The 287,377-nt window shown below is 39.9% G+C and overlaps 14 protein-coding genes and 1 long non-coding RNA gene across 29 annotated transcripts in view; 6 read left to right on the top strand and 9 right to left on the bottom strand.

Moving 5' to 3' along the window:
* Positions 1 to 10,946: 10,946 nt before the first annotated feature.
* gvin1l2 (GTPase, very large interferon inducible 1-like 2) lies at positions 10,947 to 16,287 on the bottom strand (the record flags this gene model as incomplete). The annotated part of the gene is made up of 3 exons (XM_080889840.1): positions 10,947 to 11,482; positions 11,571 to 16,216; positions 16,270 to 16,287. The coding sequence occupies 3 exons, from the start codon at positions 16,285 to 16,287 to the stop codon at positions 11,338 to 11,340; spliced, it is 4,809 nt and encodes a 1,602-aa protein (XP_080745966.1). The 3' UTR covers positions 10,947 to 11,337.
* A 5,053-nt stretch (positions 16,288 to 21,340) lies between these two features.
* LOC308401100 (uncharacterized protein) lies at positions 21,341 to 23,859 on the top strand. The gene is made up of 4 exons (XM_080889161.1): positions 21,341 to 21,460; positions 21,857 to 21,970; positions 23,161 to 23,203; positions 23,445 to 23,859. Exons 1-4 carry the CDS (start codon positions 21,407 to 21,409, stop codon positions 23,579 to 23,581), a joined length of 348 nt encoding a protein of 115 aa, XP_080745287.1. The 5' UTR covers positions 21,341 to 21,406; the 3' UTR covers positions 23,582 to 23,859.
* A 2,572-nt stretch (positions 23,860 to 26,431) lies between these two features.
* dscaml1 (Down syndrome cell adhesion molecule like 1) lies at positions 26,432 to 125,980 on the bottom strand. 3 transcript variants are annotated; one of them, XM_080888149.1, is made up of 35 exons: positions 125,809 to 125,980; positions 113,976 to 114,296; positions 105,849 to 105,995; positions 64,672 to 64,818; positions 64,283 to 64,561; positions 62,985 to 63,260; positions 60,663 to 60,962; positions 58,157 to 58,299; positions 57,397 to 57,526; positions 55,240 to 55,518; positions 54,385 to 54,513; positions 54,036 to 54,215; positions 52,443 to 52,648; positions 51,188 to 51,284; positions 50,889 to 51,017; positions 50,496 to 50,663; positions 50,146 to 50,216; positions 49,723 to 49,963; positions 45,748 to 45,894; positions 45,495 to 45,650; positions 43,217 to 43,356; positions 39,454 to 39,607; positions 37,460 to 37,577; positions 36,618 to 36,781; positions 36,373 to 36,471; positions 34,590 to 34,778; positions 33,658 to 33,786; positions 33,349 to 33,507; positions 33,067 to 33,222; positions 32,895 to 32,925; positions 32,634 to 32,752; positions 32,340 to 32,492; positions 31,905 to 32,099; positions 31,453 to 31,761; positions 26,432 to 31,174 (listed from the first exon to the last, which is right to left on the bottom strand). In XM_080888149.1, exons 1-35 carry the CDS (start codon positions 125,849 to 125,851, stop codon positions 30,585 to 30,587), a joined length of 6,294 nt encoding a protein of 2,097 aa, XP_080744275.1. In that variant the 5' UTR covers positions 125,852 to 125,980; the 3' UTR covers positions 26,432 to 30,584. The 3 variants fall into 3 exon arrangements, 2 of the variants coding, with proteins under 2 accessions (XP_080744275.1, XP_080744276.1); XM_080888150.1 differs by lacking the exon at positions 125,809 to 125,980 and adding an exon at positions 116,919 to 117,014; XR_013972379.1 differs by lacking the exons at positions 26,432 to 31,174; positions 31,453 to 31,761; positions 31,905 to 32,099; ... (21 more) ...; positions 54,385 to 54,513; positions 55,240 to 55,518 and having other exon boundaries at positions 60,670 to 60,962.
* An 11,897-nt stretch (positions 125,981 to 137,877) lies between these two features.
* LOC308400458 lies at positions 137,878 to 140,850 on the bottom strand. The gene is made up of 6 exons (XR_013972380.1): positions 140,763 to 140,850; positions 139,537 to 139,588; positions 138,809 to 138,844; positions 138,587 to 138,661; positions 138,215 to 138,246; positions 137,878 to 138,013 (listed from the first exon to the last, which is right to left on the bottom strand). It is a non-coding gene; the product is annotated as an uncharacterized lncRNA (long non-coding RNA).
* Positions 140,851 to 142,121: 1,271 nt separating this feature from the next.
* fxyd6 (FXYD domain containing ion transport regulator 6) lies at positions 142,122 to 158,070 on the bottom strand. 4 transcript variants are annotated; one of them, XM_080888165.1, is made up of 8 exons: positions 157,842 to 158,065; positions 145,916 to 145,969; positions 145,554 to 145,580; positions 144,475 to 144,507; positions 144,231 to 144,305; positions 143,971 to 144,007; positions 143,803 to 143,852; positions 142,122 to 142,573 (listed from the first exon to the last, which is right to left on the bottom strand). In XM_080888165.1, the coding sequence occupies exons 2-8, from the start codon at positions 145,962 to 145,964 to the stop codon at positions 142,536 to 142,538; spliced, it is 309 nt and encodes a 102-aa protein (XP_080744291.1). In that variant the 5' UTR covers positions 145,965 to 145,969; positions 157,842 to 158,065; the 3' UTR covers positions 142,122 to 142,535. The 4 variants fall into 4 exon arrangements, with proteins under 4 accessions (XP_080744291.1, XP_080744290.1, XP_080744293.1 ...); XM_080888164.1 differs by having other exon boundaries at positions 145,916 to 145,972; XM_080888167.1 differs by lacking the exon at positions 145,554 to 145,580 and having other exon boundaries at positions 157,842 to 158,070.
* Positions 150,363 to 151,312, bottom strand: LOC308401189 (piggyBac transposable element-derived protein 4-like). Its single transcript, XM_080889308.1, has 2 exons — positions 151,129 to 151,312; positions 150,363 to 151,039 (listed from the first exon to the last, which is right to left on the bottom strand). Exons 1-2 carry the CDS (start codon positions 151,303 to 151,305, stop codon positions 150,491 to 150,493), a joined length of 726 nt encoding a protein of 241 aa, XP_080745434.1. The 5' UTR covers positions 151,306 to 151,312; the 3' UTR covers positions 150,363 to 150,490.
* Positions 153,363 to 154,316, top strand: LOC308401240 (piggyBac transposable element-derived protein 4-like). The gene is made up of 2 exons (XM_080889373.1): positions 153,363 to 153,546; positions 153,636 to 154,316. The coding sequence occupies exons 1-2, from the start codon at positions 153,370 to 153,372 to the stop codon at positions 154,182 to 154,184; spliced, it is 726 nt and encodes a 241-aa protein (XP_080745499.1). The 5' UTR covers positions 153,363 to 153,369; the 3' UTR covers positions 154,185 to 154,316.
* A 75-nt stretch (positions 158,071 to 158,145) lies between the features above and the next one.
* tmprss13a (transmembrane serine protease 13a) lies at positions 158,146 to 170,809 on the bottom strand. The gene is made up of 13 exons (XM_080888163.1): positions 170,630 to 170,809; positions 165,775 to 165,949; positions 165,522 to 165,629; positions 164,807 to 164,977; positions 164,336 to 164,462; positions 163,647 to 163,742; positions 163,514 to 163,557; positions 161,750 to 161,912; positions 161,314 to 161,489; positions 160,550 to 160,648; positions 159,153 to 159,295; positions 158,883 to 159,035; positions 158,146 to 158,800 (listed from the first exon to the last, which is right to left on the bottom strand). The coding sequence occupies exons 1-13, from the start codon at positions 170,645 to 170,647 to the stop codon at positions 158,786 to 158,788; spliced, it is 1,488 nt and encodes a 495-aa protein (XP_080744289.1). The 5' UTR covers positions 170,648 to 170,809; the 3' UTR covers positions 158,146 to 158,785.
* Positions 170,810 to 174,327: 3,518 nt separating this feature from the next.
* Positions 174,328 to 184,262, top strand: il10ra (interleukin 10 receptor, alpha). Its single transcript, XM_080888162.1, has 9 exons — positions 174,328 to 174,415; positions 174,508 to 174,661; positions 179,504 to 179,576; positions 180,090 to 180,213; positions 180,448 to 180,617; positions 180,715 to 180,860; positions 181,016 to 181,181; positions 181,483 to 181,595; positions 181,751 to 184,262. The coding sequence occupies exons 2-9, from the start codon at positions 174,509 to 174,511 to the stop codon at positions 182,657 to 182,659; spliced, it is 1,854 nt and encodes a 617-aa protein (XP_080744288.1). The 5' UTR covers positions 174,328 to 174,415; position 174,508; the 3' UTR covers positions 182,660 to 184,262.
* Positions 184,263 to 193,163: 8,901 nt separating this feature from the next.
* On the top strand, positions 193,164 to 210,821 carry tmprss4a (transmembrane serine protease 4a). Of its 4 annotated transcripts, none has more exons than XM_080889449.1 (13): positions 193,164 to 193,308; positions 205,951 to 206,005; positions 206,284 to 206,424; positions 206,533 to 206,685; positions 206,769 to 206,895; positions 207,003 to 207,122; positions 207,694 to 207,737; positions 208,007 to 208,169; positions 208,308 to 208,474; positions 208,694 to 208,789; positions 208,902 to 209,044; positions 209,154 to 209,306; positions 209,449 to 210,821. In XM_080889449.1, the coding sequence occupies exons 3-13, from the start codon at positions 206,313 to 206,315 to the stop codon at positions 209,458 to 209,460; spliced, it is 1,290 nt and encodes a 429-aa protein (XP_080745575.1). In that variant the 5' UTR covers positions 193,164 to 193,308; positions 205,951 to 206,005; positions 206,284 to 206,312; the 3' UTR covers positions 209,461 to 210,821. The 4 variants fall into 4 exon arrangements, with proteins under 4 accessions (XP_080745575.1, XP_080745574.1, XP_080745572.1 ...); XM_080889448.1 differs by lacking the exon at positions 193,164 to 193,308 and adding an exon at positions 195,600 to 195,992 and having other exon boundaries at positions 208,311 to 208,474; XM_080889446.1 differs by lacking the exon at positions 193,164 to 193,308 and adding an exon at positions 195,608 to 195,992.
* Positions 210,822 to 214,329: 3,508 nt separating this feature from the next.
* On the bottom strand, positions 214,330 to 222,647 carry mre11a (MRE11 homolog A, double strand break repair nuclease). 2 transcript variants are annotated; one of them, XM_080888880.1, is made up of 19 exons: positions 222,561 to 222,647; positions 222,039 to 222,102; positions 221,815 to 221,947; positions 221,559 to 221,719; positions 220,348 to 220,435; positions 219,726 to 219,867; positions 219,493 to 219,607; positions 218,133 to 218,318; positions 217,789 to 218,041; positions 217,585 to 217,711; positions 217,360 to 217,460; positions 217,099 to 217,269; positions 216,962 to 217,021; positions 216,721 to 216,892; positions 215,450 to 215,536; positions 215,253 to 215,314; positions 215,088 to 215,149; positions 214,896 to 214,992; positions 214,330 to 214,693 (listed from the first exon to the last, which is right to left on the bottom strand). In XM_080888880.1, the coding sequence occupies exons 2-19, from the start codon at positions 222,056 to 222,058 to the stop codon at positions 214,661 to 214,663; spliced, it is 2,070 nt and encodes a 689-aa protein (XP_080745006.1). In that variant the 5' UTR covers positions 222,059 to 222,102; positions 222,561 to 222,647; the 3' UTR covers positions 214,330 to 214,660. The 2 variants fall into 2 exon arrangements, with proteins under 2 accessions (XP_080745006.1, XP_080745007.1); XM_080888881.1 differs by lacking the exon at positions 222,561 to 222,647 and adding an exon at positions 222,457 to 222,477.
* A 169-nt stretch (positions 222,648 to 222,816) lies between these two features.
* Positions 222,817 to 229,244, top strand: cep57 (centrosomal protein 57). Of its 2 annotated transcripts, XM_080889461.1 has the most exons (11): positions 222,818 to 223,089; positions 223,446 to 223,635; positions 223,914 to 224,114; positions 224,259 to 224,380; positions 226,032 to 226,160; positions 226,946 to 227,023; positions 227,104 to 227,199; positions 227,406 to 227,483; positions 227,583 to 227,812; positions 227,918 to 228,062; positions 228,173 to 229,244. In XM_080889461.1, exons 1-11 carry the CDS (start codon positions 223,042 to 223,044, stop codon positions 228,356 to 228,358), a joined length of 1,503 nt encoding a protein of 500 aa, XP_080745587.1. In that variant the 5' UTR covers positions 222,818 to 223,041; the 3' UTR covers positions 228,359 to 229,244. The 2 variants fall into 2 exon arrangements, with proteins under 2 accessions (XP_080745588.1, XP_080745587.1); XM_080889462.1 differs by lacking the exon at positions 227,406 to 227,483 and having other exon boundaries at positions 222,817 to 223,089.
* On the top strand, positions 228,455 to 234,322 carry gucy1b2 (guanylate cyclase 1, soluble, beta 2; the record flags this gene model as incomplete). The annotated part of the gene is made up of 15 exons (XM_080889841.1): positions 228,455 to 228,505; positions 229,855 to 229,928; positions 230,088 to 230,182; positions 230,275 to 230,435; positions 230,525 to 230,624; positions 230,729 to 230,928; positions 231,007 to 231,094; positions 231,213 to 231,316; positions 231,452 to 231,668; positions 231,739 to 232,059; positions 232,158 to 232,306; positions 232,466 to 232,612; positions 232,844 to 232,998; positions 233,126 to 233,307; positions 233,603 to 234,322. 15 exons carry the CDS (start codon positions 228,455 to 228,457, stop codon positions 233,956 to 233,958), a joined length of 2,400 nt encoding a protein of 799 aa, XP_080745967.1. The 3' UTR covers positions 233,959 to 234,322.
* Positions 234,323 to 234,453: 131 nt separating this feature from the next.
* LOC308400883 (putative coiled-coil domain-containing protein 195) lies at positions 234,454 to 236,239 on the bottom strand. Its single transcript, XM_080888909.1, has 3 exons — positions 235,890 to 236,239; positions 235,264 to 235,486; positions 234,454 to 235,057 (listed from the first exon to the last, which is right to left on the bottom strand). Exons 1-3 carry the CDS (start codon positions 236,218 to 236,220, stop codon positions 234,928 to 234,930), a joined length of 684 nt encoding a protein of 227 aa, XP_080745035.1. The 5' UTR covers positions 236,221 to 236,239; the 3' UTR covers positions 234,454 to 234,927.
* Positions 236,240 to 240,126: 3,887 nt separating this feature from the next.
* dock10 (dedicator of cytokinesis 10) overlaps positions 240,127 to 287,377 on the bottom strand; it is a 64,744-nt gene continuing 17,493 nt past the window's right edge. The window contains exons 1-56 of one of the 5 annotated variants that reach the window (XM_080889923.1): positions 284,589 to 285,067; positions 272,857 to 272,976; positions 269,350 to 269,439; positions 268,516 to 268,598; positions 266,965 to 267,037; positions 266,521 to 266,664; positions 266,124 to 266,258; positions 264,068 to 264,254; positions 263,208 to 263,293; positions 262,610 to 262,693; positions 262,330 to 262,488; positions 261,880 to 262,128; positions 261,619 to 261,741; positions 260,989 to 261,071; positions 260,776 to 260,898; positions 260,607 to 260,686; positions 260,332 to 260,519; positions 260,129 to 260,194; positions 259,946 to 260,038; positions 259,680 to 259,803; positions 259,465 to 259,586; positions 259,196 to 259,279; positions 258,248 to 258,340; positions 257,905 to 258,023; positions 257,545 to 257,614; positions 255,783 to 255,896; positions 255,626 to 255,697; positions 255,345 to 255,491; positions 254,926 to 255,009; positions 254,711 to 254,807; positions 254,518 to 254,550; positions 254,111 to 254,289; positions 253,062 to 253,178; positions 252,812 to 252,920; positions 252,594 to 252,715; positions 252,151 to 252,265; positions 251,748 to 251,814; positions 251,313 to 251,360; positions 248,925 to 249,035; positions 248,257 to 248,366; positions 248,068 to 248,180; positions 246,956 to 247,093; positions 246,682 to 246,864; positions 246,476 to 246,586; positions 246,166 to 246,381; positions 246,004 to 246,061; positions 245,266 to 245,367; positions 244,558 to 244,664; positions 244,314 to 244,436; positions 244,099 to 244,212; positions 242,620 to 242,766; positions 242,309 to 242,519; positions 241,993 to 242,183; positions 241,811 to 241,911; positions 241,516 to 241,654; positions 240,127 to 241,075 (exon numbers count right to left, since the gene is read on the bottom strand). In XM_080889923.1, coding sequence (XP_080746049.1) covers positions 241,028 to 241,075; positions 241,516 to 241,654; positions 241,811 to 241,911; positions 241,993 to 242,183; positions 242,309 to 242,519; positions 242,620 to 242,766; positions 244,099 to 244,212; positions 244,314 to 244,436; positions 244,558 to 244,664; positions 245,266 to 245,367; positions 246,004 to 246,061; positions 246,166 to 246,381; positions 246,476 to 246,586; positions 246,682 to 246,864; positions 246,956 to 247,093; positions 248,068 to 248,180; positions 248,257 to 248,366; positions 248,925 to 249,035; positions 251,313 to 251,360; positions 251,748 to 251,814; positions 252,151 to 252,265; positions 252,594 to 252,715; positions 252,812 to 252,920; positions 253,062 to 253,178; positions 254,111 to 254,289; positions 254,518 to 254,550; positions 254,711 to 254,807; positions 254,926 to 255,009; positions 255,345 to 255,491; positions 255,626 to 255,697; positions 255,783 to 255,896; positions 257,545 to 257,614; positions 257,905 to 258,023; positions 258,248 to 258,340; positions 259,196 to 259,279; positions 259,465 to 259,586; positions 259,680 to 259,803; positions 259,946 to 260,038; positions 260,129 to 260,194; positions 260,332 to 260,519; positions 260,607 to 260,686; positions 260,776 to 260,898; positions 260,989 to 261,071; positions 261,619 to 261,741; positions 261,880 to 262,128; positions 262,330 to 262,488; positions 262,610 to 262,693; positions 263,208 to 263,293; positions 264,068 to 264,254; positions 266,124 to 266,258; positions 266,521 to 266,664; positions 266,965 to 267,037; positions 268,516 to 268,598; positions 269,350 to 269,439; positions 272,857 to 272,976; positions 284,589 to 284,747 — 6,564 coding nt within the window. In that variant the 5' untranslated portion in view covers positions 284,748 to 285,067 and the 3' untranslated portion in view covers positions 240,127 to 241,027. Of the gene's footprint in view, positions 241,076 to 241,515; positions 241,655 to 241,810; positions 241,912 to 241,992; positions 242,184 to 242,308; positions 242,520 to 242,619; positions 242,767 to 244,098; positions 244,213 to 244,313; positions 244,437 to 244,557; positions 245,127 to 245,265; positions 245,368 to 246,003; positions 246,062 to 246,165; positions 246,382 to 246,475; positions 246,587 to 246,681; positions 246,865 to 246,955; positions 247,094 to 248,067; positions 248,181 to 248,256; positions 248,367 to 248,924; positions 249,036 to 251,312; positions 251,361 to 251,747; positions 251,815 to 252,150; positions 252,266 to 252,593; positions 252,716 to 252,811; positions 252,921 to 253,061; positions 253,179 to 254,110; positions 254,290 to 254,517; positions 254,551 to 254,710; positions 254,808 to 254,925; positions 255,010 to 255,344; positions 255,492 to 255,625; positions 255,698 to 255,782; positions 255,897 to 257,544; positions 257,615 to 257,904; positions 258,024 to 258,247; positions 258,341 to 259,195; positions 259,280 to 259,464; positions 259,587 to 259,679; positions 259,804 to 259,945; positions 260,039 to 260,128; positions 260,195 to 260,331; positions 260,520 to 260,606; positions 260,687 to 260,775; positions 260,899 to 260,988; positions 261,072 to 261,618; positions 261,742 to 261,879; positions 262,129 to 262,329; positions 262,489 to 262,609; positions 262,694 to 263,207; positions 263,294 to 264,067; positions 264,255 to 266,123; positions 266,259 to 266,520; positions 266,665 to 266,964; positions 267,038 to 268,515; positions 268,599 to 269,349; positions 269,440 to 272,856; positions 272,977 to 284,588; positions 285,068 to 287,377 lie in introns of those variants that run through there. The other 4 variants (XM_080889925.1, XM_080889924.1, XM_080889926.1 and 1 more) reach the window with 4 other exon arrangements.

Genomic DNA, 287,377 nt, shown 5'->3' on the forward strand with positions numbered 1-287,377 from the left:
CAATCATAAATTCATCCGTCTATTGTTTTTTATGCCAAATTGACCCTAAACAAAATTAAAAGATTAAAAGTATTAATACTTCTAAAGTCATGTGCTGTCACTCAATTACCAATTCATCTTGCTTTTGCCTTTTGTGATGCAATGTCACCTCAGAGAACTACCTGCTGACACATCAACATAAAAAACATCAAGTAATCATTTGCTGCCTTTTCTCTTCCTTCATTTCCTGCTCTCTCTCACTCTTAAACACGCTCACTCTATATTTCTCTTTTAAAAGCAGCTCTTTATCGCTATTGTTGGGTGTGTGATGAGTATCTAACACTTGAGTACTGACCATTTCTCACTACATCAATTGAGGGCATCAATTCAATACCAGATGGGGCACTCAGTAGAACAAACTATTCTGACAAACCTATTGAGAGGTCTCACTATAAAAGATAAAAAAAAATAGCAGAGTAAAAGGAGACATATAAGGGAAAGCCGTAGATATGGATTGCTATATTTCAGAGGGACTTTATGCAGCAGGTCTTTTTGAAGGTGTTGGTAAGAAACAATCCCTGCTTGTTTGGTCTGAGCCACAGCTCTGAAAGCTTGCAAAGAAACAGAAAGGGGAAAAATAAACATAGAGCATCACAAAAAGATAAATGCAAGTTTGGCTGATAAAATGCCAAACATTTAGTTCTTAAAAAGTTTGACAGTTTTGGTTTGCCAGCTCCTAAACGTAACATCTTTCATATGTGGTCATGCATGGCTTTATAATATACTGCTCTGGTTCCTTAGACTAAGTAATTATAGATGCTTCTGTTCTCCACTGATATATGAATAAGCTTTCAGCATTCAGGCTCTGAGGACATAAGCACACATTTATTTAACCTTGTTATCGGTGTGTCCCAGCCGTCTGTGTAATTGAAAGATTGCCTGTGTGTGAAATTACTTTGTTAAGATAAGATAAGATAACTCTTTATTGTCATTGCACAGTCATACATAGTACAGTAGTACAATGAAATTGGAAAAACTGTCCTACGTCGGCACTACATATAACACAACACGACACGATATGACACATCACAACGTAACAAACAACACAACACAGTATATTAACTTAGTATAAAAAAGAAGAATAAGTGTATGTGTATTGCACACTGTTATTATTGCACATTAATTATTATTGCACCTTGTTATAAATATAAATATTATTGTTATCGTTGTAGAGCCATATTAATGTGTCAAGGATTGTATACACATGTAAAATTCATTGTGTGTATACAGTAAACTTTGCTAGCCTATATAACAAGTTTAGCTTTAGGACATGTGGATTTGTCTAATTATAATAATGTTTTCTGCTTCTCAGCTCTGTGAAAAAAGATAGACAATGTTGTTAATTTTAAATGTTGTTAATTGATTTGTTCAAAGTAATTCAGTCACTTTGCCGTAAATGAAGTAGATGGAGATGGTTGAGCACGTGATCCATTGATGACCTGCCTATGGTGTAACCTGCCTATAGTGCAATGTCAGGTGGCTTATGTGCCAGTCTAGTCCAACCTTGTATTGGCTGAGAGGTTAAGAAAATGAATAGATGAATAATATTAATACAACAATTCACGCATCGGTAAAATAAGTGTCATGTATTTGCTCAAGTATGTCCACTGTCTTTATTCCTTTAGCAGAGATTTATTCATTTATTCATCGAGGTTTATTCTCGATGAAGTTGTCTTTGCACTTCCCTACAAAAAGGTCAAGTATGTGACATTGGCGGGCTGATGAATGCATTGACTCAGCATGCTTGCGCAGTGGTCAGGAAGAAAGAAAATGGGAGTGCAATTACAGTAGGAAAGCAATAATCATTATTTTTCTTTTATGGCTCAAAATGGTTTTATTTTGGAAGTTAACTACACAGAAATGGCAAAAGAAAATACTTAAATCACTATCCCAATATGAATGTAGTTGAAGTATCAGTATACTGAACACCAGTTAAGATATTGCTGAATCAATCATATATTAACAAGATTTAACCTTGCAATAGTAAGTAGGGGAAAGTACTCAGATTGCACTGTATAGCCTAGAAAAGTGTAAGTGAGAAAATGTACATCTAAACTTTCTTAAATACAAGCTGTAATATAATCCCGGGATTTGCAATTTGTATAAAATTGAAATGTAGTTATTGCCCTGAACAGTATACTCTTAATATGAATGCATCTGTTAATGTTACATCTGTAGTGACACTGGAACAGATTTGAACTTCTCAAAGTAAAGTCTTCTTTTCAGTAGGAACTGTGGAGGAACTCTGACATTATTTAGGAGAAAGAAAGCACAGAAAACACGACAACAAAACAAAATAGCATTACTTCAGGTAACCTAATGGATAAAAAAAAATACAAAAGTGAAAGCACAACAAGGGCGAAGGGAAAAAAAGACTTAAATGCACTCAAATATAAAACTGAACATTTTTCCTAACATGACGCTGCGCTTTGCAGAAATAAAGAGGACATATTCCTGTGATTGGACGGGCTGATGTCACTTCCCGTTGTTTTCATTTGTGTATCATATAAGCTAATTATGAGAGGATGAAAGAAAAGAATGTGCTAACCATTCTGCCCTATTTTCAACGTAAGACACTAAAAAACTTTCCTTTAGTTTAAGAGGAAGTCAGCCGAGTACTGTGCATATGCGACTGTGGGATTGTGTCATGAGATAGGAAGTGGTCGTTCACCACTGAGAACTTTCCAAAAGTTGTTTTTTGTTGTTGTTATGTTTTGTGTTCTTGTGGTATAACAATTTTTTTTTTTTGGGGGGGGGTATGTTTCTTTGAATTGCTGCTGTGTTTTGTTAAGTACTGTGGTGGTTTTCTTGTAGTTGTTTTGTCTGATGGGTTTATGTTTAGCACTTTGTACTCCCTGTACTTTACTCATGACAAAGTGTGCTACAGGGAGACACTAAATTGACACCAAATTGTCCCCACCAGGAAGTGTGTGTGCCTCGCATGACAACTTGGTTGATAATGGTGTCTGTGTGAAATGTGTGTGTGCTGAAAGAGAAAGACATTGTGAAGCTCTTTGTGGAAGTTTAAAAAGTGCTGTTGAACTGCAGTGTGTTAGACTGGGCTTCACGCAATTATTTAAATAAAGCCACTTGGGAAGATTGATGGTGAAATCACTTTTCAATTAAACTTCCTTCTCAAACATTTGAAATGTGACAGTGGTCCCCGAGTATAAAAGCTGACCATGGTTGAGAATCTCTTTTAATGTGTTGTTTTACATAATTTGTAGGTGTATTTTTAAACTAAATATCATGATTTTGGAAAATTTGTTGAAACGTGGGAAACACATAGGTAAAGCAGCATTTCATAGAAAAATGAGATCCCTGCTCAAGAGATAAATGCTGATTTTCACATTTACAGCTACCTTGCCGCTGAAGTACGATGTTTCGAGGGTGTAGCAGTGAAGCATGTCTGCCTTGCTAAATGTCACGGACAGTCTAATTTCGATTCAGTTCCCCTTGAGGACACGTTTTGTAACAAACAGTCATGGCAGATAAAATTGTCTTTCATGACCTGTCTCGGTTCTGAACTCTGTATGTCTGTATTCACACTCCACTGAAGAAGCACTACAGATATGCATCAGGGACATAACTCTTGTGGTTTGTTAGACTGCACCAAATAGGACTGTTTGCCCATCATTATTATTACTGATAGCCCACTGCCTATAAATTAATGTTGCCTCCTGCTGATTTTGTCTTAAAACAAGTCAATGCTGGAGGCTTGGGGACAGAATGAGCAGTGACCTGCAAGGACAAATGAGAATATCATAGTTGGATTGTGTTTGAGAACTGTTGCTTTTGTTAGCTCAGGCACTATTTGCTGCTGTTTACTCTTATCTGGGATGGCAGTAGCTGGATGGGAGCTCTCATTTACAAGGACACAAAGCTAATGCCTTATCACACTGGCCATTTTTGACTGACGCTGGAACTGCCTTGTAGTGCCTTATTGCTTTGTAAGTGCAACAAGCTGGCCATCATTATTGCATTTAAAATAATGTGAGACTGCAGATATTTTAATTGTGCTTTGACCTTCGTTTGACCTTTAGAACATGCACAAATTTTGGATGCTTCGGAGTATTCAGAGTGTTTGTGTTTTGCTGTCATTTTATATTATTATGGTTTATGTTTTAGTTTCATTAGCAGTCTTTAGGTTAGTCTGTCTTGAGTTTCTCTGTGTGTTCTTGTGTCTTGTTTCCCTTTTCTGTTCCCATGTTCCCTTCCTTGTACCATGTTTATCCATGTTTCCCCAGCCCATCATGTCTGTCATGTGCTCCCTCTCTTGTCTGCCTTTCTTCCACTCCTGTGTCAAGTGCATGTATCAGCTTTGTGTTCCATATTTTTCCTGTTTTATTGTGAAAGTCTTATGTTCCATGTTCAGTGTGTTTAGTTCTACTTCCCCTGTCAAGTCTGTCTAATTTGTCTCAGCTGTGTTGCCTGTGTACTTCCTGTTCCCTCATCATTCCTTGGCTGTATCCCAATTCAGGGTCTGCAGCCTTAAAGTACGCAGCCTCAACGGTCCTCAAGGGCCGCATACTCAAAGACCGCTAAGGCCGGAAGTGTGAGGCTTGTGAAATGGGACGGTCTAGCCTCCGTTGCACTGCCCAGGTTGCCTAGCAACCATGATAGCTGGAAACGTGTGGTTGACAGAAATGAAGGAGAACATGTTTTGTTCATTTGTTTGTTTGTTTCTACACGAGCTTTGTGTGATTTAATAAGTATCTGAGGCTGTGACCACAGGACTGTAAAACATGATTGTTGGGCTTCATATCTGTACTGAACAGTCATTTAAGATTAGCTAGTAAAAAACAAATAGTTAATGTTGTTCATGAGACTAAAGTCAGTGTAAATATGAGATGGCCAATATTATAGTTATTATATTAATCATTATTAGTTATTACCAGAGATGGGCAGTAACGCGTTACTTGTAACGTTCATACTTTTATTCCACAATCAGAGAGAAAGAAACAGAGAGAGAGTGCAGGACAGACAGACAGACAGGTGACAGTCTCAGGTGTATACACTGCTACAAAACAGGAGGATTTAGTGTTTGTGTTATTACGAGTGCTAAACAAGAAGAGTTCCCAGATGGTGCAGTGGACACATGCGTGACTCCTGCGATTAAAGCATCTTTCTTTCAGCTTAACGAGTGAACCATCAGCTCGTTCAAACGCACGTTAAAGTCCGTTTGGCTCGACACCACCGGACAGAGGCAGCAATATAACATAGCTAACATTAACAGTGCAGTGAATCCTGCTTGTGCCGTGATATTCAGGACTACAAACCGAGCAGCATCACTGACTTTCAGCTTGTTGTGTTTGTGGATATATGACTGACTTTAATTATCCACAAAATCATCACATTCGCTGTAAGATTAAGGTCGACTATTGTATTATTATATTTTAAAGGCTTTGAAAGCAAGTAAAAGCTGAACGTACAAACATCGCTAATAGCAAATAAGTTTGCCGACATGTGGCCAACAGTAATGTTTTAATGTTCCTCATTATTAAACATTTGCACATAAATAAGTGACATAATATTTAGTACTTACTTTTCACAGTTTACTCTTCGGCCGCTCCGCTTCTGCCGTCTGCGGCAAAATTATCCACACCGACTGCCGCGCTATGAATTGTGGGATATGTTGGGCCACGAAGTCTACACTGCCACAGCCTTAAAATTCAGGGAAATGAAGGACGCATTTGAGGGCCACATTTCGAGCAGCCTTTGAATTGGGACAGCCTTCGGCGTGCCACTGTGACGTAATCGGCCTTAAAATGCGGCCTTTAAGGCTGTAGACCCTGAATTGGGATACAGCCCTTGTGTATTCAAGGCCTCTGTTTCCCTTTGTCCAGTGTTGTGATCTCCCTCATGGCTGTGTGTTTAGTTTCCTGTAAGTTCCAGTTTAGCTTGTAATTTCTCTGTTCCATCACTAAGGCTGAGTTTGAATTTATTTTTACCAGTGAAACCCTGTTTAGGTCCTATCCTGCTTGCTTTACATGGCTATCCATGACAGAAATACACAGATTCGGCATACTGCTACAATGCTTTGTGTAATGGCGGTGACAATTTTTCAGGCCACATTTGTTTTCATTTATTTTCAGTTTAGTGTAAAAAATCAGCTGGCTGCTACTTTTGTCATTGCTATTCTCAGGTTGGTAGACACTGTTCTGTCATCAGTTAGTCTGGTCACTGTTGACTAAAAAGGTTAAAACCTGTGTGTCACAGGCAGTTTGCGGTCACAGTTGTCAGACAGCTATTTGCAACAAAGTCAAGGGTGAAAATCTGTCAGCCCCATCAACACCATGAGAGGCCTCATATCGATGTCACTTCTTAACCTATTTGAGGTGTCAGTGTGGCAGTTAAGATAACTCTAAGTTCCACATCAAAGCTTTTGCAAGTGTTAACAAGAACAACAGTATTGTTAATAAGCCCTAGATTATGCACCTTGCTACTAGCCATTATACTTTAAAAGCATATAACACAAATGACTTAACAGGTAGTTTGTAAGAATTAAGTGAAACAGCATTACACAACCTTATTCCTTTAACACAAATAAATTGCAGATTGGAAAATAAGATGGGTTGCTTTGTAGTCCTTAGTGTATGCTCAGTTTTCACTCCATCATCTCTGGATGTTTGTGTGTACCTCCCTTTTCCTGTTTATGTGTGTATGTGCAAACAGGGATTTAAAATGGCTAAAGCAAGCTTCCACTAAGAATTTTCAGCACTGTTTGGATGATGTAAGATATAAATCTGTAAGCCACAGTGAGGTCTGCTTTCTCTCTCTCTCTTCAAACTCGCCCTCGCTGCAGATCTGTATTGCTGAAATATATATGGAGAAAAAAAAGCTTCACACACAACTCCACCCCCCCCCCCCCCCCCCCCCCCCCCCCCCCACCAAATTATTTGCAATTCCCTCGGGCTTGTTACCATTTACTATATGTGCCTAATTATTTATGTGTCTGATTTGGATTCTCCTTTATTACCTTTTCTATTATCTCAGCCTCCTCAGATGTTGTCCCTTTATCCATTTGGATCATGCTAGATAAGGCACATCTAGGGGAAATTTTAAATCCTGGTTTTGTTTAGTTCCTTCTGGGTTTGACAAGACACCAAACAGAAGGCTTAATCGATCTGGCAGGTAGAACAGAAAAAAAAAAGTTCTCCTGCTGGTCTACAAATGTGCTGCGTTTGGCATGCAGCTGAGTGTAAAGCTTTGTTTTCTCCATCTGGCTGCAAGGCAGATCAGACCATACTGTGATTATTCATCAAACAGGCACAGCTGGAGGAGGTCATTCACTGGCAAAAATAAACCATGATGGCAGTTGGATGTTTATATGTCTGCTGTAAATAATTTGCATGAAAAGAGAGTTTAGATTATGGTCCCTTGCTAGGTATCTGTGTGTATTATAAATCCACACAGAGTTGGCTTTTTATGAAAATCCATTAATTGATGCCATAACTGAGAATATTGTTCATGCTGTTGCATGTGGGTGTTATGATATTTGTATATGCTAAGTGTGAGTGAAAAAAATCAGCTGTGTTTTTATTCAAGGATGAAACAATTTTGACATTTAAAGAAGTTGGGGAATAATTAGTGAAATGTGAAAATTACTTCATCTGTGCTACACCTAAATGTATACAGATGTACAGCATATAAAAAAGAAATCTTTCCCTGTATCAGCTAATCTGTTTCTAACAGGGTTCTGATGCGCTCGTCTTTACAGTGTCGTTTCAGAGGTTTGCAGGCAGCACATCACAGGGTTGTGGTCTGCTCTTTGAATGGACCATTGCAACCATTTAATCAACATTATTGTCCCGTGGCTAGACAATGATTGTTGATTAATTTTAACCAAGGTTTAGCTCTCAGACAGATGAGACCATCTGACATCTGCCTAACTCGAGAACACTTTGGTATCTGCAAGGTGTCCTTGAGTCCTGCGGCATTAAAATGGGCCCAAATAATCATCCCTCCACCAACGTGCTTGACAGTTTGGACAGTTTGTGGTTGTGCTGTTATTCTGTGTTTGGTTTTGTCAAACCTGTTTGTTAGAGCCAGACATCTCCACTTTGGTCTCATCTGTCCAAAGGTTCAAGGTTCAAGGTTCTTTATTTGTCACATGCAAAGGAGGTCCATTAGATGTTGGATGGCTGGAAACTTTCTTCAACTAAATGAGGAGAAGACTGAAGTTCTTGTTTGTGCTCCTAAAACTTTTGTACCTAGTGTTATGGAAAACTTGGGTCCACTTGCTACATTTGCAAAACCGTCTATCAGGAGCCTTGGTGTTAGTATTGACTCAGCTCTGACTTCGGATGCCCATGTAAAATCTTTGGTTCGCTCCTGTTTTTATCATTTGAGAAACATTGCTAAGCTGAGTCCCATTGTATCGCGCTCCGAATTAGAAATTGTCATTCATGCATTTGTTTCATCTCGTCTGGACTACTGTAATTCTTTGTTTACTTGTTTATGTAAAGCCTCTTTGGATCGTCTGCAAGTTGTTCAGAATGCTGCTGCAAAGCTTCTGACCAAGTCCTCCAAGTTTTCCCATGTCACACCCCTGCTGATTCAGCTGCACTGGCTCCCCGTTAAATTCAGGATCCAGTTTAAGGTTTTGACCTTGACTTTCAGGGCCCTGCATGGACAAGCACCAACATATATAAGTGAACTTTTGCATCCATACATTCCCAGCAGGTCCCTGAGGTCATGTGACCAGGGCTTGCTTGCTGTCCAGCACACGAGGCTGAAAACAAAAGGCGACAAAGCTTTTGGAACTGTGGCCCCCAGATTGTGGAACTCTCTCCCTTTGAGCCTGAGATCTGTGGACTCAGTGGTCGCTTTTAAAAAACAGCTAAAAACCCATCTTTTTAAACTTGCTTTTAGTTGATTTTTATTTTTAGGTTTTAGCTTCTGTGAAGCACTTTGTGATTTTTATCTTGAAAGGTGCTATATAAATAATATTTTTACTTACTTTACTTGTTCAAGAAATCTTGTGGTTTGTTTAGGTGCAACTTTGCAAACTTAATGAACTTTACATTACAGCCCTCAGTTAGCATGTTTAGAGTCTGAGATGTTGCACTTGGGTGTTTTGCAATTTCTCTGAGCATTGTGTGGTCTCATCTTGGGCTGAATTTGCTGGAATGTTCATTCCTGTGAAGACTGTAGCATTGTGTTAACACACAACTGATTATGCAAACTGCCAAAACCTCTGCTTCTATGGAGGCGGTCCTACTTGATGATCAGCTGATTTGATTAAAGGCACCCGACTGCTACTTACCCAATTAATACCTATGGAAGTAGCAAAGGTGTACTTAGCTTTTTTTTTCTTTTTCATATGGCTATAGGCACAGTTTAAAGTGGGTGCCAGGTGGGGGAACCCCAAAATCAGGTGAAAAGAATCACTTATAAATAAGTCACACAATAATTTATTTTGTGAGGCTATGATTAGCTAACATGTGCTGCTACTCTGTTATTCACTGGTATTTGTGGGATCAGCCAGAATTCAGCAAGATATAAGCAGATGTTTCATGGGCTGTATAGCTGATTTACAACCCTTAGACACTATGGCGTTAGTATAAAAGCTGTAGGTGCATGAAACTCATCAGCATCATCACCTTAAATATAAATTGGTGTCTGCTACCCTTGATGTAACCTAACACTGACCATAAACATGTCTGCTATGGAGTCCAGTATATAGTGAATCACTGGGAACTTGACTGCAACATTGCAAACTAGCCAGTTAAATTGCACTTTACTGTCCCAAACTGCTTACTATGCCCACAGTACTTTCCTCCTGTTTGATTAACAGAAAAATTGTGTGAAATGATTTAGGACACAATTCCTAAATTTCTAGTTTAGCAAATGTCACTTGCTGAGCAGTCAGTGTTATTAAAAATAATCTCTAATCTCCCGCTACTATCCCAATCTTACACCTTTCTCCATCTCTCAGAGTCCATCTCACTCTCCCTGAGAAATACGGTGCATTTAGCTAACTAGCAGACACTTTTTGTGACAAACTGTGCAGAAAGAATTGTCTGTTTGGTGATATTTGTTGAGCTGCTTGAAAAAAATGAAATTACCTCCCACTCAAAAAAAAAAGGTGCCCTGTTTATGCTTGCTCATCTTCTGCAGGGCTAGTTACTTGCATTATGTCTGCGCCTTGAATGCATCGCAGGAACGAGGAGAAAAAAAAACATGGCTTGAGGGTGTATATACATTAACAATATCATGCATTAACCTTTCTATCTGATTTAGCTGAAGGTGCAGGAAAGCTGTTACAGACAGCCCACTTCAAATCCCAGACTGTAGTGGTCATCACCACACATTCTTTACAATGTATTGAGGAGAATATGCAGCAGGTATGTAAAATTAAGAATGAAATATGTTGTTGGATTCCCAGGTTTTAAAGTTTGAACCAAAACATTGTGAAAATTGTTTAAATCTCAGATTGGATTCCTCCATCCTATATTGCCCTCTTGTGGATCTCACCATTTCACTTATCTCTCCATACAATTTTCCCCTTGTGATTCATGTTACTGATAAACAGTAGGGTGTGTACTACACGTTTTTTCTTGAATAGCCAAGAAGGAAGTTGCAAACATTAGTGTCATTAGAGCTTCTCCATGTGCTTCCAGACAAAGAGATAGTGTATGCAGCCTTTGAGATATAGTGCTTGTAAACTTTCACCTGCTAACACTTTACCAGGTGACAAAATATTTTAAAATTCAGATGGAGGAATCTACTTATGGGATGCACATGACTAAATTGAGCAAATATCAGCAGGTACTACCAAAGAGACATTAATTGTTTTTAATTTTTAGTTTAATTTTACATGTCATTTCACAAGTTAGACTTTTGTCAGTTACGCTTCACTGTGGTGTGACATCATAATTGACATATCTGCATATTATTTTTATACTTCAAAATATAGGATAAAAAAAGTAATAATGGAAAATATATTTGATTTATGTTGATGATTTTATATGTTATAAAAGTACATTAATAATGTGCTTCCTTTTCAAAATAATGAAAAAAAAATTAAAAAGTGTTTTCCTGTTGTTATAATGTTTATACAGAAATGCTATTTACAATATTATATATATATTTCAAAGTGTATTTTTTTTAAAGTAATATTGAGTTGAACCTGTTAAAAACAATAAATAACATTCAGCACAGAGCAGTCCTTCTTCTGCATCTATTTCAAATCAGGTGGGAAACCTTAAAACCCAGGATCTAAATTCCATGGTTGAATTATGGTTTTTCACATATGAACAAATGTTCTTTCTTAGCTGAACTGAATGCAGTATTTTAAACACTCGTTCTGGTGAGGAACACCTCCTTCAGACTGTTTAAGGCCTGTTCCTGAGTGATTTTCCTCCATTCCTCAGGAATCTTTGTCGGCTCTCGTTTAAACTCCTGTGCAAACCTCTCATTGAACTTCACCAGCACATACCTGTAACAAAGAATTTGTTCATTTAATAAATTAAATTTAATCTAATACTGTCATTTCTACAATAAAGAGTGTTTAAGTCACACAGTACCTCCAGTAATCACTGGCCTTTGAGCTGTTTGTGTTGTCAGGAGAGAAGCTCCAGTCTGGGTAAAGTGAATGGAGAACACTGCTTGTTGTGGATGTATCATGTGTGTCCTTGTCCTCGCTCATGCTTTCAGGGCAACTGATGCAGGATACAGAACTAGAGGCATAAGGCTGCATGCCTTTAGGTCGATGGAGCAAGGCATTGTGACCCTCATGCCCCATATCCTCCTCCTCACACGGGGCTCTGCAGAGAGGACATTGCTTGTCACAGCCTTTCACTTTTTTGAAGAGGTAGTCTTGGGGCTGAACTGGAAGACAGTTAAGAAATTGGGTGGTATCCACATTTTTGGAGAACTCTTGATCAAGGTCCATCTGCATTGCAGCCACTGACTCCAGTAAACATTTAGCAAAACGGTTCCATTCTACAGTGATGCTAAACAGGGGTCCAGTCAGACAGGTCCTGATCACATTAACATCCCCTTTCTCTAAAGTGAGACACACTCTCTCCAGCAGTGGCTTTGTATCATTCAGGACTCCACTGATACCTTCTGTGGATTCGTTCACTGCTTCTTCAATTTTTCCTACAATCTCACAGAGTCTCTGATGCCTCCATTGTCCCAGGTTGGTTGATTCAGTGAGGTGAGCTGTCACTGTTTCCTGGATCTTCCTGAGTCTGAAGTTGTCATAGAAGAGCAGATATTCCAGGAAGACTTCAAATTGATCTTCTTTAATCATCTCTTCCAGCAAGCTTTGGTGGAAGGCCTGTGAGGAGTGATACTGCTGAGCTTTCCTTTGGATCTCCTCTGCAATAGATATCCCCAGGGGTCTGTTGATGTAATCCAAGACTGTGGGCTTGATGACCATGGAGATGAATGCTTGGGCCATCCTTTGACACTGGTCTCTTTTCCTGAAGTCATAGATAAACTCGGCCAAGTCCATACTTTTTCTTTTAGTGATACATGTCAAAAGTTCTGCGTCTTTGGCATAGCGGTTATGCAGGTTTTGAAAGTCTTGGCAAGAAGCATTACAGAGATATACTTTTAGATCCACTTCAAAAGCTGATCTAGTTTCCACAGATTTTTCATTTAAAGATTTTTCAACATTTTGTAACAGCTCTGTAATGTAACCGTCAGAGAAATCTGCTGGTTTGTTACACTTATCTGCTATATACTGTTTGCATTCCTCTATGATATTGTTTGCTACCTGCTGAGCTTCTACCTTGTGTTGTTTGTTGTTGTCTTCAAACATTTGCTTTAATCTGCTGCGGTATCCAAAATGCTCATCGCAAACTTGGAAGTCAGAGTTCTGGTTCTGGCCAATCATTTCAAGCTTTTTCATGTGTTTCTGGAGGCCACGGCTGATTAGATTCTGTCTCAGAATATCTTCTACTCTTGGAGTTATATCTTCTGTTTCTGAAGGCCTGAATTCAAAGTTGGACAATATCTTATCCCACACAGCCTCAAATTCATCCTCTATCTCTGCATCTTGCAGAAGAATTTTTGTTGTCTTGCTTTTTTCTACTAGTGCATCTACCTTGGATTCTTGCTCTTCTCCCAGTAATGCTTTAAATTTTTTAAGCTGTGTGGAAGAGTAATGGCTCTCATAGACTGCCTCCAACCTTTCTGTTATCTCTTCAGTTACTCTGTCCTGTAGGTTGTCAATATTGCTCATTAGGATTGGCATGAATTTGTCAGATCTCATTTTGAGAGTTTCCTCTTTCATCACATATGTCTCTGCTATTGACCTGAGTTTGTTCACCTCTGCTTTGACTTCCTCACTGGCTTCCTTCTTTAACTCACTGAGAAGGTCATTTTGAATAGATGCATCCAAAGCTTCTCCCTTTGTGGTAAAGTTTTTTTTTGTTGCACCCGTTAGCCAACTTTTCATGTTATCCAGTAAATTGTTTTCCCAGTAGAAAAATTCTGTGCACAACAAAGAAAATGCCAAAGCTATATCAGTGTTTTGGAGACCAATGGAGAATGATTCCTCTTTGATCGCATCCCAAACAGAACACAAACGCCTCATAAATTCAGGCAAAACTGGGGCTTCTGCCTTAGCGGCACTCCTCTTCAATGCTTCAAAAAGGATTTCTTTAAACTTTAAAACATCCCCACTATAATCTGTATCAACTGGTTCAGAGAGGGACATTTTGTTCCATGGTCCTTTGACAGAGACTGTGCAGCTTGTGGTCTTTCCATCTTTATCAATATTGCTAGTTTGCAAAAGCACCTGAGAAACGTACCTTAATTGTGACGCTTGTAATTTGCTATTTACGTTTTCGTTCTGGACAAAGAATTGGCAAAATGGCATGGAGCCATATTCTTTGATTCGCAGGAGAGCATTGACTCTGACACTGAGGTTTGTTTCAAAATCAGAACCAGGGTGTGAAGACATGCTGTGCATTAAAAAGTCACTCAGTCCTGTTGCAAAGGTAGCCATTTCATTGTCATTGCCCAGTATATTTCTTTTGCTGTCCAGTGAGACTGAGCAGAGACCTCTGACCTCAATTAGCAACAAAACATCACACTTCATGTCCTTTCTGAGGTTTTCAGGAAGACACAGGGCAGCCATGTACACCCCTCTTGAAGTTTGTTTCTTCCATTCAGGGAATTTCACTCCAAATAATGCAGAAAGAATCTCTGCATTCCTTGCATTATAGTCGCCAAGATTTGTCAGCACTCTTGTCCTACACTGTTCTTGTGGTAGGCGACGTTTGAGCTCTCCAAAGACACAGCCCAGCCACTGGATGGGGATATTTGAGGCATCTCCATCCATTAGTTCAAGTGGAATCCCATAAAGAAGAAGATCTGTAGCTAAGCTAGGGAGACGTAACACATTTTGGCTTCCGCTGCTGGGGCTGATGTATGCTAGCTCAAAGATTAGCCCTATCTCACGCAGAAAGTGCTCAGGACCTAATGCGCATGTATCAGGTTCATAAGAGGGATCAGCACAATCATCAAGGCTCATTTGTTGCGTGCCAGAAGTTGAATTGTCCGTAGTGAGTGTTAGCTCTGATTCATTTGGTTTTTTCTCTTTGAAGCGCAACGTGCTATTTTCTCCTGACTCTAAAAGACAGCTTTGGTCTTCAGAGGCCGAATTTAATTCATTTTCTTTTTCATTTAAAGTGATGGATATCTCCTGCGCCATGTTTGCGTCATGTTGATGGTCTGTCTGTTGTGACAGTGGTTCTGTGGTCTTTTCTTTGGATTCTGAGACCTTCAGTTGATGGCTTCCTTCAGACTGTTGCTCAGAAAGTTGCAAATTTAGACCTGCAGATTGTATTTCTGTTCCCTCTTGAAATATTGAACCAGTGTCTCCAGGGGTGTCTTTGACTCTTTGTTCAAGCTTATCCAAATCTACCAGCATGCTTTCTTTCTTTACTGTCTGTAGATTTGTGAGCAGATCTTTCGTCTTGTTTTGTTTTGTAGTTTTCTTAAGTCTTAGAGTGAGCCAGCTAAGAAAGTAAGCTCTCTTCACTTTATCTTTGGTAAAGAGAGCATCTGTAAAGATCTTCATAGCTGGGGTCATTTTGTAGCTCCTCAACTCAGCCATAATGTCATTCTTTTCTTTTTGTAGCTGGGGGTCAATTTCTGTTCTTTCTTTTCTCTGCTTACTCTCTGCTTTTTCTAGCTCTGCTAATTTGCTCCACAAAGGCCCCTGCAGAGGAAGCTGTTTACGCCTATATTCATCAGACCCCTCATCTAAACCCTTCAACACTTCCTCCACTGAGGCCATGGCTTTTTGACAAATGGGTCCTTCGTCCACATTTAGGCCTATATCCACCGCAAATTGTGCTGCTTCCTCAAGCGTAATAAGTTTCAGTCTGTCTGGTAGCAGATGTTTTAGAGTATCACATAGCTTACTAGCCAGTGCATCCTCACTCAGACCTCTGCCCTGAATCACAGATTCTTCGGGAAGCCCCATGTACTTTTCAAGGTTCTCATCAACAAAACCAACAACTCTGCTCCCATTTCTCTCAGTGTCTAAAAGGTCAATGAGTATTAGTTTGCTGTTGGTATCCTTACAGGAAGCAAGAAGTAGTTTTTCCTTCTCCTTAAGATTTCCACAGAAAACAACTATAGCTGAAGATGCCTTGCATAAAAAGGTAAGGCATTTCTCATGCGCACTGGCATCACCCCGCAGGTTGGAGAAGACCAAAGGGACTGGGAAGACATCTTTGGTGCTATCTCCAGTGGGTAGATGCCATCCAATTTCTACCAGGCCACCCGAAAGCCTTTTGGGCAGCTGCCCTCCTTCCATCCCCCTGTGGAGAAATGTCTGACAGGAAGATGTGACTCCACGTAACATATGGTTTAGCACCTGTGACTTGGACACACTGCAACAACCAAGCCTGACAAATGAAACTAATGGCATGCATGTGGTTGCCAAATCCCCCTCTTGGATTCGCCTGTATTTATTTAGGGGGTGAGATCTCCACTGGCCCACAATCCCTCTTAAAGGCCAAAGAAGGAAGCAACTAGGCTCTTCCGGATCTTTGTTTGGAAGGACCAGTGGTATAGAAAATTGGCACTGCATCATCCGTTTGGAGATCTCTTGCTGAAGGAAAGTACTAGCAGACATATAGACAGCTGTGATTAGATCAAGCGGGTTGATGGCACCCTGGCTATCTCCTTTAAAACTACTGAGCACCTTCCCGGTAGAATTGTTGTCATCGTTTGTAACAAGATTATGAAGAGACTCACACCAAGGAGTCCGGGCATCTTTCCTGAGCAGCCAAAGGGACTGGAGGAAAGCTTTTGGTAGATCAGAGGGTTCTAGAGGAGATTGGTTCCCCAGAGTCCAAGTAATAATGTCTAGCATTGATGAGACATCCAGTGGTATAGCCTGGTAGGCCTCCAAGCCGAGCTCATGCAGAACCTCTGCCTGGAGATTATCCTTTGGAGATTCTAGTTTAAAAAAAACAACCCAAAAACACAGCTTTATCCATTTAAGTGTGACACAGACTTTGATAAAATAAGTAAGACAGAAAATAGCTACAAAAAACTAGTCCAATTACACAAAAATTTCAAGTACTGTGCAAATGCTCTTCTTTTTTGCTTTTATTTCTATTTAATTTTAAGTTCTTTACATTTATTTTTATTGTTTTCTTTTCTTTTAACAGGAAAAGAACATTATCCTTCAATCTCACTTTTCATTTCATTTGAGCTTGAAAACAGAAAAACAGTGTTATCCGTAAACTTGGCATCCCTTGGTGCAATTAACATCAGAAATTACACTTGCAAACAAAAAGCCAATTATCATTATTAACTAAACATATTGGAAAAAAATGCTGTGCTTTTTATAATAGCACATTAACTCCTACCCAGTAAATTTTAGCTCATATTGTTTGCAAAGTCTGAACAATAGGAGCCTTCCTGCAACAGTCAGAACTCACGTTAATGTAAGACAGCTTTTAATCATACCTCTGAAGATAAAACTTGACAGATTCTTTTTCAAATTATTATGTTTGTTATGAGCACCATTTAACTTTGGCAACTGAGAAAAAATGAGGGTTCAATAACAGTTTTTTATTATTATTATTATTATTATTATTATTTTTCGCATTTATATAGCGCTTTTCGAGACCCTCAAAGCGCTTTACAATTCCACTATTCATTCACTCTCACATTCACACACTGGTGGAGGCAGCTACAGTTGTAGCCACAGCTGCCCTGGGGCAGACTGACAGAAGCGAGGCTGCCATATCGCGCCATCGGCCCCTCTGGCCAACACCAGTAGGCGGTAGGTGAAGTGTCTTGCCCAAGGACACAACGACCGAAACTGTCCAAGCTAGGGCTCGAACCAGCAACCTTCCGATTACAGGACGAACTGCCAACTCTTGAGCCATGAGTTTTTTGCAACAGTATCTCCAAAATCATTGTAGCCCCATACTATTTTAGGTCACCAAATGTGGTTACCAAAGGTTATCAGACTGTACTAATACTTTTATGTCTGTTTGTGGGACTCATAATAATTGTAATAAGAGGTATGCATTCTTATTAATTTAAATTTTACTCAAGAGGGCTCTGGTTATTTACATCAAAACACAAGATTATGCACAGTATTGGGCAAAAGTCTTGTGTCATCCTTCGTTTCTTTACATTTTCTTCCAAGAAACCACACTTAAATTTTTAAGCTGTCTTGAGCAATACTTGTCCAGGCTTTCTGAAGGTACTTCAAGGGTTTTCTTTGGACATTGACTGCTTTTCCACTTATTTTCAGTCCTGTCCTTGTCCTTTACCATTTTCAAAGGAATGATTTGTTTGTGTGTTAGCCACTTAACAATGACCTATGAATCATTCAAGCATAAAAGAGCAACTAATTCAAGTGCTGTTTTATACATAACAGACAACTTAGCAAAGATTCAATTTCATGATATCTTTAGACATTTTGTTACTAGGAGAATGTTTACAAAATGATAATCATCTGTTCCAATATTTTACCTGAAACTAAAATATTGGCAGGCATAAATGTTATTTTTGTACCAACAAGGTAATTCCCAACATGCTATAATAACTCAACACTTGTCATATCTCAGCATGATGTACATAAAAGAAAACTGAAGAAACTGGAGGGCAGGAATCCTGGAGATCTATTCCTGATGACTTCTTCAAAAAATTACAAAAACACTTGCCTAAGAGAGTTCAAGCTGTTTTTGAACACTAAAGGCAGTCATTCCGAACATTGACTTTCAAACTAATCAGAAGTGTACAAAGTCTATTTTTACCTTATATGCTGCTTTTCCATGTAAGTGTGCATATTTTTTAATAAATCATTGCACCCGTTTGCCATTTTCCAATCAAAATACAAAGAAACTAGTCCTTTGTTTAACCAGGTAAAAATCTCAATGAGATTTAAATCTAATTTTCAAGGGGGACCTGACATCATGTCAGCGAATGACACGTGACTGAGTTCAGTAGTGTAGTTACAAAAAAAAGTCTTTGTAGAACATAGGCATTTCTTTGGCGATTGTGCTCACTCACTGACTTTCAATATAGCTACACAATACCCACAGCATGTTCAAGTATTGTAAGTATGAAAAACAATGTTCAGAATGAAACGCATGATAATGATGCACAAACCCCAGACAAACAAAACAGAAGAACAAAAAGGAAACATACTTTTCTTCTTGCTGCTCAGTCTTTTATGACGCTTGAGCGACATGATTGAAACTGATGAGGCTGCTCTCTGCTCTCTTTTAAATGAGTTTTTCTTCAATGGTTCACCACATCACCACGTATTGGTATTGGCTGGAACCCTGTGAGCAAAACAAGCAACAAACAATAACAGCAAAAATCATTACTGGTATGTAACCTGCAATGCAACATCTATATGGTCTAATACCGCAAATACCACACGAATAGGCATTGTAAAAAGCTTTGTTGTCCTAGCAACAATACGAGGGAAAATCTCAAAAGATGGATCATTTTGATCAGAATGAATGTGGTTTGTCATGATTTCTATCTCCCTGAAATGCTTCACTGAAGCAAGACTCTCTTCCCTGTTTCATTTTTTCATTTTACTATGATAAAATCTGATCCTTGCCAAATGTGATAAACTGATATAATGGCTTCGCCTCAGACAAATCTGTACAGTGTCAGGAAGATAAAGCATACTGCTCATAGCTCTTCACTGCGAGATTATTGTAAAAAGCTTACAGCATTAAGCTCATAACTCTTTACATTTCGATCAGTTTAAGTTTGAGCTACCTTGCACATCTGAGAGCTTGAATGGCAGCAGAATAATGGTGATATAAGATTAATAACAAACTAAGGTAATATAGTATAGCCTGCTACATAACATATACCAAGTGACTGCTAAGACTAATAATCGATTACCAAGAACAATTAATAATGAATTATTATATAAGCATGTAATCATCTGTTACTAAGTTTGTGATTTACATATGAGATATATATGTCAGTTACACATGGGTAAGTAAATACAGATTTTTAAAGAGTTGTCACTCGACAGAGCATTTAGCAATATGTTAACTCATCACTGATTTACACATTCATTCTGATTCTTTGAATGCTGAATCAGCTGTAAGCTCTCATCAGAGAAAAAAGTAAGAGAAGAGGAAGATATGAAATACATTTTGGATGTAGTTGCTGCTCTTCAGCTGCACTCTTGCTATTTTCAACAGCCTAGATCCAGTTTTGTAAAGCTGCTCTTCTTCCTTTATTGCTCTTCGTGCAGTAAGTATTCTTTTTTAATATGTAATCCCTCTTAAAGCAGGAAATATAAAGAAGTCTTTTGTTAAAGTTGCGAGAAATCCTAATTTTCTTACCAATTTCTCTTCACACGACTGCCTCTGTCCTGTAGATGTGATGTGTAACCAGTTTGTCAGTGTCAGGAGCGCTCTTATGCCCGTCTGTTCAGTGATAATACACAGTGATAACACATTCCTGCACCTTTATGTAATTCCACTACTACAAAAACTGAATATTCGTTTTCATTCAGGCTCATGCGACACGTCGCCAAGTGTAAACAAAGGGCAGATAGTGATTAGTGATATAAAAATTCTTTACACGACAAGGTTGACACTTGATCTTGATAACAGCAGTGTCCTTCACAGTGCAGGGCCAGGTGAAATGTATTCACAGACACATGCCTAAAGGATTATCACTGGCCTTCAGGGGTTAGAGGCGACACTCCAGACAGTGACGCACACAGACCTTAGTCATGTGTGATCTCACAGATAGGTCTATCTCTTTAAGATAACCGCATAACTGGCATACTGATGCATCCGTTTATTCGTAGAAAACCACAGTTTCTGAATTTTAGTGTCGACGTCCTATCAGAAATCTCTGCCTGATGTACAAACAGTGTAACAATCAGTAGAGGATGGAGGCGATCAGCATTTTGAGTTTAATATTTTTTTTTCCCATTTTTAAAAGATTGTTTAGGTTTGTTGTTTTTACAATAAAAGCACAACTGATCAACTTGATCTTGATAGCAAGTAAGTAAAACCAGGCATTTCATATATTTACCGAACTTGTTAGTAACACTGTGCAGGATTCTGGATTAAAGTTGCAGCTGAATGAATGACTTGCAAGTCAATAAAGTAAATCTGCTTGGCATCTTTCTTGGCCTTCAGACAACAATTCTGATGGCTAAAGATCCAAATGGGACAGGCAACAAAAAACAACAACCCAAAAAACAATAATAATAATAATAATAGGTTTTGATTACCAATCTAACTGATTGATTGCTTAATTTTATTATTGCTCTTCGTTCTACAATGTATTAAGCATTCATTAAAAGATTACCTACATAAGAACATTATAATCATGTAAATAGGACAAATACCAGGAAGGGGATTCATCCCAAGAAGGTCAGATATGATCTTTTTATTTTTTTTGTTTAACACAATTTCATAACATTTATTAAAGCAATTTGCCATAAAGTATAAACCTTTCTTTAAAAAATACCTCATTAGGAGGTAACTCTAGTATGTCTCAGTATTAAGTTGTTGTTGTTCGGCTTATTAATAAGATTGCTACACACTTAACTAGAGGCTAAATTAAATTGTATGCATCCTAAATTATCAATAGCCTTTTTCTTTATTGATAAATAAATGCACGTCTGCTACTGGAAAGGTGCAATGCACACCTGAGGGATAAGTGTTGTGCATAGGAAAAGATTACTGCTTCTCTATTTCTGTCCTGCAAAGCTCTTTAGCAGTCTTACCCTTATGTGTCAGAGACTGAGACAGTGAATTGAGTGCGTTTCTTCCTGATTGCTCAGACCTGTGCCTGTGTGGATTTTTATTTTTGTTCAACAGAACTGAAGACAGCAACTGTAAACGAAGAAGGTCCTAAAGGAATAGCGATCAAGATGTTGATAACCATGCTAACAGCTATGTATATGGTGGTCAAAGTGGTAGAAACGGTAAGGTGATTATAATGGTAGCACTCTACTGTACAGATCAGAACAACAAGAATGATGACGTTGATTATTAGCACAAAGTAAGATGCCTTTTTTTTCATTTATGGAGGATATCAGCTATAGTATAGTAAGTGTTTGTAGGTAAATGGCATTGACAATAGCTTTATAAAATAAGAATGTACATGTGGATCGTGCTGCAACAGCTGGTTAGTGTAAACCACATTTATATTTACAGCTTCCAGATGTATTCAGGCAAGTTATGTTAGAGCCAACTGGTAAATGCTGCCCTGTCATTGTTCTCTGTTTTCTCGTTATTCAGTGTTCACATTTAGAGCCGAGCCAGTTGTTGACCTTTGACCCATATTCATATGTCTAAGCAAAACGTCTTTTTATTTACAGATAGGGGCGCGATTTACGCGGGAACAGGATCCTTTGCCTTATGTGGTGTCTCAGCCTTTGCCTTGGCAGGTTCACTCAGTGTCTCTCAGCCGGAGGAGCAGCAAAGCAGATGAGGTTAGTTATAGCAAGATCGATACTGCAGATCATAATTTACATTAAAAACCACATCAGTTCTGTTCATATAGCTTCATTCTCTGTATGAGAAAACTGTTGGGTAAAACTACATCCTCTATTCTTAGTATTTCTAGCCTGTATAAATATCGTCATACGATTATTATGATCTCATGTACATTAATAGTAGTAGTATTTTTTTAATCATCAATACTCATAAATGATCTTTTCTTATTCTTAGTAGTAAGAATTAATTAGTAGAAAGAAAGTCCAGAAGCACAGGACATAGAAGCAGAGGAATGTGTCTTAAAAAGGCAGAGATGGTTTGCCTCTATACTCAGAAAGTAGCAGCAAAATAATATATTTTTAAAAATAAAGTTGCCTCTACATCTTCACAGTTCACATCTGATGTCTCCTGAAGGTTTCAATATGTATCCCCGAATAAAGGAGCATATTTCAGCCCAAGTTGAAAGTGCGCACATCTTTTTGTAAAAGTGAAATTTTGGTTGACAGGCTTGTATTTTTCTTGTACCTTTTCTAAGGTTACTTCTGTCTAAAACCTCTATACAACTGAAACTTACAAATGTATCGAGGATAAATAGCTGGAGTGCTTAATGTGAGCACAAGTACTTAAATGAAAAGGTGCAACAGTCATACTCAACAAGCAGCTCTATACCCTTATGTGCTTAGACTGGCTACAGTTTAAATTTACCTTAGCTTGTCTGGTGAAAGGAGGGAGCAGACCTCATAGACAGGGTTATAAAGCCAACACATGAGACTGAACATAGGCATGAAACACACAGTCAAATTGGCAGGTAGGCATGATAAGCTGGTCCTCAGACTCTGGATTCCCTGCCGCTGCTCTGTTTGAGCTATAATCCCAATCAAGGGGATTTGTGTTTGAGGTCATTACTGTGATTGTATATAGAAAGAAAGCACAGTCATAGACACACATGTACTTTGGCCCTTAGTTCCTTAAGTGTGGAACATACATTGCAGTTTAGTATTTTAGTAGTTTTGCATATGTTTAACTCTGAATGTCAGCCAGAGAAGATGGCACTACTGATTATTCTTACACATAATCTGTATGTGTTACATCTTGTGCACTAAACCAATACTTACTCTCCTTCCTGTGTGTGCCTGCACATCTATTAAGAGTTTTATAACACAAGGCTGTTCTGTTTCATTTACAGTATGATGGCCTCAGGAGAAACAGCATAGGCGTGTATAGAAAGAGTAAGTAACATTTGTAGGTAAATATTTTAAATGCAGGCTATTATTCTGATGAGTGGCCCTGGAAAAGTTGTTCTGAATAACTATGAAATCCAATTTTAAAAGATTTTTTTTCAGAAAAATAGCCTGCTTCAATAAAGGCTAATATATAAAATGTGCTTGAACTCAATCATTGCTACAGAGTTTCTCTACATGGCTATTTCCTCTACTTTCCTGGCTATTCCCTGTGTCCTGTCGTGTTCAGACTCCAATGCCAGTAACGGGACATGCACAGCGCCTGCTGTTCCTCCGCTCAGCCCTGTTGAAGTTGAGAAGGCCGCCTCTACCATCCAGAACCATTTCAGGAAATTCCAGCAGAAGAAACACAAGAACGGCAAGTAGATGGACCAGGAGAGTCTTACTACTCCAGCAAGTCTGAGAGACAATAGCAAGCAAGCTGTGATTTCATGTGATTTCATCAAAGGCTAGATGAATGCTGTGATGTCATGATTAAATTCATATGAACACTTATATTCAAATATACATACATTTAAACTTAGTAGAGGTCCCAAGATTAGTAATCCAGATTAACATACAGCAGCCTACATCTCACACAATGCTTATAAAACCATATTTTAATTTCTATGTGAACAATAAATGTGAATATTCTGTAATTCTGAATGAACAGATTTGCTGTGCTGTGATGATTGATGTGATTTTAAGAGTGCGTGAGTGAGTGTGATTCTCTAATTTATATATGACTGTTGTTTCCTGTATATAAATGTGTGGAAAAACACTGATGTCTCTTAAGAAAAAAAAAACCCCCAGTCCATTTCAATAAACTCATCATCAGATTATGTTGTTTCACTGCCCTCTAGTGTTTAGAGGAATTTTTGCCTCACAAGTTGTATGAATTTTAAGGTGCTTATTTAATTTGATGTTTTTAAAGGTTTTAAAATATTGTAAAAGTTTGCAAAACACAATTAAAGTTATCAACAGTTATTATATGTAGTAATGTGAAAATGTTTAAATTCATCAAACTGAATGTTCACTTCAGGTCAAAGTGATCTTCAGGCCAGCGATGCTGCCAGTTGGCCAGTCCACTTCTGATTGTGTTGAAGATGTATGATCTGACACAACAATAGAGCCGGAACGTATGTTAATGCAACCAATTTATATCAAAAGATGGTGTGAAGAGTCGATGTGCAGTCAAACCTGAGTCCCACATTAGAAGAAGAGGAAATCCTGATAGAGAAGCAGAGGAATCACCAATTCTTCTGTGGAAAGACAGGTAGGTTATTCTGGTATTCATCGGTATTGGATAATGGCTAAAGCACCTGGAAACCAAATCCTGTCAACACCACTAACAACTCTCAAAAACAACATAAAACATGTTCACTTTCAATGAGAAACAGGAGCAAAACAGGAGCTTTCTTTTGGTGTAAATAGCACTTGTAGAAAAATGTGCCACAGGCTGTTGCATCCAGCAAAAGGCTAAGTTGTTGTCAAAGAGCTAGTTTAAGTCAATGAAAGCAGACACTAATGTGATGAGCTTCTGTCAGCATGGCTGCCCTGAGGTGAACTTAACCTTAGTGTGATTGCTTTTCTGCTCATGAGATGTGATTGTACGCGGTTTCTGTGTGTCTCCACGAGAAATTTTGGCTTTAAGGCGGAAGTGCATTGCACTGCCCATCTACCCGCAGAGAGAGTCTGTTGTGAGATTGGGGCAATGTCAAAAATATGTGGTTTAGCTCGTCTTTCGACTCTTGCTTGTGCTCTTGTCGGTCCATCAGCAAGCTGTGGAGAGGAGCTGTAAGTTATAACATGCAAAAAGCTGAAGTGAAATCAAGTGTTAAAAACAATGAAAAGTATCTACGGTCTGTGCTTTTCATACTGTATTGTTTATCTTTGTGTTTTTTTTTGTTTTGTTTTGTCAATCCCTTCTCTGCTCTGGCCAATCAGCATTCGACCAACATACAGCATCATCGACATTGAGAAATCAAATATCTCCACAAATGTGGAAGTGCAATAACATAAATAAAACATGAAGGAATCAGTGACAATGCTGAATATTAGGCTGGTCAGTTTCCCAGGTATGAAACCTATAGGTCAGTTTTCTACCAGAGAGACAACTCTGAATAAATCCTTCTGGTTGGATGGTGCTTACATTTCTTATTAACATGAAAACACTAAAATGTTTCAAATCTGTCAAAAACTTGTTGAAAAACTTATATAAAAAATGATATTGTTATTTATTAGGCAAACAAACAGAATTTATGTTTTTATATCCAAATTTGAGCCTGCTCACTTTAGGAGTCAGAAATTAATCATCTTAATAAAAAAATAATAATGTAATTGACTATATTTTTAATCATATTTTTATTTAAGATTAAATATGACAATTCATAGATAAGAACAAAAATTATATTTCAGTATCAAAAATATCATTTTGATTAAAGAGCATGAGCATACTGGAGGATTAATGATTACATAATTTAAAAGAAAATAATTTTTAATGATCAGATTTTAATTGTGTGGCATAAATCTTACATTGGGTAAGGTATAAGGTATACCTTGTAAATTTTTTAAGCACTACACAAAGTGCAGTACTAGCTGTAAAAGCTAACATGCATGACTCCATATAGTTTAAAGTGGCTGTATGGAGATGCTGACGAAAATAAGCATTTAAGTACACTTAGATATCATGAAAGTAATTACTGGGGAAGTGCAAAATATTCCAAATATTAATAATTACTTGTTCAGAGCAACATAAAAGCCAATCATAGTACCTTGCTGTGTTTATTTTTTTTTAAATAAAGTTAGCTGAAAAAAGTGAAGCAAGATGATTAAACAATTTGGGCAGTCTTAAAAAAATGTCAAGTTTTATAGGCTATATTTTGTCTATAATAAAAAAAAATTACTTTTCACCTCATTTTAAACTCCTTGGTTCTCTGGAGAGTTAAAGACAGTTTACAATTTACAGTAAAGTTTCTACTACTAGTTTGAGATGAGGCAAAAGAGCACAGATTTCTCCAGGCTTGGTTCCCATTTGACCTTTTTCACACGTCTTGGGGCTTTGCAAAGGTTAAATTTGGCTTTTAACCTCCTCTATCCACAACACATGTCCCCATGGCTGAAAAATTCACACTTCTTATGATTTTTCATTAAACAGAAGAAAAAGTTAAGATTCAACATTCAACAGCAAGTCGCCAATAAACAATATCATCACAGTTTATAAAAAGATAGCTTTATTGCACAAGGTGTTGAGTACTCTTTTTTTCCCATTTTTGTTTTGTTTTCATAGAAAAGAAAATGTAGAGTTAAACGCAAGCAATTGCAAATTGAAGCAATGTTTCCCCATAAAAGTTTAAGGAACAACCTCTAAATTTTGAAAATGGTTTCAGTAATCCCCTTTTAAATTGGTCAATTCACCATTTTCCTTTTTCTTTTATAACCAGCAAAATTTTCAGTACATGCAATGCTGCTCCCCTCCCCACAAATGTGGATTAATAATTTATTAATGATTTTTAAAAAAGCAAACTCTAAATTTTGTGACAAAGTAAAAACAAACTAAATTACAATAATATTAAAAAATCAACAAAAAAAAAAAAAAAAGGAGACAACTCAACCAAATGCCCTGTAAAAGAAGAAAACAATATATTTTTTTAATTATGCATGGTCCACTCTGACACGTTTTAACTGGTCCATAAATCAAGATAAAGCGGTGTCTGTATAATTTTATAGTCTTGCCGTTAAGTCCTCTTCTGTTTCATTACAATAGCTTCAGTTCAAAGTTTACATTGTGCCCTGGTTTCTAGTGAAGATGTCGAAAATAGTACTCATTTATACAAAACACTTTCCTATGTACACAAGTCTTCTATTATGGAGTAAAACATAAGCTGTATAAGTGGACAACGGGGAACGGTGGGGGTGGAGACGGGGTTCTGATTGATTGGCAGATGGGGAAAACGTTGGGGAAGTGGAACGTGTGAAGTTGGCCTTACAAACACAGGCAAAGTCAGTTTGAAAGTATGTTGTTGTATTTTAAGGAAAAATCCACCCCAGATGTTTCGTAAGCTGAAAAGCTGTCCAAATATAATAAGAGAAATAAGAATAAAATATGAGGACCACTTTATCCAGTGGATTGTTTTTTTCCCTTAATAAATGTTAGTGATTTTATCTTTTCTATACTCGCTATTTGGTACATAAACTTCTAAAACTGATATATTATCATTAATATTAAAATGGAAATTTGAGTATGATTAACATTTTCCTTACTATGTGAGTATGCTTTGTAAAATGCATTGAAAGCAATTCAGTGTTCATATGTTTGGGTGGACAAAAAAATAAAAAAAACCCATCTGCTATAAAGTATCAAAATAAGCTAAATGTTAAAACGCATATTATATGTAATGGCAAAATGTTACATGGACATTTATGGCCTACTAGAATTCTGGAAATGTTTGGAGGGTGGAATTTTCTTTAAAGACAGACATTACATTTACTTTAAGCAAACTGACAGAGGATCGGTGTTATACGGTAGAAGCAACTTCACTGAAGAACTGGGGAAAGCAGGTTGGACAGAACTTTATTTCATCATTCCAACCAATATCCATACAACTGGAGTAAGGAAGCCCCTGGTTGTGAAAGCAGGCCTGCCCCATTCCCAAACTCTTGTTTTTCTGAAGACAAGTATTTGCATAACTTGAAATGTAAAAGCTAAAAGAAAAGGCATCGTAACCATTAGCAACAAAAAGCAAAAATACATATCTCTCCCGGCTAGTTTTCAAACGAAAGGGAGCATGGATACATTTAGAAGCAGTTTTTAAACACCACTGTGTGGTATGCTCATTGGAGTTTGGGAATGACTTGCTGTGACACAGATAGGAAACAGAAATACTTGTTGGTTGTTTGTTGTCATTAATTATAATTATAGGTAATGGCATTGAGTTTGTGAACACACCTTCAGAAGGTACAATACAACATAATACAAGATTCTCACTGTATAGACTGTCCTCGTTATACTGTTTTCTTTTTCAACACCACACTTTCTGCACTGAGCCATAAACCACAGTTAACCAGCGACACAATCTCACACTATAATTTGACTTTACTGTGCTTGTCCTTTCAGCTGCTACCTGCTGCACAGGCGGTACAGCTTTGAACATTTACAAAATCACAAGGGGTTCAAACCTCAGTTTCACCACTTAATTTTCTTTCACACAACTTCCTTTCGCTCTAAGATCTTCTGCCCATGGTTGTGCTACCCGTTTAAACTTCCCTCTTCTTTTTCCTTCTTCTCTTCTGGCAATTTTTTTTCACTCTGAGCGATTGTCTTGTGATCTTTTATATATATTTTCAATTAGAACGGCTTTTATATTTCTCTGCATTTTTTTCAATATTCATATATTTGCTATATATTTGAATAGAAATATATATGTACATACTTTTGAAAACAAACATATATCTTTTTCTTTTTTCTATTGCGAGAGCCCTGATGTTATGTTCGACCACTGAAAAACATGTGGAGCAACTCTTCTTTTTTTTTGGAACGATCTTTGTTATGGGATTAAGCTTTGGGAGAAGAACTAATAGTAATAATAAAAAAAAGATACAGTACCATGCATAAAGCTAAAAATAATTTCAGCAAGGTGGAGGGACTTGAAAATACTCCTTTTAGTTTCAAAGACCACTTATTTTTGAAGAAAAATCTCTCTGCTACTTCACATTATATTGACGCTCGATCCCTCTGATTATACTCTTAAACATTACTGTCTGTTTATAAATTCAAGATTATGCAAATATGATTTTTCTTCATAAATCTCCATAAATCTGCTGCGACTTGCTTCTCATTCAAGCTGACACTACACATCAAATAGCATTTCTGCCCGTCTGTGCATATTAGACCTCTTCTCTCAGTCAGTCTGTCTCTTTGACCTGCCAGTAAGCTAGCAGTAGATCACAGTGACACTGTATGGATATGATGATGGACCGGGTGGGTAAAGGTGAAAGTGGGAAAGGACAGAAAGGGAGGAAAAGGGCACAGGTAAAATGGCTTAAAACAAAAAACATAATGGATATTGTGGCGCCATGATGAATCATATAATGGTCGCTTCCTTCTTGAGGAAGTTTAAGAGAAAAAGAGGGACCTAGTTCTTATAATCTGTAATAGCTCTCTTCTGAACCCACTTCTTTTCCTGTGTTTTTCATTTCCTAAGCCATGTCGTCAATCCAAAACAAAGTTCAAAATGCTGGACCAAATTAGGGTCGTTGCGTTACATCATCAGCATCGACCCATTATCCCCTTTCACAGGTACAAAATGAACATTTGTCAGTTTTGACACAGATGTCTGCCCAAGAGGTCAGCATACAGACTGATTTTAAAAAGGTCCATCGTTGGTGTGCCTGCCACATGCATACATTTATATACACACATATACACCCGCGCAAACACGCTTGCACGCGCGCACACACACACACACACGCACGCACGCAGGCTGTTGAAGGTTTCTGTTACTTGGATCCATTCTAATTTTCTCTTAGTGCACATGAGATTATATTTCCATCATCTGAAAATAAACAGAAAACTGATTTAAAAGAAAAAGGTTGGATTCATCTTGCACTTTATGATGCTTGAATTTTTTTCCCATCTTCTCTGCTTTGAGTCTGTTTAGAAAAGCATCAATTAAGACCACTATGCTGTATCATCCATTGCATGTATATGAAAATCCCTTTGTCTCAAATCTGATATTGAGACGACGGTCCATCCATTGCCTCTAATGTACGAATCCACGATGGAGTAATCTTTCAGAGCCAGTGTAACACCAAGGTTGGTGGTTAATGCATACAATAAAGCATCCTGCCATGGCACAATGCTGTGATATGAGCTCCTTTCCATCAGAGGCCAAAAAAGCAACATTTTTAAAAACCTAAAAATCTTAATACACATCTCTCTGAAACTCAAGCAACCTGGTTCATTCTACAGCTGTCTTGATCCAGAAAACAAGACAGTGCACGTGGAAAGCATTTTGTGCATAAGTACTGTGTCTTTGCCAGAAAATCAAAATATAGAGTTAACAAATGTGAATAAATCATCTATGTTTTGGCAAAGGTGTTTCCCAGGGTGATGAAGTAAGAGATAAAAATGACACAATAATAACAGAAAGCAATCAGGCAGAAAGAAAGGCAAACCCCTGTGCTGTGGAGACCCAACTCTGACCCCATCATATAATATTGTCAGTGGGAACCCAACCAGCCCCCTGCAGCCTGGCACAGCACAGGCACTGACAGGTAAGCTGTGCATCTGTATGTTTCTCACCCCAATTTTTCATAGAGGCTCTAGGCAAGCGATGGCTTGACCAGCATTCAATGAAGAGTTACAGTGACAGGCCGCAGTGATGACAGGCTACACCAGTGTGTAGGACTTGGAGTAGGCCCCCGCCCCTCCATCCCTTTGCTTCTGTAGTCTGCCTAAGCCCGAGGAGCTGCTCTCCAGGAGAGAGTCTCTGGATCCTCCCATCTTGGAGGAAGATGAAGATGCACCTCCAGGGGTCCCTCCTGTGGCCCCTACTGCCCCACCTCCACCGGAGGATGATGATGCCCCAGAAGCCGCAGCAGAAGCAGCAGCTGCCGCTGCACTCTGGGCTCCTGCAGCAGAGGAGCCAGGCATTGTGAGAGTTCTCTGGGGAAGTGTGGAGCTGCTAGAGCTAGCAGATGCCCCTCCACTCCCACTGCCACAACCACCGCCTCCTGTTGCCCCTCCCGAGGAAGCCCCAGAGGATGTGAGATTGGACAGACCAGAGTGGCCCATGGTTAGGGCCTGCTGTTTTGCAGAGTCCATAGTCACATGACGGCCCTGGGTGTGGTATGCACGTTGGGCCAGGCCACGAATAGAGGCTTCACGTGGTGGGACCACTGGACACGGGTCATGACGCTCTGCCTGCTTTCGAAAAAAGGGGTCTGACTTCATGTAGAGGGGTAGGTTGCAGTAGTCACCTGGAAGGGAAAAGTAAAATTTATCATCACTGCACAAGCTTATAGGATATAATGGATAGTATACTGTGCACCACAATAATTGCTATAAACTCATCTAATAATCAGAATACATGCATACTATCTACAGTTTGTTTGAGTTATTTACAGAAAACATTTACTTACATGAAGTCTGATTTTCACAATACAATTTTAAGCCTTTGGCCATACTTTTTAAATTTGTTTTCATATTAAAAATCCTAACAGACAAAAAAGAATCATGCTTAGAGGTGACAACTCACTCTTGGCGCGATGCGGAATGGGAACAGCTACATTCTTGCCACGGTCATAGTCTTGGGGTTTAGGTGGCGAGGCAGTAAAACGGCAGATGCCGGGCTCTGACGGTGTGCTCATGGACGTCATGCTGTCTGCATTGTCGTTGGTACCTGTAGTCATCTGATCAGATGAGCTGTCAGAAATAAAGCACTCTGTAATCTCAAATTTAGCATGTTGCAGGTGTTCCTCCAGCTTGGCATGCTCATATGCTCTTGCCAGCTCCTCGTAGGTGGAGGAGGCACTCTCTGTTGACACCATGCTGTTGCGCCCTTTATCTGTTCAAAAAAATAAGGAAAGGAAATGAAGGCAAGCCCCTTTCATAGCCTACTGCAAAATCACATTTGCTTCCTGCAGATAAATAGCCTTAATTGTATGTACATGCTAATGGCTGTAAGTGTCATTTCACCCATGTACTAACCTGTGTCCTGCGAGAGGCTGGCACTGTAGCTGTCACTCTCTGTGACAGTGATGCCATGCTGGGAGCCAACTGTGCGCCAGTCTGAGGTGAGAGTACGGGCTGGCGTAGAGGCCTGGCACTTGGTCAGAGTCCACTGACTAGAGTAGCGGTTCCTGATGCTGTGGGCTGACTTAACACTCTTCCTTGACACTGGATCTGATGGTAAATGGATGAAGAAATAAGAAGGGTTGGATGTTCACAGCCGGAATAAATCAACAAGAATTTAAAAATAAGAAAGATTGGTCTTCATATTTTGGTCCAGAGAACATTTGAATCATTCATGAAAAAATAATACTAATAACTCAATTGAACTGAGCAGAAATGTTGCATTTAATGAACATATTCAAGGTTAAACATTTAATGATATAATGGAGAGTGAGGAGTAAAAGCACATACTGGTTCCTGGCCGGATGTCAGACATGTCAATCAAAGGGCCAGTGTTCTGGATGAGGGCAGGATGATGGACTGACACACCAGTGCAAAAGCTCTGAGGGTTCCCAGTTTGGTTAAACTCTGTGTCTGTCACAGGGATAGTGGCCTTGTCCTCACCTATGACAGGCAGAAATATTGTGTGTCAACAAAATAACAATTAGCCTAACACCGCATTTCATGTAACGGTCATCGATTCGGTCCTCGGCATAGTTGTGTGAACATATGCGACAAGTCTCTCTTTCTCTCTCTTCCTCTCACCGATTTGCTTGATGCCTTCTTTGTCCTCAATTAGCAGCTGCACTCTGGGGATGTCGATGTGCAGCCGTGGGCCCTGAGGAGGCCCTTTAACCGGGGTGTCGAAACTGCGGTTGTTTTTACTAATTCATAGATACAAGACGAGCACACACAAACATGCATAGTTTGAAGAAAATGGGAAAGAAAGTTGATTTTTGAGTGGATTTTAGGTTACGCTTAATAATATTTCAAGCTTAATTTGCTGAGAATACATTCCAGTCTTACCTGATCAGCATCTCTGCTAAGCTTTTGGCATCTAACGAGAACAGAGGATATAATTAATTTTTCATTTTTTTTTGACAAACAAGTATTCTTAGAATAAATGCTCTGCAGGCTGAATGTAATATTCTCTCTCATTTTCACCACTTATCTCCTCTCTTCTTATTTCTTCTCTCACCTCTCAGTCTCTTTAGTCTCTTTTCTTTGCGTTTCTTGCGAATGATGAAGAGCAACGCAACACCAAGTGTGACCAAGATCACAGGACAGCCAATAGAAAACAGCTTCTTGACATCGTCGTTCTTCTCCAGAGGGGATTTAATTGGCGGTATTGTGCCTGTAGAGATCAGTTTAATGTGCTTTCATAAGACAATATCATAAGGTACCCATTTTAATGGATTTCTCATTAAAACAATGCCATTTATCCAAAGTAAATGGCAAATGAAGATCATCTTGTACTCACTGCCATCATAGTCTAGAGTGGCAAACTGGGAGCTCTGGTTACCACAGCCAGCACTGTTACAAGCTTTCATCTTTAACTCATACCAGGTGGCCTCACGCAGCTCTGCCAGGAACACATCTGTGGTGGCGTTGGTGCGCACGTTCTGCCATGTCCAAGTGCCTGCACGAGTGCACACGACTCTTAATTACGATCACGTTTTTTCAAGAAAAAATAATATATGTGTCTAAGTTTGGTCACTTTTCCATTGAATTTATATCAGGACATCTCCAATATTACCAAAAACTGAAAAATGAAAAAGGAACCACTCACCTTTCGGTCTAAATTCTAGCGTGACAGCTGTGATCGGACAGCCTCCACTGGCCCAGCCTTGCAAGTTGAGGCGAGCATGGCTGGAGTTAATGTGGGTGAAGACAGGCTGGTCTTTGTTGAACTGGGGTTCTGTAAAGGCAGCAACGGTTTGATGCAGAATATGCTCAGAATATTAAAACAATATTTGGAATGGCATTTCACAGGTAATATGGTTAACACAGGTCATCAGCAGCAGACCTGCACACAACATTCAGTTAAATAAACTAAATAATATATTGATGCAGTTACAGCAAAAACTGAAGCAGCAAAGTTTAGTATTGTATGTAATATGTTTGCATAATCTCTGAGAGGTTAAATATGCATTTTGTAATGACTACCAAATTTGAAACTGGACTGCACTATAAGAAGTTTAATGACAGCATAAACATCCCGCTGGTCAGTCATATCACTGTCCATAAAACAAACCTTTCCCACTGCATTTTGAGAGCAGTGTACATTAATTTAAAGCCTTACTAATGACACGTAACCTTGCTTTGGAGCCATTTGTAAATGAAAAAGCATTAAATGTATCAAATGTTTTAATTCTGATATTTAATATTGAAACTAATTTGATATCATTTGAATAGACTGAAGCATAGATGAAAGAAAATAACCCTCCTGTAATAAAACACATGATCTATTCGTATATCATCTATTCATTCACATTTTTCAAAAGTCAATTCAAATTTTGAGATTGCGGAAAAGATACATTTAAAGGTGCATTAAACACTTTCAGTTGACGTTTTTTGTTGACCTCCTCACATGTGACCTGCTGTATTTTCTGAGTGTTATCTAGAACCCCTTTTCAAAAATAATTCCATTGTGTAAAAATATTTTTTTTTTACTTGTCTGCTGTATATATTGTTTAAAGTCCTTTTCTGCCAGCTTCTCACCTCGCCCGTGAGTCTTTGCCTCAATGATCTCACTGATACGTCCAGCACCAACGCTGTTCTTGGCAGCCAGCTTGACTTTGTACCAGGTCCCACAGCGCAGGTTGTCCAATTTGAAAGAGCGCTCGCTAGAACTGATGAAAACATCTTTCCATTCCTCTGTGTTGTCTACAGAGTACTGCAGAACAAAACCTGCATAAGAAATGAGACATGCACAAAATAGTTTTTTCTCAGTTTGATGCAAATCCCTCACTAATATAAAGTCTACTGAACTTTCAGACATTGGTACCACTCCTGGCCACTAGATGGCAATGTATGATTGCACTTCCCTTGTCCAGTTAAGCCTCAATTGGAGGATGGTGTAGCTGCTCTCTGTCTATGCCGCCATTAGTTACCTACAAACCCCAAGACTGGGATGGCGCTGACTGAGCATCTATGCAAATGAGGGCATGCAATATGGTGACTGTTTTTATAATCAGCTGCCTTGAAGAGCCAACTCCCTCCCACTCTGAGACACCTTCCATCTAATCCTCTGTCTTTCCTTCTGCCTGTATATGATTACGCATATATGACTGTCTCACTCTGAGTGTTTCCTTGTACTCGTTGTACCATCTTCATTTCCTTACTCTCTCTCTTTTTCTAACAGATGGTGCGATGGAGTCCAAAACGTTAAAAAGGGTTAACATGCAGATCGAGCAGTGTCTGTAAGTTTTATAGTCACCCTCGGTCTGTCACAGAACAGAAGAGGACACAGCAGAACATAACAGAAGATAGCACAGTGAACAGTACAGAACAGCACAACAACAGGCTGGAAGAACACTATGACTGACTGCTGTTGTACATAATATAAGATTCTCAGTGTATGGGACCAGTCTGCAACATTTGGCGATTTGTCTATTTAGAAATTATTTTATTTTTACACAAACTGGAAAAAAGTCCTCATTACCAGCTGAAAATGGCTTTATTAGTGCACACTAGCATGTTTTTTCTGAAAGGGAATCATATACAGACATCAGGGCAGTGATACTGCAAAACAGGTGCGTGACAAGGAACTATTGCTGACAATGAGCCGGTGGATTTAGCGACGGGACTTTCCGCTATCACACAAGTTCTACAGAAAAGATTTATGGACACATAAGACTAGATGCTGTATGCAAATACTGGCACATCCCTATTTGAATACTAAGCTGCACATCCAGTAGAGGCTGTTTAAGTTTATGCATTATATCCTGTTTCAGTTTTGCATAATGCATGCACGCAAGTCTTTCTTGGGTCATCCTGGCAGCACGGTTTCCAAAAGGAGTATATTCTATTCAGTTTTGGAGGCCTTCATGTGCTGATTGCAAGAAGCTATTACTAAATGTCATCTACTGAAATTTCTCTGGTTTTATTTGTTTGTTTTCATTGTCATTTATTCTGTAATCACATAAGGTAGAATAGCGGCTTTACCAAAACCATATATGGTGCTTGAGTGTGTCATATAGAGCAGTAATAAGTTAAACTGCCACAGCCTGACCAAAGGGAGAGACCCAGTCACGCACACTGTGGCCATCTTCACATACAGCTCATCAATAATCAGCTAATCAAACAGACACACAATTAACAGGGAAACATAAAACCAAGACACCATTCAATAAACTAATAGGTCAATAGAGACACTACCAATAATGCCAGGCAGGAGACAAGCTGAGGCACGACAAACATGTCAGCTATAGACAAGAGGAAAGTAACGTGAGTACACAAGAGGAGAGACAGATATACGGCTTTCCTCCGAAAAATTACGCACCTCTTATAGAGCTGCCGCCATTGTCTCCTGGTATCCAAGCCAGAGTGATGGAGGAGGTGGAGGTGGTAGAGACGGTTAGACGTGGCTGGTCTGGAGGTACTGAGGACGAGGCACAGAATCTTATAATACCATGACTTATATTATCAAAGACATACTTTTGATGAGTTATGTATTCATTTTGGCAAATCTTAATGTTTATTACGTAAAAAAAGTTTGCTAGTGTGTCATTATAGCCATTCGCTTACCTTGCACCAAAAGGTTGACTATAATAGTGTCAAAGCCAAGTGTGTTTGTGGCTGTGCAGGTGTAGTAACCAGAATCCTCAGCTTTGACAGAGCGCAGCACCAGAGTCCCATTAGCCAAAATGAGACGCTGCCCATCTAGAGAAACTGGTATAGCTGTGTCCTCACTATTGAAGAGAAAGAGACACTGATAAGAGGACCTTCAGTCTATTATTAGGGTTAATTAAGTATCAGCAGCCACTTTGAAACACCTATGGTCATAAAAATTATTTAATATAATAAAAGATTAATAAAATTGAATTAATTCTAATCTATTTCTCTGATTAACAATGTTAATGATTTATTAATTTTTGCTATATCGTTATATGTTCTTTTGTCTTAGTTTTACTCATGAGGATGGACTCCAAGGGGATACAAGAGAAACTGGGACTTTTGTAGAAAGCTGCAGCAATAAGACAAACTTAGTTCTGTTCAATATTAACTTTATCTCATTATAACCATACTGGTGGGCCCTCCACAACAGTCCCAGCTTCTCTCGTGGCCCCTGGAGAAAATTAATTGCCCACTCCTGGTTAAGGTGGATCACTTGTGTTAAGATGTAAGTTAGGATCTGACTTGGTGTTTTGCATAGTTTCTAGTCTGAAGGTTTTCATAATAATTTTTAATGGCTCATCCAACCAGGACTGCAATGAAGCTGGAGGCTATCCCAAATGAAATTGGCAAGAAGTGAGGTACACTGTCTGCACATTACCTTAGCATGTGCACTTAATTGTCTGTAATCAATTCTCAGAGGAATTACAGCAGCAAGAACACTCTGCTTCAGTATTTCTAGTGTGGATTCTCACCTGTCTTTGGTCCATTTTATGGTAGGTGTAGGTTCTCCTACTGAGCTACAGGGCAGTCGCACCTCTTTCATCCAGGGAGTGGTCACGGTACCGCCAAATGAGAGGATTTTAGCTGGGGCTGGTGCAGGAGAGGAAAAAAGTGAAAGGTGTATAGAGGCAGAGAAATTTAATAAAAAGACCTTTAGAGCTAATTGCATTAACACTCAAGCAGCCCATAAGACCAGCTGAGCAATAGACTAATTAATATGCACCAATCGGATGATTTGCTGTTGTCAAATAATTTTCAAATCCAATTAACAATCACTTGGTTTTGAACCAATACATCCCAGTGTTAATGCATGTGCATACATTGATTTATCTTCTTGCTAGAATTCTTTTAATAAGCACAATTAACTGAGAGGAAATGTGTACTCCCTATAATTCACATTAGAATTTGTTACACTGGCTGGAAAAAAATAGAACATATATCTATATATATATCTATATATATATATATATATATATATATATATATATATATATATATATATATATATATATATATATATATATATATATATATATATATATATATATATAAAGAATACAAAGAATGAGAAGAGGGGATATGAAAAAAAAAGTCTTTCCATTCAGGCACATAACCCTCTTATTCTCTGTCACTCCCCTACCCTCTCTGTCTCGCTTTCTTTCCCAAGCTTGGCGTCTTAATGCTAGTGCTCTGGTGCACTTATGTTAAGGTTGAATGAAGTTTTGAGTGAGCAAGCCTGGAGGACACTGTCTATTACAGCTGCCGATCAGCAGCACACTCCAATATGAGCACACATTAACAAACCTTTGCATCCAAGTCAAAGGAATGAACAGATAAAGAAAAGGCACTCTATTCATTCTTACGCCTTTATTCAACCTGGCCTTTAATCCAAAGCCTATTGATTTAACTGCCATTTTCATTTTCTTAAACACTTTGCCTCTCTATTGTCTTCTATATTAGTTAGCTCAGCTCTTTTTTCCTCCACCTGCTGCCCACCTCTGTTGCTCCCCTCTTATCATTTCCCTGGATGAGAGCAGTTTATCTGGTGCCCTCTGAACTCTAAAATTAATCGTGCACCTCTGTAACGTCAAAGCGAGCAGTAACACAGAAATAAAGAACGAAAGTAGGGGCTGTGGAGTAGAAAATATAATATTGGGAATAATTACATCACATCTACTATCAAATAAAAACACATGACATGTGCAGCAAGATTACAGTCCTTTATGGCGTAGTGTGTTACCAATGGTATTCTTGGTGACTGCAGTCCCAAAATGCCTTTAGATCACTAACAAGCTTCTGCTGTGTAGTTTTCTCATGATTATTCTCACCCCATGAGGCAAGATCGGGCTCACACAGATTGGCTTGCCAGTCTGTGTGGCTGGGTCTGGGATCAATTACTTATTTATATATATACAAATTTATAGACAAATCAGTGTATAACTTTCATGTAATGTGCATTTGTCCTGGATTTTTTTGTCTCTCTTCATTAAAACAAAACTTGCATAAAAATTAGAGACTGTTCATTTCTTTGTAAGTGAGCAAACTTATAAATTCAGCAGGGGAGCAAATAATTATTTCCTCCATTGTATAGCAAACGTAATGCAGTAAGAAGATGATGGGGCATGTAAAGCAAAACATCCTTTAAAAATGCTTATTTTTAGTTCATGAGTGGTGCAGTGGGGTGAAGAATAGTCGGAGAGAAAACGAGTGGTTTGTAGAGCAGCACCACTCTAACAGCGGATGTATCCTAATAGTTCCTGAGAGAGAGGACAGAAGCAGGGGAAAATAAACAGGAAAAAGAGGGCACTGTTTGTTTCTTCCACCAAACAAAAGTCGGTCAAAAGATTACTTCACAAATTTAGCATTGAACCTCGATAAAATTATCAAACTTAAATTTTGAGGGTCTTTTATCAACAGTGGGCACTTCCACTAATCATGGGTCTCCCTTTCATATCGAGGGACTCACCTTTGGCAGCTGGCTCCACAGTGACCTTTTCGCTGAAGTTACCTCGGCCTGCAGTGGTGACGGCTGCAGCCCAGATCAGGTACTGCTGGCGGTGGTTGAGGTGTGTGATTCGATAAAACAGCAGCTCTGGATTAGCTTCATACTCACTTGGGAGCTAGAGAAAAATGAAATGAGAAGAGACATTGTTGATTTGGAAGAACAAACTTGATAATGTCCGAAAAATCATTTCACTTGATTAAAACTGTTCGACTACCTCTTACTGCAATTATCTAATCAGCCAATGGCACAACTTAATGCATTTAGATATGTAGACATGGTCAAGAAGACCTCCTGAAATTCAAAAGTGAGCATCAGAATGGGGACTCTGAAAGTTATATGGTTGTTGGTGCCAGACAAGCTGGTCTGATGATTTCAGAAACTGCTGATCTACTGGAAAGGCGATGGTGTAATGGTGCGGGCTATTTTCTTTGCACACTTTTTATCCTTTTGTACCAACTGAGTACCGTTTAACAACACAGTCTAGCTGAGTGTTGTGGTTGACCGTGTCCATCCCTTTATGACCATCGTGTACCCATCATCTGATGGCTGCTTCCAGCAGGATAGAGTGCCATGTCACAAAGCTCAGATAATCTCAAACTGGTTTCACTGTACTCGACTGGCCTCCACAGTCACCAGATCTCAATCCAATAGAGCACTTATGGGAAGCGATAGAACAGGAGATTCACATCATAGATGTGCAGCTGACAAATCTGCAGCAACTGTGTGATTATGTCAATACGCACCAAAATCTCTGAGGAATGTTTCCAGCACCTTTTTGACTCTATGAAGAATTAAAGTCGTTTGAAGTCCAAAAAAGTGCACAATGAGACAAAATGGGCAATTACAATAAAAAGAGTCTGGATTGGTTTGGAAACATGTAGCACTTTAACGGTACCTTTTCAAAATTAAAAAGAAAATGTTTTATAGCATTTCTCCGAAAATTTTAAGTATATTCAAGGTAGCATAAGATAAAATTTTGGGGATTCCAAATACAAGATTGTTTGGAGAGGCTGGAGTGATGTGATGAACTGAGTGAACATCATTTTAACGTGAACCAATTATTTTCTTCCTCATTTTGTATCAGTAAAACAGAGACTAAGATGGGCTAAAAGTTAGAGAGGTTCTGAGGCTTATCATAATGTGGTAAGGCAAAACGGTATGAAAGGATGACGCTGGAGGGAGGGAGGGAAGGAAGGCAAGCGATGCTTGAGGAGAGAGAGGCGAGAGGGTTGGATTGGGGGAGTGAATCCCACTCCCTCGCCTTCTCCGTTCTCCTCGGGGAGGGCAAACAGAGATATGAGAGAGGAAGACAATAGGGGACAGACAAATGAGTCAGTCAGAGATATCATGAACAGTCATACACTAATGAGGCCTATCTACTGCAGGCATCAGCAGTGATGGAGAGGAGAGGAGAGGAGAGGAAAGTAACACAAACAGACAGAGGAAGAGGAATGGTTACCCACAAGCAGTATGAATACACACCAATACATATGCATGAATGTACTGAAACACAGGCACACACACACACACACACACACACACATAGAGCCGCATACATGACCTGGAGGTGGATGTGTAATTGCAGTGTGTTTAACCCAGCCATGTGTCTCCTGTCTAGACATATACGCATCACTGTCCCCTTAAAACACACACACACACACACACACACACACACACACACACACACACACACACACACACACACACACACACACACAGAATCTTTCATTTTTACTGCCTGCCAATCGCTATTCACCTACCCACCAATTATACCTGTATTTCCTCAACTCCTACTCTTCACCTACTCCTCAGGTATCCCAGCAGTCAGCTATATATACACACACCTGCAACTCTGGCTGTTGCTGTGCTGCTGGCCTCAAGTAATAAATAGTATGGAAAAAAAAAAAAGAAAGAAAGAAACAATCAAAAATCAAAAATTCAACACACACACATACACTGCACTGTAAGGCAGCACCTAACATTCACTCGGCACCCTCTAAATCATATTTTACTACACCCAGGCTTGACACCGTCTTACATTTGTGACTGACAGGCACACATACACGGATGAAATGAAGACTGCGATACAAGTGTCAGATAGCATGAACAGTCAGCAAATGTGCCAGACCAGTAAAACCTGCGAAGACACTGCAGCGTTACTGAGCTCTGTCCTAGCCTGCTGGGTTGTTGTCTGCAGAACGGTTTATTCTGTGCAAACAGATTCCAGTATTCATGTTGTTTTTCACATTTATGAGCAGGTTGCCATGAAGGAATCCACTGAGCTTTTTATTACTTCACTATGTTCCCTGTTCATCATCCATTCCTCTTGCCTGTGACGCTCTCTCTATTTTTCTCTCCGACTATTCTTCACCCCACTGCACCATCCTTCTGTGCACCCCCGATGCCATCACTGTTCTTCATTTCTTTATCTTTACATTTGTCTGTCATCTGTGGGCCCACTCCTTGCTTTTTCCTGCATCTATCCACCAATATACCCCCCCCCCCTCCCTTCTATTTTACATTGTTTTAGCCCCCCGCCCTACTCTCACATACGCATCAATATCTTCTTCTGCACATTTGTCTCTATACTCTCCACTGCAAGCTGAAGCATGGATGGAGAGATGGATAGATAGAGGGTGGGATGGATGTATGGGTGGGTGGGTAGATGCTAGGAGGAAGGGAGGGAGGGAAGAGTGACAGAGTGTGTGTTGCTGTAACGGATATTAAAATATTCCTCCGGCATGGAAATAGCGGTGATCCGGGGAACGATAGAGCGAGATAATGAAAAGAGGAACAAAAGTACTCCCCGCGCGGTGTGTCTGACCCCCCCATCCCTCCTTCCTTCTCTCCAGTCGCACTCATTTACATAGTAATCATGCCGAACTCTGCATGGGGGCTTCAGAAAGAGATAGATAGATAGATAGATAGATAGATAGATAGATAGATAGATAGATAGATAGATAGATAGATAGATAGATAGATAGATAGATAGATAGATAGATAGATAGATAGAGATAACGTGTGAGTGATTTATGAATGAAGGACATTAAGGAAAAGATGTAAATTTCTCAAAGGGAACATTTATATAGTACATGTGTATGCATGCGTGTGTGTGTTCAAGATTGCAAGCAGGTTATATTTCTTGCTTTAAATTCACACTGTTATAGAAACATGAGTTGCATATATGTATGTACCTCTATATCGCTCATGTAATACATTTATGAGTGCGTTTCTGTGTGCGTATGTGTGTGTGTGTGTGTGTGTGTGTGTGTGCGTCTAAGCTAGAGTGTGTATTTGCTCTTGGCTTGTTTTCTGCCCTCGTTGATGAACAGATGAGGTTGTCCTGGCAACGTGATGAGACGCAGATATGTAAATGAGGCTGGAGGGTGAGTTTGCACGCACACACACTGCAGAATGAGGAGAGCTCATTTCACACACGTATCTCGCTGAGACTGCAGCACTAGACCACACACAAAAACACACCCCAACACACACACCTACACACACACACACACACACACACACACACACACACACACACACACACACACACACACACACACGCAAATGCTGTAATTAAGTCAAATGAGTTTTATCTCAGCAACATATAAAATGTTTAACAGAAGCTATTTTCTGCATAGAAAATAGGGTCTTGTCCCCTTCACTTTTCCACTTTAATTCATTTGTTTATCGTGAAACTCTCTGCGCCCCTCTTGTAACTTACCGGTTGGCCTGACCCGGGGCTGGAGCAGTAAATGGTGTACTTGCGGATGATTCCATTTGGCTTGTGAGGGGGCAACCACGACACTACGACACTGCTGGCAGAGGAGGGCACAGCTTTGATGCCAGCTGGGGGTCCAGGGTCTAAAAAGAAAGAAATGGAGGGCTGAGTAAAATGTGAACCACTTATATTTCAATGTGGTTACAGTAAACGGGAAGTAGTTTTCCCTTTCATCTTTATTATTTGCAGTAAATTGAACATCTTTGGGTTTTAGACTATTAGTTTGACAAAACAAGCAGTCAGAAATTCAATTCAACTTTCTTTTACACATCATAATAACAGCTATCTCGAAGCGCTTGTTAATATTATTAGGTAAAACCCTACAATATTAGAGAGAGAACTCCAGTGATCAATAGCCTGGCTTATGGGAAAATACAAAAGGAATATTTCAGTATTTTCTGCCATTTAATAGAGCACAGATAATGATGTTAAGAACATGACTAGCGGTATACCAGCTGCTCTATATGCATACTGGCCTGCATATAGTAGTGTATTATTATACATTCTAAAAATCTATTGGTTCTTTATTATCATTTATAAAGCCCTAAAAAAGGCCTTATGCTGCATGACTGTAGTCCTCAACCTCTTCCCAAATAAAGATTTCTCCTCATCAGCCCCACTAAGTATGAAACTACTGGTGAATTAATTAATTTAAGACCTCACTTCATTATAAACAACATCTTATGAGAAAGTCTTCATTTGGACACTAGTGACACCTGTAGCTTTACATACATTTAGAACAGACAATATGCCTTAAGTTCCATAAAGAGAAAATGATTATTCTCTCTTTACTATCACCATTTAAGGCTCATACTGAGCAAAAAATTTAAAAATGCATGATCTATAACAACAATGTATGATATGACCAACAACTCCCTTACTCAGTGATGTCCAGAAATTAGGCTGTTTTTGATGGAAATTTGTATTTGGCCGAGCACCAGCAGAATATGACATTAGGATTTATTAATATGAGAGGTATTTGTGCAATACTTAAATATTATTAAGAGATATGAGTTCATTTAGAGTCAAAGGTCAGAAAATCCTGAGAGAACTTGACAACATTGGAATTTATACCAAAATAGTATTTTTAACATAAAACCCACAAATGAAAACATGTAACCACACATTCAAAGAGCCAAATACTGTGGTCCCCTAGATATAAGGCTGAAAAATTAATCCCGGTCTTCAATATTCTTATGCTTGCTGTCTTCTATGTTTATTCATGTAAGAGACAGAGGCAGAGAACGACAGACTGAGAACTGGCTGTTTGCACAATTGCACAGCAAACACTTTTCCATGTGCTGCGGCCAGAACCGAGGGCAAAGGGAAAATACAGAAAACGCTGAGCGTTTGTGAAGAGGTTGCCCCTGGACACAGTGTCAACCCGCATCAGGGAAAAAAGACACACTCAGTTTGCCCCTGATAAACACGCACACTCTCACACACGCACACACAAAGACTAACACAATAGACATATTTGAATAGCAATTGCAGTGGGGCCAGCTCATAAAATGGAGATATGGTGGTGAAAAGAGAATAAAGGCCTTTTCTGAAACGACACATCTTAGAATCATCTGCTCCCCTCTCTTTCCTGCACTCCCTCTCTCCCTCATTTTCTTCATCTCCAGACGCCTGCCTTCTCCTCTGCCTGGCCCCAGGGAGGTGGAGGAGAGGCGGATACGGATGTAATCCACAGCACCGCCAGTGTAAGCACAAAATTAATTCTCTCTAAGCCACAAAGAATTAATCCCTCTCCTTGTGCTGGGTGCCAGGGTAGACTTGCACACAAACAATAGCGCATGTACACACACATGCACTCGTGCATGCACGCCAACACAAAGCCATATACACCTGCAAACAGACAGACTTAACCCCCAACCCATCTCCACACACACACACCTCCAGATACCCGCATGCACAGACTGACACCCTTAGGGTCCTTAACCACACACACACTTTTTGGCTTCTTAATTCTCATTAGCACTGGTAATGGCACATCAGAGCACAAAGAGGTTTTAATCAGCAACCTCAGCCTTACAAAGACCCCCTCTACCCCCGCTGGCTCTCTGCCTCCCACATTGCTGCCTAAACCAAGAAAAAGAAACAAAAAACCTTAAACCTGCCCCAAAGATGTGAGGAAAGTAAATGACTCCTCCTGACTGGAGGTCAGTTCTTCACTTAGTTTATCTGTTTGGTCAGAGCTAGTAAAATACAGACTCACAGTCCTCACGGGTTTGGATATAAAGGACGTTGCTCCGGACGCCATCCCCAGCCTGGGTGTAGGCCAGCACTTGGATGCTGTAGTTAGTAAACTTTTCAAGGCCTCTCAGCTCCACTTGCTCTTTGGTGGTTGTGATGTTCTGCATTTCACCCCACTCTGTTAGACAATAGGACAGAGAGAAGATTAGAATGCAAACCTGAGACATTTAGTGATCGCAATTTAACCTGGATATAACAAGACAAACTCAACACACCTCCGTCTGGGAAAACAGCCCAAAAAACAACACGATATCCCTTCAATACACCGTGAAGTGTCAGTCTTGGAGGCTCAGCCCATGTGATAACTGCTTCGTCAGATGTTACAGAAATGGCTCGCACATTCTGAGGAGGCTGACTGGGTACTAAAGACAAAGACAGAGGACAAAAGGTCAGATGAGTTATCCAAGCTGTGAATCGTCAGGTATTTAAATATGTAGTGCACCTTTTCAGTAATGAAGGTCTGATCATTGAATGTTGGAAAAACAACTAATTTGACTGATTGCACTACAAAGATAAAATGCGGAAAATCCAGGAATTATTTACTCTTAAATATGTGGTTTATCATTAGAAGATAGATTTCTTTCCATGCTGTGGAACTGGATTACATTAGGGGAGCGGTTCTAAAACTTTTGTTGTCATGTCCCAGTTCAGAAACTGAAAAATAATTCATGTCCTTCACAACACAAATTTCACATTTTATTTTATGGAGTAACCATAAACCAAGTTGAGTTTGACTTAAATAAAGGCCACTGTAACAGCATGAATAAACACTTTTTTCCCTGAAAAAATCATATTGCTTAACTTATTTTCATTCCATGCTTTCTGTCCAAATGCCACAGTGCTCAATGAACTTAAGAAAGCTAATGGAGATGTAGATTTTTGAACTTGTGTGTGTATGTATATATATATATATATATATATATATATATATATATATATATATATATATATATATATATATATATATATATACATACATACATACATATATATGTTTCATAACAGCAGGGTGCAAGATGCTAGCAGGCAGGGCATACATGGAGCGCCATAACCAAGTGGCCGGCATAGTGTACAGGAACATCTGTGCCAAGTATAACCTGGAAGTCCCGAGGTCAAAATGGGAGATGCCCCCAAGGGTGGTGGAGAATGACCGAGCTAAGATCCTGTGGGACTTCCAGATACAGACGGACAAAATGGTGGTGGCTAACCAACCGGACATAGTGTTGGTAGAGAAACAGAAGAAGACGGCCATAGTAATTGATGTAGCGGTCAAGAATGACAGAAACACCAGAAAGAAGGAACACAAGAAGCTCAAGAAATATCAAGGGCTCAGAGAAGAGCTCGAGAAGTTGTGGAGGCTGAAGGTAACAGTGGTCCCAGTGGTAATCGGAGCACTAGGTGCGGTGACTCCCAAGCTAGGCGAGTGGCTCCAGCAGATCCCAGGAACAACATCGGAGCTCTCTGTCCAGAAGAGCGCAGTCCTAGGAACAGCTAAGATACTGCACAGGACCCTCAAGCTCCCAGGCCTCTGGTAGAGGACCCAAGATGAAGGATTGACTGCCCGCAGGGGCGAGCGGGGAATTTTTTTTTATGTTTTGAAAAATATATTTCATATATTTTTCAGTTCAACTATTTTGAAAAACCAGTGTCGCCATTAGATTTCTAAAGTTCATTGAGGTTATATGGATATTGAGTTTTCAGGGGTATCTGCAGCCTGAAGTTAAACATTGTGCAGATTATTTTTAAATAAAGATATGACTTTGGTAGTTAGTTTATTAATAAATCTATTAACAGACCTTCCTGAAACTCTAAAATACATTTCCATATCAAACTTAAAGTGAGTAAACAGGTGATAGATGAAAGGCCATGCCATGTGTCAAGCCTGATGTATAGGACCATTTCTCTTTCTCTGTACAAGCCTCCCTCTGTCTCTGCCAGTCCAGGTGTCCTTTCTATTGGCTACCACTGACCACGAGTCATTCAGGCTTTGAATAAAGACCACTGTTGAAGATGAACAGAAGTCAACTTGTGAGAGAAGGAAGCGCAGGAAGAGAGGAAGAGTGCTGACTGAAAGACAGTGTAATGAAAGAGAAGGATTGGGCCAAGTCCACCAGGGAATTTCTCTGCAGCTGGTGAAGAGAAAGGAGGAGGGAGGAGGATGGAGGACTGGAGGGAAAGGAGAAAGGAGGATCAGAAAACTAAAACATGGTTTTGCATGAATAAAAACTTTAGCTTCCATATCCAAATAATGAGAATGCAACCAAACACAACCCCATTCCCACCTTTACCAGAAGCAAAATAAGACTAAAAATGTGATCAAGAAGGTTAGTGGGTTCAAATGGGTGTCTCTAATAGGGCTTGCTTATACAGATATTTTAAAATAAAAAAACAAAACAAATGAACAAAATAAACCTTACATAAATGACTGCATTAATTTGGGGAAAATAACAATGATGAACTCGGGCTATAGGGAGGAGGACACGCGGGTGATGGGCAGAGGAAGAAGAGAGGAAGAGAGTTAAAAGCAAGGGGAGCAAGGGAAGGGCAGAAAAAGATGAAAAGAGGGATCAGGGAGACAATGCGCTCAGCTGTGGATAATTACAGCAGGAAGCTAGCACAGGGAAAGAGAGAGAGACAAACAGAGAGACAAGCTAATTATAATTATTTTTAGTATGCTTGTTGTTATCACTATTATCATAATGGCCATCAATATCACTGTCGCCACGGTGACAGCCACAGGAAAGAACTGGAGGGCTCTGTCTCTTCTAGACCAATGAGGCTAAGCCAACTGTTCACTGGAAGGACGAATGTGTATGTGATTGGTGTATGTGTGTTTGTTTGTACGTGGTACAAACATGCAAATGTAGATAAACGGAGATTGAGAGAGATAGTATGTAACAAAGATGGCTGTCTGCATTTAGCATGAAGATGAACTGCCCAATGCTAAAGAAACAAAGAGTGAGAAAAGACAAATGAGAACACAAGAAGTGCGACAGATGCAGCCACCTAGTCCAAAAACTGGAGGCAATGCATCAACCTTAATTCTTTCGAATGGATAAAAGCGAAAAGAAGTCCGTATAGATGTCTATAAGAAAATTATAATACTTCACCTTGTATGTTGTCAGTAAACAGTTTGATCTTAATTGCATATCTTAATTTAATTTGATGTGGTGTTTAACTTTTTTTAATTATGGTCAAAAAGATGATATAGCAGGATATGATTTGCCTACCTAAATAGTGACTGCCATAATGCTAATTATGAGTATAACAACTGTCAACTTGTCGTGACTTTCATTTGTTTTATCAGCAGCCAAAAGTCAATACAGTCGGCATAGAAACCAATGCTTAATATAAAAAAAAAAATTCATAAATAAATGATAAAAGAATTTTTTTAAGAAGGTGTCTGCCCTTGCAATATAAAGTTTAGCCCTTGAATGTCAGGTTGAAAAGCTAAATGGATCAAATTCAATCACAGGACAATAAACAAGGACAAGGATTCATTGCTCTATTGTGATTGCGCCATCAGTTTACTACACCAGCCTCTTCCATCTTTCCCAAACTGCTTTTAAGCTCGTGTTGCACATTTTTGTCTTTTTGTTGGTCAATTTTTGTCATCAGTTGTTTCCCCCCCAAAAGTATCAACAAATCTCTAATGTGTTTGTTTGGTAAACTATGAATCTTGTGCAACACTTTCCAGCCTAAGAAGAGGGTTTTGCTCTCTAAGTGCTTTTTGTGTTTTAGTCATTCATCCATTCAGCATTAACTCTTCTACCCAATAATGATCGGGACGTATTGCAGTATATACACTCTGTCTACACTCACTTTACATGAATCACAGAGGTTATCTGTGTAGATGGTATTTATAAGGGATTGGAATTTCAACAGCCAATATTCATTCTTGCTGAGGCAACAGAGCGAATGTAGTAATTTGAGGTTATACAGCATGGCATGATTTGAAAGAGACCAGACTGCAAAAGCAAAAAGTACAATGGCATGAGAAATAGTGCAGAGGCTGATATTTCATATGACTGACTTTGTCCTTTTCCACTGCACATTTGCACTTATTTGTTTTATTTGTTCCAATATTGCTACAGGTCATAAAGGTAGCCAACATTTACCTTATTATACAGTCCTACAGACTGTCCTACAATCCCTTTACACGTATGTTGACACAGTTGTGTATTGCTCACCGTCTTCTAGTGTTGTAGCATTGATCTCTGAGCTGGAAGGTCCTGTGCCTGCTCTGTTGAAAGCTTGGACAACCACCCCATACTGGGCAAACTTCTTCAGGTTGTCCAGTGTGTAGACCTCACTGTCTCCAGTGGCCTTCATCTCCACGATGCTGTACTGCCCATTACTACCTGGGCCATTTTCTCTGTAACCGATTTGGTAACCGCGGATGACACCGTTCTGCAGCTCCTTCCTTGGAGCCTAAAGGTTTCCATTTGAAAAAATGTTCTCACATTAGAATCAATATTCATATTGCTAGATTGTGTAATGACATTGACACCTCCACACATACATTAAGATGAAAAATAAGTTAATCTGAAGAAATAATGATAAAATAATATAAGGCAAAGCTGGTCAGGAGACAGATCCTTGAAATGCATTACCTTCCATGTGACCCTGATACTCTGAGATGTCACAGGCTGCAGGATGACATCCATTGGAGGACCATCAGGCTCTATAACAAGAGAGACAATGGGACTGAGTGGAGGCATTGCACTAATGTCAGAAAAACATTATGCAACATTAACATTTCCACGTTTCGTACTTTTTCTTGAATATTTAGATCAAAAGAGGTTTCTTTCAGTTTTATTGAGACTAGCATTCAAAATGATTAGTCAAGGACAGATGTCAGAGTCATAACAGATTCAAACGCTAATTGCTCATACAACAAGCAAAAAATAAAATATTTGCCTACATTCACGCGAGTAGAAAGCAGTGCTGTCAAAAGACTTACGTGCTTCCTCTGTGCTGATAGTGAGTTCCTTACTAGCCTCGCTTTTGCCTATAGCATTGTAGGAGTACATGCGGATACTGTAGACAGATGCAGGATGAAGATCCACTATGTTGGCCTGGTTGTTGGTTGGAGAGATATTTCGGGTGGCATGCTTTAGTTCCCAGGAATCTGACAAAACAGGAAAAAATAACACATTTTACTACTTCAACACTTTGGATGGACATGGGAAGTTGGGAATGCTATTGGCATTCAGTTTAAAATAGCTTCAAATAAAGAGGCTCAAATAAAACAAGCACAAACAACCTAGCAATTTTCAGTGTAGAATATACTGCTACTTTTAGGGTCTTTTGCAATACTTTAATAAAATAAATCACCAACTTGACTTTTACTCACCTGTTTTGTTCTTGTATTCGATATCGTATGATGTAATTACGCTGTTCCCATCAAATCTCTGTGTCCACCTGAGATTCATGCTACGATCTTTCACTTCTCGCACCTCTAGCTCTGGAGGGTCTGGAGGCTCTGAGGTTTAAAATTAGACAAAGTGAACAAAAGGAGGCAAGAAAAAGGAGGGAAAAAAGGACCACATGAAAGACAAGTTCAAAGGTGAAGAAAGAAGAGCGTAGTTTTGTAGCTTTTATGGTATTAAAGTGAGGATGGTACAGTACATGCTTTTGCACATGGACGCTTACCTTGCACAGTGAGCTGGATAAGGCCTCGTCCCTCTCCGTAAGAGTTGATGGCATGACAAGAGAAGAAGACTGAATCCTCACGCTCTGCTGGCTTGAGCTCAAGTGAGAAAGGCACAAAGAAAAAAATGTCAACGAGAGAAACAACTCTATGTCTGCATAGACAAATTGTGCAAAGCTTTGTGATGAAGAAGCGCCTCGGTGAAAGTTTTTGCTTGACCATGTTTTGTTTGGTATTTAGGCGACTCTGTTCACCTCACTGAAAGGTGTAACAGACACCTGTACACTCGGCACCCACTGCAGTTTGAGTGCCAAGAATTAGTTTTTGCCTAAAAAACATTTAGTTGGTGTGTGAGGTACACATACACCGACAAAACATACAAAACACTTGATCATCGCTGAGGTTGTGACACTCTCTGAATTCAGTGAACACAAAGTTGCTCCTCATTTATGCGTCTCCCTCCATTACCTTTTGTTAATATCTGAAAAACATGGCATCAGCAGGCTAAAGAAGCTCCGTGCTTTCATTTGAGCCTGGCCAGTGCAGAATTTCCGTTTTAAATGAATTAGGAGACAACCCGTGGCTGCTATGACTGCCACGGTATGTTAGAGGAAAATTAAGACATAGAGATATTGAGAATTAGAATTTCTGTTTTGAATCTGGGATAATAAAGTATATCTAATCTTGTATTCTGATGAATTAATTTAATAATAAATTAATCTCTCTAACTGTTTGCTAAATTTGTGGCCAGCACAATTTGAATTTCTAACAACCCCAAACACACAAACTGGTTTTGCTATCTTCTTTCTAATCTTAACGCTATGAAGCACAGACAAGGAAGGTACAAAAGTTGACACTGTACCAAATAGTTTGCTTTGCGTGGTGAAAGTTACAGCTGTTTTCACACGTGAACTCTGGAATCTCTGGAAAATCACCGTGTGATTTTCTGTTTTGGACTGTGTCTGAAGTTGCACCTTCTGATCGGTTAACTGCTAATTTTATGGCAGGGAGCTAGGAGGACAAAGACCGTTTAATGTCTAAATGAAGTCTGTCATTAGTGTTCACACGTACAATGCTGTCGGGTAATATGTTGAAAAATTCAGGGTAGTAGTCTGGGTGTGAAAAAGTAAATCAAAAGAAAAGATTTAAAGCTCATGCATCTGTCAACTGAATAAGAGTCGGTGAGACATTAATGTCTCATTTCATCAGAAATGATCTAGATCTTCTACTATATATAAATCTTTTTTTTTTTTTTACCTTGAGTGTTGACAGCACCTCATCAGTCTTTTCATTGGGACTGGTGGTAATGGAGTATCGGGGGTTGCGATCGGGGTCGATGACGGTGTCACCCCTTTCCCAGCGGATGATGATGGGCCATTCTCCCCTGGCTGTGCAGTTCAACTCCTTCAAGTGACCCTTCTTAGCCATGGTGGTGTTGGGGTGACTGGTGATCATTGCTGGGACTGGAAGGAGACGGGAAATGGAGTGTGAGATGAAGAGAAGGCAAGAATAAATGGGGTGAAGCAGGCAGAAATGGTAACAGTAAACAGATTGATGAGAGGGATGTCAGATGACAGAAGCAGATAAAAGAGGGGAGAGGGAGGAAGGAAAAGAAAGAGTAAGTTGATAATAAGCAGGGTTTAAGTGGAAAAGCAGAAAGAAGGGAAATAGCAGAGAGGAGAAAGGTGGGATAACTGGCAGTTGAAAAAGGTGGAGTTCAGAGTAGCCAAGTTCCATTGCAGTAAAGTAATGAAGAGCTGTGGTCAATGAGGTAAAGTCAATAAACCTCCTTCCTCATTCCCCAATAGTTAACACTGGGGTCTAGGTGAATCAAGAGGCAAAAACGATACACTCTACCCTTCGTGTACACTCTATACACAAAATCCCTTTACACACTCAATCTTCTCTCCCCAACAGACACACGGGCACACGCACTCATTTACACACACAAAATATCGATCTGAGGAGGCTTCTGCTGTTTTGTTTTCATCACTTATTCATCTCACCCTCCCTCTTTTCCTCTTTTCCTCCCTCTCCGCTGAGTGAAACAGACAGAATTGAGGGAGGCAGAGGAGAGGAACGGTTCAATCAATAACACTAACACCAGAAGGGGAGAGAGAAAGTGAAAGGGAGAGAGAGGGAGAGGGGCAACCCTGTGATAGAAAAACATGATGAAACTAGTAGATAGATTTATGTGCAGCTTGTTATATGTGTCTGCGTGTACAAGTGTCAAAGGGTGCCAGAATATTAAGCCTTGACATCTCTGTCGTGATTACAGATTTTTGGTCAAGGTCAGTGTACTGCATAGTAAAAAATATATTGGCATCATATAACGCTCTACTAGATACTGACAGTCAATGTGTCTGTGTGTGTTTGCATACACATTCTCCATGTGGAGTTTCACATTGCATTACATAGGGTGTTACTGACGTCGAGGGCAGGTTGAAGAGATTGATTGCAGATAATGGTTAAGCTCAAAGTCATTTTGATCGTCTGTAGACAGATCCCGAGAGTCAAAAGATCAATCGCTGAGTTGCTTGCTTTGTCAATGTCTACCGCAGATACACACACACATTTTTTTTTCATTCTATACCTCATGTTTTTTCACTTATGTCCACAGTCACCTTTGCTCTTCGAGTCTACGATGGTGCATGTATGTGCGCGTACGGTTGAGCCCAAAGAGAGAGTGTTGCGAGCTGGCTCATTGGTTTGACACGGTTAGTGAGTGCATGTGGATGAGGACCGATAAAGAGGGAGTGCTGGAGCATCCCAGATGGCCTCACTGCAGTCGTCTGCGTAGCGAAGAAGTCATACCCTGCTACATTAACCAGTGCAAGTTTGTATACTCACTCTTAACTGTGAGGACCATGCTTTTGCTGATGTCTGAGCCCACGCCGTTGGAGGCCTGACAGAGGTAGAAGCCCCGATCCTCTTCCAGGACATGTCTGATAAGTAAAGAGCCATTATTCATGATCTGAATACGGCCCGTCAGAGGCACAGGGTGGTACTGCTGTGGGTTCCCAATACCCGCTGGACAGAGAGAGAGTGAGCAAAGGAACATGAGATTATGATGTAGTTAACTGCCGGCATATGCATTTTACTTTGCACAGAATAGATATGACAATGTGCAGAGAACAGCTGACGGAGGCACATCACAGTACATAAATAAAGAATTTAGGATCGTATAAAACTCATGTACCTAATGCACCTTTGGCATGCTTCCACATGACCTTAGGAGGAGGGTATCCATCAACAGAACAGTTCAGGATAGCTGACTTCCCATAGATCCCATCCTGGTTATTGGGCTGCACCACAAACCGAGGAGGCACTGGAGAATATTAAACACGAGATTCATATTTCTGTTATTATTTCAATAACCTCTAATGTTTAGTGAGGAAATGGAGATGAGTATGAATTAAAAAAAACAACATATACTAAGAGTTATCCTCAGTTGAAATTTTGATAGTTGATGATGATGGAGAGCACTGTTTAACAAGTTAATCAACTGAAATGAGACTGCAAAGGCCATGGAATGTAATTCATATACATTTTAAACTCATCAAACTATTCAGTCACCGTTTAAAAGTATCCCTGCATCCTCTCATCGTGCAGGTTACACTTTTTACCTTAATATTTCAAGTTGTTCAAAAAAAGGCTTTGTCTGAGGTGACATAGACTTCGCAAAAAATAACCCTTTCTTCGAGTGTTAATGTGCTGATAATTAAAGAGAGAAAAATCAAATGTTATTTGAGGGATGTGGAGATGTCCTGTAATACTTTAAAAATCTTATCTTTTTTGTGTTGTGTTGTGTTTTGAAAAATTTGGCATTAAACCAAAAAGGTATTGGAATATCAAAATTAGAAGTTAAGGATCCAGTGCAAAATCACTTCTGCTGTTTGATTTTTGACCATTTTTATTTCTATCATCCAGGTCCTCCATCTTTATTCAAGTGGAATACCAAATCTCCAAAGTGCTCCTTTTTCCTCCATTTCTCCTTCATCCCTTTCTAAATATCTCTTTCATATTCTCTCTTTTGTGCTCTTTCTTTTCTTACCTGTAACCGTGAGCTGCCTCTCTGTGCTGACAGTGGCAGCATCATTGCTGGCAATGCAGGTGTAGTTGCCATTGTGCTTGAGCGACACCTTCGATATCTGGAGGGAGCTCATGAACTCCTTCGTGTCAATAGTAATGCCCGAAGAGGGCACGATCTCCTGGCCGTCCTTGCGCCATGTGATGCGTATGGGCATGTCCCCAGACGACACCACGCAGGCAATGTACATCAATTTACCGATGGAAGTCGGAGGAAAGTCAAATGGCTGGATCAGTGGAGGAACTGAGACAGGTAGAAAAGACAGAGAAATTGGATGAAAGAGTCCAAAAACTAACCAAAACCAATAAGAGAAATACAAGGTCCAAGGAATAGTGGGAGGGTGAATAGATATGCAGAGACAAATGGGAGAAATAGTGAAATGAAATAAAAGAAGATAAGTAAAAGAGATAGAACGATTGGATGAAAGAGAGTGGAAAATGGAAAAGGCAAGGGTACATAAAAAGGCAAGGACAGGCAGCGGGGTGAAATAAAGGGTATATAGAGAGAAGTCAGTCTAAGGCAAAGAGAGAATGGAAATAAAGAAAAAAAATGAATGAAAACAGTTAGAGGGCTGTTTAAATGAGCAGGGTGAGTAAAAGGTGAAGACACAGATTTTAGGCAGATATGAATAAATGAAGTATAGAGAAGAGAGACCGAGTCAGATGTGAAGGCATAGAGAGGATATGGGCAGACAGACAGTTTTGAAGATTCAGGGGCATCTCGAGGACATGGAGTGGGAGAGTGAGTGGTGCAAAGGGAGAAGAGGTGAAATGAGAAAAACAGTGAAGAGATAAAAAAGACTGTGTTAGACTGGGCATGGTTCAGAATCTATCATTTTCAGCTGACAGTCTGATTGGTAAACTAGTGGTCCAACTGACTGTGAGACTGTTGGATCAAAAACATGATTTCTTGAGTCTTTCATCTAAGCCTTCACTCCCAAAAGCTTCTGCAGCCCGGCCTACTAGCCCACTACCCACTCTGCAGCCGCCTGTGCCCCCTACCAACCCCTCCACTCCACCCTACCCTGCCCTGCTAAAACCAGCCCATAATAGCTGCTCTAATTAGAGCCCCATCCACAGGGGGAAGAAGAGTGTTACCATGGATACCGGCAGAGGTGATGGTGGTGGTTTGGAGTGGGGGATGAAGTAGAGGTTGTTGTTGGTGGAGGTGGGGGGGACTACAGCTGAGACATCTGGGGGATTTAATCTGGGCCTCGTTAAAATTCATCTAATTAAATCAAAGACATGACAAGCACACATTCATACAAGCACATACCTAAACCCGGCAAACGTATGCATGCACGCAAATGTGCCTGTATACTCACATGTGCAAGTATGCACAGACCACTGAGCCACACAAATTTCACACATCATGCCAATGTCAAACAGACACACACACACACACACACACACACACACACACACACACACACACACACACACACACACACTGCACGCTTATACTCGACAACATCCTAAAACAAACACATTGTTCTGTTGCAGCTGAGAGCAGAGACAAACATACAAGGTGACATGCAGAATACACACTCATAGTCATCTCTCTCACACACACACAGACACACACACATTTTATATATATATATATATATATATATATATATATATATATATATATATATATATATATATATATATATATATGCATGAGTATGATATGCACACACACAAATCGTATATAATAGCTCTCCTGCTCCATGTAATTGCTGAGTGGTTGAGAGCTCACACTAGGCCACTCCGCCCCTTAATCAGGGGTTATTAGAGGCAATGCATACAGCATTGTTCTGTCTTCTCCCTCTGCTTCACTCACACCATCTTGCTCTTAACCAGTTTTGCTCCCCAACATGTCTCTTACAATCACTCTCATTAGCATTCATAATTTCTTTTTTTTTTGACACAGTAAAACAAAGTCAGATTACTATAAATTCTGGTTCTATATAATTTTGCTTGTAGCATATTCATCTCTTTTCCCTTTACAGAATTTACATTACTGAGAGAAGATTATGTGCATTCTCATGTCATAATGCCTCTACTGTATGCAGCTACCCAAAAACAGATACCGACCAGCAGCTACTGTTTCAAAGCTGTGACCTCTGTGACTTACCTTTGACAGTAACATAAACAGTCTGTGTGATAAAGAGCTGCGGTTGGATGAGCACGCTACAGACATAGGCCCCCTCGTCCATCCCTTTCTGAACATCGCTGAGCTTTAGAGTCCCGTTCTCATACACCACCTGGACAGACATCAGCAGTATTGAAGTTAAATAAGAGGATGCTCATACATATGAGACATACTTGCTTTGCAAATTAATTTATTTCCAATTTTTAAGGATTTTCAAGATTCCATACAGGTTTTTTTTCTGTACACTACTAAATCAAATAGGACCAAAACAGTGTAATGTAACAGGCCTGTATCATACAATAAAAAGTAACAGCGATGCCACTGATCATTAAGTCAGTGTTTCAGACAGCAAAATCCCTTTTTATGGTTAAACACTTGCTTAAGCTTTCATTATAAAATGGATGTATGAAGATCACCTGCTCTATGCAGAGCCACACTGTCTAAAAATAAATTAACAATTTTAATATATATACATATACATTTTTGTAATTTTGTCCAGCTATGTTATTCTAAGTTATGAGATTCATTATGTTTTTTTTTTACAGTAAATATACAATATTTCTAAATAACAGCTGTTAAACGACAAGAACACAAGCCTCTTACGGATAATCTATACACACAGTGAGAAATATGTGTATAGATTAAATGCTTTATAGTGCTGTATGAAAAACCAATACCAAGATATATTTTTATTCATGTTATTCATTTATTTTGGAGCAGAAATGGAGAGCACTAACTCTACCTGGCGATGGTTGTCAGGCAGTAGAAGTCCCTCCTTGTACCAGTTTATTGAGTAATAAGGGTACCCAATCACACGGCAGTTTATGAAAGTGTTTCTTCCTGCTACGGCGGTGATATTCTTCATTGGCCGAATCCTTGGAGGACCTGATGGAGAGAGCAAGCAAATGGGGAGAGAAATGGAAAAACAGAAAGAGAGATGGGTTGATCAAAAAGAAGAGAGGAGGAAAAAAGAAGTGTATTAATTGACGGTGTCAGAAGCAGGTCACGGGAATTTTAGGAATAACGGGGAGGGTGGTAGGGGAAGGCTAGTGGACAGAAGAGGAGAGAAGCTTGCAGAGGAGAGGGAGAAAGAGAGGTTAAAATGGCCTGCCTTAGTGTTAATTTTCTTTTCTGGTGGAAACAGTTTCTCACCCACCCTCAGATGTTTTCTCTGGAAAATATATTAACCTCATTTCTCACCGATGTGGGATCTTAAGGAATTTTTTTAGGTTTATGGAGATTACATATACTAAGACGTTTACTAAAATAACCTTATAAACATGAACTACATTTTTTTTTCAGGTTTAGGCGGGGCATAAATTGGATAAAAGTGGCTCATATCTTTCTACTTTTGATAATTTGCACTGTTTCTTTTAGGAGCAAACGGAAACTAGAAGAAGAAAACACCAACGTTCATGTTGTTGTTTACAGGTCAGACTGGGCTAGAGATGATAATTTTATTTAATGCTACTGACATTTAAACACACCGGGATTTAATATAATTGACTGCATGACATCTCTAAAAAGAGAGCGTGAAATACAGAGAAAGGGAAAGTGAGTGGGTGAAACCAATGGGAAAAAACCCCCTGCTAAAATGACACTTGACTTTATTCTGTACTTCATTTTGTGAGAAGATAGCACTTTTACATGCCCAGTAATAACAGAGTTTTCATTCATGCTGACCAACCAATTCTGACGGTTTCAAAGCAAATCTTTGGGTGTAAAAACCCTCCCTTGTTTGTGTCAGTGTCTGAAATGCGCTTTATCTTTTCCACAGTTCTAAATTATGACAAACTTGTTATTAAAATGTTGTGGTCCAATAGTGACCACAACAAGCAACTAGTAAAAAGCTCAACTACCTCAGTATAAAGTCTTGCCAAGAGGCAGAGAAAGGCTGAGGACAGGTAGACAGGTAGACAGGCAGTCAGGCCGACACAAAATGTGTTTCTGTTTAGCATCATTGGAAGACACTGTGAGCTATCACTCAATCATCTGTCACTTCTTTGTTGACCTCCTCGCCACTGTTCGTCTTGTATCTTTGTTTTTGTCTCTCCTTCCCCGTCCCCCTACCTCTCACTTCCCTCTGTCTCTCTCCCCTCCCTTTCGCAGTATGTGCCAACCTTTGAAGTCGCAGCTCTGACGAGTCAAAGATGTATTATTCAGCAACACCATCACACACAAACACAGATACCGTGTTTGTGTGACACGCGTGTGCTCAACTATGTCTGTGTGGCTCAGAATGCTTGCTGTGGGTCCCTCGCTGAATGAGATAAGTTGGGCGTATCACATTTGAGTGAGTGGATAAGCATAGCGCTGTGCTGCTGTTTCATTTCTGAATGTCTGTGTCCATGTACGCGTCGTGGCTGTATTTGTGTCAGTTTGTGTTGCATGTGGGCTTGAAACTCTCTGGCAGCGGGGCTCATTCTCACTCCAATGATCGTTCTGGCATGTCTGCTTCGGGCAGACTCACATGTCACAACTACACATCTCACCAATGGACAATGAAAGCAGAGAGAGTGTGTGTGTGTGAGAGAGAGGGAGATGGAGACAGTGATACAGCCCTGTTCAGTGGTGTCACTCCTCATTCTTGTTATCTCAGACGACAGTGACATCACCTGTCCTGTCACCAGAGTTTACCATCACTCCCTCAACATACATTGCCACTCCCCTTCTCTTATTCTTCTCCCATTTCAAGTACTCTGCCTCACCTACATCTCTGTCTTTCTGTGCCTTCTTAGGTTTCTTCGTTCAAGTCTCAGATTACCTTAATGTCACGTCCTCTCCATTAACAACTCACAGTATAAAGCTGGAAAGTTTCCATTTGAATATTCTATCTCCCTGCAAGCATGCATATGTGTGTACATATTGATGTGAATATAATTAGATAAACTTGATGGATGACTTGGTGTATTTGTCTTATCTATGCATGAGTTTACACCAGCACATATGCAGCTGGAGGACCCAAACTGCACAGCAAAGAAGACAGAACGAGACAGAGTATAAGGGCTAGTGAAGAAAAAATACACTCCCTTGTAAGATTAATGTGTAGATAGAAAGATGGACAAACAACCAAAAATAAATAAATTTAAAAAAGAAAAAAAGGAAATTTTGAAAATATACATATATACGAGGAAGCAAAACACATACAGAGAAAGAGGGAGAGATATAGAAGGGTACAGGAGAGGGTGGGGTAGGGGTCAGGCTATGAGAAGCCTCCGTATGACTGATATTGAAAAGTAGACAGGCACCTCTTACGTTTATGCGCGCTTGGTACTCAGCACTACCGGCTGAGTTTCGTGCGGCGCACCGATACACTCCACCATCACGAATCTGTGGGTTGCTGACGTTCACGTGGCTCACGGTGCTGCCGTCAGACAGGGTGTACTGACTGGCTCTGACACGCGACAGATCTCTGGCCACAGGCTCGTCATCCAAGGTCCAAGTGATGGTGGGTGGAGGCGCTCCTTTGGCAGCACACATCAGGGAAAACGGTTCACCCGGGACAACCACCCTCTCACTGAAGGAGGCAACAATACGGGGTGTGCCATCTGGAAACAATCACAAGAGATGTGAAGTGTGAATTTGGAGGAAAAATGTTACTTTTGCTCCTCTCTAAGCTAATTTCCCGAGTTCAATCTTTAAGCCCACTCTCTTCTGATTTGCCCCTAGCAAAGAGAATTTGAACAGCAGGTAGGCGGGGCTTCTGTGTTTGTAGCCAGAGGTGTGTCCCTGAGATGACCCTATTAACAAGTTCCTCTTTCGCTGACAGAGCAACAAAGTCTTTAGAGCAGAATGAAGCCTGTGCTGTTGGCTCACATATACTACTTGTAAAAATATTGTGCCATTATATTTTGCTAGGAAAACGGGAAAGGGGTGGGGGGCAGTGGAAACACAGTGTATACAAGAACAACAGAGTCAACATCTGATATGACCACCTTTACTCCTCAACACAGCATGAACTCTCTTAGGCAAGCCCATTCTGTCACCCATTCTCTGGGTCAGTAATGTTGAGGTCTGAGCTCTGGGGAGGCCAATCCACGACTGAAAGTGTTCCACTCTGTGTTTTTCTATTCAGACATTTTATTGCATTAGCAGCTTGTTTGGGATCAGTGCAGAAAAATCAAGACACCTTCCAGATGATATTGCATGGCGGATCAAATTCTGATGGCACTTTTCTGCATTCATAATTTCATCAATTTGACAAGATGCCCAACACCACTGGCTGAAAATGCAACTCGACACCATAAATCCTCCACCGTGTTTCACAAATGGCTGGTACCTGGTACCTCTTTTCTGATTTCATCAAATAAATTTGGAAAATAACTTTAACAGAAATGTCAAACTTGGATTAATCCCTCCATAAGACCTGTTGCCACTGCTTTTTAGTCCAGTTCTTGTGGAATACCTCAGCCTTTTCTCCCTGTCTCCCTCCCTTAAGAACAGCTTCTTGACAGCCACCTTTCCACTGAGACCATTTCTGATGAGGCTTTGGCAAAAAGTATATGGATCAACTAAAGGGCCAGATGCATCTCTCAGGTCCTATGTCATGTCTTTGCTGGATTTTTTTTTCTTATTTCATAAGAACATGGTTTTCAAGTCTTGTTCATCTGCTGTAAACAGTTTTCCGAGCCTGCCACTTCTTCTTTTATAACCCACTTTCAGTCCAGTTTCACATTGCACACCATACAAAAATATGACACTTTTTCTATGCTGTTATTTTTGAGCCTCTATTCTGAGCGCACATAAAAAAATTTTGCAAGTGCAAATGTTGCATTTTGAGGATACAATTATTTTGAGCAAAGAAACGCTTAATTTGAGCCAACAAAATTCATTGCTTGGGCAAGAAATGTATTTCAGTGTTTGCTATTATCCATATACACACAATAACAGTCCTCTCACTCAGTTGTTGGTGTTGCTCTTGCTCAGATCTCTGCTCTGTGTGCTGACGGACATCTGCAGACCTGCTCAGCGGAAAATGGCTTAACCCAAACATACAAAACACATTCTTCTGAAAATGGCCAGGTACAAGAACTGGTCTGAATATGGATGAAAACGCAGCAAACAAATCTTGAACAACTGTTGCTCAAGACCACTTACAAAAAAATAAAAATTTCAAGTCGGGCTCCTTGTAAGGAAAATATAGGGAAATAAGGAGTAGCTCAGGACTTTGTGCAGTACTCTACGTTGAGATGATTAGCTGGTTACTCCAACATTTATGGAGGAAGGCAAAGTAGACTTGTTTGGGAAAAATATGGATATGTCTTCATGCTTAAGTTGGAATGATTACTTTCTTTGACTTTCTGTAAGAGAGCGATTTGATAAAAACTAAAATGATATATTCCGATTTCCTAGGATTAAGTATGGTTGTGGTTGGGCTGGGATGGTCAACAATGACTGCTTAGACTTCAGAGGGTTAATATGAGTATAGACCACTGTAACAGTATATGCATAATAGTAATCAACAAAAAGCTGTTTGTTGTTTATTATTTTTTCCTTTTCTATATGTGAACAGTTTTGAGTAATAGACATAGACAATTTCTTACAAATATTAGAAGCATAATTTTCCATACCTTCTAGGAGAATGATGGAGAAGTCCTGGGCAGTCTGGCCTTTGCGTGTGGCAAAGCACTGGTAAGCACCCGAGTGTCTTTTTTGTGCAGCAGAAATGAACAGCGTCTCATTGTGAGCACCCTGGATGGAAAAGTGCTGATCAGGCAAAACAGGTTCTGTGTTGCGGTACCAGGACACCATATAGTGAGGAGAACCTTGAACAGCACAGGAGAGGATGACTGTACTGCTGATCCCTGTCTTCAGATTTTTGGGAGACAAGGTAACCCGCAGTGGCTCTAAAGGTGGTAGAAGGAACAGGCAAGACAAAGTAAATTAAAAAATAAAAAGGGATGAAGCGGTAAGCAGCAAGCAAGCACAGAAGCCAGTTGCTACCCAAATATTGAAGGTACAAAAACTGGTGCGTGTCCCTCGGGCACTAAAAAGTGTATTATTTGCATTGTTGCGCAAGAGCAATTTTTATTGAGCTATTCTGTGCTGTTCAACACAAATAACATGTTGGTATAATAAGTCTGTGCTTTCTGTATGTATATCATTTTTTCTGACTTTTTGTGTTTGTGTGTGCGCGCACGCTCTAAGCAGCGAGGAAAACCGAGACAGAAAGACGAAAAGGGGAGAAAATGTCAGTGAGCAATAAAGCAGCTGGTGTTAGGTGCTGGAGGCTGCTGAATGTGTGTGAGCATGTGTGTCTCTGTGACAATGAATGTGTAAGACTTTCTTCATGGGCACTGAGTGTATATACTGTATGCTTGTCCAAATTTGTGTGTGTGTGTGTCCCACCTTGCATGCCCTGTCACTTGAGGTTTGTAGGCTGTGCAATGATGTGCCCTGTGGCCAGTGTACTCAGCGTCCACTAACTCGTCTCAAGCCACCCTCAAATTTCATCTCTTATCTTTACCAACTCCATAACCTCCTCTAAGTGTTCTGTGTCTTCTATGTGTGTCACCTTTTAACATCTCTTATATTAACATTAATGTTATTGTATATATTCCATAACCTTCTCCTCTCTCTCACACACCCATCGGAAAATGGAGCGACAGGCCTGCATGACCACTGTTCTCTGTCACTGTGGAGACGCTTCACTGCGGTTTGAGAACACAGTGGGGGAGCAAGCCATCCTTAAATATCAAGCTCATGCTCAACCTAGACGAGGGTGGCCACGGCAGAACCGACAGAGCTTAAAAGATGTCTCTATTGCGGTTTGTGTCCTGATGTCACATTTACTACTTCTGCCTATTGCACTCAGTTGCTATTAGGGGAACACTGGAGGACAGGAGAGGCAAATTAAAAATTTACCCACCTATCACGTTGAGGTGACCCGTCACCTCTTTGGAGCCAAAGCTGTTGGTGACCTCACAGATGTAGTTGCCGCTATCCTCGAGTCTCAAGTCTGAAATGGTGAGACCAGTGATGCGCCGTGTCCAGCGCGAGTCTGCTGGTAATGGTCGACCATCCTTTAGCCAACGGATGGTCGGGTTTGGATATCCAGAGGCGATGCAGGGCAGCTCCACATTATGCCCCACCTGCACCTCACTGGACTGGAAACTGTCCAGCACTGACGGGGTGGACTCCGTAGGGTCTGTAGGTTATAAAGGTCACAAAAAGGTTTTATTGATTTCAAACACCAAAAATCTCAAAAACTAAAACTTAAACACAAGTCTCTTTTTCATAGAGTAAATTGTTGCTTACCCAAAACAGAGAGCCTGGCTCCGTTGCTCTGACGAGTCTCTCCACTGTACTTGTGCTTTGTGATGCAGCGGTAGGTGGAAAGGGCATCTTCCTTCTGCACTTCTGAGATGTACAGCGCGCCAAATGAGGTCAGGAAGAATCGATTGCCTGTAGAGGAGAGCAGAACAGGAGCGGGTCAAAAAAACATACATGCTGTTTATGTATGTCCTGTTTTATCTTTCGTAGGGCTAAATAATAACAGCATGTTTTCCATTTGATCATTTAATTACACATGTATAAGTTCTCAAGATTCACAAAGGTAACCCTATAAGCACTATATGGACAAGTATCGGATCCCAACTCTTAGTCTTTGAAGTCGATGTTTTCAGTCCCATTGCCACTGCACAGCAGTCTATCTTTAAAAACGTTTTTGTGAAGGAACGGGTTGTTCCAAAGAGCTCACTGAATTTGAGTGTGGCACTGTAATAGGATGCCACAGTCCAAACAAGTCGGTTTTCCACCCTAGATTTTCCATGATCAACTGTGAGTGGTATTATTGTAAAGTGGAAGTGTTTAGGAAGCACTTCAAAGTGTCAGGCTGCATTCAATTACAGTGTAGACAAAGTATTTAAAAGTCACCAAATCAATAACTGCAGAGATCCAAACCTGCTCTGGCATTAACATCAGCATTAAAAACTTTGCACTAGCAGCTTCATGCCAAGGGTTTTAATGGCTGAGCAGCTCCTGTAGGTGTTAAGGGTAGGTGGCCCAGAGCTTTTGTTCATATAGCATATGTGCGCTGCTGAAGAGTTGGGGCTACTAGCTTCACCAACACTGAGCATATTTGTAAGGAAAAAAATCACAGTTTTTGGAAGATAAAAAGCACTTCTATAATATACATGTCATCAAAAGACCCGAACACATGGGTGCTTTTAACTGACTCTGTCCCGTTCTTTTAGTGAGATGTACACAACGGGAAAAAGACATTTGAGAGGAACAAGAAAGAGAAAAGAGAGTGGGGAGTTATTGTAAGCGTTAATAATTGATGTGTCGGTGCGTGTTATGGTAACAGCAGATTAGCGTCATTTTCATGTCACATCAGTGACTGCTTGGACTGGCTGTGATTTATCTGCATGTCAATAGACAGAGTATCTGCACATGTGTGTATGTGAGAGAGAAGAAAAAGAGAAGGAAGGAAAGGAGATGAGGAGAGTGTATTTCAGTGTTTCATTCTTTCCGCTTCTCTGAGTCTTTTTGTATTCTGTTCCCCCCAAAGGGTTATTTTAGACAGTGTGCACTTCAGAGTTTGTAGTAGATTGCAGATTGTTTGGTTATGTGAATGCTATTACAGTGTGTGTGCGTGCATTTGTGCAAGTGTCTGTGTGTGTGAGAGTGTATGTGAGTGTAAGAACATGGTGACTGTTGTTTGCCGTACACGATGTTGCAGTGTTGACAAGAGAGAGCTTTAGTAAAATGCAGGTGCATTGAATAGTTGAATACTAGAAATATGTGCCAAGCACAAAAAACACTCTTACTCACTCACACACACACACATGCTCCAAGCAATAGGTCAGCGCCTAGTCGTAGCACAGCATTATTATTGTTTTTTAGGGGGTTTTTTTTAGAAACTTTTAGGGTGCAAGCAAATCAATTGGTTTATGGAAAACAGCTAATGTAGTGTTAAAACTTTATTGCTACTGTTTGTTTTTTAAACACTTAAATTGTAAAGTTTTAATCAGGAACATAGCTAATAATCATTTTATTGACAAGATGATTTAAATGATTATTTGTTTACATTTTTATTCCTTTATTGTGGCTGGCAAATGGTGAAAAACTGTGTATAATACGTATATGCATATGTTTACTGTGTATTAAGTATCAATAACCAGCTTTGTATCTGTCTATGTGTGTGTGAGTGTGTGTGTCTCCTACCACAATGTGTGCAACAAAATCAATGCATTTTATGGCTGCACAAGTCCATCCAAAGGAGATTTATAAAACAGAGAAGACTGACCTGGCTTTCTGCCACACACACACTAACAAGACTGAGATATGGCGGAGAGTCGCGGCTGTACTTCTTCACCACAGTCACACCTTGGCATTAATCTTTGGTAATAAATACAGTCCATGGGGCCTGTTTGCAATTGTCCATCAATTCTTTTTTGTTATCTTGATTGTTAACACAGTTTAAAAACATAAGTTAAACACGGCTCACAGACTTGTCAACAAACATTTTGTTAGAGTTGTTGAAGTCTACAAGAAGACTCAGATGACGTTTTAACTTGTTTGGTGTATTTATTCATTATTTGATGAGCTATATTCACCTGGATGAAATCTGATCACAGTACCTTCCATTACAACTCAGAGCACTTTGTGTTTTTTACATAGAACAAATTCCTTTTACAAAGACTTTTTCTTCTTTAGGCCTCAGTCTCACATATCTAGAGACGTGTCAGTGACCCTCTCCAACCTCTGGTCAGTAGGTAAGGTGTATTCCCTGATGCTTACTAGCATATCACTATGGCCGCCCTTAGTTTTCATGCAAGATGCTGCCTTGCCCAAAAACACTCGATCAAAGCAATCTGCTACAATAAAGACTGCTGCAAATGCAAGTAGGTGCACAGCAGCAGTCTTTGCAAACAATTTCACCTAGCAACTGACAGCAACTTCCAGGACTACTTGCCTGTGTGTCTGGGGCCTTATACACTGTCATCCAATTACAGATTGTTTGTCAATACCAGGCATAAATTGAGTGATTTATTTAAGGCAGTTAATTCTAAAACAGGATTTAATGCATTTGAACTAATCGTGAAAGAGGCATTACAAAATCTTTGTGTGTCTGTGACTAAGCTGTCAGAGTTCTGAATATGCATACACACGGCAGTGTCATCTTGTGCATCTGCATGGATATATGAAGTTCACACACGCGTGTTTTCATGTGAGTCAGACTGTTGTGCTGAGTGCTAAGCGACGTAAGCTATAATTTCCAAGCCTGCCCTTTTGTTCCAACCTAGGTATTAAGCCTTACAGGATAATATGCACTTGGTGAGTAGAACCCTGTATAACACACTGCTACACCCTGTCACAACATGCCTGGAGAGAGGAAGACAGACCAGAGGGGGGTGACGGGAGGGAAGAGTGGTGGGTAGAGTAAGAAATGGCTAAGAATGGAGGAAAGGAAAGTGATGCAGGGGACCTTAATGAAAAGGAGCTTGTCACTGCTGACTGTGAAGGAAACTTATGCCAGCCTTCTCACTATTTTTCTATACTCTGTTCTTATCTTGTGTTTTTTTCTCTCTTGTTCAAACTGCATAAGGATCCAAGGAAAAGAATTCATCCTGCATCATTTTTTTTCTGTGTAACCGATTAATTTATTCTGTAAATTAATAAATATCATTAAATGTTACATTAAAGCTGTGGCTACAACTGTAGCTTGCCTCCACCAGTGTGTGAATGTGAGAGTGAATGAATAGTGGAATTGTAAAGTGCTTTGAGGGTCTCGAAAAGCGCTATATAAATGCAATCCATTATTATTATTATTATTATTATTATTATTATTATTAAACATCAAATTTCACCAAACCAAAATAATAATTAGAAATTAACATAGAAAAAAATCATAAAGTCAGTAAAATGCATATTTTACACTAACTATAGATTGTTTTAGCAGTAATGATGAACAGTATTTTCTATTCTTATTAATATGCAGACATTTTCTATGTTTTAAAAACTATTTAGAAAAACAAAAAAACCTTCAAAACCTGAAGTGACTTTAAACAGAAAAAACCTCAAGGACATATACAGGATGCTACCAGATGGCTTTTTTGAGAAGCCTAATTTACCTTTTAATCCCCTTAGATGTCCAGCTGTAGCATCTTCCATAAGTAGGGCTGCAGTGGTATACCAGATTAAAAGCGGACATGGTATAAAAACTGAAAGTTATCATTCACTATGCATCTTATTATTAATATGCTTTTTCAAGCCAACCTGCATGCACATATCTTCTTTCCTTTTCAACTGCCTTCCAGTCATGGTCATTGTAGCTGGTAGCATTAAAAAAGATTTTTTTTATATACATGGTGATCATGGCTGACATTTGGTCCTTCAATGCTGTGATTTAAATGCGTATCCAGTGTGTAAAATTAAGATAAAAACAGAAAATGTAAAAGAAAACATGCTCTATTTTCCCCTTGACTGCACTGACCAAAGCTTTCTACCACTCTTCCTCTTCTTTCACTACTGATATTTAATTTCTAGCCACTCTCTGCTTCCCTGCTGTCTTTGGAGATGTGACACACCTAAAACAGGCAGCGACGGCGAGAGGCAGTGGAGTAGCGGAAGGGTCTGGACCTACAGGGAGGAAGACGGCAGATGGAGATTGATGGAGGGAGAGATAGGGAGATAAAGAGAAACATGCCGCTGGGAGTGACACAGGAGGGAGTGAGAGTGAGAAGGATGAGGGGCCTACAGGCCTGAGAGCCATACATGGGTAAAAACAATTCTTCTACATCTTTCTCCATCTCCCGTTCTCTCTCTCCCTCCTTGCAAGCCTCTCCTTGTGGGAGAGGAGATCAATTCTCGTCTAGTCTGCCTACGCCTCCAGGAGTTTGTTGATGTTGTTTTTGAGTGTGTGTTTGTATGTGCTTCTGTGTCTGTATTTTATTTATTTATTTTACTGTAGGAAGCTGGATGAGAATTTTGAGGTCTATCCTACACCCAAGGGAGGTGCAAAATCCTCTCACTTCCTCCTTGTTTTCCAACCTTTTCTTCCCTTTTTTTGCTCTTTTTTCCCTTTTTCTGCCTTCTGCATGGCATCTATTCTCCATCCCCAGTCTCTCTTCCACTCATTTCCCCTCTGCCCTCCACCTCTTTCTGTCTCTGCCTTTTTCCCTCTTAGTCTGTGCTCCTCTCTTTCAGGGGGGTCTGTAAGTAATGGAATCAGTTCAGCTGATCAGCCTGGGGCATCAAGTCAAGCCAAGTGCAGAAGCTGCTGCTAGATCTCTGTGTGAGCGTATGCGCACGTATGCCAAAAATTCCACAGGCAGACACATACATGCAAATAACGAGATGCTGAGACAGGGGGGGCAATGAAAAAAGGATTAAGGAGCCCTGGAGCATCACTTGTCTTCCCCAAAGTTCCCCTAGAGAGAGGACACTCCTCTTTTTTTTAAGATATAGTGAAAAGGGGAGAGGAGTTGGAGGCAGAAGATGAAGGGATGTAGGAAAGGTGATGCTAAATATATTCCAGTAGTATATGGCTGCCATTTTCAACAAATTATTGTCAAATAGAGGAGGAAGGAACGGTAGCATAAGAGCTCATAAAAAAGGAAAGCAGTGAAGAAAAAAATGATAATGTTAATGTAGTGATGTTGTAGCCACAGGGGAGGCTCGGAGAAGGAGACGAACAGATCAGATATGAAAAAAAAGATTAAAAAGTACCTAAGAAAAGATATACATATTTTGAGATGTTGACTAGACCAAGGAGATGAGGAAAAGATAGAAACAGATAAAATGGTTCAGGAAAAAGAAAAAAAAAGTGACTCGGAGAGATACAGAGCGAGAGAGGAAATGGCGTAAGTAAAGGGGTTTGTTCTTGGTGCTGCCATGCAAATGAAAGCGGCGCTGCAGCAATGCTAACTAACAGCAATTCACACTGTTGGACTCATCATTTATTAATGCTCCACAGCTCCCCCCTCCCTCTCATCTCTTTCTCTCTCCCTCTCTTTACCCATTCCCCTGTCCCCTGCTCTCGCCAGGATCTCTCTTTTTTGTTCACTCTCTCGCTCGCTGTTGCTAGGGCCCGTGCACTCACGTGATAACAGCTGGGTAGGGGGCGCTGCGGTAGCACACAGCGACGTGCAAGTGTGCGTTTCATGTGAGTTTTGTGTGCACGTGTGTCTATGTGTGTGTCTTTGTGTGTGTGTGTGCGTGCACGGTACCCTTCATTAGAGGTAAAAACGAAATCAGCCATTTAAATGATGGCAAACGAGATCAGAGGAGAGGAAAGGAACTGCTGAATGGATCTGTAATTGATTCACAAGTCTAGGCTATAGGCCACAGAGGAGTTCACCACATTTCTCTGTGCATCCTGTCACTTTATTTTTTAGGCTGCACTAGTTAACAAAAACACTCATAACATCGAGGTTTGCCTTTCAGATTTTGGGCTAAATGGATTGCAGATTTGGTACAATGCAGGCCAGTAGTTGCGCAAATGGACTTCTCACAAATGCATGTGCTCACAGACACACACTAACACACACACACACACACACACACAGTGAGAGACACTCACAATCTGTCTAACGAGCTACACTATTCTTACTCCCACTGTCTTACAATCCACATTTGCAAAGTGCACTCAACAAACTGTGAGTGTGTGTTTGTGGTGAGTATCCTCACTACAGCGTGTTGCAGCAATGAACAGACAGTGGAGTACACCTACACATTCCTTATTTATTCACCTCCTCCTGATTTACCTTCTCGTTTCTATCTTCCTTTTCTTTTCCACTCCCTCCATTCAATTCGTCTCCATCTACCCTCCATCATTACAATGCTACTTTTAATGGTCAATCTCTCTTTCAGACACACATAAGCTGTCACATATGCTACAGTGACAATGAAAGATGTCTACTTTGTGTGTATGTGTTGTCACAGCCAGGGATTTAGGCGTGTGCTTTAAAAAAGATATTTTTATACAGTCCTCCATTTTCAGAGGCTACAAATTAACTGGACAAACTAGCATAATTTTAAATATAAAGATTGCTTTTAACACTTGCATGAAAATCTTTTGCACTCAATGAACCCATGAGCATCACAAAATTCTGTTTCCTCACTTGTGATGCTCTGCTAGGCCTTTGAAGCGACTGCCTCCATTTGCTTTTGAGTCTTTTTCCAGTTTTTTCTATTTAATAACTGAAAAGCATCATCTGTTGGGCTGAGATCAGCTGTCTGACTTGTCCATAGAGGAATATCCTATTTTTTTTACCATGACAAATTCTTTGATTGCTTTTGTCTTATGGTTAGGATGATTATCCATTTTGCGCTGTTGAATCAGTTTTGTAGCATTTGGCTGAATCTGAGCAGAGTATACTGCCTTGTACACTTTAAAAGTCATTCTGCTGCTTCTATCAGCAATCACATGATCAATAAACACTGGTGACCTGGTTCCACAGGCTGCCATAAACGCCATAACATTGCCTCCTCTATATCTGACAGATGATGTGTTGTGGTCGCACAACTTGTACAAGTTAATCTTGTCTTCTTTTCTTTTTTTCAAAACTGTAGAGAGTCCTTTAGATGTTTTCTGGTAAAGTCTAATCACGCCTTCCTGTTGCTGAGTGTAACCAGCGGTTTACACCTTCTTGTAAGTCCTCTGTGTTTGCATTCATAAATGCAGTCGACTTTGACAGTGATATGCCTGCTTCCTTGAGCATGTTCTTGACTTGGTGAGATGATGTGAAGGAGTTTTTCTTGAAATGGAGATAATTCTGCGATCATCCACTTGTTGTTTCTGTGGTTTTCCAGTCTTATTGGTGTTCCAGAGTTGATTAGTGCTAAAATGAATGTATACTGGTTTATTTTGCTTTTGCAGCCTGATGATGGCATCATTCACTTGAACATGATTGGCATATAACTGGCCTACTTTGGGGCCTGGAAATGGGGGACTATAGATAAAAATGGCTCTAGGGTTAATTCAATATGAAGTGTAAAACTCTGCACACAATCATATATTGATTTAAATAATCTTTTTTGAATGCAAACCCCCTATTAGTGTACAGACACAAAAATATATAACCATATTTTAGTCAAAAAAAACTTATGGAGCTATCCAGGTTTGCAGACACATTATTACTGGAGTGAAAAAATTCTTATGTTCCAAAATGTAGATATTACTAAGCCAGTGCAGTGTTGTTACCGTGAATCCATTACCACTATTAAGAGACAGTGTGTTATTTAATTTGGTTTGATGCCCTTTAGTCCCAACTGCTTCACTTGGAGAAGATGTTCTTTATTCATCTAAACAAGCAGAAGTGTAGAAGTAAATATTCTCGAGTATAGTAAAACAGGAGTGCAAAAGCATGCAAAGGCTAAAACTGCACCTGTGTGAAAGGCCTCCTCGGCTTCCCATTAAGCCCATGATTTTATGAGCGCATGTATCTGTTTCTTGCAAACTATGAACTATATATTTGTGTTACGATGGAGTAAAGCCAAAGCACGTCTGTCTAAAATATGTTTAAATGGGTTATGATTAAGGCTAACATAGGGTTTTCTCACATTGTGCACCCTTCAGTGTGTAGAGACTTTTTAACAAGCTAGAAAGCCAATTTATTTATACACAAGTCAGTGCAAATGGTATCTTCAAGAAGAAATATCGAGTCACTATATCAGATCAGAACAATGCATACTTACATTTTGCAATGCTCTCAAATAGTAGCTGAAGTAGCACCATGGACAGCTCTGTTGCTAGAGCCCAAAATTGTCACAATCAAACAGTGTGCTTTCCTTTGATAATCCTACCTATAGTGAATACTGTCTCTGAGCAATAAAATAATAGTGTACAACACTGTCCATTGATATTGCCCAGTTCATCTCCAAACACTCATCTCATGACCACATGATTCTTTAACCACCCATCCACATTAGAAGTACCATTTAAGAATCAACACTTCATCCCTACACATGCGTATTTATTTAAATATTACAAGTTCTAATAGGTTTGTTGAAATGTCAGGTATTTTTAACTCCTAAATAATATGGGTTTGGGGAGAAAAAGGCTGAAAATCAATGGTTTCTTTAACCTGTATCCTACTGGAGGCGTGCTAATCCTTAATTTATCAATCCATCTCAGCTGATGAACACTATAATAAAGAAAGAAAACATGCCCTAAACTACAATAAAAACCAACGTGTATTTGCATAACAAAAGTATTAAATTACACCAAGATGCCTGTCTGACAAAATTATATAAATTTAGGTAAAGCGTTTTAACAGGCAAAGACAGCTATGAGAATGAAAAAGAATGAAAGGAGTCAGCCCTGATCCCTCCCTCTTCCTCCCCCTTCTCCTCCTGCTCTCCCACTCTTTCCCCTGGCTAATTTATTTGATAATTACCAAGGGCCCATTATGGTTGATTTCAAGGAGGCACTGGGAAGGTCTACTAAAAGCTATTTCATTTGAGCTGCTCATACTGTATCTAAGCTTCTTCCTTGTACACACGTACACACACACACACACACACACACACACACACACACACACACACACACACACACACACACACACACACGCAAGCACACATACGCACACACACAGAACCCTTATTGACATGACATATTTTTCCTAGCCCCTTACGCCTAGCAATAACCATAACTTAACCCAACCCAATTGAAATTTATACTCTAAAACCAAGAACCCTCAGCCAGCTCTTAGAAGCTGGGTTAGAAAGTAAATCAATCCATTTTCCTCCAGTTATCCAATTCAAAGTCACAGGGGGCTGGAGTCTGTCCTAGCTGTCACAGGGCAAGAGGCGGAGTACATCCTGGACAGGCTGCCAGTCGATCACAGGACAAACACAGAGAGACAGACAAGCACTCAGAATAGGAAACCAGAATACCCAGACAGAACCCATGCAAGCACAGAGATAGCATGCTGAACTCCATACAGAAAAGCTCCAGCTAGCCAGTGGATTTAAACTGTTCCACCGTGCTGCCTGGGTGAAAGTAAAGGCCGCTAAAATTGTCCATATTTTCTACTAATGTCCTCACTCCTGCTACCTAAATCTCAAGTAGAGCTAGACATACAAGAAAGCACAACCATGAACACAAAATAAAGCATTATTTTATCCATTCAGACCCAACATGTAACTACCACCCTGACCCCACTTTCACTCACATTTAAAAGCATTATGTGTCGGCTCCAACAGCCATCCTTCAGTATCAGTATCTTTTTAGATTAGTTAGTTATCTCTCACACAAACATATTTACATAATAACACATAATGGCACATAGTCTTGTTTTAATATTACCTTCATTTAAGAAATTTATGACCGTTGTTTTCCAATATTAGGGCACACATGTAATAAACAGCTCTGGCTTATGTTTTGTGCTAAAAATACTTACTTCTTGTTTTTACACTGAGCTGAGGGCTTTTATACAAGGCAAACATGTTCCCTTTTGTGTCTTGTAGGGAAGTATTTGGGAAGTATTAAAATGTTACTTTTTTCACCCTGACATGTTTGTAGATGCATGTGGTATGTGCACATGTGCATGTATGCAGGATGGTTTTCTGGTGAGCAGAGGGGAAGGATAAAAAAGACTGAATTCTAATAAAATGCTTGCATCCTCCTAAATCCCCTCCTGCCCTCTTCCCCTACCTGCCATATTAACACACCCATTACAAGGGCAGATAAATGAAAATGAACAGCGCTGTGGTGTGATTCCCTTAGTGTCAAATCAATACTGCTCCCCTCCCCTCTGTTCTACTCCCGCCTTCCAACCCGCCCTTTTTCCTTTCATCTTTTTTCTCTGCTGCTATCATTCTCCTATTCTCCTCTCTTCTGTTGGGGCTTAAGAATTGGCATGTGTTTGACAAAGGGAAATCTACACGTACCAACAATAGGCTCTCTCCCTATCTGAGCCCCCCCACCCCTTTCTCCCTTTTGCTCTCTCTAGTATGAAATGAATGATGGTTGCTCCTATTTCCTTTCTATTCACATTCAAAGCAGTCTGTAATAGTTAAGTGCTATGAGAACAAGCCAGACATAGAAAGACCTACAAGGACGACATATTACTGCCACTTTTTTTTGAGTCAATCATTGACAAAAACTGAAAAAAAAGACTGGGGAGAGGTTGTGTCAAAATAGCAGAAGAAGGTTATTAAAGAAGAATTGTGTGAATTTTTATAGAGTTTGCCTCTTTGACTCTGCATGAGTGTAGGACACACACAGTTACTAGAAGCAGAATAATTGAAGAGGAAGCACAGATACACATTTACTCTATTCTTATCTCTCTACAAGTGTTCTGGTTTTTCAGCCCCAAGCCTTGACCTTCGCATCCTCCTCTCTTCCTTTGTTCAGTCTGTTTTCCAGGTTCAATGTGATGCAGTGATCTGAGGATAGGTATTCAGAGGACTAATGCACTCATTAAAAAAGCATGCTTCACCGTCAAATGCCAGCTGCTGCCCTCCCCAACACCACCACCAAGTCTCCTGTTTTCTTTGTCTTTCCCTCTCACAGTATCTGTTTCCTTGGTTTCTCCATACTTCTCTCTTCCTGCTGCTGTCTCTCTGTTTCACTCTCTTTCTATATTTGTTGTTAGAAGGTGACACCCCATACGCCCACACACCCCTCACCCTCTCTGAACAACTCATGCTTGGGACTAAAGAAATAGAAAAAGAGAAAGGAAGATGGAAAAACAAATAAAGGAAATGAAAATATGCATTCATCCAAACCGAAAGAAACAGAGAAGGAGAATCTGTTTTATCATCAGCCCACCCCCACATCTTTATCTCAGACTACCCTCTGCAATGGTTAAAGGCCTCTAACACAGTTAAGAAACCTTAATTGGAATGGCCATAAATATTCAAGCAGCAAGATGGGAGTAGTTACGTATGTCTGGATGAAGAGAAACAATAAAGGAATGCAATGCAAAAGTCAGACTAAGACAAAACCATCGTCATATTCTCAGATTGTCTTTTCCTCTTAAAATGATGGTTCTGCATGTCAGAGCACACATGCAAACACAGCACACACAACCACAAAAAAGACTTCATCTGCATTTATCTTAGATTAAATTCGGTCACTGACACTCATGCAAACACATACGCTAGACTTGTCAACATGTGGTGCTTTGTGTTGCTTTTGTCTTTAATTATTTAGTCTCATAGATAATAGATTGAGACAAGCTCACCAGTCATGAGAATGATAACAGGGCATATCTAATGCATTATAAACACACATACAGCAGCGCAAAGTAAACTCTACTACAGCGTGACCTTATTTCTGCCGTGGAAAACACAAAAACGACAGTGCATGAAGGGTCTAATTTCACACGCCGGTCGCTTTTGTTTGATTGTCATACATTATGAAAGGGAAGACAAGGCAAACAGGGAAAAGACTGATCATGGATCCTCTGAAAGCACCACTTGGACTTTCTGTTTAGATATTGAACTTGATTCCATTGTGTGCTTGTGTAAATTCAACAACAATGTACTGTATATTCATATGTGTATCCGGACACATACGGTACTGCCTGCAGTGTTCCCTCTGTATACATGAGAAGGGGAGAACAGCGAGTGTGCTGACACACATGTGATAAACTCTCTCACACAAATCAATAAAGCCTTGCCCTTTGTAAAGCCATGTTGTCCTCAGTGGGAGTACTACAGTGCCACAGCGTGTAAGCAAGCGCGCAGTGACACATACTGAATCTCAGGGAGCAGGGGGGTCACCGGGGAGCAAGGCCTGTGTGCGGATGAGTGCACCTTGCATGAGGAACGGGGGAGGGAGGGGAAGGAGGGAAGGAGGCAGGGAGAGAGATGGCCTGCCCTTCTCCTAGGCATGCCTTTCCATGGCCTCCAACCCCCATCGTTTGCCCGTACCACCGTGATGATGCTCCCTCACCACTGTTGCTGGGCATCTTGGTGACAGAGACCCAAAAGAGGATGTGGAGGAGGAGCCAGAGCAGGAGAATGACATAAAGGATGATAGGAGGCAAAAGAGCTGCAGAGACAGATGTTGCAGATTGGAGTGGAGTAGTGGTGACATGCTAAAAGCGGGTCCCCCAGATGTCGCGAGGAGGCCTGAGGGTCCAGGAGTGCCCGAGGTATGTTCTCGGAGGAAGCGGCACTAGGGGAAGGTGTGGGGTGAGGGCACAGCCACAGCAGAGCAGGAGCGGTTCTTCCTGCCTCCCTCCCTTCATGACTGTCTCTCTGTCTCTTCTGCCTCAATGCCCCCCTACACTCTGTCCCACTTAAGCCCAGTGTCACTGTCTCAGCAAGGGGGAGGGGACATGAAGAGAGAGAGAGAAAGAAACAAACAAAAAAGTAAAGACAAACTGGGGAAAAGAGAAGAGAAATAGATGAAAGAAAGATCACATTAAGGATGAAGATGAGGAGGATGCTCAAAGGGAGTATTGAGAGTCCAGTTAAGATTCCATCACTTGCCGCTTTCATGTATGAAGATGTTCTCTTTCCTTCTCTCCCTCTATCTCTTCCTTGGGAATGCTTTTGTCTCTTTGCCACACAAACATTCCTCACTCAGTATATGTAGAGCTACACACGCAAGCAAGTAAAAACATGTATGTGCAGACACACATCTGCACACAGCCTGCACGCACACTGAAGTCAGCTAGCCAGCTGATCCAGCATTTCCTGGTATGATTTTTAGATATGAGCATACTTAATAGGAAAACAGTCCAAAGTCGCTGTGAGAAGATGGTTTCTCTGAGGCTTTGCTATGGTTAAATCACATCTGCAAGTACAGAAAGTGGCAAACAGCTATAGAACGGTCTTTACAGAACAACACAGAGGTAAAATAAAGACAATTAAGGTGTAGGATGGGGAACAAATATGGATCTTATTAAAAGAGGACATCCCAAAAATTATGCTTACACTCCTATAACAGAGTCATGATGATCTATATAAAAAAGCTCCAAATCCAGGTGCCTGTGCAATTTAAGCAGTAGCAGCTTAATTATAGATTCAGTTCAATTCATTTCAATTGATAATATGAAAAAACAATAACAACAGTTATCTTTGGCCACTACAAGATCCAAAATTTATAATTGTATAGACAAAAGCAATTATTTTCCCTCTGTGCACCAGCCGTTTAGAGTGGGAAGGAAATATTTCCTTTGAACAGGAAGAAACCTCTAATCAGAGTTAGGGTTGAGTGTTTTCCTAAGGGATAAACAGAAACCATTTCAGAAACTAGCAATAAATTTAAGGTCTACTTGGTTCACACCCCCAAATTTTCCATATTCAAATTTGTACCCTTCAACACCAACTGACACTGACTCATATGACAGCTCCCTTTAGAGGTACAAGTCTTTGCAAAACACATTTTGATAAATGCAGAAGCTTTCACAAATATCTGTAAACTGACTTTAATGTGCAAAACAAGGGATTAATGTAACAGGTTTCACAGTGGTGCAGTGGTGAGCAGTATTACTGTTCGTCTAACTGATTATTCTAAATTAGCCGTAGCTGTGGATGTGAGCGTGAATGGATTCTGTGTTCCCCCACTAATCAGGGCTCGACAAGCAAATGTGGCCTTTCTAAATCTAAAGCAGGAGAAAGATTAGACAGATAGAGCATATTCGGTCACTCTGAATATGCTCTATTAAGACTCAGAAATCAAATCCACCCTGGAGGCCTCTGCAGTCTCAAACAGAACCTAGAAGTGCTAAGGACTTCGAGTTTGGGGATTATTGAATGTAACAGATTTGGCACAATCAATGTGCTGCTGCTCTCATGTCTACACAAGACCAAGAATGTATCTGCTAACCTTGCCATTTACAAACATTTTCCTTAGCTTCTGATTTGCTCAAATGTCAGGGGGATCAATAGGCTTTCTTTACACTGTGAGGTGTAAACTGGGGTAGTCTATTATAGCACTTTACCCTTAAATTCTATCTTAAAAGAATAAAAAGAATAAAAAGAATGAACAACTCTAAGAACATATTATTGGTCTTGAGCAGCATGTTTATGAAGCCTGATTAGTACTGGATGTTATTCTGAAAAACAAACAGATACTTTAGTTTCAAAGAAAAATCAGGGAAAGGGCAACATTTATCCTGACTCAAATAATGAGATTATGACGAGCTGAAATTACGTGATACTGGAAGATAACTGACTGCTGATTGTTTTAATTGGGAATTTAACTTATTGTTCTTCATGGCAATTAGGTGTTTGCTCCATATTTGGTAAAAAAGAGAAGCACAAGGGACAAAGACCCATCAAACGAATTCTGATTAATTTTTGTATATATGCACAGAATTAAGGAACATGTTTAAATTTGGCATAAACTTCACTGTTCACAAGGCCTGGTTACATTTGATTCTATTATCAAACTGAAAGGTACAGCTTGAGGTGGAGTTTGTATTGCATGACTGAATACTTCAACACAGTGTAGTCACGCAAAAGTCCACATGGCTAAAAGAGGCCGTGATCACGTTTGAACATTTTCAACCAAAGACAAGTTCACACACTGAACACCAAACATTTTAAATATGAATTTAAAAAAATGAAACAACTGTAAACCTGTAACCTGCTACAGTAAAAATCTATTTCTATTTTTATAATTTATTCCTCCATGTTTTAACTTCATATGTTTCTCCACTCTGTCCATTATCTTTCCATCCTCTGTGTCTCAGTCTGGCTGATATAGCCTGTCTTGCAACTCAAACAAATACTGTTAAATCCCATCATCTCTGAAACCAGACCCTCTAATCTCACTTGAGACCAATTTAACAGGTGCTATCACATCATGACATTGTTTTTTTTCCCTCAGTCCAGCTCAGGATACAACAACGCAAACACACTCAAAATATTATGCTGACATGGGTTTAGATTACAGCTGCTTGTGTTTGAAATGGTTGCAGTAATGGTTGGGAAATTCTCCTGTAAATGACGGGCCAAGCACATCAGCAGATGAACTTTGATTAAAAGTACATATTGACCCAGTCTTACAGAGCAGAGCAAGATTGTGAGAAACACCCCAGAAATCTCCAGATCCCTGTCCGTACACCAACATGTGTGTTTTACAACAGAACCCCTCTCTTCCCCTTAGTCCAGCATCCAATCCCCGCGCAGCCATGTAGCACTCCCCCTAAAGAGTGGGAGGCCTCATGAAGGGCTGGCACTGAGATATGGCAGTTTGGCAAGAGGTGGCATTTGCCAAGGTCATTCAGCATGTGTGTGTGTACCACCATCTCTGCTGCACGACCATATTTAAACATATTATACTGGAGTATGAGAACAGCACAGATGGGCAATTTTTGTAGTCGAGCTTATAATGCAGTATGCAGAGCAGAGGCCATCTTATGAGGCTGAGTGCAATATAAGGAAAGGCAAGGCTTGCTGCTGTTGTTTGTTTTTTAATGGGCCAGCAACTGAAGCTGAACCTCAAATCATCATAATGAGAGAGAATGAGGTCCACATATGCAAGGGGGAGGAAAGGAAGGTAGTTAAGGAAATCAAGTCAAAAGAGAGAGAGAGAGAAAGAAGGGAGACCAGAAGAAACACGGAGGGTGGCGAGGAAAGGAGAAATAAGGGGAGAGGAAAGAGGGTGAGAAATGAGAGCGAGAGAGAGATTCCTCTGCATCTCTGATTTGCTTGGGTGATATTCATCAGAGTGACAGAGCATAGGGAGGAATAGATGGAGTGAGGCAGCAACAAGGGTGAAGGGAAAAGAGAGAAAGAACACAGAAGTATTTTTTGTCTCTATAAGCCATTTGTTTTTATTAAGCCTGTCCTTGTAGCTGTTTCATGCACTCTTCACTGGTTTGTATTTGTTTATGTTCAGTTACAGGAGCATGAATATAGTGGTATTACAAGCTTAAGGTAAAGTGTTGCAGTCAAAACGTCTAGATTTTTGTATTTGCTGTGCAAAGTAAAGAAAAGGGAGAGGACAGGATGCTAAAAGAGACCGCAATTGGAATTTAGCCTGCCTAAATACTATTACTTTTAAGATGGATTTTATTGCTCATGGAGGAAGTCACATATTTCTCCACAAAAATGACACATTTCAGTAACGAGGCCTAAAATCTACAGCACATGCCTCCTTGGGCCACTCAGTCACCAAGTATTAAGACATATGATCACATTTTTTTTTCTGTTGGCATTTAGAAAAAGGATAATGCCACAATGTTTAATGTAAAATGTGACTTTTGTTGTTTTAAACAGAACCCTCTCACTGCCGTCGAAACAGACTGGTCATTTGGAATAACAAGAGCTTCTGAGTAATATGCAAGATGAATGCGATCATAATAAATGTTGCCCAAAAAGCTTCACGCTGTGAGAAAAAGCAAGACTGAAGAATATTAAGAGCCTGGGCGCAGCACAGTGAAGAGAGGAGAAGAAGCTGGGAGAGAATGAGAGGGATGCGGGGAGGGAAGGAGGGGGGATGGAGGCAGAAGAGAGGGAATGTGACAGAGTGGTGACAGAGAGAGAGAGTGGAGCGCTGTGTGTGTCAGGACTGTGTGTGTCTCTGTGCTTGTGTCCCTAGGCGCAGGCAAACATTAGCTGCATTAAGTGAGCTGACAGGTCCCTCCCCATTACCACTACTGGTGGCCGAGCGAAGGAGAGAGAGATAGAGCAAGAGAGAGAGAGAGAGAGAAGTGTGTGTGTGTGTGAGTGTGTGTGGTTGTGTGTGTGGGTGGGTGGGTTGGCTGTGGTTTTTACCAAATGTCTGTACAATTCAAAACACATGATGTGCTTCTCCTTTCTGTGCACATGGACGATATTATCATGACACATCTGCATATAAACGGTGCCTGTACACAACAACTTTCATACGTTTTTGAAAGCACACCACAATTACACAAAAACTACACCCTGACACTCTGATGTGGAAAAAAATCACTTGCAAAATAAACACATTTTACACAAAGTCTTGACCTCTTGGATGTACACCACACACACACACACACACACATATGTATTCCCTCGCTACATGCAGAAAAGCAAACTCTATATATCATGCACAGTGACATCCATGCCCTGTCTCTCATAAGAAAGTGTCACTGAGTTTACATATAGTGCACGCGGGCCTCTGTGTGTGCATGTGTACAATGCATCGTTTCTTTTCTGCTTAAATATTGATTGTTGTCTTGTCTGGGGTTCAGGGTTAAAGACCATCTGCTGCCTCCACCCTTCAATTATTCAGTCACAGCACCACCAGCCCCCTACTCCAACACGTACACATACACAGACACAAATTAGTCCCTGGGGGCATATTTTCTGTTTCTGTGTGTCATGATAGCCTAATACTGTGTGCTTCTGTGCCCTGAAAAATGGCTGAGTTACCGGTTACTGATATTCGCATTCATTCAGTCTCCTTCATCACATGGCACAACTAGAATAGAACTCACAAAAGCACAAACAAACAGTTAACCCCAGGAAGTCAGCCCCTGCACTTTAAGAAAGCAGTCGTCTGTGGGGGGCTCGGAGTTAACATTACACTGTGGTAAGGCCAATTCCTCTGCCTGAAGAAGAGCACTGAAGACAAATTATAAGATGAAGTAGAAGATTGACTGCAGGATGTACAGAGAACAATGCAAGGATAGTGTGTAAAAGAACAGACGGGAACGATAGAAAAAGTTGTGCAAAGGAGTTAAATAGTCGTAAAGACCAACTGTGAGGGAGAGAAGCAGTGAAAGACAGAGAAGGCAAGAGAGGTTGTTGACCTCTGGCTATGAAGCTTGTCACTATAGTGCAGGCGGGGTGGGTGTGAGAGGTAGAGGGGTGGGGGCTGTTTGTTAGCAAAGATGTTTTTCCTCAAATACAATGTCTCCACACTGTGGTCTGTGAACATGCACGTAGGTATGCCTGCGTCTGTGTGTAATCTCCCTGGGCAAATCCCTCTTTAGCCAAAGCAGGGAAGAATAGAGAAGAAAAGGAAAAGCCATCTTTATCCAAATCCAATTGCAGCTGGAAGGAGATAGTAGAGTGAGCGAGGTGGAGGAGGAGAAAGGAAGAGGAGGAGAAGACGCTGTAATTTGTCTGAGGGATTACAAGAAGTGCTGGCAGAACATGACTGCTGACTGTGTGTGTGTGTGTGTGTGTGTGTGTGTGTGTGTGTGTGTGTGTGTGTGTGTGTGTGTGTGTGTGTGTGTGTGTGTGTGTGTGTGTGTGTGTGTGTGTGTGCTGTGACCTAACCCTATGAATTCAGAGTACAGCCCCATCAGAGACAGTATTTTGTAACAAAAACACATTTTTTTTGTAAGACAAAAACCATGTTCTGCTAACTCAGGTAAGCATCAAACCCTTTGTTGACTTAGAGGGTGACGACTGGCCCTCTGTTAGTTCAAAGTCATTATCATCTATTTTTGCTTCTATAAGAGACCGGGGTTTCCTTGACTTGACCTCTTTCACATACTAGTAAAAAATTAATTAAAAAATTTAAAGTACATAAAAAGCATGTAGTTAAACATGTCCAATATGTGGCTCTGCTCCATTGTGCAATCTATATTGCCAGTTTATATATATTTTATTTTATATTGTTTTTGTTTTTTCATGTGCAGGAGTAAAATTATTTTTGACTAAACAGTCCAATGAGTGCTGGATTCAATACTGAAATCAGATAAGACCAACCACGCCTTAAACCCACCAGGTGACTCATGTCAAAACAAATCAATATAAAATGACCATAAAGCTTTTAAATGTAAGTATTTAGTAAGGTATTTTGATGAAACAGGGATAGGAGAGAAGAAAAAAATGAGGGCAAATATGGTGGGAGAGCCAAAAAATGTTGTGGAGCAGAGGAATGGGCTGTAGGCCAGTGTTTGGGTGCCAAGGTTTGATGTGATATGACTGTACGACACACAAGAACGCAGATATCTGCCTGGAGCAGGGTAAGAGTTAAGGACAGTGGAGTCAAATAAGTGTCAGTGCGAACCAACATCAGTGTCTTTCTCTGTCTCTGTGAGTGACAGCGATACGAGGCAGTCTGCCCCCCCACACACACACATGCACACACACAGGTGCCCAACGGCTCTGTGCAAGAACAGCTGTTTTGCTGTGACACACAGCATACACTGCACATCACATCTGATACACAGCAGCTCCTTACCCAGAAACTCATAGGCTACAATGACACACACACACACACTGCTGCTTGTTTCACCAAATACTGACACACTTTTTTAGGCGTTTTTTTACTGTCAGGTTACATTTACAGGCTACGTCTATGTACAGTATTATCCTGCAGTTTAGATGAAGTAAAATGTATGTATGTATAGTACATATCCAAAGGCATAGTTACAGCAGCTATGGCTGTTGCTAATAAGGCAATGAGTGCCTTGTGCCATGTTATTGTTACGCCCCCCTTAACACTCCCAACGCTCTGAGTGACTTTATGGTGATGAGACATGGGCTTCATTGTCTTAATTGTCTTAAGCAATGAAAGCCTGTTGTAGACACCACTCTCCTGGGGTTTCCTTGCCTTTAAAGCCCATTTTTTGCTTAGGGATATCCTATGGTTTGATTTTTGAAACAACACCCAATAGCAAATGGTCAGTAACTATCAATTTAAGATCAACAAATCTCAATAATTTTATCTCCTTCAGTTTTTTCAACCCTAATCTTATGGAGGTGTTGGTGTTTTAATTGGTTTACTATAACTGGCATAAATTGGGCTCAGTGTAGTAACCTGATACTTACATATCAATAGCAGCTCACTGTACAACCTGATATATATCATGACAAAGCGTGTAACAGACACGCCGATCCACGGTGTCCATTTCACGCTTTGCCTCTCCAAAATGTGAAATGTGCACGCATGCAGAAGTTGCAGTAATCTGCAGTAACAGCAGAGGGAGATTTGTTTTTCAAGACAACATGAAAATATAATCACGATAAAGTGTTTAAACAGAAATTATTAACACATTTACATGTATATCCATATCAGTCCCCTAGCTTAATCGATTCATTTTGGGGAGACAAAGCGTAAAATGCCTACGGTGGATCAGCGTGTCTATTACACGTTTTGCAATGATACCTGGTTGCACTGTAGTTAGTCACCATGACATCTCGATACTCTCCATGCACTAGGAGTATAAGACTTGAAAGCAGCCTAGATTGCAGTGAGCAGTCATAGTCATAGTTGAAATAAGGGAGATTATGCCCTCCCATAAACCAAAAGGTTCTCTATTATTTAATCATATATGGGCTTATGTTTGCACATGGATATAAAGTACACACGTGCATGCAAGTCATATCACGCAGATGTGTCTTTGCAGTGTCAAAGCACTATCTGGTTTTTTAATCAGGTGATGAATTTATGCTGCGAAATCCTTCACTCCTTTCTTTCCTTTTGATTACCTGCCTTCACTCCTATGGACTAATTCTCTTCTTGTATTGGAACTTAATTAAGTGTAGTCTCTCTTTAGACGTGTGCTCTTACACAGCTTAAAACGAGTACAACAATTAGCACAAGCTGCAGTACTGGTTTCAGTATGATAAGAAACAGCTACAAATATCTTCCAATAAAGAAATTCCCTGGAAATATTCGGTCAAATGAAGAGATAAGAAGTTTAATAATAGGATAAATGACAAGGTAACGTGAGGTAGGTCATCAAAAAGGACATCGTTAACATATGATGAGAAGTTGAAGACAGTCGTAGACAGTGTTACTTCAGGCAGGCTGTGAAATCAGCTCGGCCTGGTCCTTGCATAAAGTATAACATTTCTTGTGTCATGAGTCTAGAAAGTACTCTATAATCTATTGCCAGATCTACATGACAGTTAGAGCTGCATCTTTTGAAGATAAGATTTAAAAAAAATCTTATGCCACAGATGATTGTGTTGCTGCTTGAGCCCAGTACATAACACACACACACACACACACACACACATTACAGAAACCATCTAGCTTAAGCAAAACTCAACCTAAAGAGTTGAGTGTGTTTCTGCAGGACAGCAGATCACTAAATCAGGAGCCCAATAATGTAACTTTTTGGCTTGTAACTTAGGAATATGTTATATCTGTAAAAATCATGTTTTTCTCTGCACACTTCAAAAAAAAGCCTTATATTTTTTGTGTTTGAGTAGAGCTGCTGAGCTGATTCTTTTAGTCAAAACACAGCAGGTTTGAATGAATATTTGCCTTTTCTCCCACTTTTCAATCAATAATAATAATTTTTCATAAATCAAAATCTGTTTTAATCTCCTTTTTTGTGGTTCTCTCCTGTTGCTTTAGTAAACCCATGCTTTTCACTCACAAAGCCACAGGTACTCCTTGAAATACCGGAGGAGGTTCTGAGTGCTTTTCGAAGTTTTCCCTCTCTGCCTCTTGTCTTCTATCAGATGGAAGAATGGAGGTGAGGAAAGAAGTGAGGGAGAGGGTAGAACAGAGGAAAAAGACGGAGAATATAAGCCCCCAAAGCAGCACTTAAAGTAAGTCTGCATTATTGATGTGGAGACAAAGCGAAACATTTATTTATCATCAAGGATGTGCAGAAGCTAAGCCGATCCCCGCAGAGCTGGGACAGAGAGAGAAAGAGAGAGTAAGTGAGGGTCAAAAGACAGAAAGAGGCCATGCTGAAAGAAAGATGTCTAAGGAGGCTTCAGTGTGTCTGTGTGAGGATACAGTAGAAGGTCAAGTCTAAGATGTGTCCTGCGCATTTTATCTAGTCTGCTGTGGGATTTCCTCTGGGCTGAAGGATCAAGACCAGGCCAGAGAATTATTTATGAGTCCTAAACATGCTTCCATATCACACTGTTTAACTGCTGCTGTTCCCCCCCCCCCCACACACACACACACACACAAAACTTGATGTTGTCGCAAGCCGATTATTTTAACATCTTTGTTATTTTAAGACTACAGCTGTGTATAAGTGTCTTATTTGGGATTTAATTGACTACTTTTTCAATTATTGATTCCTCTATTGTAAAGGATTCGAAGAGAAGTGCCCATAAAATGTGCATTACATGCCCCCATGTTACCAGCACAAGTGCACACATACAGTATTAGAGATGTTGACTTTCTCCAAAAGCAGAAGGGATTGCAGATTTCCTGCACAGTAGGTAAATGAGAAGCAGATGATGAATGAACAAAGCTTGCGTTGCGTGCAGTAGTTAAGACAACTCAAGCATTAACACTAGTTACCATAGTGATTAAGCTTTGTATTAGCAACTCAAATTGTCACCTGTCGCAACAACGGGGAACCCTTCACTGCATGTCAGATTAGCCATAATGTTTGGCTTAAATAACGCACATTGTTCGGCTGTGACTGATGGATTTGCAGGGAACCGACGTGTGAAAGTGGCTGAGCACTGCATGAATAGTGCGATTTCATCGGCATGGCTGTACATTGTGTGCATTTGTGTACGTGTGTTTGCGTGTAGGGGAGGCCGTTAGGGGATAAGCACTCAATAACAGCTGACACTGAGCTGCCCTCTGCTCTCGCTCACACAAAGGACTATGATTATATTACTGTTTGACTGCCTATCCCTCTCTCCCTCCACCCACCCCCCCCCCCCCCCCCACCCCCCCATTCAGACCCTATACTGCCAAGCTCTCTGTGCACTCAACGGCTAGGATAATTACCACTATTGTGTCTCTCGCTCTCTCTCTCACACACACACACACACTCCCATGCAAAGTGTGCCGCGTGCTTGCCAGCTACCCCATCTGTCCTCTACTCTCTCCCCCTTTTTTTCTTTCTGCTCCCTCCCTCACTTTTTATCTGTTTATGTTTCTGCACCCTGAGACATTTGTCGTTCGGCAGAAAAGGGGAAATCCATTATTGGAAAGGAGGGGTTGGAATAAAGACACGTAATTTTTACTACTTACATTTCTCTCAGAACTATACAGTGGACAGCAGGTTCTTTTCGAGTGGCTAAACACCGATTCAGTTGTGTAAAATGTGGAATAAAATAATGCATCATAGCGGGACAGACTTATTACTGAATATCAATATTCTTCCCAATACCTGATCGTCTCCTCTCTTTATCCCTTTCGAATTCTTCAGCCTTCTGATTTAGCAAAGAAAAAGAAAAGTGAACCGCAGAGAGTGAGAGGGTAGCGAGGGAAGAATAGCGTGTGTGACAATACTGTCCCCTTTATTCCTTTCCTTCCTCCTTATTTCCCCAACGAGTTAAACTTTAATGTGTTTTCCCGCTTAGGTACTCAGGGAAACTCCTCAGAAATGGCTTTAGTTGCAGAAACACCAGAGTGGTTGTAGTGTGGCTTCTGTGTGTGTGTGGTGGTATTGTGAGAGAAGTAGATTTAAGTGGTAAGTGGCTGTGTATGTATGTGTGTGGCGGTAGATGAGTGGGGTGAGGTCACAATATGATGCTGGAGTCGTGTTTACACGAGCAAGCGAAGCTGCAGACAAATGTAGCCATTAATACCAAAATCATTTTCCACCATTTCTCCATCTGCCTTTTCTTCATCCCTCCATCCAGTCTCCTCTGCCTGCAGGAACAAATGCATACCTAGAAAAATACTTTCTCACCCTCTCTCTCTCTTTGTGTTAAAGGTTGAGGTGACCACCTTGAGAGTGTATAATTGCTTAATAGCCTGAAAGCTCCCATGTCTACTCCAGAGGCCTTTGCTCAGTGAAGATCGATCAAATACTCTGGCTGCCAGTGACAACTTCGAAGATACATGCACACACACACACACACACACACACACACACACACACACACACACACACACACACACACACACACACACACACACACACACACATGAAGCATAGGGGCTAACAATGAGTGCGGCTCAAGAAATGGACAGAGACAGTTAAAGGAAAAGAGAAACAGAGAGTGAGAGGAAAGAGGAGTACCTCCCTTAGTGGCTGCCATGTGGCTTTAGCCATCTGTTGGCAGAGTCTAAATTAATTAGCTCCACTCATTACTAGTTTGCAAGAGGCCTGCAGTCTAAACCAGACACCAGCTCTCCAACTTCCCTTTTTTCACAGTATCTTCTTCTTCACCCTCTCTTGTGACTAAAAAGCTTCCTAGCATACATTAGACCTTGTGCTGAAATGTTTAACATTATAATGCACATATTAAATTGAACTTGTCATCAACAGACTCACTGTCACTGTTTTATTTTTACCTTAATCACAGGGATTGGCCAGGCTTGTCTATCTTAAAGTGAAATCAGAAAGAAAAACATTCTAGGTTAATGCTGCTGATGGAAGAAACTCTTCATCTCATGAGTTTCACTTTCTGGTTAAATAACGGCAAAACGTTCAAATGTGAGAAACAGTGATATGATATACAAAGTCAAAGGAAAACATTTAGGTGGGTGGGAATTTGATCATATTTCACGGTGAGGCATTATGAGTCTTTTTCACAAATGTGCAGATCAGACGAAATGAAGGTGGAGGATATCAGAGAAGAACTGTAGTTCCTGGTGAGCTGTGAGATCAGTCACAGGCTAAACCAAACACAAAAACACAGCCACAGTTGCACATTCATTGTTGTTGGATTACAGGTAACGTCTGTACAGTTGGAATTCTTCCTATTTGGGTAAATGAACAAAAATCACTGACATACACACTAATATAAATACTATTTTACCCCTAAATTTCATCTCTATTCACTGAAAAATTAACAACTCTTGCCCATCATGTTCCTTGTACCTCCTACACTTCTCTGCATGTTTAGGAGACTCAAAAATGAGAGCTCAACACATTGAAGTTCTCTCTTGAGAGAGAACTGTCTTTGCAAAATATGAACTTTTCTTTAAGCATCAGATTTTTTTGGTCAGGTTTCCTGTAAGTTTTACCTATGAAAAAATCAACTATCCCACTATAACTGCAATAATTATTCTCAAATAAAAGACTGGGTATTCCCCAAATCGGGTAAGTTAAAGAAACAACTGTGTGCTGCATGTGAAAATGAATCCAAAACCCTCAGAAATCTCTTGGACCTGGAATCCAGGTCTGTAGTTGGAGACCATTAAAGCCCACAGTGTAGTGATCAGCTGTGATACTAAATTCAAATGTGTAAAACAAATCTTCTATTCATACTGAAACAAAACCACAACCACAAAATCTCAGCGATGCTCCATCTAGACACACCATCTCTCACCCTTCGCCCTCCCCTCCCTCCTTTTCTCGCCCTGCCCTCTTATCCCACTTTTCCCTCTCATCCTTGGGGAGTGCTCTGTGCCACCGCAGAGACGACAGATGGGGCTCAACATCATCCAGAGAGTGAGAGAGATGGAGGGACAGAACAGGGGAAGGTTGCATTCATTATTTACATCACTTGGTATTGGAATATTAATGCTAAAAGCAATCGGGTAACCCTTCATTAAATTAACTGAAGATGTAGGGAAAGAGAGGAGAGGGTGAGATGGAAGGATGGGGCGTGAGCGAGGCAGAGGCAGTGGGAGAGTAGAAAGAAGCACACTCTGTTAAATGGGCCTTAAAATTAGTGAAGCAAAAACACCTCCATTAAGAAAGCCTGCATCTCTCTTTCCCCTCTCTTCTTCCACTCTAACTCTCCCCTTTTCTGCTCACTCCCTTATTTTAAACACCTCTTTGTCTTTCATAAAAATCACTGCTTTACCCACAAGCGCCTGCTCCGAACCTCTTTGAGAAATATGCATTTCTGTGCTGTCCCTCTTAAGTGCCTGTTCAAAATTTAAACATGCTTATGGTGGCAGAAAGTGTCTTTGGTCCCCATGTGCAGCATATCTCTGGAGAGTACTCCTCTGCCTTTTATTCTCTCTATCAATCTCTCCTTGGCAACTTCTTTTTTTCCCTTTATCCTGCATCTTTCTTTCATCACTTATTCTTAGCTCTCTTCTTCCTATCTCTCAATTTCTCCTTGAGTCTGTATCTCTATTTCATCTTCTTTCTCTCCCCAAAGTCCAAAATTATTGTCCCACATACACTTTGAGTGTGCACACACGGAAGAAAAAGCAGACGAAAGCGTAAGTACACAGATGCACAACCATGCATATTCATACTTAAATGTACAAATTCAAGCCCACAGATAGGACACACACAGCACACAGACACACACACACTCTAAGCGTGGCAGAATGCTTCTGTCCTGCACAGCAACACATTGCGTATATGCAGAGCCACTCTCCCTATTAGTGGAATACTGCTACATGCTGTCGACTTCTGGAGAGGAAAACATACAGTCATATTCAGAGGTTATCAACTGATGTTACAATTACCCACCCACCTCCTACACTGAGCATGTGCAACATGCACGTAATAGGTAATAAAATAATGGCTAACACTGAAAAATTGGGTCATTTTCTGTTGATGGACAAAGAAATTTTAGATTTTTTTAGATGCAAATGATGCCCAGTTGACATCCAATTTTTTAATATAAATTAATAATATAACTTTTTTAATTAGTTATAACTACACTAATCTAGCTAATCTAACTATTTTCAGCAGCACAACTGACTATTTCTATTCATCCATATCTTGATCCATTTAAGCATCAATACCCTCTTAATTATGGTTTACATGAAGATGTACTATAAAGTATTTCATTTATTTATGTCCTAAGAAAACAGCAGCAACAGCGGTAATGGGGCAAGGCACTTATTGACTGCAGGACTCAATTAACAACCTTATGTTTAGCAACCTTTTTATCTGGCTTAGGAAAACACAATAAAGATTTTATTTTGCAGATAGGGTGTTATCTCCAACGACACTTCGATAGGAGTCACTTAACCTGATACAAATGCGTATTTTTAACCAACTTTTACATTTTAATTTTATTTATTTGAGAGAAAATGTTTAAACTGTTACTGAAGATTTAATTTTCTTCATTGGTCACTTGAAAAGAAACAGAAGAAAACGCGATGCAGCAATGTACTTCTCTGTATGAAGCAGAATTCTTTCAAATCTTTTGTGGTGGGTAAAATATGCTTGTTCTGGTTCAGTCTGAATTACAGAAAAATTGGGGCTCTGACATTGGTTTTGAACCACTATTAATTAGTTATGTCAGTGTGTCCAGGCTACTCTTCCACAATGCTCTTTCACAGTTTATGCATTGATGTTATTGTGAATTAAATATTATTATAAATAGAGAACTGCTTAATAATATTCCGATATTGTGAACTAAAGATAGGCTTAATTAAATGCCTTTAGATAGCTACAGCTTGAGGTTACATGAAAGTTTATGCCGTTTCCATAGCAACAGAAACTAACCTGAATCCAGGATGCCAGGCATCAGAGCAGCAGTTACTTGGCTAATCTGCACCTAACTACTTGTGCAAACACACTGTGTATGCACATGGTGGTTTTAAAAATGTGTGTTTTAAAAATAACAGCAATCACATTTTTGCATGTTATACATTATCCTGCACTTAAAAAACTGAACAGAATTTATTGCATGCCCAGTAAAGTGATGTCAAGTTCCACTTATACCCACACCCTCTAGGGTGATACCAAATGAATTGGGGGATCAGTTTATCAGGTCAGTGTATCAGGCGGATAGAACTGAATATACTGTTTTCAACATACATTCCATAGTGCCACATAACTACAGTCTATATAAGCTGCCACAGCATGAAGATACGTTAATGTTAATAACTGTGTAATAAACATGAAACTCTTTTTTTTTTGTTTTCTCATCTGTCCTATAGCTGATTACTCTATCATTCCCACCTATGTTAGTCTAAAATTGCAAAAAAAAAAAAGATGGGTAATGAGAAAGAATTGTAGGTATAAGGGACCAATAGACATCTTTTTTCCAGTCAACAGAAATAAACAAGGCATTCACTTGTCAGCCTGCAGGAAAAGGGAACACTGTTTATTCAGAGGAAAAGAGACATGCTTACACAGATGCACACACACAAAGCAAATCGGGGGATGCTGGGGATGGATGCCATTGGCGAGTGAGAGTGCTTAAGTCAAAATCTCTCTCTACAGTGTTGACATTGCAAGAACCGCCTGATATGTAGCCTTGGCAGGTTTAAGTCACAACAGTGTCATTAACTTCCTGGTTTTCCAAAATTGCACATATACTCTTAAAAGGCCAAAAAGTTAAGACCACTGCCCAGAAAGACTAAAAAAATCAAACTTCTAAAGTTTTTCACTTGGACACCAAACACAGTTTTAAAGCAGCTGTGTTTTTTCTTAGGATACATGTTTTGGAGGAATGTAAACGCAAAAACAAGTTTGTCGCCCACAGGTTGTTTTCCTTCCTTTCTTTCTTTTTACCAGCTTTTACAGTTTTTTACAGCCGCTAGGACACATTTCACAATACTTAGGTCACTTTTGCAAAACACTTCACACAATCCTCCTAACTGACCGTCAGCTTGGCAAAGCAGTTCATTTCACATTCAAAATGCACTACAACTACCAAAACACTTTATTCAGGTCTCAAATAAACTCATTCTTCCAGAACACTAGCAAAGGTTGACAGCCGACAAACACACTTTGTCACCCACAAAACAATGACCTAAAAAACACTAACAACATGTAGCATTACACAGTGTTTTCTTGTGTAAAACAAGGACACATCTCTGTTTATAATTTCAGTATATGTTACTGGAATGAATTGGACATCATGCAGAATTCGTTAATATTTGTTTATGTATTTTTATTTTTTTGCACTAAGTAATCCCAAAATACAAGAATTTGTATACACACCATCCACTGATACACATACAATAGTAATGCTAATCTACTCGGTCTCCTCCATTTGGCCACAGGTTCTCATCCACATCAAATCTTATGTCATCTAGGGCAATACACCTAGGAAAGAATCTTCTGGCATGCCAGAATTGAAGGAGTTGAAAAATTGAAGGAGTAACATCTGTGTAGATGTTCATCTACAATGAGAATAAGCTGTGGCTGGTTAAACTGCATTTTTAGATTTAAAATATGTTTCACTAAAATATTGCTGTTGCATTTTGCTGTCTTTTTAAGTTTTGCATTGTGTTATTGTTTTGGCCATAAGTTTAACAGTTTTGAAAACAGTATGTAAGCACATGCAAAATGTCCTGTACGTACAAAGATTTTTGGCAGTTGTTGTGTCTGAGTGAGAAAATAATTCATGAAATTTGAGAGATGTAGTCATTGAATGCATTTTGTGCCAAAACAATGATAACTGATCCTCAGTTTAGCCCACATAGACTTCTGTTGTGCTCACTGTGTGAGGAGTTTTGCAAAAGTGACCTAAGTATTGAGAAATGTGTCCTAGCGTCTGTAAAAAACTGTAATGTTGTATTTGTACGCAAGCAATTGTAGCTACAATAGAAAACAATATGTTTTATTTTGTAGAGAGGCTGCATCTGACACATCATTCATTTTCAACTTGGCTGCAGAGATGTAGTCAACAAGGATGAATGAGCTGTAGTGTGAGCACTCAACTGTCAATCTGTGCTCATACACAAGAGCTTTGTCCACAAGTGTGGGTGGGGGAGTGTGTGTGTGTGTGTGTGTGTGTGTGTGTGTGTGTGTGTGTGTGTGTGTGTGTGTGTGTGTGTGTGTGTGTGTGTGTGTGTGTGTGTGTGTGTGTGTGTGTGTGTAAAACTGACTCCAGAGAGAATGTACCAAGGCTAAAATGACTTTCAACTGAAATGTATATGAGATTCAAATTACATTCTCTTTTTCCACTATACTCTCGCTTCCCGCACTCCTCTCACCCTTTCTTTGTCTTCTGGGAGCCTTAGTCAGCTAAGCTTAGATGTAAAAAGATTGCCTTCTTTCTCTTGCTCTCTCACACACCAAAACACACATTCTTTGTCAGAGGGCAGCTGGATATAGGAATAGTATTGAAAGACAAAATATAGTCAGGTTATAAGAAAGCTTCCTTTAAAAAATGGCCTTCACTATGGCAGCGTGTTTCTCCGTGCTGCATTCAGTGACAACTGGTAAGTGAAAGTTTCCAGTGTCTAGGAAAATTCAAAGAAAAAAAGTTCAATGTAATGCTCTTTCTAAGTCCTGATGTTATTCCACATAATGGAATCTTGGACAATAAAAATAAAGTAGAGCTTCTCTACGTATGAGTTCGGCTGAATGATAATTAATTTAGTCCTTTAGCTCACTTGAAACTGTGGCTGTATTGTCATAATTGATGCAAGCTCTCACTACTAGCTTAACATTGTTAACTTTACTTCATGCGCAACATAGCAAACCTGGAGGCGGCAAGGTTTTTCTTCTGGCTTTGTGCATTGAACACCTGGAGGTTGAAAAGGACACAATTTTGAGTTGTGATTTCCCACCTACAAAATGTGTCACTGCATTGAAAAACAGATGAGAACGTTCTTTTGACTTGGCATAAAGTCTAAGCCAAGTCAAAAGCTGTTTCAGTGACTGCTCAGACAGTCGTTGTCCAAGAGAAAAACATTGCTCACAAAACACCACAAAATTGCAAAATTTTACAAGGGCATGGTGTCGGCCGTGAGCTGCTAATACACCTGGGCTGCTACTATAGATGGTGCTGCGAATGCAAGTTTGTAAACCAAAGCACTAAAACAGAAACTTAAGGCTTAGCCTAAACTTTGTCTCTGTTCTGTCACTTTAACACAATAAAACTCAGGAGTTTTGTTTGAAAAATCAGATACACCCATTACAGTAAAGACAAATTAAGCAGAATGACTTCTAAGAAACGCATAAACATTTCCAAATATCTGCACAACACTGCAATCGTGTATTCCCATTAACTGGGGGTGAATTCTGGGGAGGACTGGGTTCTGTTTTGGGGACTTAGTAGAAGTTTTAATGACTTTATGTTATGGATAAATCATTATATTTGAATAAGGTGCATTTTTAACTTTTTTAAAAGTGGATTTTTAAAACAAAATGTTTAATTTTGTTTGTTGACCACACCAAAAATTGGATTATTAATAGCAGTATCCTTTATTTAGTTTGGGTGCTTATAAATGAAAAAGCAAAAAGTTGGAGGATTCCTCCAAAGACATTTGAAACTCACATTTCTGTTTTCAAACAATGTCCCCAGTGAGTGAGAGGAACAAAAACCCAGATTGCCCTGGGCATCGTAAAACAATGGCTATGCACATGAACAAAACAGACAAAAAACAAAATGGAAAGAAGAAAAAAAAACAGGCTGCACTTTCAAAATACCAACAGCTAAGGCACAGAAAGTGAGCGCAGAGAAAATAGGTAGGTGAGGGAAGAATAGGAAGAGGGCAGACACACTGAAAATAGCAGAATGTGAAGAAAAATAATGATGCAAAACAAGAGGCGATCAAGTGGGCCTGATAAGCGCTTCAGAGGAATAAATGTCAAGTCAAGCAGTAAGAGAACCCTAGGAGGCAGAGGTAAAACAGAAAGTGAGAAAGAAAGAGTGCATTTATGGCACAAACAAACCAGATATGGAAACATGAAGGGCAGATGTGAATCGGTCTATAATGGATCTGAGCTGCTTGCACCACTTTGTTGCTGCAGCTAAATTAAAATACGAACCGAAAACTTGAAAAAAAAAAAGGTATTGACAAAAAAACAACAACAACACCAACTCTAAATGTGTTATACTCCACCGACTTCTATGAGCTATTGATGTGTGTGCGCTGATACGGAGGCATATGTCTTATGGGAGTCCTCAGGCCATCTCATAGATCCCAGAGAGCTCATTGATTAGCTATTAATAAAACACAGAGATGGCACTGCTGACAAGGGAGATCAGTGGGCTCACACACATGCGCTCATGTACTTACACACACACAGGCAGATGCACATCTGAATTTAACAGATATGACAGAGGTTATGTGAGGTTAGAGGGAAAGAGTGGGAAGGGCGGGAAAGTCCAGAAATCCAATAAAAATGGCAAGTGTCAGAAAGGGTAAAATAAAAATTGAGAAGGACTAAAAAAAAAGGAAGTGCAGGTCAAATGTGCAAACCTGTTTCACCTGTCTTCTTATTCTACGGCTATCTCGCTGTCCTTTTACTTTGAAGCACTCTGTCTCTCCCTTACTGCCTCTGCTTGTGTCCACTGTGGGCTGCGTGTCATGGGTCTGTCGGCTGTCGCCATCCTGACTTTGATTAACTGTGATCTTTCAGCCCAAAGAAAAGAAGTGGATCCAGAAAAGTGAGAAGAGTGCCAGAGGCAGACAAAGAGAGGGAAGAGGAGGAGCTCCTCAAGCAGATGGACACGACGCTGGTCAGACCAAGACGTGTTCCAGAGAGAGAAAGAGACTGGAAGGACAAAGAAATAGAGAGCAATGCATCAAGCAGAACACATTTTCATCTCTTTTCTGCTTTATTTGCTTCAATTTTCATCCATTTTGTTCCCGGTCCAACACCCCTCTGCTTTCCTCCTCCTCCTCTTCCTCTTAAGCTACCCTGCCTCCTTGCACCCTCCCTCTCTCTTCTCCTAGCATGTACATCTTCAGGTCATGGGTCATTAAGTCAGCTCCAGCGGGGATGTGTTGGAACAGGATATCTCTCATATTGCCCTGCCCCCAGCGCACTACTAAAAACACAAATACACAGAAACACATGCATGTCTACAACTACAGATGCACATAGGAATGCTCTGTTTTCTTTCTTTTCCTTTGCTTATGTAGCCTTTTCTTTAACACAAATGTAACAACTAGACACATTTTTCGACCTGCCGACACTCAACTTCAGCATTATCTGCTGCGATTACAGTCGTCAAAGTCATCATATTCTTGACTCCGAATGAAACATTTTCAGTGTTTAATGGCAACACTGCACTCTGTACACAGCAGGGCTGAACTGAAAATGATCAATAATGATAAAGCCTCACATTTTATCATTAACCAATTTGTCCACAAATGGCAGAAAATTGTCACAACATCACAACTTCTAAAAGTCGACAATGATGCAAAGAAGAAGCAAATCGTCTTCTATAAAACCTGTTAGGAATTTGTGGTATTTTCATTTTTTCTCAAGAATGACTTAAACCATTAATCAATTAATTCCAAATCGTTTTTTTTCCTTTAGTTTAATCAGCTGGTGGTGTTTATGGAAGCTTATTTCAGCCATTAAAAAAGAAAAACCTGAATTTTCAATTATTATCTCCAAATTTTGACTTACTTGAAATTTCAAGTTATTTTAGTTAGTTGAAATTTTAAGATAATAGCTTGAAATGTTTACTTAAAACATGCTTCTGTATGGTTTCACCAATCATACACTATTTGATTTTTTGAAGAAAACAATAAATATTGGCCCACAGCACAGTTTTTTTTCCTAACTTTAAACAGTTCCAGCTCATGTTTTCTCACCTACTTAAGAGTGCAGTTCAACCATTTGAAGCCAATACATGATGCAGTTCTCTTTTTTCAAATAAAGGTGAAATAAGTAACTCGTGTCAAACACAAACTATGGTGTTTGCCTACTTAAAATGAGCAGCAGACCAACTTAAGCAAAGGTCACACAAAGTGAATTCACCCTACAGCTTAAGCACATGTGACAAACACTGTCACTGCAAATTCCTGGTTGCAGATTCCAACGCACGCACTTACACACACACACACACACACACACACACACACACACACACACACACACACACACACACACACACACACACACACCCAGCACACACACACATACACACACAAATGTGCATACAAGTGCAGCTCTTCACCATGGTTTTTGTGCACTGTCAAACAACATTAGATCGCAAGGAGGTGTCAGTGGGATAATTAGAATAACACATCCACTGCATTCTTCATTATGTGTGTCATCTTCACTTACTGGCTCTGCTTCCTCATTGACACCACCCATACTCCCACCCCTGACAAACACACACAATCCTAACCAATCTTACAAGTGACATGCTTTTTTAGGCAAGTTATGCTCCCCATTAGTGATGATCTGAGGTAAAAATCTAATTGTATGAACCTCTATCATGTATTTTTTTCCCCTAATTAGCTTCTTGGGATGGAAGAGGAGGAGAAAGGCAGCAGCGATATAAAATTTAAAGCTCCGGCGTCACTACTTGAGGAAGAAGTTGTTGGCGAGATCACGGTGGGTGATGAGTAATGCTCTGACGTTGGCTCTGCAATTGGCACAATATCTGACAGCAATTCTGTCTGCTGGCATGTACCTAGTCAGTATTGTAAGGATATACGTGGAAAGATCCAGGGCACGTATCCAGTCAGTCATAAATATGCAAACCTCATGGGAGGTAGATCTGCAACAAAGCCTATATAACAAGAAACATACAGTGTAACATGAAAGGCACACCGGTCAACAGGTCACAAAAACACACACACACACACGGATGCATGAGAAATTCGCGTGAATGTGCTTCTGAACACCTTGTGCTTAATGAATAACTAACTAGCTGAGAGAAAAAGGGAGCCATCTTCTCTGAGTAACGCCAAATGAATTCGCCGAAGCGCTATGCAAATGTTCCCTGGGCTAACGAGACTGCCTGCATGATTGGAGTGCCATTGAAATTCTCCTCGTGCACAACCCTCTCTCACTTCCTACCTCCCTCTCTCCCTCCTTCAACCTCCCTCCATCTCTCCCGCCATTTCAATCTCTATGCAGAACATCCATGTTCCTGAGCATGTACTTTCTATCTATCTATCTATCTATCTATCTATCTATCTATCTATCTATCTATCTATCTATCTATCTATCTATCTATCTATCTATCTATCTATCTATCTATCTATCTATCTATCTATCTATCTATCTATCTATCTATCTATCTATCTATATCTATATCTATCTATCTGAAATCTACAAAATAGAATTTCTTTTCAATATTCAAATCATGTTATCCACAAAGACAAACACAGCGGCCCTATCAGTGCCTGGACAGCAGTGAATGCCCCTGTGTCTGACTCTCTTTCTGTCTGTCTCACTGACACAGCTAGCACACACACGCACGCACACACACATGCGCACACAAAGTCCGCTCAAACAGAGCAAGCTCAGAGTCACTCTGCACCTGTTCTCTCTGTAAAACATCCAAACACGAGTGCTGAATAAATAACCCAACCTAACATGCATCACTGCCAGAATCGGACACACACACACACACACACACACACACACACACACACACACACACACACACACACACACACACACACACACACACACACAGCCCATAAATACACATCAATAAGTAAACAGCACCCATTTCCCCTCCACAGTTACCCCCCTGCCTGCCCTCTTCCCCCACCTTTACCCTAGGTATGAATGGTAACCATTCTAAAGACAAACACACATAGATGTGCACCATGTGTGTAATGGTTAATGGTTAGATACTAACAGGAATAAGTAAAGAAAGTCTAAAGAAAAATGAGAAATGGAGGGGAGAGGGGAGGTAGGGGAGCATTAAGTACTTGTCAGATGCATCTTTAATGGTAGGCCCCACTGGCTTTAAAGCCTCTGGCCTTCTCTCCCTCCCTGGGGTGCTGGGGACAGCAGGAAATCTCAGCGCACACACCTCTTTCTTTGTCCATCTGTCCAACCCCTTATATGTCCTCATACACCTACCCACCTCATTCCATCATCCCTGCATCCTATGCCCACTTTCCCATCTGCATAATTTAACATGTCATGCTTTTGTGCCACTTTGTCTCTCTCTTTTTCTGCCTATTCTGCCATTTTTCAGCCTATCTGTTGTTCACTTTCAGGCCTGATGGAGTGGAAGAAAAAAAGACGATGCTTTGTCACTTCACTATTTCCTAATAAGTGCCTCTAGAAAAGAAGGGCGGGAGAGGGATAAAGTTAAAAGTGGAAAGACAGAGGGGTGGGAAGAGTACAGGTCCTCTGCGGAGTGGCTACAAAATGGAGACTGGGACAGAAGCTACTGCAGCTGTGGTGACGCTACACTTCACAGAGAGAGAGGCAGTGTGTGTGAAAGAGAAGGGGGATTAAACAGCCTCAATCAATGCAAAAAAAACACAGACGTCACACTTTTCCACACCCTCTTCACCCTCGATGTTTACGCTTTCTGTTGTTATCTCCCGCGATATCAACTAATCAATCACTTAGTATTGTTCTGTGACTCTATTTGCTTGTTCAATCTATTACAATTTTCAAAAATATTGTAACATTGCAAGTGTCTTCTTTCTCATACGAATAAAGATTGTTCTTTAAGAAGCCATACATTGTTTAAGATAAACGAAAACAACTTAATTGTGTGTGTTAATCTCTTTATCCCTTACCCTGGTTTAATGCTGTAATATGACTCACAATGTTCTCATTAACATTTAATGAAGCATGCTACTCAGATGCCACCTGAATAGTTCATTCAACCACAGTATGTAAATGTGTAATTCAAATAAGCTGTAGTTTCTTTGGCTCTAATGAAGCAAGCACATTATATCTAAGTGTGTACAGTTTGCAGAACTGACTCAGCTGCCTCACAAAAGAAAGGAACATTAAAAAGACTACACTGACTTCATGTGTAGCTATTACATAAAATAAAGACCATTCCTGTAAATGTCTTTTGGCAAACTTTGATATTTCTATTTTAACTTCAGTATTTTAGTAAAGGAAGAGGGCAGACACACTGAAAACAGCAGAATGTGAAGAAAAATAATGATGCAAAACAAGAGGCGATCAAGTGGGCCTGATAAGCACTTGAGAGGAATAAATGTCAAGTCAAGCAGTAAGAGAACCCTAGGAGGCAGAGGTAAAACAGAAAGTGAGAAAGAGAAAAAGCAGGTCTATAAGAAACATAAAATCCTGAAGTTTGGGGTTATGTCTACATCATGGTCCAATCACAGATGCTGATGATATTGTTGAATGTGTTGCTTACTTTTGGACATTTCCTTTCCCACAAATACAATTAAACCCATGGCAATCATTTATTAAAATTAAGATTAAAATTAACATCCAAGTCTGCACATTGCATTTTTGTTTCCTTGGCCCTTTCGAGTGCTGCAACAAGTGTTATGCCCCTGACACAAGCCTGATGTAGAAATCAGGGACACATTCTGGGATTATAGGAAAACATGCACAAGTGAGAAAATACATATAGTTACAGGATGGCAGGAGAAAAACTGATCATCTTTCAAAGGAAAAGTATGATCACACCATATAAAACCCAAGCTTTTACAGTGCAAACGTGTAAAACTTTGGCATGCATTTCCAAAATACTTAAAGTAAACTGACATATGCTTGACAATTCTGCTGTACGGTTTTAGGTCAGTTATTAGCTATTCTCGATAACAATACATGCATAATATGTATCCAAGGTGTGTTTGCAACTGAACCTCTAACGACCAATCATCTTTAAGCGGGGTTTGATTGCATGCAGGTAGAGAGCAAAATTTACACAGCTTTGTTAATGTACCTGCATTCATAAACTCTGCTGGACGGATTAGGAAGTGTTGGCTCAAATATCTGCCTTCTACACTGGAAGCTCCTAGATATTGGCTGTTGTCCCTGTTAACAGAGTGGCCAACAGGTTTATTATAATAATATATATATCACACAGGCACATAGTGTCACCGACAAGTCACACACAGTGCTTCATCATCCTAATCCAGACCATGGATGATGGACTATACAGTTTGCAATGCAGGAAATAAAGAAAGAAAGATGCTACATATGCTGATATGTCCTCTGTATGTGTGTGCGTGCGTGCACATGTGTGAGTATGGTGGAGATGAACCGTGGTGATGCACTTATAAAAATCAGGCAGCGATGCATCCTCACACCTTCCTCATTCCGCCCGCCGGATCGCACCCGTTACCATGGCGACCAGATAAAACTCACAATGTTTTAAGCTCCAACTGGAGGAGGAGAGCGATACTAACAAAGTGACACGCAAACACTCACACATACACACGGATGAAGTTCCTTCGTACACATCGCTGTCAGAGCATACTCTTTCAGTTCCCTAACTGACAAGCAAACAAATGTTAATTTTCTAACCGACAGCAACACCAGCAAACCATCAATTAAAGGGAGAGGCATGGCTAGATAGAGAAGTAGCACGAGAAGGGGAGGAATATGACAAGGGAGTAAAATCCACGATAGCCAGTCAACACGCAAAGCTTCGCACTGTTTGACTGTCTGCCTGTCTATCTATCTGTCTACTCCCCCACAAATCGCTCCACGAACAGGCCTCAACGCAAACAGATTTGGCTGTCAAATAGTGACATGACACCCAGGCAGGGTCGTCTCACAGTGAGGCCAGCTGTCAGCAAACACCCTCCTGCCTCTTCATCAAAGCCCATTCAAACTTAGCTTTATTGACCAACACAGCCGTCTGTTTGACATGTATCATCCTGTCAAGCCAATACCTTGGCATACAGTGTCCCTAATAAATGGCAAACCACTAGAGCATCTCGAGCGCTATCGAAAGACTGAAAGCTGTACATGCTACCAGGAGCTGATAGATGAAGTGGATGGATAGATGGATGAGGTGTATGGTGGAGTGCAAGTGGGGTAGGTGGGGCCCGCACATGGATCCTCTGTGTCTCTGTTTGTGTGTGTGTGTGTGTGTGTGTGTGTGTGTGTGTGTGTGTGTGTGTGTGTGTGTGTGTGTGTGTGTGTGTGTGTGTGTGTGTGGTTATGATGCTGACACGGGCCACCAGTCTGTACCAGGGTTGAGGAGGAGGCATCAAGCCAAAGATGGACAGAAAGAAGAAGAGATGCACTGTGTCACCAATAAAACGTATTCATCAGGACTGAGAGGAGAAGAAGTAGAGAAGAGAAGGAAGCGAAGGAAAAAGGGAAAACAAATACTCTCAAGTATTTTGAAATGCCAGCTCAGATATTTCGGGATTATATTACTTAGTAAACAATTGGAAAATCAATTAACCATTTTGTTTAAAGATGCCTTATTAGACATCTTCATATGTGCGGAAATGTAAAAGTGACCATTTATAATCATCTAAAAGAATAAGAACAAGAAAAATCCAAGAAGAACAAATATGTGATTGAAAGTTATGATGGTGATCATTGAAATAGTGACAACTGATAACCTGACTGATCATTTCACCTTAAAAATTGTGTTTCAGTTATTGAAAATGAAACAGATTATTGTAGTTCGTGCAGTGATAATTCATTCAAATGGAATCAATGGAATGTATAGTTTGTTTCTTAAAGATTATGGATAACATGAACTGGTCACAGCTGAAAGCTCAAAGAGCTGCTCATTCAAATGTGTGTGTGTGTGTGTGTGTGTGTGTGTGTGTGTGTGTGTGTGTGTGTGTGTGTGTGTGTGTGTGTGTGTGTGTGTGTGTGTGTGTGCATACTTTTGCTTGTCTATATGTGCATGCTTTACCAAAGGCGTCCATCACGCGATCAATAACATACTCCCACTGAGCTCTTGCACACAGCCATGATACAGTGGCTTTAGCAAATACACATACACACACACACACGCACACAAACACACACACAGAGCTATGAGTCAAACAGACTGGCCCGGTCTCACCACTCTCACACTGAGGGATCCGTGACAAGAGAGAGGGGAATCCACCAGCAAGCTTTATCGATCCAGACTGGAAACCCCCCTCAGGCCACACACACACACACACTTACTATAGTTGTGCTGGATCAATGAGTGCTCCTGTGTGAAGGACAGAGCAATATAGAGAGGCACACAAATACACAGACACCTTTATAGACACACTCACACACAGTGTTGAGAGATGAAACAGGCAGTCTGTATCAGAGAGCAAGATAAGGGGCAGAGAACAATGCGTATCATCTGACCTAAACAGTCTCATCTGACACCCTGCAATTTGCCATTGCTCCATGGAGCAAATGTTAACACTGCAACACAAGCCTGAACACATACTGTAGATACACACGAGTGCCAATGCACAAGCGTAGCAGCACGCAGGAGGCCCATACTGATATTTTCACTCTTCAGTTAGACAGTGAATGATTTGTTTAGAGGATCAGATGAAACAGAGTGAACAACACCAGACATAAGAGAGCCCTAGAGGTGTTGCTGCTCTCTTTTAGGTGACTGTGATAACATCAAATTAGACACACACACACACCCCAGTCCACACACACCCCTCGGTCCTCCTCTTTCTCTCTCTCTCTCTCTCTCTCTTGCTTTCTCACTTTCTCTCTCTCACACAAACACAAATAGCACATGTCTGCTAATGTCTGATTTATCCACAGAACACAGCTCTGAACCACAGCAGTGACAGTGACTGAGCAGCCAGGAATGTGTCAGGCAAAGGCCATTTCATCAGCCTTATTTTTGAATGAATGAGGCATTCTGTCATCTTCTCTCACTGGGACCAGTACCAGCAACACAAATAAACACAAATAGATTGATTATTATTGATAAAGAGAAATCAACAATCACAAGAAAGTCCATTACGTTCTGAAAGCAAACCACATTTAAAAAAACAAACAAACAAACAAACAAACAAAAAAACATCCCTGGATTTAAAGCTTGGACTTCATTTGCAATAACAGAGAAAATTCTTATTTCTCCACCTGCAAATATTCCATTTATGTAGTGGAATGAGATTAGATCATTTGCTTTCCATTATTAACCACAGACACAAACAGAGTGAGCATGAACTTGGAAAATGAACCTGAAGCTTTTGTCTGCAGTCTTAGTTTGGGCTTTTTGATGAATCATTGATTATGAGTGGCTGAATCTCCTACCAGGGACAATGGCGACGGTGTCTTTCTCCCAGGAAACAACGCTGACATACTCCTGGACAGCTGAGGGGATGAGGCACTTGAACACGGCAACATTACCCCGCATGGAGCGCTGGTCAGCCACACGGACTGTGTAGGGCTCCCTGAACACTGGTATGTGAAGAAAAGAGTTGATATTAGTCACTAGATGTACACTGGGTGAGAGTGACAGTGGACACTTCAGTTTAATAAACCTCAATCTGATATTAATACTGATATTTAAAAATGACAGATGAATGCTGATATCATAAATTGGGAGTCTGCACAAACTGTGATATGAGAGGTATAGTTTACTTTTATGCTTTAATTTAATCAAATCTACATCGCTCAAATAGCTTTTTATATACAATTTAGTCCACAAAGGCTGTCAACAGCCCACAAAAGTCTTTATAATGTTTAGTCAAGCAAAGTACCACAGGAGGGCTACCATACAGCCAAATCATAAAAAGATTGGGATACTCTATAATAGAGTTCAGACACGTAAAGGCAATATGTAATTACAATGTAAGAACACAAGGTAAAGATAATCTGATAATAATCTGTTACATTTTCATTGAAAACATTTATTCTTCCTTTTAAATTAAGGAACTAAATTCATAAAATTAAATATATTTGTAATATCATTTGTTGTGTTTCTCTTTACTGTCTACCGTACATACTGGTATTTAGTGTAACATGTTACACAGTAACGTGCTACTGTAATCACATTACACTTTTCAATAACATGTTACTGTATTGCATTAAATTCAGTAATTACATTACATTTGCAATTATGTTGTTATAAAGGTTCTTTCAGTTCTCTACAGGATGCATCAACAGAAACAATAAAAACACCAAACAGGACTTTTTCTTCCTGCACTTGTACTGAAATCCAGAGTAACCATAGTTGTTGTTTTTTTAATTTCCTAATTAGTTTTTTATTTTTATTTTCATTTTTATTTTCATTTTTAATTCCATTTAATTTCATTCAAAGTAATTTTTTAAAATATGTTTAGCCCTATGACAGCTGGGATAGGCTCCGGCAGCCCCCGCGACCCTGAAAAGGATAAGTGGAAGCAAATGGATGGATGGATGTTTAGTTTAATTTAGTTTAGTCTCTTTAATTATTATCTTATAAAGGGCTTATGTCAGAGGTAAGATTTAGGAAAATAAGTATCAATATTAAAATAAAAACACTTAAGTTTTTGAAAGCATTACCTCGTAATCTTGTAAACATCCAGAGTTTCAATAAACACATCCATCAATGTCTCATTGGGAATGTTGTAATAATATTTTTTTTAGCAGACTAACAGATACTAAAACTCACTTCTATTTTGGTTTTCCAAATTCACAATATCATTTCAGTTAATTTGCATTTGTCTTCAAAAGTCTAGTTTTTACTTTTATTTTAGTTAACTGCAATGTTTCTCACATCTAATTGGAGTATCGGAATTTCAGGAGTGGGACCTCTAAACACGCTCCTTCCGGTTGTCATCTAGGTTCCCCCAGTTCTACAAGCTGTTTATTCTCGTTTACGTGCCCCACCCTCCCTCTTTGTTTTCAATTCTTTAACTTCTTCACTTCTATTTAGTGCACGGGGATCTGCCAGGCCCGGGAGCCATCGCCAGTCAAGGCCTTCCCCAAACCGCAGCTCAATTCATGTCCAAGCATTCACCTTTACCTACTAAAACGCTGTCAAACCTAAAATGAGGACGTTGGCCCAGCTGGTGAATTTTAGTTTTTAGGAAAAGGGTGGCAAAGTCTACATCTTTAGAAGTAGAGATTCAGGCATTGCGTTGGTTTTTATTGCCCAAAAAATAAGAATGTAGTAGTAAAAGTACAAACTACATCCAGGAGTCTGTATTTTTACCTGTTCATGTTCCTGCAGGAGAATTGCTGTGATGAACATGGGGACGTCGCTTTCAGATGGTTTTCAACTTTGAATGTAAACACTAAAAGTAAGATTGTATGATTGTCCTTACTAGGATATTGTTTTGCCTCAGTTTATAGAACTGTAGGTAATTATGCGCGACAAATAATATAACAAATTACTTATTTTGGAGATTAATTAAGGTAATGAATACATTTTAAGAAAAGTAACAAGGAATGTGGAACACTGAGCTAACAATGCTGGTGGTGAATACTTTTAGGTATTGGAAATTACAACCTAAAATATATCTTAAATGTGTGGAAATTCTTTATTATAATATTCTTTATTCTCTATTATTCTTTATAGTTGCTCTCTATAGAATCAGAATTCATTAACTGAACTTAAAGGATCATTTTTTTAGTCATTATTATCAAGAATTGGCATTCGGATATAGTGATAGTCCTGATTTTAAGCAGTGGTATAAAAAATAGTAATACATCTAAAACAAACAACAACGAAAAAACACAAATATTTTTTTCAAATACTTTTTTCACATGTTGACAATTCACAGCTGACATCTGTCCTGTTCGACAAATACTTAAAGCAGGGTGAGTAAATAACCTTGTCTGGTGCTCTGTTCAGCCACATTAAGCATGTTTTTCACTGTTCAGCCACAGCTTTAAAAATCACGGGGCGATTGTAAGGAGGACCGACTCGGAGCTGTGTTGAAGGGGATACGTAGCGAGTTGCTGCTGGCCTTTTAAAGAACAACGCCACAGATGCTATGAGACGGCAAAGAGTGGAGGGTTGCACAGAGCCGATGGAACTGTCACATGCAGGCGCCAGGGCATCAAAAACACACCCTCTGCACATGGCATGCAGAGCACTAAACTGTGAATCTGTGCCAGTGTACAGAAAGGATGGTGGCGATTAAGACAGGCTTAATGATGAAAACACTAGCCTGTAGCAATAGCCTGATTGGTGAAAAATGTGAAATGCTGAATCAGAGCATAAATTTTCATTAAATAAATTAAGTGAAATTAAATTAATGGATTATTCTGGTAAGAAGGACAGACAGGTAGTTCAAGGACATGCTAGCTCGAGCGAATAAACAGAGCTGTTTTATAAACTGAACTGTGTGGCCTTGGCTGCTATCTTCATCTCATTTGTTTAAAGGTATGTTGCCAGATTTTTCAACACAGACAATTCACATTGGACACAATTTGACTTGAATAAGACGAACAGAAAAACAAAGTTACAGAAGTCAGAAAGGGTCTCAGAAAGGCTGATATTAGGGAGTGTTTCCAGCAATCTATCAATGCGGGCTCTCTTTAGAAATGAGGGCAGTAATGACTTAACAATGTAAAACACACATACACACAACAGAGGGAGTGGCCCTGCACTCCTATGTGTTCGCTCTCCCCCAGCTCTCCAGTGATATAATTAACGCCTAGCCTGAAGGCCAGTTTCCTTGGTCATTAATAATGCTTTATGCCAGCCGCCACTGTCACTGGAACCCATTGGAACCAAAGCCAGTGTCCTTGTCCAAACGGTGGGGAGTCTTTCACCTTAAAGTTCGATGTTTAATTTCCTGATTCTTTGTCTCACCATGTCTATTTCTTTCACACTAGCCTACTTTATCCATGTTCATCTAATCCTTGGGCCTTGTTAAGGAGTTAAGACTGGGGCAGACTGTGTCAACACCATGGAAATGTCACTTTTTGACATATATATGATCCTGCCAAAAACAGATGATGCATATTGGCTATTGAGCCTTGACACTGACAATTATGGCACTACCATGCCACTTTGGACCTTAATTATGCCTGGTTATTGTTTCTCACTTGGTCACCTAACTCACGGGCGGCTAATGTGAATTGAAGCTTAATTTGTAAATAAATCAAAACTAAAACACAATTAATTCCAATCAGGTCCTAATCTCAGTTTTTCATTTAAACAGCCCTTGCTTTTCACTGAAGCCATCTACCTCAGATCGATACCCTGGATCGACAGAGTGGCCTCGGCTGTTGTGGCCGAGCCAATTCTTTCAATCATTTATTTACTCTCTGACTGACCCTGCTGCCTCTCGTCAATAGCAAGTAAAATCCCCAATGCCCACTGAGCCTCTCATAGAGTGTTTAAAATCGGCTTGGCAGATTGTAAATGTTTGGCGTGATGATGACAGTGGTCACATTTTAATACAGCAGAGGTGCTAAACCAGTCAAGGTCACCTCGGGTTTGTACTTCCTGTCAGTGATCCCACCTTGCCCTACACTTGATTCCTTTTAAGAAAGTGTTGTTTAACCACTCGTTACCCCATTAAAATCTGTCAATCAAGCCATGTATGGCGACATGCCCTTGGACCCATCTATGTAACCGACCCCACTAAGAGGCAGCTGTTGTGATAGCATTGTCATTTATCACACGTTTCTCTTAGAAAATATGAAAGACAGAGAGGAAAAAACCATTACATATTCATCCTCTTAAGCCTTGTGACATGATGCAAATGGTACCCCAACTGATTTGTGTGTAAATTGCACTCCCCCTCATCGCATGCGCAGCAGAATCATTAGGATGTTACTGATGCCTGACTATATGCAGCCTGGTTGCCTAGATACAAGTTAAAACATGGGTCTGGGCGACTGGGCGCACTGGGAGGCAAGTCCTGTATCACTGTCGCTTCAATAATTAACGACGGAGAAACCAAATACTGCATTTACTTATTCATAAAGCGAGCATTAAAAACACAGCAAAGGGAAAGGATAGAAACGGGGAAGTATAATGAAATACAAGAGAAATGAATGGATGTGGGTTGCATTATTGAATTGAAAAGGATGAAAAAAAGCAGTCTATCAGGTTCAGGTTCAGACAGATATGAGGAGGGCAGATAGAAGAAATAGATCTAAACACCTGCTGCCTTGGCCCTGTCCTACGTAGGTTTGTGTGTTTTAGGTGGAACAAAGGGGAGATAGGGTGGGGCTCACCGAACAGGTCTACCCAAATCATTATACCAAGTTTTTGTAAAGATGTGTTATGTGAGCAAAAAACAAAACTCTCAGATGTTTTTTTGCAATTTTGTTTTAAATTTCTATCCTTCAAATGTCCTTTGGGTCTTTTGTTTATTAACAGACAGAGAAAAATGCTAAATTTGCTTTATGAGAAAGTCCCTTGATATTTTTAAGTTTTGAACTGAAGCTAAGGTAATGCTAGGCGGATAGACAGATAGATATACAGTACAGTCATGAAAAAAGGTTTTCTTTTTTGGTCAGAGTTGAATTCAACAAATTATACCATTTATAATATAATATTGAAATTTTTGTTTAGTTAACTGGTGATTCTAAATTGGTTGTCGGTGTGGATGTGCATCTCTCTGTCTTGGGTAGGGTGTACCCTGCATCTCCCCCTACGACCGCTGGGTTAAGCGCCTAACCCTCCAGTAAGTACAGATCAAACTGAAGATGAAACTCAAGTTGCCATGCACACTCCAGTTTAAACATACGTATATCAATAGCCTTTCAGTTGCCTCTGGATATGAGAATGTATCAAACTGTTTTACCAAAAATAGTTGCGTGCAATAGACTGGCGTTACACTCGAGTGAAAAATGCACAGAGAAAACTAGATTTTTCAAAATGAGATACCCAAACAAAAACATATACAGGAAAACAAGCAGCCCACATACTGATTTTCATAAATGTAGAGCTATCCAGACAGGTGCTTGAGCTATTATTGGACCACAATCAGCATGCAAAGAAAAGGGTGAGAAAGAGGGGGAGGGATAAAGAGAGAAAGGGAGATGTGAAGATGTGAAGCGAGAGAGAGAGGGGGAGAATGACGCAGGGGGAAGTGGGAGAGAATTTTTTTAGGGGGGGGGGGGGGGGGGGTGTCACACTGTGAGCTGTCAGCTGTCATCATTCTCCTGCACCACCTGAGACAGGGCATGCCACACCCTAGCGCTCACGCCTCTGTCGCCCATGGCAACTACAGGATTTTGTGTGAGTGTAACCGAGCCTGTGTGTTGTGTACAACTCTAGGGGTAATGAGGCACACACATGCATGTGAGCTCTGGTTATGGAGCTGTGGAGTTGTGGTTGCCTCAGCATTTAATTGATTAATTGTTGTAATTATTTGGGAGGGAAGGTCATCCCAGCACAGAGACTGGCTGTAAGGTCACTCTCACGCTGAAGGGACTGTCATCCTCTGGGGACCACATATGAGAGTGTTTGTGTTAGTGGTCGCGAGGAAGATGATCCAGCAGCATTTTGGAGAATGATTTTGTTGGTATACGTGTGTGCTAAGGAACTGCTGACTCTCTCTTCAGGTAGAATTGATAAACACAGTCAAAATGCCTCACTGGCTATTAGCATGACCTAAAAATCTACTTTTTTTTCAGGATTTCTTTTCACATCTTTTCATGTGTCTAGCTCACTCCAAAATCTTTCCTGCCAAACACCCTTACAAAGAGCTGGCGACTAAACACCATGAGCCAGCTTGAGGAAAATGGCTGAGCCTGTGTTTCAGTGTGTGTGTGTGTGTGTGTGTCTGTGTTAGCCTGTGTGTGTGTGTAGTTAGGGGACTTTCCAGTTCATGGACAGATGGAGAGACTGGGAGACAGGAGGCTTGCTGGCACGAGCTATTCGCAGGCTGGTGTGCATGTTGGTATGTGTTTGTTTGTGTGTGCGCGTGCATGTGTGGGTCCGTGTTTGTGTACATGCGCATTAACATGCAAACGTGCATATCTATTGTATAAAGTGTGTATCACATGAGGTCATGTGCATGTGTTTTTTACTTTTTGTGGTGTGTGTGTGTGTGTGTGTGTGTGTGTGTGTGTGTGTGTGTGTGTGTGTGTGTGTGTGTGTGTGTGTGTGTGTGTGTGTGTGTGTGTGTGTGTCACCGTGCAGGTGTTAAAAGATCAGTAACACCTTTCCTCGGTGTGTTCAGCACCTCTCTCCAGCTTTGACCTTGGCAGGGAGTGTGGACAGGTCACCAAACCAACTGTCTCTGTGCCTGCATGTGTGTCAGGGCACTCGGAGCTACTTAAGCCCCACCGAGAAAAGTTTTTGGTTTAAAATGACAATATGACTGTGGGCTGTTTGTGTGACCATATTTTCAGATGCTGGCTGTGGCTATGTTGTTTTTGTGATCACTTCAATGTGTGCCAAAAAAAACTGCCTCCAGCTTGGCACTTGGACATTTTTTGGTGAGTATTTAGTGAAGTGAAAATTTTCAGAATGTCCACATAATATTATTTTATTGATAACCTTAGTGGTCTCCAATGGGCCCTCAACAAATTTAAAACATGAAGATCAGTTTTCTTGTCATATTCCAACGCACTGCACTCGACCAGTTTGGTGGCACAAGAATTTGTTTTTCAAAACTTGAAGTACCTCTCCTGAAAAAGTTTTGCTACCTCTCTTTTTTTTTGTTACAGAAAATGTATCCAATCACTGAAAGAGTCCAGTAGTGGTTTTCTATAGTAAAGCTAAAAAAAAAAGTCAGTCTAGAAATGAACGAAAAAGTCTTTTTGTTATGATGGTCATAACATGGTCATAACAGTGGACACAAAATACTTCTATCTCCATGTTAGTTTTAATAACGGCAACAACTACCGGGCCAGAAAAGCATGAAAAGGTAAGGTTAGTTAGTTCACCTGCCCTGAACATACATGATATGACAAAAGTTGCACCTCTTAATCTTTGAATAGGAGCTCACTGAATTGAAATGTGGTACTATAATAACATGTCACCATTACAACAAGTCAGTTTGTGAAATTTCTTCCCTCCTAGATATCGCATGATTCTACAAAGTGATATTTTCACAAAGTGGAAGCATTTAGAAACAGCTGCCACTTGGCCATGAGGTCGAAGGTCATGTAAAGTTACAGATCAGGTTTGCCAAGTGTTGAGGTTCCATAGTGTGTAAAAGCTGATACCACTCCACTGACTCAGTAACTGCAGAGCTCCAAACCTTCTTTGGCATTAACATCAGTACAAAAACTGCACACTGGGAGCTTCGTAGCATGACTTTCCATGAGCAGCTGCTGTATGTGTAACATGTAGGTGGACCAGTACTTTTAATGTACATTTAAAACTGACCTTAAATACAATAACACTGACATCAATAATATATTCTAAATACATATAAAGAAGAAAAAAGGTAATAGTCTGCTGGTTTGGTAAGTAAGAAACATAGTAACATTCCTGAATTAAAGTGTCCTTCTGGCCATTCAGTTTTAAGCCCTCACCTGCTTTGATGTGGATGCTGGGGCTTCGAATCTTGCCCGCTTGGTTCTCAGCAGTGCAGAAGTATTCGTTGTCATGGATAATGCTGTTATAGGCGGAGGGGGAGAAAGGGTAGAGCTGGAGGGTGCCGTTGGCATGCACGTGGCGGATATGGGGCACGTCGTAAATGTCGTCTCCGGCAGCCAGGTACCAGCGCAGGACGGCATGGGGGGCGCCACCCGCGGGGCAGGGCAGGGACACCCCCACCGAGCTGGAGAAGGTCACCCGCTGCAGGGAGGCGTTCACAAAGTACAGCCGCGTAGAGACAACATCCTCACTGTTGACTGTTAGGATGAGAGAAGGGGAGACAGAGTTAAATAGCTGATATGTGTCAGATATAGAGACAACATTCACGCCCAATATAGAATGTGCACAATCAAGGACCAAGGAGACTGAATAAAGTTGCATAGCATGATAAACTGCAACAGACAGCCAGTGCATTAATAATGAAATATATAGTATATTAATTGTACTTGTTCACTTTGCAACTTAAACTTTGACTTTAAAAAATTATAATTACAATTATTATGAAAAACTAAGCAGATAGATAGATAGATAGATAGATAGATAGATAGATAGATAGATAGATAGATAGATAGATAGATAGATAGATAGATAGATAGATAGATAGATAGATAGATAGATAGATAGATAGATAGATAGATAGATAGATAGATAGATAGATAGATAGATAGATAGATAGATAGATACCCAAACTGCCAACAGGTATACTCTCATATAGTGGTGGTTTTCTTTGATTGCTGTATTTGAATCATTTCTAAAGGGTCAAAGAGGTAAATATTTCCAAAAAAGGTGCTGCATGAATAAATGAACACATGAAATGAAGCCCTTTAGAGGCATTTATTCCTTTTCAAGACATTTATTAACTTCCCAACTTCTGAGATTTGGTATATGAACACTTATGAGCTTCCTGAACCCTAGGCAGTGAAGCTTTGATACAAGATATCCTGTTCAAGTATAAACCAACCTTAAAAGCAGCAGTGGGCACCAAGAGAGAACAGTCCTGACTGAAAGAAAGCAACAATGCCAGATAAGAGCAGTGGCACTGGTGCGTATCACAAAAAATCAAAGGAGACAAACAGTTTGTGTCCTGCTTCATTTCATTTCATTTTTTTCTTGCTCTTTAGTTTTGTTGTTGTTGTTTTTATTAATATTATTGCCATTTACTTTTGCTTTCAAATATTGGTTATTTTATTTTAAGCACCAAAACTTTGCTGGACTTTCACAAAGATGGTGATATAGAATACAATATGAGTTGGAATCTATAACCTTTCCTTCTGTTCAGTATATTAATTTTACTTATTAATTACTTAATTAATCTGGGGAAGCTAAAGATAGATAGATAGATAGATAGATAGATAGATAGATAGATAGATAGATAGATAGATAGATAGATAGATAGATAGATAGATAGATAGATAGATAGATAGATAGATAGATAGATAGATAGATAGATAGATAGATAGATAGATAGATAGATAGATAGATAGATAGATAGATAGATAGATAGATAGAGGTGCATCGTGAACATCCATGTTACTCTTTCAGGCCTAATGCATTCTAGAGATGTATTTACAATATTTTACAGGTCTGTTAACTAAATCAGTGTGATACAGTCAAACATTAAACATAAACCTACATGCATTTGCATTCAACCTATAAGAAAGCATCTACAGGCTCCTAGGTCACCTTAACTCAAAAAACCTCCTCACTGTCTGCCAAAAGGCAGACATAAATCTCATCCAATACGAAATCCTCTGAGATCTATAATCGAATATGTGTAAACAGGTAGTCCTTTAGAAACATGCCTCTCAACAGGAAAAAAAATGGGTTACATAAGATGACCCCGCCACCACTGTTATCTTTTCTGGAGGGAAAAATGTATAAACATTTGTGGTGTGAAAGCTAAGTGCTGCATATGTGTATGTGTGTGCATTTATGCTGGATAGCATAGTAATTTGCTGTATATCAATACTTTTGTGGCACAGATGAAGAGTTAAGTTTTCCTAAGGGGAAGCAGACCACCAAATATCCTCTTTCGCACAACGCCCTCGTCAGCTATAAAGCAATGAGGCATCCTTTAAGATCTCTGTTTCTCTGTGTGTTTGTTGGAACTGGGAAGAGGGGTGTAGAGGAGTGTATAGAAGTGCTGAGCTCGGCTTGGCTGGAGGCCAGGGGAAGACGCTATGCCCCAAGCCAGAGTATTTTCTTCTCAGACAATGATACTTAATTAATCCCTTTTCCTGGATTTTGTCAACAATGCCTGGATTAGCCCTGTCTCTTTAATTCTCTGTGTGCTGGGAGAAAATAGGGTGTTAGCTATCAATGGAGATATAAAGACACTATCCAATGTCATTTAGGCTCTAATTTTTACAGATCCTCTATATCAATGGATATCATTAGCAGCCAGCTATAAAATGAAACACATAGGCTGACTAGCTGCTTTTTTAACATCTGAATGCATGGTAAGAAAAAAAAAGGAAGGGATGTTATAAAGGCTATTTTTGTATCTTTTCTGTCTAGTATAAATAGTAACATGTAATGACATTAATAACATGACATAAATAGGATGGGTCACATGAGAAAAGGCTCAAAAGTAAAATGCAGGGATTAGCCTGAACTGACGTAAGGTGATTTTCACTCTCAATTGTCTGCTGCCTGCCACCTAATGCATCTACCTGCCTTCCTTTCTCTTATCTGAGCGATAACTCCTCCTTTTCTTTCTGTTTCCCATCATTCCTTTTCCCCCTCCAGATACCCCTCAAAAGACATAAACCTTGTCTTTTCCTGCCACATTAAAGAAAGGCGATGTTACGTGATTGAAATCTGTATGCCAGACACAGAGAGTTAAACCCACATAATCTCCTTTCACATTTAACACATACATAGTCTATCCACTCTGTAATCGCACTGCTGTGGGAGGCTGATGTCCGACTTCCCTCTTTTCCATGCGTGTGTGGGTGTGAAGCGGAAGGGAGCCAGGCAGGAGCGCAATATTGTAGACAGGATATGGGTGGCTGGTTGGGGGAAAGGTTCTCAGGTGCAAAGGTGTTCGGATGCAACTGAGTGACCGAGCGTGCATCTGTGTGTGGTAAGGTGAAAGGGATAGAGAAAGGTTAATGTTAAATGACTGCCTCCGCTCTTGATGCCAAATTCAACCAACAGCAGAAATCTACGATCACTTGTGCATGTGCAGAGCGTGTGACTGTAAATGTATGTGTGTACAAGCACGGCAGAGAGGAGATAGTCATTGTTGGAGCAGATCCTCTCTTCAAAAATCTGAATTTAGGTCAAGTTCAATCCATGCTACCGTTTGAATCCATGTCAATCACTTTCACAGGCTGCTAGGCTTACTGATCTGCACTTTCAGCACCACGGAGAGCACCACTATGTATTTCTGGGGATAAACACAGAAGTGCTGCCATACTTGGAAAATAAGGAGAAAACTATTAGCAGGTGACACTATTTGGAAGTAAAATATTTTCATGATAAAGTACTAAGTATTGGTTAAAAAGTATTCATAATTACGCAATTGTTCACTATTGCCATCATAAGATTAATGTTGTCCTTCAGCTCACCTTAAGTTTACCATAGCCTGCTTTGCGTGTCAGTGCTTTTCTACTTACACGCCTCGCACTTCACAATTGTAGCATAGTTGTCTTTAATCTTAAAGTCTTACCAAATGAACTCAAACAGCATTTGAGTTCATAGCTGCAGGGATGAAGTGATTTTAGTGGAAATGTTTGACAGTATGTGTTGCATATGGACACTATGTGGACAAAAGTACTGAAGAACCTTTACATTATCTCTACAGGAGCTACTCAGCCATGGAAACCCATGCTATAAAGTTCCTCCCCACAGAGCACCACTTTTCAACAACAGGTGCTTACTAAGCAGGACAATCTACTATCCATGAAAAACTCACAACAAAGGTTTGATCTGTCTCCCAAACTCCTGATAACAAGCCAGTTTCAGTGCACATGAAATGTTTACAAAATATTTATATTCTCATTTAAAAGGCAGTGTCCTTAGGAATGTCACTGCTGTTTAAATATTTAATACAAAAATCCCTAAAATGCAAAGACTGTTGGGCTAATTTATATCACCTAAAAAATAGCTTTCTTCTTAAACTTATCAGAATATATCTGTTTGAACACATGAAGGCTATTCCATGCAGGAAATTGCAAGAAAACTGAATATTTTATACAACAGTGTGTATTTCTACTTTCACAGAAAAGAAAAAACTGGCTCTAACCAAAGCCAAGAAAAAAAAGTGTGAGGCTCTGATGCACAGCAAAGCAAGAGAGCAAGTACAACTTGTTCTGAGAATCAAGAAACTCGCACATCCTCAAATGTGAGATTCATTGTATAGTACCTGCAAAAAAAAAAAAAAAAAAAAATCAACAGTGAAAGATAACTAGGTTTGTGGCCTTGTAGACAGAGGCCATATGAGGCTGGCCACTAAATGGAAAAGATTAGGATGAGTGAATGAATTTGGATCTAAAAATGAGGTGTAGAACAAATAAAAGATGCTGGAACATTGACTGCCATGTAAAACAGTTTTTGTAAAGGCTAAAATAGATCTAAATGACTAGAAGACTATTCCTCCATTTTGAAATGCCACGCCTAACCTTGTCAACACTGTTTGTATAAAGTCTCTAAACTCCTATGACTCCTGTAGTAGAGCTGTTTCACTGAGCTTCACCTCTACACCAACAAATTACAGCTTGGTGGCAGTCAGGAAAAACTCTAGTATTCAAGTTGCTTTAAATATAATAATTCTAAGTGTCATTTGGCATTGCAATAACTTGGTATTGGCAGCAGTGGGCACCAAGAGAGAACAGTCCTGACTGAAAGAAAGCAACAATGCCAGATAAGAGCAGTGGCACTGGTGCGTATCACAAAAAATCAAAGGAGACAAACAGTTTGTGTCCTGCTTCATTTCATTTCATTTTTTTCTTGCTCTTTAGTTTTGTTGTTGTTGTTTTTATTAATATTATTGCCATTTACTTTTGCTTTCAAATATTGGTTATTTTATTTTAAGCACCAAAACTTTGCTGGACTTTCACAAAGATGGTGATATAGAATACAATATGAGTTGGAATCTATAACCTTTCCTTCTGTTCAGTATATTAATTTTACTTATTAATTACTTAATTAATCTGGGGAAGCTAAAGATAGATAGATAGATAGATAGATAGATAGATAGATAGATAGATAGATAGATAGATAGATAGATAGATAGATAGATAGATAGATAGATAGATAGATAGATAGATAGATAGATAGATAGATAGATAGATAGATAGATAGATAGATAGATAGATAGAAAGTACATGCTCAGGAACATGGATGTTCTGCATAGAGATTGAAATGGCGGGAGAGATGGAGGGAGATTGAAGGAGGGAGAGAGGGAGGTAGGAAGTGAGAGAGGGTCTTTGTGGATAACATGATTTGAATATTGAAAAGAAATTCTATTTTGTAGATTTCAGATAGATAGATAGATAGATAGATAGATAGATAGATAGATAGATAGATAGATAGATAGATAGATAGATAGATAGATAGATAGATAGATAGATAGATAGATAGATAGATAGATAGATAGATAGATAGATAGATAGATAGATAGATAGATAGATAGATAGATAGATAGATAGATAGATACCCAAACTGCCAACAGTTATACTCTCATATAGTGGTGGTTTTCTTTGATTGCTGTATTTGAATCATTTCTAAAGGGTCAAAGAGGTAAATATTTCCAAAAAAGGTGCTGCATGAATAAATGAACACATGAAATGAAGCCCTTTAGAGGCATTTATTCCTTTTCAAGACATTTATTAACTTCCCAACTTCTGAGATTTGGTATATGAACACTTATGAGCTTCCTGAACCCTAGGCAGTGAAGCTTTGATACAAGATATCCTGTTCAAGTATAAACCAACCTTAAAAAATCAAAATCATGATGAATCAACAAAGGTGGCTTAATTTTTTTTAAACAACTCACTTAAATTTAGAGGGAAACCTCTTAAAATTAGTAGCATGGGATGAACGGGCTAATTGTTTTATTCTATGGTATAAATCCAGGTCACTGAGTTCACACACATTCATGCGCACGTGCAAAAACACATGAAAGCAAGCCCAGGCCTTCACTGCAAAAATGACAGCCTCCAGCAGAAAAGACCATCAAGATGATAGTGGCAACCAAGGGTCTTATGGCAGTAATGGTTTAAAGCTTAGTACAGAACAGTAAAAACATACACATAATAGCTGCCAAAATGAAGCGTCTGCTTTAAACTTATCAAAAGTAACTCTGTACTGGTCATGGGTATCACACAGATACATTAGACATATGGCGAAGAGCTCTTGTTTGCTGTTGGGCAATAGTAAAGTCTTCCCTGGAGACTTGACCTCTTTAGGATATCTGACAGGTGAGATGTTCAAATTGGACAGGAATTACAGGAATTAATGTGATCTAAACAAATAGCAGTTAGCTGCATTATACTGCACGATCCATGACATACTATATACTAACTTCCAATTCAAAGCTTCAATGAAATGTCAATGAAATGCAGACAACTACTGGAAAACTAAAGAAGAATATCTTTCTATCAAATATTATAACAAACTGTTAATAATTTGTGTAAAGTGACATATAAAAACATGGGGTGCAATAATCTTGCTTTTCCTCTTTATTTGAGTAACATCTAACCTCAGATGTTATCTGAGTCCTTTCACTGCCCCAGGCTCTCTTTTTCTTTTTCCCAAGCAGAGGAATAAGGAGCCAGGAAGCAGCACTCATTCATTCATGAACAGTATTTTGATTTTCTTCTTCAAGCCTCGATGCACTGATTACAATGAAGAAGGTCAAAGTGATTTTGGGTGAAAAATCTTTCCTGCTGGATGAACCCTTCAATATTTTCCTCATTTGTTCTCTCCTTTTGCCCCCTTTTTAAATTCTTACTTTTCTTTTTGTCCATGTATCCCTTTTGATGGTTCTTTTTTACTCCAGTCCATCTCAGCAATAGACTTAAATACATTTTGCACATTCCTTCCATGCTTTTGCAGTTGATATAAAACTGGTGTATGAATATGTATGCTGGAGAAGCCAGAATATTGCCTATGGTGAACCGCTATGCATAATGCAGCCTTTTCTGTCTCGTCTACATTTATTCAGACACACACATTCATACCATCACGTGCACAGAGAAACAGGGCTATAAATTCCTCCTTCTCCCTCCCTCTTTAACTCTTTCTCCCCATAAAACAGACACACGCAGAGTCACATAAATACATTCTTAATTGCAAGTAGATTTTCAATATTGCGATCCATGCAGCACTACAGATAACGGCCCACAAAACCCATTCAGGTCAAATAATAGCCAAAGCAAGTCTTTGGAGTGATAATGCATGCAAAAAGCAAAACATAAAAGACACGATCGTGTTTGATGGAGAGGAGGGTCTCGTTTAGATTAAGATATCCATTATTGCTGCATGGCAATGTGTCAGTATAGTTTTGTGTGCAGTCAGAAAATTAACAGTGTCTCATATAGTTTCATTAAACATTGCAGTTAATAAAAGAAAGAAAAATTCTGGATTGAATATAGGTGGTGTGTGTGTGTGTGTGTGTGTGTGTGTGTGTGTGTGTGTGTGTGTGTGTGTGCGCGCGCGCGCGCGCTGAGGTGCAGGGTGGGGGGTTAAAGGCCCTGCATACAACTTATGCAGTGTCAGTGAAATATTAGGCAGCCATTTCGGTGTTTGAAAATTCACATCTCACACTTCAAAAAGATGATTTCCGCTGTTGATGCGAGTGTCAGAGTTGTGGTGATGTGTTTTTTTCTCCTCTCCCTCAGACACAGGACCATAAGTTGTCAGTAAGCAGAACACAAGAGAGAGGCGGAGTGAAAGAGAGTTGATTGTTACTATGGACTGTGGTAGTTTCACTGCTATTTTGGGGTTGGGGCTTACTTATGTCCTAAGACATGAGACATGGCTTTCTGTGGGAGAAACGGGCTACCGGACACGACTTTGAGCAACCTGTGTAAGCCGTCAAAGTCGATCTCTGTGTGACTTGTTTACTTAAAAAATACCCTCATCATCCTTAACAGAAAGCAAAGATCACCGAAATCATTTGGATTGGAGTCCAGACCCCAGGTAATGCTGAAACTATGACCTCGCACCAACTTGTCGACGAGGTTCATGTGTTTCAAAGTACACAAAATGGCACAATGTTCAGACTGAATATGAGGCCGAATGGCTCGTTCGGATGGACGTGAGCAGAGCGACATTTGACAGTGAACCAGCCAAATATGACACGCAGTCCTACAGCTTTAAACTGTTGAGCCGTGTGTCTCCGACAACACTTTAAAGTTGTGTAGGCAGAGCCGGGAAAATTAGACGCGGAGCTCTCAAGTGTGACTTGGAAGAATTTAAGTGATATTTGACATGTGCGTCGCAGATAGACTGGAAAGTGAATTCCAGCCATATAATTAAATCCAGTCGGGCCGGACTGCAATAACCTCTGATGTTGTGTTTAGAGGGGTTTAAAAAAAACAGAAGGGGTGCCAAAGGAGAAGGTCACCTTTGAATGTCCTTCATTACCACGATTCTGGAGTAATATATGTGTGTGTGTGTGTGTGTGTGTGTGTGTGTGTGTGTGTGTGTGTGTGTGTGTGTGTGTGTGTGTGTGTGTGTGTGTGTGTGTGTGTGAAGAAATCAATCGATAAATTAAAACAGAATAAACAACTCCAGAGATGGCGTCTTACTTCTATCAGCCGCTAAGTTTTCCAGTCCAGAGACAATACATCCGAGTCCATCGTGCGGGTGTAGCCGAGAAGCCACCAGAGTCTGACTCATACCGCAATTACAGGGCTCCCCCTCCAAGCACTTCTCCAGTAGTCGGTGACTGTTTTGTTTCCAAATTTACACACAGCCCCGCGGTGTGCGCACATCAGCGGGTCAGGCCGCTCTCAAGAATATGAAGGTGTCCCAAAGGAAGGCGAGAACACTGACAGGTGATCCTCTAGCAGATACCCAGAGGAGATACCCAAACTACTCTCCATACTTAACTTGTGTCGAAACACTCTTTATATGTCGTACACCAAGTCAGAATGTAAAGACAGTAAAAGTGTGGCATCATTTAATATCACAGCGCTCAGACACAAAGCTGATAGGGACACACTGCATTCGAGTCTCAAGGTTAAGAAAGAGAAACACACACATTTAAATAAAGTTCTGAAATAATATATAAGTCAACGTGTTTTGTAGCTATGTGGGAGGAACAGCATGATGCAGACGGTTAATTTTACGTGTGTGTTGCAGGAGGCCTGTCGACCAAAACTGGATAAAACCGGAAAGATGTTAATTGATGAAATAATTATAGCAAGAGCTTAGTCCGCGTCCATGTCGATCACTACATGGCGTTTTCCTTGAAAATTGTATAAATACTGATCGAAATTCCTCGAATTCCACTCTGTACCGTGTGCCCCATTTCTAACAGTTCTTTTTAAATGTATTAATTGCAATATGGCTTCCCTTTTCCAGTTTCCCGGGCCCTATTATGGCCTGTCAGGCCTGACAGAAGATTCCCCCACAGCCCTCAGCTGTGTTTGTCTCAATCTTATTTCCATAAAATGACAAGCAGCCTCCCAAATCATGACAAAGAAGAATGGCTGTACTCCCCCTCCCTCTTCTGCCTCTGTCCCCCCATCCATCCATCCATCTATCTATCTGTCTATCCCTGTTCTCTCCCCCTGCTCTCCGCACTCAAGGGTGCAGGTGTGCTGGGGGGGGGGGGGGGGGGGGGGGACGCCAAACCAACAGCCAAGAGTGACTGAATGAATGTTTAATTAATGAAAGAAAGAAACGATAAAGTTAAACATCTCGCAAAATATCATAACACATAGCGAATCCTCATAATCATGTTTATAAAAAATAAAAAAGACAAATTGTGTGTCATTCTAGGAGGCGCGGCCGAACCAGCAAAATACGCAGTACTAATGCATATGCATGTATGATAATAGACCTACCCTTTCCCTTATTTTATAAAAATCAAACATATATAAAACACTCAGCGACCCCATAAAACAACAAATCACTGTTGGATCGTGCAAAACGATGGGAACATGGCGTAGGAAAAACAACGGAAAAATTGAAGTTTGTTTTCCACCGCGTTATCTACATCTCTCCCATCTCAAGCACTCTTTCCGCTCCAGTGGCTGTTTGCAGCCCCCAACCCTTCCTCCCCTCCCCTCCACCATACACACAGGCACACACTCACATCTCGTTCAGTCACGGGACAGGGCGATGTACAGTCTGTATAATCGAAATAGACCCTGTAATCCAATTACATATAACAAAAACAGCACAGAAGCCCTCGCCGCAGCTGCAGCCTGAAAGAGGGCACTGCCAAGGCCAATCATGGCGACTGGCATGAGCATGAAACAGGCGCACTGCCCACAGTTATAAAGACATTTTTGCAACTTCTCTCTAATTTGTGAGATTAAAATGGTTTAGAATCACGTGTATTCGGTTACAGACCTGTGCGTAAAGGAACGAAAGAACATTTACTATAAACACTAAACACATTATTTCATTGTGTGGCTTTCATGAAGTTTTTGGAAATTAGTAGACAAACAACAGAAGATTTTTTTTTTTAATTTAAAGGGAAAAATGAATCATTACTTCGTATCTGCAGTATTTAGAGCGAAGCCAATCAGTGAAATCTGGTGCCACAGAAAATGGTGGATGAATAATTAGACCAGGGGTGATAACAACCGAGCCTGCACACGCTGACACTCCTATATTTTGCCAAAGAAAATAAACGGTAAGATATGGCATCGTATTTTAATTATCCAACTGGGGCAAATTATCTGCAAATTAAAGGCCAGTGGTCAATACCCAGTTCACACGTCTATCATAAAACGTATTGACCCTTGTTGCCTCGCACCCGCATCCAATCAGCACACAACGATGTTTATGCAATAGTTCAGTGTTCATTCAAAAAGAAAAACTGAGAAAAAAGATTCTTTAACCTCTAGGGACCCGCTTCTTCCCCCCTCCCATGTCACCTAAGCTCCTTGTGTGCGCATTCTCGCGCACACAAACTCACACCCTATCATCTTATTTGTGCTTCGACGGGACAGCAAAAAAAAGTCAGTAAATATATTAAACTCCTCTGCCTCCTTGGACTTTTGCGAGTAAACAGTCTACAACTGTGTCCAGCAGCAGCGCTCGAGGTCGCCCCTTTATCCGTGCGCGCGCCTGCAGATCCTTATCAGCCTCTCCTCCTATTCAACAGCCTCCATATTCACGACACCTCCACATATTCATCATGCAAAATGCGAATGCCGTTATCTTTCTCATCTCAACGAAAGGCAGTGTTCACTTCAGAGATCTTTGTGCTTTTTCTTTACTGTCATCCGACGGCAGGGCATGTTGATTTTATTCTCCGATTGAACCAATTTTTTTTTATCATTTTAATAATATCATCAGATAATCACAGTGAGGACGTGCGATGAATCAGCCATCATGTTCTCTTCCAAAAATCATGGCTGCTCAGGAAAGCATCTTCGCCAAACATAAAAAAAGTTACAATTCTTCCTCTAACGGCAATTTTGGAGTTTGAGTCATTCGTTTTAGACGTTAATTCGTTTAGTCCAGCACAATTCATCACTCGGCATACGTAACAAACATGCACAGACAACTTCAGCATTGCACTGGTAAGGGGGCAACATGCAGATGAGCAACACTTGAAGAGACACAATTCAAGCCTACCTTCTTGCAAAGAATACAGCAGAAGTAAAGTTACAAGCCACATGCCATTAAAAGCAGTTATATTTCACAGGAATTTTGTGCAGTCCCCAAGAAGAGTGCACGGCGCAGCGGTCGGCCAGGCGAGGCTCCGTGCTGGACTGGTTCTGCTGATGCTCCCCGGCGGTCTCTCCAGCCCTGGTCCCACACTCTCCAGCGCCGAGAAAGAGGCAGCGGAGAAAGTACCGCCTCTGTTCCCTGTACTCTCCTCCCCTCACCGGGACAGGCTGCCGTTGCCCCACCCCCGGTATCCTAATGATGCGCCGTGGTGGAGAGGTGAGCCATAAGTACTAAATGGGGACCAAACGAAAACCACTGGCACCGCTGTATTACGCGCACTGAATAGATTCTTTAATCCGGTGATGGGATGGAGCTCCAAGTGCAAATTTCAAAATTCCCCGACATACAAGTCATTCAAATTTGGTTTTCAGGCAAGGGACTTCAAATAGAAATGAAAATGCTCGTGATTTCCCATGCAAATCAGCCTAAGAATTTCCATGAATCGCTTTTTTTGTCGTTACACTGGTGCACTTAGAAAGTAAAAGTAAATTCTCCACAGGATCAGTTGTGGCATTGGGGAAACAGAAAACTCCATTGGCAAGCGCAAATTCCACACCCGGAGGAGGAAAAAGAGAACAGAGAAGCTGCAGCCTCCATATCCTACTAGAGGAAAGTGGGAATGATGTGCGCTGCGCACCTGCATGTAGCTACCAACAGTGGTGGCGCTGAAGTCACATTTGATACTGAACAGCAGACTGATATTATTCTACACCACACCTCACCACAGCGTTGATGGATATCTCATTAAAAAACAAATCTGTGTACATGCGCCTTTCTCTCACTGTAACACTCAGACACACTGAGGAGCTGCACTTGAAGTTGGTGTTACTGGTTTATGACAACAGGTGTTTCTGAAAGAGGGGTCCAATACTTTCATCTTAACTACAGCTATTAAGCTGGTGTATTTACCAAGTCATTTAAATGGCATGGTAGCAAAAAAAAGTTGTGAAAAAAGTTGTGACCGGGGAATGTTTACCACTGTGTTGCATCACCTCTTCTTTCAACAACAATCTCTAACTGAGGAGACCATCTGACGCAGTTATGAAAGTGAAATGTTTTCACATTCTTGCTTGATGTAGGGCTTCGGTTGCTCAACAGTTTGGGGCCTCTGTGGTATTTTCTTTTCATATTTTTAGCAGTTTTCAGCTGAACAGCTACAGTCAGAGCGGTTCAGCTGTCTGATTCTTTTATTAAGAAGCCAATTTGTTTAGCATTGTCTTAACCTGGATGGATGAATAGCATTTATATAACACTCTACATTCATGGCACCTTTACACATGAGATTATTATCTATACCATGTTTGTGTGTGTGTGTGTGTGTGTGTGTGTGTGTGTGTGTGTGTGTGTGTGTGTGTGTGTGTGTGTGTGTGTGTGTGTGTGTGTGTGTGTGTGTGTGATTTATTGTTACTTTTTCCCTGTAACACTGTAACAATAAAATAGCAGTTTAAAGATACACATGTATTTAAACTGTGGTATTCCAGAGGACCCAGAGAAAATCAACCAGCCACATGGAATCACAGAGGTGATGGTTTATATGTGTATTAAATACTGTTTGTTTAACTGAAGTAAAGTGAAATCTTTAACTCTGAGATCTTATCTCATTTCCTTTTGTATTTGACCAAACATAGACACTATAAAGACACCAACTTTTTGGCCATCAAAAAACTGCACAAAAGTAACTTTAAGTTATTGCAGTAATTAGTCTTAAGGTACAGATTATAACTGTAGAAATACAAAACTGTTTCACTGTCTCTATGTCTCTGACAGGCCTAAAATTCTTGTCCATTTAGTACTGGTTTTTGGCCTTGCTGCTTGCATTCAGTGACTTCTCTGGATTATCTGAATATTTTTATGATAAGTAATGGAAATGATGAAGTGCCAGCATTCATTCCCATTTTATATTAACATGTGTTGTTCTTAAATTGTTCAACTATTTACCCAGGCAGTGATTCACAGAGCATTGTGTCCCTCACCATCTGTATTTGTGAAAGACTCTGGATTTAACCTCACTATTCATGAGACATCGATACCTTCAAATTCAAAAACTGTTTTTTAGAAAAAGGAAAGTTCTTAGTTTCAACATTTGATGTCACCTCTTTCCAATTTTCAGTTGAACACGGGGTTTAAATGATTTGTAAATGATTAACTTCTACTTTTAATTAACATTTTAGCTACACTTTTTGTAAAACAGGGTTGTATTCTGTCATATTAAAATCACAAGTAAAACAGAATTGTTATACATATGCCATAACCAAGTTGAGCAACTGTGTCTCAGGAGGTTGCACTGGTCGTGGGAAGGTGGCTGGTTCAATCCATGGCTCCTCCACACTGCGTGTGTATTTATATTTATATATTTATATTTAAATATTTATATTTATAACAAGGTGCAATAATAATTAATGTGCAATAATAACAGTGTGCAATACACATACACTTATTCTTCTTTTTTATACTAAGTTAATATACTGTGTTGTGTTGTTTGTTACGTTGTGATGTGTCATATCGTGTCGTGTTGTGTTATATGTAGTGCCGACGTAGGACAGTTTTTCCAATTTCATTGTACTACTGTACTATGTATGACTGTGCAATGACAATAAAGACTTATCTTATCTATCTTATCTTATCTTATCTTAAAGTACGTGTCATTGGGAAAGACACTGAACACAACCACTGCCCCTCAATCTTTTGCTCCAAAGAAAGCTAAAAAATGTTATATAAATGCAGCCCATTTCAAAAATACGATTACCATTGTTCAGCACACTATGACTTCACACTACTTTCACCAGCAGATATGAAAAAGGATAAAGCAGTGTAAGACATTTTGCAGTTACAAAATCATGTTTTGCATAAATTTACACTGAAGCTCAGCACAACCTAAACATACAGCGTCAGAAATTTGGTTGTCCAACTAAATGGATCCTCTGCTGATGTAGTGTCACATGCACTGACTGATTTACTGATAAGTGTTATTCATGTTTTGAACCACATTCTTTAGTTGATATTCTTAAAAAAAATGTTCGAAATAATTTTAGGCCATTATGTATTTAATACTTAAAAAATTCTACCAATATGCATTCTCATACAAGATTTACTTCATCACCTGACTAGTCAGCACAAGCTTGGCTTACTGTTGTTTACCCATTTCAGACCAACCACAGAGGCCCCACTTGAGTCCACTCAGTTGTCCTACTCATCTAACATCAATCACCTTCTACTTGACGTGAAGAACTCCCTTCTAACCTCTGCCATCACTCTTTCTGTGTCTCTCGGTGGTGCAATGTGATGTTCTGAGTGTCTTAACCAAAAGCAGTGCTACTTGTGGAAGCTGAGGAAAGCTGTGGCCTCTCTCCCTCCCACTGAAGAGCCGCTGTAGTGTGGCAGGCAAGGAAGCACACTGTGCCTCCACTCTCTGTTATGTAACAGGTGGAAACACACACCCACGCAACCTGTCTCTCTCTCACACACAGACCCACAAATATGAACACACAAACACCACACAACAAGAAGGAATTTTTGTTGAGAGTGCACAGTGGCACTTTTATTTCATATTCTGTGTATCCCGATATGTCCTTATGTGAGTACATTTTCAGCTTTATGCATTTCGCTAGTTGAACATTTACAGCCTAGAGTGCACTGTGAGTGAGATGGGCTCGCTTGTTGAGAAATCCGACAGCCCTCAGAAAACATGATCTGCCTCTGGATCATGTATTCTGAGCCTCAATACTCCTGCTGTCCTAAACCAGCACCTAACACATTAACACTTCAACTAAGCTTTTTGCACACACGTCTCACCCATCTGCCCTATCCTAACATTTCAAGTCTCCGCCAGGACTTCAAAAGGCAGTGTGGCAAGCTAGTTAAGGGGCTGATGTGAGCTGGCCTGACAACACCAAGCAGGTTATACTGTATGTCAGCCAGTGATCATCATGGAGACTGACAGGCTGAGGTGGGCCAGCCAGGCCAGAGAAAAAGCAAGCAGCTCCCTGACAGCTCTAGTGGCTGTCACTGTGGACAGGATCCAGGACAGGCTGCCACCACACCGCTAAAAACCACAGCAGAATGTGACTCATCTCCATCACTCCTCCATCGCTGCCCGGAGATAGGGAAGAAAATGGGAAGCAAGTGTATTAAGAGAAAGAGAAGAAGAGAGTTTGGGCGAGGAGGGTGGAAGAGAAACAGAGAAGGCTGAGGGAGGGGCAAGGTGCAGACAGAGAGTGAGGCAGATGAGTTAATGTCGATGTTAATGTTAATGTTCAGACAATCACAGCTCCCCTCAGGCCCTGACTACATGCTAGGATCATATTAGCGTTAATGTATCCAGTATTAATGCACAGCCCCTCAGCCCAATGAAACCTTAGAAAGGCTAGAATTAAGAAGGGAAAGGGGTACATGGTATTGCTGCTTAAGCCTGATGCAAGGTCACAGGGATCAAAATGAGCAGAACTGCAGGAAAACAAATGATGGGGTTAAATTATGTTTTGAGGATCAGGGAAAAGCTGCATTTGGTCATTTGTTGATGGGTCAGTTGAAGGAGTTATCCTTTAGAAGAGTGAAAATAGAATCTAAAAATACCAAAACTACAGTTTACATTAAGAGGCAGTTCAGAATATGGTCAAAGTTAACGGGCGTGCTAAAGCAGGATAACTGGATCTGCATGCATTTTTTGTGTGAACAAGCCTCTGCATTAGGCTAATATGAATCACACACCACCATGCTGCAGTACATTAATAGGAAGCTGCCAACCAATGGAGTGTATTTGCCTTAAACCGAGCATGCGTGATTGTTGTAGCAGATGCGTTAAAGTGTATCAGCACATCAGAGGATGTGTGCGTACGTGACCATGTGTCTGCATGACGGGAAAGCACAGGACATAGAATTCTGGCTGCCATCCTACCGTACCGCGCTTGCATTGCTAAGTGTTTGCATGAGTGTGAATGTGCGTGCACGTGTGTGTGTTTTTGCATGCGAGCACATGCGCATGCACAAAATACACCAAGGGGTGCTAATTTATTCAAATGAGCTGGGGAGGATAACGAGACGATAGGGTGCAGGGCGGAGGACGTGTATGTGCTATAAGGGGGGACAACTTCTTTGGCTGGTAGTTCATCTCTTCAGCCCCCACCCCTCATCCACACACTTGTTTTTTTAGGTTTGCAAATGAGACTATTTGCACGGCTGAGACAGGGGAAGGCAAGAAAGATGGTGGGGAAAAAAGGGAGAGACAAATATCGGAGACGTGGAACGTTGCGATTCTGAAGCAGACGGAACGCCTTCAGACAGAAACATACTGTGCCAGGGCGATACCACCACTTTCAAGATGGCTGCCGCTGGAGCTGTCCTCTGTGGGAGCAACCCAGAGACCGACTACTCTTGCTCCATAGCGAGTGACATACAAACACATTTACTAGCTTTGCGTTCCGGAAGCTTAAAAAGAAGGAAATTTGCATAGCTCGGTAAAGGATTAACATCATCATTTGAAAGTGAATACATTAAAGACTTCAGAAAGTCAGCTTTAACAGAGATATTGATCAGAGATATCTAGTGACACCCAGTGGTCACAATTAAAGGTGTTATCATTAGAAGATCATATACTGCTCTATTTCCTGTATAGGCTGCTACCAGCAAACAGTATAGGACCAAACTAGTAAGTGACTCAACCTCAAAATGTTGGTCCACAGATCAATAACATGTGGCTCAGTGATCCATGCTTTTGTTTATGCTTACTGTACAAAAATGTAGTTATTCAAACAGTTTAAAAAGTAGTTACTCTAATTTAAATTGGCAAACTTTAAAGTAGCAAAATTTTAATTATGGCAAACATTAAAGACACTAGTATTCACATACTGCTTTTATAGTTTTACTGACAATTTAAAGCTTGTAAACTACAAGCCACATTTCTCCATTCGCATACATATTCATATGGTAGTTTAATAATTTCAGATACTTTATTTTTCCAAACCACTCAATGTTGAATGCAGCATATTTCCCAAGGACACTTCCGACATGCAGACCAGAGGAACTGGAAATCGAACTACTGACTGATTAGTGGATGACATGCTCTATCTCCTACCCAAAATGTTAAAGTCAAAAATCATATGTTCTAAATTTTCTTCAAAGTGGTCATGCGGTGGATGTTTTTAAATTGACTATTAAATTGCAACAAAGTCACAAACAGAAAACCTTGAAATAGATGGTACAAGTCCATGACTGGTATATAATGATGATTTTGCTTGGCTAATGAAAACCTTGAGGTTGTAGAGTAAATACATAATACATAGAGTGCAGCTGTTAGGCTATCAGGAAACTGGTGAAACTGGTTAACCTAAAAAAAAATAAAAAAAAACAACCCAACATACTCTAAAACTGTAAATATGAATTTTCACTTAAACATTTGCTGTTTTGGTTTGTTACTTCAGATCATGTCAGCAATAAACTGATGCATAGCACAGAGAGAAAATGAGTGGCAGAGAGACAGTGAAAGAAGACAGAGACAGAAAAATAGATATGGCAAGTGTGCATGTGAGAGCGGGTGTTGGTAAATGTAATGAAGTTTACCTAATACAACATTTACCTGTAAGAAACATATTTGTTGGTATGGTGACTATGTGAGCTTAAGACATGTGCTCACTGCGGCCAACTGGGAAAGAACCATTGAGAGTACTGAGAATATTCTGATAATATTCTGCTTCACTTATTTTCATTCAGATATCAGTGGCAGAACACAGTACTATTTCAAACAGGCTGTTGGGAGACCTGAAAACAGCTGGAAGTGTTGAAGTCTTTAAATGTCAACATAAGCGTTGGTCTAGCTTTTGCATCCTAACTCCAAAAAACTTGAGACACTGTAAAATATAAATAAAAACATAAGATTTGCAAATCTCGTAAACCTGCATTTTATCGACAACAGAACATTGAAAACATACCAACCGAGACAATATGCAATATTGTGAATTAAACGGGAGTTATCCTGTTGGGACACTATCTCATTTTAGATAGAGTCCCAACTGTTTTGGAGCTGGGGTTGTACTTTTTCTTTACTTTTTCTGTTGCGTTTGTTTTTTTTCCTGTCTTCAGCATGTCACTCATGATTTAAGCTGTTTAATTTTGAGTAGATACTTCCTGCAAATTAAGTACCTTGCTCGTGCCAGCTTGAGTCTGCTTTTGCTTTCGGAACTACCTTAATTCTGCATGGTATAAATTCAACAAGGTGCTGGAAATGTTCGACAGAGATGATCACACAGTTGCTTCAGATTTGTTGGCTACACTTCCATGATGTGAATCTCTTGATTCACTGTATCCCAAAGGTGCTCACTTGGACTGAGATCAGATAGCTGTGGAGGCCATTTGAATACAGCAAAGTCATTGTCATGTCTATATAGAGGCCTGGGAGCTTGAGGGTCCTGCACAGTATCTTAGCTGTTCCTAGGACTGCGCTCTTCTGGCCAGAGATCAATGTTGTTCCTGGGATCTGCTGGAGCCACTCGCCTAGCTTGGGAGTCACTGCACTGAGTGCTCCAATTACCACTGGGACCACTGTTACCTTCACCCTCCACATCTTCTTGAGCTCTTCTCTGAGCCCTTGGTACTGTGCTTATACTAATACGAACTTATACGAGCTGTGGGTAGTGACCAAAAGAACGAGATCGGGGATACAAGCAGTAGAAATTCGCTTCCTCCGTAGGTTGGCTGGCCTCTCCCTTAGAGATAGGGTGAGAAGTTCAGCCATCCAGGAGGGGCTCAGAGTAGAGCCGCTGCTCCTCCACGTCGAAAGGAGCCAGCTGAGGTGGTTCGGGCATCTGACAAGGATGCCTCCTGGGCGCCTCCTGGGTGAGGTGTTCTGGGCATGTCCCACTGGAAGGAGGCCCCGGGGCAGAACCAGGACATGCTGGAGAGATTATATCTCTCAGCTGGCCTGGGAACGCCTTGGTGTTCCCCCGGATAAGCTAGAGGAGGTGGCTGGGGAGAGGGAGGTCTGGGCTTCTCTGCTTAGGCTGTTGCCCCCGCGACCCGGCCCCGAATAAAGTGGAAGAAGACGGATAGATAGATAGATAGATAGATAGATAGATAGATAGATAGATAGATAGATAGATAGATAGATAGATATGTGTGTGTGTGTGTGTGTGTGTGTGTGTGTGTGTGTGTGTGTGTGTGTGTGTGTGTGTGTGTGTGTGTGTGTGTGTGTGTGTGTGTACATATATAAGACAAGACATAGAAGCAAACAACAATTAAAAGCTGGGGAGCAAAATGGGCCTTCAGATGGGTTTTAATAATGTTGGGTGTTGGAGAGATCCTAATTTGACCTCACAGGAAAACTGTTCCAAGGTTTCGGCGCAGCAACTGCAAAGGCCCAGTCTCCTAGTCTGCTTCTAGGAACAATTAGAAGCAACTGATCAGCTGACCCCCGATTTTGTTTGGAGTATGTTTAGTTAAAAGTTCAGAGAGGCAAAATCTTAAAACCAATTCTATAATGTACTGGCAGTTTAAACGAGCCAAAACTGATGAAATATAGTCACGTTTACGTGTACCTGTCAAGATTTGGGCTGCCGCAATTTGAACAAGTTGGAGACAAGAGAGCAGAGCCTGGCTGATACCAAAATAATGGGCCTTCAGCTGGAAGAATGTGGCTTTAAAATGAGAATTTATTTGTTTCTCAAATGTAAAACTGCCAACAAAGATCATCCCCAAACTTTTCGCAAAGAGAGTTGTGGAGTTTTCCAAAGGGCTAAGGTAACCCTTAAGACAAGAACGAGGGTCAGGAGGTCCAAATAGTACAACCTCTGTTTTTTGATCATTCGCATTTAAAAAAAAATTAATGCCAGCCATGATTTTATGTCAGCAAAGCAGTCCAGCAAAACTATTTAAGAGGCTGTAGAATACTTTTTAAGAGGAAAGTAAATTTGTCAATCAGCATAACAGTGAAATGAGATTCCATATTTCATGTTCAACAAACCAATTTAAGTTGGTTTCACCTTTATGACATAGGTGTGTTATTTTGCTGACAGTAGTCATCAGAAGACTGGTGCACTGTAATCATGAAGGGAGGCGCATGATCAGCAAAAGCACTCAGCTAGGCTGTGGCGTTTAATTCATGCTCAACGGTACTAAGGTGCTCAAAGTGTGGCAAGAAAATATCCTTTACACCAGAGATCTCAACCTCCTGGCCCACGCACTTACTTTGTTCAATTAAGTAAGTGCAGTTTTTGATGCGATCGGGGCAGATAACGTGAAGCAGGACAAGAAGAAGAAAAGGTAGTACTAGCAGAACTAAAAGAAGCAGAAGTGGATGAAGGACACGGACAATTTCAAGAAAGATGCATAGTGCAGTATTTTTTGTTGAATTTTATGGAAATGTGATCTGCCTTATATGCAAGCAGAAAATTGCTGTGTTGAAGGAATATAATCTCAAGTGTCATTACGCAACTAAACGCAAAGAGCGTAATGAGAATAACAAGGGAGAAGACAGAAAACAATAGCAGCTACAAAGACGACTGCTATCCCTGCAAGAACTTTTCCACAATTCAGTAAGGACGTTATGCGGTTAATCGCCAAAGCAGGAAAGTGATTCACCAAAGGGCAGTTTCTGAAGGCCTGCATGTCACAAGCTGCTGATATTACATGTCCTGAAAAGAACAGCTTGTTCAACAACATCGCTCAGTTGGCAAATACTGTGGCAACGTGAATGCATTATCAAGTAACATATCAAGTAACAGTGGAGTTACTGTCAGTCAGCTCAAAGCATTCCTGCCCATTCTCCTGAGAAAATCTGAGTAGATCAGCAGTTTCTAAAATACTCAGAAACCAACAAGGATCAACAATCACTTTTTATTTCCTTCTGATGCTCAGATTGGACTTTATTAGATTCAAGATTCTTTATTTACCTATTCTTTATTAGGTCTTCTTAATCATGTCTACATGGCTAAATGCACTGAGTTACTGCCATGTGATCGACTGATTTGCTATTTGGGCTAATGAGCAGTTGAACAGGTGTACCTAATGAAGTGGATAGAAGAGAGTAGGAACACTGCACCAACTAGAAGAAAAGAAGTTGCAGCTTTAGTTGAAAACAGCCAGTCTATGTGAGATCATAGGGTAGCTTGGTGCTAGGCGTTTATCGAGAATAGTTCAGGTTACTTTGTCAACACTTTCCCTTAAACTGTTTTGTCAAACTGTTCCACCCTGTCTCAGCAGTCACCCCGGAGTGCTGTCTCAGCAGTTACTCTAAACGCTTATGTGAACAGTATCTGATCAGCGTCAAACACCTGTCCGGCATAATATGCATCTGTATGTGTGTTGTTCTCCAAACCTCTTCTTGGTGCAGCGATGTTATCAGTTCTAGTGAAGTGTGAGATAAATGGCTGCTCATGCTTACCTCAACCGAAGCCCTTATGGAGAGCAGCTGAACCAAGGCCCGGGGGATCCAACTGTTAAAACTGCCTTCCTCACCGCTTAGCAGTAAGGGCGGTAATTTTTACAGCTCGGTATTTTTCAGCAATTTCTGGGGCCTGAATGGGAAAAGAAAGGGAAAAGGGAAAGAGAGAGAAAAAAGAGCGCAGGGGGTCCTTGAGACTCAGCTGGTTGACAGCTCCTGTCTCTCTCTGTAACGACTTATTTATTCAGGGATAATTAATCAGGCGCAGTTTTATGGCGGTATGATTAATGCGCTTTGTCATTTGTGCTGCAGCGATGAAAATACAGTACCTACGATGCCGCTGCTCGAGTCTAACTGGCTCAGATGAAACGGCAAACAGGGGAAGTCCTGTTTGCCTCCCAGCAAGGAGCCGTGAAAGCAGGCCTAACTTTTGATGTGTGCATTCTCTTTCTGTAACAAAACAAAAAAGGAAAAACAACCACGTCAGGGAAATTTTTTTATATACTGCACTATTTAAATGCAACCTCGGGGCCTCTATTTATGCTTTGACGTTGACGCTGATGTAATCTGCAGAATTAACGTTCCTCGAAATTTACAGTTCGCGGTGTTGTGTTTCAGTGTAGTGCATTTTTCCCACACTTTGAATTTCTTCTCTTTAGTCAGCAGCTCCCTCCTCACGGCCCCGTCGTGCGACTCCTTAATCGCCATGCTGATCCGAGGGCGCCACCTTGTGGTTGTTTTTGTTACAAGAAGTACATGTGAAGTTCACATGAATTACAAGTGGAAACCTGAACTATTGACCTCTGTCGAAAGAGGGATTTTAGCGGCTCTCTTACGGGACTTTTTGATTGCTCAGTTTTTGGATGCCGCCCACTTAAAAGGAAGAGTAACTGCAAATCAACACAAATTAGTTTCAAGTGAGAGATTTCCCGTAAACCTATGAATCACAAGCAATTACTAAAACAAAAGACATTTCGAATGACGCTCTTCTATCTCTCCACCTGAGGTCCTTGTGGAAGGGTCAGAGCTGTTTTTTCGCTGTTTATTTGTGTATGTTTCATCAACTGTCAGGAGGTTTATGCAAAAAAAGAAAAAAAAACTTGTGAAACTTGTTGGGCGGGTACCTCATAGGCAAAGGGAGGATTTATTACAGGTTGGTGTGAGTCTAGATCATTTCCTGTGGACTCTTTAAGGCTAGAAAGGTGCCGTACAAACACTGTCCACTTACCATTACCATGTATCAAAGTGTAAACTTCATACAATTCTGCATACAGCCTTTTATATTATGATGGGGAGCTTGTAATGCAAACCACTTCCAGGTAGGCTACTGAAAAGACGCTGTGCCTGGGTTGGGCGTTTCCTTTCCGAGCAGACTTGTTTTTGTTCTTCAAGGTGTCAAATGTCAGGTGATTCTTTTAACTGGAAGGCTATCATCCTCTGGATACAATTTACTTGTTTTTATTCAGTAACTGCCTTTGTTGTTCACTTTAATATGAACACTTTAATACTGTCAGATTATACATTTTGCTGTTATGTTATTTTTTTAATTGTATAATTAGTTACTTTTATATCTTCTTCTTCTTATATCAAGCACAAACAAAGCGTGGTGGAATACACTTTATTTTTACAAAAGCCTTACATTTTTACACACATAACAGCTCACGGCAATGCCATGTATCGCAGGACATTGCCACAATGGTTCTTCTCGGATTAGTAATCTTCCTCATCACCACGTCTTGGCTGTTGACAAGAAAACAAATGAGGTCATTTTTCATGTAGGGGTTGCATCCATTAATGCCTTTTTCATATCATGTTAACATTAGCTTTATGAAGATTTGCACTATGCAGAAGTTAAAACAGAGTACTGTTTCATCATATAACGAGTTATTGTTTCATAATGACCAGCAGATGTCACTATAAACCCATCCAGCAATATCTTACCTTGGATTTGCCACAGTTTCTGATCTTGTTTCCTTGAGAAAAAAGCAAAACCAAGTGATAGTTAGCTCCTATCAAAACGTATGGATAGTTAAACTACTCCATTATTATTAGGATGTCCTAAAAACTCCAAAATCCAAAATACTTCAGTGAGAGTACTGACAGGGACTAGAAAAAGAGAGCATATTTCTCTGTATCTTCATTGGCTGTTCACACTCAGCCAGCCTTTCCAGCCATGTCCTCGGCAATCCTCACCTTAGGTGTTCCATTTGTTAGGGCCTTTGTTTCTATTTTCCTTTCTTTTCCATTGAAACACATATGAAATCTTATACAAACACAAAACACAGCACATATAGGATGGTAATGCTGTCTTACCTGCCAACAGAATGATGGAAAGGAACACAATGACCCCGGCAAAGATCAGACCTCCAAGACGCAGCTTCTCATAATCTGCAAATTCACAAAGCGCTCTGTCACTACACCATTACTTTCCACCCCCTCACCCCCCAGACCCCTAATCCTAACGACAGAAACTGACTGTATCTTGCTTTCTACACACTATGATGAGATACACTTTTTTAAGACGTAGTTGCTTACCATATACAAAGTCTGCATCAAGGTCAACATCTGCACCTATTGAAGGACAGCGAGTGGAAAGAGATACAGAGCCAGTAAAAACTGTTTTCTACAGACACATAACTGCAAGCTGCATCAAGCTCAAATATTGAAGCTATTTTTCACTGTGTTGTGATTTGGACACATTCAAGGCTCAATTCAGTGTTTTATTTTGTGCACGTTGTGAAAACAGGGTGACAGTCTAAATTGGTCCATTGTCTGAAGTTGTGCACAGACAACAAGCTCTTCTGGCAGATCGTAAGTGACTTTAAAAGTCCAAATGTTTCTTTAAATAATGATTCTGTATTCCATTATCAGCCTCTAAATTTGTTCTCATTTTACTGCCTCCACAAATGCACTGTCATATAATTTATTATATCACCTTATTACCAAAAAGCCAGAGGCATAACTAGTAATGCAGAAATTCTAAGTAAGCATGATTGACTGTGAAACAATGCTTAAATGCTAGAAGGTCATATTTTCCATGACCAGTGTTAACCTTTGTATTGTTGTTCATAATATTAATAACAATAAAAAAGGGAACTTTACACTCCCCTGATATATGACTAACATGCTCACTTGTGGTTCTGACTCAGAATCACAACAGTAAGTTTAGCTATGACCTTGCGAATGTTATGTCACTCGAATGCGTCTGTTTCCTTGCCCTGGCGTTTGTTCATAATGAGCAGTTCAGCTGCTGTGTAACTCACCTTTAGGAGAAGACATGTTGTCTTGTCTTGTTTGTGTGTTCAGCTGGTCAAACTGCAAAAAGATAATACAAATAGGTTTTTTTTTATTTAAAGTGTGCGTGTGTGGGGCGATGGGGGGTTGCATCTACCAACCGGTGATCCACCAAGGTCCACTGTTTTAAATTATTAAACACAAACCTTTGTATTAATAGCATTCCCACCATTGGGTCTGGTATGTGAAAGCGTGTGTGGGTTAAAAAGTTTGTGGGCATTTTGTTTCTACAGCCCCTCTCTTGTAATAAAGTTTGACTGTTCTAGTAGCTAATTTAACTGGGCTTATTCACTTTAGATGAGAGGCAGTTGAAAGGCTTGGAAACTTTATATGTCCTGAACAAATTGCCCTGTGGGTTGCCTACTGCAGTCTTAATGGCAAAGCGATTGCCTTGATCTTCACTGAGAGGTTAATGGCAGTATTGATTCTTCTTCCGCACCCATTCTGCCAACATCTTTCACCACCCCTCCCCACCACCAAAACCACACGCATTCCCACAAACAAGCGTTTCTTGTTTGATCTCCAAGTCTTTAATTGTTAACTTAAACAGATTAAAGAACTGAGACTTTCCCTGGCTCTCTCCACTTACTTCAAGCATGCCATTGTGTGCATTGTGAACTTCAGTTCTTTAATCCTTTATGTGCCTGGGCCTTTTCAATGCACCACTGAGCATAAGGGCATACCAGGCAGTTACTCATTAATATATTACAGCTCCAATATTCATTAACCTTGAACCTTGCACAGTCTGATAGAGGTTATAGATAGAACATGGAAAAGAAGCTGCTGTGACGACTGCCTAATTGATATATAGTGATTTTGGCAAATAAAGACAGCACCCCTAAAGTCAAGCACTACATCACTGCTATGAGATTTCTTTAAAAGTGGGCATCTAGCAGGATATTTAGTAAACAAACTACTGTCCTCTAAACCCAGCTTTACAACACATATTAACTGAGCCATGAGAACATGTTTTGGACTATTTGGACAGCCTGCATTCAAAGGTTAAACTTTTCATTGCAGGAATGCCGGTAATTCACATTTAATACAGAAATAAACACAGAGATTAACTTAAACCTATTAAAACATGTATCTTCCATACATGATCCAGCTCTAACATTTATTTAAATAATTTTAAGGTAACAGATTATTGTGCCACATTTATTTTAATATTTATTTTAAGAGAGCAGTCACTCACCTGAGCTGCAGAAGGCTCTGTATCACCACTGTCCAGGTGTGTCTGCGGGTGGCCCTGTCTGCATTTCCAGACCAGACTCCCACAGTAGAAATCCCCACCCACTAAACCACCCCTCCACGCTCAGGCATATTTTAGTTCAGCCGCTCAGTTACATATTTATAGTCTCATAAAATTTGCAAGCTGGTGCCAATAAACAAAAGCTGCTTCAACCTTTGGAATCGTAACAGAAAATGCGGCATGTTATAGAGTCTTCAGGTGGAGAAATCTTTCCCTGACACATGGTTTCATAGCCCCAAGTGACAGTATTATAACCTTGACTGACATTGATTGGAAAACAGCAGAGTGATTTCAAATGCTGTTTGACGTTTGCATGTAAATGAATGTTTATAGAAAGTTCCCTGAAGAAAACAATAAGAATCCAAATTCTACAACAAAATCAGGTTTTCAGCAAAATAAAAACAAAAAAGAAATAAACATAAAAATACACGTTTTGTGTCCCGCCACTTTTATTTATGCCAAAGCACAACAGGTTGCCACACAACAAGGCTCTTGTGTGAAGAATGAACATATTTACTTGTTTAGCTGTCATGTTTAATTTCAGACTTAATACTGGTTAAAACCCGACCTGGCAGCAGGGTGACAACAAGGACTAGTCATCTATACTCTCTCTATAATTTGGCTTACATTAGGCTATTAATGTAGTCTGGCAAACAAATAATATCAATATCACGACTCTCAAACTCCACAGACAAACTTAATCTCTCTTCCGGCAGTGTAATGCATGTCTAGTTATTTAAAACATCATGAGACTGACTAAACAAATAACAAAGAGAAAAGAACGATACCCTGGCTCGACAGATTTGTGGCACCAGTGAGTGTGTATGGGAAAACTAATTATAGCCTGCTGGAGACTAGCTAATCCTGACGGAGCCAGTGACAGAGCAGTGGAGTGGATATGTGGAGAAGGTGGCAGTGAGATAGCTGATGCAGAAGCTTCCTCCACTATGAACTGTTAAACACTGCGGTGGAGGGGCCCATGCAGGCGCCTGCACACTACTGTGCTCCCTCAAGAGAGCTGTGGCAGTTGAGATTGTCTTATATAAGGCTCATCACACTTGCATGTAGAGATGCACATGCACTTGTGATGTACACACAATCATACACATACAGGATATGCATGCACACATAACTACACTCATGTGGCCACACAAACACACCCAGCCATTCACACTTAAACGTAAATGAAGATATTCATATTTCTGTGAACTGTCAGTACTACTTATACACATATCGTATTGATACATATATATACTGTATATATATATATATATATATATATATATATATATATATATATATATATATATATATATATATATGTGTGTTATATTCTAACTGTGGCAAAATATGACGCTGGACAATTAACAAAACAATTAGGAACAGCAGGTCACACAAGATTTGAAAGTCTTCTTTTCTTTTAAAGACAATCTTGCATTAAAGGTGCTACTGGCTACGACAATGAAGTGGAGACACGGTCACAGAAAGGCACAGGAATGGACAAGAGCACAGGCAGCGAGGGAGGGACTGGCATGATCACAACGAAGAACAGCAGGCACAAGAATTATGTACATATCAGCATTACTCCTCTAAACATATACCTCCCCTCTTACCCTATCACATGACCGGTTATAATAATCACCCACACCTTCACTATTATTGTAGACAAGTATCAAATAAAATCTTCTTTTCAGAAGGTAGTTCTTTAGAGTTGCCTCAGTTCTCTGGTGGAGTCTCCTTGGCAGCTGCTGCAGCTGAAAAAGGTCAATGATGAGTGAGTTAGCTGAAGCGAACATGCAAAACATTAAACTTGCCTAGAGTTATTTCTTGTTAAATATTCCTCTCCTGTGCCAAAACATTCACTCACTTGCAATCACTTGAAGGTGAAGGACAATGCTCAGGGCTCTGCTGCTAATTGAGGGCCATTAAGTATGCAAGGAGTACCTGGATTTTGTACTTGTGACCTTATAACAAAGAGCACTACTGTAGAGTATATGTATTCACTCACTTAATGTACAAGGTATGCACATTTTAGAGTGGAAGATACTCTTATAACTCACACAAGTTAACTCATGCAATTCAGTAAAAATGCTATAAATATCATATCAAAATATTCAATTAAAACACATAGTCCATATGCTTTCTTGAAAAGGTGTACTTGAATTCAAACCTTGATTGTTCCCCAAACCTAAAGTAGTTTTGTTGCATAAGTTTAACCAATTTTCACTTTAAAACTAAAAATAATATCTTAAAGAAAAACTTTCTGGTCTAAAGCCTAAAGACAAACTTTCTCCCTGCTACCTTGTGAATCACTGAGCTCTTCTTGAAGACGGCATGAAAAGAAGCTAAGATTCACTAAGATTTAAAGCAACAGGTGCTGAAACATCTCTTTAAAACATGGGTTATATACAGTGGACTAAATCCACTTTAAAATGAAAAGTCTAAGCAATATTTCTAAGCTAAAACTTGAAAACCACATAATGGGGAAATACACGGTATACACCAACTTTTTGTGGGGTGTAAGAATATATGTCCTCTTCAAGATGTTATTTAAAAATATTTTGAAATATATCAAGCACTGTTATGTAATAATGACAGTAATAACACTGTTTATATTTGCACTTTTTCTTTTATAGCATATCGTAAAGTATATTTTTTGCTGTGATTTTACTGGTTTTATGTGACCAAAGGATCACAATGCATCTTCCATCAGTAGCTTTAGACAAATGGATAACATGAGAGCAGAAACACTGCAAAAAATGATCCCACATTTGACTGATTGTTTAAAAGCCTTTTAACTGTAAAAAAAAAAAAAAAAAAAAAAGCAGATATTGCAGATATTCTGAAATGTAGCCAAAAGGAGCAGATTTCCCAGTTCCTGTGTTCTATGGGCTCTCTCAGAAGGAAACTTAATTATGGATGTATGTCAGAGGGTGAGCTTGAGGTGAGGAGGAAATGACAAGAGTTAAAATGTGCATCTTACCCTTGGAGACAATCAGATTCTCCTCCTGTGCCTCTTCATCTCCGGGGGCCCTGAAGAGAGGATCCACAGGTTGTCATGGTAACTAAATCAAATAGTATGACCCAAAAAAGCTCTTCATGCAGCAAAAAAAAAATCATTTCTGTACATCAGAGAGGGACACTGACATACCTGGGCTTCTGTTTAATACCACAGCGGCATCGCCGACCTGGAAACACATTAAACTGTCAGCTGTATTGTTCTGTTGTGAACGAAACATCTGTGTCATCACTATTAAAGTGTTATGTGAAACAGCGCGTAAGAAAGGTCATGGAGTAGAATGATGTGAAAATTCTATGAAAATGCAGTTTTTTATAATTAAATTGTAACATTTGGTTATAGTGGAGAGCGCGTGTAGACATGATGAAACGACACACACAAGGTTAACTTACTGAGGATTAGAAGAATGCCAAGTGTAAACAGCACCACTGCAAATGCCAATCCCCCAATCCTCAAGGTCTCATAGTCTGCAGAAGAAAGAAAGCAACAGCAGGGGTGTAATTTAATCATTGTTTATCGCAAATAATGCTTTATAAAAATTTTAATTTATTTATTTTTAGGGATTTACAATGAGTCTATGTCTATGTAATTACTTTCAATGTGCTAGTTATTTCAGAAGGTTTTGCTTTAACTTACCATAAATAAATGGGTTTTCAGATGTATTGGTTGCTGCGAACAGGGAAACAAACACATTTATAAAACCACAATGAGAAATCAAAACACATTGTCTCAGTTGCAAGCCTGTATCACTATTATCAATACACTTTTCTGAGTGTTTTGTGACAAAATCCATGTCTTTCTTCTTTTGTAATCTATATAATTATTTTTATGACTCATCTTGAAAATTAGTCAACTAAAATCAGCTTTCCTAAGGGTATTGGTAGTCATTCAGGAAATTATTGCTCTGTTAATGAAAATGAAATGGATATAGAAGACCACTAACTCAGTGATCTGTCTCTCTCCTCAGCTAATACAGACTGGAAGAGCATGTGTTTAAAAAGATAAATACTCTTTGTTTGTTTTTTCAGAAACAAAATGTTATTGTGAACAGGATGTTTATCTCAATAACAGTATCTCAGGATATCTCAGTATTTTTGTTTGTGTTAAAATGACTATACTAAGCCTAAGTCAGTGTGTTTCTAGTTTCAGTCTGGAGTGGCACTGTAAGCTGAAACTCTAATGTAATAACGAATTGTAACTTCACACATTATCATATCCAGCTTACATAAATATATACACAATATAAAACACATGGTACTTATTTAATAGATTCTTGTTATTTATGTACAAATATTTATAGCTTTATATGTCAATAGGAGATAAGCTGGGGAAAGCTGGCATGAAACAATATTGCATATAATAATATCACATATTAAATAGATTTCATATAAAATGTCATTTACTTCAAGCAGTGATTTTTCAGTAATAGCATTATGATGGTTTGACTTTGAAACAGTGCTCTTTAGATGCAACACTTTAGATTTCATAGATTTTGAAATCCTATATATTTATCCTACTTTATCAACTCTATTTCTTGCCAAATTACTGCTCATATGTCTTCAAAACTAGAATCTGTTTGGGTTAATAACTTGGTCTGGTAATTTTAAGGCTCTATCAGTACATCCGAAGAGTCTGATCTAAACATGAATAGATCATCAGTAAAGCACTTAAGATCAATGTTTGACCCCATTAGAGACCACAGGAAGAGTACTCACCCCCCTCTGTATCAGTGTTTGTTGCAGCTGCGAGGCAGAGTGTTAAGTGGTTAAAGTGAAAAGGTGGAAAGAAAACAGAAAGGGGAAAAACACAGGAAATTAGAGGGCCATAAGTGAAAGATGAAAAACATATCTTTGCAAATTCAGTCCCACACAATAAGAGACCAGGCATGCAATCAGTAAAATCCACACTTAAACTGATGTTTTTCTATGGATTTGACTTGTCCACCCCCAGTCCTTTTCCATGAAATGTCACCGCTTGCACCAACACTGCCTCCCTATGGACAATCGGCAAGTGTGCATGCATGTGTGTTTGTATGCATGGATGCACGTGTGTGTTGCATGAGCAGGGTTGTACTTACCAGTCATATATACAAGGAGTGAAGAGACGATGAGCAAAATAGTTTCCATGGCAACTGCTGACACAGAGTAATGAAAAAGAAAGGGGGGGGGGGGGGGTGAGAGAGAATTGAAGAAAGACAAAATAGACAGTCAGGGGGATTTTTGTTGTTTGTTTGTTTGATTGTTTGTTTTCCCCACTCCACTCCAGCACATTCATGTCTGCAGTCTGGTACAAAAACAGCAACAATGAACATGCATTCAAGGTATACTGCGCAAGATGATGACCACACAATTACGCACCTATTGAGTGAGAGGAAAGAGGACTCACATCACGCACAACACTTGCTCTGTCCAGCCTTTTGGCGTATAGCAGATGTCAAATGCTTGTGGATACAGCTTTTATCTTGCACAATGATCTGTGTTCAGAGCCATACATGTTCTCTTTTTCTGGCAGAGACTGCTTCTTCGTCTCTGTGGGCATCACACAACCTTGACCTATTTTTATGTAGGCTATTCAGTGCGCACCCACGTGCAGACACACACCATGTCTGCTACAGAGATATCTCTTATGTTCAGGCAACTATAATGTTGTTATGTCCAGGCAAACTATAATGAGCTAAAATATTTTATGTATTTATTAATATTCAGTTTATTTAATTAATCATTTTTTAGACATCCAAGGTATATGGCTCCACAACTCGCTATGTTGGAGTGTCAATCAGCCGGTGGGTTCCCCACTTTGACCCAGATTAAAATATCTAGAGCGTTATTACGTGGGTTGTCATGACATTCTGCACAGGGAAGGGACGTTTGTTTTTCACAATATCATTAACACAATTCACGGTAACATAGAAATGAAAGGTATTACACATATGGATGGATGGATGGATGGATGGATGGATGGATGGATGGATGGATGGATGGATGGATGGATGGATGGATGGATGGATGGATGGATGGGAAGTTTTAGCAGTTTCTAGACATTAAATGCTGCCTCATGTTGCTTGGTTTAAATCCACTGAGAAAAACTTGTGTGAATAATGTTGGGTGTCCCGAAACTTCTCAGTGTTAAAGTAAGATTTTAGAAAAGTTGTGAGATTGTAAAATCTGTCCTTGAACACAGTGCAGTAATCCAAGGACTACAGAATTGGGCTCAACTTTCAAGTGCTGAAAAAATATGCATCAAGTTGTTCTATACCCTCAATTAACAATATTTTTTTTTTTACAGCAAGTCACTTTATGAAATTTCTTCCCTCCTAGTTATTCTGTGATCAGTTGTAAAGGGAATTATAGTAAAATTGAAACTCAGTTAATCAGTTTGCATTCTGACATCATCCAGACCATCTGGTGATAAAAATTCAGGTGTGTGAGAATGTGTAAAATGAACAGATTTGGTCTTTTTTGGCTGTGTTTTAGCATAATGAATGAGTCTCACCTTTGACCTCTAGTGTTTGAATCTCTGAGACCAACTTAGACCACTTTCTTGATTTTATTTTGTAGCATGTAAACAAACAAAACATATGGCAGGTTCAGTTAATCTGTTTATGTTTTTTGTCACTCTAATATCATGATACCACTGTACATGGCTGTTGAATGCAAATACGTGTCATGGATCAGTGTTTAGTGAGCAGTCCAAAGCCCTATCAAATTAGCTTGTGCAAATAAAGTGTCTGATAGATTGTTATACATCAGCTGACAGTGACTATTGACTATAATCCTTCACTCTAAATGAATATAGATGGGAAACACAGCATGACAGCAATGGATTTGATGGAGCAGAACAATGCTCTGTGTGAACTAATAAAACAAAACAAGTCTGCAGTTCAACATGCATGATCTATAAACAAACCATGGGATGTCTGCACTGCACCTTCCAGAGGTTTTATAACCCATACTTTAGTACTGTTAACAGAGAGTATCGACTACTAATTCTAAGAGAACTGAACTGGTCCTCTGATTGACTGGGTCTATTTATGTCCATCTAGCCATCTGTCTATTTGCCTGTGTTCAGCTGCATCACTTGTATAGGACATAATGCATTTAAGCAAACAAATTATCCCATTATGGTCATTAGTTGTAGTATGAACAACAGCATTCCTGCGCACTTGCAATTTGTATGTTGTGCTCCACTTATTTGATTTGTGAGCTATAAACAGATCTAAACAGCACAATAGTAACTGGGACATTTCTAAAATGATGTGACATAAGATGACGATGGAGGAACAGATGAAGCTGTCCCATCCAATAGAATGATACATCTGAAACAAAAATCCTTGCATGTGACCTTGAACAGAAGAAATATTTTTTGTTAAATGCCTGTTTCACACACAAGTACATTTCTATAGATTCCACCTTGTGATTCTCAAATCATAAGGTGGAATCATCAGTTAAAGATATTATCAGTTAAAGGTAGTGACATTTGGAATAATATTCCAGCTGTAATAGGAGAATGTACTACCTTCAAATCATTTAAAACTCATCTCAAATAATGGCTAAAGGGGAATCAGATTTGTGATCATGAATTTGATATTAATATATGTTATTTTTAATGTATTTTAAAAATTACAACATTTGTTGTTCTGCATTTTCTTACAGTCCTATGAAATTTTATGTTTTAAATTTGTTGTGTATGGACTAGATTGGTGTACATTGTTTGATGGTGTGTTGAATTTCTTATTTATCGTTTTAGTCCGACCTGCCAGGGACAACAGATGAAAAGTAGCCTTTTGGCTAACTCTGTTTATTTACATTGATATATTCAACAATATGCACTGTCCCTTTTAAATAAATAATATCAATGTATTCATTTATATGTTGCATTATTAAGACCTTTAAAGTTCTATGTAACATCCCAGTGATAGAAAAGAAAATAGCTTCCTTTAGCGCAGGACTTTTTTTCCCCACACCTGTTACTAAGCAGACAAGACAGAAAGCTCTGTCCTCTTTTTTCAAGGTGTGCATTTGAGAAGATTAACATGCAGTTCAACTTTATTAATAAACACTGCATCTGCTCACGTGCAGCATGCAACAGGCATAAAAAAAATAGGTCATTCATTAGCTAAGCAAGTCATCTATGTTTATTTTGTCAAACACTCCTTGTTTCATGGACAATTGTTTAGTTTCTTTTTTTAATCTTTAATGCTTCATCTTTCATGCTAGTTTTACTGTGGCTAAAATCACAATAATCAAAGAGCTGACAGCCGTGATGATGGTTACAATAAAGGAAGGTATTTGACCGTGAGCCACCTGCAACTCCCTTTTCAATGGTCTTTCACTTTCATCTTTCACTCTTCACATGCTGTTAAACTGCTGTTGGAAAAACACTATCAAGGATGATAAATAAATAAAAAGGCAGATAGCAAGAAGCAACTGTGCTCTAAAAGATGTTGGCTGCTTGATGAGCCTTTATCAGAAATAATCAATAGTCAGTGAAAGTTTTTTTATCCTCCTGGGCCCACCCACAGATCAGATTTCCACTAAGCCTTTAATTGGTGATGACATCACAAAAATTACATTTATGAACATGATAGAGGGAGAGTGACCTGAATGCTTTTTAAAAGGCTTTTTAATTATAAAAGGAGAAAATGGGTTTTTTCAATGATTTGTTTTTTTGTTTTTGTTTTTTGCAATACCTCAAGTGGCTATTAGTAAATATTAGCACTTACAAGGTGGCATCATTCCTCCCTGAATATGTTACATTTGTTGATGCATTACCACCGGCTGTGCATCAGTAAACATTATGAGGAAAATGTATCATGTCACCTGTGTGTGTGTGTGCATACACAAGATTGCTTTTATATCAAATAGCATAATCTGAGGTCATACTGACATGGGGAATTGTTCACTTATTCATGTGAATAATGTCTTGGCATAATATGTCTCAACATAATACAGCAAGAGCAATATGGCGTAATGTGTGTCAGCCAGCTGCTCTCTTGCACTGGTAATCTAAAGCTCGATCTGTCACTTTGGTGCTAATGGAAGGAGAGAATTTTGAAAAAGTAGACAGAACCATACCAAGGCTGATGGAGAGAAGTTTGATGCTCTTTTGTGTCCTTCTTACTCAGGCACTTGCTAATGGCATAGATATGACAGTAAGTGCCCAGGGTTAAGTGGCCAGCCGGACAACCTCAGCTGATTTCAGAGTAGCCAAAGATAGTCTGAGGTTAAAGGGCACGCAATCAGCGTCACACAAAATATAGCAAGTTTATTCAGACCGCAACACTCATCCCTCTTTGTAAGGACATAGAGAGCTGTCCCTTGACACTGGGATTTCCAGGCTTCTACCGTTCTACCTTTAAAAGCCGGAGAGCAGTCAAATGCTGGAAGTGGAAGCTAAATTGGCTAGTCATTCATATGTATATTAGGTCGTTACCTAGGAATTCTGGAGGGAGGGGAGTGGGGGTGAGTGATTGAGGGGGTGGGGGAGTGGAGTGTTTCAGTTTGCCATCTTAGGGAGAAATCAACACATGTCCTTTGTATGTCCTTTGTTGCTGACATTTATTGATGAAAACAGTACAAAAAACCAACCATTTGTACACATATTTACAAATAATGATAAAAAGTGAGTGAGTACATTTCAACATTTTCAGCAATCACTCACAATCCTGGCACTGCCACGGTATCTGTCGTCTGCATTTACCACATGTGTACCTGTAGCAGTGAACACATCGCACAGTGGCCTGATTTTTTTTGCATCTGTGTTTGACCTGACACGTGGCCCTTTTTCCAGGGCTCGGTGTGGAGGGTTGTGTCCGAAGCAACTGATCTTTTCTTGCCTTCTTCGCAGCTACATGAGAGCGAGCCAACTCCCTTGCAAGCTCCACCAGGAAGTCCACCCGTCTTTCCTTCGTCCCGGTGCATGCTTGATACAGCACATGTGCATTCAGTGCTGCCATGTCAATCATGTTATAAAACACGGCGACTGGCCAGCGCCGTGTTCCTTTGCGGACAGTGTACTCCCGAACCATCTGGTCCATCACATCCACGCCACACTTTGTTTTGTTGTAAAGGGTGACAGTGTTTGGCTTCCTTTTGGTAGTGTTATCAGTCTGAACCACGCTGTGCATGCTGCTAAGAATATAGACTGTCTTCTTCCGTTTGGCCGCATACGCCGTCAGCGTGGCAGCAGAGGTTGAAAACACCTAAGAAATAAGATAAATTGTTATTTCCATAGCCCTTTTACACACAATGAAACACATAAACATAGAACCACAAAAGACCTGCAACATACCTGAGTGGTGAATTCATTGCGATCTGTCTGTCTAGTGGATTGAGGAATTTCCCTGCGAATCTTGTTGACTGTGCCGAGGATGGTGGTTTTCCGTCCAAGAAGTTTTTGCGCAAGTGAAAGCGATGTGAAGAAATTGTCTGTGGTAACATTTCTGCCCTTGTCTAGGAATGGTTCCATCAGCCTCATTACTACATTTTCAGAAAGTCTCTCCCCAGTGGGACGATTGGGGTCCTTGCCAAGATATGGGAAGACATTGCAATGTACTTGGATTTTAGGTCGCAGGCCACCCAAAACTTGATCCCAAACTTGTCCGGTTTACTTGCAATATACTGCAGGAAACAGCACTGAGTCTTTGATGGGAAAAGCTGTTCATCAACGGTGATATGTAGACCAGGGTTGTAGCACATGATGCAGTTGGTGACAAATGATCCCCACACACTGGAAATTGCAGCGAACTTATCAGTCTTTGCTCGATCACTGCGGGTGGACTTGTCATCAAAGCGTAGGTGTTGCATGATGTCTTGGAAGCGGTTTCGTGCCATAGTTCCAATTATCTGTGGGTTTCCCAGGTTTGCTGACCAGCAGTCATTTACCGATGGAACCCTGTAAACCCCCCGCAAGATGACAATTGCAATAAATGCCATTAGTTCAGGGAGGTCCATGAACCAATGAACATGCTCCGTTTGCTGTGCATGTTGAATAGTCCATTCTTGAATGCTATGAAGCATGTCAAGAGTGATGAAACACAGGAAGCTCTGAAGGCGACTCGAGATACTTCTCCTGGCCTTAGCCGTTGGCTCTCCATCTGCAGCGTACGGTTCTATTGGGGTGAAAGGGAGACGGGTCCCCACATGTTCTTCACGCCACACTGTGCCATCTTTCGCTGTCTCAGTCCCCAAACAAGCTCTCTTTTTCGGTGGAGAAGCAGTCTCCTCATCTGCAGTGTGAACAAATTCAAATTGTGAGCAATGGGAAGGTCAAACAAACTTACTAACTACATCCACTATGATTGTGCACCAATCAGAGCACTGGGTGTGCCCCGTCACAGTACCCCGCTTAGCGGGGCACACCCAGTGCTCTGATTGGTGCACAATCATAGAGATGATTGTGCACCAATCAGAGCACTGGGTGTTTTTTGTACTGGGTATATATATGACACAATCTCACTGCACTTAGCCTAACCCTTCATTGCCCTGAAGAATTCTGTGGTGTACGGACCTCCTCTCCAAGGAAAGAAAATGCAGAGAAGACTCACTACTCAGCAGGCGTTGGAAATGATCCTGACGGAAGTCGACCCTTGTGACTCGGATGGAGAAGACCTAGAAGTTCAGCCGGATTCGGACTCAGAGCTGTCTGATCAGTCTTCCGGTTAGTTTCATTTCATGTTATTTCCTTTTTCATTTCAAACAAGTAAGTGGATGTAGTTAGTAAGTTTGTTTGACCTTCCCATTGCTCACAATTTGAATTTGTTCACACTGCAGATGAGGAGACTGCTTCTCCACCGAAAAAGAGAGCTTGTTTGGGGACTGAGACAGCGAAAGATGGCACAGTGTGGCGTGAAGAACATGTGGGGACCCGTCTCCCTTTCACCCCAATAGAACCGTACGCTGCAGATGGAGAGCCAACGGCTAAGGCCAGGAGAAGTATCTCGAGTCGCCTTCAGAGCTTCCTGTGTTTCATCACTCTTGACATGCTTCATAGCATTCAAGAATGGACTATTCAACATGCACAGCAAACGGAGCATGTTCATTGGTTCATGGACCTCCCTGAACTAATGGCATTTATTGCAATTGTCATCTTGCGGGGGGTTTACAGGGTTCCATCGGTAAATGACTGCTGGTCAGCAAACCTGGGAAACCCACAGATAATTGGAACTATGGCACGAAACCGCTTCCAAGACATCATGCAACACCTACGCTTTGATGACAAGTCCACCCGCAGTGATCGAGCAAAGACTGATAAGTTCGCTGCAATTTCCAGTGTGTGGGGATCATTTGTCACCAACTGCATCATGTGCTACAACCCTGGTCTACATATCACCGTTGATGAACAGCTTTTCCCATCAAAGACTCAGTGCTGTTTCCTGCAGTATATTGCAAGTAAACCGGACAAGTTTGGGATCAAGTTTTGGGTGGCCTGCGACCTAAAATCCAAGTACATTGCAATGTCTTCCCATATCTTGGCAAGGACCCCAATCGTCCCACTGGGGAGAGACTTTCTGAAAATGTAGTAATGAGGCTGATGGAACCATTCCTAGACAAGGGCAGAAATGTTACCACAGACAATTTCTTCACATCGCTTTCACTTGCGCAAAAACTTCTTGGACGGAAAACCACCATCCTCGGCACAGTCAACAAGATTCGCAGGGAAATTCCTCAATCCACTAGACAGACAGATCGCAATGAATTCACCACTCAGGTATGTTGCAGGTCTTTTGTGGTTCTATGTTTATGTGTTTCATTGTGTGTAAAAGGGCTATGGAAATAACAATTTATCTTATTTCTTAGGTGTTTTCAACCTCTGCTGCCACGCTGACGGCGTATGCGGCCAAACGGAAGAAGACAGTCTATATTCTTAGCAGCATGCACAGCGTGGTTCAGACTGATAACACTACCAAAAGGAAGCCAAACACTGTCACCCTTTACAACAAAACAAAGTGTGGCGTGGATGTGATGGACCAGATGGTTCGGGAGTACACTGTCCGCAAAGGAACACGGCGCTGGCCAGTCGCCGTGTTTTATAACATGATTGACATGGCAGCACTGAATGCACATGTGCTGTATCAAGCATGCACCGGGACGAAGGAAAGACGGGTGGACTTCCTGGTGGAGCTTGCAAGGGAGTTGGCTCGCTCTCATGTAGCTGCGAAGAAGGCAAGAAAAGATCAGTTGCTTCGGACACAACCCTCCACACCGAGCCCTGGAAAAAGGGCCACGTGTCAGGTCAAACACAGATGCAAAAAAAATCAGGCCACTGTGCGATGTGTTCACTGCTACAGGTACACATGTGGTAAATGCAGACGACAGATACCGTGGCAGTGCCAGGATTGTGAGTGATTGCTGAAAATGTTGAAATGTACTCACTCACTTTTTATCATTATTTGTAAATATGTGTACAAATGGTTGGTTTTTTGTACTGTTTTCATCAATAAATGTCAGCAACAAAGGACATACAAAGGACATGTGTTGATTTCTCCCTAAGATGGCAAACTGAAACACTCCACTCCCCCACCCCCTCAATCACTCACCCCCACTCCCCTCCCTCCAGAATTCCTAGGTAACGACCTAATATACATATGAATGACTCCAGCATTTGACTGACTGCTCTCCGGCTTTTAAAGGTAGAAACGCAAAATGATGACTCCGCGGGGGTCTAAGGTAGAAAACCAAAATGACTGCTCTCCGGGGGTCTAAGTGTTGAGCAGTAAAAAAAAATCATCTTGGAAAAAGTTCTGCAACGGTTTCAGCAATTGAGGCATTGATTTTAGATTGATTCTAGATTGATTTTAGATTGCCTGCAAAAAGTCTTGATTTTTAATGGCTGAAAAGCAGAAGAATATTTATTTAGAGTGCTAGACATAAAGATGAGATGTGTAGAAAAATAGTTGATGCCTGTTATTTTACACTACCTTTTTACGATATTGTGTTTGAAGGAATGAAATTCCTTAGATTTGAGTGTTTTATATATAACACTATATATAATCTAGTCAGTAGTGGAGTTTTTATACTTTGCTGCTTACTGTTTCTTTTCGGTTTCAGTCACTGTTCAGTTTAACAGTTTACTCACTGTTAGGTAAGGTTTAGGCACTAAATCCCATATGGAAAAGAAATAGTAAAAACTTATATGATTTACTCATGAAAGTGGCCACTTTCTCATTACTTTCATATATTGTTTTAGTAAGTATCCAAAACATACAAGTTTCATTATATAATTTTTCAAGGGATCTTATATGTGTTTTCACTCTTGTATGTTTTTCATACAAGTTTCACACAAGACAGATACAAACTTTATAAGATTTATATATATCTTTTCCATATGGGATAACTTGGTTATATTTAAGAAAATATCATAATTTGGTTTACAATGTACTTGTATATGACATAAACCAGTAATCTACCAAGTCCTATCAAATATCCCACAAAAGGATGAAGACAAAACATTTATACACCAGTACTAAAATATCAGCTTCATAGGTTTAGCTTAAAATTACTTACTTCTCTGGCCAATATCCATGACCATCAGATGAGTACAAAAATTACAATGACTTTTGTTTGAGTTCAATTTGGCTTCCTTCTGAAGTGTAGAACTTTTGACCTTGGGTGGGTCAGTGTCATATTTTTCCTGTGAGAACGAGTTAGACATTTGGCACAATTGTACTTCCCCATATAATGTATCGTTTGATTGTTTCTGCCAGCCTTTTTCTCCCTGTGTGTGAACATGACACCTGAGCAGTTGCCTTTCCATCTTTCCTCTGTCTAATCTGCACCATTGTTTGGTAATATCAAGTTCCTCAGCCAGGCTTTCTATTTTCTGAGAGTACAGAACTAGAAAAGGGCAGACGTGGTGATGATATCTGTTTGGAAAAGGCAACAACATTGAATGGAGGCTGTTTCCTGTAATGTTGGGACGAGGAAAGGGCAAGCTGAAAGCCAGTGAGACTGGGAGACAGGCTGACAGGGTTAGACATTGTCTGGTAGTACAGGTGAAGGGCATGCAGAGGAGACACTGTCTGAGGGGAGAGGACTGTGGTAGGGCAGCCTGTTGTACTGTAGTGACATTTACAGTATAACATGCAAAGAGCTTTAAAAACAAAGGCCAAGGAGGGACAAAGCAATAACAGCAGTGAGATAGTGAAGTACACAAGGGCAGCAGAGTGCTCCAGAATCACAGAGACATGAAAAAAAATAATGGTTTAACCTTTGACATTATACTGCTTGGCAAATGTGTAACTCTCATGCAGGAGTTGTGTGTGTGTGTGTGTGGGGGGGGGGGGGGGGGGGGGGGGGGGAACAACAAGGTCATGAAGGAAAATCCATCCTAAAATGACAGTGTGTGTTTTTACAGATGACCACACCCCACTAACACCAACACTCAGTCAATTCAATTCAATTTAATTCATATTAGTGCCAAATCACAATAGCAGTTGCCTCAATGCGCTTTATATTGCAAGATAGAGACCCTATACTGTAATAATAGTATAGTAGTTCTATCAATAGCCTATCATGTACCAAATGAAACAGAGGTTAGGTGATATTTGAAATTATCACATGACAGATGTTTTTGTTCTTGTTGTTGTTGTTTTCCCCCACTGGCATTTCCTGTGTGCTTCAAAGTCAGGGAAGTGCAAATTCGTGTAGTTTTCATTTGCACCTCAATTTGCACTTCCCTGACTGATACCACACTATTTGCTTTGTAGATCTATTGGTTAGCTATCAGGCGTACCTTTTAACACAGTTTTAAAATATTGTCTGGGATAACTGGGCCATATCTTCCTGTTTCACTTTACACTTTGGAGTAGTGCGGGTGTCTGAAGGAAATTAGTTTGGGTGACTAATAACCCTGAGGCATTATCTAAACCCAATAAATCCAACTAAATATGAAAAGAGCCCTATATATTAACATCAATACAATGTGGGGCAGCTGTACAATGCATGAATCCAAAAAACAAAACAAAACAAAACAAAAAACAGCCTTGACCTCTATATCTACCATTATAATGATGTTACACCACTATGACAGCCATCGTAATTTAGTGTCCAGTTATCGCCATGGTAACTGTCTCCAACTGACAATTGTGGCGCCGAAAGAGAAATGGGTTAAAGCAGAGACAACACTGACTCCACTTAAACAGGAATAAGGGGTGTGGCGTGCATCTTTAAGGTCGAAATCTCTGGCCTACATTGAGACGATTTCTAAGATAACTGATTTATAAATAAATAAGTAAATAAATAAATAATGAGCGTGACCGTACATTCAGCGGTTGTTTCCAGATAAAGTCGCCTGTCGGGGACAAAGGGAGACCTCAATCACACACACTGATAACCTCTCTATTACTCGTGACGATCCATCAAGGCTCTGAGCTAAGTTACGTGTTGTTTGGTTTGACTGACATAAAACAACAACAAAAAACACCTTGCACAATATGCCTCAATATCCGATGCGTGACGTCTTCGCATTGATCCACTTTTGCGTCTCTCAACCTGTGGATTATCTGATGATTGAGAAAACCCGAGCCATCATCCGCCTGGTGATTTTCCTTTTCACGGAAACAGCTAAACAGCAGTGTCATAACGAACGAGTTCATTTTACTTGAAAATGACAAGTGGATTAATAATGGTTTTTATCCCGTTTTTGCAATATCCGCGTAGCCAGCGATTAGTGCCAACAGACACACCCTCGTGGTACATGTTCGCGTGGTAAATAACAAGCAGCCTTGAAAATGCCAGCTCGATTAGTTATTGTGACCATGTACACCAGACAGGTGGTTATTATTGAAAACAATAATAATAATAATAAATGACACCGCACGTTTGCCTAAAATAATTCCACAAAGAAGTTTGCACGAAAGACACAATTTATGCACACTGGAGAGGCGTTATGAATAAAATTGCCTTGCCTTACAGTCCTATTGCACTCATATTCTTTTTAGACCACTGGATCCCTTTTTGTCTTTATATGAATAACACAATCAAATATGTCGCTTATTAACTTACCTTTTGTTTCTCCAGCGGACCGTTGGTTAACAAACTGATATCCACCTGCAAAAATCAATCAGTTTGTCTCACAAGGACTCTGCTTCAAGTATTCTCATCTGTCAATATGTGCAACCTGCTCATATGTACTTCCCCTGGAAAAATAGATGTGATGACGACAACAGTGTGACTCCTGGAGTGACTGCTTATTTAGTGCGTGGAATCGTCCCTGCCGCTCCCTTTCTGCATCTCTCCCTCTCTCACACACCAGGCACGCTCACCACAGACCCTCCTGCTCACAAAATCATTAAACACCACAACAAAGGGGAGTGGATGGTTCCTTCTTTATCTGATATATGTTGTGTTTGTTATTTGCGCAATCCTTCACAAACTTATGACATGAACATAACAAAGAATACGGAAAAATGGCATACAATCAAGAACAATTTCAAGAAAAATCCCAACATGAGTAGTGGCTTAAGTGCACTGCTTAGTGACTCAAGTGCAAGGTAATGCACAAAATGTTTTGATTTTAATATGGTACACAACAGTTAAAATTGTGTTCCTGGGAGAAAAAAACACCTTCATAATAATTAATCATACACAATCATACATTAATCAACCACAAACTGATTAAGGAAATCTCAGTAGAACCTCAGTAAAGCCTTTCATTGAATTACAATAAGATACAATTGAAAAAAAAATCTGCTTTTAAAGCTCACTTAAATTAAAAATAAGCTTTAGTACACACAAAAGAATAAAATCAAAATTGAAAGACTGAAGTCAGTGCACTGATTAGCTTGTATACATGTGGGTAGTGTAAAATATATTAAATCCATGTGACCTGGGATGAGTATAGATGATGAGCACAACATTAATGAATGTATGTGGGCATTTCTGTCATGCTGCTACTCCCTCAAGACAACTTCATTGGGAGGAAAACACCAGCAGGAGGCAAAGTGATGTCACACCATAGCTCTCTGCAAGAGGCAAAGGAGGAGTTAACATAGAGAAAGCCTTCCCCTTCTAGTTCTTATTTATTCTTTTTGCTTTCACTCTTACATGCATGCTTGTGTAGATCCAGGGCAGAACACTACTGACTCTGGTGTAAACCCCGGGTTTGTTTTTTTCACCACAGCCAGCTCCCCAGCTGGTAATCCCCACCAGGTAAAAGCGACTCTCTCCCTGGCATACCAGAGGTCCACCACTGTCACCCTGGAAAAATATATTATACTTGATTAACAGAAATGTTACTCCAAAGTTTGCTAGATGGTCAAATCCATGCATACTTATATGATTTCTGTTAGCTGTTCCTTAATACTGACTGCTCACCTGACAGGAGTCTTTGCCTCCTTCGAGTTTCCCAGCACAAAGCATATTATTGGTCACCAGACCTCCATAAGCATCACGACTGTTACACACCCGTGTATCAATGATGTCCACACTCACTTCCATCAGATCCTTCGAGACAACACCTTTAAAAAAAAAAGAAAAAACAAAAAAACGTCATTGTTTCCTTTCCATGGCAATATAATACCCCACAATAGTAGCTTGATGTAAATATTATACATTATTGTGAGTTGCACCGTCTAAGCAACAGAAATTGTGCATTGTTTGTTTTCTTCATTTTTCTTCAGTTTTTATGATTAATAATTTCGCAGTCTTTTGTTTATTGATTGAGAGTTGTCACCCACCCATCAGTCGTTAACATTATTTTTTCAAGCATATTTTTCATCAGATGATTATATAGACAACAGATACTGGTTATTTTCTCATCATTCCCTGATGTTGCTTTCTTGTAATCCTTCCCCAGTCTTTCTCAGCTTGCAGATTTTGTTTTGTTTTGTTTTTTTATTGCATCAGCAATGTTTAATAGTTTGCCTTTCACTGAGGAGTGGCTTCCGTCTGGTCATTCTGCCTTACAGGCCTGACTGGTGTAGTGCTGTAGAAATGGTTGTTCTTCTAAAAGGTTCTCCTATCTCCACAGAGCAAAGATGGAGCTCTGTCAGAGTGATCATTGGGTTCTTGGTCTCCTCCCTAACTAAGGCCTTTCTTTCCCAGTACCTCAGACTGGCCAGACAGAGCCCTGATGGTTTCAGACTTCTTCCATTTATGGATGATGGAGGCCATTATGCTCACTGGAACCTTTAATGCTGCAGAAGTTTTTCTTTTTCTTTTTTTTCTGCACCTTTCCCCAGATCTATACCTCCATACAATTCTTTCTCAACAATTCATTAGCACCATCAACTATGGGACCTTATATAGACGATGTGTGCTTTTCAAAATAATGTCCAATCTACTGAATTTACCACAGATGGACTTCAGTCATGTTGTAGAAACATCTGACATATTTTGAGTGCCATAGCAAAGGCTGCGAATATTTATGCTCATGTTTTTTTTTTTTTTGTTCTATCAATGCTTTGGGTGGGTGCTAACTTCCTACAATTTAAGGCTTTAGTTTCAGTGAGTAAAATGGCTAAACGTCACTCATAGACCAAACCTAAACTTTTAAAGCCTTATCTACAGTAAAACAATCAAACACTACTGGAAACAACAGCACTTAAACATGTAATGCAGACGCAAGGCAGACTGTATTGCCCAACACATTAGTATGGAAATCATGGGAATTCAGTAAAATAAATTACATTCATGAATAACTAAAACTTGGTCATTTGCTAGATTTCTAGTCTAGATTTCTAGATACTTAACATTTCTGAATTTCTGCTTACCTGAACCGGCCTGTGTGGTGCCAAAACCCGAGGTCCAGCACTGAGTTCCTTGGACAAAGTTCTGGTTATATGCTGGCAGACAAGCAGGCTGAACTTTATCTGGTTAACACAAAAATATGTATTTAAATTTTGCCAACACATCAGCCGCCTTGTGTGCTCAAAAGGATAGTATTGTAGATAGATCTGTACATATACGGTAAAACAACTTCACTATGTAAAGCAGATTAACAGTTTGACTGTGAACTCACAGGCTTTCAAAGCTCAGACTGAGCAGCAAAGGAAATATTTTCATTGCTATTATTATCCTGCACATTGTTTTAGTGTCCTGTTTTTGTTAATAATCTACACAATCTACTGTAGACTATATACAGCAGAGAGTAAGAGAAATACTTATTTGATCCCCTGCTGAATTTGGAAAAACTTTATGTAATGTGTATGGTTGCTTAAAATAAATCTACCATAAAAATTAAAGACTGTTCCTTTCTTTGAGCAAATTCAGCATGGGATCAAATAATTATTTCCCCCACTATACTGTGCAGAATATATATGTATAACACTCTCCATAGTGCTATTAAACACAGGTTTCATCATCGAAGGATTTCTGTGCTGGATATTTCCATGGAGGAAGCAATTAAATCCTTCACACACTCTGCTTTCCAACATGATGCCCACACACATGCTTATGTGATTATTAAAATCTGAACACAGCTATAGAGGTTGGATGACTACACACATTTGTTAAAGAATGTAAAGATGCAACTAACCATTGAAAGTGACTGGGGATGTAAGTTTGAGAAGAACAACATCTTGGTCATTTGTTTTAGTGTTATAGTTCTCATTGACTATGATCTTCTCAACAAAGTACGGAACAGGCAGGTTGTTCAGCGACACCGTTCCACCATATACTCTCCAGTTCTGAGGGGATAGAGCCGAGTTGTCTCTGAAACCCCGAAAAACACTCTTCAATGGACAGCAACAGATTAATGTAGATTTCAGTACAGAATAATTGGCATTATGGTTTTTAAAATGTATGAATTTTGAATTGTTAACTGCAGCTGGACCTTAAAATATCTACAATTACAATGTACAGACTCTAGGAATCAGAGAGTTTATTAAGGTAGACTATGGTCAATTTAAGAGAGTGTGATAAAACATTTACAAAGGTATGTTTGTTTTATTTTATTTTATTTTTTTTGTCACCTTGGGAAACAGTGGGCAGCAGAAAGCACAAAATCAGGGGAGATCAGGACTCCTCCGCAGACATGGGATCCTCTGAACTGTAGTGACAACTGCCAAGGCCAATGACCTATTTTAGCTATGGTGCCACCAATGATCCGGGACGTGGCCTGCTGCTTACCACAATCTGGACAACAATGCAAGATACCATGCAAAAGAAAGAAAGGGAAACAAAACTATTGTCAGCATACAGTTTTATCCTTGATGAATGCAGAAAAAAATACATTGTATGTGCCAGCGTTGCTGCTGCAGTGCTGTTAGATCTTCATAGGAGTCACAATGTTTTATGTTATCAAGGTCACCTAACAAAACACCTTGTGGCCATAACTTAAGAACTCTTTGAGTAATTTTTACACAACTTTAAACAAGTCTTAAGATTTTATGAGGCCAAATTTTAGCCAGTTAAGTAGCAGAGGGGTTTTCTTAACTGCTTTGATGAGGTCCTAACATCCACTATTGGCCCTGTGCTCACTACCAGAAATTGCAGACCCACCACTGGCACCCTGTGCTTTTCGCAGGTAAGAGCAGGTTCACACTTACCATATCTGAGAGACATGAAAGGGTCTAGAGAAACCTGTATGTTATGGTGATATGATGGTTTGGAGAACCATATCAATGAGAGGATGAACAGACTTCTGCAGGCTAGACTATGGCCCCCTGACTGCCATTAGGTATTGGGATTAAATCATTGGATCCACTGTTGCACCCTACACTGGTGCAGTGGGTCCTGGGTTTATAGTTCATCATGATCTATAGAAATCTATAGAAATCTGGAATCGAAGGTATGGCAATCTGGAGATGTTATTGAAGCTCAAGTTACTTTGCTTTGGCCTTCAGGTCATCTGTATTTTGGGGGTTTTCTTCCTCTTAAATGTCTAATAGATTCTCTTTGGGATTCAGATCAGACCGGTTGGCCAAATGCAGTAATGATTATCAGCATTCTGATCACGATTGGTAAACCATTTAGCAGTAGTTATGGCATTGTGGATAGGTTTTTATTCCGTTAGGAAAAGGAATCGCCAACTAGAAATCAAGTCCTCATGAAGTTCTCTCTCCTGGTATATGGCTGCATTAACTTTTGATATGATAAAATATCACTGACATGATTTGGTGCCCCAAATCATCATAGACAGCAAAAGCACACAGGACTTCAAACACTTTGGATTCTGTCTCTGTCCTCTCTTTCCTCCAGACTTCAGGACCTTGATTTACAAATGAAATGCGAAATGCAATTTGATCTTTTAAAAGGACGTTGGACATAAAGTCCAGGTAAGACATTTTTGATATTGTTTCTCACATTCCTAATATCAAGATGTATTTGGTGGCTCTTAATGCTAAAATAGCAGCCTCTTTCCCAAATTCAAAGCTCTGCCAAGTTCTTTGACAATCCTTTCAAAGCTTCATCTTGCCTGTTAAAGTTAGCCTTTTCAGCAGTGACCTTCTGTGGCTCACCCTCCTGGAGGTTGTCAGTTATCATCATCTGAATAACCGTACAGCCAGCAATCATCCCCATGATTGCGACTGTGTGTACTGACCAAAGCTATCAAAAATTCTAACAGAAAAATGCTTGAACCTTGAAATTTTCAGAAAATGATTCAGATACTTTTGTTAGTATTGCACTGGCTAATAACTGCATTTCAGTCATAGGTACTGGGTGTAAGGCAGACATAGAAAAAGAAATAAAAAGTGTGTGACATATGACTGTAGGAACAGATGGAGGCTCCTTACCCACACACTGCAGGGAGACAGTCTGCTTGTTCGGACAGGGAGAACTGCATGTTGCCACAATAAGGGAAACATGTTAAAATGGGTACATGCAGTCAACCAATGCTAATGTTGTTAACCAACAAATCATATGTACCTGACATTTACCCGAGCCTGGATTGGAGCAGATCTTGTACTGTTGTTCAGTGTTAAACCTGTGGAATCTGATTGAATTGTAGCTGTCATATAGACGCTGGAGACAGAGAGAAAAATGATTAGATAAACGTGCACATATAGAGACCATTTTCTGCAGTCAATATCTGAGTGAATCTGTAAACTAATTGCGCTTCTGTCATACTGAGATGCCCCACTGGTAGTCATTCCTGTGGAGAATCAATTCAACCCTAAACACAGCAGCAGATCAGGTGATGTTTCATGAACCTCTGTGGGTAATTACAGGTTGGGGTTTGAAGCCCACGTGTTTAAGGGCTGTTGTTGAAATCGACCCTTCCAAATGACAAGCTAAATCACTCATTCATGAAGCCCGTGCTAGGTCTAAATGATGATAGATAATGGTAAGATATATTATGAAGATTACCTTTGATCCAAATTTTTTCTCAGCTGCCTTTAAACTTTTTAGCCTTTATTTATATAGGGCACTAGAGAGAAGACAGCTAGTAAAGGGCCTCAGGGTGTATGCAAACCCAGGCCTCTGCAATGGTCTGGGTTGCCTGTTCTACTGAACTATACCAGCACCCAGCTATCTTTAAACTTTTTTATACATGATGTTCAATACATTTTAGGTGAGCTATGACAATAATAGGCAGGGTAAAGTGATGATCATACTTTCTGAATCCTTGCCGCTTGCAGATCTGCTTGGCTTCATTGTCATCCCACCCTTGGTTACACACTGGTAGGAAGCGGCCATCTGTGGCTGTTCTGACCTGCAGACTGTTTCCCTCACCAAACCTCACTGGAGAAGTAATAACAAGAAGGGATAACAAAAAGAATACACCTTAAATCTCCTAAGTCCATTATGTGCACATGTGACTATTAGGCAATTTTAGCTTTCATTTTGCAGAAAATGTTTAATTTGCCAAGACCTTTCTTGTGCATTCTTCTAATATATTTACCTTGTTGTTAGGCATTACATAGAGTGTATAATATGAATAAAGCCAATACAATTATACATGATTCAGATTTAAGTTGGATCCCCTAAGAATTCTTACATATATTGATACATATTCCTTCCATAGATTATTATTGTTATTTTCCAATCCTACTTCATCTTCTTTCTTTATGAGTGTGCTGATTTACCACAGTATGCTTCGTCAGTGCCATGTTGGCAGTCCTCTTTTCCATCACAAATTACAGTATTGTTTGGGCAGTTGTCCTTTGGCAAAACTGCACTTTGGGTTTTCTCATCATTGCTCCCATCATGCTCATCGTAGTGGATCGCTGATGTTGCTCTCCTGGTGCCGTACACAACTGTGGTTGGAGAGTATGTAGTAATGATTTTAAAGTAAGTAGAGGTAGAGTGTGCCATTATTGTTATCCTTCACACAAACAAAATAATGAAATAAAATAAGAACAGTAATATGCATCTTAAAATTGACTTTCCATCTCACTTAATAAATATCAGCAACTATTTATACGTACTCCAGTTAACATAAATGATTTTCAAAGTGAGCACCGCATGCAACGGACCACACAGAGAAAACATTTTGTCAGTGCCAACAAATCTCTGTGGAAGTAAAAAAATTCATATAATTCCATTCCATTTTTATTTATAGTTGCAAAATAATGTGTTATATACTGGTAATGACATTTAATAACTGAGTTTATGCTTCATACTGTTTTTAAATACCAACATACACAAAAATGAGCAAATGAAAATAGATAAATTCTTACACTCTTAGGACCACAAGGGCACAAAAATACTGTAAGTAACTGAGATTCACATGCAGATACAACAGGTTCAAATAACTTAGTTCACAAGTTTTGATGACACTGTTCAGTGATCAAAGTATACCTCCAAGCCAAATGGCCACCCCCAGCAGAGCAAGCAACAGTAGGACTGACACCGACACACCAATGCACCTTTTCTTGCTCTCACAGCATCCCTTTTTCTTCTTTGGAACTAAACACAGTCAGAACAAAAGCATATAGTGACACACATATTAATGATCGTTGGAGCGACTCTGACTCAGCATTTATTTTGTTTGTACATTTGCAATATGTGGATTTTATTCCTAGAAAATATGGGAGGAGCGGGTATAACTCACTTGTGATGGGCTGTGAGACTTGGGGAACAGCCACAGATGATGGATACCGAGGGATGTAACGTGGCTGGGTTGGGGGCATCATCCCTGGACCGAAGCCATACACCACCTCTTCATAAGACCTGAGGGGTGGCTGTGTGTGGACAGCAACAGAGTAGTAGGGAGGAGGGGGGGTGCCCTAAGAGAAAAAGACAAAAACAATGAGGGCAAAACAAATACTCTGCAAGATTTCATAGATAAAATCTCTAACTGGAATAACAAACAATGTCATGTGAAGTCTATGTCCAATATTATGTAATCACTCCTTGGGCACAAGATGTTGTTTGTTTGCTTTCTATGTTTGCTCATCTTGAGAGTAGTTTTATTTTAATGGGGAGAACCTGAACGTTCTGAATTTCAACCAAATTAAATCAAAGTTATTAATTGTTTTGCATGTCAATGAGGGAAATTAGTATTTGGTCCTCTACAGCCTAGCTAGAAACCTGACTCTGACCACCACCATGTGCAAGACCATGGTCAAGGTCATGCAGGGGCATAGCCAGAACTCACTCATATAGAAAATCTGTGGAGAGAGCTGAAGTTTCAAATTGCCAAGCAGCAGCCAAGAAAACTAAAGGATTTGATTCTGTAAAGAGAAGTGGGCCAAAGTGGGCCTTCCTGAGATAAGTAAAAACCTGGTGACCCCTGTGCTTGCCAACAAGGATTTTTCCAGTACTAAGTCATGTTCTAAGGCATATATATTAGGTATAATATATACAATTAGACATACATGAGCTAAAATGGTAAATCATCCATATGTGTTTCTTGTTGTTAAGACTCTGCACATTTGTGGTTGTCAAGAGTCTGCATGTAACCTATTGTCCTCCATGATATCCAAACACTGTTATCAAGTCTACACCAGCTCAACAACCTTATAGGCACAAAGAAAGACGTGATGTATCCTGGCAACAGTGTCTAACAGATCAGATTTAGGAGTATGTTCCTCATTTCTCAGTGATATCGTCTCTGCTAGTAGCCATATCAAGAATTTCAAACAAAGGTCTTAATCCATATTTGGAGACTTGCATGGGACAAGTTGGTGCAAAATGATAGTGGGAAAAATGCACCTAAGAACAAGTTTGTTCGCTGGGTTTTTCTTAGAGGAATAAGTGGCTCAAATACTTTAATCCACATGGGTTAAAGGTCTACCATGTGTTCATTGGGAGTGACTCATGGCACAGACTACTGACTAGTTAGATAGCCACCTTAGTAAAAGAATGGTGTCTAAGCAGCTGTCAGCCGTAGTGCGTTTCCCTACTGTATCTACCAAATAACTGGTTTTGGTATCACTTCGTTGTTAGCAAGTGTTACTTTAATAAGTTCTCCCAAAAGTGTTGGAGGTTAATCTGGGCAAAACAAGGATGTTGCAACACTTTCTAATGCATTTTTTCTTTTTGTTTGTTTTAAGAGGGTGTGGTATTGTTTTTGGTCAACAAAAAAGTTCCAGTAAGCATTTGTCAACCTTAGGGTGTCATTGACTGGAATCACTGCATATAACAATATCTCTCTGATTGCCTTTCTACTACGGAACAATCCAGCAATCCAGCACCCTAACACTGACCCGGTGTCTCGTTTTCTTTTTTCCTAAGATGATAAAGTTAGTCTGTGGGCCATACCTCCCCATTTTTATCAATTATTAACAATGATCACCCCTGGCCCCCATCCCACACTTTGAGAATCACTGCACCAACACATGCTGTGTTTATTCTGAAAGGAATTTGGCCTGTGCTGCTAGTGTTTCAGTGTCACATGCACCATTTCCTTGAAATAGTGTGCAATGGCATTTTAGGTATGTTTTCTCTTACTGGCTAGGTGATTCAGGTGATTCTGCTACCCAGTCAGGAGCAGTAAAAAACCCTGTGAGTGTGCACAATGGACTATAATTGCCATAGGTGTAGCACTTGTGTAACATAGCATGGTGTTCATTGCCCATTGTTTCGCTTTAAAAGATGTTTGTCTATTTTTTGTCAGGGATAAATCTGAATCTGTTGGTTAAAGAAAACCCTTTTTTCTTTGTTATTTAAAATATTATTTTTTTCAATTGAATTCGGTCATAAATAATGTTGAATCTTAATTAAGCTTTAAAATTAAGATACATTTATTTATTAGAAGACTGCACTGGTTATAGACTGCAATTTTGTTTTAGAGCAAACAAGTTAAAAAAGATTCATCCTCATGTGTTCACACCAGGTATGCAGATAGAGTCAATCTTTACCTAGTTATATGGTTACAAAGTACTTAAAGTCTTATAAATTATGTCCACTGTGCTAAATCAAATTTGGGCAGAAAAATGTGAATTTGATTTGTTATTTTCTTCATCAATAACAGCATGATCTTTGGTTTTAAACCAAGTTTTCTGCTGATTTCTTCAATATTCATGTTTTCTTGTTTTAATGACAAATGGTCTGATTAATTTATTAGATTAATTTCACCGGAAATTAATCTAATAAGAATAACAACACTGGTCAACAAGCATTTTCCTTCTGAGACTCTTTCACCTGTATTTTAGCAGATTTTACTGGCTGACACCAAACTGGAAAATTATGTTCCAAGTACTCGCCAACTTCGATGATGTTTCAGCATTTAAGAAATAAGTTTGGTCTCAAGAAAAGTAAAACCAAAGTTAAGGAAAGCATTTTTGCTGGTCCTGAAATCTGTGAACGGATGTTTGATGATTGGTTCCGAATGAAACTGAACCCAGCTCAACTAGGTTGTGCAGAATTTTCTTAGCAGTCACAGAGGAAAAAGTTTTGCTGAGCTTGTGGATAACACACTGAAAGTGTGTGAACTACTAAGATTTTCCCATGCTCATTGCTGGAGCATGGCTCATGGATTTCATCAAAATAAAAAGCCAATATCAACTCTTGGTCCCTACAAAGACAAACAGATATGCTGTACAAGTGAAAAACCAAGAGCTAAATTAACAGAGATTTGCTTTAACATATCTCTAGGAAACAAATTAAAACAGTCTTGGCAGAAAATAGCTACAATTCCAAACATTGTGTTGATATATTGATGTTCAGCAGTATCAAAACATGAGTGATGTGTATGTCACAAACCTGACACGCAAGCTTTAATTTGATTACATATCTGAAATCACTGTAAAACAATGGATAAAGACCTGGAATTTCCTACTAGCAAATAAAAATATATTTTGTAGATCAGTCTAATGAGGCAAACCTTCTACTGGTGCCTGGTTGTGTCTAAAGGTAACAAAATCTACCAACCAACATGTCACTAACTTACATGTGAAACTATTTTCAGCTAAACTAAGCAAAAGTATTTTTGTACAGCAATTAAAACGTGTGCTAATTTTAGTACTGTGCTCTTTATGCGACATGTGGGAACGCAGCTGGTGATATCAACGTTTGCAAATGCTAAATGCTCTGTGGCTGTACCTGTTTGAACACAGCATGCCTTAATCACCTGTTTCCATTATCAACTAAGCCTCTGTAGAAAGTCATACAATGTGAAAAAACAAGTTTCTGATGAGTCATTTGACCTCCTGACATTCTTATAGCATGAAAGAGAAACATTTGTTTGTTTTCACATACATACATACATTATTTAAACAGTTTTTGTCACGTTGTAAGTGATTTCAATCCTGAAACTGCTGCTATGAGCAGTTTGCAGTTTGTGTATGAACCGCACCAAGAAATTGAGAAAAAATAAGATGTGCTATTAGGGTAGGGTCACTGGTAAATAACCCTTAAAGAAATACTTTCCTTTATGCAGTCTAAATTTTGGGCTTGACCATTGCCTTTCCTCAGCTGTTGAGACCTTTTTCTAATATCAATGTGATCACACTTCCATAAACTGGGGAGACGAGCATATAGTTCTCAAAATTTAGATTTGCTATTAAACCTGTTTCAAGTTAAGTTCAGTAAAAGTGTGAAACTGTGAAGGCAAGCATTACTCACCAACAAAGATGTATAGTTTTGTTTTTTTTAAAGACCTATAGGCAGCATAAACCTTACTTTATTGTAATCAAATGCCTTAGCAGAATTAGGTGGAGGTATAGTCATATTTCTCAGCATAGTGCACACGGTCATATTTCACAGTTTGCTCTCAAGCTATTATTATAAATAAAAGGTGGAAAAATTAGAGGATCTATGCAACACAAAGGACAGCATCACTCACACAAACCATGTCATCTAAAATTACAAAATCCATCCATCCATTTTCTTCTGTTAGCACAGTTGAGGGTAAGCTACAACATAATCTGATATAAAATGGTAAACTAAAACTGTCCCCCTTTTTTAATCTGCCAGCCTTGTATGGGCAAAATTAATAATTCTAGATTCAAACACAACATCCAGAACATACAATGAAATGCAGAAAGGTGCAATTACAGGTATCTCTCTCTTTATTTTATCTAAAAAGACAAGAGTTAGTACAATGAAAATGTGAAGTTTAATAACATTATTTCCTCCATCATCACATCAGGAATATACACAATTTCACAGACACAGGGATTTGTTTATGTGTTCGTGCATCTATACCATATCTCTATATTACACAGTCTAAAATTGAATAAAGAATACAAATAATTGCCCATATAGACTATATAAGCCAAGACAGAAAGCCTCTATAACACCTGAAGGAAAGTGAAGTCAAATCTTTCGCTCTGTAATCTCTTTACTGAACAACATTCTTCAGCCTTCTGAAGAATGCAACATATACTCACAAGCAACACAGTTCTCTAAATTCAAAACAATGCAAACTGAAGCAGAAAACACAACCATCATTCAGGTGAACAGTAATTAAGTGGGAAGTTTGACTATTGAGTGAATACACGCCAGCAAGAATCAGAACCTACCGGGTCATGTTTATCCATTGGACTCAGGAAAGCAAAGTGTGTAGAGTGGAGGTGAGAGCAGGTGGGTGGAGCTTTTTCAGTGCAGGTTTACACAGTCTGGAGCATGGTGGTGAAACATTAAGCACGTTTGTTCTCCTTCCTTTCGTCTCCTCTGCTTTTTACTCAACTGTGTTTCCCACTCAACTTAAACCAAGCAATAGGTAGGTAGGCCTATCTTCCCCCTCCCATCGTAATACCTCCCATGTAAATCCTTCCTTCTTTGCTTCACAGAGACGGGCGTGTCCAGTGCACCAATATCCTACCTGTCAGACCAGTTTTGTAGCAGCAGCATACTGAGATTGATTCACAGTATGAAGCTCAAATAACCTAAGCTGAGCTGTCAGGGCCCTGGACTCAACTGGCCTCTTCTTCCAAGAGTATGACATGATTTCTTTTTCAATCTGGAATTCATGGATGTAGAATTCACCACAGTGTATTTAAACCCTGGAGACAAGCAGACTGCCCGGCCCCACAACAACAGAGCAGCCCATCAGCCTGGACCCCGAACAGACGACCAGCTCCTCCTGGCTATCTGGTCGTCTGGTCCATGACTTCTCTTGGAAGACAGCATCTCGTTCTTGGCTGGGGAAGAGAAACTCTGGGCCTTCTTTCTGACTGTAGCGTCGAAGCACCAGTCAGTGTATTCCTTCAGAGCATCCAAATTCTCCTTGTTGTCCTCCAGGGTGTTGGACATTATTATGCAGATATGTGTTGTTGTCTGTCAATTTTCTGGTGTGTTTTAAGCTTCAAAAAGTGTCTGTTTAATCTTTATTCCCCCAAGTCTCCAGCGTCTGACCTCACCTAGCATTTCCGTTCCACCTAGCATCTACCCAGGAAGACTTCTACATTATTAGTGCGATTTCTCCCTCTGAAAAATATAGGGGGGTGGATCGATACAAATATTGATAGTTTATTTGTCAGGATCTGACGGCGCCCTGACCGGTCGACCTGCCAGTGTGTGTATATCTGTGTGCGTGTGTATGTGTCTCTCCTATCGCCCTGTCTTCCCCTCCGGCTCCGCTGAGATGTGTTAGGAGGTAACCTAGCAACAGGCTACCTCCGACCCGGAAGTGCTGTCGCCCGGAGCTGCCACACCTGCAGTCAATCCACCAGCTGCTGCCAATCAACTACTATCTTCAGCAGGGCTACTTAATGGTGTGGCTGAGCGACAGACAGCGCTGGAGTATTGCACTAAGCCTGGTAGTGTTTTCGAGTCGCTAACGTTATTGAAGTGCTGTCTGATCTTCGTACTCATTCTGCTGTCGTGTGTGTGTGTGTGCACCCAGGGATTGACGGAGGATTTACGGACACTAAGGAAGCACTTGGAGGAGAGACGGGCACTCACTACCACGCACGGGCTTACACGGAAGGAGGGACGCACTATCACCATTGTTGCACATTTGAACTGTTGTCACCTTGCTGCACTGTAAATAAATGCACTGTCATTATTTCTGAGCTCCGCGCCTGAGTCCACTCTTTAACAACCGTGACAGAATACTCCAGCCAGCCATGGACTCAGCGGACTCAAACCCAGTTCAACGAGAGCTCTCCGTTCAGGGCGAAGTTTTGGACCGCCATGAGAGCATGATGAAACACATCATGACGGAACAAACAGCGATGCGACAGGTGCTTGCAAACATTCAAGGTATGTTACTCACCGCGCCCGGCACCTCAGCTAAAAATCCACAACCCACTCCATCAGTAAGTGTGGCTGCAGCTTGCCCACTACCCCCTTCGCCTCCACCACCTCCACCTAGGCGAGAACATACATTACCGGTTCCGGAGAAGTTTGATGGAGATATAACAAAGAGTCGAGGCTTTCTGATGCAGTGTTCATTGATTTTCAGACAACAGACACAGGCTTACGGCTCAGATTGTGCGAAGATCACGCTTATGGTGGAACTGATGACTGGCCGGGCGCTGCAATGGGCACAAGCCGTTTTAAATGTTCAACCGAATATCTCCTACCAGGATTTTCTGACCAAGTTCCTCTGTGTGTTTGATAAAGGAACGGATGCAGATGGCGCTGCTAATCGTTTGTTTACCCTAAAGCAGGGACATAAGAGTGTCGCGGATTTCTCCATTGACTTTTGGATCCTGGCCGAGGAGACGGGCTGGGCAGAAAACGCACTCCGGGGAGCCTTCCTGAACTGCCTAAACGAAGAACTCAAACATGAGTTAGCTACGAAAGAGCTACCTAAACCCCTTAGCACTTTGATTAATATGTGCATTCAACTGGATAATCATATGAGAGAGTTTGGGAGACAGGCAGATGAAGAACGACGGCTGGCAGGAGGCGCCGATGCGCCTACCGGGTTGCTTCCTTCTCACTGGCGAGAGGAAGAAGAAGACCCAGCGGAGGATGAGGAACAGCCGATGCAGCTGGGCCGGGCTTGGTTCGGTGCTTCCCATCGGAGGAGAAGACAGCGCACGGGTGAGTGCTTCGTGTGTGTGGGAAAAGGGGACACTGGGCTGATACCTGTCCGAAGCGAGTAAAAGACTCCGCCCGCCAGTAGCTGTGGGGATACTGGCGGGTGCTACGGCTAACTCTGTTCCCCATCTCAGTTGTCCGGCCAAGCTGATTTTTCATTCCCTTACTCACCCGTGTAGCGCGCTGATTGACTCTGGAGCTGAGCAGAGTTTTTTGGATGAATCACTAGCTCATAAATTAGCCGCACCCATTGTTCCTCTCCCTGAACCTCTCCAGGTTTCGGCTCTTGACGGCAGCCCTCTGACTACGGTCACTCACCGCACTCGTACCATCACACTCACCCTCTCTGGCAATCACTCGGAGCAGCTCAGTTTGTTTCTTTTTAAATCTCCTGATGCTCCCCTTGTGTTGGGCTATCACTGGCTGCGACAACATAATCCGCAGATCGAAAGGGCCACGGGCCGTATTTCGGGGTGGAGCAGTCAGTGTCACGCTTTGTGCTTGCGCTCCACGACTTTTGGTGCGACGGTCGCTGGCTCCGTGGAGCCTGTTGTGCCTCCTGATTTGTCTGGTGTTCCGCCTGAGTATCATGACCTGGCCCAGGTTTTTAGCAAAGACAAAGCCTCCTCACTTTCTGCCCCATCGCCCGTACGACTGTGGCATTGATTTGATTCCCCGCACTCCCTTGCCCACCAGTCGACTTTATAACATCTCCAAGCCCGAGCGGGAGTCGATGGAACGGTACATTAATGACTCCTTGGCGGCCAGCATCATTCGACCCTCCACTTCCCCTTTGGGCATGGGATTTTTCTTTGTGGCGAAGAAGGACAGGTCGCTCCGGCCGTGTATCGATTTCCGGGGTTTGAATAAGATCACGATCAAGAACAAGTACCCCTTGCCCTTGCTGGCGTCCGCCTTTGAGCTCCTCCAGGGCGCCACGGTTTTTTCCAAATTGGACCTCCGCAATGCTTACCACCTGATGCGGATTCGTGAAGGGGATGAATGGAAAACAGCATTCAACACTCACCTTGGACATTTCGAGTACCTGGTGATGCCTTTTGGGCTCACCAATGCCCCTGCTGTTTTCCAGGCTATGATTAATGATGATCTCATTAACCACTGTGTTTTTGTCTACCTAGACGACATCCTTGTGTTTTCCCGGAGCCCAGCAGAACATGTGGAGCATGTGAGGCTCGTACTGCAGCGCTTATTGGAGAATCGCCTGTTTGTGAAGGCTGAGAAATGTGAGTTCCATGTTCCAACTGTGTCTTTCCTGGGCTTTGTGGTGGAACAGGGGCGGCTGCGTGCGGACCCAGGTAAGGTCAAGGCGGTGGTTGAGTGGCCAGTGCCCAAGAATCGCAGGGAGTTGCAAAAATTGCGATTGTTTTGGTGGCCCACTCTGTTGCAGGATGCTGGGGAGTACGTGGCGGCTTGTCCTGAGTGTGCTAAGAACAAGATGCCGACCTCGGCGCCTGCTGACCTCCTACGCCCTTTGCCTGTTCCCATGCGTCCCTGGTCGCATGTTGCTCTGGACTTTGTTACGGGACTGCCTCCGTCCTCAGGTAATACTGCTGTACTCACTATTGTTGACCGGTTTTCCAAGGCTGCCCACTTTATAGCCCTGCCACAGCTTCCTTCTGCTCTGGAGACGGCTCGCCTTCTCACCCAGCATGTTTTTCGGCTCCATGGCATTCCTCGGGACATCGTGTCTGATCGTGGTCCCCAGTTCACGTCCCGGGTGTGGAGGGAGTTCTGTGCGGAACTAGGGGATCAGGTCAGCCTGTCCTCGGGTTTCCATCCCCAGACCAACGGCCAGACGGAACGGGCTAATGAGGTGCTGGAGGCTATGCTGCGCTGTGTAATCTCCTCCAACCAGTCGACGTGGAGCGAGCAGCTCGCATGGGTGGAATATGCGTACAACTCCAGTACGTCGGCGGCCACCGGTGTGTCCCCGTTTGAGGCGTCCTTGGGCTATCAACCCCCGCTTCTTTCCATCTCTGAGGGAGAATTGGCCGTTCCATCTGTCCAGCTCCACATGTGGCGCTGTTGGAGAGCGTAGCGCGCCGCCAGAGCGGCCCTCTTGAGAACGGCGGCCCAGAACAAGAGACTGGCCGATCGCTGCCGCGTCCCGGCACCGGACTACCAGGTGGGCCAGCGGGTGTGGCTCTCGACCAAGCATGTTTCTCTCAGAACTGAATCTAAGAAGCTTGCTCCTCAGTTCATTGGCCTATTTCCTGTCCAAACTGTGTTGAATCCAGTGACGGTTCGGTTGAGCCTGCCTCGTAACATGCGAACTCACAATGTTTTTCATGTCTCTGTATTTATAAATGTCATAATAAGGAGGGGTAATGCTATACAAAATTATGAATTAAGTACATGTTAATGATTTACTAATATCTTAACAGTAGTTAATACTTTGACATTATTATAAAGTGCTACCAATTTGAATTTTATGGTAATTATTTCATTGTTTGGGCTTTAAAACATTAAGAAAAATGAAATACTGGTGGCAAAATCACAAGGAACCAAATCGTGGTAATACAAGTAATTTTGGATGTGCGAGAAAGCATTTTTCTCACGAAATTGGTGCCTTTCTGCACAGATGTGGCTCCTGGGTATTTTTGATTTGCACCTGCCAGATTCACTTTATATATGATCTCTACTTCCTCTTGCAGCCACACATTTCTTCACTTGTTCTTTTTTACCCCTTTCAATTTGAAACTAAAACATAATTTTCATCGCTGTTTTCACTTTGACCGTGCAAAATGTATAACTGACAAGTCAAGTCAGGTCGGAATTTATTTCTATAGCAGATTTTAAACAACCTCAATTGTTCTACAGGTTATAAGAGATATACGCTACGCATAAAAATCACTAAATCAAAAATAAATATACACTAAAATCATGAAATGAAAAATACACATAAGTCTGTGTTTGCATAATAAAAACTAGTGAACTCTGCTCAACTAGAACTAATAGCAAGCAAGAATAAGTAGGTTTTAAGCAGTGTTTTGAAACGACTAAGAGAGTGGGTGGCTTTTATGTGAAATGATCGGTTGTTCCTTCAATTAGGAGCCACAAATGAAAAGGCTCTATCACCTCTGCTTTTAAGGTTTGACCTAGGAATATTGAGGAGCAGCTGGAAATGCAGCGACGCAAAAGTCAGTTGAATAAGGTGGTGCCAAACCATTGAGACTCTTGAAAATCTGAAAGTCCCACCAGGCTGATCATCCTCAGTATTTCCCACTTGGTTGGGAAATACTGGTAGGTTGGTGAAAATTAAAGAAAAAACTCAAATCTTCCCTACAGTGATGGAATCCAGCAAATGTTTTGCTTTGGGTGGCATTTTGCTGGAGTGTCTTTTGAACTTTTACACTCTTCATTACCCTCCCGATGGAATATCTTTTAAGCAAAAAAAACTGCTTCTTTTCACCTGTAGAGTTCCAGAGGCTTATAGCATCAATACAACACACAGTGAAGTTGTTATGGCAGCACATACTGGTCTAACACAATGTTAATACCAACTTTGTCTTAGTTGTGGCTTTAATTTTCTCACTCATCTGTAGTTTAGTGTAGTGGATACTATTTCTGCAAACTCTTTGCATCTCTGTTGCTCATCTTTGCTGAACCGTTGTTGAGCATGTTGCATAATATGTATCTTACAAACTGTAAACATGAATGTCTTCACGTATCCTCAGTCATCCAGGCAAGGGAATCACAGGAAGCTGATTCTGTTCATCTGGACGTTGAATTTCCTTCGGGATTAATAAAGTATTCTGATTATGATTATGATTATGAATTTACAGTTTCAGAAATGTTTCATGACTCATCCAGGTGACTTCTTCGGGCTCTGAATGCAAAATCCAGATGAACAGAATCAACTTTTTGGAAAACATGAATGTGAGACATTCGCAAACTGTAAACACAGTTTTAGATCTGAATCTAGATGATTTGTTATACGTCATCTGCCTGTTATCTTCCCCCAAGTTTCCTTTGTTGTGACTCTGCATGACTGTAAAACTGATGCATAAAAGATAATGACCTTAAAGGAAATGTGCTTAAGTGTAATCCAGGTGTTGTAATGTAGATCTATATTATGAGACCTGATGTTCAGCATTTTAATTTGTCTGCTCATTAGTGGTTTATTCATGGCTGATATTAATGAGATACTTAATGATGCACTGAGTTTGTGATACACACTAGAGAGTATATTCACTGTTATGATGCACCTTTTCACACCACTAGAGGGTGATCTTATTGTGCATGAAGCCAAAGGGCACTTATAACTTAAAAAGTGACTTGCAAGAAAGTCCCTGTTCTGAACAACAGCAGTTGATCTTGTGACCTTTTAAAAAAGACTCCCTCCCCCAAAGCTCACATTTAGTCAGCGGCTCTCTGTCCACCTGACATTATCAAATAGAGATGTGGTGTGCTTTGCAGAGACCCTGTTTGCATTTACTGGGAAGTAAAACTAAAACGAAATCACATGAGAGGAGGAGGTGAGAGAACATGGGGGTATATATGGCTAACTTTAAGAGAAAGCTACTTCTCAGAAATGGAAGGCACTCTTTACTAAAGTATATCTAGATAAAAGCTCCTTGAATAAATCAACATCCCAATGTATTTCTCTTTGGTATAATTTAGATATTGAGGTTTGTGCTAGATCCAACCAATCCTCTTTCTCATACAGTTTCAGTGGACTAAGCATAAGTCACATGCAATCACAATAAAAGAAAGAGTGTGGTACTCCCATGGGCACCAGACTCGTTCTCTTGTTGGAAAAACTGGGTAAAGCCTGAAACAGTTTAAAAAGATGAGGAAGGCTAGATGACATTGCAGGTTCAGCAGTCTATGTCCTATTTGTTTTAGGGAACTTATGTTAAGCAGTAAATCAATACCCTTTACACATTTACAGTAACGAATGAGCAGAATCCAGCAGACAGAGGAAGAAAAGTAATTTGTATGTGACGCTTTTAAACCTTGATATGCAGCAGAGACAATGATGGACACAGTGAAAAATCTGAGAATTATGCAGGAATAAGTGATTGTTAACGGTTTAACAAGGGGTATTTTTATGAGTCATTTCTTAACCAGAAATCGATATATATCTACCCATAACACACATTACGCCGTCAGCTTTCTTTGTTAATCTGCAAAACAGGAGTAATGAACTGAACTACTGAAATTTTGTGTAGGATGAGGTGTAGAGATAAGGCCTGATAGTCACTGTGGTTTCTTGCGCACATAGATAAAAGTATATACTTTATTCATGTGATATTTAAAGATATAGGTTGCCTTGCATCCCTCATGTTAGATAATGTAAGTTTCTAAAGAACATGGAAAAATATTGCTGCCTAATCACACATAATAACTCGCATGCCGGCGACATATTAATATGGCTTAATGTATGATGAAGCTATATGCCTGTTATCCACACAAGCTAATGATTTATTCTTATCATCAAGTGAAGTCTGACTTTCAAGACCTTTATTTTTGATTTATTTAAGTGTTAGTACAGAAAAGTAAGCACATTCACCCAAACTGGGGCTATAATCAACATAGATCTTTAGTTGTCTCTGTTCTTCTATCTTCAGCCATGGTTAAGTGCAAAAGAAAAAAAAAAGAAACAACATATGCAATGCATCAAACCACAAAGGAGGTCGTGCTGAACAAAGTGTCACAGGAAAAGGTAGACAAAGCCTAAAAGAGGAAACCAGTGATAAGACGAGTTTCCTGAGTTTAAATTTTATATTTGTCAGTGAAAAAACAGAAATTACATAAACAAAAGAGTATACAAAGTGAACTGATAAACACCAGAATGAGTCTTTGATAGTAACTACTGCCTACATTTTAGGGGGGGAGGAAAGTGAAAGGGGAATTCCTGAAAGCTTCCTCTTCTCATATCTGGTGTAGACACACTCCAACTGTGTTTTTTTCTGATAGTGCTCAACACTAATTACATTATGAGCCCGGTGAGAGCATGGAAAGGGGAAAAGAAAAAACAAAAGAGGAAGAAAAAGGCTCTCTTGTTGAGAAAGGCAAGAGCAAGCGAGAGATGAAACTAGCAGCAACGTCACGGATATAGTCACAACAGGAAACTCATCATCTGAGAGGGAGGGGAGTTAGGTGAGCGACAAAGGTACTTGGTGAGAACTATGTAAATAAAGTCATTTTCGAAAAACAAGGGGCCTCTTCTTCTTCGTACCGCAGATGTGTGGGCAGCACAGTATCAGCAGAAAACAGCTGCTTCCTCCTTGTTAATATTAATCAACAGTTTAGTTTAGCTCTTCTGTACAGTTACACAGAGCCACTGTGGAGGCTGGATGTTTCTGTCGGTGATGATTGGAATAAGGGACTCTGTTGGCGACTACTAACCGGATTCTAACTAAATGGTGTATTTCCAGATACTTGAAATGGATATCAAAGCCAAATTGCTGGGTTTTGTCTTCTTAATGATCTACATGAGCCTTGTGTCAGGTAATTAAAAGCTTTTCTTACGCTCTATTTGTAATCTTACTTAGTATGTCCAGTTACGGAAAAAAGTCACAGTTGATCATTTACTTAAATAACAATTTAAAAAGTATTTAGAAGGTACTATATTTTTCCTTCATGATCATTTATAATATTTGTATTATTTCTATGATCAGATGAAGCCAGTAAATGAGCTGAACGGCAAGAGTGGAAATTCTGTTCCCTTTCCAAAAAACCCAGAGTCACTTAGTTGGAGATCCCATAAATCAAAGCTTGTCAGCATCTTTTTCTTCTTTTCTTGACCACAAGTTTCACACAAAAACGTCTGGCAGTAACACTTTCGGAATATGTTCAGAGGGTTTTACATTACCATTGACTTTATAGCTCATTCCCTATATACAGGAATTCGTGTTTGAAAAAGATATGTGTGTATATATATATATATTTTTTTTTTTTTTTTTTAAACTTCCATTATTGTAACAGTTAATGTACGTCTTAACCTCTTTTTTTCTATATCAGGAGCCGAGGGCATTCCTGGTCCTGCCAAAGTGATGGTGAATATTTTGGATGGCGATGTAACACTACATTGGGACACACCTGAAGATGCACCTTCAAACTATTACTACAATGTGGAAATGGCAAAGTAAGTTTAACTTACATATCAGTAAGAATCCTATTACAGACTTACAATATGCCAATCTCTGAACTTCCTTATCCTTATTTCTTTTTAATTACATTTTTATTCTCTGTGACTTCATTTTGATTTTGTCTTCAGTTCGTTTTTCAAGCATTTGATGTTAATTGTTTTTCAACTAAGAGTTACTAAACCTTTTTTTAAGTTCATATTTTTATTTTGGTGACTGTTTTCTGTCCTTAGGTACCAAGATGACTGGGCCATGTTGGCAAGTTGCACACAGATTAATGATACCTACTGCAGCCTTAACAGTTTTATAACTGATTTTGAATCTGGCTACAAGGTCAGAGTTCAGCTGGTAGCAGGGGGCGATGAGTCTATTTGGGTTCGTAAGAAATTTCTCCTGAATGAAAGTAAGCACAATTTGTTGTGTTATTTTTAGATTAAAATGCTCTAATTAATAATTCAGACACATAATAAGATTATTTCCTTTCCCTTCTCTGATCATAGGCAAACTGCAACCTCCCTCCTTCACATTGTGGGCTACATTCAGCACTATAACCATCTCTGTTCACCCAAAACCCATTTTGAAGAAGATTTTTCCTTTTGGTTTAAAGTACACCATCTACCTAGAGGAGAAAGGACAAGATAATAAGGTAGGTTAGGATTAGGTTAAAGCAATAAGGTTTTTACACCTTTTCCAACAACTTCACAATTTAAGACTGGAAAATATAATGATGAATTGCCCTTACTTTTATTATTTAAAGCTTATTTAAAGAAAAAAACAGCTGACTATGTTCTTGCCCTACAGAATACCACGGCATACTTGAAGGATGACATGGAAGAGGATCAGAAGACTACTTTCACTTCTCTCCATTGGGGTAAAGAGTACTGTGTCAGCGTCAAGTTAGAGGGCAGTGGAAATCTCCCCACCAGCAGTGTTTCCAAAAAACAGTGTCTGCTGTTGCCAGAGCAAGGTAAAGAAAAAATGGTAGATTATTTAAGAAGATTATTAAATATGTCACCTATAAATCACATTTACACAGGGCCTGAAAACAGGGATGGCAGCTAAATGCCAAACATTTGAAAATTTTTCAGCATTAAAACAAATCTTAATAAAGCATCTATCGTCCACTGCGTGTGGTAGATTTGATTAGATTTAGATTACACCTTTATGAAGTATCATTGTTAGTATGATAAAAGCTCAGCTATAGCCTTGCTTTTTTTCAGCAAGACACTCACATTTGGTAAATTCTTTGGTGCTTTTGCTCTTTTCAGAGTATTACATTATTGCCGTATCATCCCTATCATTTGTGGGTGGGCTGGCATTAATTGCAGTCATCGCAGTGCTGTGTTACCTGAAACGTCCAGAGAAAACACCTGCTGCACTGGTAAGTACAGTAAACTATAGACAACTGTGCACACTTGTAGTGTCAACTATTTGGAAAACAGAAAAACAGTATTTTGAAAAGAGATCTTACAATGTGCACTAATCCAATGTTTCATAAATCAAATCTAATTTTCTTTTTTCTTTGACTCACCTTAGAAATCCCCTGCTAGTGGCTGGCTTCCACTCTATGTTGAAGATGGGACTGTGGAGGTGGTTACAGACAAAGGATGGTTTCTGTCACCATACAGAAAAGACATGAAAGATGGTGTGAAAGACCCAATCAGTCATCTTACAGTAACAGAGGACAATGAAGAAGAGGAGAGGAGGACCAGCATGGATAGTGGGCTCAGTATGGAGTCTAACTCAAACATTGAAGAGAATCCACCAACGAGAAAAGATGACAGTGGCTGTGGAAGCATGGGAGGACCTGAAAGCACAACTAGCAGCCAAACAGATTACCCACTTGAGAATGAGCGGGCTGATTCCATTCGGAAAAGAGAGGACAGTGGGGTGGGTCTGGGCTGCCAGATGATTTCTTGCATTAACCTGGATGGGCAGGACAGTGGGCCTCTAAAAGAGTCTGCTGCTGGAGGCAACTATCACAGCCAGAGTCCTTCAGATGTGCAGATGCAAGCTTCTGATGATGAGGAAACATTTAAACAGATGCTTCCCAACTTGGTTTTGGCCGAGGTGGTCACGGGCTACAGAGCTGGGCCTCAGTCGTGTATCTGTTCAGGAGCTGGTCAGTGCATTTGGTGTCATCAGCAAGGCCACGATGAAATCAAAGTCATCAAACAATATAGAAAAGTGTCTATTGAAAATGGACTACTTGTAAGCCAATCTGATTTAATAGACTCTTACAAAGGAGATGTTACACATCCAGGTTACTCTAGAGAGAAACAAACTGACACACACATGATGGATGACTTAGAATCAATCTTTCCACTGAGGGATTTTCCTCTGCTGACCTCTCTGTCCCCGCTGCCGTTAATGAAGTGTGGGCAGGACTTCAATATGAACAATGTGTCCCTTTCTCTCTGCGATGTACAGCTGAAAATTGACTGATAAACTGTGAGATGTGACAAAACACTTTATTTAAAAAGAAAAAAAAATCCTGCCACCGCATGTTACAGTGCAATACTGGAGCAATAAACTCACATTTTCTACTTAATGAAACAGAAGCACTAGAGTGAGGTAAAATGTTCCAGTGCCAGAAACTGAAAAAACATGCGGAAATCTTGGGGATAAAACTGAGTGGTTAACAGGCAGTTACTGAACATACTGTAGGAAGGAAACAGAGGTTAGATTACAGAGCTACTGACTGGTAACTGTTGGAAGGAGTCTTGGGAGATTATGAAGACTGAGAAGATTCTAAGAAACGCCCTTTTTAACCCTGTTTCACTGAGTCTATTTACAACTGACTAATGTGTTGTCTGCCGGAAGTGAAACTGTGTGGGGAGCACTGAAGAGAAACGGCTTGATAGTTATGTGCTCTTGGACATTTTGTGATTTCATCGCCGCCAACAATGAACTTTATTGCAGTTGCCCACATGAGAATGTTCTTATTTCTCAGCAGTGTGTTTAATTCACACAGTTTCGTAATACTTAATCAATCCACAAACTTTTTACAATAACAAGTGGTTTCACCTTACTTAACAAGCAAACTTTGATATAAAGAGCATTTTGTGTCTGATTCTCTTTCATGTTTTCTTACATGGCAAAATATTTTCATGTTTGTGCTTATAAGACCAGCTACTTCTTTGTTCAATCTATTTATTAGTCTATTTATTTAATGCCTTTGTTGATACATGTGCTACTCATGATTAAAACTTGGACTAGTCTGTAAAATTCATATGTTGCCAAGATTCCTAAAAACAATGCCTAAACCTAGCTAAACAGTGAGTGAAAAGTGGAAAAAGTGAAAGTGGAACATGAAAATATTTTTTGAAAAGAATTATTAAATTAAGTTAAAAAGTCAAACTCTTTTCATTTGAATTTAAGTCTTATCCAGTCACCTGCAACTTTATGTAGCATTGCAAAGTATTTTGTTGAAAGCAAACGTTTTATCCAATTTAGATTTAAGCGAAGATTATTTTTAGACATTCACAAGTCAGTGAAACCAGCTGACAGACGACATGCTGTTTTCAGACACTATGACTAAAGAAAACCCAAGGAAAACCCTGAGACAACAAAATGATACCTTCTTTAAAAAACCATTACACAAGACAATCTGTAGGCTACTAGGGATCTCCATATGCAAATTATGTACAGGAACCAGGTCAGTGGTTTTGAAGCTTCTAAACTGAGAAACAAACACTTCCTCTGTCAGGCCTTACCCCATTTCTAAAAAGTCCCGAGAAGAGAATGAATATTGTCAATATGGGTTGATTTCCATACACCAAACACAGCATTAGGGAAATCCTGTGACAAGTATAAACTGCATACAGGGAAGTAAGACAGTTTCATGCAACTTATCATAATATTTTTACATATACACTGATGATTATTGTAGAACGTTAACATGTTGGGAATTCCTGTGGTAAAACTTTCTTTTTGCGCTCCTACTGTTCCCCTACTTTTTTGAATGTCTGTGCATTCTCCAGGTTGGTAATTGAACTTGAGGGGAACTCCCAATTCAATTACCAAAACTGGAAAAATATTTGGCTAATTTTAAGACAATTAAAATGCAACACAAAACTTCCAAAACTGGGTTTTGTCCTCTGTATGATTTCAAAATATGCCTACACCCACATTAGTTAACAAGGAGAAACATGTCACTTTGTTTCTCCCATTATTGCTAGATTAAATCCTTCTCTGTTGAGAAGTTACTGTACTTACAGTACTAGAGCAAATGCAGGGTTATGGCAGGTATCACAAGAACTATAGTGCAGCTTATGCTTTATCTTATGTTGCCAGCAAAGACTAACATCACAGAAATAAAACACGTTAAAAGAAGAGTCTCTGTTTTCATCTTTTCATCAAAAAACTGAAAAGCCTTCCTCACATGATCGCCAGCTTAATTCCCAATGAAATAACGAAAATATGGAACTGTTCTCCATTTAATAATAAAACACTGTCACTTGAATCACTGAGTCAATAAACTACTATCCTACTATAGAAAATCCTTAACAATACAACTGTTCAGTGCTGAGAATCTAATATTCCTGCAATAAAACAACAGCAAATCTAAATCTGAACCCAAGTAAAAAAAAAGAACAACTTTTATTTACCTAGTTTTGGTGGTGTTTACCAATAAAAACAATAAATATTAAATGTTAAATGTTAACCAGAGTATTGGAACTGTTTCAGAATTACTATTAGAAAAGACAGTTTTGCATGTAATCTTATATTTACTCTTTGCTGACTCATTTTTTGAGACTTGTTAAACTACGTGAAACATCTTTATCTTAAAAAAAAATATCTGAGTGATGTTGTGAAGATATAAGACCTCAATGTCTAAAACCAGAAGGTTTATGCATTGCCCTGGGGTTTCATAGCTGATTTTTGTCAGTTCAGTAATCCATGCATATCCAATGATCAGTGACTGCAAATATCTTCACATGCAAATTTATGTGCAGTCAGTGAAATATTTTGGGCACTGAAAAGTTAATACATTATATTTTCTATTTTAGAGCTTTAGTAGAGAATGTAAGTGTATTGTTGTACAGATATGAATGTTTGTTTTTACAGTTTGAGTTAAAAACCATCTAAAACTATTTCAGTTGTGAAAAACCTTTGTCTTTTGTGAGATATGACTCATTTTCACTGAATTCAAAAGATGACATTTAATCACCCCCACCTCAGAGAGGTCATTGTTTTTTCAATACATGAGTTAGACAAGGTTCAGTTTCATTATGGGAAATAAAATAATGAGACTATAAGGACTCTACCAACTATCACAAGTATCAGAAAGGAACCATTATGTGCATGTGCATTAGGAGGGAAGTCACCTGCAGCTTACCAGAAAACTGCCGTGTTGCTGTGGTTGAGTTGTTGATATTCTGCCTTCAATGCAAAAAAAAAAAAAAAAAAATCTCCTCTGCAATACAAGTGTATATATGCTTCCTCCCATTGGTGTGTGTGCATATGTGTGTGCATACTCAAATCTGTATCACGGGACACCGCAACATCTTGTCAGTTTCTCATGACACATAACAAAACTGCCAGTGCGAAATTGGACGCAAATATTTATTTCCATGTATAATTTTATATTCTTAAAATCACATGATATTAACATAGTTCTGCATATACAGAAAAAAATGCAACACCTCTCCTTGTTTTAAGAAAAAGTTCGCATTTTCATAAACATAACTATAGAATAAAGTTGTTGCATGATACAAATATAATCAAAAGGAATCAAAAAGTAACATGGTAAACAAACTCCTCAGTCTGGGTTTTCCTCAGGCTTTTACACCAACATAAAGCAGCAAATAACAAGCAGGAACAGAGCCATACATGTTGAAAAAAGGTAGGTGGTGTGTAGGAAAGTGACAAACGACTGAATGCCTTCCATCAAGGTGATGATCGAAACACAGACAAGATGTTATTTCATGCTTTTGCTAATGGAGAAGGGAGGGGGAGCCTTCTTCAGGCCGACTTTGCTGTGAAGCATAAAATCAAAAGCACCCATGTGATCATGAAGCAAAGGAGGAAATAAAACTTTTAAAATGATGTGAAAGGTCTACACTCAAAGGTCATTGTGGAAAAAATCTACTTACGTGAGCACTTTGTCTTTCACCGACGGTGCTACAGAATAAAAGGAGACATAATAAGTAAGGTTTCTAAAGCACAATAGTGTGGTGGCTTTATCATGCTGTAGCATTACTGCTGGGCAGTGATGCAGTCAAGCATTTAACCACACATATGACAGTTTCAGAAGGATATTTAGAGAGTTGTTTCAGTCAAATTATTACACCATGTGGATAGTTTCTTTTATTTTCCTTTTTTGTGCATGTTGAAAACGATGTTTCTGAAAAATAAGCGGGTTCATTCCACTTCTGTGGAACTGACTCTCTCTTGCCAATCCAGCAAACAATCCTTTGCTGGATTGTTTCCTCTTTCTTAAGAACGTGACTTTCAGATTCTAAATTTATGCTATGTCTCCATACAACACTGGCTCATCCCTTGAGTTAGTTGCTTTTTTTATGCTTGAATTACTCAGTGTAATTTACTTCAGTTTGAAGTGGCTTAGCAAACAAAACGAGCAAACAAAAAAATCTGAAAATGGGAAGGCACAAGGACTGGAGCTAAAGAGCGGATATTGTCCAAAGAAAAACTTTGAAATTTTTTCAGAAAGCCTGGGGAACTATCCCCGAAGGCAACTTTAAAACATTACAAGAAATTCTGGCTCTTTGGAAGCAAACTATAAAGAAATGAGAATTTCACAATTTGTGATGCAAATTTGTGACGCAAAAAAAGTTGATTTGTGTTATGAATTTAATACCCTTACTCACAGTCAGCGGTTAGTATAATGACTTATAATGACTGTTAGACTTGACTAAGTGTACGTTTTTTAATTGGGGAAGCAGCAGAGATGCTGTAGACACAAGCTATATTCTTTGTGACCAAAAGGAGACAAGAAGAAGTATGCTTTTGTTATCTCACCTTTTTTCTTGCAGCAATTTTTACACTCTTTACATTTGTACTTGCAGCAGAATTGTACAATCCCTATGGTTAATAGAATGAACAGGATTCCAAAGCCAACAAGAATCCCAACGGCCGTTGAGTTTACTCTGCTTTCTGCAAATAGAAAATTAGTTAATTAGATCAATACTACAGACTAATACATTTTCCAATAGCCTTACAGGCATGTAAATAATAATAAACAAGGTTTTAAATGACACGGAAATTGAATTTCATGGGGTATTTCTAACAAAAATTAATTACCAAACAGCCTGTCTGGTTTCTTGGGCCTAATTAGATCAATATATATATGTGTGTGTGTTTGTTTTGAATGAATATTGTCCCTGATTCTAATTGGAAAATCAATCTGTAGCAAAAAATAAAACTGGCCATTGCCATTGTGGTTCTCTTTGATGCAAAACTGAGAGACCAAGCGTACAGACAGTTAAGAGTATTGCTTTCAATAAAAACAAGTATCACACCTTAAACTCTTTATAAACTTCCAGAACCGTTAACAGCTTTCAAGAAAGATCTCTGTAAGTTAAAAGTTGACAGCTTGTAATACATAATGCATGTAAAACGCTTAGTCACTGTATGAAACAGAAAAGCAAAACCAGCAACACATTTAAAGGCAGTGTATCTATAGAAAAAACAAGAAAGAAAAGAAGTTTGAAGAAAACTTTCTGCGAAAGTCCAGTACGTGACAAGAAAGATAAATCTGACTCATTACACAGAACAGTTTTTGATACTTTCTCGCGTGTGTCACATTTACTGTAAACAAAACTAAAAAAAGGTATCTCAGCTTAAAGAGTCTTACCACCATTCCCCATAGTTGATTTCTCAGGATGACTGTTGTTATCACTTTTCTTTCTTTGATTCTCCCCTGTCTGTTTGGAGTTGAGCTGTGTCACTCACTTTCTCGACTTTACATCAGCCTTTTTTAAGTTATTTGCCTCAACTGTGAACTAGACCAAAGGTTCTCTGTCGTCTGCTCTCTTCGCCTGCGTCTGCTTTTCCATGTCCCCATACCAGTCATGCTTTAAAACCAGTTCATCTTCTTTCTATATTCTCCACCTCTTCAACCCTACCTTCATTAACATTTGCTAGAACAATAGAAGTGGTTCTACTGGCCTGTCATTCCTTTTGCATTGTCACTCTGCGAGCAGGGGAAAACCTTTTAACAAATCAGTCACCAGTTTGATGATTAAATAACCGGACACGCAAACTCAAAAATAGAAAGTTAAGCTTTAAGAATACTATGTTGAACATAGAGCCTTACATTTGTGATGAGACTATTTTGTGACTTTAAATCAGGACATAGAGCAATCTACTAACTGTAAGATTGGTAGTTAAATCTCTGGCTCTCTTTGCCATTAAGATAAAGACTGCAGTCCCTGTATTTGCCCCTGTATCAGTATCTTAGGCATGAGACTGAACCCCAGGATGCTCCTGATATAAAGTACTTAAATGTAGGAAAAAGTGATTGTATGAATGGGTGAATGAGGCATGTTATACAAACTGCTTTAAGTTCTCAAGCTGAGTAGAAAAGTCTTCTACATAAAATCCTGTTCATTTACTATCCATCTATTTGACACCTGAATTAGGTGATGCATTGGGACTCCTGCTGGATGGCTGAGTTATCACACATCTTTGTGACAGCAAACAGTAAGTGAAACCAAATTTTACCTGGGTGAAACAGCAAATGAATGGATCTGAGTCAAAAGGCAGTATTGGTATTGAGTCACAAGTTGCATACAAAGAAGTCTGAAAATACAACATGCTGCAAAGGTTTTGTATAAGTGTAAAAAGTCACAAGTTTAAAATAAAAGTTTCCAGCCAGAAGAGAATTTTTTTTTATTGGCTAGTTGTTTTTTTTATTTTCAGTTTTTTCTCTGTGAAAGTGTCACATAATAGGTGGGCTTCTGTAGAATATACAAGGAGAATCCAGTGCAGTGACCCACCAGCTCCATGACCTTAAAGTGAACCTTTTGGGATTCATTTTTATATTTTTTGTCCTTCACAAGTTTTCTTGATACTGAGCCTAATATGTATATTGTATGTTGTTGTATTATATTGTGCATATTTTGTCTATCTGTGTGTTGTTGTATATGAGAATAAAAAACGGTTGCTATAAACTCACCACAATTTAACAAGTACTGTGCAAAACAAGTCTAAAAGACGTGCTGACACTTATGCACGAGCCATTACCAGTGGTTAAATGTTTCCTGTTATTAAAACTGTCTGAGTGAATCATATTCTGACATCACGAGCCTAATCACAAAATGCAAACCACAACGCTGCACAGCAAGTTAAATGCCTTCCCTAACTGCATATCTTAAACTGATAAATGTGACACATTCTCTTGCTGCTGACAAATCCAGATCAAAATGTCTTTAACACCTCCACATTTATCTGGAATTTGAGCTAAATGTGTTACCTCAGTAACACATAATGTGTTACCTCAGTAACACATTTAGCCCTTTTATTTTTCTTTCCGTTATTCAACTTTTCTACCCTTAATGCTGTTTCATCTCCAGGTATTTATGACGTGGAATCGTAGCATTTACTTGTGGGAAAATTCCTGCTTATTGAAAGGAACCAAAAGAGAGCAAAGAAATTGGTGTTGCAGTTGTGCTCCACTTTTGAATTATTAGTTTGCGTATTATTTATCTCGCTTAGCCAGTCTAGTTTGACTCAACCAGCCACATTAACAGTATTTGTCCTCAGTTCTGTCTCCTGGGGGTTTTTGTAGTTCACTGACTTTACTTGCGCAGCATCATAAGGTCACAATTTTAAATCATCCAAAATTTTAACCATAATGACATTTACTTCCTGTTGTTCTTAAAATAAGATAATCATCACAGTAAGCATTAGCTTTTAACAGTTAAATAAGTATTGAAACTATAAGACATTCACCCGCACTTCTTACCATCATTGATCTGCTGTGGAGGGGTGACAAAATATCTTGCTCTACTGGCTTGTTGCTTATATTTTTTTTGCACAAATGTATTTTTGGCACTTTGCATGTGAACAGTAAACAAGAAAGTTCACATGTATCGAGACTAACAGTGTAACCTGTAGTCCCAAACCATCTGTATGTGCACAGTGATACTGACTGCAGTTTTATCTGTTTTTGACCTCTGGCAACGTATTTTCCAGTCACTGCATTCCTGTGGCTGCACGTTGCTGATGTGCTGCTGCTTGCTTATTAGAAGCTTGGCTCACAGAGCAACGCTGCCGGGTGCAGTACCTACACCCAAAGCCAGATGTCTGACTGAAATATGCAGGCAAAACTAAACCTGATATTTGAGCACTTAACTTTGCAATTTCTATCAAACAGAAAATGTTAGTTTGATGTTTATTGTTATTTGTAGTAACATGATTTACAGTATTTTTTATTTTGAGCCTTATTTTTTTATCTTTCTTTTTTTTTTCTTTTTTTTTTCTTTCAGTAATCTTTTTGCAAAACTGTAGTGCATATATTGGTTTTCCTAACAACAATATGGTGACTGTTGAGGCCTTTCTTAAGTTTTGCATCTACAGGATGGGCCATTTATATGGATACACCGTAATAAAATGGGAATGGTTGGTGATATTAAAGTCCTGTTTGTGTCACATTAGTATATGTGAGGGGGCAAACTCCTCAAGATGGGTGGTGACCATGGTGGCCATTTAGAAGTCGGCCATCTTGGATACAACTTTTGTTTTTTCAATAGGAAGAGGGCCATGTGACACATCAAACTTATTGGTGATGTCACAAGAAAAACAATGGTGTGCTTGGTTTCAAGGTAACTTTATTCTTTCATGAGTTATTTACAAGTTTCTGACCACTTATAAAATGTGTTCAATGTGCTGCCCATTGTGTTGGATTGTCAATGCAACCCTCTTCTCCCACTCTTCACACACTGATAGCAACACTGCAGGAGAAATGCCAGCACAGGCATCCAGTATCCGTAGTTTCAGGTGCTGCACATCTCGTATCTTCACACCATAGACAATTGCCTTCAGATGACCTCAAAGATAAAAGTCTAAGGGGGTCAGATCGGGAGACCTTGGGGACCATTCAACTGGCCCACGACGACCAATCCACTTTCCAGGAAACTGTTCATCTAGGAATGCTCGGACCTGGCACCCATAACGTGGTGGTGCACCATCTTACTGGAAAAACTCAGGGAACGTGCCAGCTTCAGTGCGTAAAGAGGGAAACACATCTTGAGGAGTTTGCCCCCTCACATATACTAATGTGCCACAAACAGGACTTAAATATCACCGACCATTCCCATTTTATTACGGTGTATCCATATAAATGCCCCACCCTGTATTTTAATATCTATATATATAAACATGATGTTGACAAATGATACAATGGCCATCAGTAAGTTTCAGAAGTTACAGAGACTGTGGAGGCCATTTGAGTACAGTGAACCCATTATCAAGTTCAAGAAACAAGTTTGATACACCCATCAGAAAATGGGTACACTGTAGTCATAAAGGGAAGGGTATGATCAGCAGTAATGATCACATAGGCTGTGGCATTTAAATAACACTCAGTTGATGCTAAGGTGTCCAAAATATACCAAGAAAATATCCTTCATAGTATTATACTACCACGATCGTGGCTCAAGAGTTGTAATCGGAAGGTTGCCGGTTCGAGCCCCGGCTCCAACAGTCTAGATCATTGTGTCCTTGGGCAAGACACTTCACCCATTGCCTACTGGTGGTGGTCAGAGGGCCCGGTGGCGCCAGTGTTCGGCAGCCTCGCCTCTGTCAGTGTCCCCCAGGGCAGCTGTGGCTACAATGTAGCTTGCCATCACCAGTGTGTGAATGTGTCGATGACTGAATGTAATGTAAAGTGCTTTGGGGTTCATAGGGACCAAGTAAAACTCTACACAAATACAGGCCATTTACCAGTCCGATTCATGAGTTCATGTTGTTTATTCTTAATTCTGACATCTGAATGCTGCAGCAGAATTGACGGTCATCAGACCAGGGAATACTTTTTCATAAATTTCAGAAAAATTCCACAGGCATCAGCAATCCAAATCTTCAAATGTAACCCTTGTTTCTGTACTGCAGGAAATAGTTGATAGAGTGGGAATCCATTCGTTTCTTGAAAAGAATCTTTTAAAAAAAAATTATTGGAAATAAGTTAGCAAATTTACAGTAAACTATTTTCCTTTACTATTACATCACACTGAGAAGTGTCACTGATCCTCTGCAATGACAGTAATCATAGGAAACCAGGCTGCGCCGCCCTGCGTCTATAAAGATATAGTCTTTCACAATCAAGACTACCTGCTTGCGGCACACATAAGTACCGTAAAAGAGTACACTTCTCGGCATAAGGCAGTAGTCCTTATACTGCGGGTGGGTGGCAGGTGACACAATAACACAATTGAATGTGTTCCCGGTAGAAATAGATACCAGAGTTATGATCATAGTTTCTGGAAAATCTCCACAATAAACCACACAGCATATTTTACTTTCCACGGCTCACATATTTAGAGTTTTGTTGAGATAGACATTCATATTCCAATAAGAAAATGATTTGTCTATTTCCTTAATCCAGTCCACTCATGTTCCAAAATAGCACTATTTATCTTAAAATATAATAAATATCTAAACTGATTTATCTGTTTGTGTCTTTTCAGTAAATTTTCTCTTGAGCTAAAACAAATTTCAGTTTTATTTAATGATCCTATTTTTACAAAAGGATTGATTTGAGATGAAAGTGGAGAGACCCGGGAACTTGAAATGTGAGATTGTTAATCATTAACGGTTTATTTTTTTGAGTCTCGCAGGTTTCTTGAGGCCGTATCAAGTTTCACAAAATACACACCTGTGTGGACAAAGGAGGGCTTGCGCTAACTGGTGGGGAGGTAGTAGTGAAATAGCTTTGATGGTACATTGACCAGGCATGTGAGGGCGAGAGAGAGTGAGAGACGGAGAGAGAGAGGGAACATTCAAGTAAGCGGTCTACAGAGTGGAAGTTTGCATACCAGGTGTCACTTCCAACCAGGCTGCTCCCTGTTCTATAGATGCTTTACTGAGAACTTCACTGAGAAAGACTGACAGCAACAACCATTTCTCAAGTAAGGAAAAGCAATATATGTTTATCTGTGTTAATGTAATAAATTCTCTCTTTTTTTCTTTTTTTTACAACTTTGCAATCGTGATGGCATCTAGGTCATGTCTACGTCATTATACGTGTTTTATTGTATTCATCCAGAAAAGGGAGAACTGAGGAAAGAACAGCATCCTGTATGAGTTACCGATATGGGGAACTTCACCAGCTCAGAGAAAACTTTCATAATTCTGTTTCCAAGTTTCGGCTTTACTAAACTCTGATAAGAGCATGCCTGATAAAGATGTCTTAGCTTTAAAGGGGATTCCCAGATTTTAAATTTCTGTAGTCCCACACATTTTAAAGTTCTTCATATGAACATTCTTTCACTGAAATTTCATGGAATGATAAGATCAATCTCTGACGTCATTGAAAAGAAACGGAAAGCTGTGCGGAATTAACGTGTATGCGTTGCGTACATTCGTGATGGGCTAAAGTTGGACATAGTCAAATACAACATTATCAGCTGTTTTAACAGGAGATTTTTGGAGTTGTTTCTGCAAGCATATTTTAATTTGTGCAAATTTGGCATTGTAATACTCGACACCATTAATATGTTTTTAAACGACCTAATATGTGAAACAAAATCACTCTGCTTAAATTCTTCTGAGGTTTGCACAGAATTCAAATGTGCTGCTAAAATAATTGTTGCTCAACAATGCTTTCGTAGAATAAGCGATACAAACGCTCGAAAATAGGAAGTTCTCTTATTTGGTTCATGTTCATCATCATTACGTTTGAGTCTCAGCAGAAACACACATGTATTTAAGTTAATATGTAACTTATTACCAAGATGTTCATGCCGTCCTTGAGCTTTGCACACAACTAGATTTAAAAGAAAACAGAAGATACAAACAACAGGTGGCTTCCACAAAGAAGTTAATTAATTTTATCTGCATTAGACTGGATGTCACGTCACAGAACTGATAGGATCATCAAAAAAAAAAAAAAAAAAAGAAGCAGTCTTTTAATGGAATCAAACAAGGGCGTACAACAGCTTTATTAGATCACTGGCTTTCTCTCATCTTCTCTTTTATTGTGTGTGCAAACATTTTGTCAGCTGTTGTTTAATCATGTCAGACTGTTGGAGAGGGTAAATACTGTGACTGCAGCATTCACGCAACTTACATTGTTTGCCTGTGAGAAATGTAATATAGCAAAGGGGATATAAATGATGCCTGATTTTCTTTGGTAAAAAAAAATGTGGTAAAAAAAAGTGGCAGTGTGTAATGCTGCTTGATGACAATTTTCCACAGGCTTCAATGGGTAAACTCACAAAAAGACTTCATGCATGTAATTCAGGGTGGAGGCTCTAAATGTCTTATTAATTCTACCCCAGCCTGAATTCCAACAAAGTAACAGCAGTTATTGGCTGAAAGAGACCTAAGCAAAAATGATTAGCTTCAAACTGATTCACTCCGGCAAGTCTACCTGTATACTGTAGCAGCACACCTGAAGTACTATCAGTCCCTCCATTTTCTTATATAGTGTATGCTGTGAGACAACTGATGATACCATATGAGAGTCCAAGTGATGAAGGGTTATTTCTTTTAGTAGACCTGGTCAAACAGCACAGTCAGCTCCTGTTTATTTACAATGGTTCTTTCTCTTCAGATGACCTTATCAGTCTTCTCTCTCGCACACTCCCAATGAAGCTTTTTTTCTTGCTCTGCCGTCTATGCTCAGTGTCCCATTCACAGTGGCTTCATTTTTAGAAACTCTGACTTAGTGACCAGGTCGGTCACTGAATGCACCTTTAAAAGATAATTTAGCTCTTCAGAATATTAAGAAGAGATATTCTGCGGCATGGCTGAAACAGACGGGGATGTTGGACCTTTAGTCACAATCTCAACAGTCACTACAGTTGTCACTACAACTGTGGTGTGCTTGTACATATAGTATTACAGTAATCTAAGTAATCAAAGTAATCATTAAACTGTCAAAAAAAAAACAGATTGGAGACACACCTAAACCTCCGAGCGTACGCCGTGCCACTGGAAAATTCAAGTTTTACTGGTTTGTGTGTTACGTTTGTGTTTTTGCATCCATTTGTATACATGGAGATGGTTTGCCACATGAATGTGTGTTTGCGTAAAATTTGAAAGCCAAAGCATGACTGAAAGGGGGGTAAAGAACATGACAGGAGAAAAATACAAAGAGAGCATGCTTTGTGTCGCAGAGGCTAAAGAAGTTTAGATATGGAGGACGGTGTGGGAGGAGGGACAGAAATGAGAAAAGCGCACAGGTAGAGAGAGAGCCAGAAAGCAAGGGAAAGAGGAGGGTTAAAGTGTCAGGTTACCTGGACTTTAGTTTTGTTTTGTCAGTGGGAATCGATCGTTTAAAAGAAGCTCTCCGTGTTGATTTGAAAGGCTACGTATTATCAAGCTTCATTGCGGCCTTGGGGTTTTGAAGAGGGGCATCTGATTAAGTTACTGTAATACAGAAAGAAAACAGGAAGGAAGAAGGAAGACAGTGGGAGACTCAACTGAGCCAGGTTTTGTAGCATGACGGTAAGAGGAAGGGGACAAAGATAGCCAAGGGACAGCAAAATTTCTGAGGAATCCCACCTCCTGAAAGGGAGGGCAGTGTTTACTCTGTACTCTGTGACAAGCTACATCAAGCCTTACCAAAAGAGACACCTTCACCATGTGGGTAAGTGCAACTGGAAGTACAATCAACATTATTTACATCGTGTAGGTATACAGTCAATGGCTTGCCTTTAAGAAGTGATTTGAATAATGACCTCTGGATATTACGTGGTAATAAACTTGATATTTAACGTAATATAAAGACACTGGATAGACCTGTTGCATTGATATTATTTACAACAGCAGCTATGTTGAAAGGATAGCTCATACAAAACCAGAACAGATGTTGTGTAGTGACATATTTTGAGGACCTTATCAACGGTCTGTGACAAGTAGCAGTAACACGCAGGAACATTTCACATTCATAATTTTGCCAATAGAATTTTTGATATTTGAATGTAGAGCACGGCCGTATGAAGAATACAATACTTTTCATAATAACACAGCACGGAAAAGACAGCCACTAATGTTGGACCCACAAAACTGAGTAACACTTAACGCAAACATGGGTATACAAGAAGTGTGTACGTTTACTCATTTCAGGGTTCATAAAGAATAATTCCAGTCAAGTCTTTTTTTATAGAGAGAGAGAGATCTAGGTATTTGTTATATTAAAATTAGTAGCTTCACACTCATCCCAAGCAACAAGCGATGCTCCACAATGGCTCTACAGGAAAGATCAACATGCACTGGCTATTGCATAGAAAACTACATATTATATCAGCCTTATTAACATCAATAAACAATTAATGGTCTTATGTTAAAAAGGAAAAATGACAAAGTATCACACACGTTCCCAGAGGATGACTCTTGTGTGTGTGTGTGTGTGTGTGTGTGTGTGTGTGTGTGTGTGTGTGTGTGTGTGTGTGTGTGTGTGTGTGTGTGTGTGTGTGTGTGTTACTACAACAAGGCAGTAAAGGAAACATACTTGAGCTTACCGTACCAACGGCTTTTTTCTGTTAAACTTGACCCAATTATACTTTTTCCCTTCAAGGCTTTTTGGCAGCAGTCCACTGTATGAATCAGCTAGGCTTATTAAAACTGGAAGCTTACTGTAGGTGGCAATACAGAAGGAATCTCACCTTATTGCGATCGCAAGTTATACCCTTAGAAGGAGTATCCTTAACTCCAAACACAAAGCTGTTGGTTTTTGTTCTGGGTTTTTTTGTTTGTTTGTTTTAAATTCATGTATAAAGGACATTTATATTTACATACAGTATTTTGGTTAACAGCCAAATAAAACCAAGGACTTCTATTCATATCAAGTCATTGTTATCAATGACTTGATATAGGCTGTCATTGATAGAGCCTTGGTTTTATAGGCTGTCATTTTTTTCCCCACTTGTACTTCACCACTGGCCTTTTGACGAGCAAACATTACTAACAGTGTTTTTGATCCAGTGCAGCACTTCCAGTGTTTTTCATAAACAGGTTAGTTGTTGCTCTGAATAACACATGACTAACTAGTACTACCAGGCTGTTTTGAAATACTGCCCTGACTCATAAAATCGTTTATATTTGTCTTGGTACCAATGACAACATCTAAGTTTCCAAGTACACTGTCGTCATATCTCATGGCATGACAATGCATTTTTACAGGAAGGTCCACTCAAGACAAATTTCTTTAGCCGGCTTCTTGGTTTCCCATGTTGTATGGCCTGCCCACTGTTTTGTTTATCCTGCTTTTATTACTTCCCGAAATAACTGTAATTTACACCACAAGCCGATAACCTACTTTCTCCTACTGTTTACTTCCCCCCATAAACGTTACTTCCAGTTGGTTTCAGGGATGGGTGTGTCTGGTTCTTTTGTGACTATGTATTGACTAACAGTGGTTAAAAATAAAATAGTTAATTAAAATGGTGAATGTTTTATTTTAAATGAATAAGCCAGCCAGATGAAACATGGTGAAACACAGTGTTTAAATCTCAGAATCACCTTATATTGCTTTTTTTGCTTCTTTATTTTTTAAGTATATGGATGTAGACTAACTACAGCTTAACAGCATATTTACTGTAGGAGTGTAAAATTCTCATGTTATTTGCAAAGTGCCACTGGATACTGGATTTCTATGTAAAGTGAAATCTGAGAATTCTGAAATGTCAGTAAATGAAACAAAGAGGAAGGTGTCACATTCTTTTATACACTGTATTCAACTCTTGTACTTTAAGATGAAAGCTGAATGCTGAACATGAGCACATGAGCAAAACCAGCACAGAGCTACTGAGCTACTGTTCAGAAAAAAAAAAGAAAGAAAGAAAAACCTGCCCAACAGCATTCTTCGCCCCTCTCTCTCCGCAACTTGTATATTTCCACTGACAGACAGTGGCAGTTATGGGATCTGTTTTCAAAATTTGCCTTCATACTTCTCTGTAGCTCTACCAAATTAAGTGATACTAGTGACACATAAATGTGCAAATAGAAGGGTGGATTACCTGATATTTCTGCATCAAAAATAAGCAGTAGTGAAAATGAAAGAAAATAACTCTTCCCATTTTTAATCTTTGTCTTTTGTTTTTTCTTTTGGTTCTGGAAAGTCCTCACTGGTTAGTGACCTGCATGTTATGTTTTTGTACCAGCCGATCTGAAGCATACGTGCTACGCTAAATGTATTTGTAATCTAGCGGTTGAAGAGCTTTGAGGACAAGACAAAGGTAGAACAGCAGGCTGATGAAAAGTGTTCTTCGAGCTACCCCTCTGTAACAAAATATACCGTATACTAAAATCTTCTAATAGGCCAGTCAGCAGCCACATTGATGTGACACATGATCTACAGTATAATGCTACAGGTGAAACCACATGACTAGCATAATGTGTGCCAAATGTTGGAAATGCAGTGAGACTAACAGTCATAATTGAGCATAGCACAACACAGATAACCTTTGTTTGTGAAAGGCATAAAAGTGGTTGAGATTCAAAATGTTGACATATGTTGTTGAGATGCTGGGGATAAGCAAGTAAAGGTTTGCATTTTTCGAGGGGGGACAACATTACAGTAGCATTTTAGGAAGTTTAAGAGGGAAGTTGAAAATGTAGTTATTATTTCACACAGCACAGTACAGAAAGAGATTTCACCAGTTTTGTTCAGTAAAATGTTTATTTAATTCCCATTAAAGACTATAGAGTTTTACATTCATATTAAGAACACAACTTGCAATTTTAATTGCAAAGGTGACTGGACTTGAGGAACAGTAATGGCAGTCAAGCATGACAATCACTCTAACAGATACTCCGAGCCGAAGCCATGGGAATTTTTCTGTGTTGTACACTTTCACCACGGTATTTTGCTCGCTGCTGTGTGAAATTCATGAACGCTCTACATGCTTGACTGAGCAGTTTACACCAGTATGACAGAAACACCATACTTTTTAAATAGATTTTTTCCCAGTCCCTTTATTGCACAAGAAATAAAGAAGCGAACAAGTTTATCAAGTGTTTTTTGAACCTAAACAAAGCTAAGATATTTTACCAGTATACACAGTGGTGTGAAAAAGTGTTTGCCCCCTTCTAGGTTAAATTTTGTTTTTTGCTCTTTTTTTTTTTTTTTTGCATATTTGTCGCATTTATATGTTTCATATCATCAAACAACTTTAAAGATTAGACAAAGGAAACCTGACTAAATACAAAATTTATGTTTTAAATGATGATGTCTTTGATTAAGGGAGAAATTTGGGTTAAATCTACAGATGCAGATGTTGTTATAATTTCTGAAACTTGGTTAACTAAATCTATTACTAATGAAGACATTAACATATATGGGTACAATGTATATCGCACTGATAGGCCAAAAAAAGGAGGCGGTGTAGCTATTTATGTCAAATCAAGATTTAATGCTTCGATTGTTCTGTCCCAATCGATATGCAAACAAATGGAGTTTTTGGCCTTGAATGTAGATATTGCTAATACTTTTTCGATAACCATTGCTGGGTGTTACAGGCCCCCATCTGCTTCAAAAGAGGCATTATCTTCATTAAAGCACCTTTTGGCTAAACTAAATTATACCGAACTACTAATGGCTGGAGACTTGAACTGGGACTGGCTAAATGCAACTTCTGGTGAATTTAAAGAATTCTGCGATTCAATTAATCTTACCCAGCTAGTCTATCTTCCTACCAGGCCAAATCTTAAATGCCCTGAAAAGTCTACATTAATTGATTTGGTTTTAACAAATGTACCTCATAAATTGTCTTCACTTGGTGTTTTCTGTAATGACCTAAGTGATCACTGTGTTGTTGCTGTTTGCAGAAATGCTAAAATTCCAAAATGTAAGCCACGCATAGTGTGCAAAAGGAATCTTAAACAATTTAATGAACAGGCTTTTCATCATGATTTGTCATTAGTTAATTGGGAAAAAATCGGACTATTACCAGATGTAGAGCTAGCTTGGACATATTTTAAGGAAAGTTTTATGGGAATTGTTAATAAACATGCCCCCTTACGGAAAGTTAGAATTAAAGGTCGAGAAAATCCTTGGTTTTCGCAGACACTCGCAGATAGCATACACAAGCGTAATAGAGCATGGGACAAGGCGAGACAAACAGATACTTCCACTGATTGGTCTGTTTTCAAACAGCTTAGAAATAAATGTACTTCTCTTATTAAAAAGGCCAAATCTGAATACTTTTTGTCTGTCACCACTGAGAACCTCAATGATCCACAGAAATTTTGGAAAGTAATCAAGTCTTTTTCCGCCAATAAAATGACTCAAACCTTTCCTAAATCTGTTGTAAAAGATTCAGTCTCAATTAATGATAAAACTGAAATTTTGAATTGTTTTAATGAACACTTTCTATCAGTGGGTTCCTTGTTTGCTTCTGCAGAAACCTTTTTAACAAATACTTGCCCAGAACTCTCTATGTTTTCTGGAGACCGTTTTAACTTTGTACCTTTTAGTGTTTATGAAGTGCATAAAGCTTTAAAGGCTTTGGATCACAGAAAACCTCCTGGTCCAGACTTGATGGAACCTTATTTTTTGAAGTTGGCAGCTGATTTTATTGCAGAACCACTCTCAATTCTATTTAATTTTTCAATTAAAACCAAAGAAATTCCAGCGGTTTGGAAATCAGCTTTCGTTTTGCCTTTATTGAAAGGAGGTGATCCATCGGTGTTGACTAATTATAGGCCAATATCAAATTTGTGTGTTTTATCCAAAATCCTGGAATCTCTAGTTTGTGACCAGTTGAAAGAGTTTTTGTACTCTAATGATATTGTCTCCAAATTTCAGTCAGGCTTCAGGAAAAAACACAGTACTAACACTGCCACTATGAAAGTGATAAATGATATTATTGTGGCACTTGATAAGAAATTGTACTGTGCGTCACTCTTTATTGACCTCTCAAAAGCTTTTGACACTGTTGATCATGCAGTCCTAAAAAACAGACTGCTCAGCCTTGGATTGTCAGAACATGCATTAGCGTGGTTCTCAAATTATCTGAAAAATAGAACCCAGTGCATTAAACTTGAAGGTCTTTGTTCTAAATTTGTTGCTGTCCACAAGGGGGTGCCACAGGGCTCAGTTTTGGGTCCCCTTCTGTTCCTTTTATATATCAATGACTTGGGTCAAAATGTCTCAGACACAAATTTGCATTTTTATGCTGACGACACAGTTATTTACTGTTATGGATCATCTCTTGCTCAGGCCATTGAAACTTTACAGAAAGCCTTTGTTGCTTTCCAGCATTCACTTATTCAGCTAAAATTAGTTCTCAATGCTGACAAGACTAAGCTAATGTTGTTTTCCAAGTCAAAGAAGGTCCCGGAGCCTATTCCAGTGGTGTCCACCCTTGAAGGAAATGTCATAGAGATAGTTCATGAATATAAATACCTTGGTGTCTGGATTGATGACTCCTTCACCTTTAAACCACATATAGAGAGACTAGTAAAGAAACTGAGACTTAAACTTCATTTTTTCTTCCGTAATAAACAGTGCTTTTCTTTTGCAGTAAAAAAACGTCTTGTCACTGCAACCTTTTTATCTGTGTTAGATTATGGTGACATTCTGTATATGAACGCTTCTTCTTCATGTCTTCTAATGTTGGACACGATGTATCATGCTTCCTTGAGGTTTATTACCAATTGTAAATACCTGACCCATCACTGTGATTTGTACTTAAGAGTAAAATGGCCTTCTTTGGCCATTAGAAGACAGGGGCATTGGTACACTTTTATTTACAAAGCTATGCTTGGATTGCTGCCTCCTTATATTTGTACTTTGGTCACAAGGACAAATAGTGGTTCTTACTCCTTGCGCTCAAATGATCAGCTGCTGTTGTCTGTTCCCCTTGTCCGCACAGAGCTGGGTAAGAAAGCCTTTGTCCACTCTGCGCCTTTTTCATGGAACATGTTACAGAAAGACTGGAAACTAACTGAATTGTTGTCTTTAAATGTTTTTAAAACTAAACTCAAAGGCCTACAGGCTGCCTCAATAATGTGTAATTGTTTTGTGTAATTTTAACTTTGTTTGTTCGTATGTATTTGTCTTGAAATGTGCTGCCTCTTGGCCAGGACTCCCTTGAAAAAGAGGTCTTTGATCTCAACGGGACATTCCTGGTTAAATAAAGGTTAAATAAAAAAAAAAAAAATGTTATCAAAACCTACCTGGTCCTAATTTTCTCTCTTCTTAAATGATGAATTAACTACATTTCATGGAAATCTGAGTTCAGTTCCAATAAGCACACCCAAGCCTGATTACTGGCAGACCTGTTGAATCAAGAACTTCTGGTTTCTGGTCTATCAAGACATGGAGGAGAATGTGCAGCCATTTGTTTATGTTGAACCCAAGTGTGCTCTGCAGCAGGACAATGATCCAAAACACACCAGCAAGTACACCTCTGAATGGTTTAATAAAAACAACATGAAGACTTTGGAGTAGCCTAGTCCCGCTGTGGTATGACCTTAAGAAGGTGGTTCATGCTCAAAAACTCTCCAATGTGGCTGAATTATAACAATTCTGCAAAGATGAGAGGGCCCAAATTCCTACACATCTCTGTAAAACACTCATTGCCTGCTATCATAAATGCTTGATTGCAGTTTTTTTCTGCTAAGGGTGGCCCGACCAGTTCTGAGGTTTAAGTCCAGTCATCTTTTTACACAGGACCATGAAGGTAATTTTTTTCCCCTAAGTAATAAACACTTTCATTTAGAAACTGCATTTTGCGTTTACTTGTGTTATTTTTGCCTAATATTTAAATTTGTTTGATGATCTGAAACATTTAAGTTTCAAAAACAGGAACTCAGGAAAAGACAAACACTCCTGTTACTCTCAGATTATGAACTATAGCCCTGATAAAACCCGTAAATGCCAAACAACATATCACAGTTCTCCTCTTTTTCTTCTTTTTTGACTGTTCATATACCTCCATGTCATCCTGATGCAATCCTCTTCCTCTGCAATGTTGGCAAATCATTCTTCACTACTTTATTCCACTGTGATATTCATTTTCCTCTTGTTGATTTAATAGTTAGTAAATTATTACTTGAATCTGAAATCTGTAGGTCCTGATTCTTCAGATAATTTGTTACCTGAGTTTCTTCACAGATTAGTTGTTCTTGTTGTTTTCTAAAAGTAGCATGTCTTGTCAACAACAGCTAATGAGGGCCAGTGAGGCAGGAAAGGGACTGGTTAGATGTAATGAATATGCACATAATAGCTTAATGGTATGAATGTGAGAGACACCTCAGAGCTGAAGAAATGACTGAGTGAATGAGAGAATAAAATAAGCTACTCTGACTTATAATTGAACAAGAGACACGTATCTTGGTAGTGACTGACTTTCTGGTGTAGTACAGGCAACGAATGAGTGAAAGAAGAAAAATGTGTATATTAACTCGTCTGCAAGTTGAGTAATAGCTTTGGAGCATCTATTTTTAACCACAAAGCTCTGTAAAACTCTTCAAGCTCAGCACCAAATACCTTTTTAATGTCTTTGTAATGTGAATGTAACCATTCGCTGGCTAAACCCCAAATCTCTCCCATGACACATTTGATAATTAGCACATGTAGCACTCACTCTACCTTTTGGAGGTACACTGATTGTCAGTGTTGCCTGATTGTTTGCTGTTTGTATGATGTAAAATCAGAGGCCAACTTCTAACTACCCCATAGAGCTCATTTGGAACCAGCCTCATTAGTTATCATTACTGACCATCAGAATCAGCTTGATATAGCAAATATGTGTACATATACAAGAAATTGATCTCTGGTTATTTCTTTGCTCTCCATGTACACAACAGACAATACTGACAACATGGCATCAACATGACATAGACAACACATAACAACATGTCGCATATTTATGGTGCAATGGTGCAGAGTGGATAAGGAATGGATAACCGGTTACTATATATACAGTAACTATGCCAATAATATTACCAAAAGTCATCTTTGAACAACTGTTATGTATGAGCTAAAGTAACATCTTGCTATGCCGCGGCTAATGTAAGCTAGCCAGCCACTTTGTGTGTTGTTAAGCAAAAAGGTAAGCAGGAAAAAAGGATTATTCAAACAACTTATGTCAGAGTCAAAGACCATCTGCTCCTATTACCCCTTTGGTGTTACCGATCTCCACTAAAGAGACCAAAGTAAAATGAGCTTACTGAAAAAATATTCATGTTTCTAACTGCAGTCTGTGTAAGGTAAACATTTTTAAAAAAGACACTGCAGGGCTTTTTTCAAGCACAATTCAACCTTATGAAAAATCACAAAATCAAGGTGTCATCAGTCATCAGTAAGTGTACTGATTTGAAATCATGGATCTGCTGCTGTCTTAAGTCTTCTGTAGTTAGGTCATTTAGACACATTTCCTAATCTGAAAGCCAAAGTATGAAAATGAAACATAGGCATTACTCGTGACTGAAATTTCGTGACTGAAATGGACTGCATGCACTTACACAAGCTGTTTGACTTGCATAATATGGGCCTTAAACCCGATTCATTTTATGTGAAGGACACTCACCCTGATCTATCAGTTTATACTGTTTCCACAGTATCAGCTTCAGTTAAACAAAAATTTCACTGGGCCCAAGTACAGCCTGTCACAATACTCCTCAGTACACAGGACACTTTGTACTGTTGGTGTATTTTGTGCTTGGGCAATTATTCCAAAAAGACACATTAAAATGTGAACATCACATTCTCTGCCATGTTTCCATAACTTGTCTTTTTCTGTGATCCTCCACTAGACAGATTGTATTTTATGCACTGATCTACAAATGCAGACCCATAAAAGACAGATCCACCGGTTTACTGTTAATACTTAGAGAACTGAAGAAATGGTAAAACCATGAGTATGCAGGGAGGAGATGTTGGTTACTGGCAGAAGGGCTAAGCGAGCTGAAATGGCAGCACTTGAAAAAGCTGTGAAAACAGGTGGGGCAGGCCTACTGTGGTTGGCTGAGTGAGGGCTGAAAGAGGAAATGGGTTAGGGGTTGATTGGCTTTAGCATTGTTGATTAATTGAAACATACTGACAACATGGCAGATCGTGCTGAATTACAGGAATGATGTTAATCAAAAAAAAAAAAACAACCCTAGCTAAAGCAACAAAAGGTAATCAAAGCTAATTAGTCCGGTGGCCTAACGACCACTGATACCATCATGTTAGTAGACTGAACAATGTAACAGAGAGGAGATGAAGGCCCACCTTTTATTCACAGCTGTCTAGATGTGCAGATGAAGGGCAGGTGTGATCAGTCACAAGTAGACTAGGAAATTGGGTCTAGTGTTTCACACACAAACATCCCAACTCAGACGAAGACAAGACACAATGGAGAAGAGCAAGGCACTGTAGGAAACTTAAGTTTAAGAGAGCTATTTTTTACACATATTTAAACACTTATCTGGAACTAAACACAAAAGCTCTGCTGAAAGAGTTTGTGCAAGCTCAGCTACTTACACTGACATTTGCATGGTAAATAAAGCATGTCCATGCTCAGGGAGTTGAAGGAGGTATAACCTAGAGACACAGGCACCTGATGTGATTACACCCCAGTTTTCACCTTTGCTTTTGTCTCTTCTGTCCTCAGACAGCTGCTCAGCTCCCTGAGGAAACCTCAAGGCCATTAAATCCTACAAACCCAGGTAAGCTATAAGTTTGTGTTGGTTTGGGATCAATATATGTATTTTTGCTGCACTGTAATAATGTTTGCATAGTATGATAAATACTTGGAAACAGCCAGGCCAGGCAGTAATTAGAATTTGCATGTGCACACTTTTTTTTTCCATCTTGACAAATTTTCTACCCTTTTTGGTCTCTGTTCTGCGGTTTCTATTCTGCTATCGCAGTTTCCTGTTTATTGCGTCCTTACGTTTCTTTTTACATTCTGTTATCTCACTTCTAATTATTCTTCTTTCTGCAGTTCCTCGGCCAGGACGCCACAGAAGGCCCATGACGGCTCCAAACACCCCGAAAGAGAAGAGAGCGAAGATCAAGAAAGTGTTGATCACTACACTGACAGTTATGTTGATACTGGGCATACTGGCCATTGCAGCATACTTCAGTGAGTTACAATTCCTAAAAAATGTACTTCCTCAAAACACACTTTACACACTGCAATATGTAAAACTGGCCACATCCTTGTGATCCTGTCCTTCTCTTTTCTTTTCAGTTAAAAACTTGATTGAAAGCAAATACTTTTTTTGCACACGGTCTGTGAAATTCATCCCGTTAGACAAAACCTGCGATGGGCACATTGACTGTGCAGGAGCAGAAGATGAAATTACCTGCATGACGACCTTTAAAGTAAACACTACATTTCCAGGTAGAGTGCACTCCCCACTCTTTCTTTGTCATCATAAATAAACGAAAAACTGAAAAATGCCTCCCCCTCATTCCTCTCTCCAGTGCGACTCCAGTCGAATGATCAGGTCTTGCAAGTTTACGGTCCAGACTCAGGTTGGCGGACTGTTTGTTCTGACGACTGGACCCAAGCGCACACACAGACGGCATGTACACAACTGGGATACACAATGTGAGTTTACAATGACAAGGTGTTGAAATTTGAGGAATACCTTGCAAATTTAACATCCCTGTTATGTGATCTGAAATCAAGCATAAAATCCCCCCCTGCTTCCACAGGAAGCCTACTAGCAAAAACATCTTAGTAAGCTCCTTAACGTCACCGATGAAAACTGGACCATTTACAGCTGTCAGGCCAGGGACCTCAAACACACCTATACAACAAGCCACTGCTGACCGGTAAGGAAGATGTCATCATATGGAAGCCAAATCATGACTTCATGTTTTGCCATTGCAACATAAACTACACAAAATAGAAATGCTAATAAGGGAACTTTCAGTGTGTCTCTTTCTGCTAAATGTATTCTTACAAAGAAGCACCGGCTCCTTGCGAGTTGCTTCTGCATTTAGCTAAAAACAGGATGTCAATATACACTTTCCATGCTTGGTATCCCTGTTTGTTAGGAAAATCTTCACTTTTTCTCTCCTTTTCTTTTTTAGATTTCATTCCCCCCCCCCCCCCCCCTTTTCATATGCAACCCCTTCAAATGAGTCTTTAGTTTCTATTCCTGAAAGACAAAAAGTCCCACAGTTTTTGTTCCTTCTATCTTATCCTTTATGAAAGTGAACAAAACAAAGATTTTACTTTGTATAAAACCCCAGCAGAAATGCAAACGAAATTCTGCACGAGGGTGAAGACAAGTTAGCAATTGGATGTGTGTTTTCTATATTTGACTAATTGTGAGGCTGTTTTGTGATCATATGAATAATGTCTGACATCTGACCAACTCCTCTTACATCTCTTCAACAGTAGTGTATGCCAGTCTGGATCTGTGGTATCTTTATCCTGTTCAGGTGAGTTTTATTTTTACAAAGGCAGCACCTGTCACTAATATTGTTTACAACACCTAACAAGGCAGAGTGAAGTTCTTGGCTTTGTAAGTGGAAGACTACTTGTTGTGTGGAGAGTTTCACACTAACAGGCCCATACATGTCTCCAGGAAACAGCAGAACTATTTCCTAGCGACATATAACAAAGTAGCAAATAAACAGACATAATATAAAATGCAGTTTGAAATGAACCACGGGTCCTTGCAAATAACAATATTATAATATCTTATCAGACTGTGGAAATGTGGGCGCTGATGATCGCATCGTTGGGGGCACTGATACATCCATTGACCACTGGCCATGGCAGGTCAGCCTGCAGCGGTCTGGCCAACATACATGTGGAGGCTCACTGGTGTCACCGCGCTGGGTAGTCACTGCTGCCCACTGCTTCACTGGGTCAGTATAGTTACCATACTATATCATTTCCACTAAATTTGCTTTGTCTTATTCTTTAGCCTCATGATCCCGCTTCCTTCTTGCTCTCTCTCTCTCTTTCTTTTTTTTCTTTTTATTTATTTATTTTTTTTTTTGCAGAAGTAATAAGGAGTTGAGGCAATGGGCAGTGGTGTCAGGCCAGACGAGCATAATCACACTGGGAGGCTCCTCTGTGGACAGAGTTATAGTGAATGCAGACTACAATGCAGAAACAAATGACTATGACATAGCACTGATGAGACTCACTAGGCCAATCACAGTGTCAGGTTAGTTTAAATTGTATTCGGTATGTTTGTATTCAGTAGGCTCAACCACCTCTCTGTTGCCCTCTAGTGGCTATGTGTCAAATATCAAGCTTCTCACTACGTAGTAACTTATATTCATTATATTGTGTGATTAGCTTATATCTTTATATGTATTTTCAAACTCTCAAAGTTACATAAAACAAATAAAAATTTCCACTTTATTAAATGTTTTTCTTCTAGATGTCAGAAGACCAGTTTGTCTGCCTCCTAAAGACTATAGCATTACAGCTGAAACCTACATGACAGTGACAGGGTGGGGATACCGACGGGAAAATGGTGAGAAATCCTACATGTAACCTATTCTTTATCACCTAATAATGCAAATAGAAAAAATACTTTTGCCTGTCTATGAGGTTGCAAACATTGTGTGCTTGTGTTCTGCCTTCAGGTGCAGTTGCTGACATACTGCAGGAGGCCAAAATCCCTCTGATAGCTCAGTCAGTATGTTCCAGCCCCACAGTCTATGGTAGTATCATAACAAATAGGATGCTCTGTGCAGGCTTCCCAGAAGGGAAGGTTGATGCCTGCCAGGTAACAGGCCTCCAATTTATTTTCTAATTTACATTAGATTTTGTATTCCGGGTATTATAGTTATTTTTGGTGAACAAACTTCATTTTTAAAATGTATTTTAAATGTCAGGGGGACAGTGGAGGCCCTTTGGTGCATATCAGTGACTCCAGTTGGAATCTGGTAGGCGTAGTGAGCTGGGGTGTTGGCTGTGCCCGGAAGGGAAAGCCAGGTGTTTACACCAACGTGGAAGTGATGCTCAACTGGATCCAAACAGTCATTGAGGTACTGCATATGTTGAAACAAAGTCACATCACAACATGTTTGTCACTTCACTGGCTAAGAATTTGCCTCAAAAATATTAAAAACATAATATTGTAATTTAATATATACAATCCTCAAGATGATTTCTATTTCATCTCTACAGAAAAACCCATGATGTCATCCACTGTGATAAACAACCACCATGAGAATCCAGTGCGGTCTACCTCTGATAGACTGTGAAACTGTCAAACCTGGTTTTGTTTTGGTTTTTTGAGGGGTTTTTTCCATTTTGGTTGCCAAAAGGTGAGAGAAGGTTGCAGAGAGAGGGGAAGTTGAAGATCTCAACAGCAAAATGGAAACAGAAACACAGCCATATGCATAAACAAAGTGTGCGCGCGTGCACACGCACACACTTCATCAAACACACACGTCAGGTGCTGCTTGTGCCATTTCATATTCGTTATCTCAGGGGACAATTGTATTTATGCCTGTAGCTGTGTGAACTAGTATGTTTGGGATCTTTATAGCAGAGTGTCATACATGTTTTTTTTGTTTTTAAAGCATTTTTGTGTTCGTATGTGTCTTTGTCACACCCAAGTAATTGACTTGTGTTGTTGTTTTGTTTTCCTTAGAGAAGAACCATCAAAGTTTATTTTATTTATATTGACACTAATTGCTGCAAACGCTTTTTTTTTTTTTTTTTTTTTTTTTTTTTTTTTAAGTGTCTTTTATTTTTGGAGTTTGTCCTGCAAGCCTCAGATATAATGTACTTGATTACTGTGTGCCTTGACTTTTGGTTATGAATGTGTGGTTAGGGTTAATATGTCCAACTGCTACAGAGAAAGGTAACATACCTTATTATCAGGTATCGGTAATATTTTAAAAGGGACAAAAGGTCTGAGTTTAATGCATTTATTGTGCTATTTTAGATGATCACTCTATTAAACGGCAAAGGCACTTTCTTTTTCTTTTCTTTTTTTTTCTTTCTCTTTTTTTTTTGCAGGACTGCAGGTGTGATACTTCTGACCTCAACATGATTTAGCACTTTAAGTGGAAAGTGAGAATTAAAGGACCTCACTTTATGCGCAGAGGATTTAGGTCACGAGTCTACACATAGATTTAATACAAATATTCATAGATCACACTCCATGTTGGCTCCATCATGAGTAAGCAATTCACTCTCACTATAACCAGAATATTTCAACTAGTGTTCACCAAGTTATTTCCTTCACTGCAAGGGAATTTCTCCCAAAAATACTGCAGAATTTGTTTTTGTCAAATTTATTGCAGTTGGTTAATTTTTGCACTCAACCAAAACTCATTCAAACAGGAAATCAACCTGAATTTGTTATAAAACTGTTTCTTTACTAAAAAAAAAAGTACTTTATTATATCATATATTAAATAGAGTTGGACATGAGTATGAGTGCCATGAGGACTAATATTTGTGAATATTTTCCATTTTGTTGTTCTTGTTGTTGATGTTGTTGTTGTTTAATCTATGAGACGTTTGCAGAGACAATAAAAACAATGTTAACTTGGTAACTGGGACAATTGTTCTATTCTTAATTGTGTGTCGTTAAATGTTTGTGTCATCCCAGCCTCAAAGAAACACCCACAGACCTTAAATTAAAGTGATGAAGAAATATTTTTTTATCATTATTTACATTATGAACAAAAGATGAAATATTAGATCAAACTTTTAATTCAAACTTTTTGCACAATCAGATGATAGCCCACCTTGCTTGGAGAAACAATCATTTGTTCAGCATGATTGAAGATTAAAGAAATACTGCCCCCTTATGGTCAACAAAGTACAGGGACTTTACTCCATTAACCCTTTAAACCCTAACCCATCTTTAAAGCAGGGGTGCGCAACTCCAGGCCTCAAGGGCCGGTGTCCTGCAGGTTTTAGATGTCAAACACCTGAATCAAGTGATTAGCTCATTACCAGGGGCCCGTTCTTCGTACCTCGCTAAGTAGGTTAGCTGGATTTGATTGTTGACGATTTCGCGTGATCTTGGATCGCTCGGTTCCCCGAAGCTCATCTGGGACTTGCTGCCATAGCAACAGAGCCGTAAGCGCAAACCTGCTCGGGAGCAGGTTTACTTTATGTAAACAGGATTAGATCGCGGCCACGCAGGTATGTCCGCTTCATTTATACGAAAGCAACAGCGATATTCCACCACTGTTTCACCATAAATAAAAAACATCAATGTAACTAAAGATAATGCAACACTTGATCCTTTTATTGATTTCACACAGATACATACAGGTCATTTCCTAAAAAAGGGAAATGTACTATTAACATTCTATTACATGTATGTGATTATTACAGATGTAATTCATATTTCAGAGTAGTAATTGTAAATTACTTTGTGTAATCAAGATGAGAGACCACGGCTATAAAAGCGAAGGTGGATTTGGGAAGCCTGTCGCAGCCATGTCCTGTCCGTATACGCGAGCCACCCATTGCGGAAGGTGCAAGATTGATAAGGAGAGTTTTCAGAATTCAGCGTATATTGCGGGATAGACAGGATCCTTTAGCTCAGCGCGACAGTGTGCTCATAGAGAGATATCTATTTTCCCGTGAGGGTATTATTCACTTAACCAACTTGTTGACGAGGGGGTGCAGGACCACCACCTGTCTTTTTTTGCTCTGCCCTTTTCTTGGTTGCTGTTATGAACAAACAAACAGATTATTTCAGGGTCTCTTTCCAAGAGCCGAAAAGCAATATAAGTGATAAATATTACCATTCTGTAGAATATTCTTATATTTCACTTTTACTTGTTCCCATGTTCTAGTGGGTCCTGTTGTGGCTCTAATGTGAAAGGGGATATAATATAACATAATATAATATAATGTAATATAATATTGGATAATATAGTGTAATATAATAAATCTACCCTACCGCCTACTGGTGTTGGCCAGAGGGGCCGATGGCGCAATATGGCAGCCTGGCTTCTGTCAGTCTGCCCCAGGGCAGCTGTGGCTACAACTGTAGCTGCCTCCACCAGTGTGTGAATGTGAGAGTGACTGAATAGTGGCATTGTAAAGCACTTTGGGTGCCTTGAAAAGCGCTATATAAATCCACTCCATTATTATTGTTATTATTAAATTACTTACGAGTTTAATTTGTCAACAACTTTCTGCCAGCCCTCTCTCCTTGCTTTTGCAGCCTTTGCAGTGTTCCCTTGCGTTTTAATTAAACTCTGAAACTCCTGAAATCCCTCACTCAAGGGTTCTTGCTCTTCTGCCGAAAAATACTGAGCGCGCTCCTTCGACATTTTCGCCGACCAATCAGAGGGTTGCCGATCAATGTTTCTACTATCGATGCGTAGCCCCTTTTACGACACCCAGTGATCTCACATTACTTCATCCAGCTGTACTAATCGTCAACAGCAGGTGTGTTCGGAGAACTGGATTAGCGAGCTCACGGTTAGCGCGATGATTTGGTCTTGGATGTGTCATTTGATCTTGGATGTGGTAAGCGACGTACGAAGAACGGGCCCCAGGCCTCTGGAGAACTTCAAAACATGTTGAGGAGGTAATTTAGCCATTTAAATCAGCTGTGATGGCTCAAGGACACATCTAAAACATGCAGGGACACCGGCCCTTGTGGACTGCGATTGGGGACCCCTGGTTTAAAGGGTTAATACCTGACTTCTAAAATGGTGTTATTCAGAATTCGTAGAATATGGCTAGATTGTGTCAAGCTGATAGAAAGGCAACAGTAACTTATATAAACACTTGTTACAACCAAGAAATGCAGAAGAGCAACTCTAAATGCACAACATTCAAACCTTGAAGCAAATGAGCTACAGCTGCAGAAGAGTCTAAAGCTGGGCAGACACTGTGCGATTTTTTCAGTCGCGCGATTCAGCTCCTGCTCAAACTGCACGATTGACTCGCAGGGGTTAGAAGTTCATAGGTCACGATGCAGGGTCTCACACTATACGGCCGATGCTCTGATGAGACCTGAGTGCTCACACTGTGCGTCCATAAAAATGAAGGTTATAACAGAAAATCTGTCGCTCGCTCTCCCTTTCTGTCTTTCACTCACACAGACACACCACCACCATCAACTTTGCTAAATTGCTAATGAAAAACACTGATCAGGCAGCTGTGATTGAGCAGCAGTGTAGATCCAACTATTTTCACGGTTGTTGTGGTCGTGATAATTTTGTGAGGCCACATCGAAAAGGCTCGGATGAGCTTTCCAAAGTTCTACAAGTTGTGCCTCCATCGCTTGTGTCCAGATCACACGCTGCACTGCCGTGCTGCGCCGTCTTTTTCGCTGACATTTGTGTTTGCGCGTGCACAGTGTGACAAACTGCGGTGACACCCTCACGACCAAGCGATTGATGATCGGGAGCTGGTCGTGAGGTGTTAATCGCGTCTCGTTACCCCACGTATACTACACGATGCACGACGCACGATGAAGGCTAAAATCAGGCCGATCGCCAAAACGGTCGCACGACTCAAAAATCGGCTCAAAATGGGCCAAAAATCGCACAGTGTAAGCCCAGCATAAGGAGGCCCAATGTCTCCTGCAGAATTTAGATGGTTGGGTCAGCCTTCCTGCCTTGTAGCAATGGTTCGAGCCGTTGCTGCTGGTGTAAAGGTGTCGAAAATGGTTTCTTGTTATACTTAATGATTACAGTACACCCATCTTCTGGTGGCTGTTTCCAACAAGGTAACACTCCATGCACCAAAGCTCAAACTGTTTCTTAAACATGAAAATGTGTTCATTGTACTCAAACGCCCTCCACAGTGACCAGATCTCAATACAATAGAACAACTCTGGGTTGGAATGGAATTAAGAGACTCGTCATGGATATCTAGCTGATAAATCTGCAGCAACTGTCTGATGCTATCATGTCCAAAGTCTCTGAGAAATGTTTCCAGTATCCTTTTTGAATCTATGTCACGAAGGAGTAAGGCAAAAGTGATTATCGACCTTGTACTAGTTAGGAGGACCTAATAAAGGGTCCACTAAGTGTATGTGTGACTTTGAGTTATATTGCAAAAATAAAACACTTGATTACATATCAAAAGCAACATTTATTTTTCAAGAACTACAAAAGTACTACAAAAGCCAGAGATAAACCCCATTAGTGGTTACTGTTGATGTACAGATGCAGTCCACCACCAACTGACAGGCACAGTCTTACTGTGCAAACCCAGGACAAAACCTCCACCTTGCCCATATGTACCCTTCAATCTAACCTTTCACCAGAAAACAGACTGATATGAAAATCTTAACATTAAGAATGAGTGATGAGGAAATTGAATGTGTATGGACCTTGAAATCATTCAGAATAATACCGGAGCAGCTAACTTGCAACTTTGGAAAAATTAAGATGGACTTATGGTTATCTTCTGGTCGGGGCTTTGAATGGATCATCCTGTATCAAAAAAAAAGAGAGATGAAGAAAAAAGGATTAAGGCACGAGTCAGAGAAAACTAAAAGATGTAACAATGTTGGATAAATATATGTGTGATGTCATGAATTCAGATGCATTTTTATTGCACCTAAAATTATATGATTTAATGTTAATCCCACTTTACACGACACATCCTATACATGAATTTGCCTTCTTGTTTTACCTCATCATCATCGCTGTCCTCAAATGCAATTCCTCTTGACTGGCTCTGGCTCTGAGAGCCGTATTTAGAGAAGGACGATGATGATGAGGACGACGGTCTGGTGTAGAAAAGAACAAAGATTTTAAGAAAAGCCATTGCTCTAAAATACAACACTATATAACACTTCTACAGTCTAGGTTTAAACAAACATACTTTGGAGGCGGCCGGGCAGCTTTTGTTACAGGTATATCTTCATCTGAGTCATCAATGATCACCTAAAGATGGATAAATATGAGATTAAATGTTAGTGGATGGTATGCTTCACTTAAAAATGGAGATGTGTGAGTTTATGAGTGTTACCGTTTATCATTAACTCACTTCATCTGTGTAAGATTTGGTGGCTCTAGTCCGAGAAGGCTTTTGAGAGGATGCCTGAAATGCTGAAGAGCGAGGGAGGAAACATACAGTGGACGTGGGACAGATTTCTGTGAATTTTCTGTGGCTCTTTTTGTGGATAGACAAGTGCAACATGTGTTTACAGACAGTCACACTAACAGAAGTTTACATTCCCCTACCCTGCAAAATGCTCCTGCTTTGGGATGTTGTTGAGGACTTCTGGGACCGACCCCGACCAGCTGGCTTTGGTTCAGAGGCAGTCGCACCTGAACAGCCCGAAAAATAATGGAACAAGTCATTGAAATCATGGATTGATATTGCTTTTTCTGTACTATCACATTAGCCTATAATGTCTATAATATTTATGCGAAATGTCATCCCATCATGACATCATGTTATCATCAATGTTCATTTCAGAATTATACAAAAAGCTCCTTTTTCATGCAACACAAAATGGGTTAACAATTTAAAGTTGTTCTGCAGCAATGGAAGTCAAAAGCTGGTGCTACAATTCCTACAGGTGTTTCAGATTTTCTAGATTACTTACAACCTCCTTTGTCTGTATAAAGCAGTGTTGGAACACACTGTGGTACCATACCCTTGTGAGCATCAGTTGAACAGTACTGTATTGCAGAAACTAGTGTGTTGCTACACAAATGGTGAGAAAAAAGCAATTAACAATGGAAGAGAGACAGAGCATCATAACACTTAAAAATGTAGGTCCTTCCTACAAAGAAATTGGAAAGAAAGTCAAGGAGTCGTTATAGTTTCTTTCACCATCAAAAGCTACTCAGAAATTGGGGCAAACTCTGACAGGAAGAGCTCTGGCAGACCCAAAGCCACAACTGAATCAGAGGGCAAATTTCTGAGAGTTAACAGCTTGCGTGATAGGCGGCTCACAGGACAAAAGCTTCAAACACAGCTTAATAGTGGTTGTAGTAAACAAGTCTCAGAAGAGAAGACTTTGAGCTGCAGGTTTGACAGGACGAGTTGCAGCAAGAAAGCCACTGCTAAGATGTCAGAATAAGACAAAGAGGCTTGCCTGGGCTATGAAACACTGTCATTGGACTACTGAGGACTGGAAGAAGGTATTATGGACTAATGAATCAAAATGTGAAATCTTCAGTTCATCGTGCAGGGTTTTTGAATGCCGTCAGTAGGTGAAAGGATGATTCCACAGTGTGTGGCATCAACATCAAAACATAAGTCCAAGCTATGCCAGAACTCCTCACGAAAAATGAACAAGATGGTAAGCTTGAAAACATGGAGTGGCCAGCACAGTCTCCAGACTTAAACCCCATCGAGCTGGTTTGGGATGAACTGGACATAAGAGTGAAAGCAAGTCAACCTACAAGTGCCACACATTTATGGGAACTTGTACGTAGTCACTGCACTGTTGCATATCAAGATTTTTAAATACACCTTTACTGCTTCTCTTTATCGCCCTCACCTCTGCCCCTCCCTCGGCCACCACGGCCTCTGCTTCCTCGCCCTCTGCCTCGTGTAGGTGCAGCAACTGGAACCGAGCCTTCGTCAGAGTCCATATTAACATCTGAAACATCCTGATCTGCGAAGTCACCATCACCACGCTCCAACCGGTGAGCCTTAGCTCTGTTCATAGCCTGAGAAAGAAAGAGACAATTAACCAAACACAGAAATGAATTTCAGGCTTCAGTGAAGTCATTACTTACTTCTTGGATGTCTTTCTCCTCCTCAGCTGTGTTCTTTTTGGAATCTCTGAATAGCCGAACCTGAAAATATAAAAACATGAAAAATATATAATATGACAATAATTACTCCACTTCCACTACATGCTACGTTCTTTTACCTCTGCATCTATATCCTGTTCTGTGGTTACTCCTCTAGACTGAAGATGGAGCTGTGTCTTCTGCAACTGGTAAGTGATAAGCTCCTCGATGGCTTCCTTCTCATCTTTGTCAACAAACTCCTGAATGGCCTTACCCATGCCTTGTTCAGTCAGCAGGGACAGCTGTACCTTCTAGACATACAGAAAGAATACAAAGATCAAATGCCAGATGAAAACAAGAGATTCCATACACTAAACATGCCGGTTTTAAGATGAGCACACCTGCTCTGCTGCCTCAAAGTACTGCTTGACAAGGTCCTCCACTCTCAACCCTTCGACAGCAGTAGGTTTGAACAGCTTCCCATAGTCAATACTGCTCTCATCTAAAAAGCAAAATGAATTAAATCAGAGGGCTGAATGGTCAGTTTACTCTCTGAAGCAGAGCTACATTATGGGATTTATCCAGTGCTGAGTTAATGGTGTAGAGATTCACAGCAGCAGCCAAACCTTTGATTTCCTTCTGCTCACGGCGTCTGATAAAGTGAATTATGTCTTTCGGGTTGGCCACACGATCCACAAACTTCTGGCTGAACCGTGAGGTATTGAATGCCTCAAAACCGCCACTGTAGTCCACCTGCAAAGAGAATTTCATATTTAGATTTCAATTAAGCAGCAACATTAGGATGTATGCACACAGTGTATCCATCTTACTCTCAGGCGAATAAGAGGTTTCTCAGGTGTAAGCCGACATCCAAGTCTTTCCCTTTCTGCTTCGTCCAGCATCTCTGTGACCTTTGCAAAACAATAGTCCTCCACCTTCTTTGTTACATGAGGTGTATCTGGTGTAAAACAGTCCTGATGATCAGCCAGCACCACATCCTCAATGAAGAACTGACGCACAGTCTTCAGGGGGATCTCTTGCAATTTCATTTTACGACCTTTCACCCTCAACAGACCAATTTTCCTAGATATGAATAAACAGACAAACAGTGTTTTGAGAACTGACATTAAAATACATTCAGAATGTGATTCATTTAATGTGTGTGCATTCATACTTCTTGGTGGCTTCTCCAGGAGAAAGGGATGTAGCTACAGAGCTTCCAGGCTGTGACACATAGAAGAGCTGCTGTTCATTTAGGGTGGGTTTAATCAAACACTCATGTTCATGACCCCACACCACCAGGTCAAGGAAATCATCCAGGAACTGCTCAGGAATGTAGTTTGTAGGACCATGTTTACTCCTTGACAAAATACAAACACAGAAAAAGTTGTTGGTATTTTTACATAATTAGGTGATCAAATAAAAAGAAATTTATGAACAAGTTATACTAATACAAGATTTTTTTTCATGTCACAACTTCCCTCTCATATACACTGTTAGGTTTAATGTATGTGTTGTAAGTTGCCATTTAAAAAGCTAGAATGCTTCTATTTGCTCTCTATGTAACCCGCGCATATGAGTACGTGCACGACCTCGATAAGGGGAACAAGCAGCCTTGAGAAGAACAGATTCTATTCAATGAAGGAAGCCACCTGGCTGGGACGAGATGCCGACATCTGTGTGTAACCAATAAAAACAACCTGCAGGAGGAAAGCAAGTTGAAGTGGGTTGGAGACAACTGCTTCCCTCTTGCAAGTGAAAACTTGAGCTCTGTGTGACCTCGTTCCTGAGTGAGTTTCTGTTTATCCAGCAGTATCAGAGGTAAGACTCTGACATACAGAACACCCTGTATGTTTACTGAGGAACACTTGGAGACAGACTTGTTTAGTAAATGAAATAAATGAATGCACCATTGTGTGTTTATTTAATTATTGAATTAATTAATTAATTATAACACATATTAATAATTCATGATAAGACATCATTATTTAACTGTATGACTAGTTAACTAAGATAGGAAATAAATTCAACAAATTAATAAATAAATTCAAAAGAAAATAATTACTTAAATGTGTCATTAATTAGTTAAAAACATGTTTTACTATTTCACTATTTATTTATTTTTATTTCATGGTTCCTGGATCATGAAGTCATTTAAACTATCACAACAACTCGTCAACAGACCCACACATCTGCTTGGTTACCCTGCACAGCAAATCAAGATGGCCCAATCCCAGATTATGGATTATGGATTGATGCAGTGTCAATGTCAATAGGTGGTTATATGGATTTGGAGTATCCAGGTATCCCAGAATACATTTCAAATTAAATCGCCAGTAGCATTGTTTACTTAATTATGTACTTTGTAAATTATTTATTATGTATTTCAAAATGTAATTATTATATTAATGACCCGTTTAACTGATTACATGATGAAGTATTTATTTATGTATTTATTTAATACTGTTTGACCCTTTCAGCACTCCATAGTTTGACACAGCTGCATCTCAAATGCTTTTAAATGATGTAGTTACCTGTTCTGATGGATGGTGAAGAGGTTAAACCAGCCATCTTGGTCTTCTTTCGGGCGAAGCATGGATACCTGTTTGTTGACAAACATCCTGTACAGGCGCTCATCTGGGATAGAACCTTGAGACATATTAATACAAAATTAAAATCAATCGTTGATTGATTGACAAATCTTAGTGAAACAACAAGATTATTTTAGGAATGGACACTACTGATCCATCTGGAAACATGAACCTACCAAGACCATATAAGGCAAGCTTGGTGATGCCTTTCTGTATTAAAATGGGACTGATTTCTATCTTCTCCACAGAGTGGGAGTGGCCAAAATGATTGACAAGTCCGGAAGCACTCAGCAGATCCAATGCACACAAGCCTTCAGCCTTGGAGAAAACATACAGAAATCCACATACTTGAATATTAGTGCATGGGTGTCACGGTCAGGTGTATGAGAATGGAAAGAGAGGACCCAACTGCAGGACTCACAGATTTATTACACAAACAGGATGAACTGAACATGAAAGGTTGACCTTAACTACTGAACTAGACTGTAAACACACACGATGAGTTGACGACAACAAGACAAAGAACTGAGGGAAACTGAGGGCTTAAATACACTGGATAACGATGATGAGTGGAAACAGGTGAGAACACAGCTGAACTAAATCTGATTAATGACAAAGAGGAAGTAGAACTTAACAGAATGCACACAGACAGAAGACTAACACAATAAAACAGGAAACACACACGTGAAAACAAACAATGACAAAAGGTCCAGAACTGAAAACACTGGGTCAAAGGAACCCTGACAATGGGTGTTGTATCTGAATTCATAACTTCCTTTGTCACTAAAAGCAACTCACTCCAGTTGGGTCATCATGGTTCCCATGAATGCTGAACACAGGAATAGAGATGTTCAGGTTTTCATCCTGATAATTAACCCAGGGGAACCTACAAGATATCAACACACACATAACATTTATACATAACAAATAAAACAGTGTGTTATAGAAGTTTAGCACATGTTGTGATTAAATAATTTGAAGTGCCTCAATAATGCTATGCTTTTTTATTAATAAGGGTTATAAAGTTATATAGTATAGTATTTAAGTGGACACGGCCCTGAAAATAAAGGCATTACACTACGTGTCTTTGGGGGGTTGAATGCTGCAGACTCACGCTTGCCTGGGAAAAGGTAGATAACAGGGGACCATCTTCTAGTGGAAAGTTACTGAGACACTGTTTTTTAGACTAGAATGAGAGAGCTTCTATAATAAAACTATTGGGGGCACCACCATTTTGAGATCCGCGGCAACGTGTCATGCAGGACGCATTACCCTTCTAGAACTCACTGTGTAAGTGTGAAATGGTCTACTAAGCAGTGTTTTGTCTTCCATCGGATGCCTATGAGGAATCAAAAGAACTCGGTGAAGTGTTGATATTTAACACAGACACGTGACCGTTTACCATGTGACACTAACTTGTTTTTTGGGCTTGTAATCCTGAAATACAGTTACAAACCTACTAAACATTCCTTAGATGAGTAAAAGAGTAAAGAAACCAGTATATATACTCTCTCAGAGAAAGTAACACACTTTCATAACAAGCTTCTTGCTGTGTAACCCTTGCATTCCCCCTGACTGCACACCACATGATTTAGATCATTATGTTGTTTAAAAACGAATTATATTGGACAAGATATGAAGGTGTATAAAAGTTTAAATAATTATCAGTATTATGTGTCAAGATGGGTAACAAACCCCAGTTACTGGCCTGGAATTGTAATCACTGGATCAAGTGGACCACAGTTATTGCTCAGGTATTTACCTGATTTTTATTGTATTTATATTATAATGATACTGACACATCTCTGTACATTATCTCTTACATCGTCAATGAGTCAGCATAGCTCATTTCTCATTAATATCAGTGATAATTTGTATGTTAAGTGTATATGAGTGATTGGATGTGATCGCCACCATTTATCAGATCCAATATGGCGAACAGTTCTTAAGCGACCTGCACATGACATTACGTGCAAAACCTCTATAGGATGACACCAAGTGAAACTGACTGTGTTGTGTTGAAGTTGACTTTCTGGTCACTGAGGATTTCGAAGCGTACAGGCGAGTCTCCCATGCAGTATTTTCGCAGCATAGTGAGGCACTTGTGAAGGCACTGGCGTGAAGGTTTGTTGTCATGGAATAAATCGCCACCAAGGAGGATGAAATCTACCTGTTAGCAAAGAAACAAGCAAAAAGAAAAGAAATGGATACTTGAGACATGCGGAGGTAATGGTCCATTCAGGTCCACTTACAACAAGCACGCACCTCATTTTGCTTGGCACATTGCAGGATTTCATCTAGTGTGGTGTATGTGTCATTTCCACGAATGGCATCCTTCTCAAGGTAACCAAGGTGAATATCTGTAGCAATCAGGATCTTGAAAGTATCCTCATCATCTCTAGAAAATGGAAACATATGTGTACATATTACATGGATATAAACATTACATTCAAGAACACGTTCAAGAGGAAAGACTTAAAAGACCATACGAGGTATTCTCTGAAGACATGATGATGTGTTTACAGCTGGCAGGGGCTCAGCAATAAGGCTTTTCTGCAAAAAATACAAACAATATAAACAATTCATATTTATTTTAAAAAATATCTTAAGGAAACTTACGATATTAAGAAACTTAAGAAAATGAATCACAAACAATAACAATAAAAATAAGTGGATATTTGTAAAAAGTTCAGAATCAAAAATAGCACTTTTTTTAAGAGTCCCTATGTCCCAAAAACATGCTAACGACACACTATGCATGATGAACCGCCGACCTAACTTATTATTATGTTAGTAAGACCGTAGCTACAGCTAAGAGTAACACGTTATCGGAAAGACAGCAGGTTAGCTTTTGCCTGTGTTGGAAAGCGGTGGGTGAAATGTATTAATAGCATGACTACAACAAACCTATCATGTGTTCGTAAATTTGTTGAATGTAGCCTACAGTTAAGATGCCCATACGGCCTAGGTAACGACCCAGATTGGAAAAATAACACGACCATCCCACTTACCTTCTCTAAAGTCTCTAAACTACCCAAGTTGCCATAAAATTCCCGGCAACTCTTGCAAACCCTTGCTCCACCCCTCAAGGGTGTCTGAGAGTTATTGTAGTTTCATTCCTAAACATCTCGATTCTTCAAAGCGGAATCTCCGCTGAGGAGAAACTACATTTCCGGTAAGCCCACCGTGTGCGCTTGTTTTATGGATATTGGCACTCCGGTCCGCGTCTTTTATATGTCCTTAGTGTCTAACGAGTCATAATGTGATTTAAACCATTCGTACCCTTCAGAAACCATGGACTGTGTCGCTTGTCAAAGTGGTGTTTTCTTTTGCACAGCCCATATTAGCACAAACGGCTGTACAAACTGTGCTTAGCTAGTAATCTGTCAGTCGTAATTAAAAAGCGATGTGCTGTAGTTCTACTCTCAGCTAGCATTGCGTCATTTGCATTTCTTTAACACATGCGAGACAGGCTGGAATGGTTGCATTTCGATGGAGACGCTGCCAAAAACACTCGCAGCTGATGCTACGCGGGAAACGGTAGTATTACCAGATTTGGGTGAATTTCAATTGAAAGAAAAATTAAAAGCAGGTTGCCACCGTTTATCTTGAGTTAGCTAGACTGCACAGGAAGCTGCCTAGCAGCAGTTGCTACAACTCAAACTAAACGATGTTGCAAACCTAATAGTGGGCTGAAGTTATTCTGTGTTTGACGTGAACTGGACGGAATGAATATAGTTTTTTTTCTCACGGTCATTTCACTTTCTGTACTCCATTTGTTGTTTTTGGCCCTATTCTATTCGCTCACTGTAAAAAATGTAGATGCCAGCAGTTATCTAAAGTCTAATATGGAAAATGCAGATAACTAAATAACATTTAGTCCTGTTTCCCTGCAGGAATCTTATCCACCACCACCACCAACCTGTGGACCGGTGCCTGACAGTCTGTCTCTGCCATCCTACAAAGACTACCCAGCTCACCGACCTTTTATCAACACACTTGTGCATCACAGACCTCAAACACACACTCATCAATCATATGTTCCATCATCACCCATCAAAGCCTTCCCTGAGACCAACAGTACTGGTACAATTAACTTGTGCATCTCTTCTGTTGCCTGTGTAGAGTTTCCATTCAGGCATTGTAGTGTTTCAGAGCTCCATGGTTACACATGCAACATGATGCTGCACTACTTGAATGTCTCAGCTTCACCAACATCTATTCATTCGTCCAATCATCCTTTCTTAGCTCCTGTCATGTTATCTTCTTTTTCCTTTTAGACCCCAAAAATATCTTGTTACACCAGATATGTCACGATATGCAGACCCTTCCTGTAGCTAACTTATATTTTTATGTCTGTGAAGTGATCTTATCTGCCTTGAGGAACCTACAAGAAAAGATCAGGAGGTTGGAGATGGAAAAAGGACATGCAGAGCGGAGTCTGCATGCACTGGGAAAAGATGCTTCACAAACACTTCTACAGAATGAAGATATTACACCGAGACTCTTAAATGATCAAAAAGACCCAGAAAGACAAAGAAGTGCCCATTCCAACTGCAACCAAGGTGAGTATAGATAGATAGATAGATATATGGTGATAATAATTTAATTACCTTTTCATATACTTTTATTACTGTCTTGTTTCAAGCTATAGTCTTTTTTTTTTTTGTTACCTACATGTCTTCTGCGTATCTTCTCTCTATTTCTAGTGCTGATCAACCACCTTGCTGCCGCAGAGTCTCGCTGTTTGAAGCTGGAGCGACAGCTGGATCACATGAGGAGGATGCTGCGCAATGCCAGAACAGAGAGGACCAACCTGCTTAAACAGCAGGTTAAATGTCATAGCCTGTAGCTTTTCATTTAAAATATACAGTGGTCCCCTGTCTATCGTGGTAGTTACGTTTTAAAAATAACAGGTGAAAGCCACGAAGTAGTCAACGTTATTTTTTACAATTATTATAGATGTTTTAAGGCTGTAAAACCCCTCACTCCACACTTTATACACTTCTCTCAGACAGGCATGAACATTTTCACACTTTTCTCTCTTGTTTAAACTCTCTCAAAGTTCAAACCTTCATAGCAAAATAAGTCCAGTATTATAGAATGAAACCAAAGTCACCCGCGGTTGCCTTTGACGGTGCAAAATGTTTCGTCGAAATTGTTGTGTTTGTTGGGGAGAAAACTTAAAAACATACAGTACAGCACCTCAGAGTCACACTGCTAGCGATAGAAAATTGATGTAAATTTGACAAGCTGAACGCATTCTGTACTGTACAGGAGACACAGTACAAGATTGATTGACAGTGGTCTACAGCCAATCAGGACGCAGAACACAGTGCACTGTAAAAAAAAAAAAAAAAAAAAAAAGCATGCAAAATTGTACAAAAAAAATCGAAACAGTGAGGCCGCGAAAGATGAAAGATGAACCGCGTTATAGCGAGGGACCACTGTATTCATTTAAAAACTTGAAATCAGTAGTCCGTAGATCCATATTCTTGACGGAGGCGCTCGCACTTTCTCCTTCTCCCTTATCTTTCCTGCTTGGCTTCTCATGTCTTTTGTATAGTCTCGCTTAATCTCTAACCCTAAGTGAGTCTCCCAAACTTGTTCTCTAAAACCTAAAGAAGAATTATGGATTTGATCAACTGGTCCCTTAACGAAACTGACAACTCTGGGCTTGGGAGAGCCTGATTGTCCTGCGGAGACATTTGCTGCTGGATACTCGATGGTCGGCTGTGTCGTGTGTCTAGCGACACTCGATGGAGGACATTGAACGACATCTACCAATTCGGAACCATGATAACAGAGTTCTGGCTGATTGGAGCTGGCTCGGACCTGGCTTATCGAAGAACAAGAAGCGGCTACAGCTGTTCAAAATTCCACAAGGCTGGCTGACATGATAGAGGATGGGCAGGGCTGTGAGTACTCATACTGCTTTTGAACACAATATGGATAAGATCTTGGAGAAGCTCATGGCTCTGCTATATGGATAACATCTTGAAGAAGAACAAATGGAATTGAGAGACCTGTTGATCAGTGACGGACATTAGACCAACTGTAAAATTGGATGGAGTTTGTTCGCACTAACCAAACTAACTACCCTCTTCAACTCATGCGGCCCCCTGGCGGCAGCTGGATGCTCAAGGCAAAAGCTGACAGGAATAACAATCCTCCTTTAGATAATAAGACTGTGTTGTGACTTTCTCCCTCCTCATTCAAGGCCACCCACGTCGACCGAAGATTGTTGATCTCCCTGTTGGAGCTCAGTCTGGGGGGAGTTATTTTTTCTCCTCGTCTTTCCTCATGTTGTGCATTTTCCATTGTTATACCTCTCTGACCTGTCTTCCCCATGTGATGTTGTAATGTATGTATGGTTGGAAGGGTAAGATGGCACTGGCGAAGGTCGGTAGCCTTAACCCAACAAATTTCCCACATGTGGGACTAATAAAGGTTATCTTATCTTATTGTTATCTTCCTTTCAGGACATCCTGCAGAAAGCCAAATCAGCTGAGTGGCAGTCTGACACAGCATCACAGTATGCTCAGTTTGACAAGCTGGAGAGACTTGAGCGGGAGTATCTCAGACTGACACGTACACAGAACATTTCCGAGGTAAATATACAGACTTGTTGACGTAGTGTCAGGTACACTGAAATTATCTACTGAACAACCCATGCTCTTCTGTCATAAGGAAGAGAATATTGCCATTAAACATCATAAAATCCATGGCAGTGGCATCAGGCTTCCCCAGATTACCCACAGCTTGTTTTTGTTCAAGCATGGTTTGATAAATCAAAAGTATGAGTATCAAACTGCTGTCCTGGGGGCTCTAAATGTCCCACCAAAGGGTCTGATTTTGGCCCACAGTTAGCTTTGCAAATTGGGGAAATTGCAGTGAAGCAGTGCATAATTTGTTGGCTATTTCACTGTACTACTTACTTAAATATAGATGAAGCAAGTGGTTCACAAAACATTTAATCACTAAAATAGGTTGTTTTTTCATGCCAGAAATAGGACTTTAAAGCATCTCAAGCTATTCATCACCTGGTGGTGTCTTTTCTAAGATTACTGAACAACAGTTTTAGTGTAATTTTCAGTTGAATTTCCCACAGCTCATATTAAAGAAAACAGATAAATGTTCACAAGAGTTTACAAGAAGTCTTTAAACAGACCAGAACAAGACAAAAAGAATACTGGTTCTTAAGAGGAGCTCAGAATTTAAAATTCTGTATGCTGTCATGGACCTGGATTAATCTGCACATTAAGAAGCTAAGAATTATTTTCAGGTTTGTTCTTTATTTGTCAGTATTTTCTATTTTTACTGGACTTAAAAGTGGTAACAAGTAAAAGTTAGTGTTTTGATATATTCATCGTATGATGGGTTTGTTTGTCTTCAGATGAAGATCCTTGAGTTGGAGATGAAACTACAGGAAGAGGAGTACCAAAGAAAGCTCATCCAAGACAAGGCCAACCAAGTAATGAGACATGAATTATAATTTTCATCTTTGCTCTCTCTGTTACTCACTTTACATACTTTCTTCTTTCCAATGCTCAGCTACAGACGGGGTTGGACGCCAGTAGGATCCTGCTGCAGTCTGTGTCACCGTGCCGATCCGCCAAGAAGCCCAAAGAGAAGAAGTCCAATACAAAGGTTAAGACCTTCACATGCTCAGCTCATGGTTTTACTTCTGTTTGAGACTGCTAAGGTTCCTTCTTTATAAGTAGATGGTAGAAGAGACAGTTTTGCTCACAAGTGTAGATTTTATTAAAAAGGTTAAACATGTTCATCAGGGAAACCAGATAAAAACATCAATCCAAATTCCATCTTCCCTAGTTTTATTTCCATTTCCTTTCCAGAAATCATCGCAGCAATATTCCCACACAGAGCCACATTATAGACTGAGCCTGAGAGATGTACCCTTTGTTGCTGGAACGGTATAAAAAGACATGCCCGTGTGATGGAATACAATGGTCTACCATATTTAACATGCACTTCCCTTATGCTGACTCGCTCTCTTTCTCTCTGACGTTTAGTCAGTAGGCTGCAGCCACTCGGTCAGAGCCAACGTCCAGTCAGTTTTGTCTCTCCTGAAGCGACACCAGCCCCACCTCTGCAACAGCCGCGTCCTCTCACGCAACACGAACGGCTCCGGCACAGACGGCCACCGGCATTCAGACAGTTCCTCTTCTTCCTCTTCGGCTAGCGGGGAGGAATTATCGGAGCTGCTGCAAGCCCTGCAGGAGGAGCTGCGACTCATGAGCTTGTGAGCAGTATTTCATTTGATCTCGACACAAGGCAAGTCACAGACGACGATTATCAAAAGTACTTTGGGGGGTTTTTTCAGTGTGTTTCTGCGTGTGTGTTGCAGGGAGCATGATGAGTTAATGAGGCAGGTGGAGGATTGTGTGTTTGAACAGGAAAGAAAGGAACTTCGGAGGGTGCAGGAGAGGCTGTTGTTGAAAATGGAGAGGAAAGGAGAGCAGATCAGTAAGCTGTACAAGCACAAGTCGCAGGTGTGTTTTCACATATGCAGTCACTAGTTTTCTTTCTTGTTATTTATTTTTTATTATTATTATAATTTGTTAAAACTTGTGTCTCTTATCTTTTCCTGTCTCTCTGCCAGATAAAAAAGTTAAGAAAAGAAGCCAATTGCAGGCAGAGCAATGGGAACGAGCTGAGGGTGTCTACCACAGTGTCCACCAGAGGTCACTCTGCGGCAGCAGTCAAGGCTAGACCAGGAGACAGAAGCAAAATGAATCTGAGGCTCCTGAGGGACATGAAGGCTCTGCAGACCTCATTACGGACCTGACACTTGCCCACACTTTAGGTCACTCTTGTTGGTGCTATTTACCTCCCCTCAGCAATTACTTCAACTTCAAAACAGACACTGGCTGAAAAACACTAGATGAACACGAAGAACCAGCCTGTGTTTACCAAGCGTCTGTTTGATGAGCAGGTTCAAGAGCATATGACCTGAAATTCTTTAATATGTTTTTACTAGAATATTTGAAAAGACTGGTATGAGTCAGATTTTAGATGTCACTGATGATCAACACTAACTGACTTGTTTAAAAGCTTTGTTGTTTTTTCTTAATAATTTCTCATATTACTGTCTGACAATATGTTGAGAATATTTTAAAGAAAACTGGGCTTTAAATGGTACTTGATTTATTATTTACAAGTACTATTAAAGAGACAGTGTCTTGGTTCACGGAGCATTTTACCCCCAACATTTTCCTCTTATCTGTTTTTATGCAAGTAGAGACCATTGAAGTCTCTCTACATCTGTTTTAAATCCTGCAATTTGTGTATGTAAAAGTTACACTTTTATATTTTCTATGCAGTTGTAAAGTCCATGATCATTTCTAGAAATGGCCCAAATGTGAGGGGATTTCTTTTTACAATCAGGAGTAAACTGGATCTTAGTGAAGACACGTTTATGTTTTTATGTTTGTGCAGTATTGGTCCAATACATGGTTTTGGTTGTTGAGATTTTTTTGTGGGGGTGGGGCCTGGATACTGAAAGTTTCCTCAAACCCTCATGTGCTTGAGGTGCTCCTCTTCCAAAGACTTGTCCTTCCTGCGTTTGATGCTGGTGTCCGACTTCAGTGAAATCACAACATCCATCAAATAAATTCTCCATTCCTGATTACTTTTTCCCATAATTGTGTGAATCATTATACCATTGCATTAAAGGACCATTTAAATATCTGTTTCTGTTTCCCTTTTTTCAATCCAAATTAAATTCTGTTATGATTTCCTTCATTATCAGCAATGTAAATAACAGTACCCTCTAGCTGTTATTAAGGTGGTCCAAATACAAAGAATTGTTTATCTGCACACATATACAAATATATGAATCAAAATTACTTAGATGTGACAATAAGAATACATGTTTTAACCCTCCTAAAATGGGTAAAAAAGAGAAATTTGGCTGCTACAATTGTAACTCATTCTCAGTTATGAGTTACAGTGATTTTCGAGTCCCTGTTATCAAAGTGTTATTTATAAGAGGCTGTATGTCACCCAGACCCCAGGGGGGGTTGTTAGCACCAGGCTGGACTGGACAACTCCTTTGTGGAGATGAGACTGGGAAGTCTCTTAAACAGGCTGGATTTTCTTGTTGGTTATTTTATGAGAGAAGAGACTGGGTGTGGTGAGAGAGCGGTGTGACGATAATCGTGAAGGGGAAAGCTGCTGGTGGACAAACTGCACAGAGACATGGTATGCTGCTTTTCATGGTATGCTATCTTTTATTATCTTAGTTTCTCAGCTGGCCTGATTTGTTTGTTGTATTCCTGACAGTATGGATTTATTAATGCCTGTTTGAAATCGCTGGTAGTGGAAAAGTTTGGCGAGGAGGCGTGGGTCAAGCTCAGGTAAAAGAAAAATTTCTCTTTGAGAGAGTTGAATTTTTCAAAATCTGTTTGCTTTATTAATGAATTTTTACAGCAGAAACACATTTCTGTTACATTCTTAAAACATATCAGGAAATAAACATATTGTCTTCCCAAAATCATCATCATCATCATACACAGGGATGAAGCTGGAGTCCAGGACACCTTCCTGACACATGAAGTCTACGAAGATGAAATCACTTTGCACTTAGTGGCAGAGGCCTGCAAGCTTTTAGGTGTCTTTCCATTCACGAGTTGTTTCAATATATGAAATTGAAAATTCCAGTCATACATGTTTTTATTTATTTATTTATTGATTTACTTTCAGGAGTAAAACCAGAGGTAGTCTTGAGGCAGTTCGGAGAGTATTTCTTTGAGTTTTGCAAACGCTCCGGCTACCATCACATGCTGCGGACTTTAGGAGGAAATCTGTCTGAATTCACGGAGAATTTGGATGCACTTCACAGCTACCTGTCGCTCTCCTATAAGGTACTTGCTTTCACATCTGTCTCTCTCCCCCCCCCCCCCCTCTTTTTTATTGGAGATATATTTTATTTTTCCATGCTTGATTCTTGCAGGAGATGAATGCACCTTCTTTTCGAGTGGAAAGGAACCCTGATGGAACCATGCTTCTCCATTATTATTCTGACCGCAGAGGACTTTGTCACATTGTTCCTGGTTTATTTGAAACATTTCCTTTAGAAATAACAATTTTGAGCTACATTACTCTCATTCTTAATATGGAGTATTTGGATCTAAATACCAAGTGTTCTCTTTTGTAGGTATTATTGGTGCTGTTGCTAAGGATTTTTTCAACAGTGAGATAACAATGGAGATTGTTAACCAGCTAGAAGAACTGGAGAGAACTGGAAAGAAGGAGCACGTGGTTTTCCTAGTTAGCAGTAAAACTGATGCTTCCTCAAAGGCCCAGATCCTTCATTCTTTGACTGATGAACCTAATACCACCGTCGGGATCAAAAAGGTTAGATTTTAGAAGTGGTAAATTAAATAACAATTTTATTTTACTGGAATTCTAACTCTTTTCTGTTTATTCAAACAGTCTGATCATGAAAAGAAAACAAAGATCAGTTTCACCATGCCCAGGAGTCACTGGCAGACATCAAAGGAGTTGGTTCACATCGGAAAAGGTACAGTTAACATAAAGCCTTGGAGCAATGGGCTGTGCCCAACGACTCCTATAAGACATTTGCATTTTTACATTTGCATGTATAAATAAATATTTACAACATTTATTTTGCTATACAGGCAAATCATTGAAGAATTTTGAACCTGTGTATCCCATGAAGCTCAAAATTGACCTGCAGACTTTCTGCCATGCTTTCCCTTTTCATGTAGTCTTTGATGAGCAGGTAGAATTTACAGAAATATATACATGGTTTAGATTAGCGATGAACAGTCTCTGCATAAACCAACTCAAGAGTCATAAATAATTAAGTCATATAATATTAACGGTGAAAACCTAATGGTGGTGGTGTGTGGTACAGCTGGTGGTGCATCAGGCTGGAGTGAATCTCCAAAGGACTGTCCCTGGGCTGCAGATTGTGAATATCCATTTAGATGAGTACTTCAGCATTGTGCATCCTGAGGTGACTTTCACAATCTCCAGCATCCGGAAGTTCATCAACAGCCACTTTGTCATGCAGACTCGCAGGGAAATGATGCCTGAGACATGGAAAGGCCGGCCTATGCTTCAGCTCAGAGGTAAAAAGAAAGAAACATTTTCTTTTTCTTATGTGTGTATTTTTTTCCATCTTCTGTTATTTGTCTTCAGGTCAGATGATCTGGATGCCTTCTCTGCGCTGCATGTTATATCAAGCCTCTCCTTTGCTGAGAAGCCTTCAGGAGCTGGAGGAAATGCACATGCACATTTCTGACATTGCACCCCATGATGTCACCCGAGACCTTATCCTACTCAATCACCAGCGACTGGCTGAAATGGAGCTATCCAGTCAGCTGGAAAGGAAGAAGGAAGAGCTCCGCATCCTGTCCCAGCACCTTGAGGAAGAGAAGAGAAAGACAGAGAACTTGCTGTATGCCATGCTGCCTAAGCATGTAGCCAACCAGCTGAAAGAGGGCAAAAAAGTAGATGCAGGTTAATAGATAGTTAAAAGATATAAATACTGGATAATTTGTTTGGGCCTATCTGATGTGGCTGTTTTGCATCTTAATTTGTGTGTATGTGTCCTACAGGAGAATTCAAGGAATGCACCATATTGTTCAGTGATGTAGTGACGTTTACCAATATCTGTGCCATGTGTGAACCCATTCAAATCGTTCATATGCTTAACTCCATGTACCTGCAATTTGACCGACTCACCACTGTGCACAATGTCTACAAGGTAAATATGAATGGTGTAACCTGGTTTTTTCCATGTACATTTCACTGGAAAAGAAAAGAACCATTCATGCATTTCCATAAAGCTTTTGGTTACGGGTTGTTTTTTTTCCCATCATGTCATCTGTTTGAACCTGACAGAGTATTTTTCTGTTTTTACCAGGTTGAAACCATAGGGGATGCCTATATGGTGGTAGGTGGGGTTCCTATACCTGTCTCCAGCCATGCTGAGAGGGTGGCCAACTTTGCTCTGGGCATGATTATAGCTGCCAAGGAGGTTATTAACCCCATAACTGGAGGACCCATTCAGGTGCAAGGAAGTTTATAGAGCACTTCTTAAGTAAATGGTTGTGAAATGGGGGGAATTTTACTCAATTATTGTGCTACACCATTACGGTAGTTCTGCTGTAAGCAGCAGAGACAAAAACACACTTTTGAGTGGAAGGAGTCTTCTTTCACTCCCCCAAATGCACCTGTGCCAGAGTTTGAATCCAAATATACATATGTAATTCCATCTGTGTGATGTTTTGTATTTCTATAGATCCGTGTGGGTCTCCACAGTGGTCCTGTATTGGCAGGTGTAGTTAGGGAAAAGATGCCACGCTACTGTCTTTTCGGAGACACTGTCAACACTGCATCTCGTATGGAGAGTCACGGCCTCCCCAACAAGATCCATTTGAGCCCAACTGTATACCAGTGAGGAGACACATAATATTGCACAAGAAAACCTGCATCCATACACACTTTCATGTGCTATGAAACCTGTGTTATCATCAGAATGATTACTGCCTTTATTTCTAAGTCTTGCCTTCATATATTTCAGGGCTTTAAAGAACAAATGCTTTGTCATCCAGAAACGAGGAGAGATAGAGGTGAAGGGAAAGGGGAGTATGACCACTTACTTTCTTGAAAGAAACACCGGAGTGAGCGAGCAGCAGATTATGGGTCTCTGTGACCTGGAGGCCACAGACGGAGAGGACAGCAGCCAGGGAAGCTACCAGCCAGGTCTGTATAGACCAAATGTAGTGATTTGTTGTGTGTCTTTGAAATTATAACTGGTGGTTGTTTGACATTTCTGTCTGTACAATTCCTCCATCTAAAGCACAAGTGCACACTGCAATAGATGCACAGCCTTAGTATCACATCCTCTACAGAGAAAATAACAAAATCAATATGATAAGAGGGGCACCTCAATTTCAACTGTATATAGAAACAGTCTTGGAGCAAATGTGACCACATAAATTCCTCTAGATTGAATAAAGTATTCTGATTCTGACTGTGTTTTTGTCCTCTTTTACAGGTTTTGAAACAAAGCATAAAGATGAGCCTTTCTTGATCCCAATGAATTACAAAGACAGTCCAAGTGAATCTCTGCCATCATCAAATATGTCTGAGATTCAAATCTGCCCAATTCTCAAGCCCACCGACTCAGAAAGCTATGGAAGCCTCGACACTGAAAACCAATCAGAGGATGGAGCTCCTGACCAGTTACAAGCTACTGCTAAATTTGGCCAAACAGAATACACAGAGAAAAACGTAGAGGAATTAGACAGTGATAGCCACGTGGACATGCAGGAGCAAAACTTGATGAGTGATTCTTTGGAAACTAATATTGAAAGAAAACATAGCCAAACCCAGTTCTGTGTAGTTCTCTGAGCTGCTAATACTAATGCATAATAGTTTACAGGCTGTAAATGGTTTATCAGCAAGAGTGGATGTAATGATGAGCATGAACCCTTGCAGCTGACACCAACTACTGACAAAACAACTTTGCTGCAGAGATTATGTTCTGTACTTCATCAGTTAGAGTGATTCGCTGCACTGTACAAGGTTTTCTGTTAATGTGTCATTTATTGGATGTTGCAGATCAAATGTTGAAGTTGCAGGTGAAGTTCAAGTAATGATTATATGCTTTGGTTGTAGCTCATGCGTCTTATATTAGAAGTTTTAATTGTGTCTGCCCTGCACAGTGACAGCGGCACAGTAAGCAAAATGTTTTCATGTTATTGAGAAATGATTATCTATCTATGGAATAATAAAACAGTCTCCTTTAAACATGACTTTCATACCATTTATATTTAATATAAATAATCCAAACACTGGATTCTTTTAAGAAGACTTTTATACATGAAAGCAAAGATTGTGATTTGGTTTTGAGAAAACAAAATACATGCTCAGGAACAGCAGGTCATCTTCAGGAGGTCCATTGACCATCTTCTTCAGTTTACATTGTGAAAAGAAACCAAGATGAATAAATAATGAATAAAACATCGCTCATGAGGTCTGAGTCAGCGACCACAGCTGTCCGTAAAAGGGTTGTCACCTGCAGGTGTGTGTGTCACTCTCAAGCAACACCCGGGGTCAGGTGAAGAGACCAGATATCTGATCCTCGCTCCGGAGGGCTCTGTGCTTCATCACTGTTGACCATGGTCACATGAAAACAACACCTGTAACCAGAGTCTTCTGTTTGTGTGGTCAGGTGTGATAAAAATCGGTCTGCTGGCTCACTCACTAAGAGCCCAGTCTACATTGGCCTAGATGAAGAGGCCAACCTGTCACCTGTCGCAGGCCACAGAGGCTCAGTTCATGTCTGAATTTTGCCTCGTTTAAAGTCTGGTTGTTTTCTCAAGAATCCGTCTCAGTTATGGAATCCAGGTCAGACAGTCTAGGATCCCCCTGGTGTTTGGTCAGAACTGGTCGACTGGTGTAAATGTCATCCACAGGTAGAAGGAAGGTGACAGTTTTCACCTTGGACCTTAAGGTGCAAAGAAAACACAAGAATAATTTTGCTGCAGTTTCAGAGATTCTGTATAAAGACTAGCCTTTTGAGGCAAAGCAATGAACAAAGTACTTTGAAATTAGCCATTAATGGAAACAGTAGTTAAAGCCTCTGTGAGGTCAAGTTTAAGATGAATATTTGTTTAAAGCTACAGTTGGGGCATTTATAGTATTTATCTCTACCTGTTTTTATGAACATATTCCTGCAGGGAGTGCCGGTTGGTAATTTTTCCCACATCTTCCTTTGTTGAGTTACCGAAGACACCTTTCCCATGTTGGATTTCTTCTTGCAGTCTTTCCCAACCAGAGTTGCTTGGCCGGACCCTGTTAATCCTTCCATCCCGTACAGTCACACCAGACAGGTTGGAACTTGTAGAGTACCTCCGAACAGTCATCACAGTGTTTTCTGTGAAACAGCACAAACATGATGGATTGAAAGATTTTTATTTATTTATTTATTTATTTTACAGGGCAGGGATGCCTATAGACAGGAAACAGTAATGTCATGTTCTCAGGTGTCTCTAAATATTACGTTTTAAAGTTTATATAAAATTTACGAATATTATAAAAGGCTATAATTAACATATTTTGATTTTTCCTTAGATACGTTGTTGGCATTTATTGTGAATAAGGAATCTCCTCAAATCTCCTTAAAAAAGGATGACCATTGAATCAGAACGAGCCTATAATGAGCCCTATTTCTAGTTTTAAAGTAAATTTTAATATAATAAAGAACCCTAAGAGATAGCCTATCATACTATTTCATTAGTTTAAACTCAGTCTGATGCCCCACTCGACTTCCCTCTTACCCTTGTATTGTCCCTCCAGGACTGGCGCAGACGCATTTCGCCTCAGGTTCACATAAGGGTTATCATCCTTGTCAGCCTGCTTCTTAACTGCTGATGACACGGGACTAGCTTCTCCTGGCATGGCTGCAAGTGAACGCTGACCAAAGTCTCCCCGCAGCTCCCGGTTCTCCGCTTCCAGCTTCTTGATTTCGTCCCGCATCTCCATGATCACCTGCGCCAGGCTGCGGGTGCTCTCCATGGTGCTGTTGCTGCGTTGCCAGTACCACGGCTTCCCAAACACCGGCAGGGAGTCGCGCAGTAGAAGCTCACTGTGCTCCTGCGGCTTTATCATTGCAGTCCCCAAAGCTTTTGTGGTCCTCCTGCTTAGAGGCTTTCCAGGTTCTCTGCGTCTGTCAATCTCGGTCCAGATCTTGTTATGGGGAAGATTACATCGCCTTTCACCACTTGTACACCTGAAAGCGCTCCGGTGATCATCCAGCAGCACACAAAGAATGTTTTATTCATCACACCCGGCGTCCGGTTTCAGGAAAACTAAGCAGGGGTCGGAAATGAATTGTGCACTGCACAAAAGCTAGAGCGGCACTTAAAAGGAGTTTTTGACATCGTTTTTGTGCCTATAATATTTGTAGCAACTATATGTTTAAGGTGTACGAATGATTTTGGCATCCCAGCTTTACTGTGTGGGGGTCATTTCTCTGTTGGGATTACAATGTCCTCCCCCTGAAATATTAATTAAATCTGTCAGCCAAGACAAATCTTGGAGTGAGACTGAATAGGGGCCTGTTCTGTTTCTTTGGTGTGTGCGTGTGTGTGCCCTGATTTTGATGCATAAGATCATTTAGAGCAGAGCATTTAAAAAAAACAAGTGTAATTGATTATTTGCACAATGACAGTGTGAGTGTTTTTTCAATATGAGCAAATTCACTCAGAAGACAGATATTAATTAAAGTCTATTTAATAGGCTATATGATCCTCTGTCTCATGAATATGCATGTTTGATGAAAGGGAGGAAGGCGGTTAAACCAGAAATTGCAGGCAGTTTTGAAGAAAAAGACAGTAGAAAAAAAGCAGGTGTTTGATGATAATAATAAGAGAAGCAACAAACATGAAATGCAACAGGATGCACTCCAAAGAAAATTTCAGCAAATTACACTCAGTGGGACTTCCATAGTCAGGATGAATGGTCCGGTGTGCCAGTAGAGCTCATGTGGCAACAGGTTGTGATCCCTTATAAATAGACCAGAAAGTCTGTGAGTGCACGTGTACCCTAGCTGGCCCGACTCAAACAAAAACCGAGGTTACCCACATAATTTAAAATGGCATAATCCATAATATACAAGTGGTGTAAGGAAGGGTGTTTAGCTAATTAACAAATTAAAATAGAGCCCCAGTTGGTTTTCTCATGTGTGACTTGGACTGAATGGTGGTGGCTCAGGGCAACCCGAGCCTCCCAGAGTCTAGGCCACTGGGACGGAGACAGGCACACATAAACTAGTCTGTGGAGGAGAGAAACCCAATAAGCTCCCCTTTCTGGTTCACAAAATAGGCTACAGAGAAGGCGGGAGGTGAGAGAGATGAGACTGAGGATGGGAGTACTGCCGATTGGCTGGCAGAAAAACAGTTTGTGTAGAGGACTTTTTGTAGAGGGTCAGTGCAACTCAATCTGCTGCACCTCAGGTGTGGAACAGAGGGAGTGTGAAGAGACAGACATAAATGTGTCAGCTGTCTTGTCAGACTGCGATAACAACAACAGACAAGTGTGAGAAAGAGATGGAGAGTGAGTGAGTGAGTGAGAGAGAAATAAAGGCAATATTTTGTCTTTTACCACCAACTGCATTTTCAGAGCCACTTAACCTCTTTTTATGTGCCGTGTACAAACCCCAGGCTTAGCATCAATTAGTAAAGAACCACTCTGCTGCTTTATCTCTGCATGGTCAGTAATTATACCCAGTGTGGAAAAAAACTGACATCAGATCCGTTGGAAAACTGGTCACTGTGGGAGCACACTAAATTTTAATGCCATGTCACTTTCAATGAAACCTCAACCACAATTTTATACCCTAAACTGTGCTAAAATCAGTGCAACACACTCTACTGACAGATGCATTTGTGAGAGTATGTGTCTATGTTACTTAATTTCAACTGCCTATGTGGGTATAGCTTTTGAGTGTCCTTATGAATTAAATCAAGGAATTCTACCTGATGACCAGAGATGGGCAGTAACGCGTTAGTTGTAACGCGTTACTGTAATCTGATTACTTTTTCGAGTAACGAGTAAAGTAAGGGATTACTATTGCAAAAACGTAATTAGATTACCGTTACTTTCCCGTAGGAACGCTCCGTTACTGCGTTACTAAAACCGTGATTTTTTTGTGAGAATGTCTCACGACAGTGACGTAAGCAAGTGCGACGTTTGTGACAACAGCTGTGTGCAGATCAACAATGGATCACATATCGATTGTGGGAGAGAGTATGAGCGTGCAGCGTTTAAAGTGTGGAAGTACTGACCTTACTTTGAGTTTGATTCCATAAAAAGTGACAAAAACATTAGCGTCCATCGTGCGTGGGAAGAAAACTTCTTTTTACAGCGAAAAAACCCCTAAACTTCCAAGCAAGCACCGAGTGCGCAACGACGTAATGGGAAACTCACAGAGAAACTCGCGGATTCTTCAACTGACCGCGGCACACCTGCACCAGGGTAAACCTCCGCCTACCCCAGTCCTGCTTTACAGGTGAAAATAGAGCAACAGGACTGCTGAGTCTTTGACTTTATTTATTTTCTGCTGTGTTTTACTTGCATCTATTTGAAAGAGTGAGTGTAAACGCAAAAAACATGGCAAGGTCAAGCCTTGAAGGAGATGAGCTACAACAGCAGAAACTGGGTGCCGCTCCTGTCAGCTAAGAAAAGGAAACTGAAGCTACAATTCACTCACCAAAATTGGACAACAGAAGGTTGCTGCTGATGGTATAATGATGTGGGGATATTTTGTTTGCACACTTTGGGCCCTTTCAGTTCAATTTTATTTAGATAGTGTCAAATCACAAAAAACAGTTGCCTCAAGGTGCTTTATATTGTAAGGTAAAGGCCCTAAAATAATACAAAGAAAACAGAGAAAACCCCAACAATCATATGAGCCCCTATGAGCAAGTGCTTTGGCAACAGTTGGAAGTAAAAACTCCCTTTTAATAGGAAGAAACACTCAGCAGAGGGAAGGCCATCTGTCGTGACCGGTTAGAGTTAGGGGAGGAAAATAGGACAAAGACACACTGTGGAAGAGAGACAGAGATTAATAAGAGCCAATTACTAATACTCTAAACCTTTTGTACCAAAGAGTATTATTTATAGACCACAGTCTACCTACCTAAGAAGTATTGTGGTGTACCATGTCCATGCCTTTATGATCACAATGTAGCCATCAGTGTTAGGGTACTTGGGTCGTTGACCCAGTGTTTTGTGTCTTTTGATTCATTATGTTCTCGGTGTATTTTATATTTCCTGGTTTTGTTTACTTATTCTATTGAGTTTACTCAATATTTCTAGTTTTGGTGATCTTAGTTAGTATTTGGTCCTGTTCATGTTTTGGTCTTAGCCCTGTGTTTCTTCCCCAGTCATGTCTCTGTGTGCATCTGCGTCTCATTGTGTGTTCCCTGTATTTCCTGTTTTACTTTGGTAGTCTTCTGTCGCTGTACTCATGTTCTGTTTTGCTTCTCCAATGTCTCGTCTGTTTGATTAGTGCCAGCTGTGTTTCCCAGGTTAGTAAAACTAGTAAAATGCTCTGATTTAGGGGAAAGAAATATTTGGATTTGGAAAAGATGTGGTTATAGTGAAATATATGAAGTCAACATTGAAGATGTAGGGAAACACACACAAAAAATATAATAGTCACACATAAGTGATAAAGAGAGCCATTGTTTATAACACCAGGGAGCAAAGTTAAAAAAAAATTTTCTTCTTCTTTGTCTTTGCCTGAGTTTGCTAATTTAAAATGTCTAATTAATGAATTAGCCGGTCTCAGGCCAATGCAAGACAGAATATGAGTGGCTGCTGTGCAGATTTACAGCCAAGACACAGACTGGATGAGTAAACTTACAGATACAACATAGCAGAGGACCTGTAACCATAATGTAAGGTGCAATTATAAAAAACAACAAAAGACTCACAACAACAAATTAAGCTACTTAAACATAGTCATGATCTTTGGACATTAACAAAATTTTATTTAAATGTTATACATAAAACTTTAGTTTTGTTTGTTTGTTTTTATTCAGCTAAACAAATTTATATATTGTATATTTTATAAAAAGCAACATTTCAAACATTTTTAAATATTAATATTTCTTATTTACAATTTAAAACAGTACAGGAAATAATAACAGTAACAATGAATTTTCAATTATAAAAATGTTACAAAACATATTTTTTTTGTCTGTTTCCATTTGAAAATTGGCAAGCTGATATTTCCAGATCGTTAGCTAGGATACAAAGTAGCAATGTGGAGCTGCTCTACATTCAAACAAGAACTGGAGGTGCGTTCAACTCCTCACATTCTTGGCTAATTAAAACCTGTAATCTAATCATTTGCCATTTTCACATTAGTTGTCTTGCGAGACTTCTTTTAATAGTTTGAAATTCAGTAATATTCCACAGAAAAATGTAAAAATAACTGTAATCAAAATGCACCAGAGAGCTTTATATTTCATACAGCTGAACGCACCTCGAGCTCAGTAAGGTCACTGTTCTCTAAAGGGTCAGGGTTGTGGAGAGAAGGCGCATGTTGTGTGTTTGTGTGCATTTGAATTTGTTTGCAGGTTTGTCTGCCAATGTGTAAGCAAATGTAATCACTTGAGGGGGCAGGGAAATCTATACGACACACGAACCGAGTCTTTTAAATCAAAACGTACAGCAGCTAACAGTCCAGCAGTCTGCTCTCTACTGTAGACAAAGTTCAACAACAGGACTACAGACTACCACAACCACAGTCTACACATTTCTTCCCTTAATGTCCTCTACACTCTTCATCAGTCACAGTTCCACTAGCCAACTGCTTCAGGGGGGAAAAAAAAGGTCGGAAACAATCAAATGAGTCACTCTGAGGCTCAAACTGGGACAAAATGTTTATGGCGAGTCTACTGGCCGTTCAGTAGGTGCTGTGCCTTTCTGTTCCTGGTTGTCTTGTGTGAGGAATCTGCACAAGAATAAGAATAAAAAGCTGCAATTGGAATAGGAAAAATGCAAACGCGAGCAAATATCAAGTCTGGCACTTTGGTTCCTGAGTTGGGAGCTGGGATTTCAGGTAACAATAAAGTGAGTTAAGCAAGTATAAAGGCGAAAAAGATGTCTTTCTGTAAAGAAATCTGATGACATGACAGCAGTTTTACAGAGAGTGGACAGGGAGTGGTTAGGCAGAGAAGATGAATGGAAGGCAAGGATGCTTTTAAAAGCAGCAGTGTGAGAAAAGGTTGCAACAGAAGATGATGTCCATGAAAATAATAACTGCCTCCAAAAATAATGCATGAAGAAAAAAAGAGGGTGCTCAGTATGCCATGCAACTGAACTGCCAACAAATAAATTAAAGAATGTATGGCAGTATAGTCTGGACACTCATTAGTCTTTGCATTGTGAGACCTGTTCATTCATGATCCCAGAAAGCTCAGTCAGCATGTCCCGGTAGTGAGCTCTCATCTCCTCCTGGTACTCCAGCTGGTCCTCCTTGATCAGTCGCTCATTTACATCCAAAGCCTGACCGCAGGCTTCTGCAAACCGCCTGCAGGGGGCGGATTAAGTTTGACTTATGTTAATGTGCTGATCATTGATATGTGTTTAACTTTTTTTTTTTTGTGAAACTTAAATAGTATTACATTGTACGGTTCCTGACAGTGGACTAAATCATTGTTAGCTAGCTCAACACTTTAAATCATACCTGAAAATCTCCTTCAGAAGTTTGACCTGGTTGTCTGGATACTTCTTAGCATTCTTCTCCTCCAAAAATGCCCTGGCATAAGCCATGGGCCCTGCGTTCACCTGGATGGAGATGATCAAGTGAGACAACACCAGAGTAACCTATGTAAAATGTGTGTATCTATAGTTTGGGAGAATCCCCACCTTGACGCTGACACTGCCTTGCAGTTTTAGCTGCAGCCGGATCATGTCCACCTCCTCCATGTTGCAGAGCTGGTTGAGCTCAGAGACTTTACGTGACATCTCGTCAATGGCAACTTCAATTGGATTCATTTCTGTGCTTTGCTGCTCCACCACCTGGATGCGCTTTTTAAGGTAAGGGAAGCTGGAACTTGCTAAAGAACAGAAAAACACACACACAGTCTGTCAGATACAGTAATAGAAAGAGGACAAATGTATGTTCTGGTGACTCAAAAAAATATGTATCTATCAGAGATATAAACAAAGAAGAGATACTCACTAGTCAGTATGGTGCGCCGTTTGCACTGCTCCTCCACATCCCCATGTTTCTTTCCTGACAGCGTAAACGGTGTCTCAAATACAAACCGGTTGATGTTGTGATGCCTCTCGAAGTCAGTCCTTTTGTCACATTGTTCTTTTTCGTCAAAGTAGGGCACTACATATGTGACCTGAATGTAAGCAAACTTGGGGTCCAGGTCTTTAGGATTTACCTGTTAGCAAAGAATTTTACAATATTATCACATAAGCAACACACCGAAGCGCCAACAGATGTTAATTCATTCATTTTAATGGCCAAATTCTGTAAGATACCTTATTAGAGTCCTGGATCATCTTGACATTTTCAGCTCCAAACTTGTCTGAGTAGAGTTTGAGTAATCTCTGGGAGATTTCCGACAGCCCTGTCAGCTTTGGCTCTTTGTAGATGAACTCTTTGCTCTCTTCCTCTTCAAAGAAACCCTACCAGAACACAAACACACACATATGCACACACTAATCAGCGAAGCTTGTTACATGTTGGTTGGCTTGGTGTGTATGTAGTCTTTTATTTTTGATTCATAGGATGTGTTGCTTTTGCTTTCACAGCACATTAGATGTTGCTCTCTTGGGGTTTCTTGAGTCACTTGTGCTTTCAGATACAAAAACTTTGTCACTTTGTTAGAACTTCTCAACACTAACAGGGTACCAGTGTTAAGTTCTGGATGAGGGAGTGCGGAGGCGGCACTGGAGTCAAATGCCAAGGGTGAATGAGATTCAGTAAATCCTATCTTCTGGTTCACTGTTGCTCTGTGATATCAGCTCGTCTTAATGTTTAAGAAGGAAACAGTTTCATTGTTGGGCTTAATGGGAAGTGAAATGGGCCACAGCAAGCCTTAGACAAACCCTTCAAAGGGTAAGAGCAGCAGATGTTAATAGTGGTAAAAGGAGAAGAAAGGTAAAAGTGGTTAGCACTGAGGAAAATGGAAAATCAAGGACATACAAAACTTACCATATTCTTGATACAGAATACAACAAAACAGAAGAAAAAAAAAGCAGATAGAGAAATTAAAGACACTGATTCAGTCAAAACAAATCTAGTGTCCTGTTTCCATTTCCATGTCTCACTGACCAGGTACTGCATTCTTCTTTATCTTTAAGTCTCACTATTTTACACCTATCCTGTGTAAAACAGCCAGGTTTGTAAAAACCGAGCCCAAACCACACAATGCACCTTTGGAGATAAAGCCAGTGCTTCAAAGATGAACCCAGGGCCAAGTAGAATTCAATATTAAGCTTTCTACAAGGTTTAGTTATCCAAATTACAAAAAAGACTAGCTATCCTGACAGTTTCACTTTTATTTACCAAACCTTTGAGATTTCTGGCACTGACACGTGGTGGTATGCGAACAAAGAAAGAAATGATCACAAGCTTACTGATGGGAAGAAGCTTTGCAATTAAACAGCAATTTATCATTAGAATAATTGTAAATTAAAGTATTAACTAAATAACTTCCATTTCAATAGTCAACAAGACATAAAAGCTGCATATAGATAGCTGGATATATATGCTTCTACCTCTGTCTTTGCAGTTGCAGAATTTTTTTTCCATAGATTTCAGTTAAGGAAATCTATATCTCTATTATAACATGTGTGTAGAACTGATCAAGTTCTACACACGTAGTTAAGTTTATGTGCAAAAACACACCACCTAGTGGTGTTTCCGATGTATTTGTTAAACGTGTAGTTACAGTGACTGTTCGTTGTCCTTTGTATCTTAAAAGTCTGTGAAGGTAAGCTCAAGCAAACACTCACCTGTCCGTAGAAAGCTACACGGTAGTAGCGCCCAAAGAGACGCTTTTCTGAGTTCACCACCTCCGTCACCTTCAGGTAGGAGCGATGGATGTCATAGTACAGCTCTGATAGCCTCTGTAGGCACAAGCAAACAAACAAACACACAAATAATTTCATACGCAGCTCACACTGCACATTTTTTCACACGCTTACACAGAAAGGGTAAAAGCCGTTACCTTGAAATCTCTTCTTTTTTCAAAGACAGCAATTACAGGTTTGTTGATGTCAGCAATGAGCTCGTATCGCTCCGATTTCCACAAATAGTCCACACACAGCTCCAGCTGCTCCACCAGGGTGTCCTACACAGTGCAACGAGAGCACGAAGAACATAAGAGAAAAGTCTGACCGGCAACAGTAATTCTGATGATTAAATCCAACAGAGTTAATGGTTTTGTTCAGGACAAAAAGGCTAACACGGACCTCAATATATGGCGTGTCTTGTGTACCAGTGTCTTCCTTCATGGCTCCCTCCTCTTTAACATTAGGGCTGATGCACATAAATGCTGCCCAGCCCATGGAGAAGGATGCTGGTGTGTCAAACAAGTGAAAGTGATATCAGGGCACGATTACTAAAAAGACACACACTTGCATACTTCCTACAGACATCACACGTTATCGTTGGTGCTATGTTTGGCATGTAAACGCACGTATAGATGCTTAAAATACATCTGCTATCACAGTCTTGCAAGAAAATACGAGACTTACAGTCAAGCATTCAGTTTTTGCAAAAACAGCAAATGTGAGTGTGCTTCACATCAAACCCCTGTGACACTGAGCATCATATCCTGTGAGACTTGTGTGAACAGACACAGTGATAGTAAAACGTAACCTGGCACAAGATCATGCCATCAAGGCAAGAACAGTGGTCCTCAGAACAATTTACTGCAAAATGCAATACACCGTGTAGAAAAGTGATTCAAATTTAAACCACCACCAGACAACCTGATGTCCCTTTGATCCAAATCATGTCCGCCACTCAATATCCAGAGCTTGCAAAAAAATTCAAAAGGTACAAACAAATATAAGTGGACACTCACTACCAACCACATTCAGGTCTTTCTGTTTCTACATTCATGTTTTTACCCAACCCCAACACCACCCAGCGGACCCCCAGGCGCACACACTCACTGTCTGGATCTCGGGAGGTAGTTAGTAAGGAGCTACATTTATAGACAGGGCTTTCTTCAGGGGACACACTGGACATCCTGGCCTTGTCAGCGCTCCAGTAGCCTGTTTGGTAGGAGGGGAGGAGGAGCAGGTTTACAAAGTTTATGTCCACTTGCTTTTGCCACTTTATGCTCACGGACAAGGCTCACAAAGCAGCTGAACTGCTGGCACTCTATGCTAGGAACTAGCCCACAGGCTCAGTGAGTAAAGCCATGCGCAAAAGACGTCAGAAACACTGAGTGGCAGATACAAGCTGTTTACACGAGGAAGCATGCACACACAGAAAAACGTGAAGCACAGGAAAATGTGTGGACATCAATCTAAGAGGAGGATGGAATTTAAATATAAAAGAAAGGTCTATACTACTACAGGACAGGAACAGGAATCAAACATCATTTCCCATGAGTTCTCAGTCAGTCACACTCAGATGAAAACTGTCCTCACTTTCAGGCATACACATCAAGAACAGTGAATGTATGAAGGACTGATGCCTCAAAGGTTTGATGACTATGATAGCAAAGAGAAAAAAGTATTCCATTGTGAGAAGCTGCTGTATGTGATTGGATGAACTCAAGTTAGCATGTCTGCAGAGATGCACAAATATACAAAAATCTCACTGCACTGCAAACAGATATTTGCACACAAACTATGCTGCAAAAAGCTCGCAAGGGCAAAAGTGGCAGCAAAGTGTGGACTAACCTCTCCTCTTCAACGATTCAGCAATCAGGGCTGAGATGTGGATGTAGCACATAGCAGCCTGAGGGAAAGACAGAAGTTAGATGTTTTTTAAACTGATACTTTCATGTGACATTATCGATGTTTCTGAAGCCCGAGAACCTGACAAAATGCAACATTTCGAACCTCTGAGAGATCCCCGTTGCGGATGTGAATCTTGGCCATGCTCTCGAGCCAAGTGCGTCGAAGCTCAGGGGTGCTCGCGTAGGAATTGGCCAGACTGTACTGCAGATCCACCAGCATTTCAGGATCCTTCTCATGCTCCTTCATTTGTGCTGTAGCCATCAGAACTGTCCTGATCCGTTTGGTCAGGTCCTTCACCTCAGCAGGGAACGGTGTGTTCTGTAGAAAATGAAAGTAAAATTAAATATAAAGTACACGATTGATGATAATTATTGATAGAAAAGGTGTTTTAAAAGCTTAAGGAATTCTGTACTTTCAGTGGTGCATCTCCATTAGCAAAGTTGTTTATGATGGCCAGAGACTGTTGAAACCTCGAGCCTCCGATTCCAGCATCTGCTATCAGCTGGCTCACTGCCTTGATAACCTGTAGCAGAGACAGGCCAGTATAGCCATGAAACGGTGATACGCAAAGTACATAAAACTCAAATGAAGTCATTTTACTTCTTTATATTAACTGACCTGCAGATGTGAGCGAACGATCGACTTTCCCTTGGTAAACTCAAAGTTTTTTCTCATGAAAAAATACAGCAGGGCAGCTGCCTCCGTCTGGGTGGAGCTGGATCGATGGTTACAGCACTTGAGGATCTCGTAGCAAAGACAGCCACACAGGTCTGCCTTACCCTGGAAAAATGCACTGGGAAACTACAGAAAAAAGAGAAAGACGAAACTAACCATCAGATAATGACTCGAGTCTTCAATGATATGTTGAACGATTAAAGAAAGGTTTACGGACCTTTTGTACAAAAAGCCTGAGTGCAGCAAAGACATGCCGTAGAGTAGCAGTTGATTGGTTGATCTGAAAGAAGAGCAAGTAGGTGTCCAGCACCTTCTTCATCAATGTGTTCTGTCCATCGTCCTGCAACAGCTGCTTCTGGATGAATGTGAGAAAACGAAAGCAAAACATGTTTCACCAGACTTAACTTCAATGCAGTCTTTAAAAAAACACTAGGTGGCAGTATGTATGAAATGAATGTGTATGAAATGTGTTAAGACTTGAGCCACCTCACATTTATTTATATTTTGCTGGGAAAGTGGGAAATGGGTGTAACAGTTTACTGTAACATCTGCAGACATGTGTAAGTACAGTAAAAAAGGCAACAATGGAATTTATACAAATTCTGCTTGAAAGTCAATATTTGGTATGCCCACTTTTATTGAGTGAAACATTAATGATGGAAGCAGACAAATCCCCATCAGGTTTGCATCAAGAAGGACTTCTATTGTAAAAACAAAAAACAAAAAAAAACCTGCCAAATTAAATATACAGAGCTAAAGGGAGCAGCCAAAAGTAGTTTCACTGTCTAGCCTATCGTTAATTTTTTTTATAAAAGTAGTAATAGTAATAGTCCTTCAGGTGTCTACAAAGCTTTTCTTTGGATGTTGACTGTCTTTTGTTCCATTTCTGTTAAAACGATCCCACAATGCTTCAGTAATATTGAGGTCCAGGTTGTGGTGAGGCCAATCCAAACTTAATCTAACTGAAATGCAGTTCTAATCCACAACAGAGCCTCAACATTGTTTATTTTTATTTTTATTTTTTACACGTGGCTGTAGACACTCACTGTTCCTCTTTACCATGCCTCCTGACTACCTCTGTACATATCAGTGAAGATGAACCAAACATTTCACTCAATAAGACCTGTTGCCACTGGTTTTCAGGACGGTTTTTGTGCAATTTGGTATACCACAGTTATTTTCCCCATTTCCTTCCTTTAGAGTGTCTTCTTGACAGCCACATTTCCACATAAGTGGCTTAAAAAAATAAATTTCTCTAAAGAAGTACAATGTAATACTTTGTGGTATTAACTTTACTTTTGGGTTGTATAATATGAAATGGTCACAGACCTTCTGATGCTGAACAAACAGCTCTAGTACATCCAGCACAGTGAGGGCGACCTCTGTGGACATGTTCGCCTCAATATCTGTAGGACTCAACGTGTCCCCATCCTGAATGCCGTCTAGAAATAGAAGCACGTATGAATAACAAATACATCAAAGTAACCTCACTGTGACCTCAGTCAGAGTATTTGTTACCTGGCTCCATCAGCTGCAGCAGCTTGGGGTTGGTGAGGGCATTCTTGCCCCTGATGATGGGCATGGTTTGGGAGCGAGCATGCCGGTGGCCATCACCCCCAGATGCCATCCTGGAGGGTCAACAGCATGAATCAGAAGCTCATATAAATCACAGCGTGTGCGTGTTTTACTCATGACTTCTTTAAATTGCCCTTCAGTAAATGTGGTACTAAACCTTTGGATAAATGCAAAGGTACACTATCGCTAAAGATTCTGCACACTTAAGTAGGCGGGTAGATATAAATGACATCCATGTCTCAAGGACTTGCTGCTATCGGGAAGCTATCAACACATGAGTGTACAGACACAAAGACTGGCAAATCACACAGAACACTGCAGGTATGGGAAGAGGCATGCTGAGAACACAAGTTACAGTCTGTAATGTGGAAACACAGTGGTCACATAAATGGTGAAATTACACACGACACAAATGCATTATCCTTTTTTTTCAAGTATTCACATTGCTCTTGCATGTTTAACGTGTATTAAAGAGTCTGGAGTTTTATGACATCATAAAGCACTTTTGGGCCACCAGACATCATTAGCATTCAGAACACTTTCAGTAAACAAAGACTTTGTTTGTCATCATGGCTGAGGTGTTGTCTGTTTTCCTTGTGGAGGGTGATTACCATTGTGGGAAGATGCTTGAGGGTTGAGAGGACTGGGAGGGGTTGTTAGAGCCCTTCAGGGTGCCATTGGCGTGGGTTGACTGAGCCAGCTTTACTGCCGCTGCTAGCTTCCTGTTCACAAGCCAACCACATCAAAGCTAACATTAGTTAGTTTAATTAAGACCATCAATTTTAAAATTGTTATTAGTTAGATATCCTAACTGTGGGTGGCATGCTAATAGCTGTTAGAGCATGTCTGTAATCAATAAAAAAACTGACCTTACTGTCTAAATGTGAAGCAGCTTGCAAAGCGCTACAATTTTTGCACCTTTGTGACCTTGTTACATATTTATAGAAGCCGGGTCACATTTGATTTTAGTAAGGCTAAATGAAATGCAAAAAGCACACAAGATCTCCGATTTGACCTTGGTGTGATGAAAGCGGCTGGAGCCAAAAACAAGGATCAAACAGCTCGAGAGGAAGGTCAGCCAGATGGAAAGGTTAGAGTCAGTAGAGCTGATGCTTTTAGTTTTCCACTAGTATAGTAATGTGAAAATGTTGCATTAACTCTTGGTAGAGTGTGAGTGGAAGCTGGGGCTTCGGGGTGATAGTAACATACAACTATGGACAGCTTAGGGACAAGATATTGGTGTGATGAAGCTGAATGTCAGTTATGCTGCGGCACAAATGAGCTCCGTAACAGTATCTCAAGAAAAACAGATGTTCAATTTATCAAATTATTGTGATCCTTAAAGCTTGATCAGAAACTGCTGCCAATCTGAGTAAAGCAAATGCTTCCTGTGCCAGATAAAAGAAAGCGCGTAAGCCAATCAACACAAAAGCATCAGAGCCTATTAAAAACACTGAAGCCAAGCAGATGGTGGAGCTGAGCCAGTGCTGAGACTGAAGGCATGGAGGCAGAGGGTTACAAGGTCAACGTGCAACATCTGAGTCGTAAAATGTGGAAAAGATGTAAAAAGCAAACGAAACCAGCACACGGAACATTACATAAAATGGATCTGTGTCAACAAAGAAAGTGTTACTTGATGTGACAGGACATCGATAAATGTGCGGTCACAAGGACAAACCATTATCAGAGGCACCATGCACAGAGCGGGGGGGTGAATGCATGCACTGTCATGGAAACTACAACAGCAAGGTCGAACATGGAGAAAACGTAACAGGCAAATGTTACTTAGTTGTGTTATGTTGGTCGTGTGCATTGAGAACATAGAACATTAAGGAAGTAAGGGATAAGCTAGAATAATGTCTGGGACTAAACTACAACATTGCTGGATAAATGAAACAATTTCCTCAATCAGCTTCTAACTATGACCAGTGGCCCTAAAACATGTCTTGGAAATCTTTGGTTGAATTTATATAGGAGATTTCTCTGTTTTTTGCTTTTAACTGTTAACTTCTCATTGATCTAAAGTGGGTGGGGCTCAGCTAGTAAACGTCAATGCCATGATATGACAGCTTATGTTGTCAGACTACTGTCAATAACACAGGATTAAACCACAGTCACACACTCCTGATGAAGCAGATTAGTAGTTTTTGACAGTTACACTTGTTATTCAAGCATTTCCTGATGGTTTAATCACAAATATTCAAGATTAAATCTTTAAGACCTAATGTAATGTATTTCATCACTCCTGAACTTCAGTGGGGTGCCCAAACTGACTCAAAAGAGCCAACAGAGAAAGATGCCGAGACAGACACACTCTGAATCCCCCGTGGCCTGGTATTATGGATGAATGTTAAGTAGCTAGCAGCCCCAGACAGGCTCAACTACGTCTGAGAGCCCTAGCTAGGCTTCCAGCTATCTTCATTCAGTTAATGCCTCCACACACAGTAAAGCAGTGTGTTCTCCCAGCCTTTTGTTGGCTTACATCTCAGCATCCTATTGCTGAAAGGAAAAAAAGAGGGCTAATTTAATTAGCTGGGAGGATCCAGAAGATGGAAGAGGCTCGCAGTGCCAATGGCTCAGCTCCAGTAAGAGCACGCACACACGATAACAACCCCCATCCTGTGTTTGCCAACCACTACACTACAATATCCAGCAGTGATTCTTTTCGAACAGTGAGATCCAGGAGTTTCACCTCCCCCCTTCTTCCTTTTCTTCCCTCCTTCACCTCCTCCCCTCTTGAAGCTGATCCCTGAGTGTGTGCACGCATACTGAACACATTTTAGTATTTCTGCCTGACTTAGTCTGATTTCACGTGCGTGCGTGTGCGAATGTGTCTGTGGGGCTGCATTTATGATTGTGTGAATGATTACATGAATTATGTATTATTGTGTGGTGGCAACATGTACACTGAGTTAATAAGCAGTTTCCATATGTGTAGCGTTACAATAAATGCATTTGAATGGCACCTGCTCCATCTCTTTGCTGGAGAAAGCACTCACCTGGCTATGTGGCGTTTTCCAAGGAATCTAAAATGCTGAAGACAGAGCCTAAGGAAACACAATTCAAAAGTTTTCTCAGATAAGAAGACAGATAAGATGGAGTGCATGTGATCACACTGAGGTGAACCAGAACAGTCTAGATGCTGAGACAAACAGGAAACACGGAAAGTTAATTTACTGCACTCGTTGGTGGACAGGAGCTCTCACTGGAATTATAGTCTGTTTTTCTTCTCTCTACCTCTCTCTTATAGTGTCAGTATTTTCATACTGGCCACGTTCCCTTTTCTACTCTTCTTGTTCACTTGCCCTCAACCCCGTCTGTCTCTCTACAGTTTTTTTTTTCTCTCTCTCTCTCTCTCTCTCTGTGAACAGTGAGTATCTCTAATCAGTGTAGCAATGCCTGCAGTCTTCAGCAAAAACAAGAAGAGCTCTTACTCCAGAATGTTGAAGAAGTCCGAGATCTCCTGGTGAATGGCGCGGTGCCAGTAGGACACCAGCACATCTGGAAATAGACAATGAAAGACATAATATAAAAAATCTTTTCACAGACTGAAAAAAGTATGGCTATCTGAAGCTCACAGTATTAAAATCCCTCAGCAACAGAACAAAAAGCAACTTTTGTGTCAATTTTTGTATACATTCACTGCTAAGTATAGCAGTAAATGTAATAAATTTCCTGTGGACTGCATGAATTCTTTAAGTGATTTTTATTAATCCTTTATTTATCCAGGTAAAAATCTCATTGAGATTAAAAATCTCATTTCCAAGAGAGACCTGGCATCATGGCAACAAAAGTCACATACCACATAGGTATATAACATTTAGTGATAGATCTTACCTTCAGATATGGTTTTCATGATCTGCAAAAAGCACATGAGGAGGCTGCGGGTCTCTGCCTGGTCCAGCTTGTCACATCGAGAACCGTAGCCTATCAGGGACTGGGGCCGGGCAAACTAAGGACCAACATCAGATAGAAATGCAGTCAGTGATAAACTGTTGCTAACAGGAGTTAAAAGTTGGATATAATGGGCGTGTTATTAGCTGGTCCAGTATTTTTAAATAAAATTTTACTACTTTTAAAAATGCAGAAATAAGATATTATATGGGTGATTTTGGGTTGCTGGAGGTGCTGATTGCTGAAATATATTTTACGCATTATTTACAAAGTATAATGCTGCGGTCTTACAATGTACATATGAAGACTACCAATGAAACTTATAATAAATAAATGACTACATTTTCTATACAGATGTTTGCTCTTTTTCATGTGAACTGTCTCACCTTCTCACATCCATCCATTTTCTCGCTGTTCCTGTCACTGTTGCTCGGGTTGGAGTCCACGCTGATCAGAGAGCCTCGAGAGTCAGCCTGGTTAGCCGTAGCAACTGCCAAGGAGGAGAAGGCTGGCGCGGGAAGAACAAGTGTAGGCATCAATGTCCTGACTTACTTTATATTAGATAGATTCACTGGAAATAGACACACACATATAACAGTGCTACCTGTAATGGAATTGAGTACTTCTTTGGAAAATGAGGCATCTACAGAGTTGGCATGGCGAGTAACCCCTCCAGCTGCCACTGCTCCCACACTGAGGTCATCTCGAGAGCCCTGTTGCAGGTGCAAAAAAGACAGCACAAAGAGAAAATAGATTTACCTTAAAACATAACACAAATATACATGATTCTGAACATTTAGGAGCCAATCAATACAGTGTTTTTTAATAATTTCATCATTTGTCTTGACTCTTACTTGGTCACTAGCAGTAAAGTAGATGGGGAAAAGGTCCCTGAGGAAGAATCTTGGCATGTTGTCCAGGATGAGGCCATAAAGCGGCAGGTAGAGAGATGCAATTCTTGCCTGCTTTTCCTGGAAAAGAAAGTATCAGTCAGAATTGGTCTAATTAAATCAGTACTTTTTTATATAAATCATCTCATTATTTGACTCAGAAACCTTTTTTAGGCCAAATACATGCAATTCAAACTTAAGGTTATGTGTTTAACCCCGGCTCTGAGTAGGATGAGTGAGTGAAAAATAAAAGGTGGAAAATTTCATAACAAATTACATGACTGAGTAGCTCTTTTTTTATACCCAATAATCAGTATAAAAAGAAGCATCCAGAAAGGCAGAGTCTTTTTTAGATGTGAGGATTATAAAGTGTTGTTAAATTAAGAAAGATGTAACACAGTGATGACTTTTTTGAAACGTGTTGCTGACATCAGATTAATTACAGTTAATTGCAATTTTAAACTTTAAAAATTACAGATGAAATTATTTCCTAATCATTATATTCATTTTATTTACACTTTGCTTTATTTCGACATTGTTTTTCTTAAATGTAATGTACTTCCTAATCCCTGTATAAAAGCACTGCAGACTGCACTCATGAATTAGAATAAAGCAGCCATGGAAATTCACTGACCTCAGCAAAATGTTAAATAAAATTTCACCTGCATTGTGTTGCATGAGTGGTTTTTATCAATGTAGCCATTTTATTTCTTGATTGCACACATTTGGTTTTCATTCAGGCTTCGGCCTGACTACAGCCCACTGCTCTTGTGTTGTGGTTGGCAGTATTTGGCAACGTTTAACTGAGGGCAGATTGCTAACTTTGATCTGATCTAGACCCTTCCCAGCATCCATTAAGACATCTTCATGGCTGCTTGCAGCTGCTTTGAAGAATCACATGTCAGTGTGTATGTGTTTGCATGAGTCACTGTGGAAGAATTTCTACTGTTTGCTCATGACTCATTTTTCATGGCTTCGGTTTCTTTTCCCATGTTAACATCTGTTCTGTCTACCTTGGTGGCATAGCGTGCATCCAGAGAGTGTTTGGCCATTAGGGTTTTCAGGGTGGCCAAGGCTAGGTGTCTCAGGTCTTGCTCGTCCTGGAGAGCCAGCCCCAGTTCTCTCAGCAACAAGCCAGTCAGGAAGTGTTTCCTGCAGAACTCTCCAGTCAGGTTGTACTCAGGCACTGATGCTGAGGAGAGACGCCACAAAGAGAGCCACATTTTAAATGGAAATTAACTGAACTGCACAGGATTCAAACAAAGCTTACACACATATTTGCTGTAGTTCACTGATCAGCAAATATTGCGACATGCTGAATGTTTTTATGGATTTCATCATCATCATGATATTCATCCCACTTCAGGATACACAGTGTAGCACATACAATGTAACAAAAGGAATGAGTGAACATATTTACCATGAGTACTTTGTGTTTCTGGGAATGCATGGTCTGACATGGACACATAAAGTGAGAAAAAAAAATGACAGAAAGAGAAAGCGAGAAAGACTGAGTGTTAATAAACAAATGAGAGCTACTCGATGCGTGATCGTTACCACATTGAAAAGACACTCAGTGCCCTACAAGCGTATAACCTGGGGTGCGACCTTACCTGTGATGCGAGCGGAAGGTAAGGGCAGGCTGAGAGGAATGTAGTGTTCATGGTTACACACTTCTCTCAGGAATTCAAATTTGAGTTCACACAAGACCTGTAAAACACACAAAAACAACATTAACATATTGTGTAGCTACACATAAAAGAAGGAACGTCTGTATGATTCATTTCTACTTTCCTGGTATCAGTTTCATTGAGATTTTTTTTGTTACCTTGCTGTCGGCAGCAGTGATCATGTTAATGTAGTTGCTGATTAGTTTGAATGTAAAGCCTCTGTCCATCAGGGTAAAGCAGCGCTGCAAAGACACAAAGACTGGAGTCAAACTGGCGATCAGACTAAGCATCACTTAATAAAACAGAAAGAGACACATCATTTAGCATAGATGGAGGAATCAATGGATAACAAATTGTATCTGCAGACTGTTTACACAGTTTGTATTGATCCCACTAAGAGCAAAATGTTGTAAGCCTAATAGCGCAGTGATACAGTATATGTTTTCTTCACATGGGCTCAAACTTGAAGGAGTCCAAAGCACCAACAACCTGTTTGTTATTTTGGGGTTTTTTTGACAAGGTTTCCCTTTAAGATTATACTTTGAATTAACAAGATAACTTCTAAAAATTCTCTCACCTTCACAAAAGCTGCCACGGCTAAGTTAGCACTGCGTGTTTCTTCTGGCATCTCTTTGTTCTTCCAGAAAATGTGTTCAGACACTGTCTCCACCAGGTTCTCCACACGGCTCTGGTAAGATGAGGGGAATCGCTGGGGCCTGGGAAGCTTTAGGAACAAAGATTAAGCAAGACATGGTCATGCAGCATGTACTGGGAAGATGGGAAGTGCAAAGAAAACTTGCAGGTGTGGTCAGTAATTGACGAGATTAGAAGAGGTAGAAGTGGATTTTAATACTTTACCTTTAACTTGTCATAGTCAACCAAATGTTGGGCCATGGACTTGACGATAAGTTCAAAGAAGAACCAGGAGAACTGCAACCAAAAGAGGCTAAAGTAGGTCAATCCTGTTCATGTATTTAGTGAGTAATTAAGAGTGAGTAGGAGGATGGAAGCAAACCTTCAGCACATTCTTGACAGCTGCTTGCTCATTGCTCTTCAGGTCAAAAGTCATTCCCTTAGCCAGCTCTTCATGAACTGTCCTAAACCCATGGTCCTCTGACTTGAACACATACTACAGAGAGAGAAAGAGAGACGGAGAGTAGGAAAAAAATGAGTCATACGTGCACATGTAGCAATTTATTTGTTTTAAATGATTTGAGGGTATTTTTTGATACCAACTGGGAAGTGAAAGTATTCAGTGAGTTGAGAAGTAGATACAACAGTTTCAACAATTATAACTTTATTTTAATTATTGTTTAATTGGAGATGATGTATCTGAATTTCAGGAGCGGGACCACGCCTCCAAACACGCTCCTTCCAGTTATCATCTATATAGATTCCCCCAGTTCTGCAAGCTGCTCATTCTCGTTCACGTGCCCCACCCTCCCTCCTTGTTCTCAGTTCTATAACTTCTTCACTCCTATTTAGTACACGGGGATCTGCCAGGCCCGGGAGCCGCCGCCAGTCCTCTTCGAGTCCTTCCCCAAACCACAGCTCAATTCATGTCCAAGCATTCACCTTTACCTACTAAAATGCTGTCAAACCGAAAATGAGGACGTGGGTCCAGCTAGTGAATTATGAACTCTTTTTTTTTTTTTCAGAATAAATACAATACAGTACAGCAAACCAAATAATTTCTTATTTTGAACAGTCTGGTGAACACAACGACATTTAATGGCATGCTGTAGATAACTATGCTGCAGCTCTTTCTCTGTGTTTTGTTGTTTTGGATATAAAAAAGTTTTGATTAACTAAGATCATTTTCAGCTATTCAGTTATTAGTAACATGTGTTTGGGGGTTTTTTTCAATGAAAAAAAATATACGACTAATTAAAAAAAAAACACTGAAAGATTCCCTATGCAATTTCCTAAAGTCAGCAAAAAAACAAAGAAATTATTCTCATAATTTTCTGTTTTCCGATTTTTATGGACTAATCAATTAAGTGTTACTAATATGCACAGTTCTATAGAAGCATTTGTAAAAAATATGCTTTCATACAATAATATATGAAATTATAGCAAATAAAATATTTCAATCCCGTATATTTAAAAAAAAAAACTACAACATAATTTGCATTTGTTCAAATGACACTACTGAATCTCAATGCAATTCACACTTAGTAGTTAAAGAATGAATACAAGCTAACACTCAGCACTTTAAATTGGGCACCAGTACTGCCGGACATCGTGCCAATCTGTTACTATAACAACCCTGTTGCCACTGACTCTGCTTGTCCTCTCTCTTTGCCTCCCTTCATTTCTCACTGCCACTGCCTCTTCACGCTCTGCAGTCTTCCTTCACTGTAGCCAACATGAAACAGGTCTTGTGCTTTCTCCTGCTCTCTTCTCTAATCCTCTCACTGATTTTCCCCCCTAAACAAACATGCCTTGTGTTTTTGATTGAGCAGGCTGAATGTCCTAGTTTGCCTCCTGCTCAATCCCTCTCTCTTCTTCTCCTTTCCCTTTTTTCTGTGTTGATGTTTGCACAGCGTTCTGGGCGTGTGGCCCTAGCCACACTGTTGCTGGCCCAAATGCACCCAAACACACACACACACACACAGCTCCCTTTTCTGTTTTGTTTTTCTTCACAAATTAAATAGCCAGAGCAGGGTTTCCATTCCTTTGTGGAAAATATCAGACTTCTAAATTATTATATGATATTTCTGAGCATGTGCATGCAAACACACTGTATTCACCACACACACCAGCTTCTTTTATACCTTGATGTAGGAGTGCAGGCTAGAATCCAGGTTTTCTTCATGGCACTTTGCAACAATGTGGACCAGTACTCTGTAGACACAGACCAACAACAATGATTTTATTCAATTGCTTTCATTGTTAAATAATATCAAGAATTGCTGTATTTCTCTCTTTGTTTCACTGGATGAACTTATTGTGTGAGTCTGGATTAATTATAGAACAAAGTAGCAATTCAATGACATCAACAATAAAAGGGAAGATACTGACTCAAACAGAAATATAAATCACTACACTCTTTTTCTCACTCTGCTTTCATCACCTGGATAAACCCAGGACTCTATTATCAATGCATTAAGGACCTCTGTAGTACCACTGCCTACCTGGTGGTGGCAGTAGTGACCTCATCATTGTCATTCTGAGTCAGAACCTTGAACAGCTGGTTGAAGAGGACTGGCAGAAATCGGACTATCACTGGGATTCTCTCCATGCTGAGGAGACCCTGGAGAAGGATGGGAAAGAAGCGAGCGAGGAGGAGTGGGTGGACAAGATTGAAGCGTGAAAAAGGGGTAAAGAAGAAACCGTGAAGGGGCTGGTAAAAGTCTGACGTGCTGACACAGTGTTGAACTCATTAGGATGTGTAGCAGTGTTTGGTAGTTAAGGCTCTGGCTTTTGTCTCATTCGCAAGTACTGAGATTTGAGGAGATACAGCGGCTTTACTCTGACCTTCAGGCAGTTGAGGAAGTTGGAGGTAGGAGGTATAGAGAGGTCCAGCTCTCTCTTCTGGCACTGCTGGAAGAATCGGTTCAGGTGGGGGTCCTGACACAGAGAGAGGAATTCTTGAAAAAATGAGCAGCTAACATCTGCGGTATTACTTAGTGGACTCTTTCCTTTTTAAACGACAGTTAATGCTGAAATATGAACTTCAGCACCTCACAACTATGTTGTTGAGTGATTCAGCCCTGGTTTTATTTTAGACACCTGAAATGGATTTTACAACGTTAAAGCGTAAAAGATAAAAGGTTTTGGGCTGTAATTGTTCTTTTTTTAAACATATTTTTACATATATGACTGTATATTTACCCTGTCTTATAAGGGACTTTAAAGCCAGTTTATTGTAGTGTAAGAAAAAAGTCAGGCATAGATGAGATTTAGTCAATTAAGAAGCTGCTGTGCAGGGTTTCAAACATCCCATGATAGCAAACTGCACAGAAACTGTTCATTTCCTTTTTTTATGTGCCACGCTACATTACCACATTACCCTTTGATGCTGATTGTGCATTTGGGGCTCGTGTTTGCAGAAGTTTGGAAGGTGCATTTGTTTTAGGGATATTTAATTGCTATTTTCATGTTCATTGCCATTTAAAGGAGATAACTCAGAGAGGACGCTTGACTTTGACAAGTCACTTTAGCATTTTCAATCATTTCACAATAGCACTGTGGTTGGAACAACAGAAAGAAATCCTTCCAACCATCTATTTTGTTTTTGTTTTGTTTTTTATTTCATTCACAATACACACTGAATACATGTACATTCAGTGTTATGTGGGACTATAACCCACCCCAAAACATGCCGATCAAAGAGTGGGCATACAGAAGTTCTCACCAGGTCGTCGCAGTTTCAAAGCCAGAAAAAAGGAGGGAAAACCACAGAATCCCAAATGATGGTCGTACCTGAGTGTATACTGTGGAGATAACGTTGGTGGATACTTTAAAAATAGGCTTTCCTCCATCAACCCATTTCATATCTGCTCCATTCTGTCAAAAGGGAAGAGAAGAGTTTGTGTGTGAGGACTAAAAATATCACACTAATCTATCACACGGTGTAATGTTTAATACGCTTCCCTTTAAAAATTAATGCTACTATTAATCAGCAAGGTTTGCAGTATTTACACACTCCTTTCGCCTGTCTCTTACCCTCCTATTTTTGCCCTCAGTCTCACCTTGGTGTTGCTGGCTTCCTTGATGGCCAGATATCCAGGAGGCAGGTTGCAGGAGATGGGGATGTTGAACTCCTGAGATGACACGCGGCCTTCTTTGAGCAGAGGCAGCCAAGAATATCCCACTAAACAAACCAAATAAACAAAAGAAATACTGAATAAAAGGCAAAAAATAACAACTACAACTACTACAGGCTGGAAAACTACCAATATCTCACCTGGGGTCTCCAGAGTCTCTTTCCTCTTTGAATTTGTCTTAGCATTAATGTCACATGTGACATGGTAAAAGGAGAAGAGAAGATGGTGCTTTTCATGGAGGTGAGTAGGAAGCTCAATCTTCACCTGAAGACAGAACAGCATTTAATGATTTATGTGCTTTAGAAAGACCTTTAAACGCGTTCTTTCTAAAGGTTGATAAAGCTGATCCACTTCTAGATTCTAATTATCTTTATGTGATGAATGGAGAAACAAATATGGTCTTCACCTCATCATAGAAGTCGGGGCTCTGAGAGTGATGTAGGACGGTGGAGCAGGCTGTTGTGGTAAAGACTGGTCCTCCTGGTTTGCCATAGATGCACTGTAAAAACAGCAGTTTTCCATGATTAAAAGGACTTGAATGGAGAAAGGACGAGTCGTGTAAAGTATGCCAGAAGGCGTAGCTTTCTACCTTTAAGGGTTTTTCAACCTCTTCATCTGAGCTGCGGAACTCCACGTAGACCGAAAGGTTACGAGCCTTGAACAAGAGGACCATTGTGATGTTAATGACTAAATACGTTCAAAAGGATTGCACCGTAGCAAAACACGAAGCATATAAAAACAAAATGAAAAACTTTATTTCAGTGTCGTGGTAAATGATACTAAGGGGCATACCTTAGCAAAGCTCTTCTGACTGTCATACTTGAGATGCTTAGGGTAGACGTAGATGTGGTTTTTGTAGACGCGATGTGGCTGAATGAACTTGGTGGTGTCCTGTGCAAACTCCTCCACCTCCACTGTGGGTTGGTGTTTAGTCAGGTCTTCAAAGGGCTTCACTGGTATATAGGAGGATGTCACACAGTCTGATGGAAAAAGATGTATGTCAAACGTAGAAATGAGAAAGGGATGAGGAAAAGAAAGCAGAATGGGAACATGAACAGCAGACGTACTAGGATGCTCCATTGGAACATAGTCTAACGCGATATCCAGCGTCCCAGGAATAGTCTGTAGTTTGCTTGTCTTCTCAGCCCTGTAAAGATAAAACTTTGTGTAAAATGTGGATCCAATCTTGGAAAACTATTTGCAGACTACTTTGCTAAAGCCTGCAGGCTATCTTACCTCTTGTACTCAGACACCAGCTTTATCAGGTCATCTGTGGAAATCTTGTTGCTCTCCTGTTTGAAAAGAGGTGAGAAACGAGACTCTCGGTCCAATGCTCCATGGTTGTCCTTAAACACTGACCTTTAACGGGAAGAAAGAGATGTAAATTACCAATGGATGAGGAAAAGATTTTAGGGGAAGTTCAAAAATATTATGAATACCGGCACTAACCTGACAGACCAGGCAAATGGCATTCTGTACTTTCCCAGTTTACTACAAAACTGTTTGTTGGACTTCAAAATCTTCTGAACAGTCTGTTCAAGACACAAAAGCAGAACCATGTAGAGAGGGAAATGTTAACAAGGTCCTGCTGACATTCCTGAACACTATACCTAAATTCTAGCTGACCCTGACAGAGTGACAGACTAAATCAGAGGTTATTTAATACAGTAACTCTGGCAGCTGCTTGGATGTCTGCTGATTCACTTAGCCACTTAAACAAGGATCGCATGGACCCCTGGCCTTGGGGAAAGCCAGGAAATGTCTAGGATTAATGATGGAAAAACATCATTCCTGAACTATCTAGCTTGACTGGCATTCAGTGATGAAGATAACTCGTCTTACAGAAAAAAAACAATTTTGCAAATGTCAATCTAAACTCTTTTACTAGATTAAGGCATTTTCCTTACAATAACAGCATGTCTCATGGCCTATTTTCCCAGTCTGCATTTAGATATAAGACACTATAAAAGCTTTAGCTCTCTGTTATTGATCAGAGGTTGATATAAATGCGGTATGAAGTCATATAAATACTGATTCAAACAGTTAGAATGAACAGAAAGGCAAAAGTTTGTTTCTGACCTTGCTGGAGTCTGTATTCTTTGTATAAGCTTCAGTTCCACAAGCAATATTTCCCATGAGCACTTTCTCCACTCTTGCGACCATCACTATGTCTGTGTGGGGGTTGGTCACTGAGAAAATGGCCTGCAGGGACACCAATGAAGAAGCATATTACAGCCTATGTACATATTAAATACAGAATAAGTAATGGAGAAAAAAAGCATTATTTTCCCCTTTTCGTGTTATATCTATAAAACCTAACTTGGAGTAATGTCCTCGTACCTGTTTGGGAAAGCAAAGCCAGTGCTCCAGGTCCAGGCTGAGGTAACAGTCACCAGGCTTCCTCTCAGCAGGAGAACACAAGCCATTTTCCTGACCTCCAACCTCCGTACCCGGAGCCCCCGTCCCGTTACTTAGGCCTCCGAGCATCTGACGCACTGCCTCGTGGTTGAGGTCTACGTGGAAGTCTGCAGATACCTTCCTCCCTTCTCGTATATCCAGTAGAGCCAGCGAAACGAAGAAGGGTTCAATCTAGTGGTGCAGATTCAGCACAGTTATTGCCTGCACATTTATTCAAAAAGCAAATTTGACAAAGCTTCACTCAGCATAATATGTCTTTTAAATGCCTTTGGAAAAAAACACTAACGTATGTCGATATGTTTTATCCTGTTTAAAAGAAAACTGCTTATTAAACAGTAACACAATAAAGCAAAATGAGTGTCTTATGCTCACATTAGTGACCGGTCCCGTTTCACTCTCGTTGACGCAGCCTTGTAGCATGAGGTTGAAAGATCGGCAAGTTGCCATAAATCTCCTGCCAAGCTTCTCCTCAAAAGGACGCACTGGTGTGCTTTCAGTGGATGAATGTTCACTTCGTGGGCTTCTCAGAGCCTGTGGTTAGTGAAACACAATTTACTCGGAGGCCAGCTTCATTTTATTCAACTACAAAGTGCAGCAATGCATAAAGTAAAAAGTAGTCTACAGTGGTTATAATGTACTCATTTGTACTTACAGGAGTGTCTGGATCGAGCGAGAAAAGATTCAACCTCTCTTCTCTTCTGGCGGAACGAATTCCTTCATCTGTCTCCGAGATATACTGCGACAGGAAAGATGGCAGGAAGTCAGAAAGAGGCAGTCAGAGAGCAGTTCATTGCAAATAATAGCTACACTAATGTAATTTATGATATCTGTAAATAGAGTGCTTTTTTCCACTTTTGCTTTGATTTGAGTGTTTCTAGCATATTCTGGTCGCCTGAATTTATAGACTGCAGTTTTCTTGAAAACAGATACAATTACATTGTTTCTTTTCAGCCTGATAAAAATCACAACAAATTTTCTTCCTCATAAAACCAGCATGCTTGCACTGACAAGTTTGTTTTCTGCTCTTCTCCTAAAGTCTCAGTATGTTTTTCAGTGTATTATAATCACCAGGTGATGATCCATGCACATAGAATATGGAGCTGTTCATGAAAACACGCCACCACCGGTACTGAGACACTTGGATGTATACTGTGCACGCATGTACTGTTAAATATGATAATACTATGTGTTGGTAGTCGTAGCTGAGTTATAACACTGACTAAAACATGTGAGCCTTTGGTGTAGCTAACCTTTGCTAGCTCTGGATTGATGCCGTTCTCTGTGGTTTCTTCATTTTCCTGCAAACAGGAGTCACTTAACGACAGGTCAAACACATCTGCAGAGAAAACAAACACAATCAGGACACCTGAGAGCGACTTTTATTTATGACTGATGGCTGACATCATTTAGTGGTTAGGAAAGTTTATCTAAGCAGGGAATTTTATGTTACAGATCATATAACATTTTCTTAAATAGCAACTCACTGGTCTAAATACACACCAACCAGAGTCAGCAGGCATATACATCTCAGAATAAAATATGACTCAATTTGTGGTATTCATGGATAATAAGGCAGGCAGGCTTCTGGAGAAATATACCCTTCAAACTGCCTGAAGCAATTTCTCCTAAAAGCCAGGCTGAACAAAAGGGCTCATTAATGTTAGGTTAACACACACCCACAGCCTGATTTAGAGGCAGGCTAACAGACCACAGAGCCATGACGGCTCTGGGCATTACATCATACCTTCACTTTTCACTGGACCAATTTTTAATACCCTATCAGTGTTTTGTGTTACGTTACAGGCTGTGGATCCATGCTCTGCCTCTCACACAACTGGCACAGAAGGATTGTTAATCACCACATCTGATGCACTGAACCAAGGTGGAGTCACTTTTGGGTATCAGATTAATTTCCTGAAAGTGATGGACTCAGTAGAAATTCCCCATTAAGGTCATGGCAAGATGACGGACATTATTTAGTCAGACAGAGAGAAAAAGGTTACACTTTCTGCTGACATCGACTATAAAATTGTGCCCATAATTTATCCAGATGCTGGAATTATGCAAAAAAAAAAAAAAGCTTAATTCTTTTACATGAACTCTTTCTCACCCTGCCGGTGTTCGTTGAGTTCCAAGCTCTTGCGGTCTTGAGCTGGTGCTTCAGGAGGACTGATCTGTAGGATACGGGTCAACGTGCTAATCCACTCCTCCATGTCCTGCTCGCTCTCTGCGGCCAGCACAAAGTACGTAACCTCGTTCATCTTCAGCTCAAAGGCATGTTTCCTTAGGCGGTTATTCTTTAGGGAAAGAATGAAAGGCAAGGAAAATCTGGTCAGGTTTAGTTCTCGGAAAATGCTATACGTTTTTGCATCTACACATGTAGTTTTTGAATGTAGGCCATTTTACTGTGTGTGACCATTCCTAGAGGCACATTTTTCAGTAGTGAGCAGAGGGTAATGTCAGTAGGGCTTTTCATTCTGCTTTATCCTAATAGGTTTTTTTTTTTATTAATAGGTGTTCGAGCACAGGGCTTTTTAAATTAAAGCTTAGATCACACAACTATAATATAAGCAGTAACCTGCAGACTGAAAATTGATGGTCAAATGTAGAAGCCCTAAAACTCCATTTCTTGGACTAACTTGATGCTGGTTCCAAAAGCAAGTCAGTCCACAGAGAGATTAGTTAAAAATGTTAAAATACCCGGTTTTACAGCAGCTATAAACATGTTTACAGGCTATAAAAACTGTATTGTTTTTAATTCACCTTTTTCGATTGTTTTGAGGCCTGAAGCTGTGAAAGCTAAGGGCGTGATTGCTTAGGGCCCGCCATCATTTCATGTCATTTTTTAAACCTGGATTGCTTTGGCAACTGCACTAACAGCCACTGGATACATACATGAAAATATGAAATCGTTTGTAATCATAAACTGAGTTGAACCCACAATACAAGCGTTGCAGGTCCTGTCTGTAGATCATCTTTGGACTGCAGCATGCGTTTTGTTATTGCATGTCTGCACAGGTAACCTTGCTCTGGTGCTCACAATTTATATACAACAAAGTTTGAAATATATAATTAATTATATATTAAAATAATTATTTCATCATTATGAAATGCACAAGTTCTTAAAAAATGTAGTAGCATTATTTGCTAGCATGTCCACATTATGACTTTTAAGTCTAAAAACATATTCATAGTTTTCATAACAGAAATCATTAAAATAGATTATTTAGGTGTTTCATCCCTTAGAATTAACACCTCCTGAAGTGTGAGGAAGTCTGGCTCTAAGCTTCTGTCCTCGATGGAGGAGATCAAGTATCTCGGGATCTCGTTGAACGAGTAGTGATGAGAGAGAGGAGCAGACTGACAGACGGATTAGTGTACCATCTATAGTAATGTGGATGTTGTACAGGTCTGTCATGGTGAAGAGGGAGCTGAGCGAAAACTGACGCCATCGATTTATCAATCCATATATTTTCCTACCCTCAAGTATATCCAGAAGCTTCAAGTAGTGACAAAAAACTGAGACTGTGGAGGCAAGCAACAGGAATAAGCTTTCTTCGAAGGCTGGCTGGGCTCAGCATTAGGAGCATGCTCATTCGGGAGGAGCTCAAAGTGAAACTGTTACTTTTCCTCCCACCAAGTGGAAGGAGGCGGCTTGAGAATATGGCCAGAGTGCCTCCTGGGTGTTTCCTACATGAGGTGTTTCAGGCATGTCTAAATGGGAGGAGACCCTGGAGCAGACCTAAGAAACGCTGGATAGATTAGATCTCTCAGCTGGCAGGAACATCTCTGATTGCCACCAGAAAAGCTCAGTAGAAAGAGGTGTGGGCTCAGACTGCTGCCCCTTTGATCCAGACCACAGCAGGTACACAGTAGAAAATAGATCAATAGATCAATAAATATTTTAATACAGTTTCTCTACATTTATACCTTCACCCATATTTGTTTCTGTTATTTTTACTGTTGTAGCAAAGGCAGTAATAGTGAGCAACCTGTGATCATGGCAGGTTGTGCCATGGTGCAGCTTTATGTCTGGAAATACCCCTAAATCAGTCTATAATCTAATAGAGAACATTTTAGAGTGCAGATGCTTTTTATCTATGTTCTTGCTGCCTTTTTTCTTTTGTGGTAAAGTGCATGTACATGTAGAATGCACTAAAGCCTACCTGTACCACACCCGTGCATGAGTCGAGGAAGATGCACCCTTTTGGTTCCTTTGAGATCTTTTCATCTTTGTAGAAATTCATGATGTAGGAGTTATCTGTTAACTGGGTGAGCTGGAAATACCTCCTCTTGAATGACTGTCAAGACAGAAATATGATTAAAATTCATTTCCTTAGCTGAAGTAAATGAATAAGAACTTTAACAATGGGATAATGTGGATATTTTCTCATCGTGTTGAAAAGTATGTCACCAATTAAAGTCCCAGTTTAATTTCTAACAGACTGTAACAGTTCAGAAAATAAAGTAAAACCATTTTGGGTGGAAAAAAAAGTGAAAAAAGACAGACAGAAATAAAATGCACGTGGGCATGAAAATAGATAACATCCGACACTTCCTCACCCGAACAGTGATGCTATTGTTGACTGTGCTGTTAAAGTTCCCTTTATACAGCCAGCCTGAACGAAACACACCAATCCCTCCGCCTCCCCCACCACCACCTCCACCGCCCCCTCCTCCTTTGGATGACGACAAAGAGGTGGTATCCTGCAAAAACACAACAATGACTGTGATCAGTCAAAGATGCATTAACTGTCCATTCGTTCCTCTGATAGAATGGAGCAGATGATTGATACAGGAAAGGAGAATTTCTAGACTCCTTGAATCCATCCAGTTATGCTCATAACAGCTTCCCACTGACCTGTAAATATAACTAATCTTGCAAAGTCCATTTTAACGGCTTTTAGGCTGCAATAAACTAATTTAAACATGAGCCTTGGGATGTAACCAGTATGTAATGGATTCACTCTCAAAAGCATTTCAGAGAAGAAGATCATCATTGCTGACCTCATCCTTGTCCACATCTTCATAGTCAATCTCAAAAGAGTGGGATGGCAGCTTCTCTGCTTTGTACAGTTTCCTAAAAGGAAACAGGGAAAGGTCAGGAAGATGGACAAAAAATATGGCTCTCTGGCAATGAAATATACCAACGAAAAGGGGAAATGACTTCTGGAATTAATTTAATGCGCTGCACTTGAGTTGTGCAAATGACTATGGGTGGCTGACTCAGTTCCATCGTTTTCTGTCAGGAGGTAACAATGGGCCGTCCCCTTACTCAGTCCCGCTCCACTGATTTTAAAGGATGGCCCATCTTTGTGTGCGAGCCACAGGGCGAAATGCCTTTGTGCGTGCGCCGTGAGCTGCAGACAGCGAGGCTGCAATCCGTGCTCTTGGAACCGCCCTCTACTAAAAGTCACAGAGTCGTAAAAGCTGTCCGACAATTTCTCGTGATGGACTATGTTTAGAAAAATGCTGGTAATTGTGGGCTGCCCACCGGAACAGGAATGCTAATACTGGCCAGCACAAATGAAGATCGGTCCAGCGGTGACAACCACACACATACAGTAGCTGTATAACTGTACTCTGGCTCTCAGCCTGTAGTTCACTTCAACTTCAATCTTCAATCTGTGTGTGTACCGTTAATGTTTGGTTAAGTTGTTCGCTCAGTAAACAAACAACATAATAGTTATGTTTGCCACTTGTAAAATGACAGGACAAATGAACTTTGTGGAATGTTCTTTTTGCAACACTGTACTTGTGTTTAAGACACGTCTTGTTTGGCAGCTCATCCTGGATGTCAGTTCAGAGGTCATGTGAACTGAGTGAAAGAATATACAGTGGCAACCCATGGGATAGCATAGGGACATTCCTGTGGCTGAGAGCAGTAACAGCAGGGCCGCTCTGGGTAAGTCTCACTGGAACTGACAAAACTCAGTTTGACAGACTGACAGCCTGATTTAAATAAATTACTAACTGCTTGAATGGATGTGGCCGGATGATTGACGTTCAAAATAGCGACAAAGGGAAGTCTGAAAGTTTGTATTTCTTAAAGCTGACCGCCCTCACTCTTCAACACGAACTTTCACTTCACTTAACACTGGCCACCTTCTTGTGCTTCCTAATGACCTAATGGCCAACTACGGGTAATAAATTGTGGTTATCGCCAGTGTTAGCAGCTACTTATGGGTCTGCGTGTTCATGAGGAAAAAACTCAGCACATCATTAGTCAAGTCAAGCAAACCTGAAGACACATTTCTACTTGATATTATTGTAAAGCAATGCACAGAAAAATCTAACTGTTCAAAAGTAAAATTTTGCTGTATGGAGATTTAATAAGAGAATTTTAACAACAAAGTAGAAGACGTACATCCATCAAAGACATTTAGCACTTTTTTATGCTACTAGTATGGCAATGTGATGCCTTCACACTTCAATAGTTTTACAATAACATCCATTTAATATAACAAAATGTTCCGTTTTCAAATGTTAAACATTTTCTGAACAGAGCTAAAACATGAGAATAAAACGCACAAACACTGTTTGTCCACAGTGTTTTACCTTGGCAGCAGCCGGTAGTCTCCGGCGTAGTCGTCATACTTGAAATGGACCACATTTAGATCAGAGTTGTAATACTTGCAGGCCTAGAGGAAAGGATGAAGATTAGGTTTAAATATTACATTTCCTAAATGATGGCCTTTCAGGGAAACACAGACCTGGAGCAGCTGAAATATTTACAGACAATGAAGAAAGCCGTACAGCGCTACATGTCATTAGATTTAAATAATAAATGGAACTAAATCAAGACTCTTTCCCCGGGGATCTTGAATATAAAGATATCTTTACATGTCTAGTTCAATCAGTTTGGCTGAACTGGTACTCTCCCAGGGAGTGTACGGTGCAGTGAAAGTCACAGACAGAGCCTGAGGTACTTTCACATCCTGCCTGCAAGTCGAACACCGTGTAACTTTTCTCCTTACTCCCCTTTTTAAAAAAGACCTTGAACATGTCACAAATTAACAAATTATAAATATAACAGACAACTTAAGCGATACAATTTTTAGCTGTATACACGCACACACACACAAAGAGTCAATTGCACATGCTAGTCTTCAGTGAGGTGTAAGTGTACTGTCTGGGGAGTTTCCGTCTTCAGAGACACTACTTCTCTACTGAGCGCTTGAGATCATGGCTAGAGGATCTGAAACAAGCACTGATATCTACACACACATCTGCTTTATTTTAAAGTCGTGGTGAAACCGCTCTGCTGATATCAGGATGGCCTACTTTAAGGTCAGTCTGAAATGAAAGACCTAACCACCATGAACCTGAAAGACATCACTTAAAACCACAGGGTCTATAACTGCGTCTGGTACACTTAGACGTACAACTTACCTGTCTGACCAGCAGACATTCAGCGTGGAGTTCTGCCCCCTCGGGAACAGTTGATTTGACAGTGCGTCTCTCCTGAGGCACTGTGGATACCTGAAAGAATAAAGGGTAGATAATGACAGGTGGTGGATGGGATACCTTACTTCAAAATGTATTTAAAATTACTGCATGATTTTAAACTATTCTATACAGTAAATCCCTCATGTAGAGAACATGACTAAGAAAAGCAGTCAGCTTCTATAGAAATGTGTAAGCAATGGGACGGCTTACTGATCACTGCTGCTGAACCTAACTTCCATGGGTAAACAGAGGTTACTGATATTAGAAAATTATTCTTTCATCTTTCCACTGATTATTCAATTATGCTGTTCAGGTTGTGTGTGATTAAAAAAATCACTTAAATTTAATTTTATTGATATAGCGCCAAATCAGGACAACAGTCATCTCAAGGCGCTTTATATTGTAAGTTAAAGACCCTACAATAATACAGTGAAAGGCCCCAATGAGCAAGCACTTAGTGAGAGAAGGAAGGAAAAACTCTTTTTTAACAGGAAGAAACTTCTGGCAGAACTGGACTCGGAGTAGAGCAGCCAAATGCCGCAACCGGCTCAGGGTGAGGGAAGAGAGGCAAGACAAAAGAGGAATGCTGCTAAAATGAATCGGACTTATGTTGAATTCAATTGAATTCAAATCAAGCCAATTTCATTTTTATAGTGCCACCTTAAGGTGACTCCTGTTGTGACCTGTTGTGACCTTAAAGTGACTCCTGTTGTAAGGTAAACACAGTTTAATAAAACAGCAACGAGGGTTTAAAGTACTGTTGTCTCATCTCAGGCAGAGCAAAAAGAAGAACCATCCATCTCATATGATTCTCAGATTTAACACTTTTCAGATTTGCTCTGCCATGTTAGAAAGCACTCTATCACAAGTACTTGTATGGTGTGAATGGTGTGTATTCCTGTAGTGGGTAAACACTAATGCTGGTTCAATAGCGTCACAATACACTTACTCTTTTTGCCTCCAACATGCTGCCATTCAGCATATACGATGCTGTAGGTAAACACAACACAAGCATTTCCCACTATGAGCACATCAGCCTGCTGATGCTACCATTTAGCTTGAAGCACCACTGTGGAGCACAAGTATAGCCCCATGGTGGCAGACTCTCAGACCTATCAGGACTCCTTATAGCAATTTATAGCTTAGATAAGACTAAGCAAAAAGCTGGTCTGTTAATGTAGTAATGAAATTGTTTCTGGTCAGCTTTATTGCCATGAATATGAATAATTCAAGTCAAATCATCTAATATGCATTCCCTTTATCAGCCCTGCTTGGGCTTACAATTAATAATCTCACATGAGAATCAAACAGCTTCATTAATAAAAATGTACATTTTATGATCCATGAAAAACGTCAGCATTGAATGTTTTTGCATGAAAGGAGACGCACTTTGCCTTTGTCCAATCATCTAGCCATATGCTGAGTGGACTGCCTTTCTTTCGACACTGACAAATACTCACTGTCCACCCAGCCAGTTTCCCTCACAAGTACCGAAATGTACTATCGGCTGTATAGATAAAGAAAATCGAAGAAGACTCCTTTTTTCTTTAAGCCACAAAGATTTTAGAAGCACCAGAGTCATGCATTAAGAACTACAACTCTAGCGTCCACAAGGAAATGAATCCCTTTACCACAAGCGGCTAATTAGAGCATTTTAATGTGCAGTGGCTCTATCTGAAGCAACACATTAGCACATAAATGAAGGTACTAATGAACAAACAGCTAAAGGAAGCCAGAGAGAATAAATAACTTTTTATAATGAAAAGACAGCTACATGCCCTAATAGTGAGAGTAAATGTGTTGTGCTGAGATGGAAAGTGGAACATATTGCATTTTAAACATCAGTAAATTGTTATCAAATTAAAAGCTTTGACACTTTAGTATCGTTACTGTGCACAAATATAAAATGGTGCAAATGCCTGCTAGCTTCTGGGGTTGGTAATTGTATATATACATATATATGAATATATATATGTATATGTAAAATGAAAAGTGGTTTTCTAAGGTGCTGTAGATAAATGTATAGATAGATAGTAGGGGTGCAACGATACCCGTTCGATACAGTGCTTTCGGTTCGGTATGCATATGTATTGAACAATACAAAATTTTTCATTTATTTTATCAACTTTCCTTCTGACGATGCTGTCTGTGTTGAGAGCTCAGTGGATCTGCGTTCCACTACTCCACCTAGGCTGCACTGTCGAGCGCAGATCCACTGAGCGCAGCGCAAGCTAGCGAGACAGAAGTTAAGCTCGTTGCAACTGCCTCAATGCTACCCGAAATTGAACCTCCCCCACCCTCATTCAGATCTGGCGTTTGGAACTATTTTGGTTTTCATGTGAAGCATGACCCTGATGGTAAGCACGTCATGGACAAAAGTAAAACAGTATGTCGGATGTGCCACGCAATGCTCAATTACATTGGTGGGAACTAGTGCCTTAACGTGTTGACACCATTCAGTCCCACGCACGGGGCGATCAGCGGTAACAGAGATTAACGGAGATTGGCCACGTTATAGCGTTAATGTCATTTTAACGAGGTTAACGCTGACAGCACTAGTGGGAACACAACGAATATGACTGCATTTTTACACCTACATCATCCTAGTGCAAAGACAAGTGGAAGTAGACAAAAACAACAAGCACGCATGCTACAAACTTTACCTGAGTCATTTAAACAGCCGTTAGCACATGAGTCTCCTTATGGGGACCTGATATGTTTAATATGCTGCTGAGAATATAGCCCAGAAGAAGCGTATAGTATAGCTTTTATTTTGGAAAGAGACATTTCTCTGTAATAAACTCTCTTTTCCAAAGATGAGTGATTCCTCAATCAGATAGATTAATTTTTTTATTACTTTGTTTCAGCAATATTAAATTTAAAAACTGTACTTTTGAGTTAAAATATATATTTATAATTTTAATAAATGACAAATTAAAAAGGCATGAACATTTTTTGGTATCAAAAAAATATCGAACCGTGACACCAAAGTATCGAACCGAACCGTGAATTTTGTGTATTGTTGCACCATAGATAGATAGATAGATAGATAGATAGATAGATAGATAGATAGATAGATAGATAGATAGATAGATAGATAGATAGATAGATAGATAGATAGATAGATAGATAGAATATCTAAACCACTTCATCATTTTTATTTTATCACAATAACAGCTCACTGAAGTCCACAAAACTTCAGTTATGCATGACATATTATGATGCAATCAGGCTGCATGGAAACTACATAGAAAGGAGGTAACATTGTCATTTTTTTCTCCCTTTTTTGGACATACCAGTAACTCAGTATTGATAACCTTGAATTATTATTATTTACTTAGTTATTTAGTAGAAATGCCTCTTGGCCTCAAAAACACGACACTAGACAGAGAAAACCATGGTTCATGGACATGTCTGCTTCAATCACATTTAACGGTGAATCATACTTACTGTGAAATCATTGTCAGGAAATAGGAGCAGGTCTCTGAGAGGGTCTTCTTTACACTCATCCCCCAGTTCAGAGATGACGGTCTCGTAGTCAAGAGGATCGATTACTTTAGGCTTCTCCTGCTGCAAATGGAAAAAGAGAAATGAGTAATATTTCCTTGTGGTTAAATGTCAGATATCAGTTAGATAAAATACCACAAAGCACACCAAGGTGGCTATGAGGGTGTTATTGTGTTATTGTAGCATTTGTGTGTATCTTATTTCACACGTGCGTATTTCAGTGTGTGTGCAGTGCATATTGAAATCCATGTATACGTGTTCAGATATGTGTGTATGTCTTCTGATCTGTGAGTGTGTACTGAGATCTGTGTGTGCATATTCAGGTGTGTGTGTGTAATCAGATTTGTGAAAGTATAAATAAATGTGTAAACGTGCATTGATATTAATGGCTGAAAAGTCTTAAGGTTTTGCTGGATGCACTGAAAATATAGACAAGTCACGAGCTTTTCGACAATCATTTTTGTATAACTGGAAAGAGCTATGAGCTCAGCTTATGGTAGAAAACTCTGACATCTATTGGCAGAAAGGAGCTCACTTAAAGAGCGAGCTTAAAAGACTCAGTGTGCAGGCATCACAACATTCACTATATTATAATATTATTAATATATGATATTTGCAACCTACTTGGAGCAACAACAAGAAATTAGCTTACAGTAATTCCCTCTAACTACAGTTACCAGACTTTTATACATATTCAGAGTCCAGAGACAGGCTGGGAAAAGTTTAGATGTACTTGATATAAGAATGGCCAAACTACATGTTTTGTTTGAACGTGAAATGCAGAATTACTGTGTAAATGCCAAAAGTAAACCGAAGTAGATAAGGAGGGGAGCCTATCTCAAACAGTCTTTTACCTCTGTCAGCAGTGACAGATGAATTAAGTCAAATTAATAGCAAACCAAGATAAAACTCCATTACAAGTAAGAAAGTGGCATTCAAAACCCTACTGAAGTATAACTATAAATACATTATCAGCAAAGGTTCAAAGTAAACTGTATCAGTACTTTAACTCAGAAGTACTACAGCAACCTGGTAGAGTTTTGACAAGTAGTAGAACTGAATATGAAGTAAAAATATAACCATGGTTATTATATATTGGCTTCATCTTTAATATTATGTTCCAAATCTCTTCTCTTTGGGGAAAAAGATGGCTGTCAGGAGGGCATTCCAGCTGCATCTGTCATAATTAACAGTAACTTCATCAGTCAGTACCATCAAGTCAAAGATTCAGATGGAAATAATATTTCACAGTACATTCGAAGCCTTGTACTGCTTGGTGTCACCTTAATATTTATACAGGAGCTTCACATACTAGATATTCATCCCTGGGATCAAAATTTGTCCTCCTCTTGTTGGGAGTAACTACAGCAGGTTGTCCACATGCTCTTCAGAGTCCACTAAAAATGCAATGCAAACCTGTGAGACCTGTCATATGTACTCAGGCATCACACTTAGTTCAACATTTAAAGGTGTTAGTCACACCAAACACAAAGAATGAGAAAGCGAGAAAAAGAAGACAGGAAGGATTCAAAGAAGGTAGTTAGAACGCAAGAAAGGGCCTGAGCCCGTGAACCTGAGCTCAGAGTTAATGAACTCTTGACTTACAGACAATAGGAATAGAAGGTCTGTCTCTTTTCAAAGATTAGGCTCTTTTGGTTAAAAAGATTAAAATAGGTTTCATGGCCAGGACATTTTGAATTTTTCATCCTCCACAATCATAACTGGTAAATGGACTGGTTCTTACATAGCACTTTTCTACTCTACCCGAGCACTCAAAGCACTTTCGACAACATGCCTCATTCAACCATTCACATCTATTCATGCAAGCGCTTTTTTTCCTATTAAAGCTTTATACACATTCACATTCTGATGAATGCATCGGAGAGCAACTTTGGGTTAGTATCTTGCCCAAGGATATTTGGCATGCAGACTGTGTATACTATTCTTTTGCTATTTAAGATTATTGTCACTCTGACGAACAAAGGTGTTACCAATCAGATGCTTTCTAGATGGTATTGCATGGTTGCTCAATAGCTGATGGTGCTTTTTTGCCTGCATAATCCCAAACCACGACCGACAAAACACTCACTGTTGTACCTCTCATCTCCTCTCTGACCTCCTCCTTACAAACTGCCGACAAGTTGAACCAAAAAATTCAATGGTGGATTCATCACTCAATCTGACCTTTTACCACTGATTTTGAGCCCAGTTCTTGTGTAATTCGGCATACCTCCGCCCTTTTCTCCATGTTTCCCTTCCTTAACTATAGCTTCTTGAAAGCCACCCTTCCACTAAGACCATTTCTGATGAGGCTTGGTGACAGTAAATAGATCAACTGAAGGCTCAGTTACATCTCTCAAGTCCATTGTCACGTCTTTTCTGGATTTTTTTTTCCTCTATCTAAACAGAGGTGTTGAACTCCAGGCCTCGAGGGTCGGTGTCCTGCAGGTTTTAGATAACACCCTAGGTCAACACACCTGAATCAAATGATTAGTTCATTACCAGGCCTCTGGAGAACTTCAAGACATGTTGAGGAGGTCATTTAGCCATTTAAATCAGCTGTGATGGATCAAGGACATATTTAAAACCTGCAGGACACCGGCCCTCAAGGCCTGTAGTTCGACACCTGTGATCTAAAGGATGTGACTTTCAGATACTGTTCATCTAGTGCAAATAGTTTTTTAGGCCTGCACTTCTTTTGTTTTCCACTTGTCCAGTTTCCCCTAATTTTTTTAAGGACACACTGCACAACATGACGAGATATGTAAGGGCTTCGGCTTATAATTTTGGGAATCACCTTGTTGATGCAAAAATACTATTTTATACCTGTCAACCTCTGTCATTTGTGGCATTTTTAAGAGATTCAACTAAAGAAAACAAATTAGGTGTTTTCGTGACAGGCTGCTAGTCATAAAGTGCCTAAAGACTATTTAAAATTTGCTAAGTTGTCTGTTATGTGTAGGTGCAACACTGGTTTTGCTCAAGACCACCTTAAAAAGTACAAGAAAGTCTGACTACTTGGAATCAAAATAAGAAATAAGGGCTCAAGACTTCTGCATTGCACTGTATATTTTTTCTGAACCAAAGAATCAACGTAAATTAAAGATAGTTTTAATGTTCTACTTCATACTTTAGCTGATGGGGTCACAAGAGGCAAAATTGAAGCAAGGTTGTGTCATTCATGAGCTACATGTTACACGGTATAAACTTTACTATCGCCAGAGTCAACAACAGAGACATAGAAACCTACAAAATACAGAACATACAGACGCAAACAGTCAGAGTGAAATCGTTATAACAAACACACACTTAGAGCAGCCTACAAAGAGAAAAATAGCTATGTACATGACATTTCCTGTGTTGTGCCATGACATCATTAGGATCTAAAAGCGTTTTAGAGGAAGTAGTGTGTTGGTGAAGTGAGACGTTGACACACCCCACAGAACAATTCATAATAAATGTGAAGGCTAATTTTCAAGTACACTTGGATAAAAAAAGAGCAAAACCAACCACAACAACAAAAAAAAACCCCAGACTATTCAGAGAGATAAACTACGCCAGCAAATAAACGGCTGGAATTTTTTTGTAAACGAGAATTTAACAGATTATCACAGCGCCCCATACGAGACCATCTGCCTAACAGTCGACCACTGTCTAACTTTCTCTTTCTTTAAAGATATTTAGAACTATGTTGAAGCATGATGTAACTGCTCACTGAGTCACATTAATAACATTTACACATGTTTTATGATGGAGTAAATCGCTTCTGTCATTTAGAGAATAGTAACGGCGCAGCAACAGCAGCAAAGTGAGAGCAGGAGAGGCTGTGGTCAGAAAGTCAGAGGAAGTAATGATCTCTGGTTTGATTCACATGCATAATGCAGACTGAGGCTTTCAACCAGCACAGTTACAGCGCCTTCACAGCTAGAACAGGCTTCTTGGCAGACTATCAACATGAAGCACATGTAGAAGGCAAAAGTGTAACTCTACAAAAGGTGATCCCTTGACTTGTGACATTCATTTGTCTTGTTACTCCTTTAACTACACCACAGTTTATAGTTTTAATATTCATTCTTGCAGAGTAGTAAAGATCACGCTGCTTTGTATCCTTCCTGAACTAATGTTCTTTTGATTATCTAGATTTTCAGTTTCAGTTTCTTCTTGTTTCTCTATAGTCAAAGAACATTCTTAATAATAATTATAATGCAAAAATGCAAAGGTACAGCTGTTAGCTTCTCAAACATGAAAATTTCATTTTCTTCCCTGCTCTTGGTAAGCCACAAACGGAATATGTTTGCCACTGAAAGTGTTAGTTGAAGAAGAATTTTGAGCCATTTGGGTCATTGAATTAAAAAATTCATTGGAAACAACTCAAAGTTTTGTAACATTTATGGGTGAACAAATTCAAAAAACATAAAACGGACTAACTAAAAATAGGAAAAAATAACCAGCTTAAGTTCTAATACCTGAAAACAACTCAGTAAACTGACCTTAATAACTGTTTTTAAAGAAAAATCCCTCAACAGCAGTTAATCAAAATGCAATTCAAGTAAATAAATGAAAAAGAAACACAACAGGTAGGCGGTAGATTAAGCTTGACATTTTCATATCTATTACTCCATTTTGACGCATGTGACATCAGAGCTAATGTTTCAGGGAAAAGACTCCCCCCCCCCCCCCCCCCCCCAAATAACCGATCACATCTATCAGATACTGTAATGTACAGTTAGTTCATCGAATTCACGCGTCTTTAAATTCGACATGTTCTCTTCTCACTGCCTTTTCCTGTCAGAGCCTGGCTCAAGCAAACAAATGATCAAAAACACCATAAATATTGCAGAATTACAGGCACCTAATAAGAAAACACACAGGACAGTGATCTATAATCAACATTAAAATATTTAAATACTGCACTTAAGACCACAACTGATGCTACTGTAAGTTACTGAACAGAAATTATTGACATTTTATAAGAGTCCTTATAAGCAATGTGAGGCACTAAGGCACTAAGGCAAGAACACAGAGACAGAGCGAAACAAATACATACAATGCTCAGCCGGTTGAAATCCGATCGCACTCTTTTACTCTTTATTTTCTTCCTGAAGGTGATTTTGCTCCTGAAGCTCATTGCCAGCAGAATTACGTCCAAAGTTTACGCTACCGAACAAAAAAACCCAAAAAACTAGACTAAATGTGAACTGTACAAACACACATTGCGGGCATGTGCTCTGTTAGAAGTGGAAGTATCACCCAGTAGGTTTATGAGTTTGTGTCAGCACACGTGGATGTAGAGGAAGTAGATGTTTGATGTCCGACACACACACACAACCACATGCACGCACATGCACAGAGTCAGAAAATCCCCAGCAACTAAGATATCCATCAGCCGGGCTGAGCTGTTTTTAAACGTCACAATGAAACTTTCGATATTGTCGAAGACACCTCAGCAAAGATAAAGTAAAGGAATAGCTCAATGAAAACCACTGGGTTAACCTCCACGCTGGTAACTGTACAAACAGACGCAACTGGGGAACTTCTTTCTGTTTTTTGTAACAATTAAACAATATAATGCACTCACATATAATCAAAGTCAAACTCTCGCCATCTTATCTACTTCTGTCCGGTTTTATCAGTTATACAACAGCTGCTCACACAAAAACTTGCAGATAGGAAAAAAGCATGCAAGCCATTAACTTCCTGTTCTAAAGCTTGTCTGGATCCGTACATGAGACTGTCTGCAAACCAATACACACATACATATGTAAGGATATAGAAACATACTTAGGCAATCATTAAAAAAAATCACACTGAAATGCATGACAGTTAATACATGAATGCACAGAAGCAATTCGTCTCCGTCTGCTCGTACACAGGCTAACGTCCACACCCACGCACACTGACTTCCCCAGTTCAAACCTCATAGCAGAACAGAGATCTTTAAAGAGGAAACAAATTTGATGATATACATAAACATATGTATCTGCTTAGGTGTTACACGGGATCTCACCGTTATGGTTTTGCAGGATTTTAACTGGATGCATGAAGGTGATTTGGGAAGTCCTCGAAGAGCAGACGACCATGAATAAAATAGATGTAGTGTTTATATTCACCACTGTTACAAATTCTGCATGTTTTAATATAGTAAATTAAAATTGGACGTGCTATTAGCGTTGCAAATTAAACACTATTGTGCGACAGTCTTGAGCCAACTCTCATTTCTTTGTTTTGTCTTGTCATTTTTAAAGTGGTCTTGAGCAAAGACTCTCCAGGCTTTCTGAAGGTTTTCACATTTTCACATTTTTTTCTTTGGACATTGTCTGCTTTTTTCATTCATTTTCAGTGAGTCACATTGAATCCAAATGTATTTATTTTTTGTTCAACTCATCATCAGTATAGCACAGTGAGTGCCTGCAGCCATCTGTACAACTCAGCTGAGTCTATGTCATAGTTTGGGGCAGCATTTTAGACAGTGCTGTTGGGGATCTTGTTAAAATGTTTAAATATGAAGGCAGAAAAGCAACATCAGATTTTGATCCACAATGCATTACTATCTGGAAAGCGTCTGGCAACACCTTAACTTTTCAGCATGACAATGATTCCAAACAAAAAAGCCAATGCAATAAAATCCCTGGAAGGAAAACCACATGGTGGAAAACGATAAGTCATGGACTGGCCTCCCTAAAGCCCTCAAGCAGTGTGAATCAGTGTAGGATCAGCCAACATCCAAAGAAAAACTTTTGAGAAAGCTGAAGAAATATTCCTGAAGACTATTTTAATAAACTACACAAAAGCTTGCCTAGGAGAGTTTAGGCTGTGTTGTCTTATATGCTGCATTCCAGGTATGTTTGCACCTGCCTCCTGTCTTCCTAGCAGAATGTAATTGAATGAGGGCTTAAGACTTTTGCACATAACTGTCCTTTCTCAGGGATATCTCTGAAAACTTGGGCACAAGTTGTATTTCCCTGAAAGCTTTCATTTCACTTATAAAATGCAATTTCTCTTGCACAGTATGCATTATTAATTATCTAATTCAATTCCATTTTATTGATATAGCTCTAAATCACAACAACAGTTGCTCAAAGCAATTTATATTGTGAGGTAAAGACCCTGAAATAATAGAGAGAAACCCTAACAATCAAATGACCTCATTTAAGCAACTACCTGGCAACAGTGACAAGGCAAAACTTCCTTTTAACAGGAAGAAACCCCTGTCAGAATCACTCTCAGGGAGGGGCAGCCATCTGCCGTGACCAGTTGGGATTGGGAGGTAGCCAATTAGATATCTGGGTGTTGCCAATTGGTGAACTGTCTACACTATGGTGGCTTCAGGATCACATCTTGTTTGATGTGCTTTTTCTGACCTCATCAGGCAGTGACCTCCAGTTTGCAGCAGGGTGGTATGCAACTGAGTTTGCAGTAGCTGGGATGAGAGTCAGCGCCTCCATGTCTGAGACCATGGTCCTCAGCTGGAAGAGGGTGGAATGCTCACCCCATCTCATGGATGAGTTGTTGCCTCAAGTGGAAGAGTTTAAGTATCTTGGGCCGCTGTTCATGAGTGAGGGGAAATCAGAGCAGAGATTGTCATGGCATCTGCAGTGATGTGGACACTGCACCGGTCTGTTGTAGTAAGGAGAGAGCTAAGCATAAAATCTACCTTCATACCCTTACCTATGGCCACAAGATCTAGATAGTGACTAGGTGTGGGTAGCTGATTTTGCTTGATTAGCACGTATTAAGGTGAAGTGTAAAGACAGTTTCCCACATAATCAAGCTGGATGCCAGTCAGGTCACATACAAAAGTATGAAATGCAAAGGTCTCAAATGCAAAGACTTCTATTTTACTTTGAGCAAGTAATTTATTTTGCAGTCTTCAATGCAATTTATAAGATATCTTTAAAAAATTATCCAGTTGCATGTTTAATTTCATGGCTTTGATGTTTTGTATTCGAAACACAGATTACACTCTTAGTGCTGCACTCCTTCCAGTCGGCAATGCCGACACAACTAAAAAGCAGCAGTTTCATCCTCCCCTTCTTTCACTCTTTTCCTCTCCCTTGTTCTACCCCAGCTCCCTTCCGTCCTCTATAGCTTCCGCAGCTCATCAAATAGCAGAAAATGACTTTATTTTACACTCTGTTTCTCCCCAGCTTGCTTCTTTCTTCGTTCTCAACCTATTCAACATAGATTTTAACAACTTTCCGTAAGTCCCACACTCCCTCTGTTTCTTCTTTTCCTCTTGGCAGGAGTGAGGAAGAGTGGGTGCTGATGTTGGTAAACTACAGCTGTATGGAGGATGCAAATAGATCACTAGACTCGATTGCTTTCATCAAGCATATCCATGAACATAGACGTCTAATTTAGTTAAAAGAGAAAAGAAGAAAATAAATATAAGATGACATATTATTAAGCCAGATAGCTAAATAAAAAAAAGAAAAAGAAAAAAAAGGAAGATGAATTAGGTTTCCCCACTTTGCACACCATGTACACAAGCTGGTCTGTGTCATTTGTAGATTGCTAGACAGATTCAAGAGGATGTTATCTTGTAAAGGGAGAGATGTGAGAAAGTGTGACAAAAACAGAGAGGGAGAGGGAGTTTAGAAGAAGATAAATAGTGTGAGAGACTGATAGGGATTAAGAGAAAGAGGGGGACAGAGACAGCTGCTGAGACAGCACAGAGGAACAGAACCCAGACATAAGCCATCTGCTTTACATCATTATAGCAATACATGGTCTGGTAAGAGACACGGTGGAACTGATGGGGACACTTCTAAGAGAAGACATTCATTTCACGAAAAACAACATTTCTACTTCTTTTGGGGCAAGTTGGCGTGTGGAGTTAGTGGTTCAATGAGCATCTTTCACACCTCCTGCAAAATGCAAATCAAATGTTTTAAAATCCTCTTTTTTTAAGCTTCTCCATTCAGCTGTGTGAGGACCATTTTGAAAACCACAAACAGCTGTTGTTTCACAGCAAATGGACACATATTTTCCAATTTGTTTTGTTAATCCCTGACACATTATCGAAAGTCACTCAAAGAAACTAGAGACTTCAGTATGAAGAGGACTGACAGTGGCTATGGGGAAACTGCAGAATTTGCAGCCCGGTCTGACCACCACTTGTGTGGCAGCGGAGACAACGTGTCATACTTTGATGGTGAGGTGGAGGGATGGAGGTTGTTCTAGATATTTATGACATATTTATAACAAATTTATGACATCGGTTTCATGGTCACAAAGGAGTTTTTCCAAAAATGTTGAGAAATGGCTTAAGAGCCAGTCAAAAACTGAAAACAGCATTAAAAAATGGCAAACTTTTCATAACCCTTAGAGTCAGTTTTACATTGGTCCAGATCACATTTTCTACAATAAGTGAATGTGAATACTGATTGTGCAATGTAATCGCTTCAGAATAATGGCCCTACCACAGTGTACACCGGTGGCCTATAAACCTCAGTTTCACATTTGTCACAACCAAAACAGAATGAAGACTGAAGCAATTTGTTTGTTTTTATTTTTTATTGTTTTTAGGTGCATTGATGGATGCTTAAACAAGTAGATTTGTAAAATTATATGAAGTAATAAAGCTAACTGGCAGAAACCTGAAGCAGAACAAACATTTTCAAACATTGGCCATTTTCCAGAGACCTCAGTGACCCGGAAAGGGCTCAAAAGTGACAGTCGGTTGACTTATTTCTTTTTGATAAGTATGGGTGTCTATTGCCAATTGCTTTACAACCCCACACAACATTTAAAAACAAAATGTAAATGTAAAATGTAAATCAAAACAGAATGCATGATTTGTAAATCTCAGAAACCAATATTTTATTCACAGCAACTCGGTCTGAATTTGATGGAAGCAACAAATCTCAGTGGCAACTAAACGCTGGAAAAGTAAGTGGTACTAATAGGAGGGGACATTTTGAAACTTATCAAAATGATAAATGATAAGTATCTTATCATCTGCAGCACATAGTATCATCAACAGATTCAGAGAATCTGGAGAAATCTCTGTGCGCAAGGGACAAGAATGAAAATCAGTATTTGAGCCCCGTGATCTTCAGTGCATTAAAAACAGTGCCACCTGTAAAGAAAATCTCTGCATGGCCTCAGCAACACCTCCAGAAATCACTATCTGTACACACGGTTCACCATGCCACCCACAAATGTATTTTAAAGGAGCCATATATAGACATGATGCAGAAAAGCATCACGTCAACTGTAAGAAAGGCAAGGTTTTTTAATAGAAGAGTCCCGATTCTGCCTGCAGTACAAACCTTTCACTGATTAAAAACATTTGCACATTATTAAGGACTAGTGAGCAGCCAAACCAGACGAGAGAAGGAAGATATTCCTCTCCCAGATGTCCGGCAGCAGGTTTACAGACTGTTGTTAAAAGAAGAGGGGCCCTGTCCCAGCTTTTTGGAGATGTGTTGTGTTGAGATGTGAGATATGTTGCTGCCATCAAATTTTCTTAGATTAAATATTTGATATGATTTATATGTTCTATTGTGAATACAATATGGGTGTATGAGATTTGCAGACCACTGCAATCTGTTTTTATTTACATTTAGCACAGCATCCCAGCTTTTTTGGAAGTGGCATTGTATTTTTATTTAGGCTTCCAGCTGCACATTTTACAGCAAGATTTTGGCAAAGCTGCTGGCAATGATGAATGTCTCACTGTGACCTGGAAACACAACATGCTGGTGAAAAAGACTAGTTAATGCAGAGCGAGTGCACTAGTTTCAAGCACAACCTGGCCTGAATAGATCAGCTGATGCTCCTTTGCTCACAGGGATCTGCTGACTAAGATGATTTTGCAAAATAAACTATTGTGACTCTCGTTTACTACAGAGCCCAGAAAACAGGCACCAAAAGAGACGGGGTTTATGGAGTGGAGTGAAACGGGGGAAACGAAGAAACAGAAAGGGGGACTGTAAAGATCCCATTTCTGCCAAATGTCTAACATTTTTTCCACTGGGCTTACAGAAACTGGGATCACAATGGGAATTAAAAAAAATCTGGCCAAGACAAGCTGGTGCCGAGACCAAACAGATGGCTGACACGTAATGAAAACAGTCAGAAAGGAGAAACAAGTTATTTTTTTATTTCATTCATTCGGCAGTTCTCTTATCCAGTCATGGATTCTTTCATGCAGTCATTGATTCACTCAGTCAAACATCTCCCACCCAACATCTCAGTAATAGTTTTGTTTAAATAGCTATTTTTATCATCTCCTCTGTACACCATACGCAGAGAAAGCAGATTTTTTCCCACAGAAACTAGATTCCTTATGTCTGACCTTACCAACCCCCTCTCTAGTCTCCTCTTTCCATTTCCGTCCTTTAGGCTCTCAGCTGTGAGGGGAAACAGCCAGGCCCCAGTCATTGATCATATATCAAAAGCAGCAAGAGAGACAAAGGGTGTAAAAAACCAAGGCAATTAAAAAGAGGGAAAGTTTGGCAGGAGAAGTCCAAAAGTATGCAGAAGGTAATATTACAAAACAGAGAAACTTAAACAGGAATTTTACCTTAAGGTATTCATTAAATATGAAAATGTGTAAAAAAGATTTACTGTAATGAAGCACACAATTACACAACAGGAACATGCTGAAGTTCCCACAAACTGCCCACACGTGCATGCATGGAAACTTGAGGTGCACTTGTGCTGGTTACCATTACAACGATGGTCAGAGATGGGGTGGTAGTGGTATAACCTTCTAAGGTGGGCGTGGCAGCATCCAGTGACAGCTGGTCCTGTCGTGAACACATGTGACCGCAGTCGGCCCCGCCCACTGATCGCAGGAGCAGTACCACACTGGCCGAGCAACCCATAATCCAAAGCTGGAGACTCCAAGTCCAGCCTGTCCTGATTCCGTCTGGCAGTGTGAGCGTCACCTGAACTGAGGCACAGCAGTTTGCCCTGAACAGCTCAGTTCAGCCCCTGGTCCAGCCAGTGCTGCTGCACTCGGTTCAAGCCCAATGCAGTAAGTAAAGCTCCATCCTAAACTCCCTGTGCCCGTCCCAGCTTTCCTCTCCAATTTCACTTCTCCCAGTCCTGCTTTGCCAGTTTTGTTTTCGCTGAACTGCTCTGCTCCGGTGTCCTGCTCCTAATGCTGCTGAGCTAACACACTGGCAGCTTTACATGTCTCTCCCTCTCTCTTTCCCTCTTCTAATAGACACACACACACCGACTGCAGCTGTGCATGGTTCAGCCCAGCCGAGCTCATTGAACAAATCAGAGTCAGCAATAGGAGTCAGCTGACCAGAACCAGCTGCAATACACACAGACTCCTGCACACACAAACCTACATCTTTTTTTCCTGATTTTCATTCTGCTGCTATGTCCTTCCCCATTTGTCTCCCAATTACACCAGTCCTTTTCAAGTCAGAGCTCTACTGGCTCAGTTTGTGTTATTGCGGTTTATGAGCTAAGCCACAGATATGCTATCCTACATTCTGGTTGATTAGGTAAAATAAACTGTTGCTTTTTTTAAAGAAAGAGCATAGTGATTGTGATGTGTAAGCATTTGTTTTCTACAGTACATCCTGCATAATGCTCCAAATTGGAGGCTGGCAGAGAGTGAGGCTCAGTGGAGAGAGTTGTGGAGTTGTGAGAGAGGCTATTGAATGAAAAGTGGATGGAAAGTGGGAAGTGGGTGGCTTTACGGGCAAAGTCTGCAGAGGGCTGCAGAGAACAGATGAGAACTTCCATTAACTTTAGCACATAGGTAGGTATTGGGACACCAAGCGAAGTATTCCGCATAAAAAAATCTATTAAATTACTTTTAGCTGTCTCTGAGTGCCAGTGACGATCACTTTTGCCATTTTTTTTCATGTCGCCAAAACATCTGGTCTTGCTTTATTGTTCATGTTCCACTTTCACAGTGTTTGGCTTAACTGAAAGAAACAAAAAATGTGTATTCACAGAACAAAATGGTTTTCATATGTTTTACAGCAATTTGAAATTCTTCTTATTATAAAATCTTCTTTGTTTTTCTTGCGAGTTGAACTTGCTGAACCAGAAGCAGACCAAAATATAGATTTTAGGAAACTATGCCTGTAACTATTGTCAGGCAAAGGTTGTTGAAGAGGAGTTTTGCAGCTTTTGTGTTTGGTTTACTGTCAGTTATTATCACTATAAAAGTTACATACATATTTTACTAAGGAAAAATGGAGCTGAGCTGGGTCAAAGTACTACTAGCTGAGAGGCTGAGATAGACAAGAATCAATCAAACAAAAAACAAAAAAAATAAGGAACAGCACTGTTTTAGCAGATGAGAAACATATCTACTGTGATATCGCCCAATCGTTTGCAAAATCTTATCTTTATGATCGTCGCCCTATTTAGTTTTAGAAGAACGACATCATGAGACTCGCTGGATCTTTCTGAGACACTGAGAAAACCGCATGCTCATAAGAAAGTGATATGTCAATCACCAAAAATACAACCTAAAGCATGACCTCCATCACTGTCTAGTTTATGGCGACTGGGACTACAAGTTACACAATTAATATTCATGCGTGAAATTAATTGTCATGCATAAAGTCTCCAGGATGTCACCTTCCGCCCACAGAAATTGGTAAGTGGCTGAGAAAATGGATGGATTGACAATTAACCATCCATTTTCTCTTAGACCCTGAACTAATGTTTGAGACCATTATCTCATTAGGAATGTGTTTACAGGGGTCAGTAAGCAAATGAACAGCAGGGTCGTTTTCTCATAGATTTCTATAAAACCAGACTTGTTTTTATAGACAGAAGAGTTGCCCTTGAATACACCTACAGTATTCACTTTTTAGACTATACAGTCAGCCTAAAGCACCTTCTATTCACTTCTAAATACAAAGCACTAAATAAATCATAATAGCAAATAGTTAGTGCTCATTAGGAGAGAAGGCAGATTTGAAAAAGTAATTTTCCATGATGGGCGGCACAGTGGATTAGTGGTTAGCAAAGTCTCCATGTTACACAGCTATCTTGCCTCAATGCAAGAAAGTTGCCGAGTTTGAATCCACGGTCTGCTGAGGCCCTTGCATGTTCTCCATCTTTCTGCGTGGGTTTTCTCTCTGTGCTTTGGCTTCCTCCCACAGTCCAAAAACAGGTATGGGGTTGCGTACATTAATTAGGCATTGTAATTCGATTTCCTGTCTTTCTTTATTAGCCCTGCAACAGAGTGGAGACCAGAGTATACTCTCTGAACAGGTTCTAGCCCTCCCTATGACCCTGAATTGGACAAATGGATGGATGGCTAGAATATTCCACTACAATATAACTAATCAGCTCAAAATGTTGCATATTTCAAGCACTGCAATAGGAAGAATAGCAACATGGGACATTATTTTACACATTCTATCTTTACTATATAATAATTGGGTGTGTGTATGTATAAGCCCATCAGGAGAATTATAACCAGGAGACACATAATCTACAGGTTCAGGCGTTTGCACACTCCTAGTTCCCT

This window comes from Rhamphochromis sp. 'chilingali' (genome assembly GCF_963969265.1).
Source record: "Rhamphochromis sp. 'chilingali' genome assembly, chromosome: 8".
Classification (NCBI taxonomy): Eukaryota; Metazoa; Chordata; class Actinopteri; order Cichliformes; family Cichlidae; genus Rhamphochromis; species Rhamphochromis sp. 'chilingali'.

Coding starts and splice junctions, on each gene's coding strand:
- LOC308401100 (XM_080889161.1), top strand. CDS start 21,407: ATGTTGATAACCATGCTAACAGCTATGTATATGGTGGTCAAAGTGGTA. Junction 21,461..21,856: donor TGGTCAAAGTGGTAGAAACG/GTAAGGTGATTA, acceptor TTTTATTTACAG/ATAGGGGCGCGATTTACGCG. Junction 23,204..23,444: donor CATAGGCGTGTATAGAAAGA/GTAAGTAACATT, acceptor TGTCGTGTTCAG/ACTCCAATGCCAGTAACGGG.
- tmprss13a (XM_080888163.1), bottom strand. Junction 165,630..165,774: donor AGTCTCACAGCCCATCACAA/GTGAGTTATACC, acceptor GACTGTGTTTAG/TTCCAAAGAAGAAAAAGGGA. Junction 161,490..161,749: donor GCTGCCCACTGTTTCCCAAG/GTGACAAAAAAA, acceptor TCGGGGTTTCAG/AGACAACTCGGCTCTATCCC.
- cep57 (XM_080889461.1), top strand. CDS start 223,042: ATGGAGACGCTGCCAAAAACACTCGCAGCTGATGCTACGCGGGAAACG. Junction 224,115..224,258: donor CCATTCCAACTGCAACCAAG/GTGAGTATAGAT, acceptor CTCTATTTCTAG/TGCTGATCAACCACCTTGCT. Junction 227,024..227,103: donor TCCAAGACAAGGCCAACCAA/GTAATGAGACAT, acceptor TCCAATGCTCAG/CTACAGACGGGGTTGGACGC.
- fxyd6 (XM_080888165.1), bottom strand. CDS start 145,964: ATGGAAACTATTTTGCTCATCGTCTCTTCACTCCTTGTATATATGACT. Junction 144,508..145,553: donor AAACACTGATACAGAGGGGG/GTGAGTACTCTT, acceptor CCCTGTTCGCAG/CAACCAATACATCTGAAAAC. Junction 144,008..144,230: donor TGGCATTCTTCTAATCCTCA/GTAAGTTAACCT, acceptor ATGTGTTTCCAG/GTCGGCGATGCCGCTGTGGT.
- il10ra (XM_080888162.1), top strand. CDS start 174,509: ATGCTGGGGAGTACGTGGCGGCTTGTCCTGAGTGTGCTAAGAACAAGA. Junction 179,577..180,089: donor CTACATGAGCCTTGTGTCAG/GTAATTAAAAGC, acceptor TTTCTATATCAG/GAGCCGAGGGCATTCCTGGT. Junction 181,596..181,750: donor AGAAAACACCTGCTGCACTG/GTAAGTACAGTA, acceptor GACTCACCTTAG/AAATCCCCTGCTAGTGGCTG.
- LOC308401240 (XM_080889373.1), top strand. CDS start 153,370: ATGGAACCATTCCTAGACAAGGGCAGAAATGTTACCACAGACAATTTC. Junction 153,547..153,635: donor GCAATGAATTCACCACTCAG/GTATGTTGCAGG, acceptor CTTATTTCTTAG/GTGTTTTCAACCTCTGCTGC.
- dscaml1 (XM_080888149.1), bottom strand. CDS start 125,851: ATGTGGCTTGTAACTTTACTTCTGCTGTATTCTTTGCAAGAAG. Junction 36,472..36,617: donor AGTCAACCTTTTGGTGCAAG/GTAAGCGAATGG, acceptor CCTCGTCCTCAG/TACCTCCAGACCAGCCACGT. Junction 33,508..33,657: donor GCTAGAATTTAGACCGAAAG/GTGAGTGGTTCC, acceptor GCACTCGTGCAG/GCACTTGGACATGGCAGAAC.
- LOC308401189 (XM_080889308.1), bottom strand. CDS start 151,305: ATGGAACCATTCCTAGACAAGGGCAGAAATGTTACCACAGACAATTTC. Junction 151,040..151,128: donor GCAATGAATTCACCACTCAG/GTATGTTGCAGG, acceptor CTTATTTCTTAG/GTGTTTTCAACCTCTGCTGC.
- mre11a (XM_080888880.1), bottom strand. CDS start 222,058: ATGTCTTCAGAGAATACCTC. Junction 217,270..217,359: donor ACTTTGAGGCAGCAGAGCAG/GTGTGCTCATCT, acceptor CTGTATGTCTAG/AAGGTACAGCTGTCCCTGCT. Junction 215,150..215,252: donor CCAAATCTTACACAGATGAA/GTGAGTTAATGA, acceptor ATCCATCTTTAG/GTGATCATTGATGACTCAGA.
- tmprss4a (XM_080889446.1), top strand. Junction 206,425..206,532: donor GGCCATTGCAGCATACTTCA/GTGAGTTACAAT, acceptor TTTTCTTTTCAG/TTAAAAACTTGATTGAAAGC. Junction 209,045..209,153: donor GGAAGGTTGATGCCTGCCAG/GTAACAGGCCTC, acceptor TTTAAATGTCAG/GGGGACAGTGGAGGCCCTTT.
- LOC308400883 (XM_080888909.1), bottom strand. CDS start 236,220: ATGATAAAGCCGCAGGAGCACAGTGAGCTTCTACTGCGCGACTCCCTG. Junction 235,487..235,889: donor CCTGGAGGGACAATACAAGG/GTAAGAGGGAAG, acceptor GCTGTTTCACAG/AAAACACTGTGATGACTGTT. Junction 235,058..235,263: donor GAATATGTTCATAAAAACAG/GTAGAGATAAAT, acceptor TTGCACCTTAAG/GTCCAAGGTGAAAACTGTCA.